The sequence below is a fragment of the Uranotaenia lowii genome, chromosome 1, assembly GCF_029784155.1.
Source record: "Uranotaenia lowii strain MFRU-FL chromosome 1, ASM2978415v1, whole genome shotgun sequence".
NCBI lineage: Eukaryota > Metazoa > Arthropoda > Insecta > Diptera > Culicidae > Uranotaenia > Uranotaenia lowii.
The window spans coordinates 133824452-134112809 of NC_073691.1; the positions used below are offsets into that span (position 1 = coordinate 133824452).

General features: G+C 36.1%; 2 protein-coding genes across 3 annotated transcripts; both read left to right on the top strand.

Annotated features, from left to right (window-relative positions):
* Positions 1 to 2456: 2456 nt before the first annotated feature.
* On the top strand, positions 2457 to 114377 carry LOC129740109 (uncharacterized). Its single transcript, XM_055731712.1, has 7 exons — positions 2457 to 2477; positions 16054 to 16069; positions 84953 to 85884; positions 96708 to 96821; positions 97198 to 97335; positions 97431 to 97791; positions 113250 to 114377. The coding sequence occupies exons 3-7, from the start codon at positions 85374 to 85376 to the stop codon at positions 113455 to 113457; spliced, it is 1332 nt and encodes a 443-aa protein (XP_055587687.1). The 5' UTR covers positions 2457 to 2477; positions 16054 to 16069; positions 84953 to 85373; the 3' UTR covers positions 113458 to 114377.
* Positions 114378 to 168510: 54133 nt separating this feature from the next.
* On the top strand, positions 168511 to 217736 carry LOC129740110 (uncharacterized). Of its 2 annotated transcripts, none has more exons than XM_055731713.1 (3): positions 168511 to 168648; positions 211303 to 211681; positions 216434 to 217736. In XM_055731713.1, the coding sequence occupies exons 2-3, from the start codon at positions 211305 to 211307 to the stop codon at positions 217179 to 217181; spliced, it is 1125 nt and encodes a 374-aa protein (XP_055587688.1). In that variant the 5' UTR covers positions 168511 to 168648; positions 211303 to 211304; the 3' UTR covers positions 217182 to 217736. The 2 variants fall into 2 exon arrangements, with proteins under 2 accessions (XP_055587688.1, XP_055587689.1); XM_055731714.1 differs by lacking the exon at positions 168511 to 168648 and adding an exon at positions 169480 to 169500.
* Positions 217737 to 288358: the final 70622 nt, after the last annotated feature.

The window sequence follows — 288358 nt, forward strand, 5'->3', positions numbered from 1 at the left end:
CATTTTCAATGATCAAGATTTTTTTTCGGATTGTTCTAAAGTAAAACGATTATATCTTATTTTGATATACGTACAACTTTTTCTGAACCACGGACATCGAAGTCAACGACTCAAACCTTACATTAACGAGTTTCGCTCAACAGATTCATAAAATTGAATCAAATTTTTGGGAAACCAAAAATGGGGCATGGTTTTATCAAATAATGTGGTTTATTGACCTACCACTAGAAAATTTTCTCGAAGCCCTCATATCTTGATAAGTTATAATTTTGATATAATTTGTTCTGTCCAATATCAAACTATGCTATCTGAAGGAGATATAATCTTGATAGGAGCATATCAAAAACTGATATAATTTAGCTATAATCGTATAGATTTTTTGATATAATTTGAGATATTTTAACATCCTACGAGTACTGAATTATAACTCATTTAGATAGAAAACAATAAGTATCAAAATATCTCATTTTGATATAATTTTGTTTTTCCCTCCTGATCGGGTGACGATACTTTAAATTTTCACACGTCATAACACCGAAATGGCTAGCGTGTTTTGTTGGTAATCTGAGAGCGAATTCCGCCGCTTCTAACTAGGCTGTGGAAAGTTTATAAGTCCGCCGACGTAAAAATGAACACACATTACAAAAATGTATTGCACGAAGAAACTTGAAAAGTAAAAGTCACTCAGTAACTTCCATCGCCTTTTGAAGGGTTAAATTATTGTTTACGGAACATCTAAGCGCTTGTAATGCAACTACTATCATTTTTTGATATTCTTTTAGAAGCTGAATAGCATTCTCTTCAGCCACCTAAACGAATTTCAAAGTAGCTTTAAGAACTTATATTTTGGGCTGATAAGCATTCTCTTCAGACAAAAATGAGAGCTGATTAAGCTTCTATGAAACCTTTTCAAGAGAATTCCGATTGCTTGGACATATACCTAGTCTCACATGAAAACAAATTTCTACCTTACTAAAAATACATGTTTTTCAATCGTTTGCAGTGAATAACTCAATTTTGTTTATGTTGGCTCATACGACCTAATCAAAACAAACTCTCGAATTCATCATTATGTCAAAAGTAATTAAGCCGTATTTAGAACAATTTTGCGTTTTAGTACAACGCCTTCACTGACGCGATGCATCATTATGGTGGCTCAAATGTAAAATTATATCCCCAGAATTAAATATCAACGCGACGCACGACGGACTATTGTGCGCCTGCCTTTGCTGTTATGGCGTTTAACCTATATCGGGGAAAAAAATTAACATGATCTCATTGTTCCCCATTTTTTCAACTATCTGCTGTCAAAATTCTAATTTTAATAGTTTAAATCACATTTTTAACACTAGAAGGACAGGCAATTTAAATATACCTATTCGGACCGTGACCAGTCAAAATAATTTTTTTTTTGTTACTTGTTCTATAATACTTATGTTATAAAATGGAAAAACAATTTTACCATTGGTGCACGGAATCACCTAATTTTGGTAAAGATGACGATGGTTATGGATATTGAATATGGGTGCACGGTTTCACTCCTATTTTATCGTAGTAGATATTTTGTAGCACCCATCCCTCTGAAGTTTTCAACATGTTGCTTATAAAATATACCTGATATTGTAGGTTTTAAGGCAAAGTTTTTCTTTAAGTAAAGAAATTAACCATGTGTGCACGGATTCACCGCCATTCATCCAAAATCAACTTTTTTTGCAAGCTAATGGTAAAGAATAAAGGCTTTAATAGATTCAAAAGAAAATTTGTGTTATATACATGGTTTTTCACTATGAGTGCACGGATTCACCGCATTTTCATCAAATATTGAACTTTTTGCAAATTTTCAAAAAGCATTATGACAAATCTTAACTGAACCAAAGTCGAAACCATGTCTTGAGACATAACGATTTTTGTTTTTAGTTCCATTTTTTTCATTTCTGGAAAAGAAATATTTCAATTATATCTTGAAATATAAAATTTATTTATTAATTATTTAAAAAAAACAGGTTTTTGCAATCGTATATTATCTGATAAGATAGTATATGAATCAATATCCAAGAAATTGGAGAACGGTCCATGAACCATGGACCGAGTGAATTTTAGGAATTATATGCATCAAATTATGTCATGCGACGGAAAATAGTGAAAATAAAAATAATGAATCAGCATTGTTAAATTTTACGTTCATTTGTTTTTCCTTAATAGTTTTTCAATTGGCCAACATTGTATTTCAAATACCTATCATATCTTCCTCAAAAATATTTTGTGTTCTGAAGCAAGTTGAAAACTATTTCACTCTACATAATTTACAACGTCGATTTTGCAGCTATTCCGTGCACCCATGTTGAAATATCTTGGCGCCGATGTGGTCTAGCAGATAAGCTGGTGCGAGTTTGGTCTTGGTATGCCAGGCGTACTGGGTTCGGTTCCCGGTATCGGCAAGAAAACTTTTGGGTTCGAACCCCATAAATTGTCGACAGGTAAGATGTGTTTCCTCTTATAACTGACTGTATAATAAAAATGTCCAATCAGTTGCCAGCTGGCCAGGTATATACTTGGATGCCGGAATACTTATAAATAAACTTGCATTGGAAATTTGTCGAACCTAATAAGCTAAGAATGCATGAGAACACATACTTAGGCAGAAACTGCGGTGAAACCGTGCACCCATGGTCGATAACCAACATATGAAAATTGTTCCGGGCACCCATGTTGAAATATCATTTAAATCATTCAGTTTCATTGCTTATGTCTTCAAATTTGAATAAATGAGTACACAATTCATAACTATTTCACTCATACTACCCAAGTAACAATTTTAGCTTTATTATGGTCAGCAAAATGTCGTTTGGATAATAGCATTAATCTTCATAAAAAGCTAAAGTACATTCTATAACATCACCTGGACTCTAATAAAGCCAAAATTAGGCTATTTGGCCCTATCCTAGGAACGTCATCATGACCAATCATTGTTAGTCATCAATATTGGTCACCAAAGCTTTTAAAAAGCTATTATAAAACATGTTAGAAATTTTTGTTTTTTTTCGGTTCTGTCAGTTCTCGGAGTTTTTTTTATTTTGTCCAGCAACCGTAATGGTTGATGAATGATGATTGCATTATTCAGATATGAATCTGGTAAAATTAATAGCTAAAAAAACCAATGTTTCACCCATATAATGAGCGTCTTTTCTACTGCCAGTCAAGATTTTAGGTAAAATGTATATGAAATAGTATCTTAAAATAAATGCGCCTCGTCAAATCTAATGGTCAATCATGATGGGATTGATGGAAAAAAGGCCTGAAAAAATATTTTCCAATGCTGGCATTGTGAATTCATCAACATGGCGTCATTTTGTACCCTTCGATTTTGCAACCAACATGGCGTGAGTCAATTCATAGTTTTATTATGGTTTAATGATGACCCCAAAAAAAGCTACGATTTGACGTTTCTCTCGCAAGCAAACCAATTACACGCTAAGGTTGAGTTCCTCATTTCTGAGTTTTTAATCATTAGTACAGTAAATGAGGACAGACTTTTTGAATGAAAAGGGATTGGTTTTCAATGACCCGTGGAATAAATCATGAGTTGAAGTCAAATTTCGTTGTCTGACGCCATCTTGAAATCCAAGATGGCGGCTTCCGCTCAACTTTAAAATGGTGTAAATGACTTGAAATCGCATGAAACCCCAACAAAATGGGTATCGGGTGAAAGTGCTAAACGAGTAGAAGTCGAATTTCGCTATCCGACGCCATCTTGAAATCCAAGATGGCGGCATCCGCTCAACTTTTAATGCTTAATGCTGACAAAAAGTCGCATTAAACCACCACTATACGAGTATTGAATGAAAAGGCTAAGCTAGAAGATGTCGATTTTTTTCTTTCCGACGCCATCTTGGAATCCAAGATGGCAATGAAAATCACTTGAACACAACTTTTTTTCACGTAATACTACATTAAAACTACTATTTTAAAACAATTTAGATCATTTTAAATCACTTTTTTTTTCATTATGTTTCTAATGCATTTAGAACTTTTCTTGTTTTGTTTATAGTTTTTGATTTTTTTTGCCATTTATGTAATTCTTTTATTCCTATCATGCAATTATGTCTAAATTGTATTGGTCTTATTCTAGCGAAAACTATAAGGTAATGTTGTTTCTGTTAACCGTCTGATTTTGGCACATGTGCCAAATTCGATGTTTCCAAAATCGAATGTTGCCAAAAACGAATGGGATCTGTATTGTGGTAGTTTTTGTGGGATTTTCAGTCACTTACAGATTTTTAGAGAAACGCGAAAAGAGATATTTGACTTCTATCATTTAGCCTTAGCACCCAATACAATATATTTGGGAGTTTCATGCTATTTTCATTCATTTACAGTATTTTTAAGTTCAGCTGAAGCCACCATCCTGGATTTCAAGATTGCGTCAGAATGCAAAAATAAACTTTTTATAGCTTTTTCCAATTGACAAATATCCATATTTTGGAGGTTTCATGCGATATTCAATGATTTAGAGCATTTTTTAAGTTTATAGAAAGCTGCCATCTTGGATTTCAAGATGGCGTAAGATAGCAATATTCGACTTCTACTCGTAAACCCCTTCACCCACTACCAATCTGGGTTTCATGTCATTTTAAGTCATTCACTACATTTTAAAGTTTAGCGGAAGCCGCCATCTTGGATTTCAAGATGGCGTAAGATAGCGTAATTCAACTTCTACCGGTTGATTTCTTTTAACTTATACCCCTATAATATAGGTTTTATGCGATTATCAGTCATTTACAGTATTTTTAAGTTGAGTGGTAGCCGCCATCTTGGATTTAAGATGGCGACGGGCAACGAAATTTGACTTCTACTCGTTTATTACTTTCACCTTATAACCATATTGTGAAGGTTTCACGATATTTTCAGTAATTTACAGCTTTGAAAATAAAAGAGGAAGCCGCCATCTTGAATTAATGATGGCGTCAAGCTTTTTTTTCCTACTATTTGGGCCCTTTCACTCAATACTCATATTGTAAAGATATTCATACCACTTTCGGTGATTTCAAGTTTCAAAGATGTATTTTTTTTAATTTAAACTCAAAACCAACACGCATAACTTACCAAAAATGTGTAAAAATGGGAGTTCCAATTCAAATATGTGCTATCTAATCTGAGCGTGTCCTGTTTTGACGTTTTGATCGAGAACTGTCACTAAGTTTTATGGCGGTTTAATAATCAGGCACTGAGTGCTATTATAGAACATGCAAAAGAAAGCTTGGAGCAAACCTCTAAGTTTGTGTTTTATTATAGTTTTAAAAAAGCATTCATAACTCTTTCAAAATAACTAAAACAGTATGTTCAATAAAAGTTTTATTAGCGTTTTCAAAACCATCTGCAAACATATGGTCGAAAAAAAATATAAGCATTCTGCATGACCATAATAAAACCGTCATAAAACGAGCTGCACAAAAAAATGCCATAATTAAACCATAATAAAACTTCCTAATGCTAGTTGGCATAATCTGTGTTACTTGGGTAGTTTAGTATAAAACATAAAATTATTCAATTACCGAATGTACATGTTTTCAATCTAACATAACTTTTAAAGATCTTGATGAAATTTCGCAAAATTCTGAAAGAAAATTTGATTATTGTTGATCAACAAAACAGACCAAAAAAAAGTGGGAGTCAAGTGCTTGAAGCGCAACACAGCGGGCAATCCGACAACTTTTTCTACAAATCTTCATGACTTCGCATCGAAAATCAATAATTTTATAATGAATGACACACTTTTGCCCAAATCAACTAGGGCTCATTGTCTTAAATTTAGATTGCAAATGAAACCAAAAGCAAGCTAAAACATGTTATCTTGTTTTAGTTATAGGGTTGTGAATTTTGCCTGTCATTTTGGCTGGGCACGGTCCAAGTGTCCATGGCGAAATTTATCCTCGCTTATTAAAAGAGCTTGTGAAATAAAAAAAATACGCAGTTTTGTAGAGTTTCAAAATTCTTGAGAAGTCGTATTCTTGCGAATTTTTAAATCGAAGTATTTAAAAGATATTCAACAAACAAAGTGTCCAACCAGCCAGTTTGACTGGTGCGGTCTTTCTAGTGTTAAAAACCCCCAATTTCACCGATTTGAGTCGATTATTTTTTCCAGTGTGGTTTTTAACCAACAATCTGGGGTTTTTTTTCTAGATACTGGGTTTAATAAGCACAAATAAAAGACAATATTTCCCATAACAAGATTATTCAACAATATTGAATGATATAAAACAGTACCATGGCACAATTGTAAGTAGCTTAAGTTTTCAATTTTCCTTATCTCTGTGTCAGTAAGCAATATTATGTTGCTTGTCTTTTACAGCAGAATTTGAGGTCATACTGAAAAACCTTTTCTCTTCATACCTCATACTTGCTTGTTGAGCTGTCATGTGCTAGAAGATTATCAATTGTACTCGCCAAAGTAGAGCAATATGCACGGTGTCCAAAGCATATTTTCCGGTTGCAAACGAGAACGCGTTACACCAATTCTGACACAATTCGCAACATAGAATGAACGACCTCGAAAGTCTTCAACACTGGCCACACCTAACCAGTGCTTCGGTGGAATAATAAGAAAAAACATGGCAAATAACCGGAGAAGATTGTTGTTTAGGTAATAATGAAATAAAACCATGCTTCCCCGACTGCATCATCAAATGGCATTGCACAATGGCGTGCGTCTTGCATTTATCGCTTTGAACTGCTGCGGAAAATGGCTCAGACGAAGACGACGACGGACGGGACAACCAACTAGTAAAAGCATGCTCCACCAGTAGTAGCACACTGGCTGTGTGCCATATTTATGCTACTAACAAGATGCACTCTTTGCCGGTTCCATTTGTCGTAGGAGGCTAGGGATTTCAATATCCCAAGTCACAGTTTTAGCTCTATAAGACGGTGCAAAGGCGTTATAAATCAATGCTGAGCTTTAAACATCTCTGAATCACTTCTTTTGATATTATAATTATCTATTTTTTAAGAAAACTGAATAACGATTAAGGTCCTTTAAAGTTATGTCAAGTTGCAAAATTCTATCACAGCAGTTTGTTAACCAGTGGTAAAATTTCACGGTGTTCCAGACAGTGAGTCGAAAATTATTGCAGATGGAAGCCGAGAGGAGAGAACAAATTATGAGAAAATTCTATTCTTATTTGTTCTTAAACGCTTTGGGTCAAAATTTTGATGGAGGCTGTTGTTGCCCTCTTGTATTCGGTATTGTGTATACGGTTAATTTAATTTCCGTTCTTTCTTCTATAGAAGCTTGAACGGCTTTACAAAAGGAACAAATCATTTCTATCCCGTTCAATTTAGAATTACCAGTTCCATGCAACGATGCCAATTTTAAGCTTCTCTAGCGGGCATTTTCACTCCATCTGTGTTTTCGCTAACCTTATCTGCCTTCGCAATACACTGCTCTCACTTGTGAAACTATATGTAATGTTTAAAATTGTAAAGAGTTTTTCAGAACTTCGCATTGTTTTGAAGCACCCTTACCACTTCCTATAAAACTAAACTGGTCATTACTTAAACCTCCGGTATTACCAACCCTACCGCGTGGAAAACTGGAAAACCTTCTTCCTTCTCTTGTTTCTTCCGAATCAAAATGTGTCAGCTTCTGTCTGTTGGCAGGGTTCAGAAAAGAGGTGGTCTAACAAAAGCCAAAGCCAACGATACTTGGAACTATGATAGCAATAATGAACTTACCGTATCTGACTCCACTACAACAGCACGGTCAAATCTGTTCAGCTTTCAGCTGTTTTGATGATTGCACTTAGCTTTCCGGTTGTTGGAATTTTTTAAGTTTATTTTCCGTTCTTCCAGCAGATACTCATCATGCGTGGGCATGCAAAAATGTAGCATATTATGGTAGCTTCCAAATCTGTGCTGATGGACAAATACACCCATAGAAGAGGTTGCAAAAATCCAATGCCTATTTAGCACATCTCTGTGCCGATAATGCGCTGAAATGTGCACTGTGCCGAAGATGATATCTTTGAAAAACCGTAACTGGCATAAGGACTCGGCTCCCAACTAAAATGATGCATGACCACTACATTCAAGCAAAACAAGAAAAACATTTTATGGGATTTCGTTCCTATTGGATAATTCATCCCAGAAACAAGAAAATAAAAATATAAACCACAGCACCCGTAGGGAGAATCGAACTCAAATCACTAATTAAATGGTCTTGCCAGACCGTCATCTTAACCAGTGAACTATTTGAGCTTCATGCAGGAAGAGGGATATTTGTCATAGGCATTCTGCCACCGATCAATCACAAAAGAAACGCACGACAGTGGCTTCCCGGCGTTTGGCCTCCTTTCAAGGTATTCATTTGTCATGCGATGGAAACGGGAAAGGGAACGGGAGTGGAGGAAACGGGAAACCCATTGAATGAGAACTGTGCTTTGCTTACTGCCTGCTATTACAAACACACGCTACATATACACAGCTGCTAAAGCCGGGCAGCTTGGCCGGTGCTTGTTTGCCGGTAAATTGAAGGAATATATTCTTGTTGCTTTTGCTACATACACACGCACAGCTTAGCCGTGGTTGTTTGCCGGCAAATTGAATTGATGGAATGTTTTTTTGTTGTTGCTTTTACTGCATACACACGCACAGCTCGGCCGTGGTTGTTTGCCGGTAGATTGAAGGGATTGAATTAGAAGGATGTTTTTGTTGTTGCTTTTGCTACATTCACACGCACAGAGCTCGGTTCGCTGGCTGCCTGGTGTTGGCCGGTATTTATTTCCATCCTTCTTCGTCTTGTGATGCGATAGGGAGGGACGTGAAAGCGTTTTTATTTTGTTTCTTTCAGACATACGCAATTCGGTTAACTTGGGAGATTAATGCCGGTGGGAGCAAATCGAATCAGCACCGATCGCGTTATCTTCTTGTACCAATGATGCTATGTAATTGACTACACGCCATTGGCACAGAGGCTGAATTTTGGGTGTAACATTCCTTAAATCGTATTGAAGTACAACAGTGCTTGAAGGACAATCTCTTCAATTCATTCTTAATGAAATGTTAGCTTATCAATGGAGCGAGGTAACAGACATTTAAGCTGGAGATCATTAACTGGAAATTAAGGAAAACAAATCAATAAACAAACTTTCTAGAAACGCGTCGATGTACTACTTTTATTTATTCCTAAGAATCATGAGCATAGTACTCACTCTGAAGGGTTGAAAATTTATAACTGAATAAATGTTTATTTATTTGTTTGAGTCTTTGACTACTGTCATTCAGACTTAATATTAAAACTAACTTAAAGTTAGTTAAAAATTAGTTTACACCACGGATTGAACTTTGTTGATACTTACGATTTTCGGATCCTGTTGTCCAGATTCGTCGGACGATTCCGTTGCGGAACAACTTTGCTCCTCCATTGGGAAAAACCAAAACCACATTGGTTTGTTTTGGTTTCTTTTTCTCTTTTGGTCGGTCAATTCGCATACTGAGAACAATAGCGTTTTGACAACCAATGATCATCGATGATGATGACAACAATACAAATGTTGTCATCATACACGATCAACTTAGCCAACACAACATGTGGTTCAGAGTAACCTAGCAGTGTTGGCAGTTAATTCTGAGAGGATATCTCAGAATCCAATAGAAATTAAGAACTGATTCTGAGTTTGGGAATCAGTTAGTTTTAAGCGACAAGATGATAATCGCTATAGGATCAAGTTATTGTATAAGGACTTGACGAAGTAAATAAACAATGTTTAACTCAATTCCAACACAAACCTGCGTTATTCTCTCATACTTTAACAAACTTTTAAACGAAGATTTAGACAAATGAAATTCAAATAAGTGCGAGACAACATTAAAAGCTTAACAACATCGGTGTAAAGGGTGATTTTGTCTAAATACTGTTCTGCTTCTTGGCAACTAAAAAATCAACTGATTGCGTAATTGTCGAGCTGGAGCGTAGAGGTTTAAACTCTGGAGCAGTTGGGGACAGTCAATAGCGTTGGTCAAAATATCGTAGATGAAGATTCGTTACAGATAGTTTCTTCTTTGACTCAAAGGCGTCATTGATAGTAGGCCACACCTCTCAGAGTAAGGAGGTAGCCGTACGGGATCTTGCCATGGCAGACGGCGTAATGCGTACCGCAGAATTTTTTTCTGGATTCTTTCAATCCTGTCGCTGTGGACGGATTGGTAGGGTGCCCAAACTGGAACCGCATATTCTAAGACGCTGCGTACTAATGAGCAGAATAAAGTTTTCAATGCGTACGGGTCTTCAAAACTTGACGTATTCCGACGAAGAAAACCGAGCAAAGCAAAGCCTTTGGCTGTAGTCGTCGCGACATGCTGGGAAAAAGTGAGCTTTTGATCAAAAGTAACCCCAATATCTTTTATGGAGGTTACCCTTTCGAGTGAGCTTCCTCTTAAAGCGTAGTCGTAAACGATTGAGGATCTACTTCTGAAGAAGCTTATGCACTTACACTTACCGTCATTGACTTCCATTCCATGTATATTGCACCACGCCAGTAATCTGTCGATGTCATCTTGAAGCGCAGCGCAATCCACTATTGAATCTATGATTCGATAGATTTTCAAATCATCAGCAAACAGTAGTTTCGGTGATTGAAGACACGTTGCTAAACCGTTTATAAACAGCACGAAGATAAGCGGTCCTAGGGGGCTGCCCTGCAGTAAACCAGACGGCATGTTGAACACAGTTGAGTGAGTACAACGAATGTTGATAAAACCTCGACGATAAAGCAGGTACGACGACAACCGTTTGGTTACCCATACAGGAAAGCCGTAACGAGTAAGTTTTTCTATGACGATTCTGTGTGGAACTTTATCGAAGGCCTTGGCGAAGTCAATGCATATTGAGTACACTTGCAGTTTCTTATATGTTGCTGACATAGCACATTAAATTTGTCAACGTTGACCTTTTCTTGACAAAGCCGTGCTGGACCTCCGTGAGTAACGGGACAGCTGCAGTATACAACCTTTCGTACATCAGCACTTCAAATACTTTAGAGAAGCAGCAAATAATTGATATTGGTCGGTAATTTTCCACACGATGAGCGTTTCCAGATTTGTGAAATGGAGAAATAGATGCCATTTTCCAAAGAGCAGGAAAGACACCTTCCGATATCGATAGATTGAAAATCATGGTAAGTGGCGTGGCAAGTGATACAGCAATTCTCGATACCAACGACGTTGGGATCCCATCAGGCCCCGAACCTTTTGAAGAATCCATAGATACCAATACTTTTAGAACCTCCTGGTCTGAAAATACGGGCTGTGGGAGTCTAATGTCACGGTTTTGCAGTGTTCTAAAGTAATCATTAGTGCACTCTGGAGAGAGTGAGCTGTACACGCTACTGAAAAATTCGGCAAACAAACCAGCAGAATCCTTAACGCTTTCCGATGTCCGTTCTTGAAACGTTACTGAAGAAGGAATAGAATTTCCGAGTCGACGACTATCGATATATTTCCAGAAAGAAGAAGCGATCCTGTTTAACGTTACGAGTTGCCGAATATTCAATCTCTAATCTAGAGAGGAATAATTTGTTTTCATCAGTCTTGTCTCGAAAGTATCGTTTGCGGGCTTTACGAACAACGTTGCGGCTTCTCCGAAGTTCAGAGTTTCACCAAGGTTGATAATACGTCTTTTGTCGGCGCAACCGTCTAGGAGGTGTGTGCGCTCGTAAAGTCTCCCACATATGACAGTAGAAGGTAGATACCGCGTCATCTACACTCAGATTTTCAAGCTCTGCTTACCAGTTCATGTTCATCAGCAGTTCAATAACATGATCTGTATCGCATTGCGTAAAATCCAAATTTTGCTGGTGGGTACTTGCGGTGAAAAATCAATACTCGATTTATGCAGCGATGGGCAAGCCGCGTCCACCGAATATTATTCTAATTATTTTTTTGTATTATTTATTTATTTTAAAAATACGTATACAAAAATCGTGTAATATCTGTTTGTCACGCAAAGACTCGGAAACTTCTGAAGAGATTAATCATGGAAAATTTTTGAGGGAAAAGAATTGATCCTGCCAAGCTAGAAGCCCCTTCCCTTCATAAAAATGGTAGTAACCATGCTTGGCATCGCTCCTCAGATTTGCCCTTTCAGAGTAAGAGCGTGTATTTTTTTCGCTGTGCTCTCCCAAACGGAGAATCTTTAAAAAATGCTCCGTTACCTCCAGAGCGACCAAGCGTCCCCCCAAGTGTGGGCAAGAGAAGCAAGCAAACTGATGAAGTGCGTCCCGGTGCAGATAAATTCGTTCGCACTCGGGCGAAAGAGAAGCTTTACAGAAAACTCGGTTTGTCTTCATCGGTTTGTCTTCATCGGTTGCGCCTGGATCGATGTTTGGAAGTGCGTCAGAATTTACAATGCAGAACATAAATCTAACGGAACTAAATTAATAACGCCAAAGGTAGTTAAGATAGAATGCTGGTGTTTTCGACAACATTGTTCTGTATAATAAAGCGCATATTTTTATATGGAATATAAAGTTTAGAAGTCCATCAATAGCGAGATATAAATCATAACTTTCTTGTTTAGCATATTAGAGCTTAAGTTTCTTCTACAAAGTTATTTATCCCAACAAAATACACAACTTTGCTTAACATATCAAAGTTCTACAATCTTAACCCAAGAAGATACGGTTGAATAAAAAAAATACTTGAAAAATGCACTACAAAAAGTTATTGTTATTATCGCGCTATTTTTAAATCTCTCGCCTTTAAATTTTATATCAAAGTATGCAAATTAACAACTTTGCCCAAAACACCTATCTTTTCATTCCTAAGCGAGTTCCTCTAGAATGATGTTCTGCACCAGGACAAATGATTAGCTACGATAGCTTTCTTCGGTCGAAAAATATCAAAAGCGTAGCGGTTAAGGAAGATAAATCCTAAATTTTACTATTTGTGGAAGTTTGGAAGTTTTATTACTTAAATTTGTCCCAGATTCTTGCGTAATGTTCACGGTTTGTTTAAAAGGCAAAGATTTTTGGATAATTTGAGTGAATGTAACTTTTCGAATTGCTGCTTATGTAAATTAATGCTTCCCACGTACGATATCAAGAGCACATAAACCTAAGTAAACAGCAATTTGCGGATGCCCGGATATTGTGAAAAAACTACTTGGATTTTGCCCAGTTTCATCCACATTATTTGGAAAATGAAACAAAAAAATCGAATTCAGTTTAAAATTGTTTGTCAAAAATTGGATTTGTGAAAGTTTATTTCATCAAACATCAAACCAAAACTTTCCTTCGTATGCTTTAAACATAAATTTGACACTGCTGATGTGTTGCGACAAAAAAAAATGTAAGTCGTTTTTCTTCACTAGATGAATGTCTGGAATTTCCTCAGATTGGGCCGGATATTGCTCGGTTTATGGAATGGAGAATTTCAGATTATTTGCCCGGTTTTCACCATGTTTTTCAAATAATTTGCCAGTAAGTGCCCGGCCCGGCTACGTACAAAAATAGTTCATACATAAACCTACATTGGACCTCTTCAACTGATGCACTGTTCCGCACTGCATAAGGGCTTTTTTGAAGAAAACATTCCTGCATTGAAATCTTTCTGGCTTGATACACTGAGCGGCACAGCAGCGTCGCTAGAGCACAATTTTCTAGCCAGCTCCTTCTCTTTTCTTTAGAGCGAGCGACGTCCACCCGACCGTCAGAGCAACCGCAATCGGGCGCACTCGGCAAAAAGATAAGTGAACGTTGATCGGCTGAGCAGTGCACTCGGAAACCGAAATGATAAAAGTGTAATTCGTTCTCTGCTCTGTTCTGTTTGCGAGGTGTTGGACAAGCATGGTAGTAACCATACAAATTTTAAAGATAACCGAATGAGAATCCAAGAAACGATTCAAGCATAAAGGTTTTCATTCCGGAACATAATCCAATTTTTGATCCACCTTAATGGCCATACAGCATGACCCATAAAAATGCGAAAATTTTTAGCAGTCTGTTTTTGGTTGTTTTTAGTTTTTTCAGAGTTTCTTTTTGTGTGTGTATTAGCTATAACTTTCATCTGTCAATTGACGTAAACAATGCAGTAGAACAACATACGTTATATTTGCAAGGTTTACTTTAAGGCGATAGTGACCAGTTGTTCAGTGTGAAATTTCTTTTAGAGAATTTATAAATTGGCACAAAAACCATCAACGCACTCGGCCTCACAGAAGGAACAAAAATTATGTTGATTTTTAGTACAATTCAATTTTCCCATACAAACATAAAAGTTCAAATTCACTCATATAAACGTAACTTAAAAATTCTGCAAAAAATCATGAATGAGTTTCGAAATAATACAAAACTTGTTAGGGTTTGATAAATTCAAAAATGACGCCAAATCGACTCAGTCTACTGTGCATCCTCTCACATAAGTGTCGATTCTCTGAAGGCTTCCATCTCTGAGACGTGGGCTTCAATGTCAGAGGCTTATATTGCGAAGGTTTGTTCCCGATTTAGATCTGGAGAGCCAAATCATCAGCCAATAAACGCCAACTTGTATCGAGTGTAATTCTTGTCGGTCAATACAGTTTTCTTATAAATTCTATCGTAGTACTTTACATTTTGATTTTTATCAACAAATCGAAGAAAATTCACCTGGTTAGATGCGCGAAAGTTTGCTGAGTAGAACGATACCAAAATTAGTGGAATTACGTGTGTCCATTGCTGTGTAAACGCCCTTGAATGCAACGACCATAAAGTCTATCATCTCCAACGATAGAGTCTAGCGTCGGCGGAAAAACTACGGCTTAAGCATTCCTGCATGCAGAGGAAGTTATCTTACACCTGGCTGAGCTCACAAATCAAGGGGACAACATTTTATGGAGAATCTGGAGAGAGGAGTTGAAGATGAAAATGGGAAAATCGAGTTATTGTTTGTTTATATGTTAATCTACATTCCTGAATAAATAAAAAGGCTTTAAATAATGTTGATACCAAGAAAAGTGTTTATGAACCTTGGTGACAGATTTGCGCATTTTTTTCATGGGTCATATTGTAGGGGAGAGGAAGGCTATATGCGCATATTAAGGAAAGCACTCATTTTCTCCTATACTCCAAAAGATAGGAGTCTGAAAACTATATGCACATGAGCGGACATCTGTTTTATATACGTTAGTGAAATTTTTCTGTTAAAATCTCTTACAGTTTTTGTGAAAATAATGTTATAATAAAAGAAGTCAAAATAGCCGATTTCCGAAAATGGCGGGCTAAATGCGCATATTTATGTTTTTAGCTATATTTCATTACCACTTGCAATATTTTGATATTATCTAATTGAAAATAGTAGAAACGGATGTTAAGCATACGTCGAGGCCGAAATTTTGGTGAAATTTTTTACATCACTAGTTCTTTTGCATAAAACATAGTTAAGTATGCCATATGGCCATATTTCAGGGTAATATTTTGTTCATATTGTATTTTTATCGGATCAGTAGGAAGTTCTTCTTTTTTCGCTGTAAGATCGTGATTTGAGCGCAGATTTCATGTTTAAATGATAGAAAGTTAAAAATTCATAAGACTATTCTATTTTTCTTGATATAGGCATTTAACCTACCTTGATATGGGCATTCAGAACCTGTCTCTTATTCCAATATCTTATCATTTACAACTTTGCCAAAAGCTTCGATTTGTTGAATTTCCGATTTCCAGATGAATAAGAAAGAAAAATCACTAAAATTTGTGTTCACAGAATCTGTATGCACAATAATTAAAGTTCAATATATTATAACAAAACTGACAAAAATCTTGTTTGAATTTTTAAATTTTTTCGACTTTATATAATAATTTAATTTTTTTATGCCATGTGTTAAAAGCGTATTACCCTCAAACTGCACTAATTAGATATGATGAATCTCCAGCCATATCGTCAATCGGCTGTATGCGCATATTACCCAATATGCGCATATAGGAACACTTCCCCCTACATATTGGCTAACTTCTCTGTAAATAAACAAATTATAACAAGAATAAATGTGCTCCTAAACTAACGATTATTTTTATTGTTCCATTTCAGCATTAAAGTGAACTGAGTAAGTACATTTGAACATTTAATCCACAATATTCAAACTGATGTTCAGTGACCGGCACCAATAAAAATCCTCGGGGACCATCCAGGGACGATAACTGTTAAAATGTCATTTGACATTTCTCCAAAGCCTAGAGAAACATTCATCAGTTCGTCTAGATTGTGATGTAAAGCTCAGCCGAGGAAAGTTGGTCGTTGCTTCGAAGATATTCATATGCGCAAATATTAAGGCAAAATTTAACATTTTTAATGTCACAGAATATTAATCGTTACAATCATAGGTATCTCAATGGAATGTTATTAGAATGACAGTCACGACCATCAAATGCTGATGGCTTGCTGATTTGTTTCAGGAGGGATAAAGTTTTTGTAAGTGTGACTTTGCTCATGTGGACTGGACAAACTGGCCGGTTCCGGAATCCGAAATATCAAAATGATCAGATTTTAAATTGCGACACATGAATAAAAAGCTCCTGATCTGTACAGTGTACATGCTAGGAATTGATAGTAAAAGTGGTTTGGGGACATCTTGACTTATAAAAGTTACCTGTACCAGCTGTGAAAAAATAAATTTTCGATTAGTTCGGATGAATCGCTGAACGTGAAGGCTTGTTGCGATAATGATTCAAATCAAAGTTTTTTTTCAATATGTATTTATCTGTATCAATTCATCATTACATTTATATCAAATTGTTACATTAAATCAGGTGTTCAGCTCAATAATGAACTGTTCAAAACCCTATAGATTACTAATCACTAATTTTTGTTATTCGAACATCCTGTAATGTCAAATAAAATTAGAATAATAAACCTAACCTTATTAAACTAATGGTAGAGACAGCGAATCTCTGCGAAGGAAGACGACATCGATTTGCCTCTGGAGTGAGAGATGATTTTGTTGGCCATCTCTTCGATCGATTCGATGCCTGCAGTCCGATGAAGAAACCACAGAATCATTTTGAATCCTCTGGATGGCTTTCTTCCCCATCGCGCAGCAGTTGGATCAAATCGGAACTGCATACATTATCGCTGGTCGGAACACCTGATCAAAATGAACAACGATCAAATGTGAGTCCAAAGTATTCCACATGATCAGACCACTCTAATGAAACCCCATTAAAAGTTATGGATTGATTTCCATTAGATTTAAAAAATTGGGCTCTTGGCTTATGGAAAAATAAAATAAGTTGAGTTTTAAAAGCGTTAGGAGAAATTTTCCACATTTTCAAGTTACTCAAAAAGGAATTTAAATCTAGTTGCAATCTACTGCGTACCACCAGTGAATTCCGACCTTTGGCCGAAAGCAAAGTATCGTCAGCAAATAATCTTCTGCCTTTTCCTTCTGAAATACCAGGAAGATCAGAAGTAAAAATATTATATAAAATTGGCCCAAGTATACTGCCTTGAGGAACACCAGCTTTAATGAGTGTCTGTTTAGAGCATGAATTTTGAAAGCTTACTTGTAAAGTTCGGCTAGTCAAGTAATTTTGAATAGTTTTGGTGAGATGTACAGAAAAATCAAATCGAGCTAATTTAACTACAAAACCTTTTTGCCAAACACTACCAAAAGCTTTTTCAATATCTAGAAGAGCAACACCAGTTGAATAACTTTCAGACTTGCTTGCGTTACTCATATTAGTTACACTCAAAAGTTTATGTGTAGTAGAATGTCCGTGACGGAATCCAAATTGTTCATTAGGGAAAATAGAATTCTGATCAATGTGAGTCATCATTCTATTAAAAAAGACTCTATCGAACAGTTTAATTAAAGAAGGAAGCAAACTATTTGGTCGATAACTTGAAGGCTTTGAAGCACTTTTTCCAGGTTTCAAAATTGGAGTTACTTTGGCATTTTTCCATTTATTGAGAAAATAAGCCAAGTGAAACATTTTTTGAAGATTACAACTAAAAAAATTAAAGTGCTTTTAGGCATTTTTTTAATAAGAATATTGTAAATCCCATCTTCTTCCGGGGCTTTCATATTTTTAAATTTTTTGAAAATCAATTTAAGTTCATCAATATTTGTCTCACTATTTAGAACTTTCAAATACATTTTGCTTAGAAAAATATCATAAAATTCAAGGGAAATTTGAGCACCAATTGGACTTACAACGTTTAAATTAAAATCATGAGTAGGCTCAACTTGTTGGGCAAATTTTTGAGCTTTTTCTGCGTTAGTTCAAAGAAGTTTATAGTCCGCATGAGTAACTAATTGACTACAAGGCTCGCCTAAATCCGTTAGAACCAAATCAATTGTGGAGGGATTTCTAATTGAAGAGAAACAAGTATGCCTATTAGGATATTCAAAAGTATGATAACCTGCAGGGCTGTCAATAAATAAAATATTCTTATTAGTATTTGATGAAATATTTTTCCAAGATCGGTGTTTCGCATTAAAGTCACCAATAATAAAAAAATTAGATTTGTTTCTGGTGAGTTTTTGGAAATCTCCCTTCAAAAAATTTTCCTGTTCACCGCTACATTGGAAAGGCAAATATGCGGTAATAATTATAATTTTCCCCATAGACGTTTCTAATTCAATTCCAATTGTTTCTAAGACTTTTGTATTGAAAGAAGAAAGAAGTCTAAATTTGAGACGACTATTGATGACGATAGCTACACCCCAACTTTGTCGATCAAGTCGATCATTTCGCAAAATTTTAAAGAAAGCATTGCTTTTCAAGTTATTGTCCGGCTTTTTAAAAGTTTCAGTGATGGCAGCAATATGTATGTTTTGAGTTTTCAAAAATAAGAAGAACTCATCTTTGTAAGCCAGCAAAGATTTAGCGTTCCAATTCATAATATTTAAACATCTATTTGGATCCATGAGGGAATCGTTAAGTCATAATAATATTGTAAGCATAATTAAAAGAGGTCAAGTCAAACATTGAATTTGCTTTCAACATAAGTTTAACATAAGTCATTTCCATTAAACTTTGATGCAAAAATTTAATTTTTCCTCAGTAATCTCAAACAAATCAAGAAAATTGTAAGGATCAGAAAATTAAGAAGAAGAACAGGTATTTGAATTTCTGGGAGTCTCTCAAGCCTTCGCATGTACGTTGAGGATTGTTTTTTCCCATTAGTTATACCGGAAGCGGGCAACCCATTTTCAACCACCTCTGAGAACGTTAAACGAGTCTGTGGCACTGAATCAGTCCCGAAAACATTAAAATCACTTCGAATATTACCAAGGCGTGATTATGAGATGCCGAGGCTGACCGCGAACAGGCAAATTGTTTGCCGGCCTGACGTGTGAAGACGAAAAAGAGAAAGGAGTGCCATAACGGGACATTTTATGGAATTGGAGGAATGATTACCTGCGCAATTCGCACACTTGAAGAATTCTATTGGTGGTCTATCACCACCAAAAAGGCATTTAGATTTTTCATGATGGAATGAGTCGCTAAGCATGCATCTAACATTCATTCTACAATTTTGAGTGCCATGACAAAAAGCTTGACAACGACGACATCGCGTAATATTTTGAAGAAAATTGGTAGAAGATTTTCGAAATGGTTCAAATTTGACTCGACAATAAAACATAAGACGAGCCTTTTGCAAATTATTAACCTAATCCTTTTTGAAATGGATCAAATTAAGCTCAGGAGGAAAACCTACACTAATGGTATTATTCGTGTTGGTTCTTTTCTTCATTTGAATTACTCGAATCGGAGAAAAACCTAGCAAAGAATTTAATTCGGTTTCTTATTAATCAAATAATTTTAATTTTTCGATAACCATTAAAAGATTCCGCCAATGTACCCTTCGAACGATCTGAAAAGAAATTTTCACATCCTTGATGGAAGTGACGATTTCTTTCCGAAAGGCATTGAAGTCAGGAATCGTTATCGTACTGGGTGGAACCTTTTCATTTTTAAGAGTATAAGAAGACGAAGGTTTCGTAGTACTCTTATCAGAATTAAATATGAATATTTCCTCATCACCGATGTTATGAAGGACATTGAATGAATTGGAAATTTCAACTTTTTTGGGCGATTGACCTGAATTAGGATCAGCAATCCGTTTTCTTCCGACTTTGACGCCGGCCAATGACTTTCCCATGCTGGAAAGATAAGAGAAAAATATGAATAAATGAAAATGATGATAGGGTGATTTGCCAATCGTTGCCCAGCTAAGCACTTGATTTTGGTGTTTATGCTGTATTTTAGTGATTTAAACCAAATTCACTCGATTTTTTTTGTCGATGCTCTCATACAGGATTGGTCAACAAGACCCAAAAGTTCAAGTGTTTGAAAAAAGTGACATACAAATTTAAAAAATCATTTAAAACAGCTTGTCTGTGCCCAATAGTTGCACAGGCAAATTTTGTGTCGTGCATAATGTTGTCCGATTTTTTCCAATGGTTGCACATTTTAAAAATCAGTCACCATGAGGTCGAATAGGCTGATATTTGTTACGGAAGCTTATTATGAGATCTTCTATTTCAAATGCAATCTAATTTTTTGGCGGCCCCTTATGAGGGGGGGGGGGGGGGGGTGTGGGGGTCTTTCATATAAACCGTCCAATGCACTTTCCAATTCCAATTCGGCCTAAAAAAAACACAAAGCCGCCTGTTTGAGTGTCTGGAATAGCATTTATCACACGTGAAGTTTTCTCAGAAACTCAAATTCACCTCTTAATTCACTCGAAGCCATTTGAGTGGAGTGTTATTTAACCTAATTTGCCCAGTGTTGAGCCTTTTTCTTTATATGTCCTACCAACATAAATCTTTATGTCTTCAGAAAACTGAAAGGTATTTAATGCTTGATTTTTAAGTTGCTATTAAAAGGTGAAAAAATAAAATAACGTGATCTGTTTTGCCCCCTTTTACCCCTATGAAGAAGATCCGATTTTACAAAACAAATGTTTTAGGACTCACTTAGAAGTCGATCGATTTTTAAAATAATGAATCTCAATTTAAAACTTGAAAATGGACACAACCACGCCCAAAGTTTCAGATCGTTTGACTGATTTATGCTTATGCTATACAATTTTGTATAAGAATTTTTTTTCGAAAAGTTAATTGATTCAAATATCTTTTTCATATAAGTGGGTTTATTTGTAATTAATGTAACCTCTGTAGCATTCCATCAATCTTCAGGAAACTATCACATCACATAGAAATGGTTCCCGAGAGTTTTCCGGCTGAAAAACTGTTTTTGATCAAATTAAGTTTCACAAAGCTATGACTGTTATTTTTCAGGATGATAAGGGCTTCGACGGCAGATTCGAATTCCTGAGAAAATTGCACGTCAGATAAGTAATATTTCAGGTCTTCCAACCTTCGACTTCTAATTTTTGGGATTAAGTGTCGTAGTTTTCCTGATGTACAATACTCTGACAATATTAATAACAATATCAAGGGAATCGCTGTTGACATGGAATAAAATTCTTTTAGATTTGTCGTCACAAAATTAGAGAAACAGATTTTTTCAGAACAGCTTTTAGATTCTTTGCATAAAATGTTGAGTAAATGGTCGGGATAAAGTATTTCAGAATAAATCAAATAAAAAAGTACACAGTATTAAATAATCATGTACACTTACATGTTTTAAGCTGCAAATAATTGGAACAAGTTATTTCTACTAAATTTACATGACTTATGACGTAATGTAAATTCCCGAAAAGAATAAAATGCAATTGTGAATTTACATGACAATAACAATGAAACCGTTCCGGCTTATTATTCCTTTCTAGTTTTTGAATCATAATTTATCAACTGCTAGCCATCAGCCTTAAAACAAAGCATGACATTGATTAAATAGATATTCATAATGTTCATTTTTTCTCGAAATCCGCAAGCTCCAGATTTGAAACAGCATTTTCTTTGCGCATCAAATCGAACTTGCTGCTTACCGGTCGGCCGTTCGGTGTTTGTTTGTGAATCGATCCTGCTACAGGGTGTGTCTGAATTTTCGTTTTAGTTTCGTCAATACTTTTTGGATGGATGATGTTGAAAAAAAATTGTCATTACATTTCAAAAAAGGTAGCTCTTAGTTTTTTTTGTTATATCAGACTTGTTATTTGTTCGTTGTACATTGAAATGTTCTTTGCAAAATGATGGAATGTTAGAAAGGAAAGGGGTAATGAAACTTGCAGAGGTCGGCATTAAAACGCCATTCGCTAGTTAGTTCGCTACATTTTTTTTGTATATTTATTTTTTAACTTTATTTTTGGAGAACTTACGACTAAAAAAACTCCATCATGTTATGGAAAATAACATTTATCAGCATTACTGCTTGAATTATTTCGCTTAGTGGAGCTTGTTTCTTCGTTATTTCACCAGGAATCCCGCAAGATTTCATTTCAACCTTATCGGTTAAAGTTATTCTTATATTAAAATATCAGGGGCAAGAGGTGAAAAGCAACAAAAAAATGTTTTTTATGTACAATTTTAAAAGGATTTTACTTTTTTACATTAATGAATATTTGCCAACAATAAGAAACACCCTGTGCGCGACTGCAACGTGTTCGATTCCAAACATTGTTTCATGCAAAATTCATGTAAAATTACAACAAATTGACACGAATGAGGAAACGCATGGTTTTTTTTCAGGGCTGCGTTATAGTACACAACACATCTGACCGAACTTTACATGAAAAAAAGTTTTACATGAAATGTAAAGCTCAGTATTTTTTTCTGTGTAGTTTCTCAAAGCCAATGCAGTTGAGTTGACTTTGACATTTTTCAGACAATGCAAATTGCCCGACTTTCATATAAAGAACTAATATTAATTATAAAAATAAAAGTAAATAAAAAAATTAAATTTTGAAAACATAAGTATTTCAACGAGTTTAATAATTTCAAAACTTCATTTTTAAGATTTGACGGTAGAAAAAATAAACTTATTGATATATAAAGTGTCATTGAATTATTGAATTAATTATCAAAATCAACATTGAGTGCAAAAAAGGTGAAAATTCTGAGTGTAAAATAATTAATTAAAGCACAGAATTTACTAAAATTACTAGTTAAACGTTAATATCCACTTATTCAGAAAAAAAACATGTCATATCAATAGACAATTCGAGTTGTTTTAGTTGCATGAAGTCAATGAACGTGTTCAATGTTGTATGACAATTTGTATGCAAGAAGAACGTTTCGCATCTACAAGAAATTCAAATAAGTTAGAAATGAATTTTGTTTTAAATTATTGATTTTGCCCATTCCTAAGAATAATTGTTTGCCAGCATGAGAAGAAGCAAAGTATTTCATGAAAAAAGTTATAACAATTTCGAAATAAAAAATCGTAATCCATTGAAAAGTATAATAAAATTGCAGGTTTTGCTTTCTGAAGCTTTCAATAATTTCATGACACGTTTTTGCGAAAGATTTGAATCATCACACTTATTGGCTATGCAAAGCAGTATAATGCAATTCTTATTTTCATCTGTTTAACCAGCTTTCAAATTAGCTGTCAATACACTAAAATTAAAAAATATTTACCTTTTTTGAATTTTTTGTATGACAACGACTATCATTTCTGAAGTACAAGTTAGGTTTAGTTTTTGTTCACATGCAATGTTTTGCAAGAACCAAGAAATATTTTAAAAATACAAAATTATGTTTTTGAACTTTCAGTACATCTCTGATGGTTTTTGAATAAAAATTTGGATTTTTCCGTACAAGCCTCCATACTTATTCAAAACAAGGTATAATTCAGGACTTAATCAATCGCTTTCAAAATTTTTATTGCTATTTTTTGTTGTTAAAAACAACCAAACAAAGTTATTGGAGGTATACGAATTTATAAATTTGAAATTTCCAAACAAATTTTGCAGCAAAATTATGTACAACAATGGGGCAGGAGGAGTTTGAGCAGACCAATTGTTGCACGATCCAACATATTTTCTGGTTAAGTATGGATCATAATTTTTTTTCAAAATCATGGTGCTAAAATTGTCCAACAAACGTTTCGTATAGAAAACAGATACGAAAAATGTTTTGTTCTGACGTAAAACCTTATTTTCCGTAGAAGGAATGTTAAGGTTTTTGTTAACAATTGGCACAAAAATCGCGCGAAAAAAACAAGAAAAATTAAAACTGTCGTAAGATGCACGCTTACCAGCAGAAAATATCGCAAAAGCCTCATTTCATCAGAAAACAATCCGAATTGCATGATGCAGTATTATTTTTGAGGAAAAGTTGAAAAACAGCTAAAATATTGGCAATTTAGGTCATGCTGTGCAACAATGGGTTAGGGGACAACGATTGGCAAATCACCCTAATAGCACTGAGAAGTGATGATAGAAAAACAGGTAAAAATAAAATAAATAATGTAAAATGTTTCTGCAAGTATACAGCAACGAAACGATGCTCCGGCGTACGTGTTGACCACTCAACGGTAAATATGAGAGTGATTGTGTAATTCTTGTAGTTTTTTAGCGACCGTTTCGATAGGTTTCTTTGAAAGGATCTTTTATCAGTTCATTTATCCTCGAATTTCATTTGGTACCAGGCTTCGGATTCATTTGAGAGCAAACACCCATGGAGTTAAAATCTGCTCTCACTCTTTAAGCGGCGTGAAGGAATGAGAAGGAGTGACCATTTGCCTCGAAGATGTTATGCTCCTAGGGAGTTCTTTTTACCTCTCGCTCCGCTTTTAAAAGATAAATGAGCGCTCCTCGGGAGTAGCTCCCTAGGAGAACTCTTTAAGACAAACGTTATAAGCTGGGAATCTGGCTGGTTCGTGTTCGTTTGTTTTGGTTTGCGCCGGCGGTTTCATTTGGAAATGATTTAATATGAATAATGAAAGGTAGGACGTGTCCCCGCTGATTATTTTGTTGAGTAGAGTGGCTCTAATAAGCAGATTGTTGTGTGAAGTTTACATGCAAAATTTAAGTCAAATAACACAAGAAGGGCCTCTAGTTTGTAAAGAAATTTGAAATATTATCTTCGGGTAGCTATTATTTCATCAAAAACCGTCAAACTAGGCATCATGCAACAGCCGGGTTAGATGCTACATTTGTATACCTCATCAAGAGGTGTTATTTTTTATTTGAATATAATGTAGTGAAGATACCATTTAATGATAACACAATAATGATGACTAATTTCCTAACATCGTGAGATAGATTTTTAAATATTTTGATTCTTATTGAAAATTTAAAAAACTGTGCCAAAGATTTACCTTTATTATTTTTTTTATTTATATTTTTCCAATGGCAAAAATCAGCATTTTTTTAAAATAAATATTTAAACAATTCAGTTACCAATCGGGACTAAAAATTCATCAAAATGCAAATCAAAGATTCACCTTTAAATCTTGATTCTATATGCTGTTATGATTGGTTCACTTCACGCGTTTGTTAAATTCAAATATCATCTATCATCACATGAACTTTTATGATTTAACTTACTTACTTAATGATCCCGCGCCGATCCTCCGGTGCATAGGGCTATGATTTAAGCTAGATGATTTTTCATCCCTAAATGTATGCAGCATCTTTATGGTTTTAAAATCATTTTTGACAGAAAAATATAACATGAACTTTTATGATTTTAACTACATAATTTTTTACCCCTAAATGTATGCAGCACCTTTATGGTTTTAAAATCATTTTTGACAGAAAAACATAACATGAACTTTTATGATTTAAGCTAGATGATTTTTTACCCCTAAATGTATGCAGCACCTTTATAGTTTTAGAATTATTTTTGAAAGAAAATTGTAAAATTTTATTCGAACAAAACAAAAACTTACTGCATTTGGTGCTTTATGCGTTATGACATCAGAAAGATATCTTAAACTATAAATTTTCAAACGTTTTCATTTGATTTTTTCATTCATTGTTGCCACTTATCTAGACCTTTTTTAGAAAGGTGAAAATCGTATGTTTTTGCAGATTTGAAAATAGCTGGGGAAGCAATAATTTTTCTGACTACGTAATTTTGATGTCCCATCAATCTTAAGCCTTTTGATTCAAAAGCAGAATGATTATCTGTGGACGTTAAGTTTTTAAAAGCCATTTAGGTTGATAAGTGTGCAGGATGTTCTTGTTTACAATACTTCTTTCACCACCGGCCGATTTCTTTGTAAAACATATTATCTGAAAGCCTTAACTTCGACAATCGTTTTACATGAACATTGAATATAAATTAGAGTAATAATGTTAACGTTGTTTAGGTACAAAAATAGTCTAAAATTCGTTTTGCTTACATCGTCGCACAGCCACCCCCAATATGTACCTAACTCGAAGCAATTCAGAATCGTCACACGCAAAGTTATTTCTCCCAGGGAGGCCTCTTTGGGAGGAGCGCAGAGCCTCTGAGGGAGCAAAGAGTGACTGGCGCTCCTAGCGATTCTGGCGGTAAGAGAAGCGAGAAAGAGTGGTTTTCGACTGCCAGGAGCTTGGGAGTTCCTCCTCAATGAGTGGTACTGCTCTGCCTCGTATGAGTCGCGCCTCAGGATGCGTCCGAAGCCTGTTTGGTACCCATGAAAACCATGATTTACTATATGTTCAATTATTTTTTGTTCTAAATTTCTGTAGTTAGGAATAAGAAGCCTTAATATTTTCTATTGCAAATATTGTTTATCCTTACATAGGCAAACGTGGTTTTGTAGCTTAGGTTTCTTAATTTATATGCAGTCAACATAAAGAAGCTAAATTGTTATTCCAAGTAGGGGAGATGAGGGCATAATGAGCACCCGAGGCATAATGAGAACTACGCTTTTCTACGAAAGTGCGTATTTTCTTAAATAAATTTTCATGAGGATTTGTTTCGTACTTTCTATAGTATTAATTTTTCACAAAAAAAGGAATCTCCTTATAGTCTTTAAAAAGAAATTTTAAAAAAACTAGCTTGGTTCTCAAGTTACGAAAATATTATAATTTTTGAGCACCACGAAATAAGCTCTTATGATCTTAAAATAACCTTGATCTATAATGTACGCACTGCAACATGATGTGCACATTGTTTCTTAATTTTTACCATCAAAAAATTTTTGATTTTTCACTTTTATCAATTTTAAAACACGTTTTTACTTAAATTTGTTGACTAGGGGCATATAGAGCACCATATTATCGAGGCATAATGAGCATTTTCTGCCGTAGAATCTAGCAGCGAATTCAAATTGATTTATAGCGCCAGACCTTGACTAGTTTTCATTCGACGATTTAGCCTATTGGTAAGGTGTCGGAGAGGTAATCAAAAGACTTAAGTTAGATTTCTGTTCGAGGTGAATTTTTTCCATTCACAATTCATGATCGATTTTTTTATTGTTACATTATACGGCTAGTAGCATCATCCTCCGAACAAAGCACTTAATGTATGAGCGTGCGTGTATTCTACAAACAGACCTAGATTATTTTGTTATTGCTTTGTTTGATGAATCTACGACTCACCTGACTTCATCGAATTTAATTCGCTGCTATATTCCCCGGCAAAAACGCACATCTTGCTCTGATTAATGGTGCTCATACTGCCTCAGGGGGGGTTCTCATTATGCCTCCGCAGTGGCTGGTTTTCAGCTTTTGGCAAAATTTTTTAAAATGCATTTTTTAACGTTTTCATCTAGTTTTTCACGTTTCAGCCCGTTAGGGAATAGGCTTTTCAAGTGTCTGAATACGAAACAATAATGTAACCTCCATATTATAGCTATTTTCTATGGTTAAATAACCGTTTTCCTTAAGGTGGCCATTATGCCCCCATCTCCCCTAACATCGGCATTCTTTGTATGATGGACCGTATTTCAAAGATTTTATCTGATGCTGTTTTGAATGAAACATTCATTCAACTGGATTTTCCCAGCAACGGCATGCTCAGCAGCAGATGTTTGTCTTTTCTATTATCAGTGTCAAACCAAATTTGTTTGAATTTACAATCCACAAACCTTGACTCGCTTCTTTGGGTGTTGTCGGTCCGTCTACGTTAGTAAGTTTTACTTTCATTCAAGAGATGTTATAATTCACCTGGTCTCCCGGCTCCCCACATCTTCTCTGTCTGTAGCCCGGCATCCATCGTTCACTTTCACCACCATCCGAGATTTACCATAACAAAAAATAACGTCATCCTATTGCACGTAATTCGTGATGGTCTCGCTTTGTTACGAGCACCGGCTGTCTGTTTGCTGTTGGCCCAATAGAAACCGATTTCATGGCGATTGTCGCTCTTTTACTTCCGATGGGGTTTTGCCGCCTTTATTCCGGACGAATTGAACATTCCTTGTCGAGGAAATGAGAGACAAACAAAGCCAAGTGGGACTGTTGTTGAGCTGGAGCTGCTGCTGGTTAAGGATTGTGTTGATTTGCATCATCGCCTCCCTAAAACCCTCTTTTTCTTTTCCACGCCTTTCGAGATTTAGATGCCAAGCAAGACGGTACTCGGACCAGTAATGTCTTCACCAAAAACAACCGAAGAGAACGAGAGCCGATTCCCCGAAGAAAGTAAATCAAATCAACATGTAAATTATTGTTTTAATTTCGTACGCGTTCAGTTCAACCGTAAATTTGACTTGCGGAAAATGGGGAATTCACTTAACCAACAAGCCGCCGACGGCACGCAGATCGAATTGAATTTTGGACGCTTATTTCGTGGTGGTTTGTATAGATTAACTTTTAAAGCTTCACTTTTGCGAGCACCAATCCCGTAATCGGCGTAAGAGCTTTTGGTTAGGCACTTTAAGTGGTTGATTGTTTAACAGCTACAATGGCCTGAACGAATTAACGCGGTCGATAAAGGCGAATGATTTATTTAAATTTTGAACCAAGAGAATACTTTTCCTGACCGATAAGTACAACAGGTGGACATTAGAAACAATGATGAAACGGTGGATTTTGTTTACTGAGCATATCAACATCGACATCAATAAAGCATTTTAACCAGAATTCCTGATCTTATGTAAAAATTGATGCATTCTAACATGCAGGCAGTTAGAATGACGTGAAATATGAGAGTCGTTTGGGCAACTTGAATTATGATATCCCAAAAAAAATTTTTAGATGATTTTTATGAAAATGGGTTCTATAGCAAGATATGACAGAAGAAGATGATTTATTTTACAGGATGAAACGAGGGGCTCCCATACTAAATTTATTGAAAAAAACTAAGAGGACAAATGACCATGTTGGCTTAAATCCTCTATAAATAAACAAAATAGAATAGATGAGAATTGAAAAAACGACAGCAGTCGTACAATATCAATATTTAATCATTATTGCTATTATTAATAATTTATTAAAGAGGATTTTCACTAACACTAGTCCTTTATCTTCTGAGAGCAAGAACAAAAATACCTATACATGTATGTATGTATGTATGTATGTATGTGTATGAATCTACCTTGGGTTTACGGCAGCGCCGCTGTTGTGGCAAAAAAAAATAACCCACGCGTCTATCTTGGTTACCACGCAGAGCAATCATAGCCACTCAATGAGACTTTCAAGGGAGCGGAATCGTAAGCAGAGGCACTTGCGGTATTCAGGGCTATAAGGGGTACAAGTCTCGAATAGCTATGACCATTTTATTGTCTAGCCAAGATAGCATGCAAGATATAATCCCGTCGCCAAGGCTTCCGAAAAAAAGAGTGCGTCCTTATTTTGCATAAAGTAAACAAATACTATATTTTCCTCTACCATGGCAAATTCTCTTGACATAAGCTGAGAAATGTCCAATATTTGAAACGGGAACTAGCATACACGGTCACCCGCTCTTTTTACAAAACGAGGATACCCAGATGCTCCTGCCCAAATATTTATTTTTTCAATAATGAAGTTATATGATATTTACAATGGCATAATATAGCAATGAAGAATAGTAAATAAAATAGGATAATATATAATTTATAAAGATTGATTGTAATCACTTGTTGAGTTTAAATATAAGGATATAAGTTGGCCAACCTGCAAAAAATCTTATTTAGTACAATGCAATAAAGTGATATAAGTAGTTTTAATAATAGAATTATAAAATAGTTAAAAAAAATATTCAAAGCGGTAATATAGAGATTTTTTCAATTCTGTGTGTTGTTATTATGTTATCTTGAGTATGTTTATTTTTCAATAATAAGAAAATTTAGATACTGTCTGCTTCAGTGTTTTTTATCCCCAGTAATCTGAAAATAATTAGTGATTATTTAGGAACGTTCAAATTGTTGAATCCATTTAAAATAATGCGTGATGTTGCCGCTGCAAGGGTTCAATTGTAAATGGTTCATATCAATGGGAAGTAAGTTTATTTTTATCATAACAAATATGGCTATAACTAATGAAAGTGGGTCATTTTTCATTTATGTAATAATTGTTATTTAAAATGAGATGTATTTTGGGATTCGCTGTACTCAACAACCTCTAAAGAACAATCAACATTTTCTATCTACGATTTTTGAAAATTCTGCTTTTAAGAAACCAATTGTTCTAATCAAACCCTCAAAATACTAATATCATTACCTTTCCTTCAAAATCTATTGAATCCATCGTATTACATCATGATTATTTGAATGAAATTAAAGAAATAGTTATGTAATCAGATACGATTGGAAACAAAAAAAAATCCTTGGGATTCCTAAAAATATTTAATTCGATTTTCTGAAACTTAAAAGATAATAAGTATATGATTTGAAGATAAAAACAATGTGGAATAGTATTTTATAAAGGTTAGTGTCGATTTGCTATTCTACTATTTCTCTGCAATTATAAGTTTCGAACTGTGGAACCTCTGCCAGTTGAAGACGCATCTTTGTGAATTCATTTGTCGGGATAATCTCACATCTGATGGAGTTTCACTTGTACACTTGGCTTTACGTGCATAGATTTACTCAATTCGTCATCCTCTGCAATTTAATAGATGCTCAATTAAATTACTCTATATCATATATTATCGGTTACCAAGGTAGTGAAAATTTGGTTATGAGAGTAAAAATTGGAGATAATATGGAATATGAGGAATTGAAAATAATAATCATAATAATAATAGTAAAAACTGAGGAATCTGTACTATAGGATCACCCGATCGTTGTTTGAACCCGTAGTTTCTCCGGTATTTTGAGAAGCTGAAAGATAATCATAATTTTACAAATATTATATAGATATTTCAATTTTTATGGAAAAAACAAACGCTTCTAAAAATATGGCTTGTCCCAAATTTTCCAAATTCCTTGGAATAAAATCAGCTTTTTTTGGTTAATTCCGACCACTCAACACTTTTCTTTCACGACACTCCCAATCACTTCCACTTTATCACTCCGTGTACCGAAATCAGTTGACTTAAACGAATTCCAAACATGCAAAAATTACTTTTTTATCCGCACCGAACACCATCACCACTGTGAATGGCATATACAAAAACTTGAGAACAAAAATACCTATACATGCACAAATACCCTACATATCAGTTTTCTTAATAAATTGGCACTTTTAGAAAATCTTGCAGGATTGCCGAAATAAGTACGAAGGCTTGAAAGTTTACATCTTTATTTTCAACTGCTTTGAAAAGATCTGACAAGAATTCAGTTATTACTTGTAAGCCTACTTATTTATTACTAAATTCTAACTCCTACAGCTCGGCCATCCTGACATTATCATCGTTCTCGATGAGCCGTTTAATTTAATTTCGAACGACTGAACAAAATAGAAGAACAAAATTAAAATTACCACAACAAATAAAACTAATACAAACTATTTTTTAAAATACCCAAAAAAACATGCAGGACTTTCGAAAACTTCTTGTCTTTTCTTCACAGCTTGATGGTTTTTCATAATCAACATTCAAAATTTCAAGTTTAAAATTTCAGCTTTGACTTACAGGAACACCTTTGAACTCCACGAACCTTGAAATGACTTTTCCAGACCAAACCCGACAAGCAAACTCCTTACACCGTCTAGATGACCAACTTCCGCGATCTTCGGGACCATCACTACCTGCATCCTGGCAGCGTCAGTGCATGGAATAACTGGAACACCATCAGTTTCACCGAACGCATCCGAAACGTTTCGCACCTCTTCATAGACAGGAGTTTCTCCGAGCTTGTTATTCTTCCGTAAAATTCCTCTGCTTCAAGGTTCAAGGGTGCTCCATCCCACTTCTGAATCTGCAGGATTGCCGAAATAAGTACGAAGGCTTGAAAGTTTACATCTTTATTTTCAACTGCTTTGAAAAGATCTGACAAGAATCCAGTTATTACTTGTAAGCCTACTTATTTATTACTAAATTCTAACTCCTACAATCTATCATTTTTTTTTGCTTGCATTTAAAGCAGAGGAAACGTCATGACTGATGCCGTTAGTTTTCTTTCCTGGTCATTCATACGACATTCTACAATCAAATGCTTTACAGTTAACCTTCCAAAGCTGTTCGTAAAATATCCGTTTCCGGGAAATTTAACTTGTCCTAATTTGTTGTGGCCGTAAATATTGACCGATTGTTATGTTATTGGATTCATTGTATAGGTAAGTTATTCTAGTTTCTAGATATTTTAAAATGAAGTTTATTTAATCTACCAGGTTTTCTGTAGTTGGTTCCGAATGAAAAAAGCCAAAAAAAAACATTTTTGTTTTTAAAATGCTTATAATTTCAGACAACTTTGCAGTATTTTAGTGCTTTTTAATGTCTGGAATTGTTAAGAATACACTTATCTGACGTTGTATAAATATGTGGGGATCCAATGAACATTTTGACCGCTATTCCGGATTTTCCGATATAAGAAAGTCTAACTAAAAACAATGACATCCAATTTTGTCTTTGCATCGCTGTATCTCATTTCTCAATGAACCAATTTTCTTATCTCAAATTTTAGTTTTTTCTCATTAATTTGATTATCGTTTTCATAGAACATATTTGGTTTTTATTTTAAATCTCAGTTCCTCAGTATATTGGAATGATGATTAAGAAGCTTTGAATCTGCGCTTCGGGTCATATTTACCTTAATAGCTTTGGAGGGTTAAATGCTATATTTGTAAATAACTACTGCGTTACTGGTTAAGTATAGTTTAATTTTTCAAACTTTCACTAAGCCTTAAACCGCCTTAATTGCAATGCTTTATCTACATATATGAAAATGAATGTTTGTCTGTCTGTTCCCTGTAGACTCGAAAACTACTGAACCGTCGTGAAACTTGGCATCTGCAATTTTTGGCCGGAGATGGCTTCTTTTACCGTATTTTTTTTCTCCTGGAGGCAAACCAGGGACATGGTTCGCTCTAACTGCTGTTATCGTGCTCATTTATTTCTCTAGAGGCAATCTTGTTTCACTCGAAAAACGGACGGAGTCACCCTGAGAAGAAAGTCAGTTTTGCGAGAAGTTCACCAATACTCTCAACGTTGTTGTCAAAACATTAAACAGCTGTTTGTGGCTGAAAGCAAAACAGTTGAAATAATGAACGGGAAAAAGATTATTGCCGCGATTTTGAACCTCTCAGCTAAGCAAAATCGTACTATCTGCTGTCCGGTGCAATCCGGATGTGAAGAACCGAGTGAAGAATTCCAGAAAGGAGAACAAAATGACAGCTGCATGTAAACATTGCGCTCGTTTTCTCACGCACACCTACGTATGGAATAACTAGAAACTCGAAAGTCGCCATATAATAGTTACAAACCGCTCCGACTTAAGGGAGGGGGGCTCCCATACAACTTTTGTTTTTATTCCCACGAACCAAAAGTCATGGCACCCATTTTGTCAAGCAGTTTTCTTTTCCTTGGCGGGGTTATTTTCACCATCACCATGGGCCGGGTATAAGAAGCAACCATCCAGAGTTCACGTGTACTGGATAGCAAATCAAAGCTTTCTAAGCATTAAAAATTTGAAAGGGAAAATTTTGGCGAATGATTTTTTTTCCTTCTACTGTTTAAAGCACGTGGTACCGGAACGAGATATTTGAAAAAGTTATGCGCTGCAGGCTCAAATTGATCCTAAGCCTAGTACAAGGGCTCATGCCAAATTTGGGCCAGATCGGATCACGGGAAGGGGTCGCTCAACGAGCCTTAAGTTTGTATGGGATTTTGAGACATTTTGTTCGGGAGGAACATGAAAATCCAGTTTTTCAGGAATAACTTTGGTCCCCTTCGGCCGATATCATTTGAAAGCGGTTTTTCTTAAAGCCTAAACTATGAAAAATATTTCATCCGAAGACAGCGTTTCGGTTCGAGTTAAGATAAAAAAAGTTATTAAGCTTAATTTCAAAAGTAAGGTTTAAACATAAACATCTAACAATTATAGAAACACAACTCTAACCGGAATGACAATATAGATCCTACACATTTTTATACTCTCTAGGTATGCCTAGTTCAAGCAAAACTGATATGAGGAAAAAAAATTGTCTCCATCCCCTTCTCCCCAGAAGCCGATTCTTCCACCGGCCATGCAAGGGAGCATCGATAAACAAAATAAAAATGCAAAATTTAAGAACCATTTTTTGAATGCGCCTGAAAAAAGTTTCCAGCTTTTTCATAAAGAGGCCCTTGTTGAGCGAATTAGGGTAAAATGAAGCTTTTCCTACAATTATTTTTATGGAGAAATGTATTTTTCCAGATATTGAATGGATCAAGCTTATGTATTTAAGCCAACAAATAAACGAATTTGCTTCCATTAATAACACTAGTTTACAAAATTTTAAAAAAATCGTGAACTTGGTTAACTGAACAACACTTTTAATGTAAAATCGTGCGCTGAATCCGAAAATGAAATTCAAAAAAATCTCAGTAGAACCGTTTTTGAGTTATGCTCCAAATCTGAAATTTCGAAAAAATTAAAAAAGTTCTTGTACTTAGATTAAAATATCTCAGATGACATAACAGTAATTTGAAATCCCTCTTTTGCATATTAAAGGTGAATAAGTTTTCTATCGATTATCTGAACATTGTTTTTGCGTTTGACCAACAGTATTGCTGATATAAGCGACTTTATGAGAAAAAAAATTATAAAAAACGCATTTTTTTAAAGAAAATTTGGTAGCATTTAAAAAATCTGATTTTCTTTTGCGCTTAAATGTCAATTTAAAACAAAGATTTCAAGTAGTTATTTTTTTTAACGAACACACACACACATACAGGATCTCAATGAAACATGATGTTTCCTCGAAGAGATTCCTTTTTTCTTAACTCTAAGCGTACATCTTTCGAGGATATGTTGGCTAGCATCTTACAAATGCTAAAACCACCAACCCACCGAAAGTGTACTATGTATGCCGTGACCGGGATTCGATCTCACACCCCCTGGCTTAGAAGACTTGAAGGCTGTCCACTACGCCACGGGCGGCGGCAGATGTCGATTTATCAAAATCGGTTGATAATTGAAGAAGTTATGGCTACTTATCCATAACTGAAATTTTTGGAGTTTTTAATAATTTAAGAACCGCAGTACACTTATCATAGTATAGGAAGAATGAAACATGATAAATCTCACTCGCTCCAAGTCAAAATGCTTTATTAGCTTACCAAAAGGTCACATGCCAAGTTTCAGGAAGGTCTAACCATAGGGAGGGGTTGTTTAAGTCTCAAACGTGAATAAAATTTTGAGGTATTTTGCCCGGAAGGAACGAAAAATACTGGTTTTTCATCAATAACTTTTTTCATCACTAGCTGATTGTTTTTTATGGTTGATTTTCTTAAAGCCTAAGTTGAGAAAAATATTTCACCTGAAGACTGTAACTCGATTGGATTTGAAACAGAAAAGTTATTGCGGTTCAAAGGCCGCAAATTTTGTCCAACACGCAATGAGTAGGTACTTTTTACGCATTGCGTTTTATACGACAATTTTCGACCAAAATACAATCTTTGAACCGCAATAACTTTTCTGTTTCAAATCCAATCGAGTTACAGTCTTCGGGTGAAATATTTTTCTCAACTTAGGCTTTAAGAAAATCAACCATAAAAAACAATCAGCTAGTGATGAAAAAAGTTATTGATGAAAAACCAGTATTTTTCGTTCCTTCCGGGCAAAATACCTCAAAATTTTATTCACGTTTGAGACTTAAGCAACCCCTTCCTATAGTCAGATCTTCCTGAAACTTGGTATGTGATCTTCTGGTAAGCTAATAAATAATTTTGACTTGGAGCGAGTGAGATTTATCATGTTTCATTCTTCCTATACTATGATAAGTATACTGCGGTTCGTTAAATTATTAAAAACTTCAAAAATTTCAGTTATGGATAAGTAGCCATAACTTCTTCAATTATCAACCGATTTTGATAAATAACCACTTGAAATCTTTATTTTAAATTGAAATTCAAGCGCAAAAGAAAATCAGATTTTTTAAATGCTACCATCGAGTCTAAAACTTTCGTTGAAACAAAATTTTCTCTAAAAAAATGCGTTTTTTATAATTTTTTTTTCTCATAAAGTCACTAATATCAGCAATACTGTTGGTCAAACGCAAAGACAGCGTTCAGATGATCGATAGAAAACTTATTCACCTCCAATATGCAAAAAAGGGATTTCAAATTGCTGTTATGCCGTCCGAGATATTTTAATCTAAGTACAATAACTTTTTCAATTTTTTCGAAATTTCAGATTTGGAGCATAACTCAAAAACGGTTATACTGAGATTTTTTTGAATTTCATTTTCGGATTCAGCGCCCGATTTCACATTGGAAATGACCTTCAGTTTACTGAGTTCAAAAATGCTGTAAACTAGTGTAATTGGTTGCAGCCCGTGGCGTAGAGGATAGCCTTCAAATCTTTTAAGGCAACGGTCATGAGAACGAATCCCGGTCATAGTATACATAGTACACTTTCTGTTGGTTGTTGGTAGAGATGTACCGAATATTCGGTCAGCCGTATTTTACCCAAAAAGCGTTAAGCCGAATACTCGGCTCACCGAATAGTTGAGCTTAGTAATATTTAAAACTGATTTTGGATAATTTATAACATATCTGAAGAAAATGTTGAAAAAGCTATATAATCTTCAAAAACTTATGGTTTCAGTAAAACGTCTGTATCCGTGTATCCGTGTATCTTCCACTGTACATTAAGTATCGCTTTATACTTTGAATATCGTTTTCTTTATATATATGCAGTCTTGTTCATAAATCCAAAAAAGAAATCGAATTAGTCAAATCAAATCTGAACAGGATGCCCTGATATTGCTTAAAACATCCAAAATTTTGCCCGTGTTTATTCAGATTGTTTTCTAAATCAAATAAAAAACTTAAATTTCTCTTTGTAAATTTTAAATTTAGTGTTGGGAAACATTAAAAAAATGCAAAATGAACACAAATTTATGTTTAATCTACAGATGCAATTTTTACAGTGCTGCCGTGACTCAATAAAAACATTAAATTTCAAGTTTTTTCCCTCTTTTCTCTCAAATATGTTTAAGAACAATGATTTTTGTAGATTTTTGTTTTTTTTTACAAATTTTTCAATAATCGTCCTGAATTGCCCGACCATGTGGATACGTGTGGTATGCTTTAGGTTAAAGATCATCGTTCTGTTTAACAACGATTTTGAAGAGATCTTGCACAAATTCGGTCTTCATCTAACCTAACATCAAATAAGCAATTTTAAACTACTTGACACATGTCAAGACATGTTTTGAAGAAACATGAAAAGTCATCTGAGATCATTTCAGTTATTAGTGACATTATGAAAATCAGAGAGACCCCTTCTTGAAATAGATTGTTATACATTATCTGGTAATATCATCTGGTTGAAAATAATTGAACGAAGAAAATAAGGAGTATTCGACCGAATATTCGGCCAAATATTCTTTTGACCGAATAGTTGAAAACGTCACTATTTGATAATCTTTATTTGGTGGTTTTAGCATTTTTAAGATGCCAAAAGGAATATTTTCGAGGAAACAATGAAGGGTGATACGGTCAAAATTTGGTCTAGGGAAAACGCGTGTAAATCGGTGAAATCGTTTATTTAAAAGATCAAATTAAATTTCTTTTTCAAGTTCAATTAGAATAAAATTCAGGAAAAATATTCAGTTAGGCTTCCGCTTTTCCAAATCCGAATTGCCGGGCCTTACGCTTAACCCATGCCATCAGATTTTGTACAGCCACCTTGTCCACCTTCTTCGCCGCAGAAAGCCAGTTTGCCTTAAACTATTGCTCGTCCTTAGCAGTTTTTTGGTCTTCTTTAGGTTCCGCTTGACAATAGCCCAGTATTTCTCAATTGGGCGGAGCTCTGGCGTGTTGGGAGGGTTCTTGTCCTTGGGAACTACCTGCACGTTGTTGGCGGCGTACCACTCCATGGCCTTTTTACCGTAATGGCAAGATGCCAATCCGGCCAAAACAGTACGGAGCAACCGTGTTACTTCAGGAAAGGCAGCAGACGTTTATTCAAACACTCTTTCACGTAAATTTCTTGGTTGACAGTCCCGACGCTATGAAAATGCTGCTTTTCAAGCCATAGGTACAGATGGCTTGCCAAACCAGATATTTCTTCGCGAACTTTGACAGTTTCATGTGCTTTAAAATATCTGCTACCTTTCCCCTTCTTTTTGCCGTATAAAACTCCTGTCCCGGAAGCTGCTTGTAGTCGGCTTCGACATAGGTTTCGTCGTCCATTACCACGCAGTCAAACTTCGTCAGCATCGTCGTGTACATCCTCCGGGATCGCGCTTTTTCCTTCGTATTTTGTTTATCATCGCGATTTGGAGTCACTACCTTCTTGTAAGTCGATAGTCCGGCTCGTTTTTTTGGCTCGATGCACGGTTGTAGACGATACACCCAGCTTATTTACGGCATCTCGGAGAAAGAGGTTAGGGTTTTGCTTACAACTACCGGCAACTCTCTTTGTCGTCTCAGCGGCTTCCGGTTTTCGATTTCCCCCCGATCCAGACTTCCTGGCTGTCGACAAACGTTCCCCAAACACTTTAACCCTTCATTTCATGATTTTTTATTTTTTCTCGAAAAAATTCACAATAGTGCGCAATGATGAATACATGAAGGGAAAAATAATGAAAAAATATTATTTTCACATATTTCGGTTATTTGGCAAAAATTTTAATTGTTGCAAATGGAAAGCTACTTACCTATACAACTTTTCTGAACATAACCTTGAACAAATCAACACAAATCAATTCCGAAAATGTATTTAAATTGGTTCTGATAAAGATACTAAATCTTAAATCTTACCATAACTATATGCCAGTTTTAATAAACAAACTTGAGTATTGAAGAGCAAAGTCTCAATTTAGTTTTGAAGGAATGATCCAGTTACAAATTACATTAAACTATTAAATATCAATAATGATTTCTTCGGAATGAGCATTCGAATATGGAACATGATTCTAAAATTAGAATTCAAACTTGAAATCAGTTGAAAAATAAAATAGAAATAAAAATAAAACTTAATTCAATAACAAAAAGTTTCAAATTAAAATCCACTTCCAGAGCTTTCAGGAAAAGGTTGAATAAGTATAAAAAAAAGAGCATTTTTCGTCGATTCATTATATGAAACGACTCATACTTTAGTGAAAAATAATGAGGATTGTAATTTTCAATCAAACCATTCATTCATCTCTAAGAAAAAAAAGCAAAACAATACTTCAAACCTCGGTTATCGAATGTTGGCAGGTAGTAGGTACTAAATTTTCAAGTGGAAAAATGAAAAAAAGAATACGTTGTTTGTTATTATTTTAAACTCTCTGGATAAAGCCCCGTACTCGAATTTCAATCATGTTCAATATTGCAGAACTTTTGAAAATTGGTGTATACTTATTTTGCAAGGTATGAAGGCATCTGACATTTTTTTTTATTCAAAATATGTATTTGTAATACCAACGAGCCGTGAAAAAAAACCAAAATAATGTGTTTTACATACGCTGAATTACAAATCATCAATAAGTTAATTATTCGGACCCGTCCTAGTTTAAGATTTGATAAATTTTGAACTTTAAATAATATTTTTCTAGTTTTTTATAACGGTTTAGAGAAAAACCTTTTATTTTTTCACCTCGGGCCCTCTTTATCCAGGGGGGGGGGGGGTTCAATTTCCCCCCATTCCCCCCCCCCTTCTCCTAATACAGCCATAACATGATAATAAATCATTAATAACGAAAACACTTTTACCGGGAAACAAATACACTGTTTAAACGATACAAGTTTCGAAAACACACTATGGAACCCATGTAACTAGCTAGGGTACTACCGTTGCATGGTGTTGCAAATTTGCAACAATTATTGAAAACCCATTATATCAGAGAAAAAACAAAAAAAAATCTCAAATTTTGTTTAATATGTGAATTACTTTAGTGGGAATTCGAGAATATTTTTTTTGAGTCGAAAAAAAATTCTCAATATGAATACACTAGGCAGAAAGTTTGAAAAATAAGGCTTTTTCCACATTCCATATTTTTCAGATTCAAGTTGGTTTGTTTTTGTACCTTTAAACACTAAAAGTATTTTTTTTTTTTTAATTGAACGTGATCTTGAAGTTAGAAATATTATACCCATCGAAAAAAAAAATTGACTTTTTAGCTAAATGTGAAATTTAGAACAGTTTTAATTAATTGTTGCAAATCTGTAGCTTTATGAAACGAAGGGTTAATTACATTTGTTACGGTTGATTTGGAAACTTTTAGCGATTTTGCCAGCTTTGCGTGCAAGTAGCTCGGATTTTCGCGATACGCGAGCAAAATTTTGATACACTGCTCTTCTTCCTTGGACGGCATTTTGACAACTGAAGAGTGAATTCCAAAATCAAAATAGGAGCATAATTCTACACACACACAAACCTTCAAAATGAGGGGTGTTCAGGTTTATTAAATGCAAAATTTAAAGAAATACGTCAACTTGATATTGACCAAATTTTGACCGTATCACCCTTAACCCACTCGAGACTGACGCCTTTTTACGACATTCGATCACATAGTACTTTACTCTTAGATACCTTTTATGTCATTTGATTTTCATTAAAACCATTTCTCAATACAACTTGCCTAACATTTGCGGATTCTATTGGTGTATGAATATTATTTTTCTGAGCAGTAGTAAACTCACAATGAATGATTGTTCTGACCAAGTCACAAAAATTCCATTGCACACACGGTGTGCAAACGGTCTCGAACGGGTTAAAGTTTCATGTAGATCTTGTATGTGTTTGTGTTGGTTAAAAAAATATGGAAAAAGTGAAAACTCGAATTATATTTTAATTTTTTTTAAGGTGCAAGCCATTACCAACTGTTTAAAATGATTTTCAACGAAAGATAGAAAATCTTGAAATGAAAAGTAAAATTGACGTTTTTGAACATCGAAAACTATCGAGGTATTTCAAAATTGCATGGATTCTTTTAAAGCAAAGCCATATAAATTGAAAGGATGAATTGATTTTACTCATTTTCTTCCTCCGACGATCATAAATTATCGAAAAAAATGGAAAGCATATCGTTCACGTAGGCATAGATTGTCCAATATTTTCAAGCATACACATTGCCTTCAGGGATGTGTTGAGTTCAGACGATATCGTTCGAAAAAAAATTCCACCATTGAATCACCAAAGAACGGCAAGCACATCCAAGATAAACACGCCAACAGCCGCTCAAAGGTATTAGCATATCTGTTGGATAAAAAGCATTATGTTATTTCAAACCGTGCGGAATCTTCGCATTCCACGGAAAAGAAGCCCTCCGGTTCGGAACATCGTTTTCGGGATGCCGATGCGATGTCAAATCAATAAACCGGAGAGAAAAAAAATAACTGAAAAACGGTGGGAAAATTTCGAAATCGGAAGCCTGGAAAGTAGGTTTCGACAACCGGTTGATAGATATCATAACCGAATCCCTGCGGTTGTTTGCTTTGTCGTCTTGTTTTTACGAAGAAAGGCGGGACAGTTTGCATAACATGGCGATGAGTCCAATTTTGATGACCATAGGAAAAACACGTCTTAGGCCTTGTCACAATGGGTTTGGTTGGTTGAATTGTGTTTTAAGTTAATTTTCAACGATCTGTTAAAAGATACTATTTTGGGATAATAAAACATGATATTTTTTTATTTCAGTGTATCCCAAAGCTAAAAATGTTGAAAAAATATTTTCGCCAGGTTGTAAAGAACGCACCCTACGCGACCGAAAAAAAAACTATCAAGTTACAGAGAGCTTTTCAACGAGAACAGAATCGAAAGGAAAATTTAAAAAAAAATCTAAATAAAATACGTTGTATACCGCCACCTGGGGCATGTATGTTGATTACATGACCGGGTAACCGGTTGCTTGAAAGGATAATAAATATGATTTATTAGCTTGAAAATCATGAACGTGGTAAAGCAGAAGATAGCATTCAAGAAAATCTGATTTCCAGTAACCAAATTTCGCAAACGATGTAGTTAGCTAGCAGAAAGTTGACATTTGATGAACGTCCACATCGGGTACAAATATGTTCGATTTTTTCTCTTGACCTCAAGGGTGTACTTTTCTTTTGTTCTTACTAAAGGGACCTTTTTCGCCACCGAAAAAATTACCAACTTCCTAAACGCGTAAAGTAACGAATCTCAACATATTCTAAATTATTGTTTTGATGCCAATTAGCACAGAAGGCTTCAAACATCAATAACAGTATTTTTTGTTTGGACTCAATGGAATTTTTCAACGTTTTCTTTCAAAAACAAATATACTCAAAAGATTGACAATGTTGCTGCATACATTTAGGGGCAAAAATAATAAACATTTCTCCATATTTTTGGCCTCAAAAACAAATGAAATTTTACCTTCGTGCAATTCCCTAGGTCCTCCCACTGTTCTTATCTTCTTTTTATTCAAACTCAACCATTTGAAAGGGGTTTTTCGCCATTTTTTCTATACTGACTTTCTCATAGAAAATGTCCATTTTTTTCAATATCCAAAAATTATCATAGAATGACCATAAACATAACTCTAAAGCTATACCTATACAAAGGAAGAAATTAAGTTTTCATATAAAACAACTCATTTGCTTCTAAATGCTATCATTTTGTCAGGAGAGGTGTTAGTTTGTGAGACTTCGAAAAAAAAAACAGATATTTTAAAACTTTTAGACTTCATTTTAAGTAGGGTAAGTGTTCCTAATTTGGCATGTGTACCTAATGTTAACATACAGTTCGATTTTGACTGTTTTTGACGTTATTTTTCACTTTTCACAATTATAAAAAAAAAAAGATAATGTAACTCACAGGATTTTTCGTAAAATCCGGTTTGTTTGAAAGTATGTCCAAATGAAATGGAGTTGTTAGCAAATTTCTTAAAAAGACACCTATTTAGAAACGGACGATTAAACCTGAATTTGTCATCCGAATTTTTTGAAATTTTTTGTCGGGTTGTTTTTTTACATGATTTTAGTAATAAGTATGTAAAAGCCATGTTTTTTTCGTGTAAAAACTAAAAAAAGCTTATGTCCGCAATTAGGAACACTATTTTCAATGTGTTCCTAATTATGGACATAGTCAAAGTTTTCTAAACTATATCAAAATCATAGAATGTATTTAAAAAAAATTTGGTTGGTTGAATTGTGTTTTAAGTTAATTTTCAACGATCTGTTAAAAGATACTATTTTGGGATAATAAAACATGATATTTTTTTATTTCAGTGTATCCCAAAGCTAAAAATGTTGAAAAAATATTTTCGCCAGGTTGTAAAGAACGCACCCTACGCGACCGAAAAAAAAAACTATCAAGTTACAGAGAGCTTTTCAACGAGAACAGAATCGAAAGGAAAATTTTAAAAAAAATCTAAATAAAATACGTTGTATACCGCCACCTGGGGCATTATGCAACACTTTTCCATTTCAATGGCTTCTTAAAACCTTATGTCCACAGATAATCATACCGGTTGTACACCAAAAGTTTTTAGGTTAATGGGAAATCAAATAACCGTAGTCAAAAAAATAATTGGTTTCACCAGTAATTTTTAAATTTACAAAACATGCGATTTTCTCCCTACTAAGAAAAAGGGGAAAGTTGCAAAAACCTTTGTTTTTAATGAAAAAGTGTGAAAAGTAATAATTTTTCATATATTTGTGATTTCGTTACGCATAAAGCACGATGCAGTTATTTTTGATTTTGTTCGAATTAAATTTGATATTTTTTCAGTCAAAGATTTTTTTTTAAAAGAAAGCATAAGGGTGCTGTATACATTTAGAGATAAAAAAATACTACCACAAAATTTAAAACGATATTCCAGCATATGCAAACAAGATTTAACCTGATATGCATGTCACATTTTAGCCCGGACTGCTATCGGAATTTTAAAAATATTTATTAAAAAATTAAATGATTGTCCGAAAAATATTTATACACCAACAGTAATGATATAGGATAATAAAATCAATATAAAGTTTGTAGGTGATATCATTAAGGCAATCCGTCATACTGTGTAAAGTTTTTCACGGCATCAAAAAATGTGAAAAATTTCGATATACAAATTTTCTATACGAATCAAAAACTTAAAAAAAAACTATCTCACGACGTGAGAAACTACGACATCATCGTTTTGTTAAGATTAAGGGGGGGGGAGGGGTATGGTCTAACGGGTGAAAAAAACACCATTTTCACGATTTTTTTTCTAGAGTTATCGTTCAAACAAATGTATTCAAATTTTTTGCATTATACAAAGCGTTGTTAAAAGAACATTTAGTATTTTTTTCGTAGAAAAATATTGAAAAATGAGCCGGTGACGGAGCACTTTCGAGGATGCCTTTTAGAAAACAGGATTTGCGGTGGACACTGTATCTCAGCACAGAATCATCTGAAGTCAAAAAACCAGAGCAAAATATTTTTAAAAGATGTTTTTCTGGACCCCAACGTTTTTATTTAACTTAAAATTTTTTTTATGAAATTTTTGTGGCTGTTTGAAGTAAAAACTGCGATTTTTCACGAAAAAATCCGCCATTTTTTATCTGTAAAATCTCCCCAAAGTAAAAAAACAAAAAAAGAAAACCGTTGGGGTCTGGTATTTTATATGTAGAAAATATGCTCCAAATTTGAAGAGAATCGGATAAGTAGTTTTCAAATGACGATGTCCACGGACTTTAAAAATGTGCTTTCGAGAAAAACGCGTTTGAAGTTTCTGCTCTTGCTTTTACAGTTGAAAAAGTGAATGCCAAACTGTAAATGGGAATTATATCACCTTTTATATTTCTGATCTAAATTATCTGTATTTTTAAATTTTGTGCAATGTAGATTGTATAAAAGTTTGTTGCATGTCAACTTTTGTTCAATTTTTTTTCCAATTTGTTGAAAATTTGTATTATTTTTTTTTATTATTTACTTAACTCTAATTGTTAATTTTAATATTAGATGACAGAAACCTATCATGAAAGTAATTTTATCTTATTCTTTGGAGGTCACTGTTCGAAATTCGAAATTTTGTCTATCAATTTTATTAAATATTTTTTTTAGGACTACTGTAAAAATCAACAATATTTAGGGAAATTATTATGATTCGAGTGTCTGGCAATTAGTTCCTTGATTCATTGTGTTACAGAAAATATGAAACCAGGCAAAACTAAGATTCTTGAAAATTGAAAAAAAATAGTCATAAAACATATACCAAAATCCATACCAAGTTTTGTTTGGAAACACGGCAAAACTGATGTGCTTTATCAGCAAGTTGAATAAACGAAAAAGGATACTTTCGGAATATTTCTTGTTTTAAAAAGAAGAACAATAAATCCTAACGGGTTTAAATTGTGGCTCATTCAATAAAAAGAACATTCTTTGGCATATTAATCATTGGGTTAATCGAGAAGATGCTTGAAATATCCGCCGATCGTAGAGAATCATGAAAAACAGAAAAAAAATGATTATTTCAAGTTAATTCGAGAAGAATCAGACTATCAGCTTTCGCTTAAAATTTTTGAATTATATATGCACCTGGAGTTAGACTAAGGTTGCCAGAATTTTTTCAGCACGTAGCCGGGCCGGACAAATGCCGTCAGTTTTATATAAAAACCTGGCAAAATCCGGACATTTGTTTTAAAAATTGACGACTTAAAATCCGGGAAAATGTTGTCAAAATCCTAAAAATACTCAGCAAAAATCAAGAAAAAAAAATTGAAAAATAAATGTTTTCATTTAAATTTATCTTTTTAGTTTGTGTTTTAGGCTTTAAAAAAAACCTTTTACGATTATTTCTGTAAAATTCACTCAACAAAAATTCGTTTTTGGCGCATATATAGAAAACTTTTATAACACAATTTGATTTTTTTAATTGTTTGATTTGCCAAATAATGCGAATAAATCCGGGCCTTGGCTTTTTCCAATGAAATCGAGGCATCCGGGCCGGGCCGGACTGTTTCCAAATTTTGTATTAAATATCCGGGCAAACCCGTATAAAACCGGGCAATCTGGCAACCTCAAGTTAGACATTACCGTGAACACTGATTTAAAGCAGGCGTGCGTGATGAAAAATGTGATGCTTCTGGGAATAAAAAATAAAAACAAATAAAAAAATATCGGCGAAGCGAAATATGATACAATATGCTGAAACACAGAAAATCAAAACTTATCTATGTAAAACAAAATAGAAAAAATATAAACAACAGTTCAACATGAACCAAATCCAAACTGAATTTTACAAATTATAACAAGGTGGAAATGGATAGTACAAGTTGAATAAATTTGAAAATAAGAAACAAGAGGAATCAAGCCAAAACTGGATAGAGCTAAATAAAAAATATACCATGAAACAATAAAAAATAAGATGAAACCAATTCCATAGAAGCAAAAATTGAAAACAAAATAATATAAACAAGGCTTATCTGGGAAAAAGGTAATAAAATAAATAAAAATATAAAAGCAGCATACACAAGATAAAAACGAATAAAAAAATGACAAAAAGGTAAAAAATGATTCAGCAAAAGATTAAACTTCTTTCGAAATTAAATTTAATACTAGTTTATTAATCATATATTTTCATGTTGATTATGTCTAGTTATGTTGAATAGTTCTAAGAATTTAATTTTTTGTGTGCTCTGTTTTCCATATATGTTTTTGTTGTTTTTCTAATGTTTGGTTTCATTTTGTTTCGTATTGTCATGTCTTATTTTATCATGTTTCTTCTTTTCGTATCTTGTTTTACTTTGTTTTTAAAATTATTTGAAATTGTTTCACCAATTTATCATGTTTTATTTAATTTTATATTAAGCCTGTCCCGACTTAAATTGCATCACAGAAATAAACGCTCTAGAAAATAACCTTGCTCACCGAATCTGCTAAAATATTAAGAAGAATTTTTTTTTTAATTTTTGTTGAGTAATTTCTGGGGGTGAGAGTTTCTTGCAATTTTCAGTCGTTTGCAGCATTCTAGAGTTGACCGGAAGCCAACATGTTGGATTTTATAATGGCATTGGACAACGGAATTCGATTTCTACTTGTGAAGCCTTCGCCCACTGTCCATTTTATTAAGGTTTCATGTGAATCTTATATATAAAAATGGAGGCATTTTCTTTGTAACAACATCACGTATGAATGGTCAGTCGGAATGAAGTGAAATTTGGTATCCGAGGGTTTTTTGGGTCAGAGATGGTTTGTATAATAGTTTCAAGAATCTCACTTTTCTGGAAGGAAGGTCCCCATACAAAATTATCTCTTTTCCACATCTTCTTATATATAAAAATGGAGGCATTTTCTTTGTAACATCATCACGTATGAATGGTCAGTCGGAATGGTGTGAAATTTGGTATCCGAGGGTTTTTTGGGTCAGAGATGGTTTGTATAATAGTTTCGAGAATCTCACTTTTTAAGAAAGGGGGGTCCCCATATAAAATTATCTCTTTTCCACATCTTCTTATATATAAAAATGGAGGCATTTTCTTTGTAACAACATCACGTATGAATGGTCAGTCGGAATGGAGTAAAATTTGGTATCCGAGGGTTTTTTGGGTCAGAGATGGTTTGTATAATAGTTTCGAGAATCTCACTTTTTATGAAAGGGGGGTCCCCATACAAAATTATCTCTTTTCCACATCTTCTTATATATAAAAATGGAGGCATTTTCTTTGTGATAACATCACGTATGAATGGTCAGTCGGAATGAAGTGAAATTTGGTATCCAAGGATTTTTTGGGTCAGAGATGGTTTGTATAATAGTTTCGAGAATCTCACTTTTGATGAAAGGGGGGTCTCCATACAAAATTATCTCTTTTCCACATCTTATATATAAAAATGGAGGCATTGTCTTTGTAACAACATCACGTATGAAGGGTCAGTCGGAATGAAGTGAAATTTGGTATCCGAGGGTTTTTTGGGTCAGAGATGGTTTGTATAATAGTTTCGAGAATCTCACTTTCTATTATAGGGGGTCCCAATACAAATTCAACTTTATTTGTTACGATTTTCATAAGAATCTATTCGCAAGCACGATGCAGTTAAGGACGTGAAGATAAAATTAAACATTTATTACGATTTATACTTTAGAAGGTAAAACGAAGTTTACCGGGTCAGCTAGTTTACATTATTTTTGAAGTTGACCAGAAGCCGCAATCTTGGATTTGAAGATGGCGTCGCATAACATAATTCGACTTTTACTCGATGAGCTCCTCACCAAATACCCATAATCTAGGGACCATTCATAAGAGAACTACCGTAAAACGGGGTAACATTGATCACCGGGGTAGCTTTGATCAACATGAAATTTTTCCACTTAATCATCAATAGCTAAGTCTTAAGTTAAAATAACTTTAAACTTTAACGTTAAAAACCCTACATGTTGAGTTTTAAATTGGGGAAAACTTGCTTTGTTTTTGAAAACTTCAAATGTAGGCAAAAATGTTATTTCCAAATCTTGAAGTAGGGTAAGTGAGCCCTATTTTGGCATGGTCCTTATCTTGGCATGCCAACATGCCTTTTCATGTTTTTCAGGTCCAAATTGAGCTAAAAAAAATTGAATATATTTTAATTGCGAAGAGAATAATTTGTTTCAAATCTGTGCATACCGAGTTTTTTAATTGTTTGTACTTTATTAAAGTAGTTAATTTTTTTCGATCTCCATCCGAGGCAATTATGTTGGAAACCACCGTATGAAAATCAAAAGAACTCACCTTTCTAGTGCAACTGTTAAATTCACATACGATTTCAAACGGGGGCATTCATTTGAAAAATTTGCAATAAATACTCATGTTCCAAGTTAAACTCGGCAAAAAATCAAAAAATACTAGAGAGACAAAAGAATGAATATTTATTTAGGTTTTGATTAAAAATTTAAAACTAATTTTGTTCCTTTTCTTGGCATGTAACTTCAATCGAAATACACCACCAATGTTGGAAGCTGGAAAAAATACATGTTCATTAATGAGGTATTTTTGGACTGATGTTTTCCCTTAAAATTTATTTAAAACTACACACAAATGTTTTCATACTCATTGGGTTGTATGATAAGACCGCTTCTATCAACTTAAGCTTCGAAATAAGTTGGAGAACATAAGTGATTCGACTAACTTAAAGTCATATCCAAGCATTTTAAATGCAAAAATCGCTATTTGGGAACCATGAATCGAAGGTACATTGGTATGCGTGCGAACAGCATTTGCATTGCAGTCTGCCGAGCAAAAGCCACGTGGTCTCCTACAGAACACAGTGGTTCGAAATAAAAAAAAAAACTAAGTGAAATTAACCAACTCGCAAGACTTAAGATGTTTTTCTTATATAAAAAACTGTTAGATCGATGGCAATTTATGACATTAGTATATAAAATAGATAATTAATGAGTTTTGGAATCGTTTTCTATTGCTTGGGAACCATATATGTATTCAGATTGATTTTTTTTTGATTTTTGTTCAAATTTTTTTCTTGGAAACAGAAGTTGGGAGTTCAGGAAAATATCGTTTTCTTTCCAATTATTCCTTAAAATATTAGATGTGAGTCGAATTAAAAAAATGTTTTAGCAAGGTTTACATTCTAACATCTATTTAGCGTGTCAAACCACTGCGCATCGCCTCGGGCATTCGAGATGGCTCTTGCTAGAAGCTCAGCTAACAAATTCAAAAGGGCAAATTTTAAAATACCATTCAAGGAATTTTTCAATTTCTTACTTTATGAAACCTAATTCCACAATATGAAGATAGTTGTTTGGTAGTGAAAACAACCTTATGTGTCGCAATCGCAAGTCTCCTAGAGAATTTTTAAGCTGATAGTTATGGTCTTTAAAAACCCAAAAGGAATAATTTAAACATTGATTTATAAATGACAACATATCATGATGCACAGAACCATAGGAATGTCGTAAATAAATCTGTCGTTAGGCTTAGCATTCCTGAATTTGTTCAGTTAGCATTCAAGTTAGGAAATTCTCCAAAAAAAAAAAACTGAGAAAATCTAAGCAGTTTATCCAATATTTGGAAAAATCTAATCGATGAGAAAAGTTCAAAACAAGATATTTCAATTCAACGTTACAATACCACTTTCACAACAACCACGTTCAAGTCGTTTTTTTTTAATAATTCGTTTATTTGACACGACTCAAACCTTTCAGTATTACTTCCGTTCAAGTCGTATTTGATTTTTATTTTGATGAAATTTTCTAAAAAAACTTCGCAAAAAATGATGAACTGTTAAATCTCTAAAAAATTTCGAGGAATGTGAATCAATCGGGGCCAGATACGGATGTTTTACCTCAATATTCTGGCAGCTGGACCACACTAACTTTTTTTTTTCAAACTCTACGTTGAAAACCTGGGCTAGTCTTGATAAGCCCATGCCATCTGAAATACTTTTCCTAGATTGATTGGCTTTATTTAGATTTTATTAGTCCTTCATAAGTTATTTACTGTATATATATTTGAGAAATTTTTTGAAGTGTTCAGTTTAAAAAGTTTGCTTACAAAATATGTTAGTTTAGATTTCATCAAAGGGATTTAATGTTCATAAAAAAAAGAACATCGCGGATATAATTCGTTTCTGAATCGGTCCCCCTGATGAAGGTTTGGTTGTCATTCATAAATCAATGATTCTTGTTCATACACAAATATTCTGAAACAACTGAGGTGTTTGTAATCATCACTTTGTTTAAATGAGTAAAAAGTTTAAATTTTTAAAATAAAAAAAAATTGCGGAAATTCTGGACTTCCGACTTTTTGAAATGAAAGCTTATTTTGTGCTTCCCTTCCAACCAAATTTCATCAATGTTTTCAAAAGCCTTTTTGTTGTATGAGTGAAGCCCGGTGTTCCATCGTCGCATAGAACTTTACGCTCAGCTGACGTCATTCTGTCAGTGGCCATATATTCAGAATAGCCAACGATTCTGTTAACTGTCAATTGAGCGTTGTTGGTAAAGATCTATTGCACATTGCTGGTGGTCAAGAATCGGACCATCGAAACGGCAAACAATTGGTACGGCGGCCAAGTAATTGGAGCACCGCAGTGAATACTTTGTATGCATTTTGTTCACATTAATGAAAGTTCCATAGAAAATACATATTTTTGTTGAAATCTAAGCAAGTTAGCAAGTAAATTCTTCAAAGAATGTTCTATGTTTCACTCAACAGGAAGGTTGGAATGTTGCAAAGAAGGGTAAACCATGCCTTAGGTGCCAAGGTCGGGTACATTAACCCTAACTATTTTTTGGAAAGCTTGCAAACAATCACCCTTCCTGATAAAATCAAAGCGTTTAGAAGCAGCAGGTTAATTGATGTGACAGTTCAACTTTTTTGTTGTGTAAATTTGTAGTTTTGGTGTAGTTTTTGTTGTATTTTAATGTAAATTTTGGAATTTAAAAATGGGGACGTTTTCCTACAGTAAGCCAGTCTAGGACAGAAGGTTTAATCCCTATTATATGGTAAAGTTTGAAGAAAAAAATGAAAGGGGAATATAGCGAGGGTCCTAGAGAATTGAATGAAGGCAAAATTTCATTTTTTTTAGTTAAAATTTTATGAGTAATGTTAAAAAATTTAGTCCCTTAATTTATGCAGCATCATGGTCCATGTTTAGATTTTGATTGTTGTTCGGCCTTGACACACGAACTGCCTTAAAGCATGGATCACTACAAATCTGGACGCACTATTTATTTTACCATAGTGCTCCTAGTTGTCGGATCTGGAATGTTTTGGCAGCACTTTGTAGAGGAATGTTTCTTCTACCAGTGCTGAAAATTTCATTACGATTCGTTTTGTTTCGAAAAAGTTACACGTGATGGAAGCCGCGAGATGAATATAAATTTTGAACAACCACGTCAAAAACCCGACGTGGTCGGGTTCAAAAATCGCGAAATCGTTAAAAATGGTCAAATCAACCGTGTGTAGCGTTCTCCAACGGGTCTGTGAGATGCGTACTATAGATCGGCAGGTTCATACCAAGCGTCATAGTGGAATTAAGGATCAGAAACTGCATTTGAAGGTGTTGAGAACGATCAAGGAAAACACAGGGTAGTCGGACTATGACATTGCCAAGAAATTCAACGCCGACCGGTGCACCGTCAGCAGAATTCGTCTACACAAAGGAATACGATCCTATCGGACCAGTAAGCAACCAAACCGGACATTGAAGCAGAATTTAGAAGCCAAAGGACGTGCCCGCAAGTTATACAAGAAGATTCCAACGAAGTTCGACGGATGCATCCTCATGGATGACGTAAAGGAAATTATGTAAAGCAAGTGCAGTGGTGCACTGCACTGGTCATGGTGATGTCCCCGGCAACTTCAAATTCGTTTTTGCTGATAAGTTTGCAAGAAAGTGTTTGATCTGGCAAGGTATTTGCAGCTGCGGACGAAAAATTCCGGTTTTTTGTGAAAAACAAGACCATGGACTCCGAAATTTACAAGGAGGAATGCCTGAAAAACTTTTTTTTCGTACATTAGATTTCACAAAGCACTAGTTAAGTTTTCGCCAGATTTGGCTAGCTGCCACTACAGCTAGGAGGTTCTACAGTGGTATTGGGCCAACGGGTGGATTTTGTCGAAAAGGACATCAACCCACCCAACTGTCCTCAATTCCGCTCTATCGAAAAATTTTGGGCAATTGTCAAGCAGAAGATGAAGAAGAATGGTAGGACGACTCGGGATGCAACAGAGATGAAGAGATTGTGGAACAAAATGGCCGCTGAAGTCGGCGAATAGGGTGTTCAAACTTTAATGAGTGATACTCAACGAAAAGTTCAAAAATTCATCAAAACAACATCGGAATAATTTTTTTATTATTTTTCCTTTAAAGTGCAATAAAAACCCTACATTTCAAGTACAAAACATTTTTATTTCGTTTACATAGCTCCGAGATAGACCCGTTTTAATGCGTCCAGATTTGTAGTGATCCATGCTTTAGTTTATTAAAAACTAGCATTTGTAAATATTATGAAGGTGTTTCGTATCCTTTATGATCAAGAAAACTCGTTAAAAACGTCAAAATAAAGACTGATCTATGTTATTTCAAAGCATAAAGTTCTAAACAAAGACGAAATCGATTTTTCAATCAAAGTTAAAGTAGTGTAATAAATTTCTGCAACCATGTTTTACGTTCATAGGAGCCCAGTACTGGTTTTGAAAATATGAAACATGCCACATTCTCCTTGACAGAAAAAATAATCGAGAGATTTAAAAAAGTAGTCAATCTTACCCTGTTTTACGGTACCTTAAAATTTGTATGATTTCTTTTAATGCTTATTATTTTTAAAATGTTGAAAATTTGATAGATAAACTGATACATAAACTGATCTCTTGATTGCGTTATTTGTGGTTTACAGTTTCGAAATTGGTCAACTTACTCTCAGCCCAAACGGGAAATTAGTCCATTGCCACGCCCGATCGACTGAGCTCAAGCCAATAAACGTGCCAAAGTAAAACAACCGGTCAGTCTGTATGCATAGTAGTTAGTCAATCTGGTCCTTTTGGAGGGCTCATGATTACTCAGTGTCCCCTGGAGCACTCATCAAAGCACTCCCCGTGCATTCACTGCGATGAAAGTGAATCGATGGTGGATGGTGTTGCTGCAGTCAGGTGCATCCGACGGAAACAGGCGACAAGTTTCCACTTTCCATTGCTGAGCTGTCAAGTTTACTCTTACTGCGAGCTGTTGCTCCCATCATCCCCATCCCCCCATGCATCGTTTCCCTTTTATAGTGCACTGGGGCGAATCGAGCGCTAATGCAAATGATTTTATCAGTCCACTCGAGGGTGCAATCAATTAGGGGGTTTAGCAGTTCAAGCACTGCATAGAGCTGTTAGATTTATGCCATTATGAAACTACTTTACCCGGTCCCAGCTTTGCAATGATGGTGGACAGATTAATTAGGTACTGTATTCATGGAAATCACTTTGATGAACGCTCCACGTGCTTCTGCAGTTCGCAAGTGATTTTTATCCGTTCGGAAATCAGAGAATTTCAAACCCGTCAATTATTTCGATGTGCCAAATCACACAAAAGCAACGACAAAAATGGAAAATAATTTTTTTTAACATATTTTTATTTATTTTTTTTATAAATCATTCCTTTTATAGGAAAAGTGTTAGTTTTGTCAATTTTAACAAAATAATCAATTGGGAATATATGGGTTGATTTTTTTCACAATTTTCATTCCACGTTTTAAAGCCATCGAATACTGCTTCAATGTGTAGAAAAAGAATAAGTTCATATCCAAGTGCGTCACAAAAAAGGAAATTTTTGAATACTACGAGCAAACTTTGAAATTCTAACCAAAAGAAAGTAAATTTAATTCTTTGAAAATTACGAGATGTTTCTAAATCACTAAATTTTATAGATATCGGTTAAAATCCAGGTGGGTTACAGCGGATCAATTGAGTGAACAATTTTTTTTTTCAAATTACTTAGGAAATGCACTTTTAAGCTTTACTCTCAACATCATTAGGTACCAAACGTTTGATTATGAATGATTCATTTGTTTGTAAAACATCGAAGTAATTGCAGAAAAAATAAATCCGATTCATGTTTGGTAATCTAATATTATAATTGTTATGTTATGTAGGCTTGTTTTGTCTGTATGTCCTTGGACTCGGAACTTCTGAACAGAATGATGTGAAAATTGATCTGAAAAAGTTTAGGGCCGGGAATTGTTCCTACAAAATTTGGAGCCTTGTCCCCTTCTAGAAAGGGGGCTCACCACACAAACTTAAATTAAAATTAAGTAAAACACGGATTTTTTGTGGGAAAGTTCCAAAAATTTAGTGATTGAATGTTCTCCGGTTTCATATATTTTATAAGCAGATTTTTTTTTTTAAACTGTCGTAATCATACAAATTTATATTATTCAACTATAGTCAATATGTGTTGTTGAAGATACCATTATGCGGAATTTTTTTTTTTCTTCAGGCAAGGCATGCTTTGTGTGCTGAGGGCGATAGAAGCGAAAAGTTATTCTTTCTCTCCTTAAGGGGGGGGGGGGGGGTAGGGTCTAACATTTTCAAAAAATCGATTTTTTTATTTTCTTATTGTAAAACATTTCAAGAATGTTGTGTCAAATTTTCAAGTCAATTGAAGCAAAACTGTAGAAGTTATAGGCCTTTAGCTCCTCCTATCTTATACTGCAAGAAAGCAAGAGCAGAAACTTCAAACGCGTTTTTCTCGAAAGCACATTTTTAAAGTCCGTGGACATCGTCATTTGAAAACTACTTATCCGATTCTTTTCAAATTTGGAACATATTTTCTATATATAAAATACCAGACCTCAACGTTTTTCTTTTTAGATTTTTTTTACTTTGGGGAGATTTTACAAGTGAAAAATGGCGGATTTTTAAGTGAAAAATCGTAGTTTTTACTTCAAACAGCCACAAAAATTTCATAAAAATATTTTTAAGCTAAATAAAAACGTTGGGGTTCAGAAAAACATCTATTAAAAATATTTTGCTCTGATTTTTTGACTTCAGATGATTCTGTACTGAGATACAGTGTCCACCGCAAATCCTGTTTTCTAAAAGGCATCCTCGAAAATGCTCCGTCACCGGCTCATTTTTCAATATTTTTCTACGAAAAAATTACTAAATGTTCTTTTAACAATGCTTTGTATAATGCAAAAAATTTGAATACATTTGTTTGAACGATAGCTCCAGACAAAAATCGTGAAAATCGTGTTTTTTTATACCCGTTAGACCCTACCCCCTCCCTTAAGATAAACCTTTTCGGGCAAGTTAAATGGTGTTGGGAAAAAGTAGTAGAAATTTCGACACTTTTAGCAAATTTTGAAAATTTTGTCTAGAAAAAACATTTTCCAGATCTGTTGCCTTCAAGTTTTTTTTTAAAACACGTGTTGTATTTTTGCATGCTGTGATGCAAAAATACCAATATTTATATCACATCCTACGGCTGAAATAGAAACAGTGCTGTAAAAAAATACATCGCCCAAAGATTTTGAAAACATTTTTGCATGGTCAAATTTTCATAACGCGCTATAAGTGTCAAAATTTCTACCACTTTTTCCTAACACGAGTGAAAATTACCCCCAAAATCAAAACAGTCTTTTTTTGGTTGTTAAGCAGAATATTCTATGCGAATGAACAAATATCCTTTCCGTTCCATGGAGCTGGACATTTTCGATGAATAAATATATTTTTTTCTCATTTCACAAAAAAAAAAATAATGATGGAAGCTTGTCCCGCCACAGAGACTTGCATTTTAAAAGTAAAAGAATCAATCGAAAATTCAAAAAAATATTTCAACTCCTCTGTTAAATTTTTCGGATAAAAATATAAGTTTAATCATATCCTGGGAATTTTATGACTTCAACATCCAGATAACCAGGCATGACCGAATGATCAGTTTTTCCTCAAATTTATCTGTATTGAAAGATTTCAATTTTCACTATAATAATAGAAAGCATTTTTTAACAGGATGTAAAATGAGCATCATTAGGTGGGGCACATCAAGCATCCTTAACTTAATTTATCTAAATTTATTTAGAATGCCATTATCTAAATTTAGGTTGCCAGAATTGTTTTGCCATTTTACCTTAAAACTTGGTAAAATCCAGGTATTTGATTTTAAAAATTTCAACCAAAACTTTGGGCTATAACTGGCACACAAGATCTAAATCTAAGCATAATTTCTATAAAAGCCAAGAAGAAAAACACTGGAAACATTTTCGGCAGATATTGAATTTTTTATAGGCATCCAAACACCGTTAAGATTATTTTGATAAAAGAAGATTCAAATTTTCTTTTGACGCAGAAATCAAAAATTTTCATTATTAAATTATAGATTTTTGTTGATTTTCAAATTTAGTATATAAATCCAGGCCTTTTCACCAAAATACGGACCACTGCAACTGGCCCGGATCACATTTTTCCCGAATTTGGTATCAAACATTCGAATAAATCCAGGTAAAACAAGATAATCCGGCATCCTAATGCAGACTCAATTCGTTTTTTTCAACATTCGGTTTTGACAATATTTGACCAATATAATTAAGACAAGCACAATCAATCAGTGCTTTTATAGTTGTATTTATTGTATTTGTTTAAATTATTTTTCATTTTCAAAAGAAATGCCCTCATTAAACAAATATTAACGTATTTGCCTGTTAAGATACGAAATTAAGGACTTCGACGAAGTTGATCAGCTGAAAATTACCATTTGAGAATTTATAAATTGCCACAAAAACCACTAGCAGGCTCAGTTCCAATTTACTTCAAATTTAGTCTTGAAAACGTTTCTTAAAAATTCTACTCAAAAAAGGATTAGCTTAGAACCTTAACGAAGCTATTTAGACTCCAGGCTTTGAGAAATTCAAAAATGACCTCTAATCAACTCATTCTCGGGGAAAGTGTTCCTTCGTGCGCCTAGCGGGTTAATTGCGCCTACGGCCGTTTGACGAAATGGCTGAAAAGATAACATATCTATACAAGTCATTTTGAGGCTGATACGCTTTGAACATAAGGCAAGAAAGTTTTTATGAATTAACCAACTCAAAAAAAATTAAGAATTCACACAAGGTTTTGATATCTTTAGATGTGATATTTTGGCTTTTAAAAAATATAAGTAAAAAGCTAAAAAAAACTTGAGCGGTTTTGTTTCTTATTCAAATTAGCTTAGCTTAGCTTAGCTTGATTGACTACTCACATCCACCTTAAATCATTGAACCCGAAATGCTTTTTTCAGAGGTGTTAGTAATAGATCATAATGGATAAATTTCATTCGATTTCTTTAGTATTTTTTATTCAAGTTTTATTTTATCATTATGACAGTTGTATCAAATTCAATGCATTTAGGATTGCAAAATCGCAGGTGTGGCTCAGTAGAACGTGTTCCAAATCGCCAATGGTTGCTACTCCGTGATTGACCGAGGCCATCAGTTTTGTTCAGAGGTCAAATGAACGGAGCCTGGGATTGGCAACACATTCACAATGCTCAAACCTGATGCTCTCTCTTTAAACATCAATAACGGCGCCGGCCACGTCCTAGTAGTCAATAGATAATTTGGAAAAAAGAGAAGGGATAAAAGAACAATCTTGTGCTTTAAGACCGAGGTCACCTCTGCATCCTCGCAAAGCAAATTTGATTTGGATGGTTGGGTTAAAGAATATGGTCGGGAAACACTTTTGACTAGTGTGATGTTTTTAAAATATCCTACTGTCCTATTGTTAAATCCAAAATTGTTATTCGTTACAATCTAAGTGAATTGAAATATATTGCAAAAAAAGAAAAAGTTAATCTATCTAACTGTCCTCATATATAATAACAAACTTGTATCTCCGTATCAAGTATATACTCTTCAATTTATTTTCTAATCAACTTTGAAGGAAAGATTGACATTCAACATGAAATAAATAGATATTGTGGTTCATCAACATAGCTCAAGTTAATTAATAAACGATGCAAAAGAAGGAAAAACTATTTTTTATTCTTCAATGCTCCATCACGCATGGGCATCAATGTATGTCCCAAGTTTAGTAGAGAGTTTGTTGTACATAAAAGTGTATGCTTTACTTTAACATTTTCATACGTGTATCAGTTTTTTTCTTAATTATTTCCAGAACAAGTTCGATTGAAAAACTTATATCGAAACTCTGTATTGTCAGATGTCTAAAAATAATTTTCTAATCATTTAATTTTTTGTAACTTTAAATAACCTTTTTTACAGTGTAACGGTATGACTACATAAGCCAAATTAAAATGTAAACATATGATAAAGTAAAAAATCATAAAAAAAAAACAATTATTGTCACTACTATTTTGTGTGGTGGTAGCATACAATTTTGTATAAATATACGATAAACATCAAATTCTTTGAACGTTTCATTAGCTAAACATAAGCACACTATTTCCCCTATTAGAGATATTGATTAGTTATCATTCAATTAAAATTACCTAAATTGAAGTACGTTAAGCTTTTCTTTCAGATTTCCTAATAATGAACAATGAATATATGATAGGAATTAATGAAAAAATAGTCGATATTGTTTAATTTTGTTAAAAATATGTATTTGATTAACTGGTTAATCGCCGCGATGAATTGTTTGATGTTATTATCGACTTTTTTCGGCAAAAATAAAAACGAAATTACTTGCCAGTTGGTCCAAACGTTTCGACCTGTTAACTTATCTTAACAAACTGTTAAGTTAAGTTAAGTTAACAAACAGAAAGATTCAATTAACTTCAAATCAGCATACAACTCCATTTTACCAAAGATCAAGACACTGACAGATCAATGTAAACATAACATCAAAAAGAAACAACAGACAGCGAATAACAGTACGACGATCGCTAGATAAAGTAAGATAATTAGTTCTTGTAAAATGGAAAATTATACAATTAATAAAATTAATTTTATGGTCCACTGAGGAGGAGCGAAACGCCAAAAGTAGCTCGAAACGTTTGGACCAACTGGCAAGTAATTTCGTTTTTATTTTCGCCGAAAAAAGTCGATGATAACATCAAACAATAAATATGTATTGTGAATTTGCCAGAATTTTTCCAAAAATTGTTGATTCGTTTCCAATCAATGCCATATCTAATATTTAATGATTGAATTTACAATAATTCGTAATCCTCTTTTATTTTGATTTTGCTTCTTATTTAAACTTGTATTAAGAAAAATCCGAGCTGTAGTAAAGACCGGCATAATTAAGTTTCCAGAACTACGTTCATCTGACACAATTCATTTTATAGAAAAACCTCTATTAAATTGCATCAAACCTGTAATAATAAATTATTAAAATATTAAGAACGTAAAGTCTGCTTCATTTAATATTGGAACACAAACAATTGCGTGTAGTTCAGTCATTTATTAACGAATTCATAATTTGTTTTACATACAAATGTAGCATTTTCTTTACCCTTTCATAAAAAAAAATTAAAAAAATTATTCATTGCTGTTTCGAAGAAATTCTCGTACTTTTCCCGTAATACGGCACATTAGGCGGCGCACACCCTTTTCGTCCACCGTTTTGACGATTTGATTCCACCAGTTCTTCATTTGAGTCATGTTTCTAACAAGTTTTCCCTTTGCCTTAAGCCTCCGCTTCGTGATTGCCCAGTATTTCTCTATCGGCCGGAACTGGGGGCAGTTTGGGGGGTTGAGGTCCTTCGGTATTACGCTGACCCCGTTCGTTGCGTACCATTCCATAACCGTTTTGCTGTAATGGCAGCTTGCGAGGTCCGGCCAAAACATTACTGGACGGTCGTGGGCACGAATAAACGGCAGAATCCGTTTCTGTAGGCACTCTTTTTTGTAGACTTCTGATGTCATTGTCTTGTCAGTGAGAAAGACTTTGGTTTTCTGTCCACAACTGCATATCCCCTGCCAAATCATGTACTTGCGGGCGAATTTATCCGCAAACACGAACTTAAATTTTGCAGGTACATCCCCCCGAGCCGTCGCCAAATAAAATTTTTGACCTGGGATTTGCCCAAAGTCCGCCTTCACGTAGGTCTCATCGTCCATCAGAATACATCCGTCGAACTTGGTCAGCACTTGGTCGTACAGCTTTCGAGCACGGATTCTGGCCACATTGTTCTGCTTCAGCGTCCGATTTGGCTGTTTGCTGGCTCGGAATGACCTTATTCCTTCCCGGAGACGAATTCGTCGCACCGTACTGTGAGCGGACTGGAACTTATTGGCCAAATCGCGGTCTGAAAGATTGGGATTCCTCTTGACGGCCTTGATGACTTTCCCACGCAGTTGCCGGTCGACAGTTCCACTCCGACGCTTCGAATGCGGCTTCCGAGCCGTCGTCAATGTTTCCTTGTACTGCTTGATAACACGCCATACGGTATTTCTGGGCATTTTAAGCTGTTTAGCTAGCTTCGATGCCGACAACAATGGATTTTCAAGAAAACTGTGCACAATTTGATCTCTCCGTTCGGCTTCCATGGCGGTTGTTTACAAAATGCTATCGTTTGGTGTTATGACATAAATACATGGTGAAAGGTAATGAATTTCCCGACACGTGGGTGAAAATAGCTTCCAAATCCGTCCACTAGGAGCGCCACAATGAGCAAAAGAATTTGTTCCAATATTAAATGAAGCATACTTTATTTTCATTTTATATTCACAGCAACCGTGATCGAGCTGGTTATCGTTCTGAAAAAAAAATAATCTTAGCTTATCAAAAAATATTTTTGCATAACTTCATAGGTTTTCAGTAAAAAAATAACCTGAATATATGCTGCTTTTATATTAGCCTTGTGCACAAGTTTTTAAAATACATGCCATTGAAATAATTCCGTGGAAATGTTTACGGGAATATTTTAACTTTACTGTGAAATCACCGTCAAAGTTTTGAAAACTTCGATTCAATTATGAAATTTGCAGGAAAAACATTTGTTAAATCAACAACTTAAAAACTATCTAGAGAAAACAAGGAAAAACACTTAGCTGAATCTGGATCCTTTCCGTGTCTCGATGTCAAATGATCCAATATCGATCCGGTGGGCCAAGCGCCAGCCCAGGTTCGTCACAGTTCGTCACGCCAGAAACATAATTTTTTCGAAGAAATTTAACTTTATATATTTCCCATCATTTGAGGTTAGTAAAAGGCACTTCACTTTAACGAATAATTACATTTTTTTTCTATTTTTTCGGGTAAATTAATAGACAAAATTTCTTCGGAAGAAAATTTTCGACATTTCACTCCGGCAACGCCTACACCTAAAACCCTTTTTGTTTCTTATTCAAATTAACTTAAAAAGTAAAAAAAAGTCTCCGTGACGATTTCATAATGATTAGAAAGTGGAATAAGAGAGTGTTCTTGTATGTCCCATTATGTATGTAAAATGCCTCTATCCTTAATATACGTCCCACTATTTGTTTTAATCCATGAAATTTTAAAGCATTTAAATTTTAATAAAACATCAGCTTTGTCATATGAAAGTTCTCAGTATCTAGAACTCTCAATGAAATTATACGGAAATGTTACCAGATAAACCGAAATTTTGCCCAAACCATAAATTGGCGCATTTAGCCCGCTCGGTTTGAGGTCCGGCATTTTAGACAACAGTTATAATAAAATCATTTTCTAGAAACTTAAGGAGATTTCAACATAAAATCACCCGGTGCTCGAGGAAGCCAGCAAAACCACCAATGAAAGCGTGGTATTCAACGCATCCTGTGAGCCCAATTTATTTATTCCGCCAAACAGTGTAGGCTACATATATATAATAACTTAAACCTAGAGATTACAATTTTCAAATAAGCTTGATAATAATGATTTTTCTTTACATTCACAAAGTCAGGTTCTTCGGTGCCTGTTACCGTAAAAACCTTTTTTCAGCTGCTGTTTTGACATAGTTAAGTCTATGTTCTCATAATATTTATTATAACTATACATTAAACAATTAACAGGACTATATTTTCCATAATCAGTTCGAGTAGAGGTTATAATGAAAAGATTTCTTGTTCTTAAATGACGGCAAGGACAATAAAAGTTTAATTGATTTAATAGATAAGCAGACTGAACGCGCTGATTAATTATGTCGTTTACAAAACAGATTGCAGCAAACTCTCTTCTTACACTTATGTTTCCATGTTTATAAGCAGGCAACGTGATTCATAGCTAGGTAATTGGTTCTGAGACCATCCTAAACTACTACAAAGTATAGTAAACAGATGCCTGCTCATATGTATATAGTTTTTGTACACATATTCGATGAAATAATTGATTGAATCAGTATTCTGCTTAATAGGCGCTTATAGCCTGCTTCTCCCCTATTATGTATGTATGTATGTATGTATGTATCCACCTTGGGTTTGCGGCAGCGCCGCGGTTATGGCCAAGAAAATAACCCACGCGTCCATCTTGGCTATCACACAACACAGCCATAACACCTCAGTGAGACTTTTAAGGGAATGGAATCGTAAGCAGAGGCACTTACGGTATCCAGGGTTGTAAGGAGGAAAAGTCTCGAGAAACTATAACCATATTGTTGACTAACCAAGATAGCATGCAAACTATAATCCCGCCCCCAAGGCTTCCGAAAAAAGAGTGCGTCCTTAGTTTACAAGAAGTAATCAAATATGATCTTTTTCACAACCATGCCAAATTCCCTTGACATATATTGAGAAAAGTCCGATATTCGAAACAGGTAACAAGCACATACTGCTACCCGCTCCTTTTGCAAAGCAAGGTTACCCTGATGCCCCTACCCTAGTTGTTTATATTTGTAATAATGAAAACATGAACGATAGAACAATAATATATTATAATTGAATACAATTTATGTTATATAATATGATATGATAATATGATATAATGTAATATGATACAATACAATATAATATAATATGATGATGATAATGATAATAAAATAATATAAAATATATGTATTACAATGTTATCTAAATAATTATGATGTTGTTCTTGGAGATTTTGATAATGCTGGAAAACTGCTAAATGGTAATTAATTATATTAAAATGCCTAGGTTTTCAAACATGTCAAAGAAAATAAAACAATGGAATTATATTCAAATTTAATTAGATAAATAATTTAAAAACTACTATCTGATTAACTAGAATGAAGAATATCGAATGGGTGATGTTATGTTTGAATAACAAGTATTTTAATGCTGCTGTACTGATACTGAAATTGAAAATGATTTAGAAGAATCATGAAGATAAAGCTCCTGAAATATTTAGAAAACGAAGAATAAATTCAGAATCTTATATGAAATTATAAATAATTCACAGAATTCATATAATGCAAAAGATGGATCTCAGCAATTAAATAAATTTCTCCTGAAATATCAAATTCAAAATTAAAATCCAAAATAGCTACTATATGAAGATTATTTTCTCTTCCACAACAGACCTTGCATTTCGATAACCTAAAATGTTTAGCTACTTGAGAGGAAAAATGTTTTTGAGAGATTTTCCATTTATGCTTTCTCACAAAATATAATTATTAAAATTATTGAGAGTGTAGTTTAACATCATGATATTATTTCTGGTTATAAATTACTATAGTATAACAAGAAGGTTATATGACTGGATAATCTGAAACTGCAATGAATAATTGAGCAGAAAAGATATAAAAAAAACTCTTGGTGTTAGTACTGTACCATTATGATAAGCTAAAGATATTTGTGAAAGATGCTCATCTACTTAGTCGAAAATATGATCAGAACAAAACCTTTTATACAAAAATAAAATGAACAAACTGAAATATTTATACTGTGAACGAAGAACATTAGTTAAATTCCGGTATCCTGAAAATAATATGCACCATTATTGTTGATTATTTCCATAAATTGAATCATGAAATATTTGAGCAATAACATGTAAGCTCGAGGAGCTTTCACGACGGGGTTTATGTTGATAAAATATGTTTATTAAATTACCTAGTTGAGCCCGGTACATTTTCTAGCAGACTGATTCAGGTTGCTAAAAATGTTGAGAAACATTTTCCTGTACTTGATAAAAATCACATTGTATTTAGTCGTCTCTGGTACCAGTGTTATATTGTAACAAGCAAAATTATGATCTCATTTAAAGTAAATGATAAAGGATTTATAGTAAAACAAATATTAAGTGTATGGATATTTAGCAATAATTTTGCTTAGTCCTCCTTAATATATGAGCTTTTTTCCTGAAAAATTAACTGTAAAGCTAATAAATTGAAATTATATGTAATGGATTTGTTTGAAAATGAGTATTTTAGTTGCCACCCCTGGTGATCTGCCAACCCTACGTTGTTTATAAGAGCTGTCTAGAAAATATGGAAAAAATAATACAACTCGTTGTGCTGAAATCATCCGAAACAAAAATAAGAAAACAAATTAGGTGGCGATAAATTTTATATGTTCTCAAGTTTAGTCCACTACAGCAATCAAAACCTCAAAATTGAGAAGAAATTAGGGGAAAATAAACCAGAATTTTGAATCGATTTTAAACAACAGGTTGCGCAAAGGTGGTGGGTGGTGGGTTCTGTACGGAGCCTTTAAAGAAGATGACGTATAGACCTGCTAAAAAAAAGAAAGAGAAAAAAATTGGAAATGCCTCACCCGGAACTCTTTCCTGCTCTCGCATACGACGGTCTTCTTCGCTGCTGTAGCTCAAAAGCGAAACACGAACGAACAGAAATGACGACTACACAAGCATCATCTAGAAGTAAGCGCCGCATCACCATGATCACTGACGACAAATACAACCCAAGAAGCTTAGTTTAAGCTTTTGAAACTAGTCATCACGTCTATCATAACCCTTCTCCTCACTTCCTAAACCCACACAACGTTCCAGTTCATTTTTGTAGGTATCAATCACCCGAAATCACACTTGTTTGTACAGGTAAATAATTGAAATTGCATCACCACAGTAAGCCCACATCCTGGCAATGCTATACAAACCGTATGGAGCACATCTCTCAGATTTCCCCTCAGATTTCCCCTTTTTTGACAGATTTAAGCTTTTTTCTTCAGATTTGAGCTTTCATCTCCTATGCTCTCAAGGCAAAAAAAGCTTAAATCTGAGGAAAAAAAAGCTTAAAAACGAGATTCACCAACACTTAGTTAAAAGATGTTGGTCACACGATACATAGACAAATCCTGTATCATTGCAGGGACCTGAGTAAGCCATGCTTTTTTTCGCAAATAACGCACACAATCACCGAGCTGGGGCAAAGCCCGATTTCTCACTAGATACACGATACCCGATCTTCCTTTTCGTAAACTTTAATTCATAATTTAACACAATCACTTCATTTTTTCCCAATTTTACCACAGATGCCCACAGATTTCATTGTGCATAGCTAGATAAAACCCTCCCATTCATATCACATATGTATGCCTTTTTCAATTAATGACGGTCACCAATACACTTATCTCACTCGTATGACGCTGAAAGTGAATACCGCCTCACTTGCTCGGACATGTTTCGGAAATAAAAGCGACAATCCACATTAATGTTTCCCAGCGAGAATCCACATTAATGCCTCCAAATGCTGGCTCTAGATAACGAAAAAGGTATCACGAATCACTAGAAAACACCATGATAGCAGTGACTTTCACAATAATTCCACATTTTATCACAATGATTGATTCGAATATATATAAAAGCGTCGGACAACGAGGAAAACAGCACCACACGCGACGGGAGCTTGACGCGAACTGCCAATTCCTACGATAGCCTGCTTCTCCCCTATTATGAAAATAAACCTTCGATTGCTAGCCGACTCAGATGTTGCACTGGTTAAGATATTGGATTGACAAGCCGAGATGTGAGTGTTGCAGTGAGTTCGATTCTCACTTTTTTTTTGGGATGAATTACGCAGTAGGATCAAAATCACTTAAAATGTGTTTCATGTTTCGCTTGAATGTTGTGGTCATGCATCATTTTTTCTTTAAGCCAGAAGCGCTTTTCCAATCGTATCATCTTTGGTAAAGTACAGTACAACCTCGCCTATAGGTGTTTGAATAAAAACATCAATAGTGGTGAGTATGTGAGTAAACTTTTAGTACTTCTGTACACTTTACATGCTTACCTTCAAAAGAAGCCCATTCTGCCCCAGAGAGAAGCTCAATTTACCCCATACAATGATTGATTTTCATTTTTTCAAAAACTATTGTGAGCGCCTAGTTTAAAATGGTCATTGAGCCATTCTTCTCCGAAACAACTAAATAAAACTGTATGTAATTTTTATTTGCTGTCGAACCGTTTCCAACAGTTGAGATCGAACAGAAATATTTCAATTTGTTTATCTGCACTGCGCTTTATTATTCAATATTTCGAACTTTTGTCAAACCAGGCTGTTCATAATGGCATTCCATGTCCCAAACGACGGAGCTATTCCATCAAGCGTATCGGACAAGTCGGCAGCCTGCATCCGTCGCAAATTTATGCACACATCCATGAATGGTTCGGGGACTTGGAAGCAGCGGAATCCGAAGAAACAGAAGAAGAAGGTTGTCACACAACAGGCTCGACAAAAGCTCGATTATCGTCGCCATCATCCATCAGCTGTGTTAAAATAACGACTATGAAACGCATTGATATAAATCATTTAATCTTTGCACTCGTTTTAAGCATAACAACACATAGCCGTATCTATCTTTATCGGTGCTGTTACACGGATTTTTTGTTGATTCATCGGATCAGGTTTATTTTTTGCATTCAACCACTGCACTAGGGACGTACAAACATGGCGACGCCTCATTACTACATATGGCGGAAAACGGGCTTGGGCAAGTTTGCTTGCATATACAAATCATCATTATGTCAAAGTGACTGTGAAAGTCGTTCGCCGATAAACACTTCAAGTGACAATGACACGTGCGACAGGCAAGAAAAATCAATTTAGTGATATTTTTTGCGCTAGTTTACAGTCCAATCCTTTATGGAAAATTGATATCCATGCAGTAGCTCCACAGCTTAAAAGAAGAAAAAAAAAGTCTGTTGATTTGAAATTTGAAAACTAATTCTCTGTTTTTCTTTCACAAAGTAACAAGCTCTTACGTAGATGTTTATTTCATTATTTCATCTTTAATTCAACTGCACAACCACTTTGGTTCGGCCCCTTTCCATCCAAAACCTCCCGTTTTGTTCCAGTTTAGCATAATTATATTATTATCCAATTAACACATTTTTATCTAAATAAAAGAATCGCAAAAGTGCTATTTGCCTATTTTTCGAAAGCTCCTCCTAACCCGATTTCGTACAGGTTCCCAGCAAGCACTTGGCCGGGAATCATTTTTCCAATAAAAAAGAAAAAAAACAAAATAAATGATTCGCGATAAATCGCCAACAACTCACCTCATAAAGCCATTATGCGTTTTCTTTCCTCTAAGGAACGAACTATTGAAAAGATGGGGCGCATCAAATGAAGTAATTTTTTGGGGGCAACGTATCTCAATACGCAATTCGTTTCAGTTGCGTTTTTGGGGGCTTTCTTAGCGCAATAAAAAAAAGTTAACTGACTTGAAACAGATGTATACCTACTCCGAAAGCGTGCCAAAATATGTTCGTATATAGTGTGGACGAAGTTTGTTTCAACGGATGGTGATTTGTTGGTGTGTTTGAAAGCTGTACTGACTTCACTTTTACTTGTTTTGAGTCAAACATGGTTCACTTTTATGGTACCGTCAACTGGGGCAACATGCAACAATTTTCAACTTCAATGGCTTCTAAAAAACTTATGTTCACAGTTAACTGTATCCTTTATGCATCAAAAGTTTTAAGGATGCTGGGGCATCAAATTGGCGTAGTTAAAAAAATTATTGGTTTCTCCAGTTATTTTTAATTTTCTAAAAACATGCGATTTTCACACTCTTTAGAAAATGGGGTACCTTGCAACAAACTTTGTTTTTAATGAAAAATCTTATGAACACATACGAAAATTCATAGTTTTTAATATATTTGCGATGCCTTGACAACACCAATTGCAGTAGTTTTTGGGTCTGTAAAAACAAATTTTCACATTTTTTCTGAAAATAAGGATGCTGCATACATTTAGGGGTTAAATAATACTACGAAAAATTCTACAAGCTGAAATCATAAAAATAAATGTTTGGGTGAATGAAATTTAAATGTTTACAAACGTGTGATACAAAACATTCATATTCCAGGACATGGAAACGAGATTTACAAGGTATTCTTTGATTTGCATTTTGTTGCATTTAACCCCAGACACCTAACTGAATTTTAAAAATTTTCATTAAAAAAAATTGGGTGATTGTTCAAAAAATATTTTCACACCAACAATGTTGGTATAACATGAGGAAACCAGCAAAAAGTTTGTAGGTAATTTTATCAAGCTGATCCGTCATACTGGGTAAAGTTTTTTTCGGCATCAAAAAATGTTAAAATTTGTATATTTATTGCTCGATTTTTCCAATTTTACATAAAAATAAAAAACTTAAGACAACTAGCTTAAGATGCGAGAAATTATGTCATCATCATTTTTTTTTATCATTAAAAGATAACTTTATTACAATACATTAAATTAAAAATTGATTCAATGTAGTGTTATATAAATGTTGCATCGAACCCCGCTGTTGCATGATGCCCCGTTTGACGGTACAACAAATCTAGTTGGGTAAATTATCTTGAATGGAACTAGTCGAAAATTAATCTTGAATGGAACTAGTCGAAAATTAATCTTGAATGGAACTATTTTCTTTTGCTAAGATCAAGGCAATGATTAATCATGAACCTTGTCGAAATGTGGAAAAAACCACTTTTTTCAATATCTTTTCATACCAGCTTTGCCATTTTTGCTAAAGTTTATGAAATGAAAAAATTCTATTAGCAATCTTGAAATTTATTGACCGACCAATATTTTTAAAGTGAAATCGGGCGCTGAATCCAAAAATGAAGTTTAAAAAAAAATCAGTTAAACATATTTTGATATATGCTCCAAATATGATATTTTTCAAAAATATAAACAGTACTTGAACTTTGATTAAAATGTCTCGGAATGCGTAGCATTAATTTAAAATCTCTTTTTTGCATATTAAAGGTTATGAATTTGCTATCGATCACCTGAACTTTACATTTACGTATGATCAAGAGTCAGGCGCGGTGATCGGGGTGATCACCTTCCCGAAAGCGGCAAAAAACCGTTACAAAATACCCGTAAATGCTCGAATTTCTGTAAAAACTTCGAACTTCCGCTAGTAGATGTGCATTTGAATTTTCAAAAAATTTCCACTCCGTGGGGGTGTTTAATCAACGAAAAAGTTTGTTTATCATTTAGAGGAGCAAGATTGAAGAAAAATAGGTCTACCAAACTCAAGCAGCTGGACCGAATTATACCAACCAACTTCTGTTGAATTACTAAGAGCATTCCCGCATAATCAATTACAATATATAGAGAATATTCTATATTGTCTCTAAACGTTATCGTTTATTGTAAAGTGAACAGTATATGTACAATAACACAGACCATATTAACAATCTGTATTATGATTATCTGTTAAAGTACCATATGGGGAAAGGGCTGTTAAGCATGTTTACCATTCAAAAAGAGCGATTTTTTCGAACAAATATTTCATGCTACATTATTGGATACGGTTAAAATATCATCCACTTTTGGCGAGCAAAACAATCTACCTGAATGTTCTAGCTACGTTGGAATACAAAATCATAGATTTCATCAACTTCAATGGATATAGTTTGCTTATAGTAGTTTGTAGTAAAAATAACGCTCAATCATACGTTCCGCATATTGTAAAATATTTTTAAAAAGAGCTTCCCTGTACCATAACCAATATAGTTCCAATTCTTTCCCACAAAAAATAAAATAAAATTAAAAAATTTAAATGTTGAGATTTTTATTTTTTATTTCTGATATTATACATGGATTATACAATCTTACCTATTTGTGCAGATCTGCATTGTTCAGCCTTTCAGTAGATTTTTTTTCCGCTCTCCGCTCAGCAGAGATCTTTGTTTCTGTAATTTCATTAGTTTTATTTAATCTCACTAGTTTTTATCGATAATATAATATAGTTTTACTTACTTTTCGCGTTCTGTGTGTTTTTCTCAGCGTGATTCTTTTTTTTCGGAGCCATTTTGAACACAGTTTTCAGTTCCGAACCTGGCGTGGGGTTGCCGACACAAATTTTAACGAAGTGAAGTGAAAATTAGCAGATGCTGAACCCAAGAGCGAAAAAATGCATAAGCTCACAACTACATCTTAAAATAACAATATTAGTTATTATCCGCAAGAGGTGAAATGATAACGACTTGTCTAACTCATACAATGTTGTCAATGTTGTTTTTTTTTTAATTTAATGTCTAATGCTAAGAAAATATAAGGAAACTTTGTCGTACACTGTTAGAGTCCTGGATAAGGTCCAGAGACAATATTCAAAGGTTGCAAATTTTTATTCTCTTATTATACTATACTTACTAAATCATATATCATATTGTCACTGTCACTGATACGATCCTGTCATAATTTATTGAGGTAATAAAATTTTGAACATGTATAATGAAATGATACTTGGAAGATATTTCATACTGGTACTGCTACCAATATATTAAGTTAATAGTTAGTACTATATCCCCAACTGTTTTTAATTATGCGGGTTGGCTTTAAATTTGCTAACCATTTATCTTCTTAACATTTGAGCTAGGTAATGAAATGTAGGGACATTTTTTAATTGTCACTAATATCCCTTATATGCCTAAATTTACATGAGCAAATTGTAATAAATTTTGTAGGGGAGAAGCGGGCTATATGCACCTATTAAGCAGAACACTGATTTAATCAAATATCGCATCGAATATGTGTACAAAAACTATATACACGTGTGCAGGCATTTGTTTTCTATACATTGGAGTAATTGTTATGATAACATTTTCTTCTGTTTCCAAGAAAACGATTTTATAATAAGTGTTGTCTAAAATGCCGAACCTCAAACCGTGCGGGCTAAATGCCCCTATTTATGTTTTGAACAAAATTTCTGTTTTTGGGCAATATTTTCATTTAATTTCATTTAAACTGCTAGAAAGTAATGATTCCCGTTCGACAAAGCTGAAGTTTTATAAAAATCTTTGTATATTATAATTTTATGGAATAAAACAAAAAGTTAGGGTTGCCTTACTATGGAGGCAGTTCATCCATGAGAAAAACTTTATCAAATCTGTTTTTAGATCTTCAATTCTCTCTTAAGATGTTATTCAGAGCTTAGATTTGAAGGTTCAATGATAAAAATCATTTAATTATTCTATTTAACCTGTTATTTTAGGATGGAGGCATTTTACAAACATGATGGGGACATACAAAAACACTCTATTATTGCACTATATAATCACCTCCACAAATGCTGAAATATGTTTTATTTCTTAAGTTCATTTGAGTAAGAAACAAAAACCATCATGATTTTTGTTTTAAGCTTCTTTACGTATAATTTTTAAAAGTCGAAATATTACATCAAAATGTATCAAAACCTTGTCTGATTTTTTTAAATTTTTTTGAGTTTGTAAATTCATAAAATTCTTTCTTGCCTTATGTTCTAAGCGTATCACCCTCGAAATGCAATGGTCAGATAAGCTGTCTAGTCAGCCATTTCATCAAACAGCCGTAGGGTCATTTAACCCGATAGGCCCATTTAGGAAACCTTTCCCCTATGTCTTTCAAATTCTTCATTATGTTTTGAATTTTAATGGAATGACAAATTTGAAAAAGGCAAATAGGGCAGTGAATATTGTTGTAACACTGAAATACTTGAATATTTTTTCTTCTAAAGTCATTTATTCATTGCCTTTACCATGTTGTTTCTTTTTTATTCGGTCAGATAGAAGAAAACAATAAAAATACTCAAACTATAGGTGGTATACATATGTACGGAATCATAAAATTGGCAATTTCCTTTAATTTTCAGAAATTACTATCATGTTTAAAGGATTTACAGATCTTGGTCATTCTAATGAGTGAAAAAATACCTTTGGACTTTAAGTGTTAAATTGCCTTATTAGTAAGAATTTAAAATTGTAGTCACATTCTCCATTGGAATGATCAGTTTTCCAGTAGGCGCTTATAAAAAACGTGTGACTTCAATGGACAGTCTTTGGTACCTTTTAATCTTTCTGTTTGACAACAATATTTCACAAGATAAATTCGATCGTAACAACATATTATATATGTTGAGGCCGCATGAAATCCATTTTCAAGGAGTATTCTGCAACGGAAAGTTCCTCATTAGGATTTTTCTTCGTAGTTCAAAATATATTAAAAACCGAAGAAAGCAGGAAAAAAAAATTTATAAAACTTTACTTCAAGAATGAAAAGCTAAGACGAATCTGAAATTCAAATATAAATTAGAATTTCCATTTCTGTATTTTTTCATCTGTTTACAGTTGTTTTATTAACAATTTAAAATCTTTACGAAGTGATTTCTAACTCATTCCCAAAACCAATAAACTTGCGTTAACAAGAAATTTATAATTAAATAAATTGCAAAAAACAACTGAGTTTTTGAATCACAGTAAAGATTCTCTTGCACGATTTATCTCTCCCTCGATTCTACATCATTCAAATATGAGTTATGAAACTTCAAACTAACCTATATTAAGGAATTATAAAAAAAAGATTCAGTTTAATTTAATTTGGTTTGAAACTCATCATATCAAGTATTCATAAAATGGATGACCGTAAAAAGATTCAAGTACATACTACCAAACAGAAATTGAATATAAAAATTTAAAATTTTAATAATTAGAGTTTTTTTGAAAAATCTTTTAATATTTTCTAAATTCAAGTTAATGCGTTAATAAAACACAAGAGATTCCAGAGCAACAAAACATCAAAAGAAGAAATTGGTGGCAGTATTTGTAATTTTTTCGTTCCCTATGAGTTTTTAGAGCCAAAAAGGAATAAAAACTATTTATAAAAGCTGTTTCAATATGAAGGAATTGGTGTTTTTATAAATTGATTTAAATTCATCTTCGATGCTCAAAATTTGCATTCACAATTACAACTCAAGGAAAAAAAATCACATTTTCCGAGGTGCAAAGAATTTGAAAACTGACTTTGAATTATTTAAGGGTACTGAATAGAAATTTGTAGTTTTTCTATATGCTCTGTTTTTCGAAACAGCTTTTGAAAATACAAGGTTAAAATTCATTGAAAAAAATTGTGAACTTTTTAGCAAAAGTCTACAATATCAAAAAGATTTAGAAAAAAAGGTTCTTACTTCATAATCATTTTTTCTGGAAACTCTGAGTTATTTACCGTGACTTCTGGACGACAAAGTTATAGAATTAAAAAAAAACATATGTTTTAAATCGGGTATTTGCCACTTAGTGGCATTCTTCCCTAAAACTGCATCGATGAATGAATAAAAGGTAATTTATAGATTCAAAATAATTATTTGTTGTTCATGTAGGTCAGTTGCTTCATCATTTATCATTGATAGATTAAACTCTAAACAAATTAGTTTTCGGTCAAAAAATATGACAAAAAAATCGAGATAAGGACGCAAAAATTTTCCAAAATCAGTTCGCTTATGTTTTATTTTTTAACTTGTGGATTAAAAGTTTTGATGTGTGTGTGTGGGACCTTGATGTAATACTATTTTTTTTATTTAGTGATATTAGAATTTCCAAGGCGTTCACACGGTACCAAGTACTTATTTCGTGACCAAAATCATCCAACATACCCTAATTAATCCCGGATATTCGAAAATGGGCATCAATTTGGCTTAATTGCAAGATTGTGCTGCCATCTATGGCTTAAAACTAGAGAAATTGTGTTTGACTATTTTAAAACATTAGTATTATTGAATTCCAACCTGTTTTTTGGATTCAAATTCAGACTCAAATCTATGTTTCATCATTTTGCATCATAATAATGAATGTTAATGAAGAAATCAAGTAGTTTGATAAAGTATTATAGCTCAAATATCAAATTCCTTAACGCTTGAGGATTTATTTATTTTATTTACAAAGTATTCCGTCTTACGACATAACTTGACGAACATAATTCCTAAAATTCACTCGGTTCATAGCAACCGATCTCCAATTTCTCGGGCACCCCACGTTCGCCAGATCACGCTCCACTTGGTCTAACCACCTCGCTCGTTGCGCCCCCGCTCGTTTTGTTAACGCTTGAGGAGCATCTCTAAAAACCCACTTTTTTAAAACCTTTGAAACCCTTTGGAATTCTAGAAAACTTCTTAAAATGCAGTTATTTATTCAAATAATTCGTAGAAGCATTATTATTCACTTTTATCAACACTTTTTTTTAGGAATAATCTTGTTTTTGTTGAAAAACACAAGTGGTACTATTCTTATTTCGCTCAAGTATATAAAAGGTGTGTTCAACGAAACCCAATCGAAATCAATTGAAATGGATTGACAGTTGATCAGCTGTTTTTCCATTTGACTTCGATCGATTTCTATTAGGCTGTTGATTGAACGGCCATTCACTAATACTAACGCACTGGCGAAGTGTTTTTAGATGTAATTTTCTTTATCAGCTTCGTTCAGAATTCGAAAAGGCGGTTTACTCAAGGCAAATTGTAATGAATCCATCATTTTGGCCATCTCAATGGCAATTCTTTCCCGTATACAAGCTGTCCGAAAAGTTTCAGATTAGAAAGTTTGTTGTTCGACTCGAACTATATTAGAATACAAAAAAGGAATTTGTTTAGAATAATGAGCAATTTTTAGGGATAAGAAAAGCACAAAAGCGAAAAATTTTTGTTTTAGGAAAATAATTATTATTTTTAAAACATACAATCATGATATTATGAAATAAAATACAGTGGATTGATAAATTTTATATTTTATTTGACTTTTTATATTATTTCACAACATAGACCAAATTTACTTCCTATTTATTTACATAGTATAGTTGGTCACTTCCTATTTGATTATTACAATAATCCAAGACCGACTGACAGATGTATTGTGAAAATGAAGTCCTAACATAACAGCACAGAACAGCGACGCCACATCGACCGATATCTCTTTCAGTACCACGGACCAGCACGACTAGCACAGCACCACCGACTCAGGATACCTGGCACAGAAATACCGACTCAGCATGACTGGCACAACACCACACAGACCCAGCATATCTGACACCACCAGACCAGCGCGTCTAGCACAGCACCACCAATCCAGAATACCTGGCACAGCCATACCGACTCAGAATGACTGGCACAACACCCCCGATCCAGCATGGCTGACATAGCACCACCGATCAGCACCACTGAATCCGCACGACTAGCACTGCACCACCGACTCAGCACACGACAGAAAACACCGCACCGAATGACACCGCTTTCATTTCTTCCAATTTTTTTTTTCACAACAAACCAAATCAGCTGTTTTTGACAGAAAACAACTGTATTGGTGTTAGTGTAATAGAAATCGATAGAAACGAATCCTGCCTCCGAGCTTGATCGTTTTCGATTGGTTTCGATCGGTTTCGATCGATTTCGATTGGCTTGAATGAACGTCAATTGGATTCGTTTCGACCAAAACATTGGCTGAGTGAACAACCATTTATCAATCGAAATCGATTGAAACCAATTTCAATTGGCTATTGAACGGGCCTAAAAATCGGTTGAAAATTGAAGAAGTCATGGTTATTTTATCATAGGAAAAGGGTTTCAAGGTATTTTGCTCGGGAGGAATGAAAAATATGGTTTTTCATAAAAAACTTTTTTCTTCACTTGCCGATCGCTTTTCATGAACAATTTTCAAAGCGTGTGTTGTTCCGCAATGTTTCATATAAATTTGAAGGTATTTGAGGGTCGCCTTGGAATTATCCGATTGAGCAAACACTTTGCCAGTATTGTTTGTCAGTTTGCCACGAATTGGTGTTATGTTAGGAAGTTAATAGCAGAAATTTCCACATTATTGTGCATCCCCTTTCTATAATCGTACTCATGTTTTTGAGAAAGGTTTCTAAGCTTATTCGATGTTTGAGAAGTCAATATTGGTAAGTTTCGGCCGTAACCAACGATAGATTCAGGTTACTGAGAGAATTTCACTTAAGAAAATATTCTGTTGAGATATTTTCTCAGGTTAATCATCCTGCAGCTTCAAATGTTTGTTATTTCAAGTTAAAATTCCTTAATTGACTCCCAGATTTATTCCCCGAACCGAAATTTAAATGCAAACATTCGAATCCGTAGGCTGGCAAACCTTTAGATCAGTTCATAAGAGAATATTTTTTGGGCGAAATTCTCTCAGCAATTTGAATCTGTCACTGGTTTTGGCCGATGTAAATTTTAACCGGCAAAAATCATAAAATTACCTTAAATACTCTTTATAAAAATATTAGTGTGGTTGTAGAAAATTGACGCCCGATTTTAGAAAAAAATTGCTATTGGCGTGTTTTGTCCCGCGTTAGTTAGGGAAACAAGGGGAGTGATATCTCGATCGAACGATCCGGTCAAGTTGGGAGTCTAACTAAGATTAATTTTATTATCCATTTCTTAAACCTACATTCGGGTGGCGACCTACACGTAGCTTACGCGTAGTCAGCATAAACAAACATCGGACGATCGAAGTACAGTTTCCTTTTGCTTGTGTCAGCATAAAGGACTGAACCTTGGACCGTCGCGATAGAATGTTCGCATGGGCGTAGCTAGTGGGGGCATCCACCACACGCCCTTTCTTATAAAATTTAAAAATTATGCTATTGTTTAATTTTTAAATGAAGTTTAAAGTTGTTATAGTCTTCTTCTTATTTATAGTAGTATAATAAGCAATAAATTGATTTGTTGATAAGTTGTTACTAATTGATATTGTTATTGATTACATTGAGATATTGTTTCTTGAACTGTTAATGCAAAAACTAATATTGTATAAATATATTTAACTGAAGATCATCTAGTGTTTCGAATAAAGTGTTACAATGATTTATTATGGTGAATTACAATTATGGTTTATTGTTATTATTACTATTATTATTATTAGTATTATTTTCTAAACATCCACCACACGTCCTATATATGGTTTTACTCTACATTTGTGTACAAAATCTTGTTTTCCTTGAATTGAAATTTTTATGTTTGGATCTAAATCTTCCAATACTTGGTATGGACCTACATATATATTTTCCATCTTGGACCCAGTTTCATTTTTTAATAACACTAAGTCTCCTTTGTTAAAATTCATTTGTTTCGCCAAGTTGTTGAATTTTTCAACTCGTTTTATTTTCTCTTGTATTATTTTGTCCCTGATTGCTTGTTGCGAAGATTTCAATTTAATTTTTAAAATTTTTGAATAATCCTCAATGTCATATATTGGGTCAACTGTCTCGGCGTCAGATAGGTTTGATGGCAAATTACAGATTTTACCGAAAACTAGCTCAAATGGTGTTTTGTTTGTCGTTGTGTGGACTGTAGTATTGAACGCAAACTGGTAGTATTTTAACCAACTGTCCCAATACAAGGGTGATTTCTCACTATATATACGTAAGAAATTTCCCAAGTTTTTATGAGAATTTTCTAGTCCACCGATTGTTTCGTGGTGATATGCTGTTGAATTCAGTTTTTCTATTTCGAGTAATTTGCATATATCCGAAAATAGATTCGACATGAATTCTTTGCCTCTATCTGTTACGATTCTTTTTGGAATCCCATAGTTTAAAACAATGGTTTCTACAAAAGCTTTCGCTACCGTTTCTGTCTCTTTGTTTTTAATGGCTGTTGCCGTAATAAACTTTGTCAGGTCGCATTGCGTTGTTAATATATATCGGTTACCTTCTGCACTAGGCAGTAAAGGACCAACAAGATCTAAGTAAATTATTTCAAACGCAGTTTCAGCTGTTGTTGTGATTATCATTGGTGTTTTGGGTTTATTTATGATTCTGTTTTTCTGGCATAACTGGCACGAATCAATGAAAACTTTGATATCTTTTTTCATATTCTTCCAATAGAATCTTTGCTGGATAGTGTGCAGAGTTCTATTGATGCCTGCATGGCCTGCCGTTGGTAGGACATGATAGTCGTTCATTATTATCTTTTTCTGTATGTCTTCTTTTATCACTTTTATGTGTTCCCCTATAATAATTATATCCGGTATATCCTTCATTTTTATTTCATGGATATTTTCCATAAGATGTTGAGCGCTCTTTTTTCTTTTTAATAGTATGCATACGTTCATTTTTAAATTTTTTATATAATCCGCTACCTTTTTCATTACTCCCCGTAGGTGAGTTAACGTTTGAGTTTGCGGTATTCTTATTTTTTGTGGGGTTATTTCAATTTCTTTTATATTTGGACATACTTCCATTTCCATATATTCCACATTTGACTCTTGAGGCTGATCAGTTCCTTCCGTGTCAGTGGTTTCTTTGATTTGTTTTGATTTTGACCGTGTTATCATTGTCATTGTTGTTTCTGTCATAGTTTTTAGATCGGAAATCGAAATGCGTGATAACGCGTCCGCTATCACATTATTTCTTCCGGGAATATAATTAATTTGAAAATCGTACTCCTCAAGTGCCAACCGAAATTTGGTTAGTCTACTTGAAGGATCTGTTAAAGAAAACAGGTAAACTAATGGCCTGTGATCAGTATGAACAATAAACTTTCTTCCGTAAAGGTACGGTCGGAAATGTCTGATTGCCCACACTAAAGCCAACAGTTCCTTCTCTATAGTTGGATATCTAGTCTCAGCCTGGTTTAAGGATTTACTAGCATATGCAACCGGTCTGCCATTTCCATTGGAAAGAACTGCACCAATTGCATACCCAGATGCATCCGTATGTAACGTAAAGGTATTATTTTTACCAAAATCAGGAAAATCAAGTACAGGTGGATTTATAAATTTTTCTCTTAAAGTATTGAAGGCTTCATTGCATTCAATGCTCCAATTGAATTGTGTATTCTTTCTTGTTAGAAGATTTAGTGGTGCGCATATTGCTGCAAAATTTCTAACATGTTTGCGATAATAATTCGCAAACGCTACGAAACGCTTCACCTCGTCCGCATTTTTCGGAATAGGCCATTTTTTCACTGCTTCTATTTTAGCAGGATCGGGCTTTATTCCTTCAGCGGATATAAAGTGTCCTAAGTAGATTAACTCTGTTTTAAAGAAATTACATTTCTTAGGATTCAATTTTAGATTGACTTTTCGAAGTTTTTCAAAAACTGCGATGAGGTTCCTATTGTGTTCCTCAATTGACTTACCAAAGACAATAATGTCATCTAAATAGACAAGACATTTTGTCATATCTAACCCTGACATCGCTATCGTCATTAGACGGGAAAATGATGAGGGGCTTATTTTGAGACCCATCGGCAGTCTCGTCATTTGATACTGTCCGGATGGTGTCGAAAAAGCTGTCACTGGTCTATCTTCTGGACGTAGGGTGCATTGATAGTATCCTTGTGACAAGTCTAAATGCGAAAAATAACGAGCACCTGAAAGTGTATCGATTATGTCTTCAATATTAGGTAAAGGGAATTTATCATCCTCAATTACCGTATTTAGCTTCCTGTAATCTATAACAAGTCTCCACTTTTTCTTGTCATTTGCAGATTTTTTGGGCACTAGCAATATTGGACTATTCCATGCGGAAGTGGCCTTTTCAATAATTTGGTTCTTTACCATCTTTTGAATTTGCTTTTCTACTTCCGACTTTTGCATTTGCGGCAATTTATAGGGTTTACTATAAATTGGCTGGGCTTCTTTATTTATTTTAACCACTGGACTGTAGATATCTGTTACAGTCAGATTGTCGTTTTCAAGACAAAATATATCAGCATATTTTGTGCAAATTTGTTCCATATGCTGTTTCTCTGTTTTTGGCAAAAGACTCAAATCCAATTCTTTGAAAAGCTGTTGGATTCTGTCTGACTTATCATTCTTATAATCCATCGCCAGTATCAAATACTCACTGGCTGGCTTGATTGTTGGTTTCAGATTTGAAATTTGAACTGGTTTGTTTTTAACATTGATCATTCGTATGGGTATTTTTCCGTTTGACGGTTGTACAATAGCATTTGCAACAAATACTTGTGGTTGTATTTCCTCATTCAATACAACACACGTTTCAAAAAAATTAGTTTCGATGTATCTAACAATTTCCGTTCTAGCCGGTATTGTAAAATACTCGTGATTTGGGTTTTTGAGTTCCATCTTCATTCTTGCGAAATCAATGTTTGCTCCGAACTCCTTAAGGAAATTTGTACCAATTAAACCATTAACTGTATCCGGTAAACTCTCTATTATATTAAATTTAATGGGATATTCTACAGAATTGTATCCTACAAAAGTTTCAACGTATCCCAGCGTGCTGGTAACTCCGTTTACACCACTTATTTCCAATGTTTGTGAATTATTTATATTGAAAATTTCAGGGAGACATCTTTTGTCCAAAATACAACAAGATGCTCCACTGTCAATTATTAGTTCTACTTCTTTACCAAATAATAAAAATTTTACTCTGAGAGCCTTTTTCGCATTAAAATTAGCGAAAAAGATCAATCAGATTGGCTTCTTCCCTTTCTCGTTCTTGTCTTTGGGGTTGTGGTTGTTGTTGTTGAATTTGTTGTTGTTGTCCTTCGGCAATGTTTGCCATGTGTGGACCGTTTCGACCTCTTCGATTATTCCCTCTTTGGTTTTGGTTGCTATGGTTATTTCCATAGTTGTTATTGTTGTAACCACGGTTGTAGTTGGTATAATGGTTACCTCTTCCACGGTATCCATTATTCCCTCTGTAGGAACCATGTCCCCTAGGGTGGCCTCTGCCTCTCCATTGATTTTGTCCATTGCCTCTATATGACGGTTTTCCGGTTGTGCACCAGAGTGCCATTAGAGTGTCAACACTGTTTTCCTGATGGGGTGTTGCTTGACACTCCAGAGCATCTGAAACCGCTTTGTTTAAAGTTGTCGGGTTTCGTGCTCTTAAGAAAAATTTGACCGATGGGTCCTTAAGTCCATCGGTAAATGCTTGTACAGCAATTGGCTGTACAATATTTGTAGATGCCGCTTCATTTGCGAACGTACCCATAGATACGTGCGCTGCAGCTAGCTTGGCAGAGAGTTGTTCAATTTCGGTTCCAAAATCCGATATCGACTTTGCATTCTGCTTTTTGGTCATCATTTCTTTTTCTATAGCCTTCGGCGTTACTCGAATTGTGAATTTTTTCTTTAATGCTTCTACAGCTTCCGCGATTGTAGTTGCATTGTCAATTGCTCCATGGGCTGCGCCCACGAGCGTTGTTTTTAAAAATTTAAGGGTTGTCACTTCTGCGACCCCTTCTGAGTAGTCGCTCAATAACTCCACACTTTCGATCCAATTTTGAAGTTTTATGGCGGTGCCATCGAATGGCTTTACCACCTTTATCGCTAAGCTAAGGTCAAGTTTGGGCGGCATTATTGCTTTTCCTGGCATTATTTCTAAAAATACAGTTTCTACTTACGATTATTATTATTATTTTTTTTTTTCTGTCTTTCATTTCTCTTCATTTGTTCTCTTCCTCTGTTGGTTGTTTTCGTTTTCCATGTTTTGTTTTTCTGTTTGTTGTTTGTTCCTAAAAGTCGAAATATTATTTTAGCTTTTTGACTACTCTATACATTAAAAACATTATTTTAAATTTTTTTTTTTTTTTTTAATTTAAACATATAGATACTTATCTAGATCCGGTTCCCATTCTGAGGTACGTTTCCAACGTCTCCATCAATTCTCTGTAGTCCCCCAGGAGCGATTCCCTCAGGGCTCCGGTTGTTTACTGTTGACATTCAAATCGGCCATACTAGACGAGTACTCGGCTTCGATCTCCCAGCTTTGCCGATATACAGTCGCTTGATTGTGTGGTGCGGCAGCCGTGATGTCCATATTCACAGGATGATTTGCTTTTCCACTCAGCACACACTTCTCAGAACTTCCACTTTAACAATATCGGGTGCAAAGATTTAACGTCTTATTATTCTTATTATTCCAGCTGCACTCGTGTTGGTTGGCTTTGCTGGATATCCCGTAGGCGTGCCACGGTGTATCGCGAATGTGCTTTAAGAAGCACGTAGCTAATTAAAGCAGCGGCAATCACTACCAACGCCCAAGCGATGGTTGAATGTTCTTTGGAAGTGTTCTGCGCGACGACGGTTTCGTCAGCAGAGAACCACCCCATATTTAGGCTTTATTTATTATAAAAGTCACATACATGAACTGCTCACTTTTCTCTCTTGTTAAACAATTGTAGATGGTTATTTTCATCAATTTCCGTCCCGCACAGGTAATGCGCTTCACTTCGATGCTGCTATCTACATTGAAATGAACTGCTCACTTTTCACTCTTGTTAAACAATTGTAGATGGTTATTTTCATCAATTTCCGTCCCGCACAGGTAATGCGCTTCACTTCGATGCTGCTATCTACATTGAACTTGTACACTTTGTGCTAATTCTGGCCTGGATCGCCATGTTTTGTCCCGCGTTAGTTAGGGAAACAAGGGGAGTGATATCTCGATCGAACGATCCGGTCAAGTTGGGAGTCTAACTAAGATTAATTTTATTATCCATTTCTTAAACCTACATTCGGGTGGCGACCTACACGTAGCTTACGCGTAGTCAGCATAAACAAACATCGGACGATCGAAGTACAGTTTCCTTTTGCTTGTGTCAGCATAAAGGACTGAACCTTGGACCGTCGCGATAGAATGTTCGCATGGGCGTAGCTAGTGGGGGCATCCACCACAGGCGTACTTTAAAACACAAATTTGAATTAAATTTTGTAAAGTTTATGTTTATTACATCATGCAGTGCAATATGCACATTGTTGTTTAATATCGGAAAAATGGTTGTCATTAAGAAATGCGATAAATTGGAGTGCGATTATAGAAAGTGGTCATTGTGTATAATATCAGTGTGAGATTACAAATCAGCAATATGACCCGATAAAGGGTTTATGATCCCAGATCTTTGGGAAAAGGTATTCAAGATTTCGGACAAGGATAGGAAATTTATTAAAGTTCCTTCTTTTAGGCAACTATACGAGATAAGAAGGGATCAGAAGACTAGAACAACGAGTCAGGGTTCGGAATCAAGGTCCAGGATCAACATCCACAATCAGGACTTTGTAGAGAATAGATGAAATAAAGGAATGTATAGAAATAAAAAAAAATGTTGATGAAAATATCAGGGATGAAACCGGTAAAAAAAGGTATAATTGAGTTTTGAATAAAATCGTGTAATGAGAATGAGCAAGAATATTTCGGAGAGCACGAACAAGAGCACTGAGTGCGTCAGTTGATTCGCGACTATTGTAAAGAACGGATGCTTGATTCTAAACAGTTTGAGACGTACATGATAACGAGTTCACCGGTGGATTCGACAGACTTCAGATCAGAATTCATGATCATGTTCTCGTAAATCGAGATCATGATCAAAAATTCAGAATCCAGGATCATGATCGGAATCCGGGTTCTAAATTCAAAATCATCGATCAGAATCCTAGATCAGGATCTACGATCAGATTTTGGAATCAAGATTTGAAGCTTAGGATCAGGACTACGGACTCAAGATTCAATTTCAGGACCGGAAACTGGGTACCCTTGCCATAAAAAAGCAAGGTCCCGAGATCAGTGTCCGAAATCCTGGATTAGAATAAGAATTTGAAACAAGAATCCATGATCCAAGATCAGGGCTAAGGATCAGAATCTTGTATCAGATTCTAGAAACAGGATCCCGGACGAGAACTTGGCGGGGCCAGGGAAGATTCCTGTGATAAATACCCTCACTGGAAGGGGGGACGTGATTTCTAAAACATTAGAAACATGTTTGCATAATTCGAGAACTGATCAAGCAAATGAAATTAAATTTGGCATGGGTGTATATTTGGGTACAAGAAATTTTATTGTTTTGGTAAAAGTATTTTTGTGGTGATTGGAGGGGCTTTTGAAAAAAGGAAAAAAAACAGATAATTTGGATAAATAAGCTTTATGCTGTAATTCGAAACTGGAGTTGTCGGTGTCAGTTTAATCAACATCTGATGTGGAAGTTTGATGTATACACTGGTTTACAGATGAACAAAACTTTTAAAAATTTGTCAAATTAAGATAGTTTTTCGAAGGATGTAGGAAAGCACATCGAGTCAGCGAGTATCTTATAAATGTTATATCACAAATCAGATAACATATAAATATTCATGGAAGAGTAATGAGAAGTAACTAAAAAGTTATAAATACAATATTTTATCTCATTAAAATTTTTGATATATCTTCTACTCTATACTAATTTCAAACATTTTCCTTTTCAGATTCCTTTCATCGAATCCCTCGAAAACGGCTGGAAGTATTCGGCAGCAAACCGGAACAAATTCCATCGTTCAATCATCGAGCAAAATTTCACACCCGCCTCAACGGAGCTCCGTCAAATGCATTCCAATGCCAACCGCCGACGAGGAGGATGACTTTGTCGGTTCGCCAGCATCACTGAGTGGGAGTATTATTTCCGGCCAAACTCCATCTTCCGAAGCTCCCACACGTTTCTCGAACGTACACTCTACCAGCTCGGCGTATCGGGAAGCCTGGTTCACAAAATCGTGCTAATTAAATTTTCATTTCGAAACTGTCTTCTACGGTCGGTTCATCATCTTCCAGAGACCAGTTCCGTAACTATAATCTGCTATCAATCCCAATCTGGTGGTTTGGTTTCAATCTTTCCCTCGCTTTCTCACAATGAACCTTGGGAGACGACCGGCCAGTGGCCATCAATGGTTAGCAACCATCTGTGTCGGATGCCTATTGTTGGCAGCTTCCGCCATCCCCCAAGTACAATGTAAATCTACGGACGAGTCAAGCCGGATATCGACTAATGCAAGCATTCACCAGACAACCGACCCAAACGGGACCCTACACGAGTCGGTCAATTTCATAAACAGCAGCAGCAGCAAAAGCTCATCCGGGGAGCTGGAAGAGTTCGAGTTTCTTCTCGAATCTTACGTCAACGATGCTCTGGATAGGAATTATTACGAAATTGTAGACAGTTTGACAGATAGGAATCGGTCCAACACCGGAAGTCAATCGAAGGCGCATGGAGCGCGAACGAAGGGAGACGATGGCTGGGGCTTGTCGGCGTTTGACCGCCGGATTCTGGGAGGCGTCGGCCAGTACATCGATGAACGGGTGTTTGGAAAGCAAGGAATAACGGCCAGGGCCGTACAGACCGGGCGGTTATTTTTCTTCAAAGGTAAGCTTCGTTATTTTTAAGTGAGGCTAATATATTTTATGCTTCGTATAATTTGATTGATTTATTGGGAACTAGCTGACCCGGTGTGCTTTGCTACACCTTTCAAAATAAAATGAAATTTTCAGAAATTATTCAAATTTTTATTGTTTTATTGGCATTATTTTAAATCAAACTATGACATAATTCATAAGCAACCGCTATAAAATGAGAGCTGCAGCTGGAGTTTCGAATTGCAACACAAAGATAACTTAAACTAATTTTCTGAATCTTGATTTATAAATTTGTGTTAAAGATCTGATAATTTTAATTTGTTTCCTTAAGCTTCACCCTATAAAAAGAGGGTCTCAAATAATTGAACGCAAACAATCTAACTTATAAAATATGGTTGTTTTTGCTTGAAATGTTCTGGATTTATGCTAAAAACTGATAAGAGAGCCCCCCCCCTGTCCTTCCCTTCACCCCCTGCTGAACAGAAATCGTGATCATTAATAATCATACCCATTTTTATTCGTTCCCAAAAATCCTCTTATATCAAATATAGTTCCATTGGTTAAAAAGTTTATAAGCTTTACTACAAAATGTATATGGAGCCTCCTCTTTTCTTCCCCTCTCTACACTGTAAAGCGTAAGGTTCTATAAAAATCGTTGAAACATATCTCGTAGCCAAATACCTTTCCATGCCAAGTTTGTTTCCATTTGTTGGCTTCGTTAGCATAAATTGAGAACTTATGCTAACAAAATTTTATTGAGCTCACCTCCCTCCTCCTATGTACCTGCTCACTGAATGGAGGATGGTGTGTCAGATAATCATAGAATCATACCAAAATGATTTTCCATGCTAAATTTTGTCCATTTCTCGGATTTTGTAAAAAAAAAAGGTAAAATGTAAGCCTCCTCTACCCTTCCTATATTTCCAATTCTATCATCTTACTGCAAGAAAGGAATTGATTCACATTGAAAAAGTATTTACTCAAATACTTTTCGATGCCAAATTTGGTTTCATTTGCTCGATTAATTCTCGAGTTATGCAAAAAAAAATGTATGGAAGCCCCCTTTTACCCCTTTATATCTTTCCGCTGAAAAAAAGGTGGGCCTTCAATTTATAACAGAAACATTTCTCTTATTAAAATACCTTCACATGCCATATATAGGTCCATTTGCTCGATCAGCTCTCCAGATATACTGAAAATTGTAAGGGAGACCTCTTCTCTCCTTTTTCATCCACCTCTTTGAAGGAGCGAGGGATACCAAATATTCACAGAAGCATTTCTCTTACCCAAATATCGTTCCATGCCAAATTTGGTTCCATTTGCTGTAGTAGTTCCTGAGTTATGCAGTAAAAATTGTATGAAACTCCCCTCCCTTTTCCCTTTCTCCCCGCTGGAAGAAAGAAGGGGTCTCAAACAATCATTAGAACATGTCACGTTCCCAAATACCAGCCCATGCCAAGTTTGGTTCCATTTGCTTAATTAGTTTTTGAGTTATGTAAAAATATATAAAAGAGCCCCCCCCCCCCCTTTTAAATCTCTCTACTGGAAAGAGGGATGGGTCTCAAATTATCATAGAAATATTTTCCGTATCCAAATACCTTCCCATGCCAAATTTGGTTCCATTTGCTTTATAAGTTTTTGAATTATGTAAAAAAATACTAAAGAGGCCCCCTCATCCTTTCTACTGGAAAGAGGGAAGGGTCTCAAATAATCATTGATATATTTTTCGTATCCAAATACCTTCCCATGCCAAATTTGGTTCCGATATCTTGATTAATTTTCGAGTTATATGAAAAAATGTAAATTAGCCCCCCTCTCCCCTTCCTATTATTCCACTGAGAGGAGGGAGGGGTACCTAATATTTATAGAAATATTCCTCGTTCCCAAATATCACCCATGCCAAATTTTATACCATTTGCTTGATTGGTTCTCGAGTTATGCAAAAAATTGTCTTTTGTTTTGGAGGCCCCTCCTTCCCTTCATGAGAGAGGGAGGGGTCTCAAACCACAATAGAAACCTTCCCCGGCCCTCAATACCTCCACCTGCCAAGTTTCACGCAAATCGGTTCAGTAGTTTCTGAGTCTATAGGGAACAGACAGACAGACAGACAGACAGACAGAAATCCATTTTTATATACAGTGAGCGAAATAAGAATAGCACCACTATGTGTTTTGCTTGTAAAAATATGATTGATTGAAAATTACGGATATTTTCTTCCACATTTTGTTCTGAATTTCTTAACGGATAAATCAAGCATAACTTTACTTTTTTTGGACGTAGCAATTGGCGTTGAGGACCAAAAATGTGAAAAAGGAGTGTGAAATAAGAATAGCACCACTTGAGTTTATCAACAAAAAGAAGATTATTTTTTAAATTTAATAAGTAAAAGTGAATAACAATGCTTCTACGAATTATTTGAATAGATAACTGCATTTTAAGGAGTTTTCCAGAATTCCAAAGGTTTTCAAAGGTATTAAAAGGGGGTTTTAAGAGATGCTCCTCTAGCGTTAAGGAATTTGATATTTCAGCTATAAAACATTATCTAACTGCTATATTTCTTCATTAACATTCATTCGTATGATGTAAAATGATGAAACATTAATTTGAGGCTGAGTTTAAATCCAAAAAGCAGGTTGGAATTAAAAAATACTAATGTTTTTTAATAGTCAAACACTATTTCTCTAGTTTTAAGTCATAGATGGCAGCACTATCTTGCAATTCAACCAAATTGATGCCCATTTTCGAATATCCGGGATAAATTAAGGATGATTTTGATCAAGAAATTAAATACATGAACCTTGTGAACGCTTTGGAAATTCAAAGATCACTAAATCCAAAAAAAAAAATAAGAATTGCATCAAGGTCACTAAAAGTGAATTTTTTGGACCGATTATAAGAATAATGTTATACTTTGCGATGGAGCATTAGTGGTGACAAAAATGACAAAAATGACAAAAATGACAAAAATGACAAAAATGACAAAAATGACAAAAATGACAAAAATGACAAAAATGACAAAAATGACAAAAATGACAAAAATGACAAAAATGACAAAAATGACAAAAATGACAAAAATGACAAAAATGACAAAAATGACAAAAATGACAAAAATGACAAAAATGACAAAAATGACAAAAATGACAAAAATGACAAAAATGACAAAAATGACAAAAATGACAAAAATGACAAAAATGACAAAAATGACAAAAATGACAAAAATGACAAAAATGACAAAAATGACAAAAATGACAAAAATGACAAAAATGACAAAAATGACAAAAATGACAAAAATGACAAAAATGACAAAAATGACAAAAATGACAAAAATGACAAAAATGACAAAAATGACAAAAATGACAAAAATGACAAAAATGACAAAAATGACAAAAATGACAAAAATGACAAAAATGACAAAAATGACAAAAATGACAAAAATGACAAAAATGACAAAAATGACAAAAATGACAAAAATGACAAAAATGACAAAAATGACAAAAATGACAAAAATGACAAAAATGACAAAAATGACAAAAATGACAAAAATGGCAAAAATGACAAAAATGACAAAAATGACAAAAATGACAAAAATGACAAAAATGACAAAAATGACAAAAATGACAAAAATGACAAAAATGACAAAAATGACAAAAATGACAAAAATGACAAAAATGACAAAAATGACAAAAATGATAAAAATGACAAAAATGACAAAAATGACAAAAATGACAAAAATGACAAAAATGACAAAAATGACAAAAATGACAAAAATGACAAAAATGACAAAAATGACAAAAATGACAAAAATGACAAAAAAAAACAAAAATGACAAAAAAGACAATAATTACAAAAATTACAAAAATTACAAAAATGACAAAAATGACAAAAATGACAAAAATGACAAAAATGACAAAAATGACAAAAATGACAAAAATGACAAAAATGACAAAAATGACAAAAATGACAAAAATGACAAAAATGACAAAAATGACAAAAATGACAAAAATGACAAAAATGACAAAAATGACAAAAATGACAAAAATGACAAAAATGACAAAAATGACAAAAATGACAAAAATGACAAAAATGACAAAAATGACAAAAATGACAAAAATGACAAAAATGACAAAAATGACAAAAATGACAAAAATGACAAAAATGACAAAAATGACAAAAATGACAAAAATGACAAAAATGACAAAAATGACAAAAATGACAAAAATGACAAAAATGACAAAAATGACAAAAATGACAAAAATGACAAAAATGACAAAAATGACAAAAATGACAAAAATGACAAAAATGACAAAAATGACAAAAATGACAAAAATGACAAAAATGACAAAAATGACAAAAATGACAAAAATGACAAAAATGACAAAAATGACAAAAATGACAAAAATGACAAAAATGACAAAAATGAAAAAATGACAAAAATGACAAAAATGACAAAAATGACAAAAATGACAAAAATGACAAAAATGACAAAAATGACAAAAATGACAAAAATGACAAAAATGACAAAAATGACAAAAATGACAAAAATGACAAAAATGACAAAAATGACAAAAATGACAAAAATGACAAAAATGACAAAAATGACAAAAATGACAAAAATGACAAAAATGACAAAAATGACAAAAATGACAAAAATGACAAAAATGACAAAAATGACAAAAATGACAAAAATGACAAAAATGACAAAAATGACAAAAATGACAAAAATGACAAAAATGACAAAAATGACAAAAATGACAAAAATGACAAAAATGACAAAAATGACAAAAATGACAAAAATGACAAAAATGACAAAAATGACAAAAATGACAAAAATGACAAAAATGACAAAAATGACAAAAATGACAAAAATGACAAAAATGACAAAAATGACAAAAATGACAAAAATGACAAAAATGACAAAAATGACAAAAATGACAAAAATGACAAAAATGAAAAAATGACAAAAATGACAAAAATGACAAAAATGACAAAAATGACAAAAATGACAAAAATGACAAAAATGACAAAAATGACAAAAATGACAAAAATGAAAAAATGACAAAAATGACAAAAATGACAAAAATGAAAAAAATGACAAAAATGACAAAAATGACAAAAATGACAAAAATGACAAAAATGACAAAAATGACAAAAATGACAAAAATGACAAAAATGACAAAAATGACAAAAATGACAAAAATGACAAAAATGACAAAAATGACAAAAATGACAAAAATGACAAAAATGACAAAAATGACAAAAATGGCAAAAATGACAAAAATGACAAAAATGACAAAAATGACAAAAATGACAAAAAACAAAAATGACAAAAATGACAAAAATGACAAAAATGACAAAAATGACAAAAATGACAAAAATGACAAAAATGACAAAAATGACAAAAATGACAAAAATGACAAAAAATGACAAAAATGACAAAAATGACAAAAATGACAAAAATGACAAAAATGACAAAAATGACAAAAATGACAAAAATGACAAAAATGACAAAAATGACAAAAATGACAAAAATGACAAAAATGACAAAAATGACAAAAATGACAAAAATGACAAAAATGACAAAAATGACAAAAATGACAAAAATGACAAAAATGACAAAAATGACAAAAATGACAAAAATGACAAAAATGACAAAAATGACAAAAATGACAAAAATGACAAAAATGACAAAAATGACAAAAATGACAAAAATGACAAAAATGACAAAAATGACAAAAATGACAAAAATGACAAAAATGACAAAAATGACAAAAATGACAAAAATGACAAAAATGACAAAAATGACAAAAATGACAAAAATGACAAAAATGACAAAAATGACAAAAATGACAAAAATGACAAAAATGACAAAAATGACAAAAATGAAAAAATGACAAAAATGACAAAAATGACAAAAATGAAAAAAATGACAAAAATGACAAAAATGACAAAAATGACAAAAATGACAAAAATGACAAAAATGACAAAAATGACAAAAATGACAAAAATGACAAAAATGACAAAAATGACAAAAATGACAAAAATGACAAAAATGACAAAAATGACAAAAATGACAAAAATGACAAAAATGACAAAAATGACAAAAATGACAAAAATGACAAAAATGACAAAAATGACAAAAATGACAAAAATGACAAAAATGACAAAAATGACAAAAATGACAAAAATGACAAAAATGACAAAAATGACAAAAATGACAAAAATGACAAAAATGACAAAAATGACAAAAATGACAAAAATGACAAAAATGACAAAAATGACAAAAATGACAAAAATGACAAAAATGACAAAAATGACAAAAATGACAAAAATGACAAAATGACAAAAATGACAAAAATGACAAAAATGACAAAAATGACAAAAAATGACAAAAATGACAAAACTGACAAAAATGACAAAAATGACAAAAATGACAAAAATGACAAAATGACAAAAATGAAAAAACTGACAAAAATCACAATAATGACAAAAATGACAAAAATGACAAAAATGACAAAAATGACAAAAATGACAAAAATGACTAAAATGGAAAAAAATGACAAATATAACCAGTATCAAAAAGATGACAAAAATACTAAAATAAAAAAAAATACAAAAATGAAAAAAGTACTATCAATTTGTCGTTTATTTGTTTAAGTCAAGTTAAAATTTTAGGCTTTATTTGCTGTATGTAGGGATGAAGGAGACTTGAAAAGCTTTGATAAAAAGATAAGAATCTGTTCAAGTTGCTTGTATTGTGCAAAGAACTTATTTTAAGTTGGTTCAAAGTTTTTTTCTCATAGAAATCATGTTATCTTTTTCAAAAAGTGTATTCATTTATAAAATGTCTTTTCAAGAACTTTATGCGAAACTAAATGAAAAAGAAGCTTTGAAAGAAGGTTTTTCTCGAAGAACGACTAAAAAACAATGCTAGGACAAATCGTAAGATGAAATTTGCTAAGATGAAGCTTTTAATTTGAGTTGACTTAATCGAGCAAGTATAAAGTTGAAGTATAAACGCATATTTAAATTGATTATATAAAAAATAATTCTTCAATAATGGCGAAACTTGAGGAACATTGAGAACATCTTGTAGCATTGTGTACATTATATATCAAGATAGTTTATCGATCCATTGAGCTTATTTTCTGATGCTCGAAAATTATTATTTTTTAGTCACTTGATAACTTAGTTAATTTTTATTCAAATATTTCTGTACAATGTAAAAAAAGATTGCTTTTTTGCGGAAAAATTAAAACTTTAGGAAGCGATGAGTCATATGAACAACATTTAAGAAAATACGTACTTCTGTAGAAAAAAATGAAGTACTTACTATGCTCCGGGTGCTCGTTATTGCCCTTATCTCGCCTACAATTTTCTAATATTTATTGTGTTTATAATATCTTGATTGTGATTTCAAAGTAGTCGAAGATTCCTTTAAATTCAGCTTCAACTACTTTGAAATCATAGTTTCATTCAGCTAAAAGGTTCTTCAAACCTTTGATTATTAGTGATCTTGTTTGTATTTCATGGTCTAACTCTGGACTTTTCTTTTTTTATACTTGTTTGAACCTAAATCCAAGCATGTTTAGAAAGTACGGAGTCACGTGACTAGCGTGACGTGTTTAGAAAGTCACGTGACTAGCAGAATTCATAAGTTCTAAGCTAACCTGGACAAATTCATCAAATTGAGCAAATTAAGTGAAAAATTTTAAAGGACTACCGATAATTTATTAACTTAAATTACTGGTCGATTTGAAAGAAACGTAATAGAATTGTTAACATTCAACAGAGCAATTTTGCGTACCGACCTTGCATAACAATGATTCAATTTAAATGGAAAAAGACGTTTTTCGAAACAGGCAATTTCGACTCAATGAAAATACAAAAAAAAAACACCAAAACCAAACCTTCCGTGGTAGAACAAGTAATTTGCACACAAAACGGAATTTTCAGGACGACAAAAACAAAAGCCTATTCCCCAGATTGATTTCAAATGAGAACTCATTTCCGATTCGAGAAAATTCCAAAACAGAAAAGCGCCTGCTAGCACAGATGGAAAACCGATTCGACCGAAATTAATTCCGATGGTAGCGGGTTTCTTTGTCGGTTCCGGTTTTGAGGAGAGATAAGAAGAGAAAAAAAAACCGAACGAACAACCGAATCGAACAAAACCTCATAGCTGTAGCAGATAGTTCGTTTCTCGTTTCTAAGAATTGTGTTTTTTTTTTGGAGGTGGCCTGTAAATGAGGTTTCGAAACGTTCTCCCACCAAAGGAATTGATTTGTCTAGGAATGGAAATTCATTCAACTCGTCAGGAAGGTAAAATTTGAAATACGTATGGTAATCGGCTGTCAATTTCATTTAAATAAATACAGAGACAAATCTGTGGATGTGTTGGGTGATGAGAATTCGGGTAACCGAAATCGTAGGAAAGGATGCTGATATGAAAAATTTGAGGTTCGAATGTTGAGAAAATGTTGCTTAATGCTAAATTCAAATATTCTTGAAAATTTATTTCATCTGATATTCTAAGTCTACGGGAATCCTAATTAACCGAAAAAGTTCAAGGTTTAAAATCACTAATTCAAAAAAAAAAAAATGGTTGATGGGTATCCACCATGGGTGCACTATGTGCATTCTTAGATAATTTGGTTCGGCAAATCTTCAATGCAGCGCGTACAGGGTGATACGATCAAAATTTGGTCAAGGGAAAACGCGTATAAATCGGTGAAATCGTTTATTTAAAAATCAAATTAAATTTCTTTTTCAAGTTTAATTAGTGTTAAATTCAGGAAAAATATTCAGTTAGGCTTCCGCTTTTCCAAATCCGAATTGCCGGGCCTTACGCTTAACCCCTGCCGTCAGATTTTGTACAGCCACCTTGTCCACCTTCTTTGCCGCAGAAAGCCAGTTTGCCTTGAACTGCTGCTCGTCCTTAACAGTTTTTTTGGTCTTCTTTAGGTTCTGCTTGACAATAGCCCAGCATTTCTCAATTGGGCGGAGCTCTGGCGTGTTGGGAGGGTTCATGTCCTTGGGAACCACCTGCACGTTGTTGGCGGCGTACCACTCCATGGCCTTTTTAACGTAATAGCAAGATGCCAAATCTGGCCAAAACAGTACGGAATAACCGTGTTTCTTCAGGGCAGGCAGCAGACGTTTATTCAAACACTCTTTCACGTAAATTTCTTGGTTGACAGTCCCGGAAGCTATGAAAATGCTGCTTTTCAAGCCCCAGGTACAGATGGCTTGCCAAACCAGATATTTCTTCGCGAACTTTGACAGTTTCATGTGCTTGAAAATATCTGCTACCTTTACCCTTCCTTTTGCCGTATAAAACTCCTGTCTCGGAAGCTGCTTGTAGTCGGCTTTGACGTAGGTTTCGTCGTTCATTACCACGCAGTCAAACTTCGCCAGCATCGTCGTGTACAGCCTCCGGGATCGCGCTTTGGCCGTCGTATTTTGTTTATCATCGCGATTTGGAGTCACTACCTTCTTGTAAGCCGATGGTCCGGTTCGTTTTTTGGCTCGATGCACGGTTGTAGACGATACACCCAGCTCATTTGCGGCATCTCGGAGAGAGAGGTTATGGTTTCGCTTGAAACTACCGGTAACTCTCTTTGTCGTCTCAGTGGCTTTCGGTTTTCGATTTCCCCCTGATCCAGACTTCCTGGCTGTCGACAAACGTTCCCCAAACACTTTAATTACATTTGTAACGGTTGATTTGGCAACTTTTAGCAATTTTGCCACCTTTGCCTGCGAGTAGCTCGGATTTTTGCGATGCGCGAGCAAAATTTTGATACGCTGCTCTTCTTCCTTGGACGGCATTTTGAAAACTGAAGAGTGAATTACAAAATCAAAATAGGAGCAACATTCTACACACACACACCTTCAAAATGAGGGGTGTTCAGGTTTTTTAAATTCAAAATTGAAAGAAATACGTCAAGTTGATATTGATCAAATTTTGACCATATCACCCTTCAAAAGGTGTTGGTCACACGATACATACATTATTTCTCTCTTGTTATTTTCTCTCAAGCGCTCGGCTTTCCACCCTTCAGAGGAAAGCTGCTTGTACGTTTTTTTTTGGATAGTTTGAAAAGATGCAACAAAGTAAAGTAGGTTGTCAGTTTTTAGAAATATGTGCAATAAGTTTTACTTCCAAAATTTAATTAAAATGAAATAATTAACTCATCCCTAAAAATATTGTTTGTCTGGAAAAGGAAAATGAAGAATAAATAACATATATAGTTTATAGTTTCACATTCTCAAATAAAAAATATCAACATTCTTAAGATCTGCGACCTTCAAGTTTTTTTTCGCATGCTGTGATGCAAAAATAGCAATATTTCTATCACATTCGGCTGAATTAGAAACAGTGCTGTAGAGAAAATACCCAAAGATCTTGAAAACATTTTTGCGTGGTAAAATTTTCAAAATGTGCTACGAGTGTTAAAATTTCTATCACTTTTTTCCCAACACGAGGGAACTTGCTCTTAGTATAACCAAAATACACGTTGTGTCTTTGAGTGCTAAATTAAAATAAAACCAGAGATGCCCTGAAGCACAGAGCAGTGTACAAAGATTTAATTTAAATAAAATCACTACAGTTCACGCTTAATTCGAAATCACATTCGACTCAAGATATTGGGGAATAAAAAAGGATGACCCAATGTATGCCTAGGACATGCCCAAAACCATTCAAATACCCATTGCACACCGATATCATTATCCCGTTGCTGGTTTTCAAAACACCCGAAGGACACCTATAAAATGCTCAATCAAAGCTTACGCAGCCATTCATTTGACTTTTCGTATCTTTTCGTTTCGTTTCAGGTCTGAAGAAAATCCTCTGGCCGCTGATGATTGGTGTGCAGATTGTGAAAACCGTCATCCTGGTGCTGTTCCTGCCCAGCATCATCGGATCGTTTGGGAAAATCCTCGGCAAAGGTAATAAACGGTGGCATCCTCGGTGTGGGCGAGGAAAATTGAACCTGGGAATTATAAGCTTTTTCGCTGATTGTATTGCGAGTGCCGACGTGGGATCGTAAATTGTTTCAAAGAAAAATTTCGTTTTGGATTATCTGTGCCCCCAGTCAGTGATTCAGAGAATGGGTTTTATTGGGTAGTTCTGGTTTAGCCGGCAACGAGATGGGTTCGTCACCAAACCCTCGAAAATTTTACATTGGTTGTCGTTAAGATTTTTCTTGTAAGGATGGATTATCTTGAACACTGAGAAGTTATTTAGAAGAATAATGCTTGTAACGGACATTCAGGGGGATTTTATTGACAGGCTCTTAAATTTATTGTACCAATGCCATTTTAGGTCTATCATCAGTGTCGGGTTTATCGCATCCGGCGGATCCAACGACTGTGGAAGATTTGGACTTCAAGGACAACTCGTACAACTCAGATCAGGATTTCCAGATGGACATGCAGCACAATTCTTATCTACCGGCTATCGGTGGGTGTACCGGCAGTAGTGGCTTATCTTAATCCCACATTGTAAATCGAGATCTGTCTAACAAATCCTTCTTTTTATTATTCCTCCTCCACCAGATGCCACACCAGCTGGAACAAGCTACAACCCGATGTACGACATTGGCACCAGAAATTCCGCGCTGTCCCGTTTGGGCGTGGGTGGTGGCCGGGTGACTTACGTAAACTCCATCAACGATTACAACCGGCAGCAGAAGCGGAACGATTTCAAGATTTTCCACGATATTCCGAGCAGCAGTCTGCTGCTTACCAATTACGATCCGTTCTACAGTCCGCTGTTGTCGCGGTTGGATGCCGTGTTTGCCCAGATGGGACTGTCTAACAAGCAGGAAACCTGCAGGGAGCGGCTGGTGTGTCTGATGTACGCCAATCCGGCCAAGTACGCACCGTACAGCAACCTGATATCGGCGCAGCTGAGCAGGTAAGCCCCCGAAAGGACTTATTGTTTGTTCCAGAATTCTGACCCATCCAGTTTCGTTGAATAAATTTTGTGGTGTGTTGTTTGCTTGTTTCTCAAATTGTTCGAAGTGTTGTTAGATAATAAGAAGTTTTTTGGTATAGCAATTTCAGAACGAAGAAGAAGATATAATAACTCAAGTTTTCGTATTTTAAATTAACTAGAGATCCGTATTTTAAATTAACTTAGGCGGCATCCATAAATTACGTAACGCAAAAAATGCACTTTTTCGACCCCCTCCCCCCCCCCCGTCTGTCACAAATCGTAACGCTTCGACGTACCCCCCTATGAAAATTACGTAACGCTGATATTTACCCCCCCCCCTCGCCCTATCTTCTCAAGGTTTTCAATACTGATTTTCGAAGATCAAAAAACGATTTTAAAATAATACTTTTAAACGTTCTTTAAAACGGATTTGATATCTAGCCCAAATCGCTCCTTAGTACACATTGATGACTCAGTGATGACATAAATCTCTGATAAAATAAATCGATTGTCTTATTACGAGTTTCTCTGTAATTGCTCACTGATGATCTACCATGTTTATTTTGTTTTGTTGAAGGAGCAAAACTTTTATGCAAAATGTACTCCACTGAGTAATAATCGTCGGAATAATCAAAAATGCATTTTTTTTTAAATCAATTGAGAAAAACTAGTAAAATTTCCGTTTCAGATTGGATTGAGTTCTTGGGGGTAAATGTACCTAATATTCGGTTTTCCAATGGTTATTTCACGGATATTCAATACACATTTTGAGGAGTCTATCTCAGAATCTTTAAAGAGGAAAGTTTACAAACCAGTATTAATCTTGTTGAAGCTTACAAATTCGAAGCTGATTTTGATTTGTTTATAATTCTCCAAAAATAGCATAACATTAAAATAGCTGCGATTAAGTAAACTGAAATTTTTAAAGAAAAAATCGTTACGTAACGATGAGCATACCTCCCCCCCTCCCCTATGTCACAATTCGTAACGCTCGAGCTTACACCCCCCCCCCCCTAGGAGCGTTACGTAATTTATGGATGCCCCCTTAGAGACATTTGAGATAATCGAATTAATTCGTAGCGTATCTAGAATAGTGGTGTTGGTTATCAATCCACTGTAACGCATTAGAAAATACATTTTCCCTGAGACGCTACCGACTTAAACGGGAAGAAAAGTGTATGCCGCCAACCGTGGCCTAGGGGAAAGCGTTTAGTCTTCTGAGCCAGAGGTCATGAGTACGAGTCTCAGTCACGGCATACATACATAGTACTCTTTCTATGAGCTGGTGGTGTTTGCATTACCCAAGTAACCATAAGCACTAAAACATAGCCCTTAAGCAACACTATATTCCCATATATAACTTTGAATTATTGCTTTTTTTGCACTATATGCACCCATAGAAGAGGTTGTAAAAATCCAATGCCTATTTAGCAAATCTCTGTGCCGATAATGCGCTGAAATGTGCACTGTGCCGAAGATGATATGTTTGAAAAACCGTAACTGGCATAAGGACTCGGCTCCCAACTAAAATTATGCATGACCACTACATTGAAGCGAAACAAGAAAAACATTTTATGGGATTTCCTTCCTATTGGATAATTCATCCCAGAAACAAGAAAACAAAAATTTAAAATACAGCGCCCGTAGGGAGAGTCAAACCCAAATCACCAACTAGATAGTCTTGCCAGTCCGACATCCTAACCAGTGTACTATTTGAGCTTCATACAGGACGAGGGATATTTGTCATAGGCTTTCTGCCGCCGAACAATCACAAAAAAAAACGCACGACGGTGGCTTCCCGGCGTTTGGCCGCCTTTCAAGGTAGTCCTTTGTCTTGCGACGGTAACGGGAAAGGGAACGGGAGTGAAGGCAAAGGGAAACCCATTGAATGAGAACTGTGCTTTGCTTACTGCCTGCTATTACATACACACGCTACATATAGGGGAAAAGTTCATATAACGCCCCATGTGGCTAATACGCGCCACTCTTGTTTTGAAGAATCTGAAACATTTTAAGCCTGCCAAATATTACCAATTTGTTTTAAATGCTGTGATTGGTCATGGCAAGTATGAATTTTTCCTTAAAATGCCCCTGTGTCGTGATAATTTCACAATTTAGGTTTTTCTTCATTTCTATCTAAATTTTAAAACACTTTCAATAAGGTGTCACCAAGCAGAGAAAAACGAATAAGACAATATTTTCTGACACATCGATAGAGGAGAATCTAAATTATGATTTTATGCTAAAAAATCATACTGAACTCGCTAAGGTATGCTTTTCATGGGTATGTTTTATCACGGCCCATGCGCTCTTTATAACGCGCCAATCGTAGTAGGCTGAAAATAGCATTAATTTTTCAAAAAGGCCAATTTTAATTGAAAATGAACAAAAAGTCTAAAACCATATTTTGAGCGTTAATTCAGCCAAAAAATCAATTTTTCATTTTTTGTTAAATTTCTATTACAGTATTGTTCCGATTTTGTCAGCTCCCGATTTTGTCTACCCCCGATTTTGTCTATCCCCGATTTTGTCAGCATTTTATCCCGATTTTGTCAGCCTTTAAATTTAGTTGAAATTTTCTGCTTTTGAACTAAAATTCCCAGTCATTTAACACCGTATGTTTTTTTGGGGTTGTCCTGACCCACGTAGAGGACCACGCATTAACCGCTTGGTATTTTAAGAGTTGGGGGTGATTGAAGGTTCATATGAGTTTTCATTCATGACGAATGGAAGGAGCCCTTAACCTTCCCATGCCGTTCGCAAAATATCCGTTTCGGGGAAATTTGAGTTGTAGTTTGATTTCGTTCTCCTGGCTGTAAATGTTAACCGATTTTGATGATATTATATTCATTGTGTAGGTAATTTGTTCTTATTACTCAAAATGTTAAAATAAAGTCGATATGTATTACCAAGTTATCAGAAACTGGTTCAGAAAGTAAAAAGTCCGAAAAGTAAATTTTATTTTTAAAATGCTCATAACTTTTGACAGCTTTTCTGTATTTAAGTGTTTCATTGATGTTTGAAATTGTTAAGAATCCATCTATCCGACAGTGTATAGATATGTTGGGGTCCAATGAATGTTTTGACCGCTATCTCAGATCTTCCGGTAGAAAAAAATCTAACTTTAAAAAAACGATATCCAATTTTTGCTTTGCTTAGCTGTATTTCATTTCCCAATGAACCGATTGTCAAAACTCAAATTTCAATTTTTTGACGTTAATTTGATCATTATTTTCATAGAACATACTTGGTCTGTCAAAATTCCAAGTTCTTCAGTATATTGCACTGATGATGAAGAGATTTTAAATGTGCGCTTCGAGTCATATTGACCCGAACGGCATGGGAAGGTTAAGGATCATCCATGGTTGGTTGTCCCTTCATACGATGATTCATCCATTTCAGTGATGTGAGATGCACTCTGGTCTGGTTCCTCAGGATGCTCTGCCTCTTCATTTGTCGCTGATTGGTCGTCCAGAACAAGGTTTAAGATTTCTGAATCGGTGTATGCCTTGCTCGCATCGCGTTCTTCCACATTATGGGCAATCGTGCTATCATCGCGATTGTTCCTTGTACACATAAGCTGCGCCAGTGGAATGTTGTCTTCGTACACAAATTTATCGACAATCACCATGCCAATCTTCTTCCAAGACTGCTGAATGACAACGTCACCTAATTCGATGCAGGCCTTATGCACCCAAAAGCAGACTTCCTTCAACGAAACCTTCTTCAAACATCCATCAGTATTGTCATTATCATGGGTCATCACATGCAATAGGAGCTTCTCCCTGTATCGCAGCTTGATGTTTTGGATCACATTCTGTTCCATTGTCTGGATAATTGCCGTCACGTTAGGTGGAAGAAAAAACACCGTGATTAATCCATCATCACTCTGCAGCTTGTCATTCATATGATGGGCTGAACAGTTGTCCAGAAGCAAAATGACCTTGGGTGGGATCATGTTGGCAGCTGCAAATCGCCGTACTGCAGGAACAAAATCATTGAAGAACCAGGAACAGAACAGGTCCCTGGTCATCCATGCATTTTTGGACGCAAGGTACGTTACAAGAAGTTTGACGTTCTTAAAGGCTCTGGGACTCCGAGATTTTCCGATTACGACCAGAGGGAGCTTATGGTCTGCTGTGATATTGGCGCATGGCATAAAAGTGATGCGCTCTTTAATAATTTTACGCCCTGGAGCACTTGCCTCTTTCGAACTAACAAGTGATTCTGTTGGCAACATTTTAAAAAACAATTCCGATTCGTCCGCATTATATACCATCTGAGCAGTAAGCTCTCGATGAAGTATTTCCTCGTGAAAGCTCTCCAAAAAATCCTCAACACTTCCTATCTCGCTCGACAACGCTTCGCCACATATCTTAAGCTTGCGGATACCATAGCGCTTTTTGAAGTTATGTATCCAGTGCAGTGAAAATTAAAATGAATCTGGGACGTTGCAACTTTCAGCAAATGTTTGAGCTTTGACTAAGAGCATGGTCGAAGAAACTGTTTTGTTCAGGCGTCGTTGGTTGAGTAACCAAAGAAACAAATCATCCTCCAAATTTTTATACGCACCTGTGGAAACGTATTTGAAAGTCTTACCAAGACGACACGAGGTTTTGGATGCCGCACGAAGTATGGAGTCAGCATTCTTTTGAATTTTTCTGACGGTTGTTGGATGGATGTTGTACATTTTCGCGACATCTGCTTTCTTCGCAGCCTTGTCCTCAAGATTCCGAAGGATTTGCCTTTTTCTTTAAGGCTGAGCGAGTTTTGCTTTTTTTTTCTCAATAGCCACTATTTTTGGAGACATCGTAAATTAAAAAAAAAAGCCATTTTTTTTTATAAAAAGGTTCTTGATGGTGTTTCCGATATTACTGCGGAAAAATTGGTAAACGTATGTATTAGGAAACAGTATTTTCAGATTTTATTTGGCGTTTAGAACTTACCTCACCGGCGGTTGGAAGCAGAAAGAGGTTGTTGAATATTGAAGCATTTCTGTAATGTTGACAGCAGTGAGCTGTCAACACATGCTGATAGGTTCAAGATGTATTAAGTTTAAAGTAATCTTACTTATGTGTTCAACAAATTCAGCTGTTTTGCAATTGCATATCAATCCTGCAGCTACGCACCAACGGTTTTTCAAATGGCATGTACACAATCCATTGTATGAAGGGTGTTTGTAAACAATCACTTAGGGTTGAGTTCTTGAACAGGTCCTCCATTTTGCTGTTTGCAAGACCTTTCATTTGACGCCTCAAGAACTCAAATCGGTCAAGCGGTCATCGAGAAACTTGTGTGACATTATTTTGTAACATACACACACATACACATATACATACACACATACAGACATGTTCCGTTCTCGACGAACTTAGTCGAATGGTATATGAAACTTGGCCCTCCGGGCCTCGGATCGAAAGTTGGATTTTCAAGCGACATGTACAGTCCCCCCACAATCATGGGTCACACACAATTATTAGTCACCGATCATTAGAACTGCTGATATCTACTAAACCAAAAGAAATTATATCATATTATTATTTTTAGTTTATCGACAATATCATTAAAATGCATTAAAAATATTATTTGTGTGTTTGAAAACAGTATAATAGCTGTTTGAATACTTTTTATCAAAGGTGAACTATAAGCTGTGGAACTATCGCATAAAATACCAATGTTATAAGGTTGACATCTTAAACCGTTAAGCTCCTTATGCGGGTATTTCAAAGATTCCAACCAAATGAATTGGTCCCATATAAGCACAAAAGAAGAGTTTACATTTTCCAAATAAAACTGAGCAAATGAAATGCGAAAATTCAATAATATTTAGCAAAATAAAAGTGACCCATAATTGTTACAGAATCAACCAAGTTCCACACAATCATGGGTCACTTTTTCGCAAGCAAAACAAAACATTTCTTGGTTGCTAGCTCAACCCAATTGCCCCTTGAACGTATACTAGCGAAGAATGCCCCTGAATGTTTGCCAGAAACTTGTTGATTTTCATGTTGATATTCGCGTGTTGCCATGGACTTCTATGTGACTAATAATTGTGGGCAATATGACTAATAATTGTTACAAGCTTCAATTTTGACCCATAATTGTGGTTTTGAAAAACGTTGATTGTTTCGGTATATTATTTTATTTTTCAACAAAATTCGAAACAAAATCATATTTGAAATCAAAGAGGGAATATTTAATGACTGAAATTAATGCAAAGCTTGATGTTTGGTCCACTAACACCCGAATGAACGAACATTTTGTGGTGAAATGATATGTTAAGTGACTAATGATTGTGGGGGGACTGTATGCCCTTTTTTGTAAGAAGGGTAAAAAATAAAGAAAAGGGGTCAATGTAACCCCTTATCCCGGCATTGACATAAAATATCGAAATAACAAGTAAACGGACAATTGTCAAATCAAAATTGAAATTATTTTCAAGAATTTTTTTTTTCCGATTTTGTCAGGTACCCTGTTTTGTCAGCCCTAAATTTAAGATGGGGCTGACAAAATCGGAACAATACTGTAGTCCATTTTGATTTTCTTTTCAGTCAAAGTGTCTGTAAGTATTGGTGTGTTTTCGGTCTTCGGCTGCTTTCGGGTGTGTTCGGCTGCTAGGCGCGTATTGAATACAGAGCGGCGCATATTCGCAACACAGTTTGGTTCTGTGGCTTTGAATATGGTTTTAAAAAATCATGTTTTTTAAGAAAGTAGAGGAATTTGAGTAATGAATAATCATATGAATTTGTAGAAAACACTTTTCTTCAACGATTACACCCATTTTTAACACAATTTGTACGTTGAATACATAGAAAATCAGCGATTCGCTTAGGTGGCGCATAATAGGGCATGTTCCCCTACACAGCTGCTAAAGCAGGGCAGCTTTGCCAGTGAATTGAAGTAATGTTTTTGTTGTTGCTTTTGCTACATACAAACGCACAGCTTAGCCGTGGTTGTTTGCCGGTTGATTGAATTGAAGCAATGTTTTTTTTGTTGCTTTAACTGCATACACACGCACAGCTTGGCCGTGGTTGTTTGCCGGTGGATTGAAGGGATTGAATTAGAAGGATGTTTTTGTTGTTGCTTTTGCTACATTCACACGCACAGTGCTCGGTTCGCTGGCTGCCTGGTGTTGGCCGGTATTTGTTTCCATCCTTCTTCGTCTGATGATGCGATAGGGAGGGACGTGAAATCGTTTTTATTTTGTTTCTTTCAAACATACGCAATTCGGTTGACTTGGGAGGTTAATGCCGGTGGGAGCAAATCGAATCAGCACCGGTCGCGTTATCTTCTTGTACCAATGATGCTATGTAATTGACTACACGCCATTGGCACAGAGGCTGAATTTTGGGTGTGCTTATGTAATGCAGAAGTAATGCTAAAAAGGCGAAATAGCGGGCTGAATAAATGCTATCACAACATAGCCTTTAATAAGCATTACAAATGCTGAAATAGAGCACCATCTAAACGTCATTTTTCGCCAGCCGTATAAAAGCATTAACAATGCATACTTAGAACACCTTTTAATTATTTAACTGATTGATCATGATCGATGTGAAACGGAAATTCAAAATGGCAAAATGGTACTCTTCGGGTCACACATAAGATTTAAAGCTTTATAAAAGCTTTCTATCGATTTTTGGGAAGGGCACACGATAAACGTGATTTTCCGGTACTAAGATCGACAAATTCGCCCTGTGGAAAAGCGATACACAGATGTTCGTGTTGTGATTTTTTTTTGGGTATTCAGGGGAGCCAAGTGCATTGATATTTGAAAAATGATTTTATTTTTTTCGATTGCATTGAAAAACATTTTCATGAGTACTGAGAATTTGCAACTCTCCCGTAGATTTCTATTCGAATGTGAAATTAAACGCATCATTTATCTGAACGAAATAACAACTTACTGTATCGCACACTTTAACGATGTATGTATGTTGTATGTTGGTAATCCACCATGGGTGCACGGATTCACCGCAGTTTTACCAAAGTATGAACACTTCTGCATTCTTCGTATTAACTGTTCTGGATATCCTTAATGCAGAATTCCCTATATCCGGCACCATGGCTTCGTGTTCTCTGTTGTGGCTGTGCGTAGGGGAGGAGCGGGCTATATGCGCCTATTAAGCAGAACACTGATTTAATCAAATATCACATCGAATATGTGTACAAAAACTATATACACGTGTGCAGGCATCTGTTTTCTATACAATGGAGTAATTTTTATGTTAAAATTTTCTTCTGTTTCCAAGAAAACGATTTTATTGTAAGTGTTGTCTAAAATACCGAACCTCAAACCGTTTTGAACAAAATTTCTGTTTTTTGGACAATATTTTCGCATAATTTCATTGAAACTGCTAGAAAGTAATAATTTGCGTACGACAAAGCTGAAGTTTCATAAAAATCTATGTGTATTAGTATTTTATGGAATAAAACAAAAGTTAGGGTTGCCATACTATGGAGTCAGTTCATCCATGAGAAAAACTTTATCAAATCAGTTTTTAGATCTCCAATTCTCTCTTAAGATGTTATTCAGAGCTTAGATTTGAAGGTTCAGTGATAAAAATCATTTATTTATTCTATTTAACCTGTTATTTTAGGATGGAGGCATTTTACAAACATGATGGGGGCATACAAAAACACTCTATTATTACACTATATAATTATTATTAAACCTCCACAAAAGCTGAAATATGTTTAAGTTCATTTGAGTAAGAAACAAAAACCATCCTAGTTTTTGTTTTAAGCTTGTTTACGTATAATTTTCAAAAGTTGAAATATTACATCAAAATGTATCAAAACCTTGTATGATTTTTTTGAGTTTTTTTGAGTTTGTAAATTCATAAAATTCTTTCTTGCCTTATGTTCTAAGCGTATCACCCTCAAAATGCATTGGTCGGATAAGCTGTCTAGTCAGCCATTTCATCAAACAGCCGTAGGGTCATTTAACCCGATAGGCCCATTTAGGAAACCTTTCCCCTACATCGTGTTAATGTCGGTGTTTATTTTGGATGAATATTTAAATCAGCTCCACAACTATTCAAAAATTTATAAAAATTTGCAATTTTTAAAAATTTTCATCAGGTATTCCGGCATCCGTGTATATACCTGGATAGTTGGCAAGTGATTGAACATTCTACACGATATAGTTATATAAGCAAAAAGGAATTTTCAAATACCCTAAATATCTTACCTTGCTGCCATCACTCTACTTACCTTACCTTATAACCTCACTTTTTTTCTTCTTTTGACTACTTTTTTTCTAAATTCAACGTAAAGTAGCCCACGTTGTTTTCCTTCAATCGACTGATCGAACGTATAGAACCCCGCTTCCAAAATGCCACTTTGATTCTATTTCCCTCTCTCCACTATTCCTAATCCCAACCTACATATTAGATTTTTTCATCACGCTCCATCTCCGGGGACAGTTTTTATTTTCTCCACCCTCTTCACTTGATTGCAATCTGCTGGCTCTCTCAGAACCAATTGTACTGTATCGCACACTTTAACGATGTAGTGAATTATTTTTATATGTTAAATATAATCAGAGCATGTAGGCGATTATTTTCAAAGTCAACATTTTTTTTTCCTTGTAGGGGAGAGCTCACTGCGACCAGTATTTGATCTATTGTGGTAATTGTCCCGCGTTACTGTATGCTATCAGGCTCACCTGCACTATGGGTTGAAGTGACAGTTGATTGCTGACTAAGCATTTCATCCCAATCGGGTATGATATCAAAGATGTATGATATAACCTTCTTAGGGCTTATATGAGACCATATGTCTTGTGCGCTTATTAACTTTGCCCCAAGAGCACGATCTTTTCTATTAAGGAGGGCGCAGCAGTTGCATAGAAGATGCTCTGCAGTTTCTTTTTCGAACCCGCAGAACCGAAAGTCGTCGTTTTGAATAATGTTTATCCGTTTGAGATGTTGTTTTGTTGGACAATGTCCGGTCAAGAGACCTGTGTAAGTACTTAACTCGTGCTTACTTAAGTTCAACATGGTTTTGGAGAGTCGTGCGCTTGGTTCAATGAAACTTTTCGTCTGAGCTGCTCCCTCTGCTGTTCTCCAGTTGGAGGGAATACTGGTGTTTTCCCAGTTCTTGAGTTCCATATTCAAGGCACTCCTCGATACTCCGCAGAAGGGTTCTGGTCCAATTAACAGGCCCTGAGATCCTTCCCCAGCTAGCTGGTCTGCTTCTTCGTTCCCTTGGATATCGCAGTGGCCTGGAACCCAGAATAAAAATACTCTGCTCCGTATGGCCAGGTTTCTTAGAGCAACAATACACTCCCATACTAGCTTGGAGTAACATGTGAACTTATTTAGTGCTCGGAGAGCGGCCTGGCTCTCAGAAAATATATAGATACTTGTGTCCCTGTATCCCCTTTTCAAACAGGCTAAAGTGCATTCTAGAATTGCTTGAACTTTTACTTGGAATGCTGTTGGCCAATTTCCCATAGGAATTGAGATCCTGAGTTTAAGTCCGAACACCCCTGCCCCAGTTCTATTATCCATTTTTGACCCATCAGTAAAGAATTTAATCGATCCGGGAGGAACCTCAGGACCACCTGACTCCCACATGTCCCTATCGCTGATAGTTACATTGTATGGTATGTCTAGGTTGAAAACGGGCTCCATCCAGTCATCATTCTTTACAATAAGTGAGTTTATTTTAAATTTATTCAGGATTTTTAGATGTCCTGTAAGATCCCCCTGATAGAGAGTTTTGATTTTTGAGAGTCTCAAGAAACTACGTTCTGCTTCTAACTCAATAAATTGATGTAGTGGCAGAATATTTAGTAGTGCATTCAGAGCCTCGTTTGATGTGCTTCGCATTGCGCCAGTTATAGATAGCGTTGCTATTCTTTGAAGCTTCGCTAGTTTCTTCCGGGCCGTAGCTTGCACAGTTTTGGTTCACCATACTAAGGAGGCATAGGAGATTTTGGGTCTTATTATAGCTGTAAATATCCAATGGATGATTTTCGGCCTTAGTCCCCATTTTTTCCCTACTCCTTTGAGGCAAACCCATAGAGCTGTTGTAGCCTTGGCTATTACATGCTCTAACTGTGGGTTCCATGATAGTTTTGAGTCTAGTATGAATCCTAGATATTTCACATGTGATTCGAAGTTTAGCACTTTCCCATGTAGTGTTAGAGGTTTTAGTGCAGTTTTTCGTCTCATAGCGAATGCTATCACAGTAGTTTTGGAAGGGTTAATGTTCAGTCCCTCTTCCCTGCACCAGAATAGTGCGTAGTTAAGTGCAGATTACATTCTATTAGACAACACATTCTCATGTTTTCCCCGAACTATAATAACTACGTCATCAGCAAAGCCAATAACTTCGAATCCCATAGATACAAGTTTGTTTAGGAGGTCGTCCACGATCAATGACCACATCAACGGTGATAGAACCCCACCTTGGGGACATCCCTTAGTTGGAGTGGCACTGATCGTAAGCCCTCCCAAGCTTGCACAAATGGTTCTATCTATCAGCATGGTACTAGTCCAGTCAACAATTGCCATGTGGCACCCTCGTCTTTTCATATCTGATTCGATTGAGTAATGAGATGCGTCGTCGAATGCCCCTTCAATGTCTAGAAAAGAAGCAAGTGCTATTTCTTTTGGCTCCATAGTCTTTTCTAGTTTTTGTGTTAAGGAATGTAAGGCCGTAACCGTTGACATACCTTTTTTGTAAGCGAACTGAAAATTGTTCAGCTTACATTAGCTAAGATACTGAGATTTAATGTGCTCGTCAAGTATCTTCTCCATTATTTTCAAAATAATGGATGTCAGACTGATAGGTCTGAATGCCTTTGGTTGAGTTTTATCTTTTTTCCCTGGTTTCGGGATGAAGATAACGCGCACCTTTTTCCACTGGGTGGGAATATGACAGAGGGTCATACTGGCGACAAACATCTCTACCAAGGCAGGTGTTACCATTTGTTTTGCTTGCTTTATCTGGATTGGCATAATTCCATCTTCACCAGCAGCTTTAAATGGCTCGAATGTACTTATTGCCCAGTTAACCATTGTCGGTGTAAAGATTGTGCGCGATTTGCGGAGAGCTTCCTCGCGTCTAACACTTCGACTGGGTCTTCCAGCCGACGTGTCGATAATCTCTAACCTTTCGAAGGATCCTGGAAAATGCGTACTTAGTAGTAATTGCAGTGTTTCTTTTGGGTCTGTAGTAAGCTCCCCATTGTTTTTCATAATTGACCCAGTCGATTTGAGTGTTCTTTAGATGGACCTTTTGGAGCCTGGCAGCTTCTGGCGTAGTTTGAATGGATTTACACATGTGCCTTAAACTACTTCTTTTAGCTCTTCGAATATTTTCATTGTACTCAGTTAGGGACTTACGATAGTCATCCCAGTTTGAGTCAGCTTTTGCTTTGTTGAAAAGTCTTCTTGTTTTTTCCTTAACCTTTCTAGTTGTCTGTTTCGCCAAGGAACTCTTCTGTTTGAAACACGTTCCATCAGTGGACAGCTTGCTTCGAAAGCGTATGTGATTTTATTTGTAAAACTGTTTGAAGCTTCCTCTAATTGCTTTGTTGTGCGTATTTTCTCATTCAACAAAGGTTTACAAGCTTCAAGTGTGTGTTTGTAGAGATCCCAGTTGGTGTTCCTAGGGTCTCTATAAACGTCCGACGATTATTTCTCCTCCCACTATGTCGAATGTAATATGTCTGTGATCAGACAGTGATTCTTCTTCCGACACCTCCCAGTTATTTATTTTCCCTAGAAACAGTGGTGTGCACATACTTAAATCGAGGACTTTTTGTTTGTTTGGCGTTGTGAACGTAGGTTTGTTTCCCTCGTTACATATATCAATATGGTTTTGTGAAAGAAACTCTAATAAAGACTCATCTCTATTGTTGATGTACTTCCCCACAGCGTGTGATGTGCGTTAGCATCGCAGCAGATGAGAAACTGCTGGTTTAGTGCCCGGCATTTTTTTACAAATTCTACTACCATCGGTGGAGGCATATCGGTGCTATCTCCTGGGAAATACGCCGAGGCTATACTTACCGTGTGCTTACCTCTTGGTGTCGGTATTTCCATTCGTATAGCCGTGATGTCTCCGTCGATAAATTCTGTAAAGCGAGTAAATTTAATTCTTTTATTAACTAGTAAAGCAGCCCTTGGGTGAGCGCTTCTATCGTCGTAAAGAATCTTACCATTCGGCTTGTATAGACCTTGTACCTTACCCTTGTTAACCCAAGGTTCCTGGATAAAGGCAAGGTTCAGGTTTTCGGAGACGAATCTTCTCAGTAGTGTACTCGAGGCTCCAACTGCATGACGAAGATTCGCCCGAACACATTTTAGGGTGTTCATTTTTGAGGTTTTTTGCCCGTGGTGGTGGGACAAGGCACCGGCTTTTTGCCATTTGCACATGTTTGCTTGTCTCGTTTTGGTTTGCTCCATGTGCTGAGGCTTCTTGAACCAGTCTTAGTAGCTCTGAATTTTGTGTTAGCAGGTTTGTTGATGGTTAATTTACCTTTAGAACTGCTCATTCCGCTCGCGCCTGGTTTAAGTTGATCTTGTTCCAAACATGGGCCCATGTTCAACAACCTAGTCCCTTCCGGTGAGCAATCTGCATTGAATTTACTGAGGCTTTTCTCATTTTTCCCGTTTGTCCCTGAGTTTTGTCCCTGGTCCATAGGTTGGCCCTGGTCCTTCGAGTCTGGTTCATTGAGATTGAGTGTCGCCAAGATACTTTCTTTGCTAATCGACTCTCCTTCTGTGGATTGGACCTGATCTGTCGCCGACCGGTCCTTTACAAGGCCCTGTTTTAACTGCCCGGGTCCTTGAGCGGCTTTATCGGTGGTGTTCCCTTCAACAGTTCTGCTTTCTGGATTTTTCTTGGTTATTTTCCAGATTTTACTAGAACCAAATCCATAGTATATGACGAAGTTCCTCTTCTCCAACTCTTTCATCGAGGTTTCGTCTACGGTGAAAACCACTTCGTTCTTTTGTGGATATCGTAGAATCTCCAGCTTTCAGTACTAAGCTCATCGTTTTGGCTTTCGATTGTTGCCTGAATCGTACCGATATCGTCCTCGGCAGCTCCAGGTAGGTGAGCCTTCAGGATCTCCGATCTTGGGATTAGATTATCTCCAACGGCGAATAGTTCAGCTCCTACCCATGGCTTGATTGTTGGTGTAACTTGCTTTAGCCAGTCCGATGTAGCCTGGTCAAGACACGTTACAACCATGAATCCAGACTTGTACGAGCATTGAGCGAACTTCGGTTTAAGTTTCTCCTGCCTTTGACCGAGAACCGCCCGTTTTATCGCCTGCTGTACCATTTTAAGTTGTTCTGTTTTCAGCCGTGTGCTGGGGTAATTTTTGGCTAATATGCCTACCCTCACAGAACCAGCAACCTCACTGTAGGAGGACCTTTGCTTGGAGTCAACATAGGCGGAGCCTTCATTAATTTACTTTTTCGTAAGAGTGAATAGTTTAGCATTCGTTTAGAAGTTAGAAACAACTCTTTTTTTTATCTACCAAGCAGTACATGAAAATATATTTCAGATGTTTTGAATTCACCTTGAAAATTCATAAGAAAAATATGACTTTTCTTCATCCATTTTGGGACACCCCGTAATGAATTCAAACGTTTAGCTGTTGATAGTTAAAAAATTTAATCAATTCAGAAATATTACATTTAGTTTAAAACAAGCAAATACTGATTTTAATAACACACCTAGCATCACTGGTGAGGCCGCCAGCTAATCAAAATTTGAGGTTATGACTGAGGCCAATTTTTCGCCAATACTATCGTCCGTATATAGCTTAATAGCCGTTTTAAGACCAGGAATGGTTAAATAAATGTTATGCTCATGAACGTTTGAAAATTGCCCTTTCAAATGCATATGTTTTTGTTTTCAAATGTTTGCAACCTTCAGATATATTGATGCTTGAAAATATGCTATTTAAAATTGAATTACTCGAAAAATGACATTAAACTTCAAGATAGAGACTTCACATCTTCAAAAAAGTTGTGGAATTTAACAAATGTCACAATTCTCTTATTCGAAGTGAACCTCGAAGTTCGTTCTAAAAATACTTAATGCAGATTTTCGCATTTTTTTAGGTAATAACTTTTTTATGCTTTCATAAATCAAACTGATGTATCTAAGGTCTGTTCACCGCCTATAAAAAATAAATTTCAAAATTATATTCAGTTTTATTTTTTGATTAAACTCAAACTTAAAATCTATTTTAAAAATATAGTTTGGTTCAAAATACTTTTATCCAGGGAAAAATGCTCAAATCAGAAGCTTCAAACACACTTCAAATTAAAATTCGAAACGATTCGTTGTTGATGCTAATAGTTAAAAAACTTATTGATTCATCCCTTGTAGAAAGATTCGATCCCTTCGTTTTAGTTATGAAAAGTTTTATTTAATAAATAATTTCTCAACACATTTTACAGGGAGCTCAACGAACTGCGCAAACCGACGAACGATAACCCGGACATCCTCCGGTTCTTCAAGTATATGCGGGCAGCCAAGGATGGACAGGATGGCATCGATTGCGAACGGGCACACAAAGCTTGTACCGGCTACCAGGATCTCTCGAATCCTGCCATGGTGACAACTTTCAATGACATCAACAAATTGGTCCAGGCCCGGAAGCTGTAGTTCCTGATGATCGGAACGGAACGAAGATGAAGGTTGATTGATGTTCAGGGAGATGGAACACGAATGACACAAAAAATCATGTTAAGAGTGCTAATTAAGCACTACGACAAAACGGTTGATTTCAGGAATTGATGATTAAGTTTCGAAACTGGGAAAGGGGAATCCAATTAGGACGAAAAAGTAAATAAAATAGGAAGAACAAAAGATAGCTAGGTTATGCAGTAGCAGCAGAACAAATCGGAAGGAAAAAAAACAAAAAGCGAAGATTGAATCGCACTCAATCCATGGAGATTATCCACTTAAGTTCAGGTGTAGAAATTGGATGCAATGCAAATTAGAAACCGTAACCGTGCATTCTTGTGCGATGCTGGCAGCTGTAAGAGATGATGGTTTTTCGAAAGCGGAATGTTCTCAGAATGACACCTTGAAAAACTTTCATCCTTCCGCGTCGCCGTTCATCGCCCAAGCAGTGCTAAGATTAGAACGTAGGAACTCGATAAAAACGAAAGGAAGCCAGCGGCGGGAAACACTTTTATCTTCTCTGTCAAAGACGAAGATGAAACTGGTGAAAGTTGATACTTTTTGTGTGCAACGTCAGCTTCTTTGATTTTTGTTTTGTTTTAAGTAGAATGACATGTGCCTGTAATTACTATTTAGATAATCCATCCATTAGATAACAAACTAGTTTTCTTAAGTATTATTTATTTATTTATTTATTTTAGTATGTATCTATTTATTTATTTATTTATTTATTTATTCAACTGCCAATCTTTCGATAAGACCTTAGCGAAAAACTTATTATTTGGTAAATCATAAACATGTCGGACGTTTATACGTAACTACTCTCAGAGGTGGAATTGTGAGATTCCATTCTGTAGCATAAGTGTGAAAGTGAAATAAATAAATGATCATGCAACTAATTCCTACTCTGTTGTTTGTTTGTTTTATTTGTTTATTTGTGTTTATTTGTGTAAAAACATCAACGGATCACCTGTTGATCCTAATGATAGCTTAATAAAATAATGAGTTACAAACAAGTTAAAAACTACCTTAGTCTACACAGTCCTCGATACCATTAAAATTTTTCTTCGGAACGTGGCTTTTGAGACGTCGAAATCGAAGTACTCGGGGAAGCGGTTGAAAGTTCTAAAAATTCCTATAAGAGCGCTGTTGGCTCCGTAGTTGTTTAGCCGGATTGGAACATAGAGCTGCAGATTTTGGTTCCTTAGTCCTCGGGGTCGCACACGGAGGGGAATAGCTTCCAGCAACACGGGAGAGTCAATTCTCGACGCGAGAAGATCCGCTACGACTAAAACACGTGCAGCGTTTCGGCGGACATGAAGTGTGTCCAAATCAATAAGGCGGCAACGGCTTTCGTAACTGGGTAAACGAAACGGATCTAGCCAGTTCAAGTGTCTCAGGGCATACCGCATGAAGCGCCGCTGGATAGCCTCAATTCGTTCGGCTCCATTCTGGTAAAATGGGCACCAAACTGCTGATGCATATTCGAGAGTTGAACGAACGTTGAATACAAGCTTTTTAGGCAGTACACATCTTTAAACTCCTTTGTAACGCGAAATAAGAAGCCAAGACTTCTTGATGCTTTATCAACGATGTAATTCGTATGAGTCTTAAACTCCAGCCGATGGTCTAGGATCACGCCCAGATCGTTGATGTGGTCCACCCGGGCGATGGTTTCGTTACCAAGAGTGTACTCCGCGTGTAAAGAGTTCCGCTTGCGAGGAAATGAAATGACAGCACATTTACTCCGGTTTAGAGGCAGGCAGTTGGTGTCACACCAGTGAGCGAAGGTATTGAACTGCCTTTGCAAGAAATCGATGTCCTCTTGGCTGTTGATGGTGTGGAAAAGTTTGAGGTCGTCAGCATACGCAAGTTTAGGTCCATCAAAGACAGTGAGTTAAAATAGATGACAAAAATTATCGGTCCCAAGTGGCTTCCCTGAGGCACGCCTGAACAAGCGGAGAATTGTCTTGAGAAAAAATTTCCTGTTTGAACTGATAATTTTCGTCCCGTTAAGTAGCTTCGAAACCAGTCCAGTAAAGATCCACAGAATCCTAAGCGTTCGAGTTTAACGATTGCAATATCGTGATTTACTTTATCGAAGGCAGCAGACAAATCAGTATAGATGGCGTCAGTTTGAGACTTCTTGGCAAAGCTATCTTGCACGAACGATGTGAAAGTCAGCAAATTTGTAGTCGTGGATCGTTTTGGCAAAAATCCGTGTTGATCGTTGGAAAAGTATTGCTTCGTGGACGAAAAAATTGGATCCAGAACAACCAATTCAAACAGTTTTGCTATCGAACAGAGAGCTGAAATTCCGCGGTAGTTGTTTATATCTTTCTTATCTCCTTTTTTGTGAACAGGGAACATGTAAGCTTCTTTCCAAAGCGAGGGAAAGATTGCGAAGTCCAGCGAAGCTCGAAAAATGTGCCTAATGGGAGTCAGTAGGTGTGGCATGAAACGTTTCAAGAAGATGGCTGGTATCCCGTCCGGACCCGTAGAAGATGAATTTTTAAGCTTAGCTGTCGCCTTCAAAATGGCTGCGTCATCGAATGTGATACCGTTCAAGGAAGAATCTAGAGGTGAAATATTTCTTACAGCCATATCCAGTTGCTCTGAGGAAATGGACCCCGTTGTGAAAACGCTTGAAAACTTCTCAGCAAAAAGATTACATATTTCAGGATCGGTGTTAGCTGAGTTGCCGTTCAAGAACATTTGAGACGGAAGTCCGGATTCTCTCCGCTGATTTTTGACGTACTTCCAGAAAGATTTCGGATTGGTTTTAAAATTGCGTTGAAGCCGGTGAAGATAGTTCTGGTAGCAACGCCTGCTGCTTTTTTAGTTCGGATTTTAAACCTCAGATAGAGGTCACGATCTGCTGAACAGTACCTTCAACGAATCGGCTGTTTTATGCGAAATTCCTACTGACAACTGCATCCCGCTATACATACTGGACCACCTACAACATACCCGGCAAGACCGCTCATAGTGTTTGTTTTTTTATGTAAATATGTCTTTATTAGAACCAACTCATCATTACATTTATATTACCTAATTACATTGAATTAGGTGTTCAGTTCAATAATGAACTTTCCACACGGTAATTTTGAATTATTCAGAGACTGAGTTGATTTGGTTCAGGAGTCGCACCATATATGAAAATGAAAACAACTGAGTGAGAAACCTTCAAAATTTTGAGTTGTTTTCATCTAGCGAGTTCCCAATCCTGGGACTTAGCAAAGACGCACACTTCTTCGAGCAAAATAGATAAAAACAACTCAGAGCGTTTCGTAAACGGTTGAAAACAAACGTTTTTGGTCGGACGGCGACGGGTAAATTTTTCAAATTAGTTTAATTTATTTGTATTTACAAATTTTGATCCCCTCTAGGTTGGTTCCCACTGCGTGCGGGCAACTTTTACCACTGGAATATGCGTAAGTATCGGCTAAACCAGGACCGATTATGTCATCGGGAATATTTGTACCTCATCGAACAGCAGGAAGTGCTGGTGGCTTAAAAAAGAAGAGCCATTCATGGAGCTGAGACTGAAAAAAATAAGGTTTGTTTTAGCGGAACGTCCAAAAGAAAATTTAATTTTGAATATTATTTTTTTTCAATTGCAGAATCGATGCGACCGATGACCGAGGGAGTGTACTGCGGATCATTGGGATCTGATTGCGGAGTGCATGCCGAACCGGAGCAAAAAGGAATGTCTCAAGCGGGTCAAGAAGATGGTGGATCTGATGACCGTCAAAGAGGAGCACCGAAGTAAAAGTGAAGCAATCAAATCACTTCCCACCCGCCCGTGAGGAAATTTTCTCAGTTTAGTTTTTTTCCACATCGGACATCAAACTGTAATTTTTGAAAAAAAAAATGAAACAAAACGTAACGTAACCTACACCGTACAATATTGAATTTCTCATTAAAATTCGCCATTCCATGCGAAATTGCTGTAAAATTTCATAAAATGTTGAGTTATTTTCATTCAGTCGATCCATAGTCATCCCCCGTGCAAGCCTGAACAAAAACAACTCAGAATTCGCGAAAACCCCAATTATTCATTTCTGAGTTTTGCCGTTCTAATCAAAATTTGAGTTTTCCCAGTTTTGGCGTAAGTTTGAATTGTTTTCCTTCAAATCTGAGTCACGGAGAATTAGAGTGCAGAGCTCTATAGTTTACCAATCACTAAAATTTATATGTTCGACTTAAATTTGCTGAGCGCAATCAAGTATTTTTATGTAGGAGAACATCCTGTAATGTCAAAAATATTTTAAACTTACAACTAAAAACTATCCTAAAATTAAACTAATTATAGAGAGACCGAATCTCTGCGATGGAAGTCTGCATCGATTTTCCTTTGAAGTTGAAGATGATGTTGTTGGCCATCTCTTCGATCGATTCAATGCCCGCAATCCGATGAAGATCTTCGGTGCTGTGCCAAGGTGGAAGCCGCAAAATCATTTTCAGAACCTTGTTCTGAACCCTCTGGATGACTTTCTTCCTCGTCGCGCAGCAGCTAGACCAAATCGGAACTGCATACATTATCGCTGGTCGGAACACCTGTTTGTAGATCAGCATCTTATTCATTAGGCAAAGTCTGGCTTTTCTGGTGATGAGAGAATAAAGAGATTTAGTGTATTTATTACATTTAGATTGAATATCTTCAATGTGATTTTTTAAAGTAGGATTCTAATCAAGTGTAAGTCCCAAGTACTTCACGTGATCAGACCATTCTAATGAAACCCCATTAAAAGTTATGGAATGATTTTCATTGGGTTTAAAAAAATGTGCTCTTGGCTTATGGGGATATAAAATAAGTTGAGTTTTGAAAGCGTTAGGAAAACTTTTCCACATTTTCAAGTTATTTAAAAAGGAATTTAAATTTTGTTGCAATCTACTGCGTACCACCCGTAAATTTCGACCTTTGGCTGAGAGCAAAGTATCATTAGCAAATAATCTTCTGCCTTTTCCTTCTGGTACATCAGGAAGATCAGAAGTAAAAATATTGTATAAAATTGGCCCAAGTATGCTGCCCTGAGGGACACCAGCTCAAATGGGTGTCCTTTCAGAGCACGAATTTTGATAGCTTACTTGTAAGGTTCGGCAAGTCAAATAATTTTGAATAATTTTGGAGAGATATACAGGAAAATCAAATCGAGCTAATTCAGCTACTAAACTTTTATGCCAAACACTGTCAAAAGCTTTTTCAATATCTAGAAGAGCAACACTAATTGAATAACCTTCAGATTTGCTAGCGTTAATCATTTTTCTTAAAACCAAATTGTTCATCAGGGGAAATAGAATTCTGATTAATGTGAATCATCATTCTATTCAAAATAACTCTCTCAAATAGTTTACTTAAAGAAGGGAGCAAACTAATTGGTCCATAACTTGAAGGCTCTGAAGCACTTTTTCCAGGTTTCAAAATCGGAGTTACTTTGGCATTTTTCCGTTTATTGGGAAAATAAGCCAAGTGAAAACATTTATTGAGATTTTATCTAGAAAATTTAAAGTACTTTCAGACAATTTTTTAATAAGAATATAGAAAATCCCATCTTCCTCCGGAGCTTTCATATTTTTCAATTTTTTGAAAATCAATTTAAGTTCGACAATATTTGTCACACGAGAAATTTCAAATACATTTTGTTTAGAAAGAATATCATCAAATTCAAGGGAAATTGGAGCATCAATTGGACTTACAACGTTTAAATTAAAGTCATGAGCAGACTCAAATTGTTGGGCTAATTTTTGATCTTTTTCTGCGTTAGTTAAAAGAAGTTTATCTCCATCTTTCAAAGTAGGAATTGGAAATTAGAAGGTAATTTCCAAAATGGCTTTGAGTAGGGCTTTATGTCCTCTACTGCTTTTGTAAAATTTTCATTACGAATAAAATTTAATCGACGATGAACTCTTTTTGAAGGTCGCACGCAATAAATAAATTTCAAATGAGGATCCCTAGTCCGTTGACGAATGTTTTTCAGTCGTATCAAAAATTGAAGATCATCATCGATCAAAGGTTGATTAAATTTATGTTTAACTTTAGGTATTGAAGCGGCTTTAGCATTGACTATTGAAGTTGTCAAATTTTCTACAGCCAAATCAATATCTTCTATAGCATTCAGTGGAACGTTCACATCTTAATTACGTTCAATAAAATTCTTATATCGCTCCCAGTGAGCTTTTTGAAAGTTTATAGTTGATTTTAAAGGGTTTTCAATTTGGGATTAAGAAAAAGTTACTGGAAGGTGGTCTGAATTGAGATCTGCATGAGTAATTAATTGTCTACAATGCTCGCCTTAATCCGTTAGAACCAAATCAATTGTGGAGGGATTTCTTATTGAAGAAAAACAAGTATGCCCATTAGGATATTAATAGTATAACACCTGCAGATCAGTCATGACATAAAACATTCTCATTTGAATTTGATGAAATATTATTCCAAGATCGGTGTTTTGCTTTTAAGTCACCAATAATAAAAAAAATAGATTTGTTTCTGGTGAGTTTTTGTTATAATCTCCCTTGAAAAAAACCGACTTGATAAAAAATTCAGTGATGGCAGCAATATGTATGTTTTGGGTTTTCAAAAACAAAAAGAACTCATCTTGGTTTGCCAGCAAAGATCTAGCGTTCCAATTCATAATATTTAAACACCTATTTGGATCCATGAGGGAATCGTAAAGTCATAATAATTTTGTTAGAATAATTAAAATTTTGCATTTGCATTTGCGAGTCTCCGAAACATCTGGCGGTCACGGCAGATCTCTCTACGAACGAAAATCCGAATCTTCAACTCAAACGTCAAATCCGTATTGCTGTGCGGGTGCGAAACTTGGTGCACATATGCGGTAACGACGCGAAAACAACAAGTATTTGTAAACCGCTGCCTGCGGAATATCATCCGCGCTTGGTGGCCTGGCAACTGGATCTCGAATGAGAAACTACATCGCCGGTGTCATCAAAGGCCGCTAGAAATCGAGATTCGGGAACGTAAGTGGAGATGGATTGGGCACACGCTGCGAAAAGATAAAAACGAGATTTGCAGGGAGGCGCTAGATTGGAATCCAGAAGGTAATCGAAGAAGAGGCAGACCCAGAAACTCGTGGCGGCGGAGCCTAGCCGCTGAAATCCGAACTGTCGACGAGAATCTTGACTGGGACCAGGTGAAGACGCTGGCTCCGGATCGTCAACAGTGGAGGTCTTTTACCACGGCACCAGAGGATCGGCGCGGGATCATTAAGTAAGTAAGTAAATTAAAAGAATTTTGAAAAGCTTCAAACATTGAATTTGTTTCAACATAAGTTGCATCATTTCCATTAAATTTTGATGCAAAAATTTTAACTTTTCCTCAGTAATCTCACCCAAATCAACAAAATTGTTAGGATCAGAAAATGAAGGAGCAGAACAGGTATTTGAATTTGAATTTCGGGGACTTTCCGAAGCCTTCGCATGAACGTTGAACCTTGGGATTTTCCAATTTTTATAAGTTAAGGCAACCCATTTTAACAACCTCTGAGAACGTTAAGCAACGAGTCTGTGGCGCAGAATCAGCACAGGTAACATTGAAATAACTTCGAGCATTACCAAGACGTGATTCCAATGTAGGCCGAGGCTGATCGCGAACAGGCAGATCGTTTGCCGGCCTGACGTGAGAAGACGAAAAACAGGAAGGAGGAGAAGATACTTTTCAGACAACTTTGGGATTTTTCCTAGAAGCAATAATTTATTTACGCTTGCTTTATTCCCTACATTCTGGTGATTTTTTTTTATTTCACAGTGCAATGAGCTTACATTTGACCTTTAGAAAATATTGATTTGGAAATGGAAATTTTGGATTATTGTCGTCATCATCATCATCATCATCATCATCATCATCACCTATTTTGACTTGACTTTTCTGTTATATGCTAAATTCTATTGACAAACTTTAGTTTTGTGAATCTTTGTTAAAAAAAATCTTCGGTAACTCCACATTTTCAATTTTGCTCTCTACACGATGGACATGATTGAAGCACGGAATAGCTGCATGCGAATGAAATTCCGTTGGTAAAGATCCAATTTTCTTTTTTACAATTTTGAGTGTTTTTCAATATACACAGAAGGTTTCATATTTTATTAAAGATCAATTTTCCCAGTTTGATTACATTCCGTCCTCTTTATGCCATAAGTTTCGCAAACATGTCACTTTTCTGCTCCAAACAATTTTTCAAACCGTGTTGAACCTAAAATCTGCTCTTGATTCAATTAATTTCAACTCACCATTCGGTTGGCTGACTTTTTACCGAATCCTTTTCTCGCCGGTTTAATCCAAGATAATTCTATCAAGTCAGCGACCCCCTTTAAAATTTAATGCCTTAAACATTAACGGGTGAACTGAGCGATACCGAACGATGGCAAAAATATCCGGTGTAACCCTTGGGAGCAGGGTTCATACTTATTCTTTAACCCTTCCGCACGGCGCGCGAGTTTGGGGTTGTGTTAAAGAATATTTACGATGGCGGTAATTGATTATGATGGCTGAGCGGAGAAAATCGAAACCATGGATACGTTTGGCATCGTTGATGATGTTCATCGAGTGAGACTAATATTTGGTTGGTATTTTCAAAACTATAGCTGAAAGGTACCGAAAATTACATCATTAACGAATCAAAACGTCAATGGTTATTTTCATGCCACTACAAACATAACAATGAAGCTATTGATAACTAATTTTTTTTTTAAATTTTTTAGCATAACGTATCAGATTGGTATACATTGTATGAAAAAAAAATCACTTGAAGAAAGCTTTTAATGGTAACTGAACTAAATTTTCATTGCCTACCGTAAGGCGGATTAAAATGTAGAAGGCGTTACATTACAGTTCAACAAAGGGAGGTACTTGATAACGAAATATTTCTTTTTTTAGGGTAGGGTAAATGATCTTGAGCGGAACTAGTCAAAATCTGATCTTGAGCGGAACCATTTACTTTTTCTAAGTTCTAGGCAATGATTGTGTAGAGTATAGGCATGTGAAATATAATTGAATGAAAATAGTTGAGGAAATTAGATGCGTATTCATCAGAGTGCATCGTAAGCTCATTTTAGTGAGTTGCTCAGTTTCTGGACTGGATGGAATATCGGCAAAAATTGTCGAAGTAGGCTTTGACACGACCAGATGAGAGGGCAAATTAACGAACTAGAGTGAGCGAAACAGCGAGAGAAACTCGGCTTGAGCAAACGAATGATTGAGCTCAACACGGCAGTTTATCGAGCAATATTGGACGACATAGACGCGTTAAGTAAAAGCGGTATAGATTGTCTTGAGAAAAATAACGTGGGCCAGAAGATACGACAATTGTTTATGAATCTTATCAAACTGTTGAAAAAACACTTTTTCAAGATCTTTTCATACAAGCATTAACATTTTTGCTAAAATTTATTAACTCAAATAATGTTATTAGAAGATTTAAAAACATACGCATTTCCGCTGCAATTTTCATCAATCTACGCTGACTTTGAACGTCAATTTATGTCACCCTTGACCGTTGTAAACTAATTCTCAATGATTAAAATGGTAGAAAAACTCATAAAAAAGCATTATTCGGGTTTTTGTAGCAAGTTTTCCATCAGAATATCAATTAATAGCGTAGTTTTTAAAAGTAAAATATGATCTTGAGTGGAACCATCTTCGATCTTGAGCGGAACTACTAGCTTCCGAAATAAACCGCTAGGTGCGCTGCCTTATGCCTAATGTCTAACACGCAGTTTATACCCCTGAATGTATGCAGCACATTTGTATATTTCTTATTCTAACAAAATGTAAAATTAAGTTCGAATAGAACAAAAACTAATTAATTGGCGTTACAGCGTACCAAACTAGGCACACAAAAAGTTAAAAGGCGGCATCCATAAATTACGTAACGCAAAAATGCACTTTTTCGACCCCTCTCCCTCCCGTCTGTCACAAATCGTAACGCTTCGACGTACCCCCCTATGAAAATTACGTAACGCTGATAATTACCCCCCCCCCCCCCCCTCGTCCTATCTTCTCATGTTTTTTTAATACTGATTTTCGAACATCAAAAAACGATTTTAAAATTATACTTTTAAACATTCTTTCAAACGGAGTTGATATCTAGCCCAAATCGCTTCTTAGTACACATTGATAACTCTCTGATGACATAAATCTCTGATAAAATAAATCGATTGTCTTATTACGAGTTGCTCTATGATTGTTCACTGATGATCTACCATGCTTATTTTATTTTGCTGAAGGAGCGAAACTTTTATGCAAAATGTACTCCACTGAGTAATATTCGTCGGAATAATCAAAAATGCATTTTTTTTTAATCAATTGAGAAAAACTAGTAAACTTTCCGTTTCAGATTGGATTGAGTTCTTAGGGGTAAATGTACCTAATATTTGGTTTTCCAATGGTTATTTCACGGATATTCAATACACATTTTGAGGAGTCTATCTCAGAATCTTTAAAGAGGAAAGGTTACAAATCAGTATTAATCTTGTTGAAGCTTACAAATTCAAAGCTGATTTTGATTTGTTTATAATTCGCCAAAAATAGCATAACATTAAAATAGCTGCGATTAAGTAAACTGAATTTTTTAAAGAAAAAATCGTTACGTAACGATGAGCATACCTCCCCCCCTCCCCTATGTCACAATTCGTAACGCTCGAGCTTACTCCCCCCCCCCCCCTGGGAGCGTCACGTAATTTATGGATGCCCCCAAATGTGTTTTTGAATCTTTCTTTCAGAGGGACGACGAGAAGGAGGAGAAAGGCTTTCATACATAATTTTTGACATAATTCGAGAACAAATGAAGCCAATAAAGTTAAATCATTATTTCAGAATAAGAATCAATCTTCATTGCCATTCTTATTCGTACTTTATCAAGTAGCTTTCTCTTAAAGAGATTGTTTCAGATGTTCACTTTCCAATTGAAAACGATATACTATATACTATCTTATAAACAAAAATTCAAATTGTTTTTTTACACACATCATTTTAGTTTTACAAAGTGTAAAACTAAAGTGTAGCAAAGCACACCGGGTTAGCTATTTTATAATACTTCACGATTCAATTGGTGACCTGGTATTGAAAACCTATCCGATTTCCTTGTGTTTGACTTTACACTTGAGCTCGAACTGGAAATTGGTTACAGTGGATACAGTGCATCAAAGGGAAAATTGGACTTTTTTTAAGCAAGAAATGAATTTGAACGGATATTTTGAGAACACCTTTGGAACGCTAAGTTTCTTTTTTTCACGTAAAAAGATTAATTTTTGAACTTTAAAATCTTCAAATATGAAATTTAATTGAAGTTTTCAAAGTTACAAAAGTATTAGGAATAAGAGCTATTAAAGATGTTGACAGAAGAAAATGGTTCCGCTCAAGATCATATTTTGGTTCCGCTCAAGATCAGCGTGGTTCCGCTCAAGATCAGAATTCTTACTTCAGTAAAACAGCTCTAGAGTTATAAGGATTCTCTCTAAAATATTCTAAAAATCATCATTAGAAAGCAGAAACCAAGATCTATCCGCTGAACTGAAAAAATATTTGTTGGGATATAACCCAAAGCCATACCGCTTGATCAACTGTTCCGAGTTGCGACGAATTGAGCCAATTGGTTCCGCTCAAGATCATTTACCCTAGTCTAATGCTCGATTTTTTTAAACGATTAATAACAAAAACTAAACTGATGTAAAATTAATACCATAAAATATTTGTTCGACATACGCCTCAGATCAGAATTCCTGAAAATGCTTCTCTTCGATAGCTTTAAGAAAACATGCTCGAAGAAGCACTTGTTTGATTAGTTGTTCTGAACGAATGTACGAAATGAAAATGCATACCGAAACGACGCTTGATTACCATTCGGCCAAAAGCACTGTTTGCTTGCTGTCAGGTTTTGGTTTTTCTCTGTGGGTTTGCTCTCTTCAGGTGTCCAGTAAGCAATTCTTCGAAGTCATCAAGACCGGAGTGGGTTTTGGATACTACAAATACATTTGAACAATACGTATGCACAGTTTTCTGGACTAAATTTTACAAACTAGGTTATTTGTCTTTGGGCTACCGAAAGTGTGTTTGAAAAATACAGTTTTATCATTTAGTTTATAACATTTGGGTTAGTTGAGTAGCACACTCGCGGTAAGGGAAAAACGAAAAGTTGCTTGGTCAGCAATGTGTTATGAAATATTGTAGTTTAAAATTCAAACCATTTTTAGCCCATAAATTCATTTAATGTTAATTTAACACATCGACAAGGTTGTACCTATATGACAGGTGCCAACTGCTAGCAATGATCAATAGAATGAGAAGAAAAAGTCAAAACTCAAAATTATCCTTATCACTTTGATTAGTTAATTAAAACAAAAAACGATTTTAATACGACAAATTGTATGTTTTTTTTGTTCTTCCTAATACCCAAAGGTCTAAAGGTATCAATGAATTACCAATTTAATTTTAAGATATTTTTTTGTAATTGAATTAAGATTTTTTTTTTTGAAAAAAAAGTCTTTTTCCTATTTTTTTTCTTTGTTAAAATAAATCTTAATCTTCGTGTTCCTCCAAAAAAAGGTATTAGTGCAAACATTGATGAATAAAGCTACCCCAGCATAAACAATTTCATGCCAACTCGAGAAATAACCTCGAAAATTTATGATTTATGTAATCAGAAGAGCAGCTCAACAAATAAGTAAAGGTTTTTAGTTTTGAAATCTTTAGATTTCAGCTCTGAATTGCATACAAATTTTTTATGAATAATTCTCAAATCATTTTTTTTCATCTTCTATTCAGTATTGCTTTCAATAAATTAAACAAAATTTTATGTGCCAATAATAAGAAAACTTAGGGATTTGAAAGTAGGATAATAGATATTATTCCCAGTCTTGAAAATGGCTACACATCACAATCAACGTCGATCTGAACAGTAGTTTTCAAAAATTGTTCGACTTTTGTCATACTTTTGTTAATTAAGAGCCACCTCTCTTCCTTAGAGCAAACTCGACGACCTTGCCGAAAGCTCCTAGACAGCAGTTCTCAAAATCAATGTCAGAAAGACCTATTCGATGGAGATCAACACAGAAAATCTCTCCAGGTTTATAGTAGCTGGGCAAAAAGTTGAAAAGTGCAAGTATTTGTGAATCAATATCTTGGGATTATTATCTTCGCTTAGTGGCCTGGTAACTGGATCTCAAACATGAAATTTCATCGCCGGTGTCATCAAATGCGCTAGAAACCGAGATTCGAGAACGTAACTGGAGATGGAGTGAGCACACGCTGCGAAAAGATGAAAATGAGATTTGCAGAGATGCGCTCGAATGGAATCCAGAAGAACATCGAAGACGAGGCAGACCCAGAAGCTCGTGGCGGCGAAGCCTAGTCGCCGAAATCCGAGCTGTCGTTGAGTGCCTTGACTGGCTTCGACGCTGGCTTTGGATCGTCAACTGTAGAGGTCTTTTAGCAAGACCCTATACGCCAGCTAATCGGCGCGGTAACTTAGTAAGTAAGTTGCAAAATAAAATGAGCAACACAATGGTATTATTTGCAGAATACGCGGTGATGCAGACAGTACTTTTAAAAACCTTAAAAGGTTTTAACTTATTTATTTTTTTAATATTTTATTTAAAAAAACTGATACTGACTGATCTCCGTTGACAAAATTATGGGAAAGATGGTTTAATTAAAAAAAAACAACTTAAAAAATCTAGAAGAATAAAAATTACAAAATCTGTAAAAACTTTTGTGTTTTAAAGTCGTAAAAATTATTAAAAATTGAAAATTTGAAAAAGGTCTGAAGACCCCCGGCGTAAACTCGTAAGGCTATAAAAATAAATACCCATGGTAAAACCGAAGACAGCTGCAGTTGTCTCCTTAAACTAACCTCGTTGCAAAAATATACATCTAAAGTTCAACTGCTTACTTTTTGGAAGCAGCTCACACGGATTCACTTTAAATCTCCCTTTTGCGACTGACTAAGATTTGGGTGATGGCAATGGATGTCTTCCAAAACAGTCAGTGGTTGTTAGGTTAGCACGTTTCAATTCGTTCGAGTTTTTTGAAGAAAAATAACAACATCAACTCAATGTGTGCTCGTCAGCATGAGTAGTGGGTACGTATAAGCACGAAATATTGCATAATTTCCATATCACACCATGGCGATGAACCCTCTTCGGCTGAGGAACAACGACGATGCACGATTTGATTTGTCACCGCTGCTTGCGGGTGGCGAAAGTAATTCAATGTCACTGAGTCATTGATGGTGGTGTCCCCGACTTACAAATCACAGTCCACAGTGCAAAAGTCAAGGTTAGCAATTGTGTACAAAGACTTGGCAGGCCGCGAATCAATCCATGAATCCAAGTCAATCCAAGTTTTATTAATGCAAGACATACAAATTTTTTATGAATAATTCTCAAATCATTTTTTTTCATCTTCTATTCAGTATTGCTTTCAATAAATTAAACAAAATTTTATGTGCCAATAATAAGAAAACTTAGGGATTTGAAAGTAGGATAATAGATATTATTCCCAGTCTTGAAAATGGCTACACATCACAATCAACGTCGATCTGAACAGTAGTTTTCAAAAATTGTTCGACTTTTGTCATACTTTTGTTAATTAAGAGCCACCTCTCTTCCTTTCAATTGAAGGGGTTTGAAAGTATTATTGAAACCAATCTCTTGAAAACTTCATACCAAATTTCCCTTTGATGGGTCCAGTCGTTTCTGATTGTAAAGGAAACAGACACACAGACAAACATACATTTTTTTAGGGGCGCGTCTGTTCTCCAGGTCAGGGCGGCTCAAATAGCGTCTGACTCGCAGCGAGCGGCTGAATTTATGAAATGCGGCTCCCGCCAGCTAAGTCCAAGATGGCAGCCCCATCGCGGGATAGGGACCTTAGCCTAACAACCTACAGCTCTCGATGTATCAAATTGTTACGGAAACACGAAGAAATGACCGACCTGGAACTTTGGCGAAAACTTTTAGCATGACAACACGGAACCGAATTGGAACTTGGAACGTTTTAATCCTTGCCCAGCAAGGCAAGCTGGCTCAACTTGCTGGAGAAGCTAACCGCCTCAAGCTTGGAATTTTGGAGAATGAGCGAAGTCCCTCGGCCCAATACTAGAGAACACGAGACATAGTCCGGGCAAGTGATACACAAGGCCAGTGATATACAAGGAGAACATGCTACTCGGGAACGAGGAGTTGATTGTCGAATTGCTGGAGAAAGAGCCGTTTTACAGTACTCAACAGTGTGGTTGAGAAAATTCCCAAGGGTGACATACAAATCCACTTAGGGCACTTCAACGCAAAAATTGGCCCCACACAGAACAGATCAGCTCAAAAGTTGAACTGTGCATGTCGACTAACTCTTCCGCATCACGGAAAGCGACGGTCAACAGAACTCGCAACTCGAAGTGCAAACAGTAAGTCGCATTAAAGGCCTCAATTCGGAAGCGCCTTCGCTGAGTGAAATAGAAGCGGCATTCAAAGACATGAAATCCAACAAAGGAATCATTTCGGACAAGCATTCGACCGACTGTACCATAAAAACATCTGGGCTATAATAAGACGTAGAGGACTCCCAGAGAAACTAGTCCATCTCATCGAAGCACAGTACGAGGCATAATCGTGCAAGGTCTTGCACAACGGTGGCTTGTCCGATTCAATCCCGGTAACTGCTGAAGTGAAACCAGGATGTACCTTATCAGCGCTACATTTTCTGATCGTAATGGATGAGATCCTAACTGGATCGATCGACTGTGCACCGAACCGAGGATTTCCGTGGAATCCTTCAACAATGGAGCAACTGAACGGCCTTGATCTGGCAGACAATACTCTTTTGCTCGCCTGTAGGCAACCATAGAGCAAACTCGACGACCTTGCCGAAAGCTCCTAGACAGCAGTTCTCAAAATCAATGTCAGAAAGACCTATTCGATGGAGATCAACACAGAAAATCTCTCCAGGTTTATAGTAGCTGGGCAAAAAGTTGAAAAGTGCAAGTATTTGTGAATCAATATCTTGGGATTATTATCTTCGCTTAGTGGCCTGGTAACTGGATCTCAAACATGAAATTTCATCGCCGGTGTCATCAAATGCGCTAGAAACCGAGATTCGAGAACGTAACTGGAGATGGAGTGAGCACACGCTGCGAAAAGATGAAAATGAGATTTGCAGAGATGCGCTCGAATGGAATCCAGAAGAACATCGAAGACGAGGCAGACCCAGAAGCTCGTGGCGGCGAAGCCTAGTCGCCGAAATCCGAGCTGTCGTTGAGTGCCTTGACTGGCTTCGACGCTGGCTTTGGATCGTCAACTGTAGAGGTCTTTTAGCAAGACCCTATACGCCAGCTAATCGGCGCGGTAACTTAGTAAGTAAGTTGCAAAATAAAATGAGCAACACAATGGTATTATTTGCAGAATACGCGGTGATGCAGACAGTACTTTTAAAAACCTTAAAAGGTTTTAACTTATTTATTTTTTTAATATTTTATTTAAAAAAACTGATACTGACTGATCTCCGTTGACAAAATTATGGGAAAGATGGTTTAATTAAAAAAAAACAACTTAAAAAATCTAGAAGAATAAAAATTACAAAATCTGTAAAAACTTTTGTGTTTTAAAGTCGTAAAAATTATTAAAAATTGAAAATTTGAAAAAGGTCTGAAGACCCCCGGCGTAAACTCGTAAGGCTATAAAAATAAATACCCATGGTAAAACCGAAGACAGCTGCAGTTGTCTCCTTAAACTAACCTCGTTGCAAAAATATACATCTAAAGTTCAACTGCTTACTTTTTGGAAGCAGCTCACACGGATTCACTTTAAATCTCCCTTTTGCGACTGACTAAGATTTGGGTGATGGCAATGGATGTCTTCCAAAACAGTCAGTGGTTGTTAGGTTAGCACGTTTCAATTCGTTCGAGTTTTTTGAAGAAAAATAACAACATCAACTCAATGTGTGCTCGTCAGCATGAGTAGTGGGTACGTATAAGCACGAAATATTGCATAATTTCCATATCACACCATGGCGATGAACCCTCTTCGGCTGAGGAACAACGACGATGCACGATTTGATTTGTCACCGCTGCTTGCGGGTGGCGAAAGTAATTCAATGTCACTGAGTCATTGATGGTGGTGTCCCCGACTTACAAATCACAGTCCACAGTGCAAAAGTCAAGGTTAGCAATTGTGTACAAAGACTTGGCAGGCCGCGAATCAATCCATGAATCCAAGTCAATCCAAGTTTTATTAATGGAATGGAATTAATGGAATTAAATGCCAGGTTTTTAAAATAAAAAATCAAGAAAATATGGGAAAAGTCTGTACAGTAGAAAAACAGGCTATATGTACCTATTAATCAGAATACTGATTCAATTAAATATTACATCGAATATGTGTACAAAAACTATATACACATGACTAGACATCTATTTTCTATACATTGGAGTAATTTTTATGTTGAAATATCGATCAATTTTCGAGAAAACGATTTTATTATATCTGTTACCTAAACTGTCGATCCTCAAGCCGTGCAGGCTAAATGCCCCATTTTTTTTTATTTTAGCGAAATTTCTGTTTCTTTGACAATAATTTCGTAAAATTTTATTCAAAATTCCAGAAACTGATAACTGATAAGCTGTAGTTTTATAAAAACGTATGTCATTTATAATTTTATTAAATAAAACAAAAGTTAGGGTTGTCTTAAAATGAAATCAGTGCACCCATAAGAAAAACTTTATCAAATCTGTTTTGAGATCTTCAGTAGGGGAGAATGAGGATACTTGATCCCTGGGGATACTTGATTCCTTAGCTATATCTCGAAACTGGAATGTCTTACAAAGATTATATGTTCTAGAAAAATGTGCCAAAATGAGCAAAATAACACTGCTTGTAGTTTAAAATATTTTAACGAAATAATTGTTTCAGTAATTGAGCTTTGTTTGAAAAATTTCACAAAATGTAACTTGAAGATCTTTTTTCATCACTTTAAAATGTTCCTTACATGGGAAAATTATGAAAAAAATTTTGTTCCAATGTATCAATCGCTCGAGCGTAAAATGAACTTCATAATGCCATATTTTCAAAGCAATGGAAAACTCTCAACTTTTTTCAGAAAAAGTTTTCTATAATGTTGATTATGGGTACAATTGATCCCCTAGAGTTGGGTACAATTGATCCCCCTTCCAAACGGCATATTCTTCTCGCGAATTGATCGTTATGATTGCTGATTACGAAATTACTAATATTTATCCAAAAACTAATATTCATCAAACATTTGTCTGAAGAAAAGAGCAAAAAAAATTAATTTTCTCTTAATTATAAAAAAAAAAGCGCCTATAAGTATGCATTGTTATTAGCGTTGAGACAAAGTTATAGAATTTTCTTCTTATATCTGTTATAAATTGAAAAATGAGAACAAACATGACCAAAATAGTCAATTAACATTCTATCTTGGGGTTTTGTTTGATTTTTATACAAGGATTAGGGCTTCCTGAATAAAAGATCAAGTTTCCTTCAATAGGGGATCAAGTCTCCCCTAACTTCAGAAAAATCGCAATTTTTTTACTCCCACGAAAATGCTTCTTGTTCATCAACGGGTTCAAGTACCGTTCTAATTTTTGGAGCATAGAAACTTGAAGTTACAAGCTGACAGAAAATGTCAAAGACGGCGAGTTGCTAAATTTTTCCAAAAAGATATGGTGAAAATAAGAAAAGGGGATCAAGTATCCCCACTCTCCCCTATACACTTAAGAGGTTGATAAGAGCTTAGATTCGAAGTTTTAATTATTAAAATAATAAATATATTCTATTGAACCTGTTTTGTTGAGACAGCAGCATTCTACAAACATGTTGTGGGCAAACAAAAACATTTTCTTATTCCACCTTGTTATTGTTGCTGTTGCAGCAGCCATTAAAACATGTGAAGCCTACAGATTCTAGCGAAAACTTTGCAAAAGACTGAAAAAAGTGGTCAAAATCATCGAAAATCAGTCAGAAATTCGATCACTGGTCTACAATTGACTGGAATCTTATTTGTTATTTATTTACTGTAAAAGAAGACTATAGAGAACATCAATGTAAAAAGAAATGGATGTGCTTCTAAACTGTGTTTATGCTACCTACCTATCTGAGGGTCCGGCGCAGCAGATCGTGGCCTAGAGGATAGCATCCTTGTCTTCTAAGCTAACGTTCATGAGATCGAATCCCGGCCGTGACATAACCTGGCATACATAGTATGATGAAGGTTGGCTGTTTTAGCATTAGTAAAATGCTAGCCGGGTAAACCTTGGAATTGTACGCCTCAATGATGCAGAACATGCATGTGGATGGAGATCTTTTCAAGGGAACTTAAATTGCACTTGGAGATCCTACCTATTAAGTTATTTGTGTTCTCGTAGTGCTACCGGTAAACAACGGCAACTTCAACCAATAGTGCAGGGGTGTCAAGTAGCATAGCAAAGTAAAAATCATAATGCAGGGTCATACCACAATAGATCAACTAAATGGTCGAAGTGGACTCTCTCCCTAACAGGAAGAAAGGGTCAGGCGCCATAAATGACATAAAAGATCACCACTGCTGGCGATCCGGAGCCAGCGTGTTTACTTGCTGCCAGCCAAGGTTCTCGTCAACTGTGCAGATTTCAGCAGCTAGACTGCGCCACCACGAGCTTCTGAGCCTGCATCTTCTTCGATACCCATCTGGATTCCAGTCAACCGCCTCTCTGCAAATCTCGTTTTAATCTCTTCGCAGCGTGTGCCCAATCCATCTCCACTTACGTTCCCGAATCTCGATTTCTAGCGCCTTTCCGCGATGTAGTTCCACGTTTGAGATCCAGTTGCCAGATCACCAAGCAGCAATTGATAAAAACTTGCAGTTTCGGCGTCGTCATTGCATTTGGGCACCGAGTTTCGCACCCGTACAACAATACGGATTTGACGTTTGAGAAAGATTTGGATTGAAGTTCGTAGAAAGATCTGGCGTTAGCGCCAAATGTTTCGGAGAATCGCAAACACAAATCGGGCTTTTTTGATCCGGGTTTCAATGTCTTTTTTGGTACCACCATCAGGCGTTATCTGGCTACCAAGATACTGGAAGCACTCCACTTTCTCAGCTACCACGAAAGCGAAAGAATGTGGCTTTGTTGATTTCCATCGAATTGGTCTTTCCGACATTGATTTTGAGACTTGCTGCCTTGGAGATTTCGGTTAGCTCGTCGAGTTTGCTGTGCATGTCTTGTTGTCTTTGAGCGAGTAAAGCAATATCGTCAGCCAAGTCAAGGTCGTTCAGTTGCTCCACTTATTGTTTTTTTTTAATTTTATTTACATAGTATTCCGTCTCACGACATAACTTGACGAACATAATTCCTAAAAATCACTCGGTTCATAGCAACCGTTCTCCAATTTCTCGGGCACCCCACGTTCGCCAGATCACGCTCCACTTGGTCTAACCACCTCGCTCGTTGCGCCCCCGCTCGTCTTGTTCCTACCGGATTCGTAGCGAACACCTGTTTTGCAGGACAGTCGTCCGGCATTCTCGCAACATGTCCCGCCCAGCGTATCCGGCCAGCCTTCACCACCTTCTGGATACTGGGTTCGCCGTAGAGTCGCACGAGCTCGTGGTTCATCCTTCGCCACCATACTCCGTTCTCCTGTACGCCGCCAAAGATGGTTCTTAACACTCATCGCTCGAATACTCCGAGTGTACGCAGGTCCTCCTCGAGCAATATCCATGTCTCGTGCCCGTAGATAACAACCGGTCTAATAAGCGTCATATATACAGGTTACACTTCGTGCAAGGGCTAAGTCTTCTCGACCGCAGTTGCTTGTGGAGTCCATAGAAGGCATGACTTCTGCTGATAATTCGCCTCCGGATCTCACGGCTGGTGTCATTGTCTGCGGTCACCAGTGAGCCGAGATAGACAAAATCTTCGACTATCTCCAGCTCGTCGCCGTCAATCGTGACCTTGTTATTACTGGACAAGCGGGTTCGGTCAGTCTCGGATCCGCAGGCCAGCATGTACTTCGTCTTGGACGTATTAATCATCAACCCAATCCTTCCTGCTTCGCGTTTCAGTTTGCGGTAGATCTCCCCCACCGCCGCAGATGATCTGCCGACTATATCAATGTCATCGGCAAAGAAGATAAGTTGACTGGATCTGTTGAAAATCGTGCCCCGCATTTCGCCAACCGCTCGTCGAATAACAATTTCTAGCGCCACGTTGAACATCATGCAGGTTAGACCATCACCTTGTCGAAGCCCCCTGCGCGATTCGAATGAACTCGACAATTCACCCGAAATCCACACACAGCACTGCGTTCCATCCATCGTCGCCTTGATCAGTCTGATCAGCTTCCCGGAAAAGCCGTTCTCGTTCATGATTTTCCATAGCTCGTTACAGTCGATCGTGTCGTATGCGGCTTAGAAGTCGATGAATAGATGGTGCGTAGGGACTTGGTGTTCGCTGCATTTTTGGAGGATTTGGCGTAATGTGAATACCTGGTCCGTCGTAGACCGTCCCTCCATAAAGCCGGCCTGATGACTTCCCACGAGTCTGTTTGCTTGTGGCGTTAGGCGGCGGAGTAGGATTCGGGACAACACTTTGTAGGCGGCATTGAGGACAGTGATCGCTCGGTAGTTCTCACAGTCCAATTCGTCGCCCTTCTTGTAGATGGGGCATATAACCCCCTCCTTCCACTCCTCCGGTAGCTGTTCTATGTCCCAGATCCGGACTATCAACCGGTGTAGGCAATCGGCCAACTTGTCCGGGCCCATTTTGATGAGTTCAGCTGCGATGCCATCCTTCCTAGCCGACTTGTTTCCTTAACTTCACTCATCGTTGGGAGTGGCTCCTCTACGTCGTTGGCTACGCCGGCGATGTACCTTCCCCCACCGTCTTGATCTCCTGCATGTGCGCCGTTCAGGTGTTCATCGAAGTGCTGCTTCCACCTTTTGATCACCTCACGATTGTCCGTCAGGATACCCCCGCCCTTATCCCGGCACATATCGGCTTGCGGCACGAAGCCTTTGCGGGATGCGTTGAGTTTCTGATAGAACTTTCTTGTTTCTTGGGAACGATGCAGCTGCTCCAGCTCCTCGAGCTCCTCCTCCTCCAAGCGGCGCTTTTTCTCCTGGAAAAGTCGGCCTCGCTGCCTCTTCCGCTGTCGGTGATTTTCCACATTTCGACGGGTGCCTCTTTGCGCTACTGCCGCCCGTGCGGCATTTTCTTCGTCCATCACCCTCCTTCACTCCTCGTCGAACCAGTCGTTCCGTCGAGATCGCTCCACATAACCGATGACGTTCTCCGCAGCACTGTAGATGGCTGTTTTGATGGTATCCCAACAGTCCTCGGGAGGGGCTTCGTCAAGCTCACCCTCTGCCGGCAGCGCTGCTTCGACCGATTGCGCGTAGTTTGCCGCGACCTTAGGTTGCTTCAGTCGCGTGATATTTACCCGAAACGGGCGCCGGTTTCGCGTGTTGTTCACTACGGAGAGTTTTGGGTGCATCTTCACCATCACCAGATAATAGTCCGACTCGATGTTGACGCCCCGTCAGGATCTGACGTCGATGATGTCCGAGAAGTGCCGGCTGTCGATCAAAACGTGGTCAATCTGTGATTGAGTTTGGTACGGTGATCTCCAGGTGTACTTGTGTGGGAAGCGGTGCTGGAAAAAGTTACTACGTACGGCCATTCGTTTGGAGGCGACGAAACCGATAAGCCGTTTTCGTTGGTCAGCTGGTGCGCACTGAACCTTCCAATTGTCGGTTTGAATTCCTCCTCCTGGCCGACCTGAGCATTGAAATCCCCGATGACGATCTTGATATCATGTTTTGGGCAACGGTCGTATTCACGCTCCAGCTGCGCGTAAAATTCGTCTTTGTCGTCACCGGTACTTCCGAGGTGAAAGCTGTGCACGTTGATGATGCTGATGTTGAAGAACCGGCCCTTGATTCTCAACCGGCACATTCGTGAGTTGATCGGCCACCACCCGATCACGCGCTTTTGCATCTTTCCCATCACTATAAAAGCTGTTCCAAGCTCGTGTTTGTTGCCGCAGCTCTGGTAGATGGCACGACCATCTGGGTACGTTCGTACCGTGGAGCCCTTCCAACATACCTCCTGCAGCGCTACGATGTCGAATTTGCGGCTCTTCAATTCGTTGGAGAGCACGTGGGTACTGCCCACAAAATTTAGAGATCGGCAGTTCCATGTTCCAAGTTTCCAATCGCTAGTCCCTTTTCGTCGCGTGGGTCTTTGCCGATTTCCATCCGAAATTTGTTGTTCGTTGTTCGTTGCTTATGTTTTTTGTAGTTACAGGTCCGCAAGGCCCGAAGCTAACCCCATTATCTCGCAAGAGGACCGTCGTGATGTTGCTGTTTTGGGTCCCGAACACCACCAGGACGTTGTTGAACTTCGCACGCCGCCCTTGACATGGAGAACAGACGCGTACGAAGCCCCCTGACTCAGTCTGCATGCGACCAAAGCATCCCCGGGGTTGGGAACCCGATCTCCGCTAAAGTTGCTCGCATCCCAGCTAGCACCACGGGGAGGTAGAGAATCGGAGTTGCAGACAAGAGGTGATATGACCACTACCCGAAGGTTGGGTGTATGGGGTCTCGAGTTGCACATTGTCTACCGTTCACTAGCCAGTTGCTCCACTGTCGAAGGATTCCACGGCAACCCTCAGTTCAGTCTACAGTTATTCGATTCAATCAAGGTTTCATCTATCACGATGAGAAAGAGTAGCGGTGATACCCAGATGTTTTCGGTCAAAGGCTTTTTCGAAATTATCGAACACCAGTTGAAGAGAGTCCTGGAATTCGTTGATTTGTTCCTGTATTATTCGTAGCATTGTGTGGTCCAAGCTGTTCAACGTATGCCCTTTCACCTATGAATTCTCCTACCGGCGGACGTCATATCGACATCCGACTTTCTCCTCTCGCCGGTGGACACGCGCTTCTCTCAGTCATATATCACCAAGAACGAGGTGATGGTCGGATGCAATGTCTGCGCTTCGTTTGTTGCGGAAATCAAGAAGGCTCCTTCTCCATGATCGACTGATGCAGATGTGGTCTATTTGATTTTCTGTTCAGTTATCTCGGGATACCCAAGTGACCTTATGTGCTGGTTGATGGAGGAAGAGCGATCCACCGATCACCATGTTGTTGTTGCCACAAAATTCTTCAAACAGCTTTCCGTTTTCACTCATCTGTCCTCATGATCAAGCATGGAAAAAATCGCATCGAAGAACGTTCAATTGGCCATCCGTGGTGAATATGTTCGATTCAAACTGCCAAGGAAAAAATTCACACACCAGAATGAACACTAACGATTGCAATGCCGAATAAATGAACTTTTAATAGGTTCGGGTGAATGAACCGATGGCCGAAACATTCGCCACAGTTAACTGGATCGATTTTTATTTTCACCACGACGCTCGTTGGATGAATAGATTCGCAAATGATTGTCGAAACACAATCGCCAAACGATTGCACGATTGCATTCGCGAATGTTTCTGTAACCGGTAAATGGATGCGCCATCAGGTGCTTGTTTTTCGGCTAATTTTGTGCGTGTTAAAGCCCCCGCGCTCGCTGACGGTTTGTTTTCTCATGATGTTAATTCAATTTATGTTGGATTAAGAACATTCAGCATATAGTTAATGAAAAAGTGGACTTTTGGACATTGCGGGAATAACTAAACGGACAAAGGGGGGGTTTGAAAATGTCCACTCTTGTTCATGAAGCGTAGTGGTTCGGTCTATGTCCACTAGAACATTTTTTTGTTAAATTTTAATTTCAAATTTCTAAATCTAAATTCGAAATTCTAATTTCGGAATCATAAATTCTTAGTTCTTAATTCTTAAATCTTATTTCTAAATTCTTAATTCTTAATTCAAAACTCTAAACTCTAAATTCTAAATTCTGAATTCAAAATTCAAAATTCTACATTCTAAATTCTAAATCCTGAATTCTTAGTTCTTAATTGTAAATTCTAAATTCTTAATTCTGAATTCTTAATTTTGAGTTCTTAATTCTTGGTTCTTAGTTCTTATTTCTGAATTCTTAATGCTTAATTCTTTATTCTGATTTTTGAAACCTTAAATCTTAAATTCTTATACTAAATTTAAAACTAAAAATTCTTTACTCTATGTTCTTATTTCTCCACTATAGGTTCTCATTCGAGGCTGTCTATTCTAAATTCTTCCTGTATTTAGAATCAAGAATTATGATTTAAGAATTTTGAATAGAAATTTAGAAATAAGAAATGAAAATATTTCTATAAGAAGTTCAAATTAAAATCTTAAAATAAAAATGTTTGATTTGAATTAGGATTTAGGTACCGTGAAACGGGATAACTTTGATCACCGGGGTAACTTTGACTATTTATAAATTTTTCCACATTATGATCAATAACTTGGTCTATAGTTTGAATTTTTGAAAACTGTTTTCTACGTTTTAAAGCCCATTAATTGAGTATCAAACAGACAAAATTTGGTTTGTATTTGAAAATGTTTTCTGTTATTAAAAGTGAAATTTCAAAATCTTAAAATATCTATTCTTTCCGAGGCTCGCCAAAAAACAGATCTCCTGATGATACCAAAAAGTATTTAGAAGCAAATGGGTGGTTGAATGTGGAAGAACAACTTATATTCTTTGTATATGAATAGTTATAGTGCTATTTTTATAGTCATTTAATAATAAATTTTTGATATTTAAAAAGTAAGGACATTTTCAAAGAATAAGCCCTTATTAGACAAATGGAAAGGAATCCTATCAAATGACTAAGTTTAAAGAAAAAATGAACATGGAAATAGCGGGAGGGCTTAGGGGAATGTGTGAAGTTAAAATTTATTTGTACTTTGAAGCTAAAACTATTTATCAATTATTATGATTTTTGCCCCTAGATGTATGCAGCATCAGTGTTTTTTCGATTATAAATGTTTTTAAAAGAAAACGTTAAATAGCAAGGTAAAACTGATTAGTTAGAATTTGTAAACAATTATGAAGGTGTTTTGTATCCTTTACGATCAAGAAAACTCGTTAAAACCGTAAAAATGGAGACTGAGCAATATAACCTCAAAGCATCAATTCCTGAACAGCGAAGAAATCAATTTTTAAATCAAATTTAAAGTAGTCCAATAAATTTCTGCAACTATGTTTTACGTTCAAAGGAGTCCAGTACTGGTTTTAAAAATATGAAACATTCCACAATCCCCTTAGTAGGAAAAATAATCGAAAAATGTTGGAAAAAAGTGATCAATATTACCCTGGATTTTGAAGACATTAATTTTGGAATTTAATGCTCAAATGAAAAAATTAAGAATTGAAAATTTATGATAAGAAATTTAGAATTTAAATTTAGAATTGAAAAACTACCATTTAGAATTCACAATTTAACATTGAGAATTAAGTCTTGAGAATTTAGTGCCAAAGGTTTGGATTTCAAGAGTTAAGTGCAAAAATTTAAGAATTTCTATTTTGGAATTAAGAATTTATAAATAAGGATTTAGAATAATAAAATTAGAATTAAGAATTAAGAATTCAGAATTTACAATTTAGAGTTTAGAAATAAGAATTTAGAATTTAGAATTTAGAATTCAGAATTTAAAATTTAGAATTTAGAATTTAGAATTTAGAATTTAGAATTTAGAATTTAGAATTTAGAATTTAGAATTTAGAATTTAGAATTTAGAATTTAGAATTTAGAATTTAGAGTTTAGAATTTAAAATTTAGATTTTTAGAATTTAGAATTTAGAATTTAGAATTTAAAATTTAGAATTTTGAATTTTGAATAAAGAATTTTGAATTTTGAATGTAGAATTTAGAATTTAGAGGTTAGAGTTTAGAATTTTGAATTGAGAACTAAGAATTAAAAATTAAAAAAATGGAATTTAGAATTTGGAATTAAGAATTTTGAATTAAGAATTTAGAATTTAGAATAACGAATTTGGAATTTGGAGTTAAGAACTTCCAATTAAGATCTTAGAATTAAGAATTTAGAATTTAGAATTAAGAATTTATAATTTGTAATTTAGAATTAAGAATTTAATATTTAGAATTAACAATTTAGTACATACTTAGAATCTAAAAGTTAAGAAACCAGAATTTAAAAATTAAAATTTCCTATTTACAACGCATAGTTTAGAATGAATAATCTATTGATGTGAATGAAATGTATACCTTTATGAAATTATATCTGACGAGTACAACTTCATTACGAATTTTAAAATTTCGCAACATTTTTCGTGCTAAACTCAGGAATGAAGCAAAGATCGAAATATGTCCTTTTCCTTTTTAGGATGTTGAAACTAGCCAAATTTTGAAGTAGCTTTAAAATCTTAACATTTTTAAATTTTTATTTGGCAATATGGCAAAAGCTAAATCCCTACGCTTTGTGAACAAGAGTGGACATTTTCAAACCCCCCCTTTGTCCGTTTAGTTATTCCCGCAATGTCCAAAAGTCCACTTTTTCATTAACTATATGCTGAATGTCAGTTTGCTACAGACCGTTGATCTGATAAGACGTGTTTAGAGCGATAACGAATCGAAGCTATCTTGCGTGCAAAATCGGTTTGCTGATTGTTTCAAGTGACAACTGAAAGTGTAAAAGTTTTTTTGCCACAATATGGCGGGCAATCAGCTGAGAGCTAATTCGTTAAGAATTAGATTTGTTCGCGGATCACCAGAACCATCGGATATGGAAGTTTTTCGTTTTATGACTTCTAAAATGGGTCTTAAGTGTGATAAATTATTGTCAATGTATAAAGACAAAACGGACCAATCTGTTATCATAAAGTTTAAAAAAGAAGACGATATGCTCAAAACCTTGATGGACCTAGCCCAGACGATGGATTTTGGGTATGAAAAGCATACGAGTGTACAGGTGACCTTATCTTCGGCTAATGCGGTTGTAAAGTACGTGCGGATATTCAACTTACCGCCAGAAATCGAGGATCAAGAAATTGCTACAGTCATGGCAAAGTTCGGAAAAGTAACAAGACTAGTGAGGGAAAAATATGCTGAGGAAACAGGGTTCCCTATTTGGAACTCGGTGCGTGGTATTTATCTGGAGTTAAAAGAAGATATTGAGATACCAGCCAACGTGTTTGTACGGAACCTGAGGGCACGTGTGTACTACGAAGGAATCGTTAATAAATGCTTCTTGTGCGGCAGTGCCGAACATCTCAAGGCCACCTGCCCACAGAAGAAATCAGCCAATGAGAGACTGCAGACAGCAAACTCTAGTTTGTATAGCGCTGTTCTTGCGAGCGGCTCTAGACTTAAGCCAAGCGCAGATGCAGTAACAAAGCCAACGATATCGGCCAGCGGAGAGAATTTGCTAAAATTCACTCTCCTCAACCGTAACACAGTGCAGCCAACATCTGACAATTCAAATGGCAAGGCGAACAGTGTAAATATGGATGTACATGAGGAGACAGCCGGAAATGTGGGCAGCGTCTCGACGCTAGTCAGCGAAGCAGAATCATCCGAAGAAAAGAGTCGAGCAGGAGCCGAAGTATGCGTCGATCCGAACCAGACAGACATCATGACGAAAAATAAGCGTGAGCGGAACCAAGGGAGGAAGAGTAGCGGTAAAACGAATAATCAAATGGAATCCGAAAACTCTACTACTGATTCGGATACAAACGAAGACGTCGTCAGCGTACCGGCTACACAACTTTGTGAGTCACTTGATCGGGTTACCAGGAGTAAATCGAAGGCTAAGCAAATGAAAATGTCAGGCAATGGTGAGTTAGATGAACGAGACAGGCAGCAGGATCCAGTTGATTCTATTTAGATTTAATAAACAGATAGTTTTTTGATCTCATTCAGGTTTAGTTCTTTCAGATTTTATTAATACGTTTGAAATTTTCTTAAATCGTAAATTGTTGTTCTGAATTAGTTTATCGTACTTTTTATTGTTGATTGTTTTCCAGAAGAATCAAAAATAGTTTTTTTTTTATAATAACTCATTGAAATGTCAAATGTTAGGAATTGCATTCTTAGAATAGCGACTGTTAATTTAAACAGTACCAAAACAGTAATTCATCAAAATTTATTAAGAGATTTCATTTGGAATAATGACATAGACGTGATATTTTTACAAGAACTAGTTTATGAAAACCTTTCATTCATTCCATCTCATTTAGCTATCGTAAACATAAATAGTCAAAAAATGGGCACCGGAATTTTGATTCGTAAAAATATGGAGTATTCAGATATTATCTTGGATCCAAACGGTAGAATATCTTCGGTAGTCATAAACGGTATTAATTATATTAATATTTATGCTTTTTCTGGCTCAAATTTTAAAAAAGAAAGAGAAACTTTATTCACAAATAATTTGGCATTACACTTTGGCAAATGTGGTATACAATATTCCATCGTTGGTGGGGATTTCAATTGTATTCTACGCGAGTCAGATGCAACCGGTTGCACAAACAACTTTTCTTATGGATTAAAACGTGCAGTAGAATCTTTACATTTGAAAGATGTGTTGTATGAATTAGGTAAAAACCAATTCACGTTCTCAAGGGCTGGGTTTAACTCAAGATTGGACAGATTTTATGCCCCAGCTGAATTTATAGAAACTGTTACTGAAGCTCAAACTATGCCTGTTCCGTTTTCAGACCATTGTGCTGTTGTACTGAAGTTTAAATTTGATGAAAAATACTTATCGAGACGCGGTAGAGGGTATTGGAAATTATCTAAATATTTGTTGGATGAAGATGAAATTTCGAACGAATTTGAAAATAAATATTTAAGCTGGAAATCTCGTCCTTTATATTGTAGCAGCAGAAGTGTTTGGTGGGATGAGATAGTCAAAACTGGAACCAAAAACTTATATAAAAGAGCAGGTTGGTTGAAAAATCAAAAAATGTTGCAAGAAAAAAGTTATTTTTATGGAATTCTAGCAAACCTTCAAGAGCGTAGCTCACAAGGTGAAAATGTATCAAAAGATATACAACTTGTTAAAAATCGTCTAATTGAAATAGAATCTCAAAATCTTAAATCTAGGTGTAGTAGGATGGATGATTACAGTCTGACTCAATATGAAAGTATTAGTTTATTTCAAATATCTTCCCAAATTCAGAAACAGTCTCATTCAAATCAGCTTTCATTAACTTTTAATGGTAATCTTACAAAAGAACCTCCTATTTTGAAAGAAATCTTAACTCAGCATTTTTCAACTCAATTCAAAGAACCATTAACCAACAACGATTTAAATTTATCACAAGATCCACTTAATGAATTAACTAAAACCCTTAACTCGGATCAACAGAATGATATGATAAAATTGATAACGGAGGAGGAAATTGAGAATACATTAAAACAATGTACAAAGAAAAAGTCCCCTGGTCCTGATGGCCTCAATTACGAGTTTTATATTAAACATTTTAATATTATAAAGGAGGATCTTGTTAAGATTTTTAACGATTTACTGTCAGGTAGTACACGGCCCACGAAAGATTTTAGTTCTGGCATAATAACACTCATACACAAACAAGGATCCAAATCAGATTTGAATAATTATAGACCCATAAGTATGTTAAACTGTGATTACAAATTATTTGCTAAAATTTTAGCAAACAGAATAAAAAGGCATTTAGATGATATTTTGGGGCCAGAGCAAGCCGCTTGTAGGGAAAATTGGTCATGTTCTAGAAATCTCATGGATTTGAGAAGAGTTATTTTAAGAGCAAATGAAACATTGAGGTTTAAAGGAGCTCTTGTAAGTATAGATTTAGAGAAAGCGTTTGACAATGTGAATCAAAACTATTTGTGGAAAATTCTAGAGAAATTTAACTTTCCTACGACTTTGATTCAGTGCATTAGGAATTTGTATCTGTCAGCTACATCCCGCGTTCTATTTAACGGATTTTTAACTAATAATATAAACATTCAAAGATCAGTTAGGCAGGGTTGCCCATTGAGTATGTATTTATTTGCTTTGTACATAGAACCTTTATTACGCAAGATAAGTAGTAGTATCCCAGGATTATTGATTTATAATAAATTTTTAAATACTATTGCCTACGCTGATGATATCAATGTTTTGATTAAAAATGACTCAGAGTTCGATTCCCTAATAGAATCTATTAATTGTTTTGCTCATTTTGCTGGAATCAAAATGAACCAAAGCAAATCGGTTTTCATGAGGATTAACAAGTGTCAGCTAGGACCGCAAATGATAAGTGAAGTAAACTCAATAAAAATTCTGGGAGTTGAATTCCATCCTAAAATTTCGGATATAATTAATATGAACTTTGATCGTTTGATAAAAAATATAAATAATCTTTTTTATGTTCACGGATCGAGGAATTTGAACTTATACGAAAAAGTTTGGTTTATAAACGCGTTTGCTTTATCAAAGCTATGGTATATTGCGCAAATTTTTCCACCTACTAAAAAACAAATTGCTAAAATTAAAATGTCAGTTGGCAAATTTTTATGGAAAGGATATATTTTTAAGGTGAACAGAGATCAACTTTACCTAGCATATAATGATGGAGGCATAAAACTAGTCGATCCAGAATCGAAAGCAAAATCCTTGCTTATAAAAAATATAAACTATAGTGGGAGTGGAGAAAATAATGTTAATGAGTTCTATTTATTTGACTATTCCAAGCTGCACATGCTACCTTTAAACTTTAGAGAGTGGATCAATCAGGCTAAATATTTTAAAGAACACCAAACGGATTTAAATACATGTGCATTAATTTATAACAGATTTATAACCGAAAAAAATATAATTCCAAAGGCACAATCTGATCATCCAACATTAAAATGGAATATAATCTGGAAAAATTTAAATTCAAATTTTGTATCGTCTGAAGACAGAACAAGGCTTTTTGTTTTATGTAATGATTTGATTCCTAATAAAGAAAAACTTTACGCTTACAATATCGGAAGGCTGAATACCACCTTATGTGAAAAATGCCATGAAAATGATGATAATTACCACAGAATGTCAAAGTGTAATGCAGCTAGAATAGTTACAGATTGGGTAAAAAATTTGATAAGGAAAAAGTTTAAGATAAACCTATTAGAACTAGAAGATTTTTTATCAGTAGATATTGATGATAATAATAAAAATGAAAAAGCAGCAATGTGGATGACGATTCGTTGTATTTCCCATTGCATAAAGCATTTCCCAAACGCGAATTTGTTCTTGTTAAAAAAAGAAATTAGAGAAATGAGATGGGAGAATAGAAAGCGATATGAAAAATGTTTTGGTCAAAAGCTTAATATCTGTTAGGGAATTACAGGAAAGGACAGAATTAGGTCTTTATTGTAGCATAGCTCTGATGTAATTTAGGTTAATTTTAATTCCTCAATTAAAAAAAAAAAAAAAAAAAAAAAAAAAAAAAAAATGTTCTTAATCCAACATAAATTGAATTAACATCATGAGAAAACAAACCGTCAGCGAGCGCGGGGGCTTTAACACGCACAAAATTAGCCGAAAAACAAGCACCTGATGGCGCATCCATTTACCGGTTACAGAAACATTCGCGAATGCAATCGTGCAATCGTTTGGCGATTGTGTTTCGACAATCATTTGCGAATCTATTCATCCAACGAGCGTCGTGGTGAAAATAAAAATCGATCCAGTTAACTGTGGCGAATGTTTCGGCCATCGGTTCATTCACCCAAACCTATTAAAAGTTCATTCATTCGGATTGCCAATCCGACCAATCGGCGATCGTCTGTTCACGCTCGCATCGCCGATGCTACCATCGTGAACGGAGCGGGGATTGAGAATCGTTAGCGTTCATGCTAGTGAACGAATTTTTCCATCCTTGCTCATGATGCGCTCAAAGTCCCGATTGTCGGAGCCAATCTTGGCGATGAAGTCGCCCAAATGGATTTGAATGTCACCCTTGGGAATTTTTTCAACCACGTCGTTCAATTGACTGTGAAACCGCTCTTTCTCCAGCAAATCGGCAACGTCAGTTGGTGCATAACACTAGACCATTGTAAGGTTTTCAACCCATGTGTTTATACTGTTTATTTTAATACTGTTCATGTTAAAACGTGCTTAGACATAATTGGACACCCTATAGTGTGATTAATCTACGACAGGTATTTACTTACCCTTGAAAAAATCATTTTTAATTTTTTTTAATCATTTTTTAACTCAATTCTTATGTTATAAACGTAAAATGAATCCAAAAACATTTTAATTATAATCTGTTGTATGCTGCCACTCCATAAAACTAAATGAAATTCACAATATGGATTGAAGTTAAAAGTTAATAGTTAGTGCTAGAGGAAAATCTCCATAAAAGCCCTTTAAAACCTTTCGGAGATTTTTTTTTCATATTCTTGGTCCTCAATGTCAATTACTCTATTCAGAAAATGGAAACCTTTGCTTGATTTATCCGTTAAACAGTTTAAAGCTAATAGTAGAACAATATCTGGATGACTTTCAATCATTCATGTTTTAACAAGCAAAACATTGTAGAACACTTTTCTTGTTACGATCACTGTACCACTTCCATACCTTGAAGTACAAAATCTCAGCAACAAAAACAACCAAACTAACAGATATGCCATACAAAAACATGTTCCAAACCATACGCAAGTCCACCATCAACAAGGGTTTCAGCTGATCGTCTTCGATATCATCGTCCTGGAAGTAGTGCTGCGCGTATGCCAGATCCACAAAATGGAACAAACTTCCCTGAGCGAACGAATCGGCGTAACGTTGCATCAAGTCAATAAGGGCTTCATATGGAACCATAAGATTAATGAGAACAGGAAGCAGGTGAGATCGAGCTATGCTGATTCTCTTCAAATTACGGACAGAGCTGTTGTAATGCTCCTCAACATCAAGACAGGTTCCGCCCCAACAGTCAGACATCCCGGGCTTTCTGAAGCTCTGATTGAACCTTCTATTCAGTCCCATCGCTTTGAAATCGAGCTCCTGTTCATCACTTTTTACAACTCCAAAACAGCTGTCATTGATAAGTTGAATTGTGTCCAGTTCAGGATATTGTGAAGGTTTGAAAATGAGAGCTACCAGAAGCGATTCATAGCTGGCCATCAGGACGATACTTCCAGCAAGAAAGATGTTCATTATATGCCGTTGTATAGGCTCCTCGAACTCATCTCTCGGTGAGTTTATAAGCGCTTGGAAAATCAAGAAAGCTAGATCACCTATTCTCGTCTGGTTTTGCACAATCCAAAGCATAATAACAACAAATGATGCGCTAACAAAAATCATGATCCAGCTCCACATGTCGAAGGGAGCTACGAAAGCATAAGCCAAACTCTTAACTTTAGATTTGTCAACCAAGAAGCAAATTGTATGTCGCATTCTACGCATGTCCACAAAATTACTGCTGGTGAAAAAAGCATTCGATCTCACTAGTTCGAGTTCTCTGTACGAGCAGTTGAAACGGGCACAGATGGTATTCCAAAAGTAATGAAAAACCATTACATATTCCTCCCTTGGATATCGTTTCACCGGAATCTGAGCTTTGTTCACAAACTCAACGGATTCCCTTATCATCCTTGGTCTAGTTTCGTTGATAATGTATCCCTTGTGTGTTACCATGCCGTATCTTAGCAGAGATTTCTTTGCGTAAACGTCAATATAAGCTGTATCGTAAAACGTTCTGCTTATAACGTGTATTGAAGTTTCCACCAGCTGGGTCAGTTGTGAAATCAATAATGTTTTCGATTTCAGGATGATTGTTTCTAATTTTTGGTTCTGTAAGTTTTAAACGAAATTAAATGTTTACCATGAGTAATTCCATCATCAGAAACAAAAACGAACTAACCAAAGGCTCACCGTCAGCCGTAAATAAGAGAATGCAATCAAAATGAATGGTTTTACCGTACTCGAATAGTGTTTCACCGAATGCGACAATTTTGGTTGCATTTTCCTCATGCAGAGTCTTCAGCAACAAGCCTCCGTCTTTGTGGGATTCAATGGGTTCCAGAGACCCGTACAGATATCGAGTGCCTCCCTCGCAGAACCATTCTTTGGTCCGATGGATATAGCTAACCAATTGAGATTGGTAGGAGCTTTGGATCGGCGGGAAGAAGCTCACAGAAAAAATGAACCACACCGTCAGCATCATGTCAGGATACTAAACTTTGTAGCTCCAAGCAGAAAACACATTAGTGGGGTAATTTGTGGTTCACAGTAACTTGCAGCCCGCTGTCTATGTCCAATGATCATAGTAATAATTTTTTATTGAAAAAACGCTTCAACAAATGGTGAGCCAAAACCACCAAGCCCACCCTTTTCGGAGGAATTGCAAAGCTTTGAATCATAAGTAGCGGGACCAAACCGAAACACGTTCGAGAAAATCGTTAAGAAACATAGCAAAGTGTTTGCTTAGACAGATTGAGATCATGAATCTTTACCATCTCAGGTGCATTTTGACACATCCTACCGACTAAACATTGACACACCCATATCAAGAACTTTTGAGTCTACAGCCTACGGTATAAAAAACCCCACAAAACCTTTTACCCTTCACATAATCATTGTTTTGAATTGGGAAGAATGAGGTATAGTTGGCCGTAAGGAATCCATTATAATAAAGAAATAATACAATTTTATTAAATCAAAAAAGCTTATTACTATCAATCATAGTTTTGTCTTGCTCATTCACATGTAGATGGTATTTTAATGATACGGGAGTAGGGGAACGTTGGCCATGGGTTTACGTGCCGAAGTGCCGTCAACTGGGGCAACATGTAACTCTTGTCAACTTCAATGGCTTCTAAAACAAACTTATGTCCACAGATTATTATACCCCTTATACATCAAAAGTTTTCGTGTTAGAAGGACATCAAATTGGCGTAGTCAGAAAAAATATTAGTTCCTTCAGTTGTTTTTTATTTTATAGAAACATGCGAGTTTCACTATATTTAGAAAAAAATGTATCTAATGGGATAAACCTAATGAAAACGTACGAAAGGTTTTTTTTGGTCGTCAGGTAGAATTTTCGTTTTTCCGCAGAATCCCTTTAAATTTTTCGATTATCCGTAGAAAATCTGTAGGACAGCCTGAAAATCCGTAGAATTCGAGCATCTATCCGTAGCTCCGTAGAAATGTTGCAAATCCGTCGATCTACGGAGAAATCCGTAGATATGGCAACAATGCATGCAGGATATACATGGTGTTTCGATAGAAGGTCCAGCAGTTGATCGGCAGAGCTCGATTGCTCGTGTTCGCCGGTTTCATCACGTTCACCGTGGAGAAATTGGCTAACGCGCCGTTGTACTGAAGCGGAGATTGCAGGTTCAAGTCCTGCCGGTGTGCCGTTGTATCGTTTTCGAAAAATTCATGATATTTACGGCTTATGTTCTTTCGTTCTTTGATAGCTTATGTTTCTTTAATTCTTTCCATCACCTACGAAAATGTGATTATTTTCAGGTACAAAGATGTACAAAAGCGATTTAAAAAAAAAGGATTGATGTAAATACAAAAAAATGAGTCAAATTTTCTTTTCAGGTTTTACAAAAATCAACTTTCTTCAGCAGTTCCTGGTTGAGTCGAATGAACAAAATGTTCTGTAGATTTTCCTCGCCAAGCAACGTCCGATGTTTAGTCAGGATTAGGGCCAATTGACTAAATGAGCGCTCCACGCTGACCTGAGTACATGGTATTGCCAGAATTGCCGCAACTAACTTATACAATTCTGGTTTAGAGTTTTTGAGAGCGTACCACCATTCTAGGATCGATTCTTCTTGCTTTAGCCGGCATTCGAGAGAGATCATTAAGCTGATCCATGAGGTTAGTGTCTTTCAATGTGGTGTTCGACTCATCCAAGGAATTCAAAAAGACCTCCAAAGGATCCTCAGGCTCATTGTTAGTCGAAGACGAAGAGGCGTTATTCCTGACCTGAGAATGACCTGATATTTCTTGGATTGTGTCCCATGTCTACTTGAGGAAGTCCTGAAAAATGAAATAGAACTATTTAAAAATGTTTGAATAAACAGGTCGATTATATTAAATTACTAATGCCACGATCCTCTGTTCGTCTGTGATGAAAGGGCTGTTTCGAAAGTTAATCCTTGGGTCGACATATATTGCCGCCAAGAAGATTTTGTTCGCCATTAGACAAACACATCTGTTATCCACCTTCTCAGCCATCATCTTGGAAACATCGTTATCTGTGCGTTTGACGGTGAAAGTACGCTTTTCCCAAATAAGGAAAAAATCGCCAAACGTAACTTGAGGGTTTTGCAACTTTAGTGTTGCGTCTGAAACTGGCTTAAAAGCTTGTACAAACCTGTCGAGAAAAGCCCATGTCTCATTCCCAGACAACCATTTGGTGGGTATTTCGAATTGCAACTCAAATATACGTGCAAATATACGTGTAAACATATCGTATATAATGTAGCAAAACCAGAATATACGTATCATTTTGGAGGCCATATAGGTACATTAGCAAACATATTCTTGATTTGGATTGTATAAAATTACGATTTGCACGACTTGTCATGCGCATCATTTACGACTACCATGTTTCTTTTTGGAATATACTATGACAATTTACATCATCATATAGATGATTGAGGTTGTAATATACGACATTTTTCGTAACAATATGGAAAGTTTGACGACTTATTTGGTCGTCTACTGCGACTTGAGTGCAGGGCTCTCATTTTTGGTCAGTTGAATAAAAATAAGATTATTATTTTTTGTACTTTAAGCCAATTGGATTACTCATCCCCAAAAATAATAAAAATAAGACAATTTCAAAGAAATGCGTTTTTTTGCTGTCAAATTCAAGTTTATATCGTACAAATTTATTATTTGCCTGTTTGCTGATTTTTTTCAACGTTTATGAAGTTATTGTTAGTACCTGGACTTGATCCCCTGACGATACGATCTGCAGCTCATGATGGTTCCTCGACGCTATCTGGAATATATAAATTCAAGAGGATTTTCAAATCGTATATTTCTATAAATAAAATCTTTTAAATCGTAGAACACGTCATCGATGATCTTAAAATAGATCAGCATTTTGAAGCATCCTTAAATACGAGTCTAATCATCGATGTCGTATTATCATAAACGATTTAAATGAACTAATTTGTATTCTTTTACGATTGCCAGCAAATACGTTTTACGAAAATCAGACATACAAATTAATTTGCATAGGTATACGATTGCATGCACATTATTACGAATCAATGCAGTTATATACGATTTTATAGCATATATCTCCAAGTGGCAAGCAAAGTTGCGAGCTTATTTTCTTTCTGCTAAGATCTAACACCTGGTTGCTATGATAATTTATTTATTTTATTTACATAGTATTCCGTCTCACGACATAACTTGACGAACATAATTCCTATAATTCACTCGGTCCATGGCAACCGTTCTCCAATTCCTAGGGCACCCCACGTTCGCCAGGTCACGCTCCACTTGGTCTAACCACCTCGCTCGTTGCGCCCCCGCTCGTCTTGTTCCTACCGGATTCGTAGCGAACACCTGTTTTGCAGGACAGTCGTCCGGCATTCTCGCAACATGTCCAGCCCAGCGTATCCGGCCAGCTTTCACCACCTTCTGGATACTGGGTTCGCCGTAGAGTCGCGCGAGCTCGTGGTTCATCCTTCGCCTCCACACTCCGTTCTCCTGTACGCCGCCAAAGATGGTTCTTAACACTCGTCGCTCGAATACTCCGAGTGTACGCAGGTCCTCCTCGAGCAATATCCATGTCTCGTGCCCGTAGAGAACAACCGGTCTAATAAGCGTCATATACAGGTTACACTTCGTACGAGGGCAAAGTCTTCTCGACCGCAGTTGCTTGTGGAGTCCATAGTAGGCACGACTTCCGCTGATAATTCGCCTCCGGATCTCACGGCTGGTGTCATTGTCTGCGGTCACCAGTGAGCCGAGATAGACAAAGTCTCCGACTATCTCCAGCTCGTCGCCGTCGATCATGACCTTGTTATTACTGGACAAGCGGGTTCGGTCGGTCTCGGATCCGCAGGCCAGCATGTACTTCGTCTTGGACGTATTAATCATCAACCCAATCCTTCCTGCTTCGCGTTTCAGTTTGCGGTAGATCTCTTCCACCGCCGCAGATGATCTGCCGACTATATCAATGTCATCGGCAAAGCAGATAAGTTGACTGGATCTGTTGAAAATCGTGCCCCGCATTTCGCCCACCGCTCGTCGAATAACACCTTCTAGCGCCACGTTGAACATCATGCAGGATAGACCATCACCTTGTCGAAGCCCCCTGCGCGATTCGAATGAACTCGGTTGCTATGATAATATAAATCGTATTTCATGTTGAAAAAAATCTTAATTTCGAATAATTTTATGCATAGCACGACAAAATCTGTCATTCATGGCTGATAATCGTCCCAGACGCAACCATTTGGTGGGTATTTCGAATTTGCAACACAAATACACGTGTAAACATATCGTATATAATGCAGCAAAACCAGTATATACGTATTATTTTGGAGTCCATATAGGTACATTAGCACACAATTTCTTGATTTGGGTTGTATTGTCGTAATAAAATCATGCAATGTATTCAAATACGATAAAGAGTATGCATGGGCCGCACATTGTAGGTGCATATCTACGAAAATGAGTTTAAATTACATTGTCTACGATAAAATCTGTAAAATAAAATACGTCTTCTAGTTGTCTGGGGTATATCGGTCGTTTCACAGATTTTTTTGCGAATTGTCGTACACAAAGGTCGAGTTCATATGTACATAAATACGAGTCGCTCTTCTTGTCGTAATAAAATCATGCAATGCATCTAAATACGATAGAGAATATGCATGGGCCGCACATTGTAGGTGCAGATATACGAAAATAAGTTTAAATAACATTCTATACGGACTTTATTATAAGCTGTTTTGGGCCACCACCTTCGAAAGAACTCCACGAATTGAGTCCGGATCCAAATGCTTCAGTTTTAGACCTTCCTCGATGGGTCTGGCAATCCGTTGAAAAGCGGGATACTTCAGCAGATTGAGAGGCAGACCGTTAACCGTAATCAGCTCGACTATCGATGAAGTAAACGTTTTTTGGTCCATTCTTACCTCAATCTTGGCAAGTTTCCTGGAGGGACCAGGCTCTGGTTCCTCATCCTCCTCCAGAAGTCCATGTTGCCTGGCAAAATTCTTGTGGGGCGTTTTATAATGTTGATGGTAGCTGAACTTTCGTAGACCTGTTATTTTTCTATTGCACAGCAAGCAAATGGCAACTTTTGCTGCAATGTTTATATTAAACAATTAGTCATCATTTATGATTCTATGCGCCATTTTTCAAGAGAAAATCACTGATCACTACAAAAAAAAACTTCTTTTTACAGAACGAATGTTGCACTGATTTATTCCGTTTGTCTCTCTCCGTTGCTGCTTAGCAAACCATCGTACACGAGACCTCTCACGAGCATTGTCTCGCGAGCTTTCTCGCGTACATCCAGTACACAGAGCTCGCTCGTGTCAGAAAGAGACGATCTATCTCTGAACGCATCGCAATATTTTCCGAATGAGAAGTAAACAAGCAAGCAACAAACACGGAAAAATAGAGTTATTCATAAATTGTGTTGCGAATACACATTCATTATAACTAATCGTTTGTTGTTCACAATTTGTGTATCCCCAATTCAGTTTTGAGTAGTTTTGAGTCGACAATATACAAATGAAAACTAAAACTCGATTATTCGATTCTGTATAAAAAGTTTGTTGTTGTTGGAAAGCTTCTGGACAGGGATGCTAAAGCAAACAAGTTTTTAAAATTTGCTACGTTTTTTTTCAATTCCGCATCCGTTTTTAGACAAATCATCATGAATGTCTTACAAAAGGTATGTTTTATTAGAATTTCACTTCGTTTTATGACATTATTGTGTGATTACAGGGATATTGTTGCATTCAGGTGAATCACATAATCAGCATTTATCACCGGAAGAAGCCATCGATTGTTACCTGAAATATGATTTACAACAGCGGCACTGATGTTTTACCGTTAAGGCTATTCCGGAAAGTTGAACGAATGCATCGGGAGGTTCGAGGTTTACCTAAAATTTGCGAACTGCTATTGTCAACATTTTTATTTTCATTTTAGAGCTAGACGGCATAATTTACTCTGATCAAAATTAAGCTCTTAAGGACGAGAGACTATTCCTGTCGTTTTCTTTCTAAGCCTCTATCGGACAGGATGTGGTCCTCGTAATTCAGCAGGTGATACTTCGCAGACAAAAACCTTTATATTTGTTCTTCGAATATTGGTAAGTAAAAGTGCACATTTTCCATTAGGAAATGGGGAAAATTGAGATAGTGAACATAAATTTCATTTTCCAGTACATCACAACGAGCAGGAACGTGGCCGCTACCACCAAAGTACTCGTCAAAGGATATGAGGGAAAATCGCTTCAAAAATCTAGCTATGCGGAAGACAGTAAGCTGGAGCTTAAAACAAAAAGATTAATTTATTCACCATCATAATGGAACAGGTTTGTTTTATTTGATATAATTTTGCACATGAGCTAGTTTTACTATTCGTCACTATTTGTACTTTCCACAAGACGATTCGTATAGGGTTGAAATATGAATTTTAGTTTTTAGTTATGAACCTTTTATTTTGATTCAATTTTTCCCTTTCCGACCCTCGATTTAATCTGAATTATATGATGCACCTTGATTTAAGTCTTATCATTCCGAGAGAGACTAGCATAACTTTATTTTAAACATCACTTAGTTATCTTAAATCTACTTTACTAGTTCGTGCTATAGATTATGATTATATCATTAATTCATGTGTTTGTGTTTATATTTATTGTTATTGTATTCTAATTCGTCAGGTACACCCATCCGAAATCACTTCAGGGTGCCAGTCCAGAGTGATGCCTGTTGAACCTGCTGAATGCCATTAGACTCTGCCGGCTTGAGGGTGCTACTCCTGTTTAGCTAGCAGCCGTTTCACCATGAGCAGCTAATCGGAAATGTACAAAAGGTAGCTAAAAAGTTCAATTCATTAGCCTTCATTATTACAATTTGCCATTTTTCTTTAATATAATTAGATTTTCACATTTGGAATTGACATTACATAACTTTTTAACAATATCAAATTTCAATTCTTTTTCCAGATACGCTACACACCCAGGTGGCTGGATCGTATGAAAGAAAATTCGTGCCGGATGCTCCGCTACGTACATCCCAAGTTGTCATGAACAGCAGAAATCGGCATCCGAAAACATGCAACTTGGTGACGGAAAACATTTTGCGAGACGCAAAATTTGCTTCCATGCAATATCATTTGGCTGTATTATTAAATGTATGTAAAATGATTTTAAAGACAATAAAAACTGATAGCTTATTAGTTATAAAATTATTTAATTCGTTTTTTATTTAAAAACAACTTACTTTTTGGAAGAATTTCAAAAATGAATGGGCATCCCCATGTCAAAATATACAGAATTGACTAACTGGCTAAAAGCTTTCGAATGTGTAAAAGCTTTTTGCTCACGCTCTGTGTAAAGCGCCCAAACATAAAACTAAGTGGAGACACTTTTCTCGAATCTGTATGGATTTTTATACAGAACAGAGTAACTTTGTTTACCGTGAATCTCATGTGACATGCACAGTCGCAACGCTTGCGAATAAAAAAGCTGTGAGCGAGAGCAAACATTTTCTCGTCACACGAAAAGGCAGCGCGCGTACAGAAAGACTGGTTTTTAGGTAAACACAGTATTTTTAGTCATTTTTAACAAATAATTACTGGATAAACGTTAGTAATTGGACAGATATTAGTAATTTCATGATAACCAATGATCACGATCCATTTAGAAAAAAAATATATCTTCAAGGACTCTAGGGATCAATTATATTTATAACATACATTTTGGAAAAAAATGAGAGTTCACAATTGTTTTGAAAATATGGCACTCTAACGATTGACATATAAGAACAAATATTTCTATTATAATTTTTCATGTGAAAAACATTCTAAAGTGATAAAAAAGATCTTCAATTCACATTCTGTTAAATATTTCAAACACAGTTCGATAACTCGAAAAATAATTTTTTTACAATGTTTTGAGATAACAGCTTAGATGTTTTGTTCTATTTGGCACATTTTTCTAGAACATTCGATATTTGTAAGACATTCTTGTTTCGAGATATAGCGAAGGGATCAAGTATCCTCATTCTCCCCTGGAATTAGAAACAATCGATTCTGGTTCATAAAAATAAAAGATTTCGTCAATAAAAGAAAACATTTGCACATTTTGATGTGTCGGAAAAATTGTGATGGTGTTCAGTTCGATCTGGTCGAATCCCGGCCATATGTTTGAAAAGATTTATTTTTCACAATTTCAAAAATTATAAAATAATTCCAATACGCCAAAGCGATTAGCAGATATTAACATTCATTTTAAGTTGGCGAAGCTGCGGTGAATCCGTGCAATCATGGTGGATTATCTACATATTACGTACTTTTTAGTCTCTTTTTGTTACATAAAAAAACAAAAACTGTTTGGCATATTTGTTCATAAATGCTGTTAGGAGTTCATTGGCCTAATCTTACTTTAAATAAGATGAAAAAATGTAACAGAAGGTCCAATGATCGAAAAGTTTGTTCACTCCTGCTAGCTCTACAGTGTTCCTAAAATCTTCTATTTTTAATCAAGGCAAATTTCCATTATAGATTTTATATTTTCATAAGACCATATCGTTATGATGAAATTTCCGCCGTGAACTCCGGGGGAATCGAAATAAAAACAGTTCTAGAAGGATTTAAGGAACAAGTCCAGCTGGAATTTCATATTTCAACCAATCCTCATCGATTCCACCATGCTTGTTGTGTCGCGTTTCTGAGTTATTGATAGAATAAGTTTTTTTCGCGTTCATTTTCATTTCAACTGTAAACCGGACTTAAGATATGTTTACAAACCTATGTTAAAAAAAGAAAAGATATGTTTAATGAATGTGGGGTTTTCCGCCTTAAAAAAACTGTTCATGGGAGCCGATTTACCTACATCCTATTCAACGGTTACATAACCGAGAACAGAAAACCTTCAGAATTTCCCACTACTGGCATCCATCGATGATGTCGATGGTCTTTTCTTGCAGGGGCGCGAACCGTCTCATGTGAACCGGTTTGGGGTTTTCCAGACATTGACTGCTTGGCCGGCTGGCAGAACATCGTCGTGGTCTGAATGACTCATTCTCACGGTTGTATTTCTCATTGCTATCACGGATTTTGTGTGTTGACCTCGTCGAAGTTAACGCATTGTACGCAAATCAAAATGCAGTTGCCCTCTCCCGGAGAAGATTTTTTTTTGCGGTTCATGTAAACAATCTGCCAGTACCTACACATTAGGGTGTCCCAAAATTGCATAACTTCTGGGAATCTGGGGGCTCACCCTCCAAATGGTAGATTATGATGTGCAGAACAAACTTTTGTATGGGGCCGACTAAAAAAAATCATGTTTAGAGGTTCCGCAAGCGCGATTTTTAAAAAAAGTCTACTTTCAAAAGATTTGATTTTAAATAAATTCTGGGTCCAAAAATTTTCATAAAATTTATATATTTTATATTTTTTTAATTTTGTTTGAGTTAAAAACTACACGTAAAAATACAAAATGAACCAAATTTGTATCAAAATGTTAAACTAGAAAGCTATTTTCATGAAAAAAAATTTTTTTGGTCCAAAAATTTTGAATTCAATGGACCAAAATGTGTACCAAGCGTAGAATATTTTTGATACCAATGCCATCAAAAGATGCGGATTTTTGTGCACTTAAATTTTGCTGAACAAAACATGTGGTTTGTATCATCGTGTCAACAGCTATTCACGATTTAATGCTTAACAAAAATCACAATTTAGGATATTTTTTATTTAATTGATCAATTTTGTCTTAATAAATACCTACTTTAAAATCAAAATACTTGCAAAAAAAGACTTTGATGGTTTAAAGGAGTCATCAGAAGGCCATATGCCGAATTTGAGCAGAATCGGACAACAGGAAGGGGTTGCACTGAATCTTAAGTGTGAAAGGGATTCTGAGACATAGTGTTCTAAAGAAGCATAAAAAACTGGTTATTCATCATACATTTTTGTCTTTACCAATCGATTGCTTGGTTATAAATGTTTTATTAAAATTAAAATAAATTCTAACATTTCACTTGAAGACTGCAACTCGATTGGACTTAAAACAAAAAAGTTATGGCTGTTCAAAGATTGTATTATTGTGGCAAATTGTCGTTTAACACACAATGAGTACTTTTTACTCATTGCGTTTTACAGGACAATTTGTAACCAAAATACAATCTTGGAACAGCCATAACTTTTTTGTTTTAAGTCCAATCGAGTTGCAGTCTTCAGGTGAAATGTTAGTCTTAATTTAAATTTTAATAAAATTTACATAATCAAGCAATCGATTGGTAAAGACAAAAATGTATGATGAAAAACCCGTTTTTTATGCTTCTTTAGAACACTATGTCTCAGAATCCCTTTCACACTTGAGATTCAGTGCAACCCCTTCCTGTTGTCCGATTCTGCTCAAATTCGACATATGGCCTTCTGATGACTCCTTTAAACCATCAAAGTCTTTTTTTGCAAGTATTTCGATTTTAAAGTAGGTATTTATTAAGACAAAATTGATCAATTAAATAAAAAATATCCTAAATTGTGATTTTTGTTAAGCATTAAATCGTGAATAGCTGTTGACACGATGATACAAACCACATGTTTTGTTCAGCAAAATTTAAGTGCACAAAAATCCGCATCTTTTGATGGCATTGGTATCAAAAATATTCTACGCTTGGTACACATTTTGGTCCGTTGAATTCAAAATTTTTGGACCAAAAAAATTTTTTTTCATGGAAATAGCTTTCTAGTTTAACATTTTGATACAAATTTGGTTCATTTTGTATTTTTACGTGTAGTTTTTAACTCAAACAAAATTAAAAAAATATAAAATATATAAATTTTATGAAAATTTTTGGACCCAGAATTTATTTAAAATCAAATCTTTTGAAAGTGGACTTTTTTTAAAGATCGCGCTTGCGGAACCTCTAAACATGATTTTTTTTAGTCGGCCCCATACAAAAGTTTGTTCTGCACATCATAATCTACCATTTGGAGGGTGAGCCCCCAGATTCCCAGAAGTTATGCAATTTTGGGACACCCTACTACACATTCACTAAATATTTCAACATCCAGACTGTCCACTTTAGTTTATGTTACAGTTGGTGCATGAATGTCCCTTCTCTATTTTACCCACCCCAACTTCGGATCAAAAAGTTGATGAAATTCTGTATATGTGTGCTGGAACGACAAGAAAGAGAGACAACTCCCCCAAAACTACAAACGATCTGCCAAAGAAATGCAGGTGTTATTCGAAATAAACAAACCATTCATAAACGTAGGAACGGCACTTGGTTTGGCATAGGACTTGGTTCTGGGTGTACCGAAGACCAGAGGTTTACGGTATGTTCATTTCGCAATTATGCACTCTCGGCGTGAGTGGGATTTGTTTTATGACGCTTTTGCAGTCGGAGCAGGGCTGAACTGAGTAAATGGGTTCAAACCATTCGAATGGATTCTTTCTAAATAATACGCGAGTTGTAAAGCGGCTATTGGCTCAGTTGCGCACTTATTGCTTATGCGGATATTTATCTATATATTCATAAAATCTTGATATTAAATACAGCTAGCGTATCTTGAACCTTATACAGTAGTTTTTCGATTTTATCACTGTTCGATTTTATAAATACTCGCAATACTCAAGCTCGACTTTATCACGGTTCATATTTCGATTATATCACTCTTTTTCAAAAAATCATACAAAACCTTTTTCCAGTCTTTTGAAATCATTAAAAAACTAATCACGTTTGAGCCTCGCATTTTTATGGTTCCACTGGAACCGTTCCAGGTATGGTATATGAGTTGTTAATTATGTGAAAATGTCATTGAATTGTTTATTCCTCCACTGACTGGATTGAGTATTTAAGTGCATGAAATCGTCATTTTAATTCGAAAATAGTTTTAATTTATCCAATTAATCATCTCAATTTAACGAATGCGAGGGATTATATATGATTCTGGATTCTTTTTTTACTTTTGCTTGGATATATTTAACAATATGGAAATGGATAGATTATCAGAAAAGATTATGTGAGGTTTTTTGAGCCAAAGACAGATAATTGTTTTAAAGTTTTAGTTTCGAAAAAAAGGATAAGGTTCCGAGTTGTGCAAGTCCCCACATATAAAAAAAGTTCAGATTCAATATGAATTTAGGGGCATATAAATTTAACATTGGTTCATAATAAACAATTCATAAATTTCCGTTCAGCACTTGATGATCACTAAAGCAAGTTTTTACACAAGATGTGAATTTATAGATACGGATAAATCTATCTTAGCACATAGTGGTCAAACAACTAAGAATCGATTCCATTCTCTCTCAGGGTCTGGTACCGATTGTCCGAAACAGAGGGACGAATTAGAAGATTCCACTGCTTGAGATCAGAATCTAGCTGAAGAAGATAGTAAGTTGCTATCGGAATACCGGTATTGAAACTTTTCTTACACCGAATCGGAGTTGAAGGGAATCTTTCGACTACTTTGATTCAGTGGTTTAAAATTGAATATTTTCCAAAATTAATGGTGTAATTTATCATTTAAAATGTCAAAACCATTTGTCAACCACGAAAACTTATATTGATCTAGAATCAGAGACTAATACAGACAGGACACTCTTTATCGATTTTTCGTTAGATTTATGGGTATTTAATGTTGGCACTAGAGGCGCTTCATTTGCATAATATTAACTGACATCATCGAAACTAGTGATTTTTTTCCGGTTTTGTATCATTAGGCTGGCGAATGGTGGATAATGTGCAACACGAAACCTCATAGTGGTCATATCACCTCTTGTTTACAACTCCTACCTCAACCTGTCTGTTCATTATATAAAATTCCTGGTTAATATTTGTATCGATGGATTTCACAACATCTCTGTAGAATTGGCCATTAAAGGGCAAATTATTGATGTGCGTGGCATTTACAAACCATCGTCGTTTCCCTTTAATACCTTCTGTGATAATTAAAAAAAAAAACGAACACACACATATAGGATCTCAGTGAAACTTCATATTTCTTTGAAGAGATCTAATTTTCTTAACTCTAAGGCGTACATCTTTCAAGGATGTTATGGCTAGCATCTTACAAATGCTAAAACCACCAGACCACAGAAAGAGTACTATGTGTGCCGAGATCGGGATTCGATCTCATGGACTCTGGCTTAGAAGACTGGAACGCTATCCTCTAGGCCACGGCCGGCGGCAGAATTAGAGTGTCTGATGTCCTCCGTGCCCGACAATCATTCTTGTTTTATAGTCGGCGACCTGAACGTTCCCGTAAATGTTACAAACAATAATTCTGTGATAAAATATAAAAACCTTCTCGAATCATTTGGCTTTTTGTGTACCAACACTTTAACCACTAGACCTATCAGTGAGAATATTTTAGACCATGTAGTTTGTAAGTATACGAATGCATCTAATTTGAAAAAACGACACGATTTATACAGATCTAAGCGATCATCTCCAAGTAATTACTACCTTTGATTTGAAATCAGACAAGCAACAGATACAATTCAGCAAAACCATTATTAATCATTTAGAACTAAACGATAAATTTGGGAATTATTTGAGAGAGATTGGTGAAATTGAAGATGCTAGCACATGTATTCAAAATATTGTGGCAACTTATAACTCTTTGCTTACTACTTGCTCCAAAAAAGTGACTAAGTCAGTGAAGCTCAAGGGTAATTACTGTCCGTGGATGTCTTTTGACCTCAGGAAGTTGATAAGAATAAAACACAATTAGATATATCAAAAGAGTGAAAAGGAATCCTGAAGATGCTCACTTAAGAGAAATGCTTAACCATATCTCAAAGAAAGTTGAAGTTACCAAGAGAAACTGTAAAAAGAACTATTACGCAAATATTTTGAACAACACACCTCATTCAAAAATCTGGAAAAACATTAACATTTACATTTAAACATTAGACATTTAATCACTATTTCAAAAACGTCGGGAAAACTCTTGCAAATAACATAATCGTGGATCCAACATATAACAGTTTAGCGAATATTGACCGTGTGTCAAACTCTCTATTTTTACACCCAGCAACTGCTAATGAGGTTATCACAGTTATAAAATCTCTTAAAAATAAAAAAAAGCAATTTGTCATTTTCAAGCATTCTTACTAAATGTTTTAACAAAATGTTAGAGTCTGGCATCTATTCAGAATGCCTAAAACAGCTAAAGTGACTCCAATCTTTAAATCAGGTGACATCCTTGAGGTGAACAACTACCGCCCCATACCAACACTTAGCGTCTTGAACAAGGTATTTGAAAAATTATTAATACACAGATTTAATTGTTTTCTGAACTGCAACAATGTGTTGTATAATCTCCAATATGGATTTAAATCAGGGTCGAGTACCCTAACAGCTATCTGCGAGTTATTGGACTCCGTAATTGAAAAAAATGACTCTAAAAAAATTGTAGGTGCACTTTTTCTCGACTTAAAAAAAGCCTTCGACACTCCCAACCATTTTTTTTTATTTTTTTTTGTAGCAGCCCACCACACTCCCCCACACCAAAAGGCTCAATTGAGCCCCCTGGTAATGGACGCTACTGTTCTCAGCATGTCTGGCAGCAAAATGATAATAAGAGTAAACGCGAGCAAATTTTAATCATGCTGAGAACACAAATATTTATAATGTCGTGCGAGGAAATGTATTATTTAACTAAATTGACTACAATATGAAATCTCAATGGAAAATAATTTCCTTTGAAGAGATTCATTATTCGATATTTACTAATATACTATTTATTTATTGCTAATTTTATTATGTTATGTTCAATAATTTTATAAGATAAAATACAAACTACAAGATTTTTAAGAAAAATAATATTAGATATTAACGCTACAAAAGTACAAAAGGTAAACAAAACAAAGACTGGTTGATGATCGACTGTTTTAATGGTTCAATTTTTCTTTCAAAAGCTGTATCACTTTGGTTTTGAACATGGAACGATTGGTTATGTTTTTAATATCCGTTGGTAAGGTGTTGTATTTAGTAGGTCCAATAAATGAAATTCTTTTTTGCCCTAATGATGTTGTGGATCGGCTTCGTTGCAAGAAATCTGACTGGCGAGTGTTATGAGTTCGCAACCCCGTAGTAAAATGGAGGTTTTGAATATTTTCAATTGAGTGTAGATTATCATAGACATATACAACAGTTTGCAAATCACAGAGTTCAGATATTGGAAGAACGTTATGCGTTCTTAAAGAGTAAAGCTGAAGGGTAGGGAATAACAAAGGGAGCTTTAAGATGTTTTTCAAGCATCTATTCTGGAGCGTTTGAAGTTTCTGTAAGTGGGACAAGGAGGCCATGAAATTCTTCTTCAAAAACTAGAGTGTTATGGTATCAGGGGCACTGCGAAAAACTTGATACGAAGTTATCTGGCCAACCGTAAACAATTTGTTTGTTTAAGAACTGCAAGCAGCTCTTTAGAAGTTTCAGATATCGGTGTCCCGCAGGGCAGCAACAAAGGGCCTCTCTTATTTTTATTGTACATAAACGATATCAACAAGCTACCTCTGCATGGTGTTCTCCGTCGATTTGCCGATGATACAGCTCTTTTTTATTCTGGCACCTGTCCAAATAGTGTTACCATGCGTATGGAAGAAGATTTAGAAGTTCTCCATAAATACTTTTCCACAACCTGACACTCAACCTGACCAAAACAAAGTATATGATCTTCCACTCTTATCGAAAAAAAATTGAACCTCATAATAATCCCAAAATCACTGAAATCGCGATCGAAAGAGTGAACAACTTCAAATATTTGGGTACTCTGGATGAAACTCTGTCATGGAGCAATCACATTGAAAATTTACAAAAAAAAAAGATCTCATCTTATAGCGGAATCTTATGGAAATTCTATTTTGCCTTCATACATTCTCATTTATATTATTTGATCGCCATATGGGGAAGGACATCTTTGTCCTTTTTGTCACGTCTACAATCCCTACAAAACCGATGCCTAAAGACTATCTTTAATCTTCCCCTACTCTATCCAACTGTTCTAATCTATTCTAACAGGTCACACAACATATTACCTCTAAATCAGCTTTGCGATTTACAAACAATAATTTATGTATTTGATAATTTGCACTCTTCAAACAGTAGTCAAAGCCTGAGATTTACAACAGGAGTAAGAATTCATAACACCCGCTTTTCTCATCACTGAGTACGCAGCACATCTTCAAATTCTCGTGGCCAACGGCGAATTTCTTTTATTTGTCCAACCAAATTCAACGTTCTTCCTGAAGATATAAAAAATTCAACGAATAGAAACTGTTTCAAAACCAAACTTATACATTATTTCAAAGAAAATTTAAGCCGTTGAACATCCAACCACTATTCAGAAGTTATTTATTATTTGTCTTGTATTTTTCTTAGCTGTAAATTTAGTATAATTAAATGTAGTTTAATAAATTTTTTGTAGTATTTCATATTAAATTTTAGTAATTAATATCAAAAAATATACATGGATCTCTCAAAAGGAAATATTATTTCCACTGAGATTCATGATGTAATTAAGTTTTGTAACGTAACATCTCCTCGCACTAAGTAACAATATTATTAAAGTTCTCAGCATGAGTAAATTTTTGTTCGCGTTTGTGTTTTTCCTTTTGCTGTCAGACATGCTGAGAACAGTTAGCGTTCATTACCAGGGGGCTCATTTGAGCTTCTTGGTGTGGGGGAGTGTGGCGGGCCGCTAAGTTATATCTATCTATAAAAACCTCCCCATGGTGCTGGCTGGGATGCGCGTAAACTAAGCGGAGATAGGATACCCAAAACTGGTGGATGCTTTGGTCGCATGTAGACAGAGATGGTGGTGACCACACGCGTCTGTTCTCCAGGTCAGGGGTGGCTCAAACAGCGTCTTTCTTGCAGGGAGCGGCTGAATTTATGAAATGCGGCCCCAGCGCGAGATAGGGACCTTAGGCTAGCTACCTACTGCTTCCGATTTATAAAATTGTTACGGAAACTTAGACAAGAAATAACCGAATTGGAGCTTTGGCGACGACTTTTAGCATGAAAACACGAAAAAGAATTGGAACTTGGAATGTTTTTACCCTTGCCCAGCCAGGTAAACTGGCTCAACTTGCTAAAGAAGCTAGCCGCCTCAAGCTAGAGACATTGGGACTGAGCGAAGTCCGTTAACCTAACACTGGAGAACGCAGAAGGAGCCTTCTTGATGTCCAAAATAAACGAAGCGCAGACATTGCATCTGACCACCACCTCGTCCTTGGCGAGATACGACTGAGAGTTGCGCAGTCAACGGCACGAGGAGAAAGTCGGGTGTCGATACGACGTCCGCCTTTAGGAGAATCTAGAGGTGAAAAGGGCATACGTTGAACAGCTAGAGTCCCGAGCCTCGGAATTGCCGACAGACGGAGCAGTCGAAGAACAGTGGTGTGGAATGAAGAATGCCTTTATCACGACGAGCTATGAAACTCTCGGTAAAGTTTGTGGAAGAAGAAGTGAATGGATGTCGGATGAAACCTGGAGGATAGTCGATGATCGGAGAGAGACGAAAGTCGGAAATGAGCAGGCATGTACCGGATAAGCCAAAGCAGCCACCCGCTTACGATAAGCGGAGCTGGAAAATGCAATTAAACGAGTTTGTAGACGAGACAAGAGAGCCTGAACGAACTCCCTAGCCGAAGAAGAAGAAAGAGCCGCCGCTATTGGAGATATCCGATTACTTTATGACATTTCTTGCCGCTTTAGTGGTGCAAGGACTAATGCAAGAATGCCGCTGAAAGACAGAGCAGCAACAACTCTTCCGAGTCACGAATAGCGATGACCAACAGAACCCGCAGCTCGAAGCGCCAACAGTGAGCCGCATAAATGGCGTCAATTCGGAAGCGCCCTCGCTGGCTGAAATAGAAGCGGCAATCAAAAACATGAAATCCAACAAAGCGCCTGGAATCGATTGCATTCCTGCTGAAATGCTCAAAGCCGACCCTGCCTTGTCAGCACAAATGTTGCACCGTCTTTTCGCTGACATTTGGGATACTGCAAAATTCCCGGCCGACTGGATGCAGGGTATCCTCGTTAAGGTCCCGAAGAAAGGAGACCTGACAGAGTGCGGTAGCTGGCGAGGCATAACGTTGATCTGTACAACCCTCAAAGTACTCTGCAAAGTGATCCTGAACAGGATCCAGGAGAAAATCGACGCTACACTCCGACGGCAACAAGCTGGATTCCGATCCGGACGATCATGTGTGGACCACATCACAACGCTACGAATCATACTGGAACAAATCAACGAATTCCAGGACTCTCTTCTGCTGGTGTTCGTTGATTTCGAAAAAGCATTCGACCGACTTAACCATGAAAACATCTGGGCGGCTCTAAGGCGACGAGGGGTCCCAGAGAAACTAGTCCATCTCATCGAAGCACAATATGAGGCATTTTCGTGCAAGGTCTTGCACGACGGTGTCTTGTCCGAACCAATCCCGGTAACTGCTGGAGTGAGACAAGGATGTATCTTATCACCGCTACTTTTTCTCATCGTAATGGATGAGATCTTGACTGAATCGATTGACTGTAGACCAAACCGAGGGTTGCCGTGGAATCCTTCAACAATGAAGCATCTGAACGACCTTGACTTGGCTGACGATATTGTTTTGCTCGCCCAAACACAACCGGATATGCAGAGAAAACTCGACGACCTAACCGACAGTTCCAAGGCAGCAGGTCTCAAAGTCAATGTTGGAAAAACCAAGTCGATGGAAATCAACACAGCAAATCCCTCCAGTTTCATGGTAGCTGGGCAACACGTTGAGAAAGTGGAGTGCTTCCAGTATCTTGGCAGCCAGATAACGCCTGATGGTGGTACCAGGAAAGACATCGAAACCCGGATCAGAAAGGCTCGATTTTCGTTTGCGAGCCCCCGAAACATCTGGCGGTCACGCCAGATCTCTTTACGAACACTGAACTTTGGCTCCACTGGACTAGGTGCATGTTTTGTTCTTTAAGGCATTTTTTTTCTGTGGCAAAATACCAAGGAAATACGTCCGATAAATTGTGGATCCACTTACCGAAGAGAGGTACTAGATTGAAATCCAGAAGGACATCGAAGAAGGGGCAGACCCAGAAACTCGTGGCGGCGAAGCCTAGCCGCTGAAATCCGAACAGTCGACGAGAATTTTGACTGGGACCAGGTGAAGACGCTGGCTCCGGATCGTCAACAGTGGAGGTCTTTTACCACGGCCCTATGCACCGGAGGATCGGCGCGGGATCATTAAGTAATTAAGTAAGCTATAACGGATTGTTGATCACTAAAAATACTTTGCTTAAATTGAGTACTGAGTGTTTGACTGTGCTTATTTTATTAAAACGCAACTACTTTAAATGACGCTGTTTTTTCCTATTAATCATAATCTATGAGAGGGGTATTTTACTTTACTAAATATACTCATAGTTTCAAAAATTTGTAAACAAACCATTGCTTACAATACGGTTTTTACATATAAACCCTTGAATTCGACTCTGTGCTCCAAGAACACTTAGATCAACACCATGCATCATCATGCGCGCCAGCCATTCACGTGCCTGTCGATCATAGCTTGGAGCGAATGAACTCTTGTGGTTCGCGTCATCGGTTGGGGGTGTTTGACGGCGGTTTTTTGTTGACCAATAATCTCCGGCTTTTGGCGAAAGAGATCGAGAGTAAAGAGGGATCGATCCGCATCAAGCGGGTGCAGAACATGACCTCATGAACGTCGTCTCGCAAAGCAACGGTAAAGATCGCGTCATCGCAACCGGCCACCAATTCAACCCACATTCATTGTCCACCACTCATGATCATCGTCCATTCATGGGTGTTGTGTTGTTCATCGCTGCTGCTACTGCTGTATTGTAGTTTGTTTGCTCAAGACCTCGCTAGTTTTCGTGGCGGTACGGTCTCTTCTATAATGATTGTATAAAACCGAATGGAGTAAACTTTCGACAATTCATTTCACTTTCGCTCTCGTTGCAGACTGCAGCTTTCGGAGCTTTCGGTCTTAATCGCCAAAAACCGCGTGTCAGTTTTCAGCTCTAAGTTACGGCGAACGCGTGCCAGAGGTAAGTCTTCGTTTACGGGGCTCTGCTACTAAAAGTTAAGATCTGGAAACAATCGATCTACGGGGATTGACGCTTGGGTGTCGCAAAAGAAACAAAACAGTTTCTTATTCCAAACGGGTTCGCAAAACGGTTACATAACGTATCGGAGCATTGAAATTGTCCCCTTATTCATTGGACTAGTGTTTTTCAATGCAGCAGTAAATAAATACACCAATAATAATTATTGAGTAACCGGCGTTCGGTGACATAAAAGATAAAACGTGCAGAGAAAAGCAAAAGAGGGAGAGGGAAAAAAGTGCAAGTGACTGGTGGCTTCCAAGATCTTTTGTGTCTGAAGGTCGATTGAGCAGTGAAGGTAACGAAAAGAATACGAAAACAGTGACCAAGAGAGTTGGGGCAAAAAGCTCATAATTGATTTTTAACACTCGCCCGACAAAGTGAGAAATGGGGGCCACAGAAAAAGCAACACAAAGTGCCCTTCCATCGGACGTTGCTTATTCAATTATATGGCTTGCCAGACCATGAGAAGTGCGAAAACTTTGTCGCAGCTGGTGCTGCAATAAGAAAGTTTACCAGGCACCAGGAGAATGCAGAACAAGTGATAATGACAAATATTTGCCAGATGGGAGGAGATAGGACGGTAGATTCTATCGCAAGTTCCTGATAAAATATGCTTTTCGCTTATGTACCGTGGTGCAATGAAACTTTCCAAAACTTTAATTTGGATGAAGAAATAAGCCTGCAGCGTGACTAACGGCAGAAGAAAGCAATTAATAAATCTTACATGACATGTTTCTACTGGAGATGGCGCGTTCACTATCTTGTGGTGGTGCACTTTATTTAAAAAAGAAGGTTGGATAATAACTTTGTGCTGAAGATAAAAATAAGTGTTTTTGATATAATGTTGAACAAAGAGAAGCATTCCATAACACTTTAAAACGATATACATATGTATAAAATTAAATAAAAAGGAACTATAGAGTGATCCAAATTAAAGAACAACTCACATGAGCTGTTAAGGCTATTAATTCAGATTTTCTTTCAAAAACTTAAGGAAATTGATCTTTAGAAGAGTTTGAAGCTTAAACTTAAAATTTAAAATTTTGAAACTTAGAACATGGAATTTATTAGTAACAGAAATCAGAATGTAGAACAAAGAATACAAAATCCATCGATTCGATGGATATTCCGAATTCTTAATTTTTAATTCAAGAGACAATCATAAACTAGGAATGAAGAATTAAGGTTTCGAGATTCAGAATTTTGTCATTCACAGAATTTAGCATACGGAAATAAAAAAAAAACAGAAAATGTTATAATGTTATTAAACATTGAATCTAGATCTCAGAATTCTCATTTCAGAATTTTGACACCGCCTCACTAAAGTAAATCCCCAAACATGCAAGCAAACAAAAATATTTTCAATTTTTTTTTTAAACAATTTAAGATCCTTTCTGCATGAAATGATCGAAACACGTGGTATAAGATCGTTTTTTGACATATTGCGATCAAATTGCACGATTTGTAATCGTTACAAAAAGTATAATAATTATAATTTTTAGTATTCCTGAGCAAATTATTTAAAAAAATCCAAAAAAATATCATTCTTTTGCCATTTTTTATCTTTATTTATCAATATCTCGTGTATGCCCAAGCAACCAAAAGCCCCATATCTACTTAAACGCATGCTTCCAAAGTTCGAATTTCGCTGAACAAAGGAAATTTATTTTTGCATCACAGAATGCAAAAATAGAACACGTGTCGTAAATAAAAACATGAAGGCCACAGATTGTAAAATTCTGCATTAGACAATTGATTGGAATATTTATTTCCATAATCAGTTCGGGCAGGGGTTAAAATAAACAGATTTCTGGTTCTCAACTGGTGACACGACCCATTAAAGTTTCACTGATTTATAAGATAGGTAGATTCAACACGCTGATTAATTGTGTCGTTTACAAAAGAGATTGCAGCAAATTCTCTTCTTATATTTAATGGTGCTATATTTATTAGTGAACAGCGTGATTCGTAGCTGGGCAATTGACTCTGAGACCATCCTAGATTTCGTAAATCAGATAGAACAAATTGTTTTTAAATGGATTTTAAATGGTTGTATGAGAAATTTGCAAGGGGGACCACACAACGCTACAGTACTCGAGTATGGATCATACAGACATAAGATTTGTACAATGTTTTTGCTGTGTATGGGTCTCGAAAATTATATCTAAAATATTTTATAAAGCCAAGCATATTTTTTTCTGAATTACTGAGTTAAAGTGATCTACAAAGATTAGTTTTGAGGTCAACATATTAACTCTCATCTTATTGGTTCTCTCCACAAGCTAATTTCCTAGTGTAACAATTTCATATGATGGCTTTTCTATTCTTGTAAATACAATATTTGAACATGTTTTCACGTTTAGTTCAAGAAAAGTTTTTCTGCACCATTTTTTAAATATATTTATTTCATTTATAAACACCCAGAAATCTTCTTTTTTGTTGGCTTTCATATAAAGCTTCATTTCGTCTGCATTGAATATCGAATAGAATCTGGTCGCATCTTTTCATTTACTGCAGCGCCCCTAGTTGTCACATCGCGAACCTTTTGACAGTGTTTTAATCCGGATGGTTTGTTTACTTAGAGGTGAAATTTTCATCAAGATTGAAGCAGTCAGTCAAAAGTTATCGACGATGGAACGCGAAAGGCGAGAGAAAATTCTGCACACTCACGTAGAGAAACCGACGTGGTCAGGGGTAAAGATCGCGAAATTCCAGAAATATCCAAAATCGACTGTAAATTCTGTGCTGCGACGTTACCGGGAGACCCTTACGGTGGTTCGAGCAAAACAAACCAGGCGTAAAAGTGGAACATATGACCGGAAGCTGCGAGCAAAGGTAATTCGATCAGTTAACAATAACCCTGGAATCTCCTTGCGTGATTTGGCGAAAAAGTTCAAGACGAACCACAGTACAGCTCGACGAATCTGTTTGCAAGAAGGCTTGCGGTCGTATCATGCAAGCAAACACCCCAACAGGACGCTGAAAAAAAACCTGGTTGCCAAAACCAGGGCAAGGAAGTTGTACGAGAAAGTGTTGACCAAGTACAACGGCTGCATTTTGATCGACGACGAAACTTACTTCAACATGGATTTTGGACAAATACCCGGTAACAAATTTTACCTTGCGAAGCGTAAAGAGAATGTTGCGGGTAGATTCAAGTTTGTTTCCGCAGATAAATTTGCTCGTAAGTTGATGATTCGGCAAGGGATCTGTAGTTGTGGGAAGAAGACTAAGATTTTCATCACTGGGGACACAATGAATGGAAATGTTTACAAAGAAAAATGTTTCCAGAAGCGGGTTTTGCCATTCATTCGGTCCCACAAAGGTCCGGTGAAGTTCTGGCCGGACCTGGCAAGCTGCCACTACAGCCGGGATGTCGTTAAGTGGAATAAGGAGAACAAGATCGATTTTGTTGAAAAAAGTATAAATCCACCAAACTGTCCGGATTTTCGTCCAATCGAGAAATATTGGGCAATAGTTAAGGGCAAACTGAAGAAATGTGGCAGAACCATGAAAAAATCCGCTCAAATGGAAAAATTGCAATAAAAACCCTACAACATGACATTTTTACTTTTGTTGTACGTTATTTTTTTGCGGAGAAATGATCTATTTTATCCGACCAGATTCTATGTGAAACAGACTTTATATATTTTATTTTATTTACAAAGTATACCGTCTCACGACATAACTTGACGAACATAATTCCTATAATTCACTCGGCCCATGGCAACCGTTCTCCAATTTCTCAAGCACCCCACGTTCACCAGATCACGCTCCACTTGGTCTAACCACCTCGCTCGTTGCGCCCCCGCTCGGCTTGTTCCTACCGGATTCGTAGCGAACACCTGTCTTGCAGGACAGTCGTCCGGCATTCTCGCAACATGTCCCGCCCAGCGTATCCGGCCAGCCTTCACCACCTTCTGGATACTGGGTTCGCCGTAGAGTCGCGCGAGCTCGCGGTTCATCCTTCGCCTCCACTCTTCGTTCTTCTGTACGCCGCCAAATATGCCTCCTCGAGCAATATCCATGTCTCGTGCCAGTATGGAACAACCGGTCTAATGAGCGTGACATATCTATAGGTTACACTTTGTGCGAGGGCTAAGTCTTCCACAACGCCGTGGCTTGTGGAGTCCATAGTAGGCACGACTTCCGGGTTCAGTCGGTCTCGGATCCGCAGGCTAGCATGTACTTCGTCTTGGACGTATTAATCATCAACCCAATCCTTCCTGCTTCGCGTTTCTGTTTGCGGTAGATCTCTTCCACCGCCGCAGATGATCTGCCGACTATATCAATACCATCGGAAAAGCAAATAAGTTGACTGGATCTGTTGAAAATCGGGCCCCGCATTTCGCCCACCGCTCGTCGAATAACACCTTCTAGCGCCACGTTAAACATCATGCAGGATAGACCATCACCTTATCGAAGCCATCTGCGCGATTCGAATGACCTCGACAATTCACCCGAAATCCGCACACAGCACTGTTTTCCATCCATCGTCGCCTTGATCAGTCTGTTCAGCTTCTCGGAAAAGCCGTTCTCGTCCATGATTTTCTAAAGCTCGTTACGGTCGATCGTGTCGTATGCGACTTTGAAGTCGATGAATAGATGGTGCGTAGGTACTTGGTGTTCCCGGCATTTTTGGAGGATTTGCCGTAATGTGAATATCTTGTCCGTCGTAGACCGTTCCTCCATGAAGCCGGCCTGATGACTTCCCACGAATCTGTTTGCTTGTGGCGTTAGGCGGCGGAGTAGGATTCGAGACAACACTTTGTAATCGGCATTGAGGACAGTGATCGCTCGGTAGTTCTCACAGTCCAATTTGTCGCCCTTCTTGTAGATGGGGCATATTACCCCCTCCTTCCACTCCTCCGGTAGCTGTTCTATGTCCCAGATCCGGACTATCAACCGGTGTAGGCAATCGGCCAACTTGTCCGGGCCCATTTTGATGAGTTCAGCTGCGATACCATCCTTCCCAGCCGACTTGTTTCTAAATATTTAGCTGACGAATGGCTTCCTTAACCTAACTCATCGTTGGGAGTGGCTCCTCTACGTAGTTGGCTACGCCGGCGATGTACCTTCCTCCACCGTCTTGATCTCCTGCATGTGCGCCGTTCAGGTGTTCATCAAAGTGCTGCTTCCACCTTTTGATCACCTCACGATTGTTCTTCAGGATGCTCCCGTCCTTATCCCGGCACATTTCGGCTTGCGGCACGAAGCCTTTGCGGGATGCGTTGAATTTCTGATAGAACTTTCGTGTTTCTTGGGAACGTTGCAGCTGCTCCAGCTCCTCGAGCTCCTCCTCCTCCAGGCGGCGCTTTTTCTCCTGGAAAATTCGGACTCGCTGCATCTTCAGCTGTCGGTGATTTTCCACATTTCGACGGGTGCCTCTTTGCACTACTGCCGCCCGCGCGGCATTCTCTTCGTCCATCACCCTCCTACACTCCTCGTCGAACCAGTCGTTCCGTCGAGTTCGCTCCACATAACCGATGACGTTCTCCGCAGCACTGTTGATGGCTGTCTTGATGGTATCCCAACAGTCCTCGAGAGGGGCTTCGTCAAGCTCGCCCTCTGCCGGCAGCGCTGCTTCGACCGATTGCGCGTAGTCTGCCGCGACCTCAGGTTGCTTCAGTCGTGCGATATTTAACCGAGGCGGGCGCCGATTTCGTGTGTTGTTCACTACGGAGAGTTTTGGGCGCATCTTCACCATCACCAGATAGTGGTCTGACTCGATGTTGGCGCCTCGACAGGATCTGACATCGATGATGTTCAAGAAGTGCCGGCTGTCAATCAACACATTGTCGATCTGTGATTGCGTTTGGTACGGTGATCTCCAGGTGTTCTTGTGTGGGAGGCGGTGCCGGTGCTGGAAAAAGATACTACGTACGGCCATTCGTTTGGAGGCGGCGAAATCAATAAGTCTGAGGCCGTTTTCGTTGGTCAGCTGGTGCGCACTGAACCTTCCAATTGTCGGTTTAAATTCCTCCTCCTGGCCGACCTGAGCATTGAAATCCCCGATGACGATCTTGATATCATGTTTTGGGCAACGGTCGTATTCACGCTCCAGCTGCGCGTAAAATTCGTCTTTGTCGTCACCGGTACTTCCGCGGTGAGGGCTGCGCACGTTGATGATGATGATGTTGAAGAACCGGCCCTTAATTCTCAACCGGCACATTCGTGAGTTGATCGGCCACCACCCGATCACGCGCTCTTGCATCTTTCCCATCACTATAAAAGCTGTTCCAAGCTCGTGTGTGTTGCCGCAGCTCTGGTAGATGGCACGACCATCTGGGTACGTTCGTACCGTGGAGCCCTTCCAGCATACCTCCTGCAGCGCTACGATGTCGAATTTGCGGCTCTTCAATTCGTTGGAGAGCACGTGGGTACTGCCCACAAAATTTAAAGATCGGCAGTTCCATGTTCCAAGTTTCCAATCGCTAGTCCCTTTTCGTCGCGTGGGTCTTTGCCGATTTCCATCCGAAATTTGTTGTTCGTTGTTCGTTGCTTATGTTTTTGTAGTCACAGGCTCGCAAGGCCCGCAGCTAACCCCACTATCTCGCAGGAGGACCGTCGTGATGTTGCTGTTTTGGGTCCCGAACACCACCAGGACGTTGTTGAACTTCGCACGCCGCCCTTGATATGGAGAACAGACGCGTACGAAGCCCCCTGACTCAGTCTGCATGCGACCAAAGCATCCACCGGGGTTGGGTACCCGATCTCCGCTAAGGTTGCTCGCACCCCAGCTAGCACCACGGGGAGGTAGAGAATCGGAGTTGCAGACAAGAGGTGATATGACCACTACCCGAAGGTTGGGTGTATGGGGTCTCGAGTTGCACATTGTCTACCGTTCGCCAGCCAAAGTGGAGTGAATAAATTAAAGTGAATTAGTCGTTGTAGATCGTCTTTTAACAAATCCATGTTGCTTTCCAGTTATGAGTGTTATTAAAATGATTATATTTTTTTTTTATTCACGATTGCTTCAAATAGTTTTGGTATGCACGACAAGATTGCTTTACCCCGGTAATTTTTGATGACAGTCTTTTCCCCTGACTTGAAAATGAGTAGCGTAGTCCGGGGTAAGATTGATCACTTTTTTCAATATTTTTCGATTATTTTTTCTGTTAAAAAGAATGTGGCATGTTTCATATTTTTAAAACATGGATGCAGAAATTTATTATACTGCTTAAAATTTGCAAAATCGTTTTCGTCTCTGTTCAGAATTTGATACTTTGAGGTAGCATTCATCAATCTCTATTCTGACGGTTTTAACGAGTTTTCTTGATTATAAAGGATACACAACTCCTTCGTAATACACTGAGGTTTTTTTACGTGGTATTTCGTCCCGCGTAAAAAAAAACCGCGTAAAAAAAACCGCGTAAAAAAAACCGCGTTAATTCGAAAATCCGCGTAAAAAAACGCGTTAATTCGAAAATCCGCGTAAAAAAAAACCGCGTTAATTCGAAAATCCGCGTGAAAAAAAACCTCGTTAATTCGAAAATCCACGTAAAAAAATCATTTTAATTAAAAAATTCGCACAAAAAAGCACGTTACTAAAAAAACGCGTAAGAACCATGATTATTTAAAAATATGCGTACAATGATAGTTTATTTTTAAGATAAGAAACAAAATCAATTAGATTAACAGAATAGTAGAATATAGTGAGGCTTATTTGACAGTGTGGACAGTGTTCAGATCGTCTCATGTCTCATGTCTCAGGTCTCATGTTCCATGTCTCAGGTCTCAGGTCTCATGTTTCATGTATCATGTCTCATGTCTCATGTCTCAGGTCTCATGTCTCAGGTCTCAGGTCTCATGTCTCAGGTCTCATGTCTCAGGTTTCATGTCTCATGTCTCAGGTTTCAGGTCTCATGTCTCATGTCTCATGGCTCATGTCTCATGTCTCAGGTCTCATATCTCATGTCTTAGGTCTCATGTCTCAGGTCTCATGTCTCATGGCTCATGTCTCAGGTCTCATATCTCATGTCTTAGGTCTCATGTCTCAGGTCTCATGTCACATGTCTCAGGTCTCAAGTATCAGGTCTCATGTCTCATGTCTCGTGTCTCAGATCTCGAGTCTCATATTTCAGGTCTTAAATCTCAGGTCTCATGTCTCAGGTCTCAGGTCTCAAGTCTCAGGTCTCAAGTCTCAGGTCTCAGGTCACAGATCTCATGTATCACGTTCTTAGTCTCAGAGCTAAGATTTTCCCAACTACAAAAAGATGCTAAGTGTTTTCCTTTGAAAAAGTCTTAGAATATTTTCTCTGAAAAACCGCGTTAATTCGAAAATCCGCGTAAAAAAAACCGCGTTAATTCGAAAATCCGCGTAGAAAAAACCGCGTTAATTGGAAAATCCGCGTAAAAAAAGCCCCGTAAAAAAAATCGTGTAAAAAAAACCGCGTAAAAAAACCCTAGTGTATTTACATATGCAAGTTTATCAACTTTACCTTGATTTTTCACGTTTTATTCTAAAAATTTTTATTATCGAAAAAAGAAATATGATGCTACCTACGATCAGGGGCAAAATCAAAATAATTGCTGAATACTTTCAGCTTCAAAATACAAATGAAATTATACCTTCACACATTCCCCTAGGCCTTTCCATTATTTCCATTTTCATTTTTCTTAACAGTAATCGATTTGAGAGGGTTTCTATCCATTTGTCCAATACGGGCTTACTCGTAGAAAATGTCCTTATTTTTTAAATATCAAAAAATTATCATTAAATGACTATACAAATAGCGCTTTAACTGTTCATATACAAAGAAAAAAGTTGTTTTTTTTTATATTTAACAACCCGTTTGCTTCTAAATGCTTTTTGGTATCATCAGGAGAGCTGTTTGTTTGCGAGCCTTGGAAAAATAGTAGTAGTAGATAGTAGATTTTTAAATTAGATTTTTACTAACAGAAAAAAAATTTAAATTCAATCCAAATTTTGCCTATATGATACTCAATTAATAGGCTTTGAAACGTAATTAAACAGTTTTCAAAAATTCAAACTATCGATTGAGTAATAGATGATAATGTTGAAAAGTTTATTGTTGGTCAAATTCAGCCCGGTGATCAAAGTTACCCCGTTTTACGGTACCTTCTTTAGTAGACAAGTTTGCGAAAACTTGACAAAATTGAGATGAACCCGTGCACTAAAGCATGGATCACTACAAATCAGGACGCGTTAAAACGGGTCTATCTCGGAGCTATGTAAACGATAAAAGTATGTTTTATAATCAAAATGTAGGGTTTTTATTGCACTACAAAGGAAAAATAAGAAAAAAAATATTTCGATGTTTTTTTGATAAAATTTCTAACTTTTCGTCTAGAACCACTCATCAAAGTTTGAACACCCTATTCACTGACCTCAGCGGCCATTTTGTTCCACAATCTCTTCATCTCTGTTGCTTCCCGAGTCGTCCTACCATTCTTCTTCATCTTCTGTTTGACAATTGCCAAAAAATTTTCGATAGGGAGGAATTGAGGGCAGTTGAGTGGGTTGATGTCCTTTTCAACAAAATCCGCCCGTTGGCCGAATACCACTGTAGTACCTCCTAGCTGTAGTGGCAGCATGCCAAATTTGGCGAAAACTTTACTGGTCTTTTGTGAAATCTAATGTACGAAAAAAAAATATTTTTGAGGCACTCCTCCTTGTACATTTCGGAGTCCATGGTCTTCTTTTTCTCAAAAACCGGGGTTTTTCGTCCGCAGCTGCAAATACCTTGCCAGATCAAACACTTTCTTGCCAACTTATCGGCAAGAACGAAATTGAACTTGCCGGGGACATCACCCCGACCAATGCAGTGCACCACTGCAGTGGCTTTATAAAATTTTTGGCCAGGAAGCTGCCCAAAATCCATCTTCGCGTACGTTTCGTCATCCATGAGGATGCATCCTTTGTACTTCGTTGGAATCTTGTTGTATAACTTCCGGGCACGTCTTTAGGCTACTAAATTCTGCTTCAATGTCCGGTTTGGTTGCTTACTGGCCTGATAGGATCGTACTCCTTCGCGGAGACTAATCCTTCTGACGGTGTACCGGTCGACGTTGAATTTCTTGGCGATTTCGTAGTCCAACTACCCTGTGTTTGCCTTAATCGTTCTCAACACCTTCAAATGCAGTTTCTGATTCTTAGGTCCACTATAACGCTTGGTATGAACCTGCCGATCGATAGTATTTTTCTCACGGATACGTTTGAGAACGCTACACACGGTTGATTTGAGCATTTTTAACGATTTAGCGATTTTTTTAACCCGACCACGTTGGTTTTTAAAGTGAGTGTTCAAAATTTATTTTCGTCTCACGGCTTCCATCACGTGTAACTTTTTTGAAACAAAACGAATCGTAATGAAATTTTCAGCACTGATAGAGGAAACGTTCCCGAACAAAGTACTGTCAAAGCATTCCAGATCCAACTACTAGGAGCGCAATGGTATAATAAACAGTGCAACCAGATTCATGGTGATCCATGCTTTAAACGTGTATCAATATTACGATTTCCTTACTGAAAAATGCTGTTTGATTTTATAAGGCAAAAAAGAGAAGAAAAATGCGTTTCTAAATATTATTTATAGTATATTTTCTATTCTGACTGTTCAAGCTATGGTAGTAATAGTTTCAGGTTTTAGCTACTTGATTTGTTTAAAACGTCCTGTATAAAAACTTCACTTTTTGTTTGCCAGACAGATAATATCAATCAAACGCTTAGTTCATGAAGCCAGCGACTTTGCAAATCAAAACATTCCACACATAATAATTCCAAATAACAGCATGCAACCATGCGCATAAATTGTTGGAACCTGATCGATGCGACTACCAATGCAAATCATCAGCATTATCGGATCGGGGGAACTCGTCGATGATGGAAGAAGAGAGAAAAAAACACACCTAACCTAGCAATGTACACCGCAAAAGTTATGCAAAATGAAGCTCTAGTGAAAGTGAATCAGCTCAACTCCTCCCCCGATATGCGACGAGAAATCTATACAGGGGGGAAATAAACTCATCTCAATTTTACTCTCCTCGAAAGTCCGTTGTTGGTTCGATACGAATGACAACTACAAATAACGGTAGAAGAAGCAGAAGGTGCAATATGAAGAGCCCAATTTTCGAAACCTTTCCGCAACACAATCGGAAGTGGTGCTGAACTTTGCCGGCTGCATTCGTTGAACAAACTGGCCACACCGCACCGGGCGCAATATCTACTTTTTTGTGCCGGCATGAATTAAGTCAGATCACGTCACCACAACTCTGAATCTTGTCGCTGACAGTTTCGTAATAGATCCAACAACTACTCTGGAGCGAATGGTTGAGTTATATCGGATTCGAGGCATACACCCATAACGGATAAATTGCGCCCTTAAACCAGGTAACAGTGATCACAATTGCATTCACTGTGGGTATCTTCTAAACTGCAAAGGTTATTTTCCCTTGAACTATAAATTTTGAGTACATTCCGCTCAATGCACCGTTTTCATACACTACTCTGGTGAATTTCTGCTACTGGTTCTATTTGCGAATAGATGCTTTGCCAAATATTCGTTAGACCGGATGATAGACCGAAAGGATGCTGGACCAATCGGACAGTAGGATGAACATATGTTAGGTCAAATCCTTTTAGGTAGAATAGCGCAATTTTTGTTTTGTTTTGTTTTTTTTTTGTTTCGATTATAATCGTTTTACCATCTTTATGGTATTGTAGAATAGCGCAATGATTTATTAAGTTATCAGGCCAAACGCTTTTAGGCCGAATAAATGATAGGTCTAACTACCATTCGACCTAACATTCATTCGGCTTATTGTTTTTTCGGCCTCACTAACAATCGGCTTTCTGCGGTACTGCCATTTAGCCTTCTTAAGTCTTAACATTCCGCCTTTCGGTCATTTTACCTTTCATCCATTTGACCTAACGATCAATCAACTTGATAACCGTTCAGTCTGATGCTCAATCGCTACTTACGCCTTGAAATTCATTTGGCCTTTCGTACATCCGGCTTACTGACCATTCGTACTAACGACCATTCGACCTAACGACTGGCCTAATGACCATTCGGTCTAAAAAAAATCAGAAAAATAAACTTTGGCCTATTGTTTTATTCGGCCAGAAAACCTTCGGTCTGATAACCCATTCGGCCGAGAGATCATCGACCTTTACATCTCTCAGCTGAACGTCAGGATCTGGTTTATTACACAAGGCAACAGGTGCACGTAATTTAAAAGCTTTGTAATTTGAGTTATTTTGGGGCGCTGATTTCAAATCTGCAATAAAACCGGAACAAATTTTCAATTCTTCTTTTGTCACTCGATATTGGAACATCGCGAGGGGAGGAGGATAATAAAAAGTAATGCGAAAAACAAATTCATTGGAATAAATTACACGAAAGCTTGTATGCAACAAAATTGCATACCATTTTATTGCACGAAACTTATAAATTAAATTTTAATTTTTGGCTTTTTACGGTCTTGGATCTCAATCAAACAACTTATTTTTCGAAATACCCGACGTTTCGACCATTTTTTGTGGTCTTTCTCAAGGGAATTATCTGTCTGCTGTTATTTTCAATATCGTTTTTTTTCCAACGGCTTGGTGTCCAGTACTTGCAGCTAATTTTAACCGGAACTGGAGCTGCAATTACTGGAAACCTAGCCGTTAGACAAGACGATATTGACAATAATAGCAGACAGATAATTCCTTTGAGAAAGACCACAAAAAATGGTCGAAACGTCGAGTATTTCGAAAAATAAGTTGTTTGATTGAGATCCAAGACCGTAAAAAGCCAAAAATTAAAATTTAAAAACATTTTCCCGGAAATATTTTTTATCGATAAATTGAATAAAATCAAGTATTCAAAAGGTGAAATAACTCCCATCTTCCACAATTTGTTTTTTGGTATTGTAATCTTTCGGATATTTGATATTTTTTCTCGAAATTTATCTAAAATACTTCAAATTTTATAAATATTCTCCTTCAAGTTTTTTTTTAATTTCGAAGGGTGAGGGGGGGAACGGGGGGGGCGGGGGGCAGGGGGGGTAGGAGAAGGATGGTTGACAAAAAAAAAAGAAATTAATATTTGTTCAAGTCTTTGTGTTTTTCTATCAGCTACAGTTTTACGATATCATTTAAAAATAGGTGAACATGCATAAAAAAATGTGTAAGGGAGAATGAGGATACTTGATTCCTGGGGTTACTTGATTGCTTCGCTATATCTCGTAACAGGGATGTCTTATAAACATCAAATGTTCTAGAACAATGTGCCAAACAGAACAAAATAACAATGCTGTTGTCTTAACAAATTTGAAAAATTTTAGTTTCGAGTTATTGAACATTGTATGAAAATTTTTACAAAATGTGATTTGAAGATCTTTTTTCATCGCTTCAAAATATTTCTCACATGAAAAACCATCAGAAAAATATTTGTTCCAATATGTCAAGCGTTAGAATATAATATGTACTTCATATTGCCATAATTTCAAAATAAAAGTATAACTCTCAATTTTTTTAAGAAGAAGTTTTTCAAAATGTATGTTCTGGGTATAACTGTCCAAAAAGATGTATTTTCATCTGAATGGATCGTGATCATTGGTTATCGTGAAAATACTTACTACAATAACTTATGTTTATCGAGTAAATATCTGTTAAAATAGGCTAAAAATACTGTATTTATCTGAAAACTAGAGCATTGCGCCTTAAAGAATGCAATGATACTAGGGTAGAAGACAAATTTCTATAAATTTTTCTTTGTCCGATACTTACAAACTGTGAAATGAGAACTAGGGTGGGTGTTCCTAATTTGACAAATTTGACATTTGTACATAATGTTAACATACCGTTTGATTTTGACTGTTTGTGATGTTATTTTCAACTTATCACAACTACAAAAAAATATGATAATGTAACGAATCATCTTAACTTTCATCATACTCACAATTTGGTTTTCCAACTCCTAAAATTTTAAGTAAACACCTTTTTTTTAATACGTCCAAATTGGAATTGGAATTCTTAGCATGTTTCCAATAAATCACAGTTTTAGAAATGGAAGATATAAGCTGAAATGTTCAACTGATTTTGGTAATTAGACAGTTGAAATCATATTTTTTTCAAGTAAAAATTAAACAAATGCTATGTCGTTAATTCGGAACACTAATGTTGGACAGAGTAAAATGTTCGCAACCATACTTATTGAAGTTATAGCGTTTTTTAAATGAATATGATTGAGGTAAAATAAATAAAGTAATGATTGATGTACAGTTGTTAAAACTTATTTTATATTAGATAACTTTATTTTCAATTATCTGTTAAATAAATGTTTATAAGTTAAAACTTGATAAGTTTTTTTCAACTTTAGTGTATTTCAAAGCTATATCTTAATGTTGAAAATATTTTTATGAAAATTTTAAAGCGCTAAGTGAAACCCAAAGAAGTTCTGGAAATAGACATGAAGCTTCACAGCTTAGAGGAAACATGGCTATAATTGAATTTAAGGAAGCTTTTAAATAAAAGCATGTGTCTATTTCAAAATAAAAACTTATCCATATTCATGAGTTGATGGGCATGAGCATTGTACAAAAGTTCAAAGAAAATCGTTGTTCGAAAGTTAAAAAGAACTAGTTTGAATCATTGAACAATTTGTTTGTTACTTTAACAATAAAATCGTTCTCTCGAAAATTGCAGGAGATTTCAACATAAAAATTATTCCATTGTATAGAAAACAGATGTCTGCTCATGTGTATTTAGAATTTTCAAACTCATATTTCAGCTGAAAACTGCTCAAAGCAGAGCATATTGATATCACTGACCATACTGACTGGACAGTCGATTTCGTTTTTTGGATAATTTACGCACTCTGGAATCGATAGTACGCAATATCGATTCCAGAGTGCGCATCGATCGATTTGAAGAAATGCTATCCCAGTTAGAAAGTGCCACCCGACTTTCGCAAAAAAACAGGCAATTCAGACGATAAAATCGTGCAAAACAGGTACATTTTTCCTACAGGGCATTTCTACTGGAAAAATTATAGGTTCGCCACCTGCCGTCGGTATTGCGAACCTGATAAATTTGACGAAAAAAATTAGCCAGAAAATGATCGGATTTTTGTTCTAAGTGTCCTGTCAGTATGATCAGTGTTGATATTATCGATCTTCCGATAATTGAAGAACAACAGGCAAACTTCTTGGAGTCTGCTGCAAACCAGGAAAATCTCATCTTGTCACATGTATTTCATGGGCGATGATAGTCCAAAGCACTCAAAGGTAATTGTTTCATCGAAGCATATTTTTTAATTCCGCTTTTTTAACATAAATCGTGGAACATGTAACAAACTTGCAAAACAGATGATTAACAAGCTTACAAAAGCAATGGACGCAAACAAGTAGTTTGAAAAGGAAAAAAAACAAAGGATTGAAGAAAAACTTAAAAATATTAGAAAAGTAAACCATCATGTTTCAGAAAATTTAAAAAAGAGTATGAATAAAATAAGTTGTAAACTTATTTGTATCCATTACCTACTTTAAATTTTCTACTTAGGCCGGAACAAATTTCAAATCCTTCGTTTGTCACTCTGAGTTGGAAAATCGCGAGGGGGGGGGGACAATAAAAAATAATGCGACAAACAAATAAATAGGAATAATGCACGAATTGCATGAAAGCTTGTATGCAACAGAGTTGCATAGAATATCATTGCACAAAACCTTAAAAACAAGTAATTTTACATTCACTACACAAGTAAGCTAACATACTTCTTTCTTCAAAACTTACATAAACGAATTTGTTGTAGAAATTAAATAGGCTTGTTTTCTCTGGTCGTATTTCAAAAAAATATTATAATAGTTACGACTAAAAAAATGTTTTAAGAATTTTCTCATTAAAATAATAAGAAAGATAATCGTATGCAGAATAAGGAAAAAATAGTGGGTACGCTGATACACTTTTCTTTTATTTGTCCATAATTAGGAACACATATATGTTAACAATTAGGAACAATAAGTGCCAAATTAGGAACATCGACACAATTAAAAAAAAACACATTAGTTTTCGAAAGTTAAAGCTTAAAATGATTATCGAAAACTTCAACCGAGTACCTTAAAGAATTTGGAACTTAGTAACCTAAAAATGTTATATTTTGCAATTAAAGATTTGGCTTACTCTTATCAAATCTAAAAACCCCTGAAAAAATATAGCGTAATTAGGCACAATTACCCTTATATGGCAAGAAATTATAGTCAACGTACCTTTTACCTTCAGATTTTATTAGATATTTGTCTAGAGTCAGGGCACCCTGAATAAAGGATCAAGTCTTCTTTAGTAAAGGATCAAGTCTCCTGTAACTTAAAAAAATATCACATTTTTTGCAGTTTCTCGAAAATGTGTCTAGCTCATCTAAGAGTTCATCAATCATTCTAACTTTTGGAGCATGCTAACTTGAAATTACCCGCTGTCAGAAAATACAAAAGACGACGAGTTGCTTAATTTTTTCCAAAAAACTATAAAAATAAGAAAAGGGAAACAAGTATCCCCATCCTCCCCTACACTTTAACTGATAAAGTGTATGCAAAGGTTTTGAAAATAAAGATTAGGTATAACATAATGATAAGCTCTATCGAAGGCCGCGAGTAATTCTGACGTCTGAGAAAAAAAGTAACAGCAGCTTCCTTTGTGTTTTTTCCCAATTTTGCGAAAATTTAAAATTTAATTTAATTTAAAATTTAATTTAATTTTATTTAAATTTGAATCTAATTGAATTGAATTTATTTTTTTATGATTGACAAAACTTGACAAATGATTTGAATCTAGGAAGCCAAAAATTTGTTTTTAAAACATAGGCACCAAAAATGCTGTTCCAAAGTGTTATCATGAACAGGTAACAGAATAAGAATGAGGGAAGGTTTAATGGCGGCACGTTATCCAAACATATAGGAAAATTGTTCCTAATCAACATAAGAAAATACACAGTATTTGAATCGCTGGAAGATGCACGTTTAAAATTATTTAAATCATCTCACGATAAGACAAAAAAAACATTACATAACTATAAAGCCAAAGCTGAAATTTTGGAAGAGAAACTTTATTTTTACAAATTTTTGAGCATCAAACATAAGTTAGGGTTACCAAACCAATTAATTTATGTTATATTCTTTATCAAATCTTTATTAAGCTTTTCTATCCTACATGTAAGATAAGGATTAGAGTTTATCTTGTATTTTAGACCAGGAAAGTTTATTGCTTTTATTAGCATATTTCAACACTGCTGGTGTAAAAATATATTTCGGACAGTCACTAATATTTAAAAAAAAAAACTAATATTTTTAAATTCATATTTTTATAATTTAGTCACCAGTCTTTGTTAAAATGCATCAAAATAGAAATAAATTATTAACCTTTTAAATCTTGTTTCCATATGCTGGAATAAAATTGTTATGCATCACGCGTTTGTTAATTTCGAAATATCGTCCATCCAAACAATAATTTTTATAATTCCAGCTAGTAGTATTTATTGTAATTTTTTCACCCCTGAATGTATACATTTCCCTTGTGCATTTTCTTTAAAAACATTTTTGACAAAAAAAAAAGAAGAAAACTTTAATTGGAACAAAACCGAAAATAACTGCAATTTGAGCTTATGCGTAATGACATCACAAATATATAAAAAAAAAACCATAAATTTTCAAACGTTTCCACTTAATTTTTCATTGATATTAAAGTTTGTTGCAACTTATTCCATTTTCTTAGTAGAGGGAAATTCGCATGTAATATTTGTAAATTCAAAAATAACTGGTAAGACCGATAATTTTTCTGACTACGTCTATATGACTATCTGAGGACATTAAGTTTTAAGAAGCCATATAAATTGGAAAATGTTAACCCAGTTGACGGTTCTAAAGCTTAGTTCTTTTAGAAATGGGACACTTTCATTTGCTAATAGCTCGTTAACTAGTTATTGTATATTAAAAATTTTAACAGCATTTTGTTGCCTGTAAAAAGTAATATTCGACCTATTTTTTTCAAAATTTATAATTTACGCGTTTTTGAGATATGAACGATGCAAGAGAAAAAGAAAAAAATAATTTTGCACAGTTTCCTTTAAAATTCGTCATTATCAAATTGATAGCTGACAAAACCGTTGATTATTCAAAGAATTACTGAGTTTTTGTGGTGGATAAGTATGCAAACACTGTCAATAATGTCCACAAAGTTCAAATCAAGCATTGGAGTGAAGCAGATGATCGGCAACAACGGTTAAGGATCATCAAGGAATGCAAGTCTCATACCAGCATTTTTGATTTTCAATAAACGAAAAATTAAGGGTAGATCGCTAAAATGTCCAAAACAATTTTCTCCGATAAGCTAAAAGTGTTGCCTAGTGATAACTCATTGAAATCCAACCTCAAACAACCATTTTTTGATAGTTCCAAAGCTCTTAAGCTGTAAAACCGGTACCGAAAAAAAACGTTCAAAAATGTGGTCAAAAATAATCAAATTTGTTCATTTCGAAACAACTGTATCCACTAAAATGCTTCCAGTTTCCAGTTTCCAGAGAAGTATTGGACCAAAAAGTATCAGAAATTGAAGAAGGAAGGTGAAGCCACCTAAAATATAGATTTTACGAAGTATAAGTTGGAGAAACTGATCAATACCATGACTGAAAAAAGTGTGCGCCGGCCAATGGGAGATAGCAAGAATAAAGTAGAAATTTCTTTAACAAAAAACGGTAAATATTTTTTTTCAAATTTTTTCATGAAAGATCATAACATTGCCTTCTTTTTCTTCATAGAAAGTATTTCGTTCAAACGAATGGTTTTTGAGATACAGGCGTTCTTAACTGTCCCATTTCTAAAAGAACTAAGCTTTATTGAATCAAAGTTTATGTTGTGGTGAAATTTGTCTATCCAATTAACTGATAGCTATCTACTTTATGCCAACATAAATTCTTGTCGCCTACCGATTTTCATAATTTGAAATAGATGTTCTCCTAGATAATAATGATCAATATGGAAGTGGATGTTAATGTAGGTTGGGAACAATCAACGCATAATCATAATTTGACCCAGTGCTATGCTACTTAGTTACACATATTCACATTCCCACTGCTTTCTTATGCCATATCACATTATGTCAGTTTCCTGTCTTATGAGAAAACTGACAAGCAACATTAAGAAATTTCGAACATATGGGAAAATGCGAGAGCCGCTTTGTTGCGCTGTTAGTGAGGTATATGTATAAATGGGGATAAACTGAACTTGAGACGATGTGTCTCACTCACACACAAGATAGGTAATTTGTTTTCCGAAAAATGTAATCTCAATTGAGCTGAAGGCAATCAAATATGATTCCTATATTTATCGCTTGAAGGAAGATTGGAAAAGACAAATCGATGGAGCGATAATTCGATTGTGAGATGGTTCTAATTGACTGTTTATCACGGAGAACGTTTACTTTCCTCACGAAATGACAGTGAAACTATATTATTTTGGTATGACATACGTGCATAGCTCAGATTTTATTCTTAGAAATTCACCAGTAACTTTGTTTAGTTTCTCAGAATAGGCATGGCATAGTTTCTATGGAACAGTTTATGGCTCTCAAGCCAATAAAGATGTCTGAGAAATCTAAAATTACAACGTTTGATTGGAATTAAATAGTCAGTGAACTTCATCCAAAATTTTTACCCTGTCAGTGAAGCTCTTTAAAGTATTCATATTTACTCCGGATAGATGTACAAAACACATGTATTACAATGTTTTGTTTCAACTCAAATAGAGGCGAGAAAATATGCAAATACTCACTGGTTGTGACAACTGAAAAAAAATGTAAATGTTGGTGGTTTTCAAAACAGGGGGATACAAATGCATTCGAAATAAATGGATTCCATGTGGTGGAGCAGAGGTTTTGTTTATATTTCCAAGAAGGTCGATGAAATTAATTGATATTCAGTTTCAGATGATTTGATTAAGCCAAATAAAAACATTGGAATCGAAACAGTGAATTTGTCAGGTGGGAAAATAAGTCCTTTTTAAAATGTAAAGGCTACCCATTTTCAGTAACAGTGCTGCACTTGGTGCATTTCAAAAACTCCGTGGAGAGCAGCTGTCACCAAAACTGTGTTGGTATTTTTTTTCTTCTACAGTCGTTTGTTTCATTTTATTGCATTCAGTTTGTCAACTGACTTTTTGTACATTGTCTTGCAACGGATTTTATGGCTTTGGGAAATAATCAATAACAACCAGCAAACAAACTTCGTAATAAAATAAGAAGTGGAATCTACTTCACAATTCAATTCAAAACGTCTGTGCTGATATAAAATTTTCTTGACAAACATTTTATTTCCTTATTCACTTTCGATCCTCAACATTCACTTAATCTTTTCTCCTGTGGTCGGAACCATTAAAACCTTTTTTTCAACAACTGAAATTACATGATAATCTCAGAACAGTCTGTTAACCCTAATCTGCTTTGAGTTTGAATATGAAGTTCGGCGGCTTGTATCTTTATTCAGGCGAATCCAAATTTCAAAATAAAAAAAAAAACTTCTGGGATCCGCAATGAATTCTTGAAATCAATAATTTTGCATCATAACTTTTTATGGACGCACTCTCAAAGCCCTATCAAAAAGTACTTAATAAGACCTTCATTTTCCAGTTTTCAAAGTCTAAGAAAAAAGCTTCGGAAAAAATTTGTAGAGCATCTACGAAATGCTCCGAATTTTTTTTTCCTTTAGTGTCCAAAAAAAGTGAAGTCACTAACATTTTAATGCCAAGTGTTGTTTTGAAACAACACTAGCTAAAATCCTAAAATACCTGAAACCCGTGGATATTTTGGAGTCATGCGTTTACAACAAATATCTTGGCGATTAAAAGATGCTGATTGACTAAGTATTTTTCCTTTTTGTTATTTTTTTTAAGTTTGAAAGATATATTTAAAAGCTTTATCACAATTCAATGACTCATTCAATAACAAAAATCTTCCTGCGTCCTAATACGTTGATTTGTGGAGAATTGTGAGATTGTATTGCAATTAATTAGGTAACAAATTTAAAAAAAAACTCTATTTCAATTTTAATATTGGATATTTGACTGGGTCGAATAATTAGGTCCAGGGATTCCAATAAACAACTACGCTTATGAAATGCCTGACATTTCGATTATTTTAGGTGGTGTTTCTTGAGGGAACAGGAAGATTTTTATTTTAAAAATTAGAATGATCATTATTACATAATATTAAGTATGAAGGCTCACATAGGAAATGTTGTTATAGGAAATCCAAGAATCCATAGTTCGATGGTTTTCTGTGGAAATATAGTTGTTTATTTTCCTTAAACTGTGGTTCGACTGAGTTTCATACGGTCATACTTGGTGAATAATTAAAAATTGCCATCCAATTTTCTACGGTCTATAGGGAAGCATGACTATAGTTGATCCCTAGGGATACTTGATTTCTTTGCTATGTCTCTAAACCGGATTATCAAAATACTGTATTTCTCTAAAACCTAGAAAATTGCGCCTTATAGTGTGCAATGATTTTAAGGTAGAAGACAAACTTTTAGAGTTCTCTTTGTCTGATACTAACAAACTGTAAAATGAGAACTAACATGGCAAAAAATACTACGCACCTTAAATCTTCGAATTTAACTAGTTTTCGCTGGGGTCAGACCACCCTAAATTAAGAATCAAATCTCCTTTAGTTATAGATCAAGTCTCCTTTAACTTAAGAAATATCACAATTTTTTTCATCTCACAAAAATGCTTCAAGCACAAAAAACACGTACAAGTTTGAACAAAAACTCTTTAAAAAGTGCGTAAAATTTCTTATGTTGACATTCAAAAATACGTTGTAAATTGACTTGAAACAGTGCCATCTACTGCGCCATTTAAAAGTTACAAAGCAGATTTTCAAGTGCTCGGTTTTCGAAAAGGCGTAATCGTATATGAACTCATTATAATTAAATACTGCTCTAAAATAGACGGGTTTAATTTATTGCTAGATAAATGCAATATGACTTACTTTTGACTGAGCAAAATTTCGCTACCTTCATTTGTTACGGTTTTTACTTATTAGCTTTTTCTGTGAATGAAACAACTATTTTTTAAATTTACATTACGTTTTGGGTTACTTTTTTTCACCCATTATCAGGTGTCCCGCGAAGTAACCCAAAACGTTACGTAAATTAAAAAATTAAAAAAAAAAAGTTGTTTCATTCACCGTTAAAAGTCAATAATTAAAAACCGTATAAAAAGTACCGGTGATAAACTATTGTTCATTTCATTTTTCTCAATTTTTTTCGATTGTTTTTTTTTCTGTAAAGGGGAATGTGGCACGTTTCATATTTTTAAAACTAGTACTGGACTTCTATGAACGTAAAACATGGTTGCAGAAGTTTATTAGACTTCTTGAAATTTGATTTAAAAATCGATTTCGTCTTTGTTTAAAATTTGGTGCTTTGGGATAACATTGATCAGTCTGTAGGCAGTTCGGACGGAACAAACTCAAATAATATAAAATTATTCATGAAACTCTACAAAATTAATAACATAACTTTCGCTGGCTCAAAGACACTTCAGTTGTAACTTTTTGTCCAGTGAATTCTGAGAAATAACCTGCTGAATTTCGGTGTTTCTTGGTTAAGATTTCTTCATGGTTCAAAAAAAAAAACAAAAAATAAAATCGCGGTCCTTAATTTGCTCAGGCGGAACAACAATTCGGTATCGATTTTTGAAAAGTACCAATACGCCAAGACCTCTGTTTTGACAAAAACGCATTTGAAGTTTCAGAAAATATAATCAATTGCCTATTTCACTGTTTCTTATCATTTTCCTAACTTAGTACCTGAACTTCTTAAAAATAAGCACAATATCATTCCGTGATAGGTGAATACAAATTTTTCGTGATTGTTACGTGAAAAATGAATAAATTGGTTATTTGGCCCTTTTGTTTTCTTATGTTGTCCATTCGCCAAAATGTGAGCGTCCTTTAGAAATCCAAAATGTCATGTTTTTAGATGTAAAATAGAAAGTTTGATACGTTTATGCTAGTAACTGGATTTGTTTACAATTGGCACATACGCCCTTTTCAAAAACCGATACCGAATTATTACTGAAAGATAAATAATGATGCTGCATAAATTAAGGGACTAATTTTTTTTAACATTAGGGGAGAATGAGGATACTTGATCCCTGGGGATACTTGATTCCTTAGCTATATCTCGAAACTGGAATGTCTTACAAAGATCAAATGTTCTAGAAAAATGTGCCAAAATGAGCAAAATAACAATGCTTGTAGTTTAAAAAATTTTAACAAAATAATTGTTTGAGTAATTGAACTTTGTTTGAAAAATTTCACAATATGTAACTTGAAGATCTTTTTTCATCACTTTAAAATGTTCCTTACATGGGAAAATTATGAAAAAAATATTTGTTCCAATGTATCAATCATTCGAGCGTAAAATGAACTTCATAATGCCATATTTTCAAAGCAATGGATAACTCTCAACTTTTTTCAGAAAAAGTTTTCTAAAATGTTGTTTATGGGTACAATTGATCCCCTAGAGTTGGGTACAATTGATCCCCCTTCCAAACGGCATATTCTTCTGCTGAATTGATCGTTATGGTTGCTGATTACGAAATTACTAATATTTATCCAAAAACTAATATTTATCAAACAACTGTCTGAAGAAAAGAGCAAAAATAATTAATTTTCTCTTAATTATAAAAAATAGCGCCTTTAAGTATGCAATGTTATTAGCGTTGAGACAAAGTTATAGAATTTTCTTCTTATGTCTGCTAGAAATTATGAAATGAGAACAAACATGACCAAAATAGTCGATTGACATTCTATCTTGGGGTTTTGTTTGATTTTTATACAAGGATTAGGGCTTCCTGAATAAAAGATCAAGTCTCCTTCAATAGGGGATCAAGTCTCCCCTAACTTCAGAAAAATCGCAATTTTTTTACTCCCACGAAAATGCTTCTAGTTCATCAACGAGTTCAAGTATCGTTCTAATTTTTGGAGCATAGAAACTTGAAGTTACAAGCTGTCAGAAAATGTCAAAGACGGCAAGTTGCTAAATTTTTCCAAAAAGATATGGTGAAAATAAGAAAAGGGGATCAAGTATCCCCACTCTCCCCTACTTATAAAATTTCAACTAAGAAAAAACCCAATTTTGCCGTCATTAAATTCCCAAGGCCCTCGCACTATTCCCAATTGATAGACAGGCTTACTCTTGGAAAATATCCTTATTTTTAAAATATCAGAAATTTACCTCAAAATACAACAAAAACTACACCAAAACTTTAAATTTATTAAGGAAAAAAGTTTAACTCTCACATAAATCAACGTGCTGCTTCTAAACGCTCTGATTCCATCAGAAATGGTGTTTGTTTGCGAGCCCTCGAAAAAATTGATATCTTAAGATTATGAAATTAGATTTTTATTATATTTGAAATTATGTAAAACAAACCAAGTATTTCCTAACTAGAAACTCAACTTACAGTTTTTTCAACGTTGAAAAAAGTTTTGAGATATTTTAACTTTAGACTTAGTTATTGATGATTATGTGAAAAAAATTCATGTTGTTCAAATATACCCCGATGATGATTGTTACCCCGTTTTACGGTTATTCTAAAAGTAAACAATGAACGTGTTTTATATCAAGAAATAAAATATTAAAACGTCTCTAATAAAAAACAAAAAATATTAATAATTATGTTTAAAATATGGAGTCAACTTGTATCTTGAGTTCATAATGGTGGTGGTATTCAGAGATTTCATTTGAACAGTTGAATAATGTCGAGTCTTGCTATTTTCTTTCGTGTTTTTTTACAACTGGATAAACGGTAGTGCGTAGCCTAGGATGATACCTTATAAGAGCTCAAAATGGTTCAAAATAAGAAGATAGTGATAAGATTAGCAACTCATTGATTTGATTCTAAGATCTGAATCTAATTTCAAAATTCAAATTATGAGTGAAAAATCATAATCTAAATTTTGAACATAATTTCTATTTTTGAATTATGAAACTGTCTTCCTTATTTGAAGCTGAATCTGAATCTGGGAACGGGTTTAAGAGGGTTTATATGACTTTTCAAGCTTAATTCTAGTTCTGAATCTGAATTCATAATTATTTTTCTTAACATGACTTCTCAATCTGAATTTTTAATCTGAACAGGCTTGCAATTTCTCTACAGAGAATCACCGAAGTGCTCGGTTTTCGATTCTCGGTAGAGATTCTCTGAAACGCACCGCAGAGATTTTTAACCGAACCTCTGTAGAGAATCTGAAAAACAACACGACAGAGCGAACACACACTACAGTGAATAAATTGTTTTCACCACGGAGAGCGACAGCGACGGCAGCTGGCTTGGCTTGTTGCGTTTACCAATACATACGAAGCTGAACCACTGGCCCGAAACATTCATCGTTTGTTGATGCTATTATTATGCACACCATCGTGTTTGTTTTTGTCTTTGCTTTTTTGTGGCTTGAACCAGTCCGTTCTGTGTTTTCACCGGGGTGCTCTACGGTGACAAATTGTCGCACGCTGGAGCTATTGAAATTAGGTGTGTGTGGCTTTCGAAACCGGGGTGCGAATAATGTGTGGAGAGAAACAAAAAACCTCACCCGGGAGATTTGCAGCTATCGCACGGGGGTGTTTTATTCTCCGTTCTCCGTCTTTCTCAGTAGAGAATGGCATCTCTGAATCTGAATATAGGTTTTGAATGTGAAGTTGATTTTGGAATCCTGATCTGAATTTTGAGCAGAAATTCAAAATTTAAACTAAGAGCCTAGCTAAACTGAACCTGAATCTCACATTCAATCTGAAATGTTAATATAATATTTAAATTCCGAATCTGAATCTGAATTCTGAAGTTGATGCAGAATGAAAATCTGAATTCCGATCAACTTTGTTATTAAAAAAAATCAATTTTTTTTTTAGATTCAAATCCTCTGCTCAGCTGAAGAAGGCATTTAATAAAAAAGATCTGGAAAAAATTCAAATCTGAAATTTAAACCTCAAATTCGAAACTTAAAACTAAGAAGGTATTAACAAATTTGATTTTATATTCTTTATCGACGCCTGGTTTGGCTTTGCATCCACCGCGCTCTTGGCGTATTTATTTTATTAATCTGAATTCTGAAAAGATTGATGAGTTTAAAATTTGACCTATGAATTTGAATTCCGAATCTGAATCTAAAAATGTATCCAAATTATTGGTATTTATTTATGAATTCATTCTATTCAAATTATTGAATTCCCAATCTAAGTTTAATATTTGAATTTGCATTATAAATTCTTGTTCTGAACTCTTTCGAACCCTTTTTTTTTTTTGAAAAATTAACAGAAGTCGCTAAAGAAAACTGTTGAAATTTTTTATTCAAAAATTGCATAACCAAAGGGGCTAAAGAATTCAATTTTCAGTGTTTTTTTCGGCTGCATCTATTCTGAATTTGTCCTCCAAATTTAAATTCCATGTCTGTATCTGAAATTAAATTCTAATTACTGAAATATGAATCTTTATTCTAAATCTAAGATTATTTCATGAATATATACAACTATTTGCTAGGAAAATTGCTGTTTATGGCTATGAAAATTGTTTTAACAATTTATTTAAAATTTGCATAACCACAGAGGCTGAATACCAAACAGAAATTCGAAATGTTCACTATGTCTTGCCAAACCGAATCGTGAAGTCATAGTTAATCTGATTTTTTAAATTGATATCTGAATCTGGATTCTGAATGCGATCAAAATATTGAAATATGTATTCCGATTTTTATTCTGAATGTAAATCCTGGATCATGTTTTTTTTTTTCAAAAATAAAAAAATAATATTCAGAATTTACATTTAGAGTTTATCAACATACATCTGAATTTGAATATGAAACTGAATCCTAGGACTGAAATCTGAATTCGAATCTGAATTCTAAATCTGAATCAGAACTCTTAATCTCAATTCTTAATCGAAATTCTTTCTTTTTTTGGAATCATTATGTTTTTTCTGAACGTCTAGTCTGTCCAGAACTTTAAATTTGAAAGCTTCCAAAAATATGTAATATTTTTAAATTCGATTGGTTAGCTTCGAATCCTCATTCCAAATAGAAATTCAGCTGTAGAGTTCATTTCATAAAAAGGTTCATGGTGAATTCCAGAATTCATACACAGCGTATTCTCTCTAATACATTCCACTATGGAGCAGTTCCAGACAATCAGGTGACAAAAAGTATTATTTTGTGTTTTGAACTCTTTTGTAAATTTAGAAAATTTTGACCCTACTTTTTATTTCTTTTGAAATACGTGTTTTGGACTAATAGATAATTAAATGGTAAATATTATCAAAACACGAAACTCGAGAAAAAATGTGTGAAATGATTGATTTAGCATGAGAAAAGAATTTTTTGACAAACCAGCGACTACTTTGTTGAATTCAAACTCATGAATGGGTAAAACTTACCCATTTGCATTATATTTTCAGCTTTTTTTGACGCTAGCTCTAAAAACGGTGCTGGAAACTCTTTCATTTTATTTTAAGGACCTTAATCTACATCTTGAAAATGAAAAGATTATGGGGCAATGCGGGGCTTTTTTTAAAGGCTTTCCAGTTTTGGACTTTCAAAAAATTGTTTATTTACTCATTTTTATCGTAGATCAAAATTTTGAACGGTACAAAAAAAAATGGTGTACTTTAAATTTAAGAAAAAAATGTTTTCTATAGAAATATATTATTTAAATTTTTCTCATTTTCAAATATTTTTTTTTTCATTTTTTAAAGCCTGATGTCTGTGGTGCGTTTAGTATCCATGATAATGAGTTGAAATACTGGGGATATCTTAGTCAAATTTTAAGTAATCAACTAGTAAAAATAAAAAAAACGTTCCGATAAAGACCAGTTTTCGACTTTTTGCCGCCTCAAACCATATAGTGCATTCGTAAACCGTAAACCGTAAAATCCGGTTGAAATTTCAAACTTTCTAGTTAAAACATTGCAACAACCTTTTTGATTTACTTTGACTGATCTTATTAAATTTTTGTTTTAAACATCAATAGAAAGGTTAAAAATAAGCACCTTCGAATAAAACATTTGATCGAAAAAAACAATATTTCCTGAATTATTACTGATCTTAAAAGGTTCCCATTTGATAAATGTAGGTACTTACTACATTCGAACTCATTAAACGTTTTTCTTCCAGTGATACCGTCAAACGGGGCATCATGCAACAGCGGGGTTCAATGCAACATTTATATAACACTACATTGAATCAATTTTTAATTTAATGTATTGTAATAAAGTTATCTTTTAATGATAACAAAATGATGATAACATAATTTCTCGCATCTTAAGCTAGTTGTCTTAAGTTTTTTATTTTTATGTAAAATTTGAAAAATCGAGCAATAAATGTACAAATTTTAACATTTTTTGATGCCGAAAAAAACTTTACCCAGTATGACGGATCGGCTTGATAAAATTACCTACAAACTCTTTGTAGGTTTCCTCATGTTATATCAACATTCTTGGTGTAAAAATATTTTTCGAACAATCACCCAATTTTTTTAAATGAATATTTTTAAAATTCAGTTAGGTGTCTGGGGTTAAATGCAACAAAATGCAAATCAAAGAAATACCTTGTAAATCTCGTTTCCATGTGCTGGAATATGAATGTTTTGCATCACGCGTTTGTAAACATTTAAATTTCATTCATCCAAACATTTATTTTTATAATTTCAGCTTGTAGAATTTTTCGTAGTATTATTTAACCCCTAAATGTATGCAGCATCCTTATTTTCAGAAAAATGTGAAAATTTGTTTTAACAGACCCAAAAACTATTGCAATTGGTGTTGTCATGCGTAAAAGTCTTTAAAGCATCGCAAATATATTAAAAACTATGAATTTTCGTACGTGTTCATAAGATTTTTCATTAAAAACAAAGTTTGTTGCAAGTTACCCCATTTTCTAAGGAGTGTGAAAATCGCATGTTTTTAGAAAATTAAAAATCACTGAAGAAACCAATAATTTTTTTAACTACGCCAATTTGATGCCCCAGTATCCTTAAAACTTTTGATGCATAAAGGATACGATTAACTGTGAACATAAGTTTTTTAGAAGCCATTGAAGTTGAAAATTGTTGCATGTTGCCCCAGTTGACGGTAGTTTTTTTTGTTACGGGTGCTCAAAGGTGATGTGTTACAAAATGCCGGGCCGTGTTAAATCACACAGCAAATGGAGCAGATCTGATGAAAACGGAAAGCGTTCATCGCAACCTAGGCTGTTTAAGGTTTGCTTTGATTTAACCGAGCGATTTGAGGCAGAGGTTTTAGTGATGTGTGCTGAGGGTAAAAAGATATGATTACAAATGAGACCGAAAACTTGTTGTATCGTTAAGAAAGACGATATTCTACATTTTAAACGTTCAAAAGGGAGAAGAAGTTGTATCCAGTTATTTTTTCAAAAGAGTTCTAGACTTTATATACCAAAATTTCCCACCTTATCAACGAGGTTAACATGATACTGAATCGATGGTTTTATTATCGGTTGAAACCTTCAAGTATCATTACGGTTCCACAAATTGTAGGTACTTAATCCGTTTGTCAGATAGCTACAATTGATAGTACAATACGGTTTGAGAGTTTGGGAAACGACTTCCACGCTGTAAGCTCAAACAAATCATTGTGCTCTAAATTGTGGGCCCATTGGAGCAGGAAATTTATTTGCTACATTTGCTTGATCAATCAGAATTATCGGCACTCAACAATAACAACAACAGTTGATTCTCTTCCTAATGGTTCTATTTGTCGGATACATCCGGGGTCACAAAAACGAAAGAAAGATGCTGTGCCATTGGCCGGATAACGGAAGAAAGAATACCAACCAGGGACCGACTTCAGGCGGGGACCATCGAACGAAAACTTTCCGCACTGATAACAGCCATAAAACGATACAAATCTCCTCGAACGAACGTTATATCAGACGGAACAATTCCGAAGCTCGGGATAGCAGTCATCAATCTGGGACCGTATCGTTCCCGGAGCATTTCGAGTTGAGAATGAGTGAGAGGTAGGAGAAAAGCTCCTTAATGACCACCCCACGTCACTGTCTCGAGGTCTCGAGAGGGCCCCGGTCAGTGGCACGGTGACCCATAAATAAAAACTGGCTCAAGTGATGTTGTTGTTTTCTTGTCTGATTCCGGAATTTCTAGTTTACGGCATTCGTTGCTTCTTTTTGCACCGTTTAGGTTCAGTTATTGTCATTCATTGTTGTTTTGTCTCTTTATCTAAAAAACCGGTTTTGTAACTGTTTCTGTTGACTTGTTTTTTAGTCTTAGTGATGTTCGAAAATGGGGAATATATTAAGTTTCCCCGGCAGATATTCAGAAGTCAATAAAGTGCGGATAAAATGTCGAATTTCGAATTGATCATTCAGATTAATGTGATAAATTGAAGCTTTCTAGTAACTCTTCAACATGTTTGTAAATTATGGATTCACAATATTTATTTCTCAATACGTGACGTTGTGACGACTAAAATATTTTGTCTTGCATGTTTTTTTTATTAATTTGAGTAAATCAGGCATAAAAAGGTATTACCATTCGTCGCATTGCGTTGAGTTTTGCCCTTGAATATTTCATCCATATGAATCCAACCATGCTCGGAAGACGCCTCACAGTCGATTAAGCAAAAGACTAGTCAAATTCAAAATATCACTGCCACTCGTAGCCTTCCTCCCGCTCCTACTTGTGGGGGATGATAAATGATAATGGAATAGTTTTTCCAAACATTTCAAACATCCGACAGCTTGAACTTGTCTGCATAGATCAAGAAATGGTAACGTGGTGGTTTGGCGGTTGAAATTTCTAATCAATATGAATCTTCAAGATTTAGCGGAGCGGTCTGAGTCATCCATGTGTGAAATTCATATCGAGAAGACGCTTTACAGCGAACCAATTATTCGACACATCGCACCGCCTTCTCGTTACTCGCTGGCCACACTTCATTGCTCTATCATCGTACGGGTACACTAGCAATATGGTGGTTCAGCAGAAGAAATACGCTAGTTGTTGAGAAATTAAAAAAAATGTTTAAAGAGAACCATTATAATTTGCAGTAGAACAGACTCAACAGCCTGATCCACAGCTTTGAAGAAATATGATTTTTCTTCGAAAAATGTCTGTGTCTTAAAACAATATTTGAACCCAAAGATTCTTACACGGAACCTCGAAAATTCTAAAACATGAGAACTTTTCCCACCGAGCCGAAAAAAACTCCATCGCTACGGGTTTGGCTTTCCGACACCTTACCAAAAGGCTAAATCGTCAGATGTAAACTAGTCTAGCTGTAGCTCTATAAATCAGTTGACTTCATCGATTTGAATTTGCTGCTAGATTCTACGGCAGAAAATGCTCATCGTGCCCCGATCAATGATGCTCTGTTCGCCCCGAGTCAACAAGTTCAAGAAAAATCGCGTTTTAAAATTGATTATTCTGCAGACTGGTTCAACGTTTGGAAGTACCATCAGCGGGTCTCCAGCACCGCTAGGTATTTGGTGTGCACGCTCATGGAGGATGACCAAGGGTTGGTTTACATCCACACATCCCCCTCCTATCCCAATAAAAATAAAAATAAGAGAATTACAAAAGCATAGTCTTCAAGAAAAAAGAATAACATGGACGCAGGAAAACGCCATAGTACACAAAGCTTACGTATTCTATACAGAAATATGCTGAGTAACTATAAGAAGCAATAATAAATGTCACAATTTTAATCCCGTTTAAATTTCTAACATAAATTCTAAAAATAAGCTGATGTAAAGCCGCAGCCCGTGGCGTAAAGGATAGCCTTCAAGTCTTCAAAGCTAACGGGTATGAGATCGAATCCCGGTCACGGTATACATAGTACATTTTCAGTGGGTTGGTGGTTTTAGCATTTGTAAGATGCTACCTATCATATCCTTGAAAGATTCACGCTTATAGTTAGGAAAAAGGAAAATTTTCGAGGAAACATTAGTTTCATTGAGATGCTGTATGTGTTTGTGTCCGTTTATAAAAAAAGTACTACGAACTAACGAAGACAATTTACCAATGTTAAGCACAGAAAATTTAACCTACAATGCGCAGCCGATGCTATATTTCACTCCCATCTTTATTTGAATCTTCGTCGAATTCATCATTTTAAATTTCTTCCGTAAACTAACGTAAAACTATATTGTATTTGTATTTTAGATTTGTACTCGATCACAAAAAGAATCCCTTATCAAGAATCAAAAGACAAGTTAGATCGTTGTGGTTTTAAAGGCTAATCACCTTTGTTTATGTTTTGCTTATGTGTATGTTTAGTAAACATTGTCTATGTTCCACAAATTTGATTAACATAATCTATACAACGTCGTTAAAGTTCAACGATTGCACATTTAATCTCTCAGTTAAACTGAGCTAATCAATATCTCATATGTTCTTGTTTTTTTCCTCAGTTTTAATTTTGCATTTTATGGTCAAAAATATTTAAAAGAATCGCTGTAATAATAAGTATATACCTACCATCGAACAACTTAGAGCTCTCGGCGAAAGTTTGACAAACCCTTCTTATGTTATACGGGTTGCAATAAAATACACAATATCTCGTTATTTTCTGATAGGATCATTCCGACATAAACATCCGTGAGACGAATTTGCATCCTCATGAACAATTTACCACCTAATACTTTACTATACCAATTTATTTCTTATCCAAATTTATCATTTCCTATAAATAGTGTTAATAACACTGTTTCTTACTAGAATGTTTATTGTTTTGAGCACAGATATCTTTGCTTTATACTCTCTGGTTTGTTTCAGTTTTGGACGAAGAATTTGCTCGGAATTCGAGCTCATGGGCGAGAGACAACTTTTGATCGATTATCTTGATCGTTACTGGAATCCCCAGACAACCATAAGTCGTATTTTATTTTACAGATTATATCGTATAGAACAGGGGTGAGCAACCTTTTGAACCAACGGGCCAATTTAAATTTGAAATTTCGTCGGCGGGCCGCACTTAATTTTTTTTTTGTGATAATTATCAGAACTTCATGTCATTTTTCATAACTACACATTTTTGGCGAAAACAAATCTTAAAAAGAAAAGATAAAACGAATTCACGTTTTCGAAAACAGTAATTCACGGCAGTAACAACACGGCTTTTTTTTAAACCCGATATTGAAAAGGTACCTCGCCAAATCTTTTACATTTTTAAATTCTGTCAATTAGTACTTTTTTACGAACATTTGTTCTTACAACATTCTTGTTTCAACCGATGATACAATTCGTCATCACTTTCATTAAAAAATCTTTTGGAGTTTACCACAGTGATAACTAAGAGTGTGATAAATATATTTTTAAAGGAATCACAGTCTTCTTAGCGTTGGACGTTGAATCGCTATTTGACTTTCTGTGATTTTTTTTCACCATTGAAACTTGTCTTCAAAGCCTAGATTTTTTTGCTACAAACGTTAAAAAGCTCGTTTGTTTAAATTGAAGCTCTGTATTAGATCCTTTCAATAAGATGTTGAGCAAGGTTGTCGAAATCTCAGAAATATATTCAATTTCACGTTTTTTTAAGCAACTATCTTCCAAACTACGTTCTTGATTTTAGAATTTTTATTCAAATTTTCATTTTTAATCTTATTTAGATATCATTAGAATAGGATTTCTAAAGCTATATTTTGACTCTGGTAATGTGGATGGCGAATTGTAAGTGAAATAATTCAATTTATCGATGTTTGTGATAAATTTTCTATCAAATTTCTGAAAAAAGCATCACAGATAATCGTCAAAGACATTTTGGGTGGAATCACATAATTTCAGACATAAATTGTTTTTATAAAGAAGTAATAATTTTTGTGGGTTGATTCATGTTTATAAACAATCTAAAATCGTTCACCTAGGCTTTATTATTTAACTTTCGTAATTTTCGTAAATATTCAGAAATTTAAAAATATATCAAAAGTTTTAAGTTTAATTTGTTTTTGCCATTGGATATAATAATTTAAAAAAAAATCTGCTGAGCATATTTTTTATCATTCGATTTTATATTTTTTCTTGTAATGAAAATAGGTAATTACTTCACTAAACCGGCTTCGAAATTCCTTTGACCATGTGTAGGTTCCGATTTATGGCTGTTCTTCTGACTTACGTTAATGGATTTTGCTCTCAAAGTGGAAGTAAAAAAGTATACTAATAAAAAAACACTCCAATGCAACATTATGCCAATAAACAATATTGCATGTCAGCCTTGAACAGAACATAATAAACGCTTAAAATGTCAGAAAAAAGTAAAAAATATGAAATTTTGCTAACTATTTATTGTACAAAAAATAAAAATAGGCAAAAAAATTTGAAAAAAGCTTCGCGGGCCGCACACAAGGGTTTCACGGGCCACATGCGGCCCGCGGGCCGCGGGTTGCTCACCCCTAGTATAGAATGTTATTTAAACTCATTTTCGTATATCTGCACCTACAATGTGCGGCTCATGCATATTCTTTATCGTATTTAGATGCATTGCATGATTTTATTACGACAAAAAGAGAGACTCGTATTTATGTACATATGAACTCGACCTTTGTGTACGACAATTCGCAAAAAATCTGTGAAACGACCGATATACCCCAGACAACCAGAAAACGTATTTTATTTTACAGATTATATCGTATACAATGTAATTTAAACTCATTTTCGTAGATCTGCACCTACAATGTGTGGCCCATGCATATTGTTGAATACATTGCATGATTTTATTACAACAATAAAATAAAATCAAGAAATTGTGTGCTAATGTACCTATATGAACTCCAAAATAATACGTATATACTGGTTTTGCTGCATTATATGCGATATAATTACACGTATATTAACACGTATATTTGTGTTGCAAATTCCAAATACCCACCAAATAGTTGTCTGGGACGATGATCAGCCATGATTGATAGATTTTGTCGTGCTATGCAGAAAATTATTCGAAATTAAGATTTCTTTTAACATGAAATACGGTTTTATATTATCATAACAACCAAGCGTTAGATCTTAGCAGAAATAAAATAAGCTTCAAACTTTGCTTGCCACTTGGAGATATATGCTATAAAATCGTATATAACTGCAGTGATTCGTAATAATGTGCATGCAATCGTATACCAGTGCAAAGTAATTCGCATGTCTGATTTTCGTAAAACGTATTTGCTGGCAATCGTAAAAGAATACAAATAATTTCAATAAAATCGTTTATGATAATACGACATCGATTGTTAGACTCGTATTTAAGGAGGCTTCAAAATGCTGATTTATTTTTCGATCATCGATGACGTGTTCTACGATTTAAAAGATTTTAGTTATAGAAATATACGATTTGCTTTTGGTTTAATGCCTTTGAAGAAAATCCTCTTGAATTTATATATTCCACATAGCGCCGAGGAACCATCATGAGCTGCAGATCGTATCGTCATAGGTTCAAGTCCAGGTACTAACCATAACTTCATGAACGTTGAAAAAAATCAGTAATCAGGCAAATAATAAATGTGTACGATATAAACTTGAATTTGACAGCAAAAAACGCATTTCTTTGAAATAATCTTATTTTTAATATTTTTGGGGATGAATAAACCAATTGGTTTAAAGTACAAAAATAAAATAATAATCTTATTTTTATTCAACTGACGGAAAATGAGAGCCCTGCACTCAAGTCGCAGAAGACGACCAAATAAGTCGTCAAACTTTCCATATTGTTACGTGTCGTTTATTACAACCTCAATCATCTATATGATTACGTAAATTGTCATAGTATATTCCAAAAAGAATCAGGGTAGTCGTAAATGATGCGCATGACAAGTCGTGCAAATCGCAATTTAATTCAATCCAAATCACGAATATGTTTGCTAATGTACCTCTATGGCCTCCAAAATTATACGTATATACTGGTTTTGCTACATCATAAACGATATGTTTACACGTATATTTGCACGTATATTTGCGTTGCAAATTCGAAATACTCTTCAAATGGTTGTCTGGGTCGTCAAAGAAGCTATCAATTTCTCATGTCATCATTTATCATCGTTATCAGTAGTGGTCGATTTGATTCCCTGAGGGGGAATTCCAGAAAACATCTGGTATCTCCCATGCTGACTACAATACTATATCGCAACTCAAGGTGCAACTTCTGCATTAATTGATTTGCCTCCGAGACAAGCTTTTTCGACTGGTTCTAAACATCTGTATGTATTGTAAAAAATCCAAATATTCAGATTGTTTCTCACTTTTCTTTCAAAGAACATCGTGCCAGAATTTAATTCTTTCTCGTAATTATGGACCTGTGACTGAAATTTGGTCCTAGATGCACAACATGTGTCTTAACTCTTTTCCATTTCAAGTTGCCCCTCAACATACTTCAAATTGAAATGAAATTTTTCATGCATTTATTTTATAACTCGCCTGTATTTCAATTTGAAATGTGTTCGTTATCATTGCTCAATCCCATATTAACTTGAAAATGTTCATTTTAATGTGCAATTTCAAGTTTTCTCAATTCACCTTGCAGTTCGTGTTTATCTCAAGCAGTTCTCATAACCGGCTTTAAATCGATGAGATGCTTGGGCCACTCCCTCGACTTGTTTTTTTTTTCATATTCTAGCTGTCCTTTCAACCTGGATTGTGAACACTTCATTCAAACTGTGGTCCCGTCTTGCATCATTGTGCTCGTAACCCGTTTGGTCACTAATTTTTTCAGGTATATGACACTAACGCTGTTCTTTCGAAACGCTTCATGGATGGTTCTTGCATTTGAACCAGCTTGATTTCAAATTAAGACCAAATGTACACACTTTCTTAAGAGGAAGAATGACCAAGGTGGTTAAAATCCTCTATAAATAAACAAAATAGAATAGAATAGAATAGATTTCAAATTCGATTATGTACTTATTTAGGCTATTCTCCCAACACACCATTTAACTCAAAGCTTTCCTTCAACTCGTTTGGAAAACCTAACCTGTCCTCTCAACTCGACTTTGAATTTCAAGCCAACCCCTAAACTCACTTAACATTCTTCTCGATACATGCAAGCTGACCTTTCAACTTGCTTGAAATTCTTATCGATACTTTCAGGCTGTCATCTCAACTCGTCTTTGAATTACAAGCTGTCCTCTCAACTCGCTTGAATGCTTATTGTTATTTTCAGGCTGTCATCTCAACTCGCTTTTGAATCAAAAGCTGTCCTCTCAACTCGCTTGAAATTCTCATCGATGTGTTCAGTTCAGGCCATCCTTGCAATTCTCATTTGAATTCCAAGCTGCCCTCTCAACTTGCTTGAATTCTTATCGAAAAGTTCAGACTGTCCTCTCAACTCGCCTTTGAATTCGCTCGATTCATCTAATGCGTAAAAACCAACGAAGTTTTCCCAATGTTTTAGCGGTTGTGATGAGACTTGATAAAATCTTGTATTTTAATTATATGAGTCACTTTTGCCAATTCGAGGCGATCTGAGAACTTTTTAGATTCAATGGGAACTGTTGTTTTTCTAAGGAGAACATCGAGAACGACGATTTTTTTTAATTTTAAGGGCAAGATCAATCAATAATATTGTTGGGGTCTGGATTTTTAATTTCAGATGAAATTAAACTCATTCCAGAAGTTCTGGTTACATAAATCAAAATTGTATTTCTGTTTTCATATTTGCGATTCTGTATCCTGTATTATGTATTATGTATAGTTTAGAACTCTTGATCTACAGTTCGAATCATCATTAGAAATGAAATGCTGTTTCGAAATACTGGTTCAAATGAGATTTTGAATTTCATTCAAAATTTGATTAATGCTTTTCGAAACTCATATACATTTTCAATTGTAATATAATAATTTTTCGAACATAAATTCCATTTTATATTTGCGTTTCATACTTAGATTCACAGTTCTTTAACTATATTAATATGCAGAATTCAAACTTACAATCCTTGAAAACGGCGATCCTAAATTGAAAAATCAGATACATTATTCGAAATTCATAATAATTTACAATTTTACAATGTTGTTTTAACTCAATTTCAAAACCAGTTTGTATTCACAATTAAGCTGAAAATTAAGGTTTTAAGAAGAATTAGAATTTATTTAACAAGATTTCTTTAATTGAAAAACAACCTATTTAAAAAATTTTCTTCAGAATTTTAGTTGAGCAAATGGTTTTTCTAAACATCATTTGCTTAAAAAGAAACATGTTATTTTAACGTAAGAAATCCACAGAGAATTCCATATTTTCTTAGTGCATTGTTTAACATTATTGATATTGCAGTTTTTCTAAGAACTAAATTTCAATCTGAAATCTTAAATATGGATTCAGGTTTCAAGAAACAGATTCTTGCGCAAAATTTAAATCTCTTACTTTTAATTTTGCAGCTTTGATTTATTTTCAATAATATACTCAAGAGTTCGGTAGATTTAGCTTATTTGATTCGAACATATAATAAACATATAATTTTAAAGGCGTTAAAGGATCTAAATAAAGCTGTCTGTATGACAACCCAGTCAAAGACATCAATAAATAAATAAAGCTTTTTCAATGCTCAAATCAAATAAAGTTAATCTATCAGAGTCTTGAGAAAATCAAAAAAATTCTACCACCGATGAAAGTAAGTTCCTATTTGGTAAGGTACTAAATAAAAAATGGTTTTATCCGGGTTTGCCCGGATATTTAACAGAAAGTTTTAGAGCAATCCGCCCGGATGCACGATTTCCATTGAAAAAACCCAAATTTTGCCCAGATTTTACACTTTATTTGCCAAGTAGAAAAATCAAATTGTGCTGCAAATTTTTGTTTATTTATGCGTTCAAAACGCAATTTTTTGAGAAAGTTTTATAAAAATCATCGTGAAAGGTTTTTTGGAACCCCAAAACACGATTTAAAATCAGCTGTTAAGTTTTTATGATTTTTTTTTTCATTTTTTTAGAGAAATTTCTTGTTTTGACCAAAATTGCCCGGATGTTGCCCGAATTTTTGGTCAAACTGCCCGGACTTGTCCGACACGGATACGTGTGGTTAAAAATTTTGGAAACCTTAACAAATATAATAATTTTGGGAAATATTTTCAAACGTTACTATTTTATTTGAAAAACTTCCGGGACAGGAGTTTTATACGGCTAAAGGAAGGGGAGAGGTAGCAGATATTTTCAAGCACATGAAACTGTCGAAATTCGCGAAGAAATATCTGGCTTGGCAAGCCATCTGTACCTGTGGCTTGAAAAGCAGCATTTTCATAGCTTCCGAGACTGTCAACCAAGAAATTAACGTGAAAGAGTGATTGAATAAACGTCTGCTGCCTTTCCTGAAGAAACACGGTTGTTCCGTACTGTATTGGCCGGATTTGGCATCTTGCCATTACGGTAAAAGGCCATGGAGTGGTACGCCGCCAACAACGTGCAGGTGGTTCCCAAGGACAAGAACCTTCTAAACACGCCAGAGCTCCGCCCAATTGAGAAATACTGGGCTATTGTCAAGCGGAACCTAAAGAAGACCAAAAAAACTACTAAGGACGAGCATAAGTTCAAGGCAAACTGGCTTTCTGCGGCAAAGAAGGTGGCTGTACAAAATCTGATGGCAGGGGTTAAGCCTCGTAATTCGGAGCGGATTAAAAAACGCGTGATCGTGTTTCTGTCAACTTTCTATTCTGGCTTAATGATCGTTAGGTGGATCAAAATTATGATGGTGGCACGGAAGCAAAAAGGAGCGCAAAGAATGAAAAAAAAAAATATTTTATGGCAAACATTTTAACACTGATTATTCGATTTGATGTCTACAAATATCAACATCAATAACCTTGATTTTCATAGGTTGGTTTTTGAAAAATTAAGTTCCGCACCTCGTTGATATTAGAACAAAACGTCAAACTTATTTATTGGGTAATTGCAGGGAAAGATCTAAACAAAACAACGAGAGGTATTTGTTATTTAGGTTTTGATTCTGCAACGATTTTTTTCATTCTATTCCACTATAAAAATATGTTTTTGATCTTGTGATTACACAGAAAAAAATAATGACTATTACGTGTCATTGAAAATGGTTACCTTTAAAATAAAACTGCCAATAATCGAAAAAGCATGTACATTTAAGTTAAAATCATTCAAATTTACAGCAAATGTCCTGTAACAGAATGGAGCATGACATTTGCCGTAGTTTTACAGGTTAAAGGCAATAATTTTTAATGAGCAGGTTTTTTACAGGCTGGTTTCAAATTCCAGGACAATGAAAATTAAGGTTGTCAATCAAAATCACAAAAGCTATTATGCTAGTAACTGTTCGACTGCCAACATTTTCACTATTCAGGAGATTACACAAGTCAGCTAAGCAAAAGTGACGATTACTCCGAAAACAGCGGTGCGATGAATTTGCAGGACCAAGCAGGAGGAAGAAGGGGTAACTTTTTTTTCATTAGAAGCTCAGAACAGATTTTCAACTTTAATTTTTTTTTCTAGCTCAAAATAAACCGGATAAATGGAAAAATTGTTTACGGTTGGCTATTTCAAAAGCCTTTCCTGTGTGATTGCTATTGATTTCGACGCATGGAATTATTTGCATCGATGGAGACGGTCTTACCACCAACAAACTCGCTGATTTGGCTAAATTAAAGCGGCATTTGACGTGGCAACCTGTACGGAGATGGGTTCTTGTAAGATAGAATTCCATCCGTGTGTTTTCGTTCCCAGGAACGATAGGAGAAAGTATTCACATGATGAGATTAAATAATAATAAATAATGCTTATTAAAATAGATTGTTTTTACTCAGAAATGAAAAATCGCCATTAATTCAGGTTACTAAAACATAAACAAGACAAATTCCAATAGGAACGTTCTTTCCAAATTTACAGCCTGTAATTTTAGAGCAGCCTGTAAAAAAATACGATCACGTAAAAATAAATTTCACGTGATATTTTTTCGACCTGTAAAATTGCGGTAAAAGTCCTGCTCCTTTTTGTTACAGGATATTTACCGTAATTTTACAGCAATTAATTTTTTCTGTGTAGAGTGTCCTACCCGGGATTTCCCGGTCGGGAATTCCCGGAAATTTAAAAAAATCAGGAATTCTCGAATCCCGGGAAACGCTTAGAATTTCCCGGGAATTCCCGAATCCAATAAAATGTGCTAAATTACTAAAAATTTACACGATCTTAATTTAAAAAATGCATCAGATTGAGCGAGGAAATTGATAGTTCTACCATGGCTTAGTCTTAAATATATTTTTTTTAAATCTGGGTTTTCCGAACGAAAACTTAACGTAAAAGTGAAAAACAACAAAGAATCTATAAAACCCAACAATTTCAATAATGAAACGCTACGGAAAGAATCTGAATGTTCTATTTTGCAGCACTCATCATTTAGAACTTCTGCTTTGGATTCTGTTGACAGTAGCAAAATCATCAGCAAAAAATGACATATTGTGGAAGAAATTGATAGTTATCCAAAAAATTACGATATTTGATGAATAGCCTGAAGTCTAGCTAACCATCATTTTTACGTTAGTGAAACATCTTTCTCAATTATTTCAAATTTTTGTGCCAAAATCAGACCATTTTGCCAGTTAAAGCACGTTAAAGTACTTTGTTTTTGAGTCTTGGGTTTGATTATTGAATTTTTGAAGCATTGAAAAAGAATGAAATGTGTTGCGTTAAAAATTCCGTGATTTCTAATTTAAAAATTCCATATCGATAAGGATTCGTACGCAGTAGATAGTTAAGATCTTCATTTTCAATTTTTCCTGGGATCCCGGGAATTCCCGGGAAAAGGGTTGTCCGATTTTCCGATTCCCGGGAACGCTAAAATGGCCGGGAAATGGACACTCAACTTGTGATGGGATATGGAGAAACAAGAAAATATTTCATTTGGTTACCATCAGAAATTTGCAATGCGGTTGCTCTGGGAGAACAATGCCAGCGGTCAAAAAGATTATTATCACCAATCATGTGCAAATCTTATGCCAATCACGTGCAAATAGCGGGATGTCATGATTGGAGTAGATTTTAGAAAACTGATGATTCACATTTTGTTGTGCTTTAATATTGAAATAAAGTCAGAATTAATAGCCGGAAAGTTTTTTGAAAAAAAAAAAGATCACGTTACGTGAAATAGTTGCCCTCTAATTATATTTTTAAGATACAGCTAGGTTTGAGAATTTCACTTTTCAAGACCCCACTGAATTTGTTTCATTTCCATATCAAATTAACAATGGACCACCTTAACTAGCGGCATTAATTAATATCTGCATCCCATTCACCAGAAACTAATAATTATGCCGTACATCATAGTTTGTTATATCTGCCAAGTATTAAAAAAAACCACATCAACTGTCAGATGCAGCCCGTAATGAATTGATGAGGAGTCCAATAATCGAGGGGGCTGGTCAGTGGATCGACCCCCGCCGGACGAATGCCGTGTGAAATGTCGTTTTCCCCCACCCCTCCCACTGAAACGAAGTAGAAGAAGAAATGTTTCAATTGCAGCGCCCATGTGTGTAGAAACTGGCCACTCCAAGTCCAAGTTTCCATTTCGGTTCGAGCGGGTCCAAGTACGAGAAACTAGCTCGTGTTCCACTAATGGGGAAATACTTTTTCTTTCTTTCGATTGCAGCGATGGGTTTCTCGGTAAATCGACATCGGCATCGAGTGTTGGATCTGCGATGGCCGCTGCTGGTGGTGCTGCTAGTCGGATTCTTCGGATCGGTTCAAAACGACGGAATCAAGCTGCCGGACCAGACGGATGAAGCCCTGAAGAAGGCTAGCAGATCGTTGGGACCCTCAGCAGGAGCACCGGTTGTGGAACCAGTCGCAGGAGAAGAACGTCGCCAGGGCAAACATTTGCTGGACTTTATCGGTCTGGGCACCGGTGGAAATGTCGATCCGTACCTGGCCAGAACCAATGGGCGATGCTTGAATGGGGAGCTGGCTGATTGCTTCAAATCACAAGCCCTCAACACTTTTGTGGAGTTCTTCGGAAAGGACGTCTATCAGTGAGTATTTATTTTGATTGAATTTGTTTTGAGGTTCTCTGAATTGTGTTTGCTTTGAGCATAAATTCAACAAAGGACTGGCTCAGCAGACCCCAGTGAAAGTGAACTTTTGTTTGAGCTTCTAATGGAAAACTAACAGAAGCTGAATTTGAGTTTCAAACGAATTTCATCAACCAAATAATTCCATGCGATTGCCACAATCAAAGCGTATTTGTACAAATCATCGTACAATAGCTTTGAAGGTTTTTGGTCTTTTTGGAATTCGTGCCACCTTTTCCTCCCAATCATTGCATTTTTCTAAACTCATCATTTAAGCATGTGAGTAATTTTAATCCTGTTTGTTAAGAATTTGAGCCTGAGAACTAAAAAGATAAAACTATAAGAAAAATTGCGCGCTATATACGCCTTTAAAAACCTACAGTTTTCATCCAGTATTCCAATGAAGATGTGTATGAAATCAATATACACCTGAGAAGATATCTATTTTTATACATTGGAGTGATTGTAAAACGATCGTTTAGAAGAGAAGAAGTTTAAAATGTCGATTTGCAAATCATGCGTGCTGAATGTATCTCTCCTTGGTGATATTTTAGTCCATATTTTAAAATTTCTGCAAGTACTTTCATACTATTTAATTTAAAATGGTAGAAAATGTTAATTAATTTAATTAAGTAATTCAAGTTTTCATATATTGTATAGATTTAAACATAAGTTCAAAAGTTCTCGTACTGCTATTGTAAGCTCTCCATAGCTGCAAAAAGTTGAAGTTTACGTTCAATCAAAACAGTGTGCAGAAAATTGCTTTTCAACCGCATGGCTCTAAGAACCTGATATGATGTTTTTCGTCAAATCTGTTTAATGTTATGTTTATGGTCCAAGTTTCAAAAATTTCTTGACTCGAGTGGGCACTCAACTTTTAAAATGTCTCACAAACAGTTAAACAAATCTTTAGAAAGCTCTTCAATATTTACTGTAATATAATGAATAGAGCTTAGCGGAAGCTATATGCGCCTAATAGGAAAAATGGTAAATGTTATCGCATATTCCAATAAACATGTGAATGAAAACAATGTAGTTAATAGACCGATGGTCAAATTAGCTTTTCGCTCCCATATATTTTTGATGCCTTTTTGACTAAAAAGCTTCAGTGTAAAGTTTGAAGTGATTAAGGTGATTCCTGAATTAGCACAACGCATTTCAATTTCAATGATCTTGGTCCTATATATAGGACAATTGGCACCGGTCCCTTAAGTAGGTAGGTTTCAATTTTGGAAGTTAAAATTTTAATAGAAGAACTAATTTTTGCATTTTATATAATCCAGGAAATTCCAATAAGTTTGAAATGAAGTTAGTCTTTAACTATTATTTTTACCTATTCTTAAGCTTAATTACTTGCGAAAATTGGCAGAAGCTAAGTATTTCATGAAAAAAAAAAACATTCCATGAATAAGAATTCATTTCAAGAAAAAACATTCATTTTATGAAATGTTTTTGCGAAGGATATATGAATCAACAAATTTATTGGCTATGCAAAGCAGTTTTTCGTGATGTTTCATTTTCGTCATACAGTCAAACAACTTTCAGTTTTGCAGGCAAAAACGCTATAATTTCAAAACAAATACATATTATGATTTTTATATATAATATTGAATGTTTTTTTTGGCATACAAGCAAGGTATGTGGTTTGTTTACAGGCAATATACTGCATGAATCAAGTAGTTTTTAATTTTTTTTAACTCGCAGTACATCTCTGGCAATTTTTAAATAAAAAATTAGTTTTCCCATTCAAATTAGCACATAAAATCGAGCTAATAGCACTAATTCAGAACTGAATGAATCGCTTACAACATTTTTATTGCTATTTTTGGCATTATAAACAACAGAAAAAAGTTATGGGTAGTGTAAAAATGTATGAGTTTGAAATTTCCATACAAAGCTGCAGCGGTCTAGTAAGTATTCATAAGCATAAATTTGTTTTATAAACATTGGACCATTTTATATGTAAAAGTCTATTAAAAAACAATTTTATAGTAAAAGTTGTAAAATATCCGACTTTATAATCTGGGCGGGTAAGAAAGGCCTTTTAATGATTTGCTATATTCAGTTATACTGACAATGTTTTCATAAAATTTAATTGGAAATGCAAGAAAGTGATGATACCTATACGTCAAAGCAGAAACTTTGATATAAATTTCAGATACCCAGATACCCTTGCATTAAACCTTGTTAGAGATGCCACCTTATGATAATATTTCTTTCGTTTTAATTTTTTTTTGTCAAATCAGTATTAATTTTTTTTCTATTCTCAAAGCAAAAATATGAAAATTGCTTGGATTTCATTGAACCAATGATTAAAATCCCGTATTGAACATGTACAAAATACAATATTATTACATCCAGCTAGTGTGAATGAGGTCCGGGCAGTTATTCTATCCCTCACAAATAAAAAGGGCTGTGGACCTTATGGTTTCCCGATTCCCATGATTTAAACAACGTCCAATATTAAGTGTCTTTTGCAAAGTGTTCGAAAAACTTCGAAAAAATGCTTTAAATACCTAAAAATCTACCTACTCGTTCATGGAGTAGTCCCACAGAATATCTAGAGAACACAATTTCTCCTTTTTGTGGTATCCTGTGGAAATTGAGAAGTTTGGGCTTCGTTTTATTGAAATCTTACTTTGCGTTTATTCACTCTCGGGAAGACTCTCCTTGTCAAATTTAAAATAAATTCTAACTCTCCAGAATAGATGCTTGGGAAATATTTATGGACTCTCGTTGCTCTTTTCTTTCCAACAGCTCTACTCCAAAAAATCGCATAGCATTCCTCCATTAAACGACCTTTGTGATTTACAAACGATAGTATTAAGATCCACCATAAACTTTCTTGCTTAGTTAATTTGAATGCAATTTAATCAAAATAAAACAAACAAAAAATACACTACTGTGAGCAATCAAGATACATATTGAACGATTGTTACTGTTACTTGCTCCACAGATTAAGTTTTCAATTATAAACTCAGATACAACGAAATAAACCCAAAATATGTTTTCATAGAAAAACAAAAAAAAACTATCAAAAAAACTTCAACAAAAGAAGTAAAAATTTTTAAAAATTGAAAACATGTAAAATTCAGCAAATACAATTACTTCAAAATGAAAATAGAACCACATACTTTAACGAGAAAAAACATGCTGAACCGGTGTTCTTAAAAGGGCCTGAATCAAACGTTTTCGGCTAAACGACCGTAAAAAAAAACAAAATATAAAACCGAAATATTTCCACCTCTGCTTCCACAGCACACTTCTTCTACAGCAATCCATCTAGAAAATGCGCTCCGGGTATAAACGCATTTAAATTCACTTTTTGTCTTAAAATGTGTCGAAGAAGTTCTAAAACAAATTTTTGAGCTGCAAAGCACTACCGATGCACAATGATTGTCCAGGTTCAGCTCACCAACTCTTCGGTCACCAACTGAGTAACTGACTGACGTTTCTCCAGGGAGTGGAGAGTCACTCAAAGTCAGTGTATCCAGGCTTCGATTTATCTCCAACATCCCATCCTCGTCGCCATTTGAAGTGACCATTATAGACACGATTAAACTGATAAATTCTAGATGGAATTTAAACGAGCTTTTCAGGGAGGAATAAAAGTACTAACAAACACGTCTGGTGTGGTTGAATGCCAGAATCGAAGAGAGCTAGCTGGTCAGTTTATTATCATTTCAACAGAGACTCGCTAGCGAGGTTCTCACGCCGACTGGGGTTTGGATCTACACATCGAAAAGGTCAATTCACTGAACACTTCAAAGTACTCAAAATGTTGATTGACATGAGCTCAACATCATTTAACCCTCATCCGCATCAGATTTCATTACCCTAATCAGCACTAGGAGTGTCAATTTGACACTACAAGCTAAAATCGTTATAACTTTTGGCGTGTTCAACCGATTTGAACAAAACTTATATCAATAGAAACCTTGTAATGTCAGTAAAATATGTTTAGAACATTATATATAGCGAAAGCTTCTAGTTTTCTCATTATTCAGCATGAAAGAAAAAAATCCGAAAAAAACATGCCTCAGGATAACTGCTATAGTTCATATATTACACGTCCAAAAAAATATTTGCCTTATGCATATGAAAGCTGGAGTTAATGTCTACATCATGAAGCCAAGAAATATGTTTTTAGTTTTTTTTTCATGAAATGGTCGCAAAAAGTTCGAAAAAGTTGTCTGAAAAATATATTTCTTAGCTTCATGATGTAGACATTAACTTTCGTGCGATTGCCACAAAATCAGTTTTATGATCACCTCATAAGTTTTATAATATGTGGTCTGAACAACAAATGTTAAAACCTTCTTGTGCGGTCCAATATTTGGATCTCACAATTCAAATCCCAATTCCAGTATAACTACCTAAAGATACTATATTTATGTATGAATGTGATATCTAAAAGTATTTATTGAATGCATAAACACATCTTTGTTTTATATCGATGAACCAGTGTTCAAATTTTTTAAAGCTTCTAACACAAAGAAATTTTAACACGATACGCATAGCGTCAACAGATTCACATTACTGTAACCGCTCGACCAGTACAACAGGTTCTTCGAAAAAGGGATGATTCATGCAAAAACGGATAGGATTAAAATCACTGGAAAAAAATCTATAATCTATCAACCGTATAATCTCGCTCCAAAAATGCCTATAATGTTTGAATTCACAAAATAACTTTAGTGTTTCCTTTTTTAGGCTCACTACCGATGCGCAAATCGTTCGCTTGCCGGAGACTCAGCTTCGTTCGTTGCACTACGAAGGTTTCGAGTACTCTGAGGAACCGCGCCAATTAGACTCCGAGTGGGATCAGCTGTACAAGTTTGCCCTTCGCCAGCTGGAGCGATTTGTCAAATCGACGGCCCTGCAGTTCCAGATCCCAGACGAGGTCACCGAGGAAGGCCGATACTCAGCACGCTTTATCGACGAAATATCTGACGAGCTGGACGTCATCGAGGACAAGAAAGCTCCTCTCTTCACCCGACACCGATTGAAGAAGATCTTCATCCCACTGCTTATTATTCTGAAGATCTTCAAGCTGAAGTTGCTGCTTTTCTTGCCGCTCATCTTGGGATTGGCGAGTTTCAAGAAAATACTCGGATTTGCTGCCATTATCATACCCGGTGTCATCGGTTATCTTAAGTTGTTCCGACCGAATCAGAATTGTTGTAACGCCAATGAACTTTTCTCAACCGGCTATCAGCCACAGTATTCCCCGCAGGGCGTGGGAGCCGCCAGTTACAATCCCTTCAAGCCATTCCAGAACCAGTACAGTCGACCGGAACCAAACTTTGCTGCCCCTTACGGAAATTACTATCGCGATGCCTCCGGTTCCGATCTGAAGGGAGGTGGCGTCAAGTTTGGCGATGATCTAGCATACCAGGGTTATTCCGAGTATCGAAGCAACAACAAACAAGGCGATAAAGACATTAAGGCGGAAAATTAGACTTTAAGTTATCGGATCGATACGATCACGTGAGGTACCGTAATTGCATGAGCCAACTCATTCCTCGTGATACGCTTTTAGGGCACAAAAAATTGATAAATGTATAAGCAGGAGTAGGAGCTCAACTTTGGATTCGGTAATGACGAGCGTTGCGGTGAAACCGAGACGTTTTCTATTGAATGAAACATAAGTCTAGTGACTTTAGTAGATACCAAGCTTTACGACTAGTAGTGGTCTGTAAAAATAGTTTTGTAGATTCAGTGTGTGTCTGTGTGATGAATGCGAATGAGATTTTAGTTTGTATATCATTAATGGGTTTCGATGGATGTGTGGTCTAAGTTGAGCACGAATGAATGCTGTTTTATGTATCTACGGTTATTTTTGCTCCCCACATAGAGGGGTTGAAGTTGATTGAATGAGACCACAACACGATGCGATATCATACAGAAAATGTAGTTGAAAGGAAAATGATACCTACATAAAAAATAACTCAGTGATGAATTGTAAATATTTATATAAGTGAAAAAATTAACAAACGTTTGAGGCATGAATGTATTTTTGGTTATTTTATTTTATATCATCACCCTCGATATCAATAGTCTAAAGGGGCTTTAACCTTTCATGGCAATTCATAAATTCCATAAGCTCTGCTATCATTAAAGCTCTCCTGCTGCAGACTTTTTTAAAAATCACATTTCCAGCTTTCTAGTGTACAGGGAATCCGTTCAACAAGTACAGAAAGTTGTTTTTTAAATTCATTCAGGCCTGTGCTTGTAAGGCCTGAAGTAAAACTGCTTTACAATATCTTTTTTATTTGTCAAGAAACAACTGATGTAGTTCCAAGGAATCTAATATCATAATTAAGTAAATTGTTACAGGGATTTATATTTTCGATTGGACTTGGAATTCGATTGGATGTGAACAAAGAGGGTTTTTGGATATATTTAAGACAGTAACCAAATCCAAAATGTCACATGATTAACTTTTCCAGAATGTATGCAGGCCGAACAAACCCGCTCATGTTCACCAGAAATCTTTGCAAAATTCGCGCATTGTGATTCAAAATTTTCAAATTAAAACCGGACTAATCAGTCCAAATCCCGGTATTTTTATAATATTTCATTAATTTTTCTGGAGACACTTTAGTGGCATTGATTTTATTTTTAATTGAAAACTAAGGTTATGAGCTCAATTTGATGAAGCAAAAAATTGTTATTTGACGCAAAAATCATACATCGTCAGTTTTATTGGAGCTTTTTGTTTTGATTTCGCCAAAATTGTGTATATATCCGGGTAAAAATCGAGCTTTTTTCCTTCGAATCCAGACCACCCCCAAACCTAGCTTTCCTAATATTTTTTTTCTTTGAAAATCCGCGCAAGCTCATAAATAAAACCAGCCAATCTGGTATCATTACATTAGATACCATTTCGTTAGAGAAATTCATAATCCCAAAGTGATGTTAATTGAATTGTGGCCCAAGATTTTTAAGGAAATATGAAATTTTCTTCAAATTGGCAATCCTGATAATGTTTTGAAATTTCGTCGCCACGTGGTTGAAAATTGTTGTTTACATAAAAAGGCGTCATTTTTGTTTCCTATGATTTAAAACATATTTTTAAGTGTCTGGTGTTCTGAATTAAAATTCATCAGTTTCTAGTAAATTAATCATTATAGTAACTGATAAACCAACACAAATTCATGAAACAATACTAGTTTCGAATCAATTTGGTCTACAGATTTTGTTGGATTCTGGGACACGTGGCTAGGCGGTTATCTTCGAGTAAGCTTCCTGACTCGAAACGTTATTAGAGCGGAGTCAGGAGTATAACAGGCGTCTCCTCTCGTTGACGCGATCGGTTCGTCCCAGGATCAAGCCAGAGTGACCGAACCAAAAGAGGCCTCCTTTGCGTTTAGGGCTTAGCCCGAGGTACGTTCTCCTTAACAAATTTTGCAACAAATTTATTTATTTCGCCTAACATCGTAGGCTACATATATATTCTTAAACCTAATAGTTACAATCTTAATATTACTTTGAATACCACAATATAAGGTTCTTAAGTGCGTAAAAAGCACTTTTTAGCTGAGCTGTTTAGACATAGTAAAATCTATGTTCTGGTAGTTTTTATTATAATTTTGCATTAGACAACTGATTGGACTATTTTTACCATAATCAGTTCGAGGAGAGGTTAAAATAAACAAATTTCTGGTTCTCAACTGGCGACACGGACAATAAAAGTTTAACTGATTTAGTAGATAAGTAGACTGAACACGCTGGTTAATTATGTCGTTTACAAAGGAGATTGCAGCAAATTCTCTTCTAACTCTTAATGGTTAAATATTGATAAGTAAACAGCGTGATTCGTAGCTTAGACCTTAGATCTTAGATCTTAGACCTGTTAGGCCGACGCGTGTGCAGTCCTTGGACACTTCCAAGGAACCAACTGATAGGGTAAAAATAGCGAAATTACCCTACCAAAGCCACTTCAAACTCAAAACAAATAAAGTTTTGCTCCGATGATGTTGAACACACGCACGTCTGAACTCGAATGACCCTCTCCTTCCGGATGTAGTTCTTTCATACCACCCCTCACGAAAGTGTTATACAAAATTTATTTACATAATTTTACAAAAAAATTGAGCTGAGGTAAACACATTCGGTTTGTAATTTTACTTACCTACTTACCAAGTTTTTTTGTGTTGTTTTCTTACAAATTCTTCGTCTCAACTTATCATCACGCTTTCATCAACGACCCCTGCGTTCGAGAAAATTGGAGATTCCTGCAAAACAAGTCACGTTATCAAAATATTGCGAATCTAATTTTTGCTACTTTGGAAGGTACCGTGAAAACTTGCAATTCCAAAATGGCTACATCTATCTGCCATTCGTGTGCGAACGGGTTGAAAAAGGAAGACGCAATTACTTGTAAAGGTTTTTGTCGTGCTGAGTTCCATCTCTCATGTGTCAAGGTAACTGCAGAAATCCTGAACCTCGTGAACAATTCATCGCAGCTATACTGGATATGTAATGCATGCTCGAAATCCATGGCCAACGCTACCTTTCGGCATGCAATTACCTCCACAAACACCGTGCTTAACCAGGTCCAGGAAGAGCATGCCAAAGTGCTTCTAGAACTTCGAAGCGAGATCCAAGCCAATGCAGCAAACATAAGTCGTCTGCTTCAGATAACTCCAGTAAGTTCAGCCCGCTCGAACACCACAATCACCAGAAAGAGACGCCGACTACAAGTGAACGAAACCCTAGTATCTCCGAAAACTCCTGTACCGAGGCAACAAGGCACCAAGGACCTTGACCCTGAACCGTACCACTCGCCGTTCAACAATCTACTAAACTCTGGCTCTACATCTCGGGGTTTGCTCCGCGAGCAACCGAGCAAGAGATTGAGCAACTGGTAAAGAAGAATCTCAAACTCGCCGTCGATTCAACCGTAAATGTAGCGAAACTAGTTCCAATAGGTAGAAATCTTGACGAACTCAAATTTGTATCATTCAAAGTTGGAATCGAACCACAACTACGAGAATTAGCGCTCAGCAGCTCTTCTTGGCAGAGAGGCATCATATTCCGCGAGTTCGACTTTCAACAACAGAGAAAGAGTTCCCGAGCAACTTTTCTACCATCTCCAGTGAAGCTCACCGACAAATAGGACAAATAGTGAGTAGAACTCATTCTCAATGCATCATAACGTTCCACCACCAAACACTCTAGAGCACTCCATCTGTCATTAGAGCTCACTCAACACGCCGCACTGATCGACAACAACAATTCTCTGAGTCACCACGAACCACAACACACTCAAACACGCCTCCCTGACCGGTACACTTCTATCTACCATCAAAACGTTCGTGGATTGCGAACCAAAACAGCTGACTTTTACTTGGCGCTTTCGAGTTCCGACTACGACGTCATTACTCTTACAGAGACATGGCTAAACGAAAACATTACGAATTCTGAGCTCACTAACCGATACACGATACATAGACGCGATCGCTCGATAAACACTAGCCAATACCAACGTGGTGGTGGGGTTTTGATCGGCGTAAAAAACGACAAAAACAGCTGTTCTGTATTGATCGAGAACGCTATTAACCTGGAGTTGATCGTTGTTAAGATTAAATTAGCCAGCCACTCATTATATGTTGGAAATGTTTATATTCCACCCAACTCAAGCGTAAGTCAGTACGAGCAATATGCCGCGTGCTTGAACGAATTATCAGAAAAAATAAGCGATCATGACGAAATTGTGTTGGTTGGCGATTATAATCTTCCTCGCCTTCATTGGGTCATTGATGATGATTTGGGTTGTTTAATTCCATTGAATGTTAACACTGAACAAGAATCACTACTGATTGAATCAATAGGACTTCTTGGTCTCTGTCAGGTTAATAATTTTCGCAACATGAACGGACGATTACTTGACCTAGCGTTTGTAAGCGATCCAAGCAGATCTGAGATTTTCGAATGTCCAAACCCTCTTTTGAAAATTGATCAGCACCATCAACCGTTTATTATTAAGCTGACCATCGATTTCTCACAGTACATCGAAACTGAAGACGAAATTTACTACGACTTTAAACAATGCGATTATGATTTAGTTAATGCAATGATCTGTACTGCCAACTGGAGCATGCTGGACACAGCCGACAACGTGAACGACGCAGTAGAATACTTTTACTCGACGTTATTTGCTATTATACGCCAAAATGTTCCAACCAAAAGACGTAAACGTAAAGTCCATGCTAATCAACCATGGTGGAATGTCGAACTCCGGAATTTTCGAAATCGCCTACGCAAAGCCCGGAAAAACTATTTCCGCCATAAGAGCGATCAGAACAAATTAGAGCTGCTCGAGCTTGAAAGAAATTATGAAGCGTTAAACGCACACCACTTTCAAATCTACACGGAAAACATAGAGAGGAGTATGAAGAACAATCCAAAACACTTCTGGTCCTATATTCACAAACGCAAAACCTGCGCCGATGTCCCTGCCAACATGTTTTACGATAATATCTCCGCCACCACCCCGCTGGAAATTGCAAATTTGTTCTCGTCGTTCTTTCGAAGAGTGTTAAGTAATAATTTACCACCTTTGGATGAATCGTACTTGAATGGCTTGCCTGAGTACAACGTGGTCCTTCCGCCTGTTACGTTCACCGATGACGAAGTCCTAGCCGAACTGCAAGCCGTAGATTCCGAGAAAGGTCCCGGTCCCGACCAGCTTCCTCCGCTGTTTGTTAAAAAATGTGCCACGAGCCTGTGCCATCCTGCGAGAATAATTTTTAATCGATCTTTGACCGAGGGAATTTTTCCAATAGCCTGGAAAGCAGCTTCCATAACTCCAATTCACAAATCCGGGAACGCTGAAAACGTCGAAAACTATAGAGGAATCTCCATCCTTAGTTGCTTTCCCAAAGTTTTCGAGCGGCTGATCCACGAAGCAGTGTACCCTTCAGTCCACAACTTGATTTCGCCTTGTCAACATGATTTTATGCGCAAAAGGTCAACTACGTCAAACTTGATGTCGTTTGTTTCATCGCTGTTCGACGACATGCAAAACCAAATCCAAACAGACGCTATATACATCGACTTCAGTAAAGCGTTCGACAAAGTCCCGCACATACTGGCGGTCGAAAAACTGAATAGAATGGGATTTCCGCAATGGTTAACGCAATGGATCCTTTCTTATTTAACAGGTCGCAATGCATATGTGAAAATTGTAGCAACTCAATCAGAAACATTTCAGATCACTTCAGGTGTTCCTCAAGGTAGTATTCTTGGACCTCTGTTGTTCGTATTATTTGTAAATGATCTTGAAGTCGTAATCCAATCGAACAAATTATTCTACGCAGACGACTTGAACATTTTTAGGACTGTTGAAGATCGAACCGACTTCTTAGCGCTTCTCTGCGACTTAGATGCTATTGCATCTTGGTGTCAGACAAAATTACTCAATAACATTCACACGAAAGAAAACATGTTTATATTTTGAATACATCATGGGCGAGGAGACTATAGCAAGAGTTTCTTCTGTGAAGGACTTGGGCATCACCATGGACACCAAGTTGACATTCGACGAACACATCTCCGCATCGATCAGCAGAGCCTACGTGACACTCGGTTTCATACGAAGGAACACGCAGAACTTCAGAGACATCTACTGTCTGCGAACTCTGTTCTGTACACACGTGAGAAGCATACTGGAGTACGGAATACAAATTTGGGCACCGTTCTACTCAGTTCACATCAATCGCATCGAAAAAGTTCAAAAACGGTTCCTCCGATATGCTCTCCGACGCCTACCGTGGAATGATCCTGTTTTACTACCTCGTTACGAACACCGCTGTCAATTGATTAACCTGCCAACTCTCGAGCAGCGAAGAACTCTGCTGCAACGTATGTTCGTATTCGATCTGCTAGCAAACAACATCGACTGCAACGTACTGCTGAACCGCCTACCATTCAACGCTCCTTCACGGACTCTGCGCCACCTACCGATGTTCCGGTTACCGTTATCTCGTACTGTTTATTCTTTTAATAGTCCCTTAGTTTCATGTTGTAGACGCTTCAAGTAAATCAGTGATCGCTTTGATTTTAACATTTCCAAATATGCATTTAGACTTAGAATAAGTAGGACATAAGCAGTCTGTGCGAATAAGTGTAATTTGAAGACAAGTAAATAAAATAAAATAATTTAATATTCAAAATTTACGATCAACAAATAACAACACCCATAGAAGAGGTTGCAAAAATCCAATGCCTATTTAACACATCTCTGTGCCGATAATGCGCTGAAATGTGCACTGTGCCGAAGATGATATGTTTGAAAAACCGTAACTGGCATAAGGACTCGGCTCCCAACTAAAATGATGCATGACCACTACATTCAAGCAAAACAAGAAAAACATTTTATGGGATTTCGTTCCTATTGGATAATTCATCCCAGAAACAAGAAAATAAAAACATAAACCACAGCGCCCGTAGGGAGAGTCGAACTCAAATCACTAACCAAATGGTCTTGCCAGACCGACATCTTAACCAGTGTACTAATAAAGCTTCATGCAGGAAGAGGGATATTTGTCATAGGCATTCTGCCACCGATCAATCACAAAAGAAACGCACGACAGTGGCTTCCCGGCGTTTGGCCTCCTTTCAAGGTATTCATTTGTCTTGTGATGGAAACGGGAAAGGGAACGGGAGTGGAGGAAACGGGAAACCCATTGAATGAGAACTGTGCTTTGCTTACTGCCTGCTATTACATACACACGCTACATATACACAGCTGCTAAAGCCGGGCAGCTTGGCCGGTGCTTGTTTGCCTTTGAATTGAAGGAATATATTCTTGTTGCTTTTGCTACATACACACGCACAGCTTAGCCGTGGTTGTTTGCCGGCGAATTGAATTGAAGGAATGTTTTTTTTTGTTGTTGTTTTTACTGCATACACACGCACAGCTCGGCCGTGGTTGTTTGCCGGGATTGAATTTGAAGGATGTTTTTGTTGTTGCTTTTGCTACATTCCCACGCACAGTGCTCGGTTCGCTGGCTGCCTGGTGTTGGCCGGTATTTATTTCCATCCTTCTTCGTCTTGTGATGCGATAGGGAGGGACGTGAAAGCGTTTTTATTTTGTTTCTTTCAGACATACGCAATTCGGTTAACTTGGGAGATTAATGCCGGTGGGAGCAAATCGAATCAGCACCGATCGCGTTATCTTCTTGTACCAATGATGCTATGTAATTGACTACACGCCATTGGCACAGAGGCTGAATTTTGGGTGAAAAAGGAAAAATAAATTAAGAACCGTGACAGCATACAAATAAACTAAAATAAATTGCACCCGTTAAATCCTCATAAAGGTCCCGAAGAAAGGAGACCTGACAGAGTGCGGTAACTGGCGAGGCATAACGTTGATCTGTACAACCCTCGAAGTTCTCTGCAAAGTGATCCTGAACAGGATCCAGGAGAAAATCGACGCTACACTCCGACGGCAACAAGCTGGATCCCGATCCTGACGATCATGTGTGGACCACATCACAACGCTACGAATCATACTGGAACAAATGAACGAATTCCAGGACTCTCTTCTGCTGGTTTTTGTTGATTTCGAAAAAAGCATTCGACCGACTTAACCATGAAAACATCTGGGTGGCTCTAAGGCGACGAGGGGTCCCAGAGAAACTAGTCCATCTCATCGAAGCACAATACGAGTCATTTTCGTGCAAGGGCTTGCACGACGGTGTCTTGTCCGAACCAATCCCGGTAACTGCTGGAGTGAGACAGGGATGTATTTTGTCACCGCTACTTTTTCTCATCGTAATGGATGAGATTCTAACTGGATCGATCGACTGTGCACCGAACCGAGGATTGCCGTGGAATCCTTCAACAATGGAGCAACTGAACGACCTTGACCTGGCTGACGATATTCTTTTGCTCGCAAACACAACCGGATATGCAGAGCAAACTCGACGACCTCACCGAAAGTTCCAAGGCAGCAGGTCTCAAAGTCAATGTCGGGACCAAGTCGAAGGAGATCAACACAGCAAATCCCTCCAGTTTCATGGTAGCTGGGCAACAAGTTGAGAAAGAGGAGTGCTTCCAGTATCTTGGTAGCCAGATAACGCCTGATGGTGGTACCAGGAAAGACATCGAAACCCGGATCAGAAAGGCCCGATTTGCGTTTGCGAGTCTCCGAAACATCTGGCGGTCACGCCCGTACAACGTCAAACCCGTATTGTTGTACGGGCGCGAAACTTGGTGCACATATGCGGTGACGACGCGAAAATTGCAAGTTTTGTGAATCGCTGCCTGCGGAACATCATCCGCGCTTGGTAGCCTTGCAACTGGATCTCGAATGAGGAACTTCATCGCCAGTGTCATCAAAGGGCGCTAGAAATCGAGATTCGGGAACGTAAGTGGAGATGGATTGAGCACACGCTGCGGAAAGATGAAAACGAGATTTGCAGAGAGGCGCTAGATTGGAATCCAGAAGGTCATCGAAGAAGAGGCAGACCCGGGAACTCGTGGCAGCGAAACCTAGCCGCTGAAATCCGAACTGTCAACGAGAATCTTGACTGGGACCAGGTGAAGACGCTGGCTCCGGATCGTCAACAGTGGAGGTCTTTTACCACGGCCCTATACACCGGAGGATCGGCGCGGAATCATTAAGTAATTAAGTAATCACTCGTTAAAAAACCAAAGATGCTTTGTAACTGAACGTTTACAGTGTTAGCAAAACCTCTGTAAAATATATGGGTAAAATTTGTGTTTTTCTTGTTGATAATTATAGTTCATCAAGTTGGATAAAGCTTGCATAGTAAAATGCAAACAAAATATAATGATTTTACAGCCATTCCTTGAAAAAGTTGGATCGATTACTTTTCATTTGTATACATATTGAAATTTTTCTATAATTTAATTCAATTTCATAAGTTCATGCGATGGATGTTAAATACCAAATAATCATTCAAAAACGTTAAGACAGGTTGTATATTAAGGCATGAAAGTAATTTTCACCTAAGCGTGCATATTTAACGAAAATAAACAAATCTTCGTCAAGTTTTTTTTAACGACATCTAGTGGCTATATGCTGAGTTATTTTTTCTTTAAAATAACGGTTGGAATTTTTACACAAGATTTTAGCTCCAGCCCGAACTCTGTTCTCTGTGTTAGTACTCTCAAACATTAATTTTAAAAAACTTCGCGACAAGCCCTTTCATGGTTAGGGGAAAGTGTTCCTAAATGCGCCTTCAGACGTTCGACGAAATTGCTGACAAGACAACAAATCTAATCAATGCATTTTGAGGGTGATACGATTTGAACATTAGACAAGAAAGAATTTTATGAATTTACCAACCCAAACAAAATTCAAATTCATACAAGGTTTTGATACTATTTGGTGTAACATTTTGACTTTTAAAAATTATATGTTTAGAAACTCAAAACAAAAACTTGGATAGTTTTTGTTTCTCATTCAAATGAACATAAAAAGTAAAACAATTTTAAGATTTTATTAAGGTTTTATAATGATTAGAAACTAGAATAAGAGAGTGTTTTTATATGTCCCCATCATTTTTGTAAAATGCCTTTATCCTATAGAAGGTTTTATAGAATAAATAGGTATAAGATATTGATCATTTCGAGTTAAAATCTAAGCTCATATTAACATCTTAAGAGAGAATTGAATATCTCAAAACAGATATGATAAAGTATGGATGAACTGCCTCCATATTATAACTCCATAATATAACTTTTGTTTTATTCCATAAAATTATAAAAGACAATGATTTTTTTTTTAAATTCAGCTTTGTTGTATGAAAATGATCAGTTTCTTGCATTTTGAATGAAATGATATGGAAATATTGCAGAAAAACAAAATTTTGCCTAAAGCATAAATAGGCGCATCTAGCCTGCACGGTTTGATGTTCGGTAATTTTGACAACAGTTATAATAAAATCGTTCTCTCGAAAACTGAAGGAGATTTCAACATATAAATTACCCCAATGTCAATGTATAGAAAATAGATGTCTACTAATGCGTATATAACTTTGTCCTACATATTCGATTGTTTACATATTTGATTAAATTAGGATTCTGCTTAATTAACTAATAAATTAATTTATTTATTAAATCCAACTTTGTATACTACAATTTCCACATGCAATGCAATTTCACAAAAAAAACTCCAATGTTAAGAAAACAGATGCTTGCTCATGTGTTTATAGTTTTTGTACACATATTCGACGTCGATAAAATCAGTTTTTTCTGAATAGTAGCATATAGCCTGCTTCTACTCTACAAGTCTTAAAGGGTGGCAAAATTATCTGAAAGAAGTGTGAAAATACCTGTCACAAAAGCGTCCCAGCATCATCAAGTCATTCACGTCATATGTTAACCGAAGGTGATGATGTCTGAACCCAATTCTCCAACCAGAATGGCCGGTGTTAGGTGAAGTGTACTAGCTATTAGAGAACCCCTCGGGCAAGGTTTTTGATCCGAAAGTGTTTCCCTCCTACCTTTGACGACCTATTAGGATGGCTCATTTGTTCTCAAATTAAAAATTTCCTATTTTTGCTACCTTCCCTCAGTGATCCTTCTTACACGAAAGCAAAGCCAGCTCTCATGTGTTAATTTTCACACAATAAACATTCATACTTATATATTAAGCACTTACTTTACCAATTATTCAAGTAGCTGTTTGAAATCATGATTTTACATTATTGATGTTTTTATTTATCTTGAACTATTCTACGAACAAAATCGAGAAACCAAACCATAGTTGAATCTTCCTCGCACACCGATATCGGATTTCCACCCACACCTTTTTCCGATCTTGCAAAAAAAAAGAACCCACGCAACGCACCGTGTTCGGATGATAGCTACAGAGATGAAGATAAACATTCGTTGATAAATCACGATTCTGGTTTAACTTCCATCGGCAAGTCGGTCGATAATGGCCACAAACTCAATCGGCTCGGGGCACTGGAGCAGATATTGGCAAGTGTCACATCGAAACTTTCCATTCCCAGTGTGGGTGTCCTCGTCCAGTTTAATATCCTTGGCTACCGGTAGGGGTTTAAAAATTTCCACCCTCTTTCAATGTACACATGGAAAAATCGTTTCAATTTTTTAAAGATTAAAAAAAAATTTCATTTAACACTTATTTGTACTGTTGAGTATAATGAAAACATTAAACAAATTATTCAAAGAAGAATATAAAAAACTAACATTGTAACATCACCCCAGTAGCCGGTAGTTAATGATAGACGAAAAAAGAAGCTTGATTCTCCTTTTCTAGGTGTCACTGAAGGCCTCATCGCCATGTTTCTGATTAGGCTTCGCACGGATGCGTTTTGTTATCCGTTTGGTTCGATGAGGATTATTTATGGTTGTTGACCTGGCAGCAATTTTGACAAATTGCTGCGGGTCTTCGGTGTTTTATTCTAATCCAACAGTAGCCGTATCCTTGAACAAATTTTTTTGCATACATATGTTTCACGATGGTGGCCGGTAGAAATTTATTGTTCCATCAAAACGGTTACACGAGCCAATATTTGCTGATTGTAGTTATTCATCATTATTTCGGCTATATTTACTCGTAATGATTCAGTCATTCACATCAATCGATATTTTGGTAAGTGCCTATAGAATCAAAAGCAACGACAAAATTTCCAATTGGTATACCAATATAAATAATTGTGAATTTTTTCAGAAAATTTAAGCCTTTTTATTCAAAATTGATTTCGTCCCAAAAATTGAAAACGTTGATTCAAATATTGAACAGTCGGTGTTTCAATTATTGAACAGGTAAAAATTTAAAATTATTGTATACATTTAGGGGTATTTCTTTCAATACAATACATTACAGGGACAAAGTTAAGCTAGCAACCAAGAAACAGATTGTTTATGTTTCCAAGCACCCAATCAATGTTTGTTCAATAATTGGTACAGGCATTTCTTTATGAAACGGATATGGCCAGATTGAACGTTCGATAATTGAAACAGTGGACACATTCCACCGTGACGTGAAATCGCTTTCCCGGACTGTTATCATTCTAGAAGTCAACCAATATACTTGAAAATGAAAAAAATTGTAGCAAACGGTCACAAATTGAATTTCCTTCAAAATAGATATAATTTGGTAATTATAAAATTTAAGTGGTTTTTGTTGTGATCGATTACTTTTGTGACGTAAATTCACGCTAAAACTGACACTTTTTTTTTACTTTAGTACATACAACTTTGATTTCCTGTTCTCTCTGTGGAAATAGAATATCAATAATTTGGAATGAGTTGAAGAAAAAATAATTTCCCACAATTAAATGAACGTTGCTTGTCGATAAAACAATAACGAACGAAGTTATGCTTATTTGAAGTTGTGACGTGAATTCACTGAGTTTAAACAGAACAAGGTAGACGGCTGAATTCACGTCACAAAATATAAAGTTATACTGAACCATTCATTAGAGCCTCAAATTTTATGTGTTCTTTCAAATACGATATTTTGTTGTTCTGACAAGGTATTACAATAATTTTCAGTATCTGCAGCTAACTTTTTCCTTATTTTGTTTGCCACTTGAAAAGCAACATATTAAGGGATCATACGTTAAAATTACTACTGTCTTCATTTAAAGATTCACCAAAAAAAAAATTAATTTTTTTTTTGTATTTTTATTTGAAAATAATGAACTTATTAAAAAATCAACAAAATTATGCTCTATTTGTAAAAATCCGACCATCTCCCTATGGGGTTTGAGGCAAAAAGTCATAAACTGAACTTTATCGGATCGCTTTTTTATTTTTACTAAGTAATAACTTAATATTTGACTAAGATATTCCCAGTTTTTCAACTCATTATCTTGAATACTGGATGCACCAGACTTTGAAAAAATGAAAAAATTATATGATGAAGAAAAAAATTTCAATCACACATATTTCTATGGAAAACATTTTTTTTTTCTTCTTAAAATTGGAGTACACCATATGAAAGCTTAAATTAAAAGCTATCATTTGAACTATACAAAATTTTTACACACTTAAGTGATCTTTGATAAAAATGAATAAATCATTATTTTTTTCAAAAGTCAAAAACGTTAAAACCTTGCCAAAAAAAACCCCGCATTTCCCCAGACTCTTTTCACTTTCAAGATCTAGTTCAAGGTCCAAAATACAATGAAAGAGATTCCAGGCACCTTAAAGCACCGTTTTTTGAATTATAGTCCAATAAAGCTGACAATATCATGCAAATGGGTAATTTTTACCCATTAATGAGTATAAATTCAACAAAGTTGATGTTGGATTGTCAAGAAAAAAAAATCTCATGATTGATCAACCATTTCACACGTTTTTCTCTTGAGTTTTATGAAATATCTTGATGATATTTATCATTTAATGATCAATTAGTCCAAACCCCGGTTTTGGAAAAGAAATAAAAAATAGTGTCAAAAATAACACCAAGCATCCTACTTTATAAGATGCTTATAAAAAATTTTGTATGAATGGATTTTAAGTTAGTCAAAATAGTAATTTTCATACAAATTTTCAAAAATTCCAAAAAAGTCCAAAATATCTAATCTTACTTTTTGCCGCCTCGTTGTATGGAACTGCCCCATAGACAGCTTTCAGAGCATATTTTCCATATAAATTTATACAAAAATTCAATTTTGTGACGTGAATTCACTCATTCGCACTGTTGAAACTCAGCTCGATTCCAAGCGATTTGTATAAAATTTAGAGTTTTAAAGATTTTCAAAGAAGATCTCATTTTTGGTATGTCCGAAAATGTCAAAGTTTTCTCGTAAAATTAAAAAGTTCCCTTTTTTGTGACGGGAATTCACTCATTTGGGGCTGTTTTTGTTCGCTTTTCAAAACAACTACATTGGATATAAACAAATTCTTTTTTCTACAAAATGAAGCAGTGATTTTTTGCTTCAAAACGTACTTAAAAAATTTGCAAGACAAATTCATCCGTTTATTTTAATTATTTATTTTGTAAATGTTGTCAAAATAACAACTTTTTCTATAAAAAAAAATTGATTTTCAAAATCATGTAAACCATGTGTAAATTTTTTTCTCTCTTTTTTCCGTTGGTTTTGTGTGATTTGAATTATCAAAATTATAGACAAGTTTAAGATTTTTCGATACGCGAACGAATAAAAATCACTTTTGAGCGGTACAAGCACATGGAATGTATCATTGGCGTTTTCGGTGATCAAATGATTGAACACTTTAATTTATAAAATTTTAAGAAAATACAGATAATACTCTTCGAAAAATCATTAAAGAAGACTAATGGAAAATGGTCATGATATTACTATACACTTTTATTTGTCTTTAATCTTATTTTTCTCTCAATAAAAAAGTGCTGTTTTCTTCATCCAGTCAAAAAATCATGTCTAAATTTAAAAAAATATTAAAGTTTCCGAAAATCTCGACAAAAATCCGAACCAAGGTTGAAAATGCTTCACGATTTTTGTTTTATTTTTCTACCGTATATAATTGTTTAAATTGATTTATGTTTTACTAGTGTTCAAAATCTGGTACCTGTTCAATAATTAGTGCTTCTATCCTATAATGTTTATTATTACGTAAACTTTCCAAGTAATGGTTACTGTTCTAAAAAAGCAGCTAATTTCGCCAAAACTGGCTCCCAATACTAAGAAAGAACAGAAAAGTTCTTAAGCTACAGTGAGCGAAATAAGAATAGCACCACTATGTGCTTTGCTTGTTAAAATATGAATGATTGAAAATTACGAAAATTTTATTCCACAGTTTGTCCTAGATTGCTTAACGGATAAATCAAGCATAAGTTTACTTTTTTTGGACGTAGCAATTGGCGTTGAGGACCAAAAATGTGAAAAAAGGGTGCGAAATAAGAATAGCACCACTTGAGTTTTTCAACAAAAACAAGACTATTTTTAAAAATTTACTGTGTAAAAGTGAATAATAATGCTTCTACGAGTTATTTGAATACATAACTGCATTTTAGGAGTTTTCCAGAATTCCAAAGGATTTCAAAGGTTTAAAAATGGGGGTTTTAAGAGATGCTCCTCTAGCGTTAAGGAATTAGATATTTGAGCTATAAAACTTTATCAAACTGCTTGATTTCTTCATTAACATTCATAAGTATGATGCAAAATGATGAAACATAGATTTGAGTCTGAGTTTGAATCCAAAAAGCAGGTTGAAATATAAAAATACTAATGTTTTTTTTATAGTCAAACACTATTTCTCTAGTTTTAAGTCATAGATGGCAGCACTATCTTGCCATTTAACCAATTTCATGCCCATTTTCGAATATCCGGGATTAATTAAGGAGTGCTGGATGATTTTGGTCAAGAAATAAATACATGTACCGTGTGAGCGCTTTGGAGATTCTAAGATCACTAAATCCAAAAAAAATTAGAATTGCATCAAGGTCACTAAAAGTGAATTTTTTGGACCGATTATTAGAATAAAGTTATACTTTGCGATGAAGCTTGATGGACTAGACGACTAGCAGTATTTCTTGTATGATTTGCAATTGAATCGGAATTTAAGATGAGCAGGAATTTTGGCGGTTGTACATTTTTGTGCTGATGATTCTTTTGCAAATCCGAAAATGCTTTCTGCAGCGTGATCTTCCACAAAACTGTGATGGGAAAATACCTCAAAATGATGAATATGGGCCTGAATTAGCCTGGAAAATCAATATTGAGACTAAATTTGGTTTTAACTGCAAGATAGTGCTGCCATCTACGACATGAAACTGAGAAAAAGTATGGTTTACTGAACAAAATCAAAGTGTTTGATTTCCAACCTATTTTTTCTGATTAAAAATTAATCCCGAATATTTGTTTCATCATTTCACGTCATTTTAATGAAGAAAGTTAGTAATTTGATAAAGAATAACAGCTCAAATATCTAGTTCCTTAACGCTAGAGGAGCATCTCTTAAAACCCCCATTTTAAAACCTTTGAAAACCTTTGGAATTCTGGAAAACTCCTAAAATGCAGTTATGTATTCAAATAACTCGTAGAAGCATTATTATTCACTTTTACACAGTAAATTTTTAAAAATAATCTTGTTTTTGTTAGAAAAACTCAAGTGGTTCTATTATTATTTCGCACCCTTTTTTCACATTTTTGGTCCTCAACGCCAATTGCTACGTCCAAAAAAAGTAAACTTATGCTTGATTTATCCGTTAAGCAATTCAGAACAAACTGTGGAAGAAAATTTTCGTAATTTTCAATCATTCATTTTTTAACAAGTAAAACACATAGTGGTGCTATTCTTATTTCGCTCACTGTATTGTTGAATACCATTTTGACAAGTCGTTTGTGCTTATGATTTCTTGAGATAAGCTTTTACATATTTTACCAGGAGTTTATAAATATGCATTTTATGAATATATTCACGTTTATTAAATTAAACTGAAAGTTTATAGATAAAAGTGGTTTATAAATTCTAAACTGGTGTTTTTTTCCATCTCCTAATTTTCTGCAGTTAGTTTGAAAACATAGAAAAAGTTTATAATTTCAAGAGTTTTCATCGTTATTATGCCGATTTGGAGCAACCGATGTTTGTGGATGGATCCTACAGGAGAGGCCAACCGTCGTGAGCCACAAGAGTGCCCGTCAGCAATTTCCAGCGGGCCAATCAAGCGGGTGGTCAAATCTGCACACCACGTAAGAACGGTCTTTCGTTGATCCTTGCATGCCTGATGCAAATATGTTCTTAGAGGAGTAGAAAGAAGCCTTCAAGCTAATTTTACAAGGATCATCGGATTCAAAAGCTAAGTATTAAAATTTCATTTTTCGTCAGAGACATAAGCGACTAAATGGCACGCTTATCTGAAATGTCAAACGTGAGCCAATTAATTTCTTTTAATATCTCTTAACCAACATATTGGTTTAAAAAATTGCAATGATTACATTCAGACTAACGTTTTTGATGATTAAGTTCAAGGAAACAAGATTAACACTTGGTTATCTCGTTCTTTGAACATGAAAGTTTGATAAATAATGTAAATCTGTAATCACAATTGAAATATTTAAGAATCAAGTGTCCCTTCACATTCAATTTTTTACAAATCTGCATGGTTGTGTAATGACGATCTCATTTTTTTTTACTCGAAACCGTAACTTTAATTTATTTAGTTACTTATATACGAAACTTATATACATTTTGTTTTGTCTTCTTATTGGATTTGCGTATCAAGATTGAAGTTTCCATTTGTGACAGTCATAATTTTTTGTTTTTTTTTTTGTTTTCTTTTTAACGGAACCGAACTTTTATTGAGGTTCTAGATAGTTCAATGTTTTTTTTAATTATTGAGGTGATGAATACACACATTTTTTGTCGTTTTTCTTTTCCATGTATTGTTTTTCGTCATAGTGATACAAAATGTTGCAAATGAAATAAAAGCATTGACTTCTTATACTCAAACCATTTGTTAGAAACAAATTTTTTCTTAGTGTCTAAAAATAAAGTTGCAAATAAGTTTAAATTTTGGTAAAATACTAAGGAATTAGTATTTGGCTTGCGTTTTACACAAACAATACAAGTACAGGATAGTAGTAGGTTTATAGTAGGTTATATATAAAGATCACAACACTGTCAAAAGTGTCTCCCGATCATATCCTTTTTCCGATTTTCCCAATCAAACTTATTTGCTAGGATGCAGAGGTAACCTCGGTCCTAAAGCGCAAAATTAATCTTTCATCCCTTTCTACCTTTTCCAATCTATCCATTGACTACTAGGACGTGGCCGGCGCCGTTATTGATGTTCAAAGAGAGAGCATCGGTTTTGTACATTGAGAATGAGCTTCTAATCCCAAGAACCATTCTTTTGACCCTTGTTCAAAATTGGTGGCCTCGGTCAATCACGGAGTAGCAACCATTGGCGATGTGGAATTCGTTCTACTGAGCCACACCTACGACTATGGAGTTCGACATGCATTAATGAGATTCCAACAATAAAAAAATGGTGAATACCAGATAAACTAATTTTTGTTAATAAATAGATTAAAAATTAAATATGAAGCATTTTCGAGTTTCATAGTTTAGGGTGGATGTGAGTAGTCAATTAAGCTAAGCTAAGCTAAGCTAAGCTAAAAGTGGTTTATAAATTCTAAACTCTTTCTTCTCCCTTTTTTGAAGATAAATTCTATGAAAAAAAAACTGTAATTACTTCAATTGGACTAATCGACAGTACAAAGTTTCTTTTTTGAATTTCCATTCCAATTTCTGTTTAAGACTTGAAATTCATATTGATTCATATTTAACCAAAATGTTAAAGTCTACTGAATTAAATATCCTGAATTCTGCATATTATTTTCCAAACAATCATTCTCAAATTATCATAGAATCGATCTCATAGTTGAGTTGCTAGTATCATTGAGTGAATCTCTTAACATGAATATTTCTATTTTTTCAATTTTATCGTTTCCAGATTTAATTCATTGAGATTTTCAAGTCTTGTGTAGTTTCTTCAGTTACTGAAATTTAGTTTCATTTTTTTCTGAATTTAGAGAGCTCAGTATATTAGTTTAAGATACCTAACTTATATTGATTCCTTGTCTGACTTTTTTCAATGGTAACTGGTCCTGTGTATTGAACATTTAATCTCCATTCTGAATTTTCTTTCAGTCGACCATTTTTGCAGTTATACCCCTTTGGCTTTGAGGGCATCTAATGAAACTTTTGTCACATTAAGACAGGGGCGGTCCTAGAGCGGGCTCTTGGGGGGGGGGGGGAGGTGGGTGATTTTCCAATTTAAAAAAAACAGTCAATATAAAGGAACGTAAATATGTGTTGAAAATACGATCATTTGAGTGAGCGAAAGGATGGGGGGGATGGTCAGTTGCAAATGAGTCTACAATATAAGCTGCACACTGCTCCTCCTTCCCCCACGAATTTCACTGAACAACATGTATTTAAAAAAAGTATGAAGCAAGAGATGAATAATGAAAACTTCTTCATAGATTTTTATTATACTCATTACAATATCCTTCTACACATCCTTTTATAAATGAACCAGCGAATCTATAATATCCTCGCGCTCTTAATATTTTTTTTCTTTATTTGTAGGAATATCTGTTATTTTAAAATTGTCACTTTAAGAGCTCTTTATAGAGTTTCTCGTTGTAAATGTAATTTTTCAATAAAAAATTATACACACGTTGTTGAGAGATGAAAATGTAGAAAAAAAAATTAAAGCTATCTTCATGTTTTTCTTGAGCTTCTAAATATTAGCGCTCTGATACTTTATAAAATTTTGAAAGTATTTTACTTTTCATCGATGAGGCCGATAAACTAATTTAAAAAACATAGCCAACGGGTATTGAGTTGGGGTGTTTAACTGAATCATGATTGGAAAATTTAGTTTTTTTTTTACAAATTTGGAAACACAATTTATAAAACCAACACTATGAAAATAAAATTAGGGAAGAAAATACAATTATCAAAATCAGTTTCTGAATATGATGCTTCTGGAACCTAATTTAATTTCATTTGCCCTTGAATTTAAAGACATCATTCCAAAATTTTCAATTTTAATTGTACTACAACAAATAAATTATAAGAAAAGTTATAAGTCTTTTTTATTGTTCATGTAGGTACCTACACATAATTCCTAATTTTTTTATATAATTTTGAATTAAAATAAAAAAATATGAAATAATGGGTTAATTCTGAAAGTTAGGTAATACTTTCCTTTGGTGAAGACACTTTAATCATTTGTAATTGGAATAGCCAAACTTTCAGATTCAGAATATCAAACCTCCAGCTAAATTTAAACATAAAATTTCAATATTATTGTGCAGATGAGCTGAAAGCATTTTCGGTGACATAATTTCTGGAGATCTTGAAATCCAGGAGTGTTAGTTGAAAATAATCAAAAGATCTTCTGACTGTTAAGCATGTTAGATTGCCTCTTTGCCGAAAAAATAGTGGAATCATAAGGGGACAGTTTCAATTCACAAGGGAAAAATTAAAACCGAGGCAAACTGTTTTCGGAAGATTTTTGCGTACCAAACACGATTTTTTGTCAGATTTTTTCTCTCCCTTCTTATTTTCTGGAATTTAGTAATTTTAAAATTAAGCAGTTTAGAGTGAAATCGATCAACGATAATTGATGGAGTAACTAACCTTCATGAACAACAAAAAAATGCTAAATGTTTTCAATATCCTTTATTCATTCAACGCTACAAATTAGATGGAAGAATGCCAAATAGTGACAAATTCCCGGAAAAATACAATACAGATTTCGTCTATATAATCTTCGTTTTTAACAAAATGAGGAAACATACTTATCTATATAATTTTTTCTAATGGTAAATTATTCACAGTCTTCATAAAAATTAATCATTAAGTTTAAATCTTTTTTTTTTTCTAAATCTTCGTGATATTTTACACATTTGCTCAAAAGTGCACAATTTTTTCAATGAACCTTGTATTTTTAAAATTTGTACCGGAAACAAGAGCTGATAACAAAGAAAACCAATTTGAATTTAGTACTCCTAAATAAGTCAAAATCAGTTTTCAAATCCTTTGCACCTCGGAAAATGTGAATTTTGTTTTCTTGTGTTACAGTTTTGAATGCAGATTTTTGGTTCTGGAGATGAATTTGAATCTCAATCGCCAACGCCAATTCCTTCATATTGAAACAGCTTTAATAAATACTTTTTTGTTCCTTTTTGGCTCTTAAAACTCATAGCAAACGCAAAAATCATAACACGTAATCTCTTTTTTCGAATAATTGTTGCTGAAATCTCTTGAGAAGATTTTTTTTAATTCAAACTCTTACTATGAATATTTTATATTCAACTAGCCGGTCCGGTGGATTTCCATAATATGAATGTTTGATGTGATACATTTCAAACAGCATGAAATAAAATTAGATTTGAGATTAGATTGAAATTTTGTTTTTGAATTTCATAATAAAGGTTATTAATTTAAAGTTTAAAATTCATATTTGAATGGTGAAAAATTAAGGGTGAAAGAAACTTGCGAAAGAGAATATTTACTGTGATTTAGAACCTAAATGCATATGTTGCAGTAAGTCATGAGTTCCTTGTAAACGCAACTGAAAATAGCACTACTTTAGATTTTAAAATGAGGTTAGCATTAGATATCTGATATCGCTGTATGAAGTTTACAAACTCTTAATAAACCAGCTGTTAACAAAGAAAAAAAAAATTAAATACAAATTTTAATTTTAATTTCTGATATGCAGTAGCTTTTTATTCTTAAAGTAAAGTTTTATTAGAATGATTTTTCCTGACTCTGAATTGATCATTTTCCATCGATTTTAAAAATATTTTGAAATACAAAAAAAATCCTAATGGGAAGCTTTTCGCTGCTCAGAACTTAATCAAAAATGAATTTAATGCGGTATCAACACTTGTTGTTAATTACGATTGAATTTGTTTTGTGAAATATTGGTGACTAAAAGACAAAAAGAAAGAATAGGAAGTTAGACGTCATACGATTTTTAAACGCCTACTGGAAAACTGATCACTCCGATGGATAATTTGACTTAAATTTAAATTTCTTGGAGCAAGTTCACTGGTGTTTGGTTAAGTAGGCGTGTTCCAAGAAAGACGTGTTTTTTTTCGTCTGTCAGATTCAAGCTTGGAAATTTTTGAAATTTTAGAAGCAAAAATCAATTATTTACCGGAAAATCATTTCCTATTCATCAAGTTTAACTAGGATTCGCGGTTCCGGAGGATCGGCAAGGATGGCAAGCGGAATGATGATGGAGCATCTGCAAGATCAACTGCTGGCCGTTCGGCAGGAGGTACATGGAAAATTGGAAACCAAGGAAGTCTGAGTTTCAAATTTTCGAGGATGCAAGCTAAGTATTCAGTTCTTCTCTTATCTCTTTATTAATGCCATTTTTGCTAGTAATATTCTCTAATCTTGAAAAGCAATGGAACGTGTGTCTGTTATACTTTTAAATTTCCTTTATAATGAAAGATTTGAACTTAAAATAAGTTGGGACTGCTTTGAACTTCCAATTTGTATGTATAATTTTTTAAATAACGCATTTTTATCACTTTTTGTGAAAAATACAATCCAAAAACAAGTGTACTATAGATTAAGAAATCTGCGCAAGGTAATGAAGTGCCTTTTGACTTTTTTGATTTCTTCACATCCATTTTTCCAGTTCGGTGTTTTGATTTCCCGACTATCTGATTTTGTAAATGGTTAACTTGTTGAAATAAGAACTTTTTGACTTTCTAGTTTTCTGGCCTTCTGCCTCACAAATATTCCATGTTCTGGTAGAGTTGGTCATTGCAACGTGAAATAAAGTCAGATTTATTGTGGATGCCGAGGTGATTATGTACTCAGGTTTCCAAAAAAACCAAAAATTTTTACAGAGTTAAAATTGTAAACATATACATATTTGATAAGAATATTCCAGGTTGATGTGACCAAATTTGTAATCTTACTTTTCTTTTTCAAATATTTTGTTATGTACATTTTCAAATTTATTGAAAATTACGTAAGTTTCAAAGTTCTCGCATTCCGCACTATTTTAGTGAGTTTAGTTAAAAGCAATATTTGAAAATCATATTTAGAAACGGTTCATCTTAAACAATTGATTATTACGTAAACTTTGCAAAAATAATAGAAACAACAAGAAAAGCGAAAAATAGATAAAGGAACAAATTTCATTTATGGGTCTTTCACGAATTATGATGGGATGAAATTTGGTTTTAAATCTGAAAATGTTAATAGAGATTTAGCTGGATCAATTAAATTTTGCTAGAGCAGGTATGATTAGATAGGCACGGGAGTCTAGAATAAAAATTTAAAATCGGTAATAATTTTCAACGTAAAATTTGTACATCACGACTAGCAATTCTCATATTAAATTTCAGTTTAAGTATTTATTTATTAAAAGCGAAAACTATATCAAACTATATTATTTAAAATATTATGTATTTTTTGCTTTTAATTATGACCATGAGAAGAAACCATCTGTTTTCCAAGGAAACTTAGTAGCTTTAGGACTTAGGAGCGCAGGTTTTAATAAAGTGGTTCATCACTTACCAAGGTGATTTCCATGCCACATTACCCTTACCCCTTTGAAACTCAGCGTGAGATTTGTGGAGGGATGGCGTACAGCCGGTCTCCGCAAAACAAATCATCACATGTGCTGCACTTCCTTTCCTCTTATCGACTACACGGACTTGGCCGGCGTCGTTATTGGTTCATATTAAAGTCGGAAATTCTCAAAACTGTACAGTGAGATTGTGTTGCTTGATACCAGCGACCTTTCATTTGGTTCATTGTGCAATGTTGATTATTTCGAACCAATCACGGAGTGCAACCATTATGCCATTGGCCATGGGGCCGTAGGTGGACCGTAGTTGATAACAAGCTGAAGCTGAAGCTGAAGCTTAGAGCAAGTTCACTGGTGTTGGGGGAAAGTGCTAGAAAATTTGACACTTGTACCACATTTTGGAAATTTTACCATGCAAAAATGTTTTCAAGATCGTTGGGCGTTGTATTTTTTACAGCACTGTTTCTATTCCAGCCGTATGTGATATAAATACTGCTATTTTTGCATCACAGCATGCGAGAATAGAACACGTGTTGTAAATACTCTTGAAGGTCACAGATCTTGAAATATTATCGCATTATAAAGTTTTCAAAATGTGCTAAAAGTGTCAAAATTTCTACCTCTTTCTCTCAACACCAGTGAACTTGCTCTTACAATAAAGGCAATTTAACTCTTGAAGGCCAAAGGTTTTTTTACTTCTCAGAACGAGCAAGATATGTTAATCCATTAAATATGGTAGAAATTTCTAAAAATAAAGAAAACTGAAAATCACTCGATTCCGTACGTTTAAAGTTTAATGATTTTTTTCATTGTTTCCTTCTAAATCTGAGCAAATAAAAAAAAAACTGCATATTGAAGGCAATAAATGTATGACGACAGCAGAACAAATATTTCAAGTATTTCAGTGTTATAACCATATTCGCCCCCATATATGACTTTTTCAAATTTGTTTTTTCATTAAAATTCGAAACAAAATCAAGAATTTGGAAGCTCTGAATTTGAAGTTAAAAAAAAAAGTTGTCCTTAAATTTCATTAATGGCAAATTCAAAACCAACACTCAACAACACACTTTTGTTGAGTTACTTATCAACAAAAGTTATTTGGTATAAGTCCAGGGAATCGCAAGTTGTTTGTTTTATTGAGCTTATAGAGGCATTAAAGAATCGCAAGTTATTATTTTTTCAAAATTGAGCCTTTAAAGTGATAAATCAACTTTTTTTTTGTTGAATAAATACCCCACGGAGTGGATAATTTTGAAAGTTTAAAAGCACATTTACAAAGAAAAGTTCCAACTTTTTATAGAAATTCCAGCTTTTGCAGGTATTTAATAACGGCTTTTTGCCGCTTGAAGGGGGGAGGGGATTGAGAATAATAATTTGAAGACCATTTTTTTATCTGATGAGAATAATAATCATAAACATCTCATGAACACGATTTTTTGTGTTTTACAAATTTTCAATTGAAATACTCATTTGATGCAATTCCTGCTTTGGCTCTGATTGTAACTTTGAATCTCATTTTTTTTAAATTTAATTTGTATTTGGTTCTCAAATCTTGGTTTGAAATTATGATTGGATTTGAGACACTGAATTGCGGTTCTGAATATAACTTTCTTCAACTCTTATATCTATATCATATTTATATCATGAAATTTAAATAGTTTGTTTATTTTTTTTTAATTTTGAATTCTATGTTCAAAATCTTTATGATACTTTACAATTGTCATTAGGTAAATTTTTCTCGGTGAAGCACAATCTAGACGATCAATGATGAAATGGAAAACATATCCGGTAATTTTTCTAATTCAGAGAATTTTAGCTGATGAAAAGGATATGTAAAAAAAATGAGAAATAAATTTTGTATTTTGCAGCTCAAATCTGAGCTTTTATTCTGAAATTTCTCAATTCGTCCGCAATGTTTGCACGTGATTATTAGACAATTAGACAATGTTGCTCGCAGCTTTGAAAAGAAGAGTGGTTAAGGAGATCTTCAAACAATTCAAAAAATCGTAAATATATCTTGATAATTAAAGAAAAAGTCCAGTTAGAAATAATTAAAAAACTCGTTGTTGATTTTGAAGTAATTTACTATTGGTTGAGCCTTTATATGCAGTTTGGTTCATTTAACGAATTTATTGCGTTTGTTTAACTGCCACAGTAGTTTACAGAAAGTGAGCGAGTGTTTCATAACAATAAGTTGATATGAAAATTCGTTTCTTGTACCCTAGCTGGAAGAATTAACTAGATTGCTTGACTAGTTGATAGAGTCATGGGAACTATCTCACCTGCTGAGAAACCCTTAGAAATAAGTCCGGTAACGTAAGTTATAATGGCTTCTAGTTAAGTTTGGGTAATTATTCTAAACAAAAAAATAATCGCATCTACCGTAATCCTACAACCAGCGATAAATGGTGCTAGTGGAACATGCTTGAAATAGCGATAGAGAACATTAGAAGGAGTAGAAAATTTCTAAGAAATAGCACTTGAAGGAATAAATAAGCATTGAACTTACGTAGGGATACATTATTGATGCTTTTCTTATCTACCGTTCTTAACAGAAACACTTAGCAATATTTAAATACGTAATTCACGAATGTGTTTCGATTAGGTTTCGCTACTGATGGCTCATACATTGCATAAGCTTTATCATCCATCGGAAAAAAGTGGGCTTGGTGGTTTTTTGCTTACCATTAGTTGGAGCGTTTTTTCAATAAAAAATAATTACTGTTATCATTGGAAAGACACAATGTTGACATAAAGGCCGAGCTGTCTGTAAGGTACTGTGAACCACAAATTACCCCCACCAATGTGTTGTCTGCCTATTGCTACTAAGCTCAGTATCCTGACATGAGGCTGACAGTGTGGCTCATTTTTTTAGTGAGCTTCTTCAAGCCGATCCAAAGTTCCCACCAATCTCATTTGGTTAGTTTTATCCATCGGACCAAAGAATGGTTCTGCGCGAGAGGCACCCGATATCTGTACGGATCTCTAGAACCCATTGAAGTCCACAAAGACGGAGGCTTGTTACAGAAGACTCTTCAGGAAGAAAATGCATCCAAAATTGTTGCATTCGGTGAAACACTATTCAAGTACGGTAAAACCATTGAGGTTGATTGCATTCTCTTATTTACGGCTGACGGCGTGCCTTTGGTTAGTTCGTTTTTGTTTCTGATGTTAGAACTACACATTGAAGTCATTTCATTTTGTTTAACTTTCCAGAACAAAAAATTCCGAACAATCATTCTGAAATCGAAAACATTAGTGATTTCACAACTGACTCAGATGACAACACATATTTTGACCCAGACGTTTTTCGATACGGCTTATATTGACGTTTACGCAACGAAGTCTGTGCTCAGATACGGGCTGGTGACACACACGGGATACATTCACAACGAAACTAGACCAAGGGTGATAAGGGAATCCGATCAGCTTGTGAACAGAAAGCTTATTCTGGTGAAACGATATCCAAAAGAGGAATATAATTTAATTTTTCAATATTTTTGGAAAATCATCTGTGCCCGTTTCAACTGCTCGTACAGTGAACTCGAACAAGTGAGCTCGAAATTTTTTTTCTCCAGCAGTAATTTCGTGGACATGCGTAGAATGCGGCATACAGTTTGCTTCTTGGTTGACAAATCAAAAGTTAAGAGTTTGGAATATGCTTTGATAGCTCCCTTCGACTTGTGGTCCTGGGTCATGATTTTAGTTAGCGCATCATTTGTTGTTATTATGATTTGGATTGTGCAAAACCGACGGACCAGGATAGCTGATCTAGCTTTCCAGATTTTCCAAGCGCTAATAAACTCACCGAGAGATGAGTTCGAGGAGCCTATACAACGGCACATAATGAACATCTTCCTTGCCGGAAGCATCGTCCTGATGGCCAGTTACGAATCGCTTCTCGTAGCTCTCATTTTAAAACCTTCACAATATCCTGAACTGGACACAATTCAACTTATCAATGACAGCTGCTTTGGAGTTTTTAAAAGTGAAGATCAACAGTTCGATTTTCAAGCTATGGGATTGAACAGGTGGCTCGATCAAAGCTTCAAAAAGCCCGGAATGTCTGACTGTTGGGGTGGAACCTGTCTTGAGGTTGAGGCACATTACAACAGCTCTGTCCGCTATTTGAAGAGAATCAGCAAAGCTCGATCCCATCTGCTTCCTGTTCTCATGAATATCATAAATTCATTCGAAACGCTAACTGACTTGATGCAACGTTACGCCGACTCGTTCGCTCAGGGAAGTTTGTTCCATTTTGTGGATCTGGCATATGCGCAGCACTACTTCCAGGACGAAGATATCGAAGGCGATCAGCTGAAACCCTTGTCGATGGTCAACTTTCGTATGGTCTGGAACATGGCTTTCTTCGGTTTTTCTGTTAGTTTGGTTGTTTTTGTCGCTGAAATTTTGTACCATAAGTTACGGAAGGGGAATTTCAGAGACAGTAGCAAACCATGCAAAATGCCACTCGAACTTAGGAAATTGTGCAGACGCGGGTTATATGTGCAAGAGCAGCGAAAAGGTTCATGTCGAAACTCGAAAACGGATCAATAAATTCTGTGGATTAGCCAGTGCAAAATTTAAACTCAATCGGACTTGATTTAGGGTTGTTTCACGATTTTTGGCCCTCTTTCAATCACCCCCATAAATTATGTAACAATCTTAGGGGTTGGATGGGGTGAAGTCAATCGCATTTAACTCAGCGTTATGTGAGGATTTTTCATCCAATAGTTTGCACGCAACTATTTTAATGTGACGCCATCATATTTTAGGCCAGATCCACATTACAAACAAACCGAAGGCATTTCACAAGTTGTCTACTCAAAAATGATTGAAATTGTTTTGCATCCCTTTCTTTTTCAAATATGTTATCTGATGAATACTTCCTCACAATTTGTACAGCATTTTCGTAAAAAAGTTGTAGGAAAGCCAAATACCCATAACGAAGAAAAATATATTTTGCATCACAAGTTTTGCTTCTTGAGTACGATAAAGAAAACCAATGAGATTGCTAGTTATAAAGCACTGCTTTTTGTATTTTGATTCATGAATGTGTAACACGAAAACACTTTAAAAAAAAAAGGTCCACGGTATCTCACAAGTTGGAGTATCGCTAAACGGAGCATAATGCAACAGCAGGGTTAGAAGCAACATTTGTATACCACGACACTTATTCAATGTAATATTGTTATAATTTAATGATAATAAAATCATATTTGAAGTTTTTAATGCTAATAGATGCTAATTTAAAAAATCGAGCTATAGATTTACAATTTTTTTTCACTTTTCAATGTCGTAAAACACTTTACCCAGTACGACGGATTGACTGAATGGCCTACAAACTTTATATTGCTTTTATTATCCTAAACAAACACTTTAAGTGCAAACATATTTGTAAGAAAACCACCTTATTTTTTAAACATATATTTTTATAATTCAGTTACCAGTCTGGGCTAAAATGTATCAGAAAGCAAATAAAAAATTCACCTTTTAAATCTCGTTTTTATACACTGGAATAAAATTGTTTTGCATCACGCGTTTATAAATTTCAAAATTTCATCCATCCGAACATTAATTTTTATGATTTCAGCTTAAGAAGAAGATATGCAGCACCCTAATGCTTTTTCTTTACAAAATTTCGACAGTAATTCGAACAAAACCAAAAATTACTGACAATTGGTGCTTTATGCTTTAAGACTAGGGTGGTCTAACCGGTTTTACCGAAACCGGTAAAACCGGTAAAACCGTCCATTTTCCAATACCGGAAATACCGGATTTTGGGGCGGTAAAAAACCGGTATTTCCGGTAAATTTTTCATCATTCTTTGGCACTGTATTTTTTTTTTCTTTTTCTCGGGATTTTCCTTCTTTGGCACTGTAATAAAATTGACACAGCTTAATGGTTTATTTTAACAAATATGTATGAGTACAAATACTCATATTTTGTTCAATCAGTTTAAAACTCTTAGCTACATAAACCTTACTGCAAGGTTTATGTGAGATTTGATTATTGCTAAAACTTGCCGATGTAACTTTTTGAATTAAAGCTAGAGTGGCGTTCAAAAAAGCATTGACAAGCTGCCATCTCTCTTTCAGATGTTTTTTTTAATGAAATTCAACACATTTCAGTTCAGCTATCGAACTAACGCTTCTGTACAAATGTACAATGACTGAAAAATGATACAGCTACAAGAAATTCATGTAGTTTTCATTGAAAGACTGAAAAAATAAAAGATGCAAACATGTTTAATCTATAAAAAAGGCCAAGTTTATCAAAATCGTTCTAAGCAGTGCGCGGGCTTTCAAAAATTTAAAACCAAAAATGTTGAATACTTCCTCCTTTGTTTTAAAACATAAAATGTTTCAACAGAGTCAGCACTTGAACACATGTTAGAATTTTTGTATGAAATTCCTCTTTCAATATTTTCAAGATAATTGATGAAACTCTGTTGGTTTTTATTTTTAACACTGTTGAAGCATTTTCTTTTTCCAGACAAAGCAGTAACAAAGTTTTTATAAATTTGCAACAGTATTTTAGCAGCAAATAGCGTAAGGATCAGATCCAAACAACTGTATTTATTGCTGAATTTTGACGGGTTTTTTTTTATAGATTTTTATTTGTATTTGTTCGTTTTAATTTTGGAAAGGCAAATTCAATGCTATCACGACCTAGGTTTCCGGGAAAGCATCTGTATTTTAGACAACAATAATCTGTAATTTTGTGAGTCAACCAAAAACTTTGTGACAGTGTTTTAAATTTTTTTAGAAATTGATTAAGTCATTTTTAAAGAAACATCTTTTTGTATATCAAATCTCATATCATTTCCATGAGACTATAAAAACTTTTACTTAATCTGTAGAATCTGCTCTGTAATCTCTTCAGAGTTTAGGACAAAAATTCGACGAAAATTATATGAAACTTCTATAATTTCTGCAACCTCAATGCGAAATTATAATAATAAAATGACGATGACAAATATAATGATTATCTTGAGCGTGATGATAAATGTATGACAGAGGGATAATTTAAAGGCACAATACCATATTTTTCAATCGGAAACGATGCAATATCTATTGCGTTATAAATTCTGAGCATTTTGTGTCATTACTACTGCAATTAGACGAAACCTTTTCATGAATTCGAAATTCATTGAAAAATACCGGTTTTACCGGTTTTATCGGTTTTATAAATTACAAATACCGAAATACCGGATTTGAAAAAAACCGGTAAATCCGACCACCCTATTTAAGACATAATATATAGACAAATATATCAAATACTATAAATTTTCAAACGTTTTCATTAGAATTTTCATAAAAAAATTGAGTTTGTCGCAATTTTTTCTTAAAAGGGCGAAAATCGCATGAATTTGTAAATTTATGAAAAAGACTAAAAAAATATCTTTTTTTTGTCATACTCAATGTTAAAATGTTAAAAAAAAACATTTGAATTTTGTCTTACGCTCATTGAAAAATATCATTCAAAAAAGATTATAAAAAATAAATGCAGATAGCTTAAAGTGTATTATGTACAATGTATTTTTGATTTTTATCTGAATTTCATAATTTAGAAAAGTGTCCCTCAAACGGCGCAAATTTTGTTCGAGGAAAAAACTCAATTCTTTCAATGCGATGTTGGAAAACAACTTGTCAAGCGGCAACTATGAGTTTTGTGATTAAACATTACTACGCAGTTGTTAGCAGGGTTGAGAAATTTCGCTCGTCACGCTTGAACGGACTAGTTATTTTTTTCATCAACCGAACGGCTCCGTACTCAATTGACATGCTTATATACATCAACCACCATGCATCATAAAATAATGGCTGTATACTAACAGTTGCTTGCTAGATCTCTCAGAGCAAGTTCACTAGTGTTGGGAAAAAGTGGTAGTGGTAGATAATTTTCAAGAAAAATGGACTTTTTCACAAAAACTCATTTGGCTGGCAAATGGTGGACAATGTGCAACACGAGGCCCCATAGTGGTCATATCACCTCTTATTCACAGCTCCTATCTCAACCTTCCCGTGATGCCGGCTGGGATTCGAGTTACCTAAACGGAGATCGGGTACCCAACCCCGGTGGTTGCTTTGATCGCACGCAGGCTAAGAAGATGGCTGCACGCGTCTGTTCTCCAGGTCAGGGGCGGCTCAAACAGCGTCTGTCTCGTAGCAAGTGGCTGAATTTATTAAATTTGGCGATTTAATACATTGTTACGTTACTTTAAGCATGAAAACACGGACCCGAATTGGAACATGGAATGTTTTAACTCTTGCCCAACAAGGCAAACTGGCTCAGTTTGCTAGAGAAGCTTGCCGCCTCAAGGTTGAAACTCTAGGACTGAGCGAAGTCCGTTGGCCTAACACTGGAGAACACAAGACACAGTCCAGTACTGCTTTACTCGGGCATTCGAGGAGAACACGCTACTCGGAAACGAGAAGTTGATTTCCTATTAAGCCCGCAGGCCCATTCGGCCCTCAAAAGCTGGGAACCGATAAACGAAAGAATAATCGTAGCCAGATTTAGAACACGGGTTAGAAACCTTACAATGGTCCAGTGTTATGCGCCAACTGACGTTGCCGATTTGTAGGAGAAAGATCAGTTTCGCAGTCAACTGAACAGCGTGGTTGAGAAAATTCCAAAGGTTGACATTCAAATCCATTTGGGCGACTTCATCGCAAAGATTGGCTCCGACAATCAGGACCTTGAGCGCATCATGGGGCGCCATGGTCTAGGACAGATGTGCGAAAACGGAGAACTGTTTGTAGAATTTTGTGGCAACAACAACATGATGATCGGTGGATCGCTCTTCCCCCATCGACCAGCACATAAGGTCACTTGGGTATCTCGAGATGGCCGAACAGAAAATCAAATAGACCACATCTGCATCAGCCGAAAATGGAGAAGGAGCGCAGCCATTGCATCTGCATTGCATTGCCATAAGCGCAGACATTGCATCTGACAATCATTTCGTCCTTGGTGAGATAAGACTGAGAGTTGCGCGTGTCCAACGGCGCGAGGAGAAAGACGGATGTCGATACAACATCCGCCGGTTGGAGAATCCAGAGGCTGGGACCGAAAACAGCACGAACACAGTAAGTGCAACATAATTTGATGACACGGCACATCCGAAACAAAATTGTGCTGTGTCTGTGTTGATCTAATATTGATGCGTATCGGCCGCAACACAGCACAGTACTGCGTGCGACACAAAATCCGACACAGTTGACGACACAGTGTTTTCGTGTGCCGGTCCCGAAATGATGTGATTAGCATCGTTGCCTTCCTGCCAGCAGCTGAACTGGATAGATTTTTTTCTTTTGCTTTCAAGCTACTTCCTGAACATAATGTCAGTGAAGAGCTTCGCCATTGAAAATACGGAGAAATGCTGCCCAGTCAAGCGCGACGGGTGAAAAATAGTCTTGCTCGTAACCCTGACTTGTCAGCACAAATGTTGCACCGTCTTTTGGCTGACATCTGGGATACTGCAACATTCCCGGACGACTGGATGCAGGGTATCCTCGTAAATGTCCCGAAGAAAGGAGACCTGACAGAGTGCGGTAACTGGCTAGGCATATCGGTGATCTGTTCTACCCTCAAAGTACTCTGCAAAGTGATCCTGAACAGGATCCAGGAGAAAATCGACGCTACACTCCGATGAAAACAAGCTGGATTTCGATCCGAACGATCATGTGTAGACCACATCATAACGCTACGAATCATACTGGAACGAATCAACGAATTCCAGGACTCTCTTCTGCTGGTGTTCGTTGATTTCGAAAAAGCATTCGACCGACTTAACCATGGAAACATCTGAGCGGCTCTAAGGCGACGAGGAGTCCAAGAGAAACTAGTCCATCACATCGTAGAACAATACGAGGCATTTTCGTGCAAGGTCTTGCACGGCGTTGTTTTGTTTGATCCAATCCCGGTAACTGCTGGAGTGAGACAGGGATGTATCTTATCACCGCTACTTTTTCTAATCGCAATGGAAGAGATTCTGACTAGATCGATCGACTGTGCACCGAATCGAGAATTGCCGTGGAATCCTTAAACAATAGAGCAACTGATCAACCTTGACCTGGCTGACGATATTGTTTTGCTCGCCCAAACACAGCCGGATACTTATGCAGAGCCAACGTGGCGACCTCAATGTCGGAAAGACCAAGTCGATGAAGATCAACACAGGAAATACCTCCAGTTTCATGGTAGCTGTGCAACAAGTTGAGAAAGTGGAGAGCTTCCAGTATCATGGTAGCCAGATAACGCCTGATGGTGGTACCAAGAAAGACATCGAAACCCGGATCAGAAAGGCCCGATTTGCATTTGCGAGTCTCCGGAAAATCTGGCGCTCACGTCAGATTTTTACCTCAAACGTCAAATCCGGATTGCTGTAACCTGGTGCACATAAGCGGTAACGACACAAAAACTGCAGACTGCAAGTATTTGTAAACCGCTGCCTGCGGAATTGCATCAGCGCTTGGTGGCCTGGCAACTAGATCTTTAACGTGGAACTACATCGCCGGTGTCATCAAAGGACGCTAGAAATCGAGATCCGGAAACGTAAGTGGAGATGGATTGGGCACACGCTGCGAAAAGATGAGAACAAAATTTGCAGAGAGGCGCTTGAATGGAATCCAGAAGGACATCGAAGAAGAGGCAGACCTAGAAACTCGTGGCGACGAAGCCTAGCCGCCGAAATCCGAACTGTCGAGGAGAATCTTGATTTGGACCAAGTGAAGACGCTGGTACCGGATATTCTACAGTGGAGGTCTTTTACCACGACCCTATGCACCGGAGGATCGGCGCGGGAACATTAATAAGCAGAACAGAGATTAATTTAATAGATCTCAAATTTGGCAGAAATACTTGAAAATGCATGAGGAACAACCCATATGAGTCCGGCTTTGATCTGCGAAAAAAGCCAAAAAGTGAACTAGTCTTCTTCGCAGTCACAGCTTCACGCCTCATGATTATGAATTTTCTCAAGCCTGGTTGTAAGAATCAAACTAAGAAGATTTGAGGTCCGGATAATTGTTCTATTAGGGGTTTGAATCTACAAGCGTATGAATACAGTTTTGAACATAATCTCTTCACTTCGATCAGAAAATTTCTCGGATCGACACCATATTAATTTGTGGCCAAAACTATCTTTCAATATTTTTTGATGAAAAAAAAAACATAAATATATTTTTAACAGAATTCTGGACATGTGACTAGAATTTAAAAGATAATAAAGCAATTCTGGATTAAAAATACAATTTGCTTAACAACGATTTACAGTTTTTGCTACATTTTCAAAACTACTAGACCGATTTTCATCAATAATACCATTTAGTAAGCGCATTAATAGCAGCTCTCATATGAGGCATCATAAATTGATGATAAATTCAAAATGGTCCAATTATGCAGTTGCGTCAGTTCGTCAGTTGGTCAGTCAAAAGTCCATACCCCAAACTAAGCTGTAGGGCAGACTTTTACATCATTTCGACCTGTTTCAATTTGTCCCACTATTCAAAGGATCCCCTAAAATTAAATGAAACCAAAGAAGTCAATGTTCTATCCAAGAACATTAATTCACTCAATACACCGGAACTAAAACCCATTTAAAAAAAAACTGAGCTGTTTTGAAGCAGACAATCAGTGAGCATCTCAAATATATCAATTTCGAGGCAAAACGACTTGACAATTGTTTTCTGTTCCAAAAACGATGCTGTCAGATGATGCGAAGGCTGCCGACCGTGGCCTAGAAGATAGCGTTCAAGTCTTCTAAGCCAGAGGTCATGAGATCGATTGTAAGATGATAGCAATCATGTCCTTGAAAGATGTACGCCTTAGAGTTAAGTAAAATTAGATAGGTTCAAAGAAACACAAAGTAGCATGAGGTCCTATATGTGTGTGTTCGTTTTTTTTAACAGTTTATTGTCTGAAATTTCAAAAAAAGTTGGTCAACAGAGAATTTTTTTTACAGCGATTTTTCTGTAATGCAATTTTCTGTGGGACACTCTTTAATTTATGCATTCCTTAAATGCCGTTTTGAACATAAATACTTAGCAATGTTAAAAACCCGATTTAATGCACTTGACAGTGGATTATAGCCTTTCTTACAGCCTGTAAATTATATTTGGGTACATATGGCACAAAATGAATTATGAATTCTGATTGATGAATTTCATACGCAGTAAATCCAAAAAGAATTTAGGAAATAAAGATTCAAAGTTTTTAATAGGATAAAAGTATTTTTAAATAATCATAATTTTCATATCAATAACATAATTTGCAACTAATTTGGGATTTTTGAATGACTAGATCCTGGAATATCTTGTATGATTCAGTTTCTATTACATTAACATCTAACTCAATTTACTCCTTTTGGAGTTACAGCATATGATATCTTCAAAATGGAAGAAGTATGAAAATAAGAATACAATTTGAAAAAAGATACCTGACCATGTATTTCAAATAATTCAACCTCTCAAGTAGAGGAAACATACATAAAATAATTGGAAAAATTTTCAATTGCTAGAAAAAATACGATGCCAAAATTTAGAAAATCGGTAAAATAAATTTTACAGATTAAAAGTATTGAAAAATTTGAAATCGTAGTATTTTTAATTTTGTAATTTTGAGAATTTTTCTGATTTGTTAATTTTGTCAATTTCGTCATTTTGGTCAATTTCCTCATTTTTTTTTTAAATTTTGTCAATAATGTCAATTTTCTCAATTTTCTCGATTTTGTCAATTTTGTCGATTTTAACAACTTTCATGATTTGTCAACTTTTTCAAATTTGTCAAATTTGTTAATTTTGTCAAATTTGTCAATTTGGTCAGTTTTGTTAATTTTGTCAATTTTTTCAATTTTGACAATCTTGTCAATTTTGTCAATTTTGTCAGTTTTATCAAATTTGTCAATCTTGTCAATTTTGTCAGTTTTGTCAATTTGGTCAATTTAGTGCATTTAGTCGATTTTGCCATTGTCATTTTTTTCAATTTTCTCAATTTTGTCAATTTTCTTTGATTTTGTCAAGTTTGTCAAATTTATCAATTTGTCGATCTTTTCAATTTTGTCAATTTTGTCAATTTGGTCAGTTGGGTCAATTTTGTCAAATTTGCCAGTTTAATCAATCTTGTCAATTTTGTCAATTTTGTGAATATAGTGAATTTGGTCGATTTTGTCTTAGTCAATTTTGTCAATTTGGTCAATTTAGTAAATTTTGTCGATTTTTGTCAGTTTTATCAATCTAGTAAATTTAGTGAATTTTGTGGATTTTGTCATCGTCAATTTTGTCAATTTTGTCAATTTTCTCCCAATATCCCAAATGCTTAAAACTCTATCATGGAGGGCTTGGTGGCGCTACTGTTTGGTTGTCATCTTCCATAGGCTTCAGCAAGTGAAAGGTCGGATTGCCCAGCAAACATAACATCGCATTAGAAATGTCAGTTCAACTCGTTAACAATGTTAATGCGAATCGTAATTCCTACCAAACCAAGTAAATGATCGTAAAAATGGTTAGTTAAAGTCTACCGACTCGTATATGACAAAAGTCCGCCATGTTTGCAAATTTGTCTCCCGCGTGCGGGATTCAAATGAGAAAACAACCTTGTTGTTCTCTTTGCGATAAGCAGTGCAACCAGATTTCTAAAAATCAGAGGGTCCATTTGGATAAACTGGCCAATGAGAGAAGCAGCAAATATTGTCGCTGGCAACGGTTTGCATGCATTGAGAGCAAAACTTGCGCTCTCTCGCATACTGTCAGGATGTGCGGTAAAAGGTGTTGTATATCGTCCAATTTTTACAACTCTTATCGCTTAAGCCAGAAGTTAAAAATATGTATGTATATTGCCTCCACTTTAGTACGTAAATGCTATTTTGACGTAGAATTACGTCTTACGGCAACACTATAGGGGGGCAAATTGAAATTCGCGAACGGATCTCGCGTCACGAAAATCGCCTCTTTAACAGACATCTCTTCCAAAGATCATTTCAAGATGGTTGTGTGTTGGTACACCAATACCAATAAAGCGCAAATATGTATTTGTGCTTGAAAAGTTATAAATATGACTACCGCACTGCAACCAACCTGCAGTCGTTTTTCAAATTTCCGAGCATAATCAATCTTCAGCAGCCGCTCCCCCGGTGAAGGCTCAGCAACCGAAGCTCTCATTCCCAACAAGGCCTCAGCGAAGCCAGTAGCCAGAGAAAAGAAAGCTGATAGGAAGCATCAGTCAGTTGGTTGCCGCTGCATAAGAGAAGGCACTCGAAAAAGCTAGAAGTGCATAGAAAGCTGCTGCTTCACCCAACAAAAAAACAGTCCTTGTCAGGACTAAACATGATCGGCAAGAGTTTAAAAATTGATTTCAAAAACCCTGTTGGCAGCCAGCCTGTTGATTTCTTATTGAATTTTCACTGAGCTATTTGAAATTTACATTTGAAATCAAATCCAACACTATTTTTAACCTTCCCTCGCGCCGTTCAGTTCAATATGCCATACATATTTTTTTACTTGTTCCATTGCAATTTACTGGAAAACAGATACTCTGGAAACCAGCTCTGTTCTAGGAAAATCATTATTAAACAGCGGTATCAAATTAAAATTTGTGTTTAAAAAATCGGTTCCAAGAGAAATGAGATACAGCCATGAGGAGCCAAAAATGGATGCTTATTTTTGTTTTTTTACAACCTAAAGTTCCGGGAAAGCGCTCAAATTTCATTGAACCCTAAGATATTTCTGTATGTGCGGATAGATTAATGTTGAACAATTTCAAATTGTGTTAAATCGTATCAATACAATGGAAGTTTTAAAAGTTATAGCATTTTAAAGAGATTGAAATTTTCGCGACTTTTTACATTCGTAACCGACCACAGGCAATTCACTTAAGCAAACTTATTAGCCTGGTTTAAGCACGTTGAGAAATAAGAATAAATTCTATTTATAAAGATCATCATAAAAATCGGTCAACATTTGTGGCCATAGGAATTATAATAAACTACAGACCGATTATAAATTACATAAATTCAAACAGATTATTTTTGCCAACGGCATGGGAACGGTAAGGAAATTCGGATTATAAAAAATCATAGTTCCGGATTTTGTTTAATTTGGTCATCAATTTTCTTGAATGAAAATTGTAATTCTGAGTTAAGCGAGGAAAATATATCAATCTTCAAATTTCATTAAAACAAAATCTGATGACAACACCGTCAACACACTCGATGATCCGTGAAAAACATCGAAGAATAAGGGAAAATGAGAAAAGCAAAAAAAACTCCGCGAAAGCAATCCAAAACCCTTGAAAACGAGCAGGAACCACATCGTGTTGGACAAGTAGAAAAGTTATAAAAAGCCAGCCACTGCGGCGCTCTAGCTTCATTTGTTTACTGGGCATTCTCCCGTGTGGTCACAGCAAGCGGCGTTTTTTTTAGATGAGCGACAAAGCAAAAGAACTGCAAGCAAAAACTTAAGAATCACGGATCGTGCGCTGGGGGTCGGGGGGCTGATAGCAGACCAAAAGGCACTGCCTTTGATGACGTTTTAAAATTTTCCGCTGTGTATTTTTGTGCAAAAGCTGATTAGAACGGTCTGTTCTTTCGAACTCTTTTTGATTTTTGATTGCTGTACTGTGTTAATGTGCGAGTAAATACCGTCGCTTACTCCGACCACACGAGAGGATGCCATTCGAACAAATGAAACCTCGCGCGCGCATCCGCGGGCTTTTTAAAACCTTTCAACTTGAGCAGCACAATGTATATTCTGGTTGTTTGCGGGGTTTTTTTTAGATTCTTACATTTTCCCCTATTACAATTTAAAGATCAAACTAGCGAGGGTGTTCGATGAAGTAGGCTAGTGTTCAAACTAGAATGTTGCAAGATGTATGACAAAATGCAGGTACAAAAATGACGGAGCCAGTATGGAACTTAAATGACACAAATTAGAACACACACGTAATTCTACGCTAACGGTCGTGTAAATTACAATCTCTTCAACTTTTTTCGAGTTATATAAGATGATTTTATAATGTATATGAAACGTATAGCAAAGTTTATTGAGAAATATACCTACAAAAATGTTTGCTGGGTGACTTCCAAGCCGTCATCGTTTTTGCTAGACACCAATCCCAACAACAACAACGCAACAATTGCACAGGTTTTTCAATGCGAATGAAAAGTTTTCATCACGCAACGTTAGATCTGAAGAGAGGAAGAGAAAAGGGAACAAAAATACAAGCCCGAGAGCTTAAAGCTCGAGAGGATTCAGTAGAATTTGTCTTATTGGATTAAATTCGCTTCCACGGGCGCAATTCTCTCCTGTCGTTCGTGCTTAGGAAAAAGCTCTCTGAGCACGAACGGCCTGTGGTGTACGTGCATCGTCCGCGTCCCCCCGTGTCGTTTTCCCCTTCTCAAAGCATTGTGTGCTTGAGAATCTATTGTTGGGCGAAGGATGGGACTACTATCACTATAGAAATATGCGATGTGAGGGTCCATTCCTTATGCTTGAGTCATTCTAATTCGGGTTAGGGATGAATGACAGCTTGCTGTTAAATTCCCGGAAAAAAAATTCTAATTCGGGGTTGTACCTCATGGTGCAATCCCTTTTCATGAACTTTAATTCAAGGTTTTCAACCTCAGAATTTATTTTTGATACCAGTTATACCAAAGGGTGGACTGGTATATTTAATAATAATAAACTCTTTCACTGGTTGAAATAATATCTTATACATCTTTGTTTAACCGATGAACATCTGTCTATTCATTATGTTCCCGCATGGAGCAGAATCATACAATAACGATCCCCATTATCTTCTTCCCAAGACACCCAAAAGATTCCCTGTATAGTTTTTGGATTATTGGAGAGTGATTGTACTTATCGTTATTTCAAGAAATGGAATCGTTTAGACACAAATAACGATACAGTGAACGGGTTGTTAAGTAAATTAACGATACGATTTTTTGCTTTTTTCTAGATGAAAATTTACCCGAGAGCACCTGAAAGATACATGTAATCGTGTTATCTAATCATCTTTATCAAGTGCTGCTGATGATATAGCTTATCCTCAGAAGATCTTTTAACGCTCAAAAATGAAAATAAAGACGATTCATGTTATAGTTTTATAACGATTAGATATATTATTTATTCAAATAAGGTATTCAACGTATATACATCTAAATACATGGTTTTTGCAATTTTTATATAAAATACTCTAATTACCAAAATGCTTTGTGCTGAAGATCTTGATCGTGTTACTCTGTCTACCAAACATACATGCAAAACATTCTCAATTTGTACGAAAATTAAAAAATAAATAAATCTTTATCTCAATTAGGCTACAAGAGGCTTGACTAAACGCTTGACAATAAGAAACGAAAGTGAATTCTGTCTTATTATGGGACGGCTGAAACATGAAAAGAACCGTAAAATAACGTTAAACATTGTTTACCAAATCTAACTAGTTTTCCAGAAAACTGAATATAAATATCTACGACGTTTTTGCTTATTTGTTTTCAATACCAAAAGTAATTTTTGGCAAGAAAGAAAAATTGGTCCCAACTATTAGAAAAAAAAACTAAGTTTCCGTAATAATTTACAGTAAGTTTAGTGATAAGATTTTGAAAAAAATTTACAAATAAATTAAATTGCATTCTAAATCTGAATGTCTTAATACTGTCACGAAATTGATTTCTTAATTAAAAATATTGTTTAAGTATACATACTTTGGCTGTATAAATATGAACATCATCATAATTATAGTTCTTATTTCGTATCTTAGTTATAACTGTAAACTAGAATGCTAACAGTTGTTTTAAATTTTGTATCCTATTATATACTGATATTTATAACACAAATTTTGTTACACTCAGGCAAATTCTTATTATTATTTTCATAAGATACGTCTTATGAACCACTTTTTAGAGTGTAAAATTTAATTTTATAAGAGTCTTATGAAATTCTTCCAGTTTTCATAAGAATATCTTATGCAAAATAGGAGTACCGGCATTGTGGAAACAAAATAAACACATTCATTCATTCCATAAGTTTTCATCGTCTAACGAAGCACTCCATAGTGCAGCTTTTAATTTTCTAAAGTTAAATTAAGTTGTATTTTTTATCGGTAAGTTTTTCTTGTAGTCGTTAAATTTATTTGCAAACTAAAATATAGTTTCTGGCTTATTTTCCAGCATGCTGACCGGCAACAAACGCTTGGTCAAAGATCCGGATGTGACAAATTGGAACTTAATTGTGTGTGACTTAATTGGAACCGGGTGTTAATGTGCTGCTGATGGTAACCATGCATGAAATTATTCCACACAAATTTGCGAAAGAATAAAATGAAAATATCAAATATTTTGAATTTTTATTATTATACATGAAATTTCCAGTTTCCATAAGACCATCTTATGAAAAATGGAAACTTCTCATTGAAGTAGGTGTTCATCTCAGAATTCATTCGCTTTTTAAGACAATCTTATGAATTTCATTGATTTTTCTTATGGCGCCAGTTTATAAGAGAATCTTATGGCATGCTTAAGAGTATTTTTCTGAGTGTATGATTATGTAATGCGAACTACTATCATATTGAGATATATTTTTTAACAGTTGCGCTATTTCCCTGTTAAGTTTTTGGAGCCCTCAGACGCTTAACACAATTTAAAGGCTAATTTTAATCAAGTTTTAAATTATAAAGGTATCAGAAAAAAAATTATCAAAACTAAATTTAATGGTGGATCGAGTCCAAATTAAAGGGTATCATATGAAATTTTTTAGTTTAGTTTTAGTATTCCAACATTTAAATTTCAGGGTGATTAGATAACTAACCTTTTAAGAGATTTTTCGTTCCTATACTTCCGAAACTGGCGCGCGGTAATCTTCCGGTTTCCGAAAAACGATAAGTTCTTGAGTTAAAAGGATAACGGGAATATCTTTATGTTTTCCACCTACGGTAAACAAGGTAAAATTGTCACATCCGATTTTTCTGATTGAAAAATTAAGGTAACTTACCTGCTATCAGAACTTTCACAATGAATCCCAGGGAATAATCTGAAACCGGGACGGCTTTTATTCCAATTTCGCGGATGCTACGAAACTTGATGCACTTGGCGACTCGAATATCCCATGGATCAACAGAGTTTCTTCGATCGATTTTCAATTTATTCGTGATAGAAGCTTGCCAAATGCCAGTCAAGCAAAACCCCCTTGGGAATAGGCTGCAGATAACGGAAGTGTTTCCACCTACGATGAATGCGGTAATATTGTCACTCCGAATTAGACTGGGTTCAAGTAAAGACAACTTACCTCGAACCGAGTTCTCACCGGGAATCTCAGGTTGACATCATTGGCCATCGTTTTTATTACCAACATTTGGGGCGATTCTTGGCGAGGTTTCGGTCTCTCGTTTGAAAACGGATTTTTATTCCGGCGCCGCTGATGCCAGACTGGAAAAAAGTCAAAATAAATACAAACATCTAATTTGAAATCGTAATAGATACTTACGAAAAAAAAGCTCCGGATGGCAAACACCAGATCCGTATGCTTTTTGATGCCATCTGGGTCGATTCCATCGGTATGATCCTTCCTAAAGATTTCGATCTCTCGTGAATCAATGGAGTTTTTTCCGACCAGTTCCGTCTCGAATTTGTTTTTCTGTAAACATGGCCGTGTCAGTCAAGACACTCCGACTTACACTAAGAAATAAAAATACTCAAATAAGGTTGAAGAAGATTAATCGTATCTTCGGAAAATAATGTTGAATCATTTTTAGCGAATGCACAATCAGTAAAGTCGCACAAACGTGTGGAACAAAGTTTACAAGAAATCACACCAATACCCACAAATACACTGACATCGTCTGAACTCGTCGAGCTGATTCGATAGGTATATCTAAGACCCATAATTAAGGATCTCTCAAATCGACCGACCGATAACTATACCTTTCTGTAAGAAAGGCAAAACCGTTATTCACGAACGTGTTTCGATTGGGTTCCGCTACTAAGGTCTCGTACATTACTCAAGCTTCATCATCCCCGGAAAAGAGTGGGCTTGGTGGTTTTTCGCTCACCATTAGTTGGAGCGATTGTTCAATAAAAAATAATTACTGTTATCATTGGAAAGACACAATGTTGGCATTAAGGCTGCGAGGTGCAAGCTACTGCGAACCGCAAATTACCGACACTGGTGTGTTGTCTTCGTATTGCTACTAAGTTCAGTATCCTGACATGAGGCTGACAGTGTGGTTCATTTTTTCAGTAAGCTTCTTTAAGCCGATCCAAAGCTCCCACCAATCTCAGTTGGTGAGCTTTATCCATCAAACCAAAGAATGGCTCTGCGAGGGAGGCACCCGATATCTGTACGGATCTCTGGAACCCGTTGAAGTCCACAAAGACGGAGGCTTGTTACAGAAGACTCTTCAGGAGGAAAATGCAACCAAAATTGTCGCATTTGGTGAAACACTATTTAAGTACGGTAAAACCATTGAGGTTGATTGCATTCTCTTATTTACGGCTGACGGCGTGCCTTTGGTTAGTTCGTTTTTGTTTCTGTTGATGGAACTACACATTGAAGTCATTTCATTTTGTTTAAAACTTACAGAACAAAAAATTAGAAACAATCGTTCTGAGATCAAAAACGTTAGTGATTTCACAACTGACCCAGCTGGTGGAAACTTCAATACACGTTATGAGAAGCACGTTTTTCGATACGGCTTATATTGACGTTTACGCAACGAAATCTGTGCTCAGATACGGGCTGTTGACACACATGGGATACATTATAAACGAAACTAGACCGAGGGTGATAAGGGAATCCGATCAGCTTGTGCACAAAAATCTTTTTCGGGTGAAACGATATCCAAGAGAGGAATATAATATGATTTTTCATTATTTTTGGAAAACCATCAGTGACCGCTTTAACTTCTCGTACAGAGAACTCGAACTAGTGAGCTCGAAATTTTTTTTCATCAGCAGTAATTTTGTGGACATGCGTAGAATGCGGCATACAGTTTGCTTCTTGGTTGACAAATCTAAAGTTAAGAGTTTGGAATATGCTTTGATAGCTCCCTTCGACTTGTGGTCCTGGGTCATGATTCTAGTTAGCGCATCATTTGTTGTTATTATGCTATGGATTGTGCAAAACCGGCGGACCAGGATAGCTGATCTAATTTTCTTGATTTTCCAAGCGCTAATTAACTCACCGAGAGATGAGTTCGACGAGCCTATTCAACGGCATATTATGAACATCTTTCTTGCTGGAAGTATCGTCCTGATGGCCAGTTACGAATCGCTTCTCGTAGCTCTCATTTTCAAACCTTCACAATATCCTGAACTGGACACAATTCAACTTATCAATGACAGCTGTTTTGGAGTTGTTAGAAGTGAAGATCAGGAGATCGATTTCAAAGCTATGGGATTGAACAGGAGGTTAGCCAAGAGCTTAAAAGAGCCCGAGATGTCTAGCTGTTGGGGTGGAACCTGCCTTGAGGTTGAGGCACATTACAACAGCTCTGTCCGTTATGTAAAAAGAATAAGCAAAGCTCGATCCCATCTGCTTCCTGTTCTCATGAATATTATAAATCCATTCGAAGCGCTTACTGAATTAATGCAACGTTACGCCGACTCGTTCGCTCAGGGAAGTTTGTTCCATTTTGTGGATCTGGCATACGCGCAGCACTACTTTCAGGACGAAGATATCGAAGGCGATCAGCTGAAACCCTTGTCGATGGTCAACTTACGTATGGTTTGGAACATGGTTTTGTTCGGGTTTTCTGTTAGTTTGGTTGTTTTTGTCGCTGAATTTTTGTACCATAACTTACGGAAGCGGAATTTCAGAGACTGTCACAAACAATGCAAAATGCCAGTCGACCTTAGAAAACTGTGTAGACGTGGGCTATATGCACAAGGACAGCGAAAAGGATTATGTCGAAACTCGAAAACGGATAAATAAATTTGATGGATTTCTCGGACTTGATTCAGGGGTGCCACAAAGTTGTGTTACGATTTTTTGACCTGATGGAGGAGCCACGAGTTACGAAAACTTCTTTGGGATTGGACGAGGTAAATTCAATTGTTAAGATTTGTTACATAGGAAATGAGGGAGCCCTACTCAGCGTTATGTAACAAGCTTTTACCCTTTAGTATGTATGCAACTATTTTAATGTTATGCCATCACAATTTTTACCAGATCCTTATGATAAACAATAGGAAGGAAATTCGCAAGTTGTTATCTTAAACACGATTGAAATTTTTCAAATCCGTTTTTTTTACACTGAAAAAGACTTCCTCACAATTTGTACAGCCTTTCCGTGGAAAAGTTGTTGGAAAACAGAATATAGCGAAGTTAAGTATATTTTACATCACAAGTTTTACTTTTTCAGAATGTTGAAGTAAACAAGCACAAGCATTTGTATTTGAAGTCTTGAAAGTGTAAAAAAAAACACTTCAAAAGGTCCACGATACCCCACAGTGTGATTTGCATATTGGTTGCGTTTGAGTACTTTATTAGTATTCAAGTTCCTTTTCTCGTAGAAGAGCAAAACGAAGCTATCATCAAAAGTGTACAAGCATTTTTGGTTATGAATGTTAGGGTTCTTCACTAGATATGTACCGAATATTCAGCTGACCTTTAATGCCTTTAAGCCGAATATGCGGTGCATCGAATAGTTAAGGCAATTATTCGACCGAATAGGCCGAGACACGAGACACTTTGATTTTGTCTCAGAGTGGGCGAACCAAAACGGTACAAAAAAAGGCTCGTTTGTGTTGTCTCATACAAACTATAATGTTTTGTAATAAAATAAATTATGAATTGAAGGAAAATAAAATCTACTGCAAGAATACAAAACCGGTCTATTTCAATTCAAAGTGTGTATTTTTGTGATGTGTAGTGCACTTAGGTGAATGGGATTTGTTTCTTCTTCTGCTGATGCTGTCGGCCGGCGGGCGCTTGCTGCTATTATTTATTTACATAGTATTCCGTCTCACGACATAACTTGACGAACATAATTCCTTAAATTCACTCGGTCCATGGCAACCGTTCTCCAATTTCTCGGGCACCCCACGTTCGCCAGATCACGTTCCACTTGGTCTAACCACCTCGCTCGTTGCGCCCCCGCTCGTCTTGTTCCTACCGGATTCGTAGCGAACACCTGTTTTGCAGGACCGTCGTCTGGAATTCTCGTATCCGGCCAGCCTTAACCACCTTGTGGATACTGGGTTCGCCGTAGAGTCGCGCGAGCTCGTGGTTCATCCTTCGCCTCCACACTCCGTTCTCCTGTATGCCGCCAAAGATGGTTCTTATCGCTCGTCGCTCGAATACTCCGAGTGTACGCAGGTCCTCCTCGAGCAATATCCATGTCTCGTGCCCGTAGATAACAACCGGGCTAATGAGCGTCATATACAGGTTACACTTCGTGCGAGGGCATAGTAGGCACGACTTCCGCTGATAATTCGCCTCCGGATCTCACGGCTGGTGTCATTGTCTGTCACCAGTGAGCCGAGATAGACAAAGTCTTCGACTATCTCCAGCTCGTCGCCGTCGAACCTGACCTTGTTATTACTGGACAAGCGGGCTCGATCGGACTCGAATCCGCAGGCCAGCATCTACTTCGTCTTGAACGTATTAATCATCAACCCAATCATTCCTGACCATCACCTTGTCGAAGCCGCCTGCGCGATTCGAATGAACTCGACAATTCACCTGAAATCCGCACACAGCACTGCGTTCCATCCATCGTCGCCTTTATCAGTCTGATCAGCTTCTGTGAAAAGCCGTTCTCGTCCATGATTTTCCATAGCTCGTTACGGTCCATCGTGTCGTATGCGGCTTTGAAGTCGATGAATAGATGGTGCGTAGGGACTTGGTGTTCACGGCATTTTTGGAGGATTTGTCGTTTTGTTAATATCTGGTCCGTCGTGGACCGTCCCTCCATGAAGCCGGCCTGATAACTTCCCACGAATCTGTTTGCTTGTGGCGTTAGGCGGCGGAGTAGGACTCGGGACAACACTTTGTATGCGGCATTGAGGACAGTGATCGCTCAGTAGTTCTCACAGTCCAATTTGTCGCCCTTCTTGTAGATGGGGCATATAACCCCCTCCTTCCACTCCTCCGGTAGCTGTTCTATGTTCCAGATCCGGGCTTTCAACCGGTGTAGGCAATCGGCCAACTTGCCCGGGCCAATATTGATGAGTTCAGCTGCGATGCCATCCTTCCCAGCCGACTTGTTGCTATTCAGCTGGCGAATGGCTTCCTTAACTTCGATCATCGTTGGGAGTGGCTCTTCTACGTCATTGGCTACGCCGGCGATGTACCTTCCCCCACCGTCTTGATCTCCTGCATGTGCGCCGTTCAGGTGTTCATCGAAGTGCTGCTTCTACCTTGTGATCACCTCACGATTGTCCGTCAGGATGCCCCCGTCCTTAGGGCTGTCCCAACGGTGTATGTAAAACACGATTTTCGACCTCGCTAAGTCAGTCCGTCTGGCACCGGTGGCGTATTTTAATAAATAGCTTTTGGCCTCAACGAATTAGTGAGCCCAGTCAGCGTTTCTCGAGTTCTAACGTTATATAAATAAGAATTGGAAAATAACAGAAGCGTCCTAATGAAATTCACCCAAAAATTTGAATATCAGTTCAATGACCGACTTTTGTCAAAAGTTGTTAACAATATTTATAATCTACACGAACAATATATCATATTTCACGATTTTAATTTAGAAACCGTGAAATATGATATATTGTTTGATAACTTTGACTTAACTGACATGATTCTTTTTTTTTTTGACATGATTCCTAGAAAATATTTCTTTCAATTTCTGGCTAAAAAAGCCGTCTGCTACATTACAAACTACTGAAAATCTTGAAAATTTTACTTAAGAATATAATAGCGCCAGCACTAAATTTTACTTCGAAAGACTTCCGACAAAGAAAAATGAAGTACTAGATTGTCGGAAGTCTGTGTTTTGATGCCAGTTCACCAGCGACGTTTCTAAAATTTTTATTGAAATTCACAATACATAAAAGGAGCATGTTTGCCAATCTGTTAGTTTGCCCAAACAAAAACACAAATATGTTTAATGAATTTTTACCTATTTTCAAAAGGTATCTCGAAAACAAGAACTGGTAAACTAAAATAATATTTTTAATCAGAACCCCAAAATGAGTTAATTTTTGAAAGAAAAATGTTTTTTTTTTTTGTTTCAATTAAGCTTTTTTTCTCGCTACGAATTGTCATTTTGGCTTTTAAAGCTCCGTTCATCCATATGTAGATAAAAATCGGTTTCAACTGGTACTGGTAGTTGTTCAATGAGCCAATGTTTTGGTCGAAACTACCCAGTCAATTATTATTCTACCTGACTTTTTTTTAACACGTTCGTCGCCACGGCACCCATATTCGGGTGACGGGTGTATTTCCTGGGAGGCCCCGTCACATCAAAAAGCGTGTGCCGCTCTCTTACTCGAGTTTACCGCTCAGCTTCGCCACACGTTTCAAATATGGGAGTTCTCCCTCTTTGCTTGCTCTCTCTGAAAATTTCTTTGGGCCTGGCTAGTAAAACTACCAAAATGAGCATGGCGACGAACGTGTTAAACGTGTATTTATGGCAGAATTTTTATTAAGCGGGTAGTCAAGTCGTTGTCAATGAAGCAAGTTGAAACTAGTCAAAATGGTCACCGATCCAGCTCGACAGGGAGTTTCGTTACGGCCTGGAAGAAATCGGTCGAAGTCAATTGGAAAAAGAATGGTATTCAATCGTCAATCCATTTCTACTTGTTTCGAACAAACTTCATTAGAAAGACTTGAAGTTAATGAAATCCTGGTAGAATAATGACAGTGTTAAACTCAAACTTTAGCAATTTTTCTAATCAAATGAGTTTTTTATTTTCAATTATTGAGTACCTGCAATAAAAGTGTACCCGTTTTAAATTTGCCATCACACCGGTGGGGAGCACGTGTTTTAGCTGATTCCAAAATTTAAAATTGTGATAAAAATGGTATACCTAAAACCAATATTTACGCCTGTAATCCCTACAAGTACATGTACCTAGAATTTAAAAGATATTTGCTTTAATACGGTTTACAGTTTTTACTACATTTTGAAAACTATTAGACCGATTTTTATCAATAATACCATTTTGTAATCGCCTTAATAGCTGCTCTAATATTTTACAATTTTTGGGATTTTAAAATAAATGATAAATTCAAAATGGTCCAATAATGCAGTTGCGTTTTTACGAAATCTCGATGCATCGTAAAAATAGTTTTTAAATCTTTTAGAATAGCTGGCTTTGAATTCTTTGATCAGTTGTAAGTCCAACCCCAAACTAAGCTGTAGGACAGACTTTTGCATCATTTCGACCTATTTCAATTTGTTCCACTATTCAAAGGATCCCCTTAAATTATATGAAGATAAAGAAGTCAGTGTTCAATCAAGAACATAAATTCACTCAATACACCGGAACTAAAACCCTTTAAAAAAAAACTGAGCTGTTTTGAAGCAGACAATCAGTGAGCATCTCAAATATATCAAAACTCAAATATATCAATTTCGAGGCAAAACGATTTGACAGATGTTTTCTGTTCCGAAAAAATGCTGTCAGATAATGCGAAGGCCGCCAACCGTGGCTTAGAGGATAGCGTTCGAATCTTCTAAGCCAGATGTCATGAGATCGAATCTCGGTCATATATACATAGTACTCTTTCTGTACGCTAGTGGTTTTAGCATTTGTAAGATGTTAGCCATCATGTCCTTGAAAGAAATACGACTTAGAGTTAAGTAAAATAAGACCGCTTCAAAGAAACATTAAGTTTCGGTGTATTCAACAGTTTATTGTCTGAATTTTTTTACAGCGCAATTTTATGTGGGACACCCTTCAATTTATGCTTTCTTGAAATGACGTGATGAACAGCAACACTTAGCAATGTTAAAATCCGTTATTCACGAACGTGTTTCGACTCGGTCCCGTTACTTATGACTCGTATATTACTCGAGCTTCATCATCTCCGGAAAAAAGTGGGCTTGGTGGTATTTGCTCATCATTAGTTGGAGCGTTTTTTCAATAAAAAATAATTACTATTATCATTGGAAAGACACAATGTTGATATTGAGGCAGCGGACTGTCTATAAGTTACTGTGAACCACAAATTACCCACACCAATGTCTGCCTATTGCTACTAAGTTCAGTATCCTGACATGAGGCTGACAGTGTGGTTCATTTTTTCAGTAAGCTTCTTTAAGCCAATCCAAAGCTCCCACCAATCTCAGTTGGTGAGCTTTATCCATCAAACCAAAGAATGGCTCTGCGAGGGAGGCACCCGATATCTGTACGGATCTCTGGAACCCATTGAAGCCCACAAAGACGGAGGCTTGTTACAGAAGACTCTTCAGGAGGAAAATGCAACCAAAATTGTCGCATTTGGTGAAACACTATTTAAGTACGGTAAAACCATTGAGGTTGATTGCATTCTCTTATTTACGGCTGACGGCGTGCCTTTGGTTAGTTCGTTTTTGTTTCTGTTGATGGAACTACACATTGAAGTCATTTCATTTTGTTTAAAACTTACAGAACAAAAAATTAGAAACAATCGTTCTGAGATCAAAAACGTTAGTGATTTCACAACTGACCCAGCTGGTGGAAACTTCAATACACGTTATGAGAAGCACGTTTTTCGATACGGCTTATATTGACGTTTACGCAACGAAATCTGTGCTCAGATACGGGCTGTTGACACACATGGGATACATTATAAACGAAACTAGACCGAGGGTGATAAGGGAATCCGATCAGCTTGTGCACAAAAATCTTTTTCGGGTGAAACGATATCCAAGAGAGGAATATAATATGATTTTTCATTATTTTTGGAAAACCATCAGTGACCGCTTTAACTTCTCGTACAGAGAACTCGAACTAGTGAGCTCGAAATTTTTTTTCATCAGCAGTAATTTTGTGGACATGCGTAGAATGCGGCATACAGTTTGCTTCTTGGTTGACAAATCTAAAGTTAAGAGTTTGGAATATGCTTTGATAGCTCCCTTCGACTTGTGGTCCTGGGTCATGATTCTAGTTAGCGCATCATTTGTTGTTATTATGCTATGGATTGTGCAAAACCGGCGGACCAGGATAGCTGATCTAATTTTCTTGATTTTCCAAGCGCTAATCAACTCACCGAGAGATGAGTTCGTTGAGCCTATTCAACGGCATATTATGAACATCTTTCTTGCTGGAAGTATCGTCCTGATGGCCAGTTACGAATCGCTTCTCGTAGCTCTCATTTTCAAACCTTCACAATATCCTGAACTGGACACAATTCAACTTATCAATGACAGCTGTTTTGGAGTTGTTAGAAGTGAAGATCAGGAGATCGATTTCAAAGCTATGGGATTGAACAGGAGGTTAGCCAAGAGCTTAAAAGAGCCCGGGATGTCTAGCTGTTGGGGTGGAACCTGCCTTGAGGTTGAGGCACATTACAACAGCTCTGTCCGTTATGTAAAAAGAATAAGCAAAGCTCGATCCCATCTGCTTCCTGTTCTCATGAATATTATAAATCCATTCGAAGCGCTTACTGAATTAATGCAACGTTACGCCGACTCGTTCGCTCAGGGAAGTTTGTTCCATTTTGTGGATCTGGCATACGCGCAGCACTACTTCCAGGACGAAGATATCGAAGGCGATCAGCTGGAACCCTTGTCGATGGTCAACTTACGTATGGTTTGGAACATGGTTTTGTTCGGTTTTTCTGTTAGTTTGGTTGTTTTTGTGGCTGAATTTTTGTACCATAAGTTACGGAAGCGGAATTTCAGAGACTGTCACAAACAATGCAAAATGCCAGTCGACCTTAGAAAACTGTGTAGACGTGGGCTATATGCGCAAGGACAGCGAAAAGGTTTATGTCGAAACTCGAAAACGGATAAATAAATTTGATGGATTACTCGGACTTGATTCAGGGGTGCCACAAAGTTGTGTTTGTTCACCTGATGGAGGAGCCATGAATTATGAAAACTTCTTTGGGATTGAACGAGGTAAATTCAATCGTTAAGATTTGTTACATAGGAAATGAGGGAGCCCTACTCAGCGTTATGTAACAAGTTTTTACCCATTAGTATGCATGCAACTATTTTAATTTTATGCCATCACAATTTTTACCAGATCCTACTGATAAACAATAGGAAGGAAATTCGCAAGTTGTAATCTCCAACACGATTGAAATTTTTTTAAATCCGTCTCTTTATACACTGAAAAGGACTCCCTCATAATTTGTACAGCCTTTCCGTGGAAAAGTTGATGGAAAACAGAATATAGCGAAGTTAAGTATATTTTACATCACAAGTTTTACCCTTGAGTGTGGTGAAATAAACAAGCACAAGCATTTGTATTTGAAGTCCTGAAAGTGTAGAAAAACACTTCAAAAGGTCCACGATATCCCACAATGTGATTTGCATATTGGTTGCTTTTGAGTACTTTATTAGTATTTCATAAAAAAAAGTTCCTTTTCTCGTAGAAGAGCACAACGAAGCAATCATCAAAAGTGTACAAGCATTTTTGGTTATGAATGTGAGGGGTTTCACTAGATATGTACCAAATATTCGGCTGACCTTTAAGCCGAGTATGCGGCTCATCAAATAGTTAAGGCAAGTATTCGACCGAATAGGCCGAGACACGAGAAACTTTGATTTTGTCTCAGAGTGGGCGAACCAAAACGGTACAAAAAAGGCTCGTTTGTGTTGTCTCATACAAACTATAATATTTTGTAATAAAATAAATTATGTATAGAAGGAAAATAAAATCTACTGAAAGAATACAAAACCGGTCTTTTTAAATTCAAAGTCTGTATTTTTGTAATGTGTACTTAGGTGAATGGGATTTGTGCACTTTTATTTCTTCTTCTGCTGATACTGTCGGCCGACGGGCGCTTGCTGCTATTTCTCCAATATAGCTTTACTAGATACTGAATCGAATGATACACCCACAAATCAACTCTACTCCGAAAAAGAACTTCCTCGGAGGTAAAATTATCGGGTTTAGATTCTATGATGATGATGATGATGAACGGAGAGAGCGAGATATTCAGCCAAATTTGACAAGCTAATGGAAGGTCTTGGGCCTCGTATGACACTTCAATTCAAAAGCAACGCGATCTTAGGGCGCGGTATAACCCTAATCTGGACTCATACGTGTGATGGGACTTAAAAGGTCTCACGTACTCAGCTACGATCTTTCCTGCAGCAAAAGGAAGCGGAGATACCATTCGGGGTGGTCGTGACGGGATTCCAGCTTGGTAGTTTCTCAATCGGCCATGCCTTGGTGGTTAGAAATCCTGCGGGAGTGGATGCTGTGACGGGCGCGAGTTATTTTGAAAGCGTTACCAAATCGACACACGTCTCGCTCGAGGTCCCCGGGATAGTGGATGCTGTGACGGGCGTGAGTTACTATGAAAGCGTTACCTAACCGGCACACGTCTCGGGGTCTCCCGTACCAGTCTAAAGTTGGCGATGGAGAAACGGGTTTAGATTCTATGTCGGACCGGCAGTACCAAGGTCGCTAATAATTGGCATTGTCCTCCCAGCACAATATCGCATAATTTTTTTTTCAGTTACGGTGTTCAGCTCAAATCAGGCTATCTACTCCATATTTTAATCTTTAAATAAATATTTCACATTACGTAGTACAATAATATGAATGAATCTATTGACACTAAACTAATCTATTGTTGTTTCAAATCCAAAAATGAAGTCTATTTCACAAATATGATAAAAAATATTTTTGTTTCAGTATTTTGTTTCCATAATTTACAAAATCAATTTTAAATTTCTTCTAAATTATCGATTAATATTGAAGTTTTTAAAGCTTCAGAAACAGTCATCAAACTTTCACTAATGCTCATATCATCGTTCGGTTTTCTGATCATTCGGTACTTGTTTGTTGTGAATAAGAAGAATAAGAAGTCATAGCGAATTGTGTACTTACTACGTCCTATATTTACCGTTATTTTTCGCCGTGTTCGAATTATTTTTATCCGTCCCGTGTGTGTTCCTTGTGTTTCCTGGCAACTGCTGCTAACGTGGATACTGGAATCATGACTAATCCGCTGCGTCCGTGACGAAATTCCACGAAAAACTTAACATCACCGCGCTATTGTTTTTGTTTTGTTTTGAGCTGGTCCGGTTGGCACAGATATCGTTTGGAACAGACGAGGAACTGAACCAAATTCCTACGAAAAAGTTTTTTAAACTTTTTTTTCTTCGAAATTGTTTTTCTTCAACGAAATGGCCAATATGAAGGAAAAGAAGCTATGTGGGGCATGTGAACTGGTGATTAACGATCTGGAACCTATTGGATGTGGTTTCTGCGGAAAACTTTTCCACATCAGTCAACAGTGTTGTGAGTTCAATATCCGGCTCAATAGAGAACTTTTCACGCAGGGCAAGGTAATATTTATTTGTACCCCCTGTCGTGCTGAACTCAATGGGCGCAGCATTCGTTGCTATGTCAACGATTTTGCATTGAAGAGAGATAATCCCGCTTCAAATAGTGATTACTCCGGTAATAGCCTCGATAAGCTTACGCTCCTGCTCGAGCTATTATCGGAAAAGGTAGATGATATAGCTTCATTGCAAAACCCTCCAATGACGATACACTCGTTTCCACCACTGAAAGGGACACCACAAGCGCGTCCATCGCCTAACTATAAGCGTCGCCGTGGCAATGACGGATCTTCACTTGTGTCGTCTACAATGACTGGGACCAAGTCCGTCGATCTCAATGATCTTTCTGTTCCATTCATTGTACCTCCACCCCCGACACCTAAATTCTGGCTTTATTTAGCTGGACTTTAGCCCCAGATTACGGATGAGGATGTCATCAAAATAGTTTCCCGCTGTCTGGATTTAACTTTGCCAGTAGACGTCAAACGACTGCTCCCGAAAGGTGTGGACGGATCCACAAGGAATTTCGTCTCATTCAAAATTGGATTAGACCCAGCATATAAAGACGTCGCGTTGTCTCCATTGACCTGGCCTACGGGGATTCTCTTCCGTGAATTCATTGATCAGCCAAAAAACTTCAACCGACGGCCCTTGACTTCTTCTTATCGGTTCAAGTTACCAAGCCAGTCGCGGAAGCCTTCACACCGAATATAGTCAGCACTGTTCGGTCTAAAACCGCACCTGCGCCTCCGAAGTAGACGAACCAAGAATCTTGGTGGTTGGTGGGATTCGTCCAGTTACCACCTCAGCTGATAACGACGACGTGACCATATCTCTAAGCCGATTATTTTGTGACGGTCCATCGATTCCGTATAATGCTTCTTGGGTTTCTCCACTGGGACGCAACGAACTCCACACTTTGGAGGCCTCAAAGCCCCTCGACTCAGTCGCGCCGTTTCCAGCCAGCGTCATCAGCCGTCCCAGCCCTGAGTTCGAGTTTGGCAATGAGGTCCTCCAGCCTACTCATCCAGGCAAGTATTCATCCCTTTAAAGAACATTATCTCTCTGTGATAATATTTCACCCCAACACAGACGCTACGTGAACGATCGCTCATTTCCGCCCGCTGGTTTCTCAAACCTGCAAAATCATCCATACTTCGCTACATCAACTGGGCCTTCAGCACCGGGACGCAACGCATGAAGAACTACGGAGACCCCTGACCCCTTCGACTCAGTCGCGCTGTTTCCTGCCAGCGACAACAGTCGTCCCGGCCCTGAGTTCGTCTGTGGTGAAGGGGTTCTCCAGCCTGCGCTTTCAGGCAAGTACGCTGTTATCGACTGTTCTGCTCCGCGTGATGGAATTTGCATTTCTAGGGATCTTCGTTCTTATTCTGCACCCGACACATCTGAGCCTATCAACGTTTACTACCAGAACGTCGGTGGTGTGAATTCCTGTCTGGTTAACTACCTCCTTGCCACGTCAAGTTCCTGCTACGAAATTATCGCCTTTACGGAAACATGGCTAAACGACCGCACCTTATCCAGTCAAATTATCGGCCCAGACTATGATGTATTCCGTTGCGATCGAAGCCCCCTGAACAGCAAAAAATCAACTGGTGGCGGAGTTTTGCTTGCCGTGAATTCTAGACTCACGGCTCAGCTGATCTAAGACAGTTCCTGGAACGATTTGGAACTTCTTTGGGCCCGCATTGATCTCGGTGACCGGAAACTGTACTTATGCGTAGTGTACGTGCCTCCTGATCGCTCAAGTGATCTGGTTGTAGCTGCGTCTTTCTCGTGCTGCCTCTCCAAAGTGATCTCAATCTGCTCTCCCGTAGATGATATTCTTGTTATCGGTGATTTCAACATACCTGGCTTGAAATGTGCCCATCCCACGGTGCCTTTTTGTTCCCAGATCCTATGCGCTCCTATTTCTCGGCCCCTACCAACATCTTCGACGGACTCTTTGAGCACCGCGACTCTTCGCCAGATCAACAGCTTCGAAAACGAAAACGGCCGTATGCTAGACCTCTGCTTCATAAACGAAGGCTTCAGGAATCCGACAATTGATTTAGCTCCCGCTCTTCTCGTCAAAGTTGTTTCTCATCATCCAGCTTTAGTGGTCTCACTCGATGTCTCTAACATTAACGCCCCCTTAGAGGAAACTGCTTCATTCTACCAGGACTTCAAAAACGCCGATAACGAAGCTATCTCTCGAGTCCTAGGTTCCGTCGAATGGGAGAACGCGCTCGATCTCTCTAACCCCAATGTTGCCGCTGCGACTTTTTCAAACATACTGAACTACATAATCGATCGTCATGTTCCGAAACGTAGTTTACCTTCCAACCCTAGAGCTCCCTGGGTCACTAACCAGCAGCGACAATTGAAGACGGCTAAAAACCGTGCTCTTCGATACTACAGCAAGCACAAGTCCTTCTGCACAAAAGAAGAATACCGCCAACTAAACACAGCGTACAAAAAAAGCAGCAGGCGTTGCTACCAGAACTATTTTCACCGGCTACAACGCAATTTTAAAACCAATCCGAAATCATTCTGGAAGTACGTCAAAAATCAGCGGAAAGAATCTGGACTTCCGTCTCAAATGTTCTTGAACGGCAACTCAGCAAACACCGATCCTGAAATATGAAATCTTTTTGCTGAGAAGTTTTCAAGCGTTTTTACAACGGGGTCCATTTCCTCAGAGCAACTGGATATGGCTGTAAGAAATATTTCACCTCTAGATTCTTCCTTAAACGGTTCCACATTCGATGACGCAGCCATGTCGAAGGCGACAGCAAAGCTTAAAAATTCATCTTCTACGGGTCCGGACGGTGTACCAGCTATCTTCTTGAAACGTTTCATGCCACACTTACTGACTCCCATTAGGCATATTTTTCGAGTTTCGCTGGACTTCACAATCTTTCCCTCGCTTTGGAAAGAAGCTTACATGTTCCCTGTTTACAAAAAAGGAGATAAGAAAGATATAAAGGACATCGATTTCTTGCAAAGGCCGTTCAATACCTTCGCTCACTGGTGTGACACCAACTGCATGCCTCTGAACCGGAGTAAATGTGCTGTCATTTCATTTTCTCGCAAGCGGAACTCTATACACGCGGAGTACACTCTTGGTAACGAAACCATCGCCCGGGTGAACCACATCAACGATCTGAGCGTGATCCTAGACCATCGGATGGAGTTTAAGACTCATACGAATTACATCATTGATGAAGCATCTAAAAGTCTTGGCTTCTTATTTCGCGCAACCAAGCAGTTCAAAGATGTGTACTGCCTAAAAAGCTTGTATTGCAGCATCGTTCGCTCAACTCTCGAATATGCATCAGCAGTTTCGTCCCCATTTTAGCAGAATGGAGCCGAACGAATTGAGGCTATCCAGCGGCGCTTCATGCGGTATGCCCTGAGACACTTGAACTGGCTAGATCCGTTTCGTTTACCCAGTTATGAAAGCCGTTGACGCCTAATTGATTTGGACACACTTCATGTCCGCCGAATCGCTGCACGTGCTTTAGTCGTAGCGGATCTCCTCGCGTCGAGAATTGACTCTCCCGTGTTGCTGGAAGCTATTCCCCTCAGTGTGCGACCCCGAGGACTAAGGAACCAAAATCTGCAGCTCTATGTTCCAATACGGCTGAACAACTACGGAGTCAACAGCGCTCTTATAGGAATTTTTAGTACTTTTAACCGCTTCGTCGAGTACTTCGATTTCAACGTTTCAAGAGCCACTTTCCGAAGAAAAATTTAAATGGTATCGAGGTGTGTAGACTAAGGTAGTTTTTAACTTGTTTGTAACTCATTATTTTATTAAGCTATCATTAGGATCCGTTGATGTTTTTACACAAATAAACAAATAAACAAATAAACTACCTTGATCTAAACGACTTGGTCCTGGTTCGGGAGATTCGCTCATTATTCTGTTTTCGTCCACTACGAAACTGGGTGGTATCAGAGCATTTTTAGAAATCAAAGAAATATTGATGCGTTTCGTGACTAGCAAACGCCAACTACTAGGTATCAATAGAAAATTTTCAACCAAGAAACGCACGACACGCATCAATATTTCGTCTCTCGGCTTGGCTCTCTGCCCAAATCACCACCCACCGTACCTACTCGGAGAGCAAATAAAAACGTTTTGCTGGACGCGCAGCTTGTGGTTCTAGAAATTCAGGAATGATTTTACGTTTAAAATTTTCATATTTTTGTGAAATCTCACAGCGTGAATTGTTGCACCTCACTAGATTGTAGATTAAATTTGCTTTCCAATGAATAGACTTTTGATTGGTTCAAACAAAGTAAAAACACTGAAAATCCGGGTACAACCTGACGGTGGACTATAAAAACAGATGATATTTCAATTTGTAAAAAAAACGCGCAAAGTAGTGAACTTTGAAAAATTCCAGTAAATTCAATTTTTATTGCATCAAAAATCCTAAGACAACAAAATGTTAGAATTAAAATAAATTTTAAAGTCATATTTTTTCAAAAACTTTACAATCGCACAAACAGTTTTTACTAGCAATCGAATGAAATGTAGGTTTTTCAGACCACTTTTTTGAACTTTTTGTGACCCTTTGATAAAAAAATTAAAAAAATATTTCTTGGCTTCATGATTAACTTCCGCTTTCATATGCATAAGGCAAATATTTTTTTGGACGTGTAATATATGAACTACAGCAGTTTTCCTGAGGCATGTTTTTTCGGATTTGTTTTTTTCTTTCATGTTGAATATCGAGAAAACTAGTAGCTTTAGCTATATATAATGTTCTGAACATATTTTACTGACATTACAAGGTTTCTATTGATATAAGTTTTGTTTAGATCGGTTGAACACGCCAAAAGTTATAACGATTTGAGCTTGTAGTGTCAAATTGACACTCCTAGTGCTGATTAGGGTAACGAAATCTCATGCGGATGTAGGACTACCGATTCAGCTAGCAAACATTTAAGAGTTGCAACAAATATGCTTAGTGAATGAAAATCTGTACCCGCATAAGTTGAAAAACTTGTTCTAAATTCCTCGAAAGACTACTTCATTAATGTGTTTTGAAAGACTACTTGTTCTAGCAAAAAAAAAGGCTACGATGCATCTGAAGTCGAGCAAAGAGAAAGTTGCGTATCAAATATCGAGAAGAATTTTTTTCTTGAAACTTTTGAACATCTGTAAATTAATGTTTAACTTTTTGAATTGCCGTTATTGAACTCGTAAAGCTATTAATTTTTTAAAGGATGCATTCCTCTGTTTGCGTTTTTTCAACTGTCCGGTTTTTCATAAATGGAAATGGCTTAAAATCTATTAAAACATTGGTGCTCGAGGCTATGTGGCAACTCTATATAATCTATGATCTGCTCGATGGAAGCATTTTTCCGACCGAAATGTGGTAATACAAACAATTTAATCTCACGTTTACGTTATAGGTTTTCTGTAACAGTAGCGCAAGCTCATCACGGTAGTAATAATTCTCCTCCATTCCCCGGTTCTTCTTCGGTGTCTCCTTCCTAGCCGATCATTCACAATTATCTACATAGCAGCATCCAATCTTCCATCATCATGCGGTGGTGCTTCTGTCGTTAGCTTTCTGAAAACCAAACGATATGGCTGTTTCATCCCTGCTTCGAAATACACAAGATACTGCTCGCTGTGCAGCTACAAACCATCCATAAACATGCCCAGGAGAGCACGGCCAAGACCCTACCGCACCATGTGACAGCGACTAGCGATTTCTCTTCACTTCCTTTCAGGGCCAAGTCAAACGAACTGCCGGCTGCCCTCTCCACGCTTCTTCGAACAACCTCCTCAAGCTGACAAGTTGGTTGAAAATGATCCGATGCAAGAGCCAAAAGGCAGCTTGGAGCTGGAACATTTTTTTTCCGCTCCTCTTCTAGCTGAAATCGTGTGCAAACGACCTAAACCAAACGACGAGCGTCGGTGGTTTTCCGCAGAAAGATTCCAACCAACAAACGCCAGGAGACCGGATCTGCTCCGGGTTCATAAATTTCACACCAGATTGCATCGTTATCACCCGAAAGTGGTTGCCGCCTCGCCTGCCGGTTGGCGTTAATCCTGAAACTCCACGGAAGTATGTAGTTCGAATGGGTTTTTCCCCCTTCAAATCGAAACATTGCCAATGTGCGGAATTTCTATACCGCTTTTGGTATGCCAGGAAACATTGAGATAGACTTTTCCAATCGTTTTCAAAACGCCTTACATTGAGCGACAAACATTCGAAAATAATTAAAAACGGTTTACGATGCATAAGTTTTACACTTGCGACAGGGCAGTATTCAAGAGAATTGGCGATTGTTTTGAATTAAAAGGTTAAGTGGTCTTAACTATCTATCTATCTATATATATAAAAATGAATTTCTGTCTGTCTGTTTGTCTGTCTGTCTTTCTGTCTGTTCCCTATAGACTCAGAAACTACTGAACCAATTTACGTGAAACTTTGCAGGTGGGGGTATTGGAGGCCGGGGAAGGTTCCTATTATGATTTGGGACCCCTACCCCTAACAGGATGGGGGGGAGGGGCCTCCCAAACAAAAGACAATTTTCTGCATAACTCGAGAACCAATCAAGCAAATGGTATCAATTTTGGTATGGGTTGGTATTTGGGAACGAGGAATATTTCAATGAATATTTGGTACCCCTCCCTCCTCTCAGTGGGGTGAAAGAAAGGGGGGAGGGGAGCTACCTTACAATTTTTCATATAACTCGAATACTATTCAAGATATTGGAACCAAATTTGGCATGGGAAGGTATTTGGATACGAAAATTATTTCTATGATTATTTGAGACCCCTCCCTCTTTACAGTAGGGATATAAAAAAGGGGGAGGGGCCCTCTTTTTAATTTTTACATAACTCAAATCCTTATCAAGCAAATGGAACCAAATTCGGCATGGGCGGATATTTGGGAACGTGATATGTTCTAATGATTGTTTGAGACCCCCTCCTTCTTCCAGCAGGATAAAAGGAAAGAGGGAGGGAAGTTCCATACAATTTTTATTGCATAACTCAAGAACTACAACAGCAAATGGAACAAAATTTGGCATGGAACGATATTTGGGTACGATAAATGCTTCTTTGAATATTTGGTATCCCCCATTCCTTCAAAAAGGGGGAGAAGAGATTTCCCTTACATTTCAGTATAACTGGAGATCTGATCGAGCAAACTTGAACCATATTTGGCATGTGAGGGTATTTGGATACGAGAAATGTTTCTATTATAAATTGAAGACCCACCCTTTTTTCAGCGGAAAGATATAAAGGGGAAAGGGGGGCTACCATACTTTTTTTGGCATAATTCGAGAATTAATAGAGCAAATGAGATAAAATTTTATGAAAAAACATGCTTCAGGAAAAAGGTTGTAAATCAGTTATTATTAAGTGCTCGAAAAAAATTTCACTTAGTGCCTGAGAAAGCTGAAGTTAAAAGCTATATGTTGCACATATTGAACATTTTTTTAAAAAATTTCTAAAATCATGGCCACAAAAAATGTAAAAAAGTTGTGTAAAACCCGTACTTTTCAATCAATCAACCGCCAAAGCTGTTCCTGTTACAGTAGAAAATTTTGAAAAAGTGAATTAAAAAGTAGACGTAATTTGTCACATTTTGGCATCTTTAGATTTTTGAAATACGAATACATAATTTATGACGACTTTTCAAAGGTAGCTGTTTTTCGAACTTTTTATCAATTTGGATTTTCTAAGACAATTCCTACACCTAAGCTCAGGTTTGCACTGGATTTTGAGTAATTTAACGTAAGTTTTAGGCAACAAAACTATATGCAAAAGAAAGCTTATTTCATGCCGGTTCTGGTGGTGTAACTGCATTGGCGGTGCAATGCTTGGCAAAAATATGTGCAAATTTTTTTCGAGCACTTAATAACTGATTTACAACCTTTTTTCTGAAGCATGTTTTTTCATAAAATTTTTCTTGTACTGTGAATAACTTTAAAGTTATTGATTGTAGCTGAAAATTGTTTGAAAAACATATTTGAGTCACATTATAGGCTTTTTAAAACTATAAATTTGGTAGAAATCGGTTGAGAAACAAGGGAGTTTTAGCGAAAACGGTGTTTGCCGTCATTTGGCCGCTCGCGGTATGAATAGGTATACCACATGCGTTATTCGAAAACCGTAACACTTAAAAAAAAATTTAAAAACGCAAAAATACTTGCATTTCAAAAACAAAAATAGTCCTGTCGTTAAATTTGCGAAAAAAACAATTATATAAGGCGTAATCATCGTTTAAAGTTCAAAAACCGTCATTTGACCGCCTCCGGTACGTTTAGTGTTAAGTTCTCACCCCTCCATTCAATGGGGCGTATGGAAGGGGGTTGGTAGGGGGAAGTGTTCCTGTATGCGCATATTGGGTAATATGCGCATACAGCCGATTGACGATATGGCTGGAGATTCATCATATCTAATTAGTGCAGTTTGAGGGTAATACGCTTTTAACACATGGCATAAAAAAATTAAATTATTATATAAAGTCGAAAAAATTTAAAAATTCAAACAAGATTTTTGTCAGTTTTGTTATAATATATTGAACTTTAATTATTGTGCATACAGATTCTGTCAACAAAAATTTTAGTGGTTTTTCTTTCTTATTCATCTGGAAATCGGAAATTCAACAAATCGAAGCTTTTGGCAAAGTTGTAAATGATAAGATATTGAAATAAGAGACAGGTTCTGAATGCCCATATCAAGGCAGGTTAAATGCCTATATCAAGAAAAATAGATTAGTCTTATAAATTTTTTACTTTCTATCATTTGAACATGAAATCTACGCTCAAATCACGATCTTACAGCGAAAAAAGAAGAACTTCCTACTGATCCGATAAAAATACAATATGGAAAAAATATTACCCTGAAATATGGCCAGATGGCATACTTAACTATGTTTCATGCAAAAGAACTAGTGATGTAAAAAATTTCACCAAAATTTCGGCCTTGACGTATGCTTAACATCCGTTTCTACCATTTTCATTTAAGTAATATCAAAGTATTGCGAGTGTAAATGAAATATAGCTAAAAACATAAATATGCGCATTTAGCCCGCCAGTTTCGGAAATCGGCTATTTTGACTTCTTTTATTATAAAATTATTTTCACAAAAACTGTAAGAGATTTTAACAGAAAAATTTCACTAACGTATATAAAACAGATGTCCGCTCATCTGCATATAGTTTTCAGACTCCTATCTTTTGGAGTATAGGAGAAAATGAGTGCTTTCCTTAATATGCGCATATAGCCTTCCTCTCCCCTACTTCCTTTCAAGTTTATGCATAACTCAAGAATTTACATCGCAAATAAAACCAAATTTGGCATGGGATGGTATTTCAATACGAGATTTTTTTTTTTATGTCAAACAATTCCTTTCTTGCAGTAGGAGGATAGAATTGGAAATAAAGGAAGGGAAGAGGAAAGCTTATATTAAACTTTTTTTTTTTACAAAATCCGAGAAATGGACAAAACTCAACATGGAAAATCATTTTGGTATGATTCTATGATTATCTGACACACCATCCTCCTTTCAGTGAGTTCTTACATAGGAGGAGGGAGGTGAACCCAATACAATTTTTTTAGCATAAGTTCTCAATTTATGCTAACGAAGCCAACAAATGGAAACAAATATGGCATAGAAATGTAGGGTAAAACTGTACAAGACGCACCAGTTAAGCAAAATTGCTATTTACAGCGATTCCAATCGTTTTAGAACCAAATTGAAAGTTGACGACGATTCAGGGATCAGTGTTACGTAATATCGAAAAAAAAATGTGATAAAAACACGATTTTGACTATATTTTTGTGGAAAACTAAAACAGCCAGAAAACAAACCACGGGGTAGAACGCCAAAGCTAGTGGACAGAACGCACCAAACATGAAGGGTGGTAAGAAATGGAACAACGATTATACGGAATGTAATTATTGAAACATCTAATGTTTGATTACATGTCATCGTATTTTTGTAAACTAACCATTCTTTGGCTAAAAATCATTTAGTTTTGCTAAACTCATCGAAAATTTCGCTTTTCAAAATACACTTTTTAATATCCTTATATATAAAACGCCTTCAAGTAGGCAACGAAATTCAATTTTCTTGACTAGTATAGTGATATCGCGGCAAACATGGCGGCCGATAATTTTTTCGAATCGAATATTGGTACACCGTTTTAACTCGAACAAGGACGAAATTTGTTATAATTATGCATTGTAATCGTTATTTGGGAGTCAGCAAATAAAAGGAATGGCATTTTGTTTTGATATTCGGGTTTTCTAAAAAGTAAACAGCATTCAAAGTTTGAGCGTAAAACACGTGGTCTTGTGGGCATCCTGTCCCAATTTTCATATGATTGATTTTTGATAAAATTTGCAGGAAGTTTATAAAATACAACTAAAATTTCATAGTTTTCCGAAAGTGCACATGCGTGGATAAACGATAAGCTGTAGTTTCATCAGATTGCGTGGGCTGGTTTACCATAAAACCTTATATGTTACTTATGAAAAATAACAAGTTTCACGCTGATTCCATTAATTCTCCTCTTTCTAAGAACTAAAGTATTTTTTGTGAACTTTTCATGTATTGAATGATGAAAAAGCTTGTTTGCTACAATAAAAATAAAGAAATACATCATTCGAAACCGTTGGTTAGTGTATATTTGAGAAATAATGGCATGGGCCATCTTACCCCGCTGGTGCGTCTTGTACAGTTTTCCCCTACTTGGTTACGAGGTATGTTTCTACAATTGTTATTGACCCTCACGCTTTACAGTGTTGAGAGGAGAAGTAAAGAGGGGGTTCCATATAAATTTTGTTGTAAAGCTTAAAAAACTATCAACCAATGGAACAATATTTGATACAAGAAGATTTTTGAGAACGAAAAATATGGGTATGATTATTAAAAATCACGATCTCCATTCAGAAGAGGGAAGGGAAGGACAAAGAGGGGGGGGGGGGGGGTGGTCTCTCTTATCAGTTTTTTAGCATAAATCCAGAACATATTTAGCAAAACCAACCAGATTTTATCAGTTGGATTGTTTGCGTACGATTTATTTGGAACCCTCCTTTTTTTAGGATGGAGCTTAAAGAAACAGATTTAAATTATTCATTTATTTATTTAGTCTTTGCAGACATTTAGAGATGTTTACACATTACAAAAAGATACTATCTTATTCTACTTTTAAACACAGCCTTAGAAATATTAAAATCAAAGTTACTTACTATTTCATTGAAACGAGCACAACATGTATCCAAAGGGTTGTTTTGTCCGTATCGGGTTCGTCTAGTAGTAAGTCTGAGGAACTCCTGCGTCCGAGTAGATCTTACAGGAGCGTTAAACGGAAGTAACGACAACAATTCTGGACAGTCCACATTATTCTCTGGAATAGGTATCAAAGATAAAAAGCCGTTGTAGAAGAAAGCGCCTTGATGCCAGAGTCGGTAGATTCAGCAACAAGCAGCGTTGTTCGTAGGGCGGGAGGTTCAAGGCGTCGTTCCATGGTATCTGGCGCAGAGCGTATCTGACGAAGCATCGTTGTACTCTTTCGATCCGGTTTGCCTGTACAACCTGGTATGGAGCCCAGATTTGTACTCCGTATTCGACAATGCTGCGTACAAGAGCACAATAAAGTGCTTTTAGGCTGTAGTAGTCGTTGAAGAATTGCGTGTTTCGTCGTATGAAGCCAAGAACCGCAAAGCTCTTAGCTGTTGTAGTCGAGATATACTGCGAGAAAGTGAGCTTGGTGTCCAAAATTATGCCAAGGTCCTTGACGATAGAATTGCGGCTTAAAGTAGTCGATGACATTTTGTACTCGAAGTTCAAAGGTTGACGTTTACGAGTGAAAGATATGACACTACATTTGGAAATATTAGGAGCCATACCATTCTGATGACACCACGTTAGAATTGAATCGATGTCTTTTTGGAGAGCACAGCAGTCAACTAGTGAAGCTATGGTACGAAAAATCTTTAGATCGTCGGCGTACAGCAACTTATCCGATAAAAAGAACGAAAATCAAAGGTCCCAGATGACTTCCTTGTGGAACTCCAGAAGTGATTCGAAAAGGCGTCGAATTAACGTTGTTTAGTCGTACGTAAGCTGTCCGGTCTACGAGATAAGAGCTGATCCATTTGCAAAGCCAATCAGGTAGTCCTATCCGACGCATTTTTTCGATGACAAATTTGTGCGGTACTCTATCAAAAGCCTTGCTCAAGTCTATATAAACTGCATCGACTTGTTGACCTTTATCCAGCCTAGTAACCAACTTCGAAACGTACGTCATAAGATTGGTGGTCGTAGATCTACGTTTCATGAATCCATGTTGATCTTCAGAAATACAGTGGTGTACCGATTGATAAAGTACGTCATAAACGAGGCTCTCGAATACCTTAGGCAAACAGCTTAGAATCGAAATCCCTTGGTAGTTTTCCACTCGATGCGCGTCGCCGGATTTGAGGATTGGAGTGATCGATGCGATTTTCCATGCGGTGGGAAAAGTACCTTCCGTTAACGATGATCGATGATCGATATTGGTACGGATAACGGATCGGCGCATTTCTTAACCAGAATTGAAGGAATGCCATCTGGTCCAGGTCCTTTTGTTTCATCTAACGTAGAGAGCTTCCGGAAGACGTCGTTCGAGGAGAAATTCAGCAGAGGAAGGTTGAAGTCACGATTCGGCAAGCTACTTAGGTATGATTCGCATAAAGGTGGTGTGTTAGTGCTAAGAACACTCTGAAAAAATGTCGAGAATTGCATTGCAACAGCATTTGGCGTTTCGGCAGTTTCATCGTCGTATCTGGTCACTTGAGGTATACTCTGAGTACCCTTTCTTTGTCGAACGTATGACCAAAAAGATAAGGGGTCGGTGCGAGCGTTATCCTGAATGCGATTGATGTAGTCACAGAAACTTGTCACGTGTAATGTGTTGTAGGCGCTCTCTAGGTCACGTACCTCAAGAGACACGGTCATATCATGGCCGTTGCGGAACCTTTTTCTCGCTTTCCTCAAACGATTGCGAAGGTTACGAAGTTCGGGGTTTAGCCAAGGTTGACTTACTCCAATACGTGAACGCCGTTTTTTAACAGGAACAATAGCTTGGAATAGTTCATGCAATTTTCCATAAAAAGCTTCTACCACATGATCGATTGAACCATATAAAACACTTGGCCAATCAACAGCAGCTAAAGACTCATTCAGAGAGTCGAAATCGCATCGTCTGAAGTCGAGAACCAATTCGTCTAGCATTGGTGGTGGCAGTACATCTTCAAACATAAACATCATAAAAACAGGAGGATGATGTAAGTCGACATCGAGTAGAGTCAGATCTTTAACACAAATCAAGATATAGCGGTTGCTTATGAATTATGTTATATTATGATTTAAAATAATGCCAACAAAACAATAAAAATTTCAATAAATTCTGAAAATATCATTCGATTTTGAAAGGTTTTGCAAAGCACACCGGGTCAGCTAGTGTATATATATAAAAATGAATTTCTGTCTGTCTGTCTGTCTGTCTGTTCCCAATAGACTCGAAAACTACTGGACCGATTTGCGTGAAACTTGTCAGATGGGAGTATTGGAGGCCGGGGAAGGTTCCTATAATAGCTTGGGACCCCTCCCTTTTCCTGGAAGAGGGGAGGGGTTCTCCCATACAAAAGTAATAAGTCTTCATAACTCGAGAAATGACTAAGCAAATCATACTCGGCATGGAAGAGTACTTGGGTGGGAGGAATGTTTCTAAGAATATTTGGTACCCTCCCCACCTTTCATTGGGGAGATAGGAATGGGGGAGGGGGCCTATCATACAATTTTTTACATAACTGCAGAACTAATCAAGCTAATGGAACAAAATTCGGCATGGGAGGGTAGTGGAATACGAGAAATGGTTCTATGATTATTTCAGACCCCTCCCTCCTGCCAGTGGAGAAACAGGAAAAAGAGGGGGAACCTTCAACCCCTTTTTTATTGCATAACTTGAAAACTAATCGAGCAAATGAAACCAAATTTGGCTAGGAAGGGTATTTGGGTACGATAAATAGTTCTATGAATATTCGGTATGGGAGAGTGGGGAATCATGGGCCACTTTTTTCGTTGTTCCATAACTTCCTTATAATAAAAGATAAAATGAAACTAAAAAATGGTATGGTTTTCTAGATTTTCAAGGTGTCTTAAGGTATTTTTTTAACATTTTTTATAAGTTATTTTACCCAAATTCTGATTGTTTGAAAAAAGCAATATTTTTTTGGATTTTGAAAAATGGTGGGGAATTGTGGGCCATCAAATCCAAATTGACCAAATAACATGCAAAGTTTCTGAGTTGACCCAAAACTGTGATTTCCTAATTCATTTTGTTATTTTAAAGCAATTTCAGATGATGAAATAAAAAAAAGAGCTGTGTATGATCGCATAGATTCCAAAACCTGGCTCGCGAACGTTTTGGCAAAATTTCTTATATAAGATGGACAAAATATTTTTCATAACTATTCATTTGGAATAAGAAAACTTTACAGATAGGAAAAACGTATTTCAAGTTCTGAATGTGTATAAAACATAAAAATATAGGTGATTCAAGATGTGTGGCCCACGATTCCCCACAAGCTATGATTTGCAAATTGGTTGCGTTTGTGTGACCTATTGATGTTTCATCAAAAATTCCTTTGCCACGTTAAAGAACTTGATAAATCTAAGATCATAAGCTTATGAGCATATTTTTGTTATGCACTTTAGGTTCCCCATCGATGAAATTAGCTGGTGCTTTTTTAATTATGTTAGTAAATTTTTCTAACTTTTTTTAGCTTGATTGATAAAAGAAGCATGTGATGTGTATTTCAGTCAAGAACATATAGGAATGTATGCTCACGCAAAGCTACGACGATGACAGCTGGTTAGAGATTTTTATCTCAAGACACATCTGAGATATCAAAAGTGGCCCACGTTTCCCCATGGCCCACGATACCCCACTCTCCCCTACCCCTCTCTTCTTCCAGTGAGGAGATAGAAAGTGCGGAGGGGCTCCTTTACAATTTTTAGCATAACTGGAAAAATAATCAAGCAAATGGAACCAAATTTGGCATGGGAAGGTATTTTATTACGAGAAATGTTTCTATGATATTTTGAGAGCCATCCGTTCTTCCGATCGGAAAATCTTAATGGAGGAGGGTGCTCACATACAATTTTTTCCATCACTCGGAAACTCACCCAACAAATGGAGCGAAAATCGGTTTGGGAGGGTATTTGAGCACAAGGAATGTTTCTGTGAATATTTGGTCCTACTTTCTCCTTCCAATTACGTGATAGGAAGGAGAGAGTGGGGCTCCTTTATAATTTTTCGCATAATTCGAAAACTAATCGAGCAAATGGAAACAACTTTGGCAGGGGAAAGCATTTAGATACGTTAGATGGTTATTTGTTTATTTGAGGCTTCTTTTTCCTTCAATTGGGGATACAATTAGAGAAGACGAGAGCTCACATACGATTGTTTTGCATAAACCAAGAACTAATCTAACGAATGGAACAAAATTTGACACGGGAACAATCATATAATGGAGCAAATGGAACAGAATTGGGCATGGGAGTATATTTGAATACACGGAATGTTTGATCTTGACTCTCTCTTACCAGGTATGGGATAGGTAGGAAGAGGGGCTCCGATACAAATGTTATAGCATAACTCGACAACTAATAAAGCAAACGAAACCACATTTGGCATGAGAGGGTAATCGAGCACAAGAAATGTTGTCCGATGGTTTGGCAGTAAAACGATAAAAAGTGGGAAGAGGATCACTCACACATTTTTTTTTAATATTTCGATAACTAATCAATAAAATGGAACCAAATTTCAATGGGAGAATATTTGTGTACTAGCTATGTTTTTTCAATGGTTTGAGACCACTTTCCTCCTGCCAGAGGGGAGATATAAAGTGGGGAAAAGGTCACCCATTTTTTGAATAACTCGAGAACTTTTCGAGAATGAAGCCATATCCGATGACATGGGATCGTATTTATATACAACAAGTGTTTTTCAGATGTTATGAGACCCCCCTTCCTTCCATTAGGGATCTAGGAATGGGAGAGGGGGTCTCTCTCACAATTTGTATAATAATATGGGAACAAATAAATAAAAATATGTGTCCTTTGACGTTATTTTGTGACAAAAAATATTTCTAGGATAGTTTGATAAACTCTCCAA

Excerpts from the sequence above, each read along its gene's own strand:
- LOC129740109 (XM_055731712.1), top strand. The coding sequence starts at position 85,374 with ATGAACCTTGGGAGACGACCGGCCAGTGGCCATCAATGGTTAGCAACC. Across the intron at positions 96,822-97,197 it reads TGGGAAAATCCTCGGCAAAG|GTCTATCATCAGTGTCGGGT; the intron begins GTAATAAACGGT and ends ATGCCATTTTAG. Across the intron at positions 97,336-97,430 it reads TTCTTATCTACCGGCTATCG|ATGCCACACCAGCTGGAACA; the intron begins GTGGGTGTACCG and ends CTCCTCCACCAG.
- LOC129740110 (XM_055731713.1), top strand. The coding sequence starts at position 211,305 with ATGGGTTTCTCGGTAAATCGACATCGGCATCGAGTGTTGGATCTGCGA. Across the intron at positions 211,682-216,433 it reads TTCGGAAAGGACGTCTATCA|GCTCACTACCGATGCGCAAA; the intron begins GTGAGTATTTAT and ends TTCCTTTTTTAG.